Raw genomic sequence first — 288,358 nt, 5'->3', positions numbered from 1 at the left:
CTGTTTCAACCACTTTGTAATGAAAGAGATTGAAGACTCTGTAGGAGTGCGAATCATTTCCATATCCAAGCATAAAACCCTCATGTGCTTTTGGTGCAAACTTTGAGGTGTGATGTGGGTCCTTGATCCAGCACCTAGCGCCAAATACTCTGAAGTAACTGACATTTGGCTTCTTGCCAGTAAGGAGCTCATAAGATGTCTTGTTCAGAAGCTTGTGAAGATAAACATGATTGATTGTATGGCATGAAGTATCAATGGCTTTACGCCAGAATTTTCTTGGAGTCTTGTATTCATCTAGCATCGTTCTGGCCATCTCAATGAGTGTTCTGTTCTTGCGTTCGACGACCCCATTCTGCTGTGGAGTGTATGGGGCTAAGAATTCATGTGTGATGCCCAAGGTATCAAGATATGTATCAAGGCCAGTGTTCTTGAATTCAGTGCCATTGTCACTTCTGATATGCTTTATCTTGGCGCCATAGTTGTTCATTGCTCGGTTGGTGAAGCGTCTGAAGACATCCTGCACTTCAATCTTGTAAAGGATTATGTGCACCCAAGTTTATCTAGAATAATCATCAACAATGACAAAGCCATAGAGACAAGCAGTAGTAGTAAGAGTTGAGTAATGAGTGGGACCGAAAAGATCCATGTGAAGCAGTTCGAAGGGTCAAGTAGTGGTCATGATTGTCTTCGAGGGATGTTTGGCCCTCATCATCTTTCCTGCCTCACAGGCACCGCATAAGTGATCTTTCTTGAACTTGATGCCCTCGATGCCTATGACATGCTTCTTCTTTGCCAGGGTGTGGAGGTTCCTCATGCCAGCATGCCCAAGCCTCCGATGCCATAGCCAGCATTCTGAAGCTTTTTCTAGAAGACATACGACAAGCTATGGTTGTTGGAAATATGCCCTAGAGGCAATAATAAAAGGATTATTATTATATTTCCTTGTTCATGATAATTGTCTTTTATTCATGCTATAATTGTGTTATCCGGAAATCGTAATACATGTGTGAATACATAGACACCAACATGTCCCTAGTAAGCCTCTAGTTGACTAGCTCGTTGATCAACAGATAGTCATGGTTTCCTGACTATGGACATTGGATGTCATTGATAACGAGATCACATCATTAGGAGAATGATGTGATGGACAAGACCCAATCCTAAACATAGCACAAGATCGTATAGTTCGTTTGCTAGAGTTTTTCCAAGTCAAGTATCTTTTCCTTAGACCATGAGATCGTGTAACTCCCGGATAACGTAGGAGTGCTTTGGGTGTACTAAACGTCACAACGTAACTGGGTGACTATAAAGGTATACTACGGGTATCTCCGAAAGTGTCTGTTGGGTTGACACGGATCAAGACTGGGATTTGTCACTCCGTATGACGGAGAGGTATCTCTGGGCCCACTCGGTAATGCATCATCATAATGAGCTCAAAGTGACCAAGTGTCTGGTCACGTGATCATGCATTACGGTACGAGTAAAGTGACTTGCTGGTAACGAGATTGAACGAGGTATTGGGATACCGACGATCGAATCTCGGGCAAGTAACATATCGATTGACAAAGGGAATTGTATACGGGGTTGCTTGAATCCTCGACATCGTGGTTCATCTGATGAGATCATCGAGGAGCATGTGGGAGCCAACATGGGTATCCAGATCCCGCTGTTGCTTATTGACCGGAGAGCCATCTCGGTCATGTCTACATGTCTCCCGAACCCGTAGGGTCTACACACTTAAGGTTCGGTGACGCTAGGGTTGTAGAGATATAATATGCAGTAACCCGAAAGTTGTTTGGAGTCCCGGATGAGATCCCGGACGCCAGGAGGAGTTCCGTAATGGTCCGGAGGTGAAGAATTATATATAGGAAGTGCAGTTTCGGCCATCGGGAGAGTTTCGGGGGTCGCCAGTATTGTACCGGGACCACCGGAAGGGTCCCCGGGGTCCACCGGGTGGGGCCACCCATCCCGGAGGGCCCCATGGGCTGAAGTGGGGAGGGGAACCAGCCCATAGTGGGCTAGTGCGCCCCCTTGGCCCACCCCCTGCGCCTAGGGTTGGAAACCCTAGGGTGGGGGGGCGCCCCACTTGCCTTGGGGGCTACTCCACCCTTGGCCGCCGCCCCCCTAGGAGATCCCATCTCCTAGGGCCGGCGCCCCCCTAGGGGAGCCTATATAAAGGGAGGGGAGAGGGAGGGGCAGCCGCAACCTTGAGTCTTGGCGCCTCCCTCTCCCCTGCTACACCTCTCCCTCTCGCAGTAGAACGGCGAAGCCCTGTTGCGGTGACCCCTGCATCCACCACCACGCCATCGTGCTGCTGGATCTTCATCAACCTCTCCTCCCCCTTGCTGGATCAAGAAGGAGGAGACGTCACGCTGACCGTACATGTGTTGAACGCGGAGGTGTCGTCCGTTCGGCGCTAGGATCTCCGGTGATTTGGATCACATCGAGTACGACTTCCTCATCCCCGTTCTTTGAACGCTTCCGCACGTGATCTACAAAGGTATGTAGATGCAATCCGATCACTCGTTGCTAGATGAACTCATAGATGGATCTTGGTGAAACCGTAGGAAATTTTTTGTTTTCTGCAACATTCCCCAACAGTGGTCTTGCTGAGATATCTACCACGTACAAATCATCTTTTCGATACCCTTCAAATACTAGAGACTTGTCAGATTCCATCAGAACAAGGAAACGATATTTTCCAAATATTACGATCATGTTTAAATCGCAAAGCATTGAGACAGACATTAAGTTGAACCCAAGGGATTCAACAAGCATGACTTTATCCATGTGTTGATCCCTTGAGATTGCAACTCTACCTAGACCCAATACCTTACTTTTACCAGTGTTAGCAAATGTGATGTGGCTCTTGTTGGATGTGGCTCTTGAAGGCTTCTTTTGCCAGTCATGTGATTTGTACACCCACTATCAATAATCCATTCTGAAGACGCTGGTGTCGTACCCTACAGTGCAGTTAGGGGGATAGGCTTCATGAAGAGCATTGTGAAGCAAAAACATTTGATGAACCAGTGGGTTATGAAAGCTTAGATCCAGATTAGGACTAATACGGAGAGTAGCAAGAGATTCAGGAACGAAGTACATAGTAAGACCATTCGGGCATTTGATCTTGCGCCCTACAAGATGTTTAAGGTCCCCAGCAATAGCGTCAGACGATTTTGGTTTTTTGCTGGAGGCCTTTCCCTGCAAAAGAGAGTTAAGCTTTCTTAGCCACCCACATCTTCAAGGGTGGCTTAGAAGCAATAAGTCTAAGTGCAGCATCTGAGAACTTTGGCTTTGGAGCCCTAGAAAACAGTCTTGCAGGCGGACAATAGTACTCATAAGAATAAGCAGAATAGTTCTTGGTCTTATGAACATGGCGGTTTGATGAACCGCTCTCATATTCATATGCCTGAGTATGGTTTCCCTGCAAAACATTTGCGTTAGTGCGACTCAGGTGAGTCCTCTGTCTGTATGAAGCCTTTGGTCTGAGGTTTGTCTTCTTCATGTGAGGTGTCATGATGACATTCACAGGAAGATTCTCCAGACACCTTTTCGCAACCCAGATCTTCTTCATAGGCGGTCCATTCCTGCAGTTAGTACCAATGTACCTGGCAAACACTTCACCATTTTGACTCTTAAACAGTTTATAGTTTGCATCAAGGGATTCATCAATGATAATGGGGTTAGCACAAGTGAAACCAGATAGATTGGATGGATCTGCTGAAGGTTCCTTTGCAGCAACCCACGTGGTTTTGGGGTACTGCTCAGGTTTCCAGTAAGAGCCATCAGCATTCATTTTCCTTACGAACCCAACACCCTCTTTCCTCGGGTTTCGGTTCAGAATCTGCTTTTTGGGGACATCACATAGTGTCTGATGCCCTTTAAGACTTTTGTACATCCCTGTTTCAAGCAATGTCTTCAACCTAGCATTCTCATCAGCAATAGCAGTGGTATCCTCAGCAGAGAGGTTAGTTACCACATCAATAGTTGAAGATATTGCAACAATAGTAGCAGTAGAACATTCAGCAGCAGAAGTAGCATTATCACACTCAATGCATTTAAGACAAGGTGGTTCAAATCCTTCCTGAGCGGAACTGATCTGTTTGGCGCGAAGTGACTCGTTTTCCTTTTGAAGATCTTCATGAGCCGCTCTCAATTTCTCAAGATCTTGCTTCCTTTGAAGATAATCATAGGAAAGCTTTTCATGAGTTGTTGAGAGAGTTTCATGACGACTTTCAAGTTCCTCATACTTAACGTGAAGATTTTTTATGTCTTCAATTAAGGATTCAGACCGAGTCATTTCAGCACCTAACAGATCATCGCTTCTGTCTAACAGTTTTTGAATATGTTCCATAGCTTTCTGTTGTTCAGTTGCAATTTTAGCAAGTGTTTTGTAGCTAGGTTTTGAACCACAATCAGAGTCATCGTCACTAGATGTTTGATAGTGAGTAGTGCGTGTGTTTACCTTGGCACTGCGTGCCATGAAGCAGTAGGTAGAAGCGGAGTAGTCCTTGTCATTTGCATCGGTGTCGGTGATGAAGTCATTGTCTTCAGTGTTGAAGATGGACTTGGCAACGTATGCTGTAGCCAGACTTGCGACGCCTGAATCGGACTCCTCCTCAGACTCCACCTCCGCCTCCTCAGAAGCGGACTCCTCCTCTGAATCCATTTCCTTGCCAACAAACGCACGTGCCTTGCCAGATGAGCTCTTCTTGTGTGATGAAGACTTTGAGGAAGACTTGGAAGAAGACTTTGAGTATTTCTTCTTCTTCTTGTCATCAGAGTCAAATTCCTTGCTCTTCTTCTTCTTTTTGTTCTCATTGTCCCACTTTGGACACTCAGAGATGAAGTGGCCAGGTTTCTTGCACTTGTGACATGTTTTGTTCTTGTAGTCGTGAGCAGAAACTTGATCATTCCTTCAGCTTGATCGGGAAGACTTTCTGAAACCTTTCTTCTTGGTGAATTTTTGGAACTTCTTCACAAGCATAGCAAGTTCCCTTCCAATGTCTTCAGGATCATCCGAACTGCTGTCAGATTCTTCTTCAGATGAGGAGACAGCTTTTGCCTTCAAGGCACAAGTTCGCCCATAGTTTGGACCATAGATATCTCTTTTCTCAGAAAGCTGAAACTCATGTGTGTTGAGCCTCTCAAGTATGTCAGACGGATCGAGTGTCTTGAAATCAGGACGTTCTTGAATCATCAGGGCTAGGGTGTCAAACGAACTATCAAGTGATCTTAGTAGTGTCTTGACGACTTCATGTTTGGTGATCTCAGTAGCGCCGAGGGCTTGAAGCTCATTTGTGATGTCAGTGAGTCGGTCAAATGTGAGCTGGACATTCTCATTGTCATTTCGCTTGAAGTGGTTGAAGAGGTTGCGAAGGACACTGATTCTCTGATCTCTCTGGGTTGAGACGCCTTCATTGACCTTGGAGAGCCAGTCCCAGACCAGCTTAGATGTTTCCAAAGCACTCACACGGCCATACTGTCCTTTGGTCAGATGACCACATATGATATTCTTGGCAGTAGAGTCCAGTTGAATGAACTTCTTGACATTAGCAGCAGTGACACATTCTCCACCCTTGGGAACGCCGTTCTTGACGACATACCATAGGTTGACGTCAATGGCTTCAAGATGCATGCGCATCTTATTCTTCTAGTAGGGATATTCAGTTCCATCAAAGATGGGGCACGCAGCGGAGACTTTAATTATCCCTGCAGTCAACATAGCTAAAAACTCCAGGTGGTTAAACCGAATCACCCAGAAAAAGGGAGCACCTTGATCTGATACCAATTGAAAGTGCGTTATATCGACTAGAGGGGGGTGAATAGGCAATTTTTCTGGAAGTCTTCAAAACATGGAAGTTATGAAGACAAACTATAGAAATAAACCTATTACCCTGTAGCGGAAGGTAGACTACACTAGGCAAGCCATAGTCAAGTATTCAATAGAGTGAAAGCACAATGACTAATAGCAGCAATGTAGTAAGGATCAGGTAGAAAGATATTGTGAAGCCACACAGAACACGCAGTCACTCAGTGAAGACAAAAGATAGTGCGAACATACAATGACTTCACAAGGAGTAACAGTAAGTAAAGGGAAGGGAAGATGAAACCAGTGACTCGCTGAAGACAATGATTTGTTGGACCAGTTCCAGTTGCTGTGACAACTGTACGTCTGGTTAGGGCGGCTAGGTATTTAAACCTTAGGACACACAGTCCCGGACACCCAGTCCTGAACACGCAGCTCAGGACACCCAGTCCTCACCGTATTCCCCTTGAGCTAAGGTCACACAGACCTCGCCCAATCACTCTGGTAAGTCTTCAAGGTAGACTCCCAATCTTTCACAAACTTCGTTCACCGGCAATCCACAATGTCTCTTGGATGCTCAGAACGCGACGCCTAACCGGCTGGAGGATGCACAATCCTCAAGTGTAATAAGTCTTCAGATCACACAGACAAGAAGACTTAAGTGATGCCTAATTCTCTTTGGCTCTGGGTGGTTAGGGCTTTATCCTCGCAAGGAATTCTCTCTCAAAGGCTTCCAGGTGGGTTGCTCTCAAACGACAAAAGCCGTACTCTGAATCTGAGCAGCCAACCGTTTATGGTTTTAGGGGGTGGGCTATTTATAGGCACTTGGCAACCCGACCTGATTTGTCCGAAATGACCCTGGGTCACTAAGGAACTGACACGTCTTCCAACGGTCAGATTTCAAACTCACACGACAACTTTACTTGGGCTTCAAGCAAAGCTGACTTGCCTGACTCTGGACAAGATTCGCTCTTAAAGTCTTCACTCGAAGACATAGGTTTTGTTTAAGCATCACTTCAGTCATTCTGACTGGTTCTCTTCGACCCCACTTAATAGTACGGTGGTTCCTATGACTCAACACAGAAGAAAGAGAACTACGAAAGATCTAAGTCTTCGAGCTCCATAGGCTTCATATGGTGTCTTCTCTTGTCATAGTCTTCAATGTGAATATCTTCATATACCACCTTTGACTTCAATGTCTTCATGCATTTTTAGGGGTCTTCTCTGGTAGGAAAACCAAATCAATGAGGGACTTCTACCTGTGTTATCCTGCAATTCTCACAAACACATTAGTCCCTCAACTAGGTTTGTCGTCAATACTCCAAAACCATCTAGGGGTGGCACTAGATGCACTTACACGCACAGCTATAGTGACGATGACGCTGAACCCAGTGTGCCTCATTTTTACCGTCCTCATGTGATAGTTTTCACCCTATTTTCTGTTAATTAACAAGGCAACCTTTTCTTTGTTACTACTAGTGAATCTGAAATCGTTCGGGGCAGACATAAAATATATCACTTCAACCCAATTATCGAAGTAACTATTTTAAAAGAAACTAGCTAGATGCATCTGCGTTGCGCGGAACATCAAGATGCATTTGTATGAGTAGTTTATCTTGTGAGATAAAAGGATGAACGAGGGAATGCCGTATTTGCGAACGTGGAGAGGGGTGTGGGTATATTTTTGCAAAATTGCCATAGTTTTATTCCTATATGTTAGATATAAATCTGACGGCCTATATTGCAAGTTGGCACGCACACCATCATCACCAACTCTGTTTTCTACTCCCTCTGTTCCTAAATATTTGTCTTTTTAGAGATTTCAACAAGTGACTACATATGGAGCAAAATGAGTGAATCTACACTCTAAAATATTTCTACATACACATCCATATGTGGTAGTCCATTTGAAATCTAAAAAAGACAAATATTTAGGAACGGATGGAGCATAAGAGTAGACATGGAGATATATCTCCAGCATGGTCTACAACAAAAATATGCTGGACTGGTTAGCGCCGGATGCTCGCAACGCGATGACATGAGTTCGAATTTTGTATTTAACTTTAGATTTTTATAATATATATTACTTATTTAATATATGTTTCTTTCACTACTATACTGACAGTGGAACCCATAGAGTACTTAGAATACAAGATTAAGGATGGACTTGTTTCTTTTTAACTTTCTGTACGAAGCTGTAGCCACCCTACAAGTCACGTGTACACTGTACATGCAATTAAATTTTTTAGAGGGACAATCATACACGCAATTAACTCAAATGGATTGGATGTCACTATTATTTCCAGCATAAGAGCATCTCCAACGGCAGCTGGCAAATTTCCTCTCGCTTTCCTTCCGCGGAGGATGACATCAAACGCCAGCGGCATACATTTTCACAACTCTAACCAACCAGATGAAATTTGTGCAAACACGGACTGATTTCATATAAGCATAAAGGATTTCGTATAAAAAAGTCGGATCTTCATATAAACATGATGGATTTCATTACATTTACATGAACTAAGCGGTGCCAATCCGGCTCTCTTGGTATAATTAATACTCCCTCCGTCCGGAAATACTTGTCCTAGAAATGGATGTATCTAGACTTATGTTAGTAATAGATACATATAATTTATCCATTGTTAGAACAAAAATTTCCCGCCAGCTAGAGAGGGAGTACATAATCTAAATGGTCGCCCGCGGATCCCTTTGTCTTCCTCATGTTCGGCAGATACTTTGCGGGGTCGACGAAGATCCTCGGAAGAGACGAAGAAGCAAAGAAACCACCTAAATGCGCAGTCGTCGCCTCGGCGGTGGCCTTCATGGGACCCAAGTGGCGGCGGCCTCCCATGTTCTACTTCTCCTCGATGATGGCGGCGGACATGAAGAAGCTGGCCACCGACTCGTCGCTCTCCACACACCCGGCTTCTGTCTCTGCATGCATGGTGCTGCCGCAGGCACGGGAGGCGCGCCCACAAACACGGGAGGCGCGGCACCGCAGACACTGGTGGCGCGGTACGACGCGGCAGCGACGACGCCCGTGCCGGTGTGCTCGCCGACGTGCCAGCATGGAGCAACTCGCCACTCCTCATCGAGCTGAACTGGAGCGGCGAGTTGCTGAACCACGCGCCTGCTTGGGGCGGCAACTGGCTCCATCAGGCCAAGCGAGGTTGGTGAAGCACCGAGCGGCCTCGCCCGTATCGGAGGGCTCGGCGAGTGTCGGCGTTCTGGGAACGGGGGTCCCCAAACTTGCCTGCCTGCGGCGTGGCTCAAAGGGGGGGCCCAGCGCGGCCCATCTTCACCAACACAAACCCAAGACCCTCGCGAGGGGCCAAGCCTCGCGGGGCGGACGACGCGGAGCTTCCTCAGGCACGGCCTCATCAGGCTGGCTCACGAGGAGGCGGAGAGATCAAGGCGGGGTACCTCACGAGGTGCCCGTGACGCAAGCCATGACGACCAAGGGCGCCAGGCGGGTGCCAGCCCGCGCAGTGTCCTCCTTTCCTCTTTGGTGCAAAGGGGGCAAGCGCAGCCGCGGAGTACCGAGGCATCAGGCAAAGGTTTCCATTTCGGTGCAACAAGACCAAGACCGGAAGGACTGCAAGACGGAGGTCATCGTGGAGCGCAAGACGACGTCACCACCAGAGCTTTGTGCAGGCGAAGACTACTTTTGTCAGGGTAGCTAGTACTAGCCGTCCCCCTTCAAATTAGCCTGCCATTGTTGGCTCCCTTCCCGCTCGATATTTGGGAAGAGGACCAGGGCATCTATAAATAGGACCAGCCACCCACAGAGGAAGGGGGGTTCGATCAGAGAGAGAGAGAGAGAGAGAAAGGTGACTGAACTCCTCCCAGCAGTTCATCGCCCCAGCCAAGAATAGACCCTCGCGAGGCTGTTCTTCCTTGTATCACTCATTATCATCAGCCCAAGAGGCAATCCACCACACCACACACTGGAGTAGGGTATTACACCACAACGGTGGCCCGAACAAGTATAAACCCGGTGTCTCTTTTGTTGTTCTTTCCATAGTTTAGATCTTAGCGAGGCGGAGGGGTGCAGGTAGGTAGGAGGCGAAATCTCCGCATGCACCCTAGTGTTCGAACCTCAAGGGTCTGCCGGAACCCGAAATCCGACATTTGGCGCGCCAGGTAGTCGTGCACCGGGATTCGTCTTCCACCACCCCTTTCTCCTCCGACCATCACGCCCATGTCTGACGCTCGTCGGGCCCGCGCCGAGCGCCGGGCCGCTCTCGCTTCCCACGTCGCCCAGACGGCCTCTGTCGGCGGGCGTCCTCGCCATTCCCCGTCACCTGCCGTCAACGCCGCCACCGGCCCGGCAGGGGACGAGCAGCAAGCATCGTCTCAGCATCCGTCCGTGCGGCAAGACGGCCGCACCGCAACTCCCTCACTCACCCCAGCTGGTTCTTCGTCCCGCGCGCTCCGCGCGCCCATGGAGGCTCGGGCTACGCTCATCGCGGCAAACGAGCTCCTGCGCTACCGTCCCGTCGACGACATCTACGAAGAATGGCTCTCCTGCGCCGTCCGTTCCGCTGCACCGCACCCCGCCCCGCGCGGGCGATGAAGCTCCGGCGGCGCCCCGGCCGCCTCCTCCTCAGGAAGGCGCCATGGCTCCAAGGCGCATGGCCCCTGGGCCGAACCCGCTCCGTCAGGTGCCAGCACAGCAAGAGCAGAGCTGTCAAGAAGTCCCTCGCCCAAGAAGCTGCCCGGGCGCTCCCTGCAACAGCACGTCGTGACCATGCTCCTGCTCCCACGCGTCAAGACCCCGCGCTGCTCCCAGCTGCAGCGCGTGGGGACATGCAAGACCAAGCTCCCCGTCACCCAAGGCCTCCCGTGCCCACAGCAGGCTGCCGCGCCTTCACTGCCAAGCTACGCAGCGTCGCGTGGCCCGACAAGTTCAAGCTAGACCTGCCTCCTCGCTACGACGGCACGGCTGACCCTACGGAGTTCCTCCAGCTCCACGAGCTGGGCATCGAAGCTGCCAACGGAGACGAGAAGGTGATGGCAAACTGGTTCCCCATGGCGCTCAAGGACGGGGCCCGTACCTGGCTCCTGAACCTGGCTCCAGGCACAATCTCCTCCTGGGACGAGATGCGCACCTGCTTCATCGCCAACTTCCAATGCACTCGCGACCGGCCACCCGCCGCGAGCGACATGCGCCGCATCAAGCAACAGCCCGGGGAGACCTTGCAGAAGTACATCCAGCGCTTCAACAACACGCGCCTCAAGATTCCGAAGGTGACTGAGGAGGCCATCATCTCAGCCTTCTCCGACAGTGTGCGTGACGTCAAGATGAAGGAGGAGATGGCGATGCATGAAGACCTGTGCACTTCCTTGGAGCTGTTCAACCTGGCAACCAAGTGTGCCAAGGCCGAGGAAGGGCATCTCTCCCTCCTCGAGCTGCCTGCCACAGACCCAGAAGAGAAGAAGCCCAAGGCCAAGGATGTGAAGCACAAGTGGGCTGCCGTGCTCGCGGCAGAACCAGACACCAAGCGGGGCAGAGATCAGCCCAAACCTTCCAAGGGCAACCGGTACTGTGTGTACCACGACCTCCACATCCATAACACCAACGAATGTCAAGAGCTCCGAGCCGTGCGAGAAGGAAGGATCGACCGTCGCCCTGACCGCGGTGATCGGGGCTACGGTCGAGGAGGAGGAAGGAACGCATGACGCTGGGAAGACCGTGGCCCGCGCCTAGGGTGGCGCGATCAGCGTCATGAGGATCGCTGGCAAGACCCGCCTCGCGAGGGAGACTGGAGGGATCAGCCTCGCGAGGATCGCCCGCAAGGCAACGCAGGCCTCCCACCGCTGCCGCCGCAGCCAAGTATAAACGAGGACCGTCGCTAGGACGAGGGGGCTGGGGGCTTCCAGGAGCCGTGCGCGATCGCCTGCATCCTGGGCGGGGCACAAGCCCCTGCCTCTCAGCGCATCTTCAAGCAGTTCGCTCGCGAAGTGAACGCAGTCCTCCCCAGGCTCGAAGCCATGCGCCCTCTCAGGTGGTCGGCGTGCGCCATCACGTTCAGCTCAAGTGTGCGGCTACAGCCGGAGTCCTCCCGATGCTTTGTTCCCCAATCGTCAGCAACATGGTGGTCACCAAGACCCTCATCGATGGCGGGGCAGGGCTCAACGTCTTGTCCGTGGAAACATTCAACAATCTCCAAGTGCCCTACAGCCAGCTTCAGCCAACCAAGCCTTTCTCCGGTATCACCGACGGCTCCACGGTCCCGATTGGGCAGGTCCGCCTCCCTGTCACCTTCGGGGCATGCGAAAACTACCGCACCGAGCTCATCAACTTCGACGTCGCTCACATTCGCCTGCCGTACAACGCCATCCTTGGGTACCCAGCGCTGGCCAAGTTCATGGCCGTAACTCACCACGGCTACAATGTCCTCAAGATGCCAGGAAGCGGCGGAGTCATCACGGTGCCCTGTGAAGAGAAGGACGCGGTGTGTTCCCTGGAACGAGCCTTTCAGGCCGCGTCACTGGAAGACCCGGATCGCGAAAGCAGGAGGCCTCCCGAGACCGCCCCTAAGAAGAAGAAGACATCGTCCGGCCCGACCACTCAGGAGGCAGGCCCCTCCGGGCCCGCGCCTGCCAAGGGGGAACCTCCTTCCATCGCATAGGAAAGCGCGCCCGGCGCCCTCCTCAGGCAGGGCTCGGGGGCTCTCCCCTGGAGGGCCACCGACCTAGCTAGGGTCATGAGGGAGGCGCTTGGGCACCACATGGAGGCGTGTTTCGAAGCACGTTTCCTTCAAGAAGGAGCAAGGCAAGGAGATCTAGACCCTCAGGAGTTCGTCAGCAAGGCCATTCAGGAGCTACAGGAGTCAAGAGTCATGAAAGGCGGCCGCCGCCTACCAGCAGTGGCTCCCCATCCAGACGAGGATGGTGGGCTGCGCGTCTGCATCGACATACCAGGGCTCAACCGAGTCGCCTCTCTGGAGCGCCTCTGGCCCTCGCGAGTGGGGCGCTGCGGAGGCCCACCCCACAGCTACGTTCGCATGCCTTACGGCTTGCCGAACGCGGCTGCCACGTACTAGCGCCTCATGAGGGGCATCACGGAGGCACGAGAGGCCAGGCGTTCCGCAGGCCTGGCGGGGATGGAGATGGTCCGCGAGGAGCCGCCAGCGCCTCCGGAGCTTCCCGAGGCCCCTGGGCCTGGGGGCTTGTGAGGATCGGCTCCCGCAGCCCACCGAGTCTGCTACACCAACGCTCCTTCGTCCTCAACGTCATCAGGTGACATCTTTCGAGTTTCATTTCCGGCTGGGAGCGCCCCCCCAGGGCTGCATTATTCCCAGGCCGCGTCGGTCCGTCCCTGCGGCGTGTATCCCTTTTTTATTTCATATTGTTAGCTTACCTTGTTGGGGGCGCCCCTCGGGCTGCATGATCCCCAAGTCGCTCGGGCCTGACCCAGTGATGTCCGCCTTCCTAGCATCTATTTGAACGAATCCACTCCTTCGCGGCTAATGTGTTTTACCTAGTTGCCTGCTCAGCTGACGCCAACTAACGGAGCTGCTCCCAAACGGCACGATGCTTGCGCATGGGTCCATCCCTGCAACGCCAACAAACCTGGATGGCTGAGCTCTGGCCGCGGCAGCCCCGCATAGCGTCACCTCGTCAAGCCTTCAGTGCCTCACTACCCCTCGGAAGCAACCAACGGCTGACTGTCAATTGTCATGGCAACCCCTCGTTTTTTCTTTGATGGGTCTACAGGATCTCTTAAAGGAGCTGCATCAGGCGAGACCCTTGCGGTGTCTCCTCCACTCTCGTCCGCGCGAACCGCTTGCATGTTAAAGGGGGGGGTGCCTGAGCATCGCGACTCAGGGCTCCTACTGGCTCTCCAGCCCTCACCCAATGGCCTTGAGCACGGCATCGCGACCTGGCATACCAGCGACGGCTGAGACTCGCTCGAGGGCCGGGACCCGAGGACGTAGAGCAGAAAGGGGAGCAAAGGCAAGAGGGGAGACACACACGAGGACCTCGCCGGGCAACCTCGCGCCTGCCGATGCACGGACCCGGCGACACACCAGAGAGCGGCCCTTGATTCTCGAGATAAGTCATCACCCGGAAGTGCCAGCTACCGTGGCACCATCCCCGCACCTAATTCTATCCCGTGTTAGCGACGCCGCTCTCCTTTATCACCAAACGACGGCTGCTTGGGCGCCAAAGGGGACCTCCTGAGCATCGCGACTCAGGGGCTCTTACCGGACTCCGGGTCGCTCACCTCCTGGCCTTGACCACGGCATCGCGACCTGGCATACCAGCGACTGCTGAAGCCGCCTTGGGACTGGGACCTGTCGGCGCAGAGCACCAAGCCCTCGTGAGGTTCGAAAGGGAGGACTGAGCAAAGACGGAATGAGCAACTCGCACAATTCTACGCCAAGGGTTATATTAACAAAATAGGATCACATGCACCTTACAAGCCCCCACGGGACGCGTTTTTGATTCCTCGCAGGGAACAGATCCTAAGGGGACACTAACTACGCGCGCCCCAACAGAAGATGCATCAACAGTGGGCCGTCAAGCACCGGCGCCAACCCCATCCAGATCAGAGTCGGCGGCGGCCTGATGAGCCCGCCTTGCTCCTGGAGCGGAGCCGGCTCAGGGGCTCGTAGCTGTCGTCGCTCATCTCCAGAGTCGCAAAGAGCTCGCCAGAGTCGCTGGAACCTCCTCCGCCTCCTCCGCCTGAGGAGCCGTCAAGGGAGCGGTCAGCGGGCCCGGTCCTCGCCGCAGCAGGGCCCCGGCCACCTCTCCCGGGGCAGCACTCCAACCGGCGCCCGCTCGCATCGAAGACCTTGAAGAGCATCACCGAAGCACCGTCGTAATCCAAGTGGATCACAAGACGCCCCTTGTCCTGCAAACCCGGGCGATCTCTCTCCAGCCCCGAGTCATGAAGACCTCGCCCGGGGCAACGACCGCGACCTCTGCCTCGGTCGCGAGGGTCCTGCAGCCGGCGTGCTGCAGCCAGAGCTCCAGGGGCTCCCCCTGCGGGATGATGGAGGCGAAGAAGGGAGGAAGATGAATCCAAGACTGAAGAGGAATGGCGACGTGGAGCACGAACTCTCGAGAGGAGCCCTCGGTGTGGACCCCAGGGGGGACGACTCACACCTTCGTAACTCGTCGGCGGCGCCGCCCGTGGCGATCAGCATCAGCTCCTTCAGGGCCCTCTATGTGGGCGTACAAGGGAAGCGGGAACCCCGGCGGCGCCCGCTCGCACAAAGGCTTCGACACCACCTGAAGGGCCCCCTCGTCCGGGCCACGGGGGACGAGCCGTTTCTTCGGCGGGAGTGGGTCTGGTTCCTCTCAGGGACCTTTCCCTTCTCTGCCGTCGAGAACCGGCGGATCGGAGCCATCGCAGCAAGACGGAGCAAGGACCGGGAAGAAGGAGAAGCAAGAAGGGATGGACTGGAAGGGCGCGCGCCGTTCCGTACTTATAGCCGGCGAAGGCCAACCGCCGCCTTCCACGATTGTAGGTAATCATGACCCACTTTGCTTGCAGGGACTTGTCCAATCCGTGCAGTTGCCGAGGCGCCATGGGGAAGTGGAGACGCCCATGTCCAATCAACCGCCATGCGGCGCCCAAGGCCACAGGCTGTTAGGGCCCGCGGCGCTTCGCTCTTGCCCTTCCGCCTCCCTGCACGGCCAAGTCCGGGCGCGCCTTGGGCCCGGGGGCTACTGTCGGCGTTCTGGGAACGGGGGTCCCCAGACTTGCCTGCCTGCGGCCTATGGCGTGGCTCAAAGGGGGGGCCCAGCGCGGCCCATCTTCACCAACTCAAACCCAGGACCCTCGCGAGGGGCCAAACCTCGCGGGGCGGACGACGCGGAGCTTCCTCAGGCACGACCTCATCAGGCTGGCTCACGAGGAGGCGGAGAGATCAAGGCGGGGTACCTCACGAGGTGCCCTTGACGCAAGCCATGACGACCAAGGGCGCCAGGCGTGTGCCAGCCCGCGCAGTGTCCTGCTTTCCTCTTTGGTGCAAAGGGGGCAAGCGCAGCCGCGGAGTACCGAGGCATCAGGCAAAGGTTGCCATTTCGGTGCAACAAGACCAAGACCGGAAGGACTGCAAGACGGAGGTCATCGTGGAGCCCAAGACGACGTCACCACCAGAGCTTTGTGCAGGTGAAGAGTACTTTTGTCAGGGTAGCTAGTACTAGCTGTCCCCCTTCAAATTAGCCCGCCATTGTTGGCTCCCTTCCCGCTCGATATTTGGGAAGAGGACCAGGTCATCTATAAATAGGACCAGCCACCCATAGAGGAAGGGGGGTTCTATCAGAGAGAGAGAGAGAGAGAAAGGTGACTGAACTCCTCCCAGCAGTTCATCGCCCCAGCCAAGAACAGACCCTCGCAAGGCTGTTCTTCCTTGTATCACTCATTATCATCAGCCCAAGAGGCAATCCACCACACCACACACTGGATTAGGGTATTACACCACAACGGTGGCCCGAACCAGTATAAACCCGGTGTCTCTTGTGTTGTTCTTTCCATAGTTTAGATCTTAGTGAGGCGGAGGGGTGCAGGTAGGTAGGAGGCGAAATCTCCGCGCGCACCCCAGTGTTCGGACATGAAGGGTCTGCCGGAACCCGAAATCCGACAGCGAGCAACCCAGCCAGGTAATATGCCAGAGAACGGCTCCTCAGAAGCCATCCGAAGAGTGGAGAAAATGGTGAAGGAGGAGATGGGGGAGCGGTGGAGGGGTGTGATTCTTGCCCGTTGTCTGTCTGGCCTCGTGTAAATAGAGGGCGGACGGTAGGAGCTTGGCCGGCGTCTGGCCTCGTTTAAATTGAGGGAGGATGGGAGGAGCTCGGCCGATGTTGCATTTAATTCTGGCCCGCACATGAACGAACGTGTGGCCGGAGTAGGTTTCTTGGTTTGCATGTGGGTTTAACGGAGGGGTTTGATGGAGGCGAGGAGGCGTGTTTAGCCGGGCGTGTAGCGGGCGGCGCAGTACTATTCGATTTGACAGCGGGCGGCGCAGTTCCCGATACGGATTTAATGCAGACGAGGGAGGGAGTAGAAGTTCCCAAAATGTTGGACGACCAATGCATCCTCCTTCAATTAATGCACGAGGGAAGTAATGGGAGGAGGACCGGGAAAAGAGACTGTACGATGTGAATGCAATGCAGTTTTCCCTCATATAAAGGCGCCCCTCCATTCCAATGCATCTACCACATCGTACGCACCTAAGAATTTGCCTAAGCACCTACACTAAGCGCAAAAGAGCTCACTCCATATCCATGGCGGCGATGCGCGCGAGCGGCCAACAGCTGTGCCAGATGGTCCACGACGTCGGCCTGCAGCATGGCGGCGAGGATCGTCTCCAGACGGTGTTGGAGACCGGCTGGTGGATGGCCGCCGTTGACGCCAACTACAACTCTCAGTTGGACCAGATGATCGTTGCCACAACCAACAAGTTCACCGTCCTCAAGAAGCTCGCGGACGACATCACCGTACTCCTCCAGCCCGCGCACCCGGGCTCCTCATTGCCTGCCACCCTAATCGGTCTCCATGGCCGGAACCTCTTTCAAGCACTGGTGGCCCTGCGACTGCCCGCCAACGCTACGAAGATTGTCCACTTGGAGGTCGCGCTCGCCACGAGGCGCCTCGCCCTTCAAGAATTCGTCGACCTACACATCCACGTGTACGAGCAAATCATGTACATAGGTATCTACAAGGCCAGTGAGGACGCTACGACGTTGGCCTTCCTCAACCGGCTGGAAGCCTTGGATGCCTTTGCTGAGAAGCACCTCGACCTCTCCACAAAAGCCGCCGCTCCTTAGCCGCCGGTCGGTGGCCCGATGCACTAAGTTGAGGAGGAGGAGGTCGTACGTTGATGGATGCATCTTTCTTCTTGCCTTCTACAACAACCACTGCGATCGCATCATCATCGTGGCCTTAATTCTTATTGTGATGTTGCATTCTCGTTCCAGTCAATACCGACATGTGCGGTCCCTTTTCTTAATTATATGCATCACTATAATCAGTACTCCATCCGTCAATTTATAAGTTGTGCTTACCTTTTCCATCAACTTCGTGCAATGCACGGGCATCTTGCTAGAAACACACTACTAGGGAAAAGCCTAGCAGTAGCGCCAGTTTTTGGCCTATCAGTAGCGCGGGTAGGCGCGCTACTAATAAGGCGCTAAAGCTAATGCTTAGCAGTAGTGCCTACAGGCACTCGCTACCGCTATATATACTTAGTAGTAGCGCTTGCCTAGTCAAGCGCTACTGCTAATTACTAGTAGCGCTTTCGAAAACAAGCGCTACTACTATTATTCCCTATTCCATTTCCCTAGAAATCAAATGTGTGCTGGACATTCTCATTGTCATTTCGCTTGAAGCGGTTGAAGAGATTGCGAAGGACACTGATTCGTTGATCTCTCTGGGTTGATATGCCTTCATTGACCTTGGAGAGCCAGTCCCAGACCAGTTTGGATGTCTTCAAGGCACTCACACGGCCATACTGTCCTTTGGTCAGATGACCACAGATGATGTTCTTGGCAGTAGAGTCCAGTTGAACGAATTTCTTGACATCAGCGGCAGTGACACCTTCTCCAGCCTTGGGAACGCCGTTCTCGACGACATACCATAGGTCGACGTCAATGGCTTCAAGATGCATGCGCATCTTATTCTTCCAGTAGGGCTATTCAGTTCCATCGAAGACGGGGCACGCAACGGAGACTTTGATTATCCCTGCAGTCGACATAGCTAAAACTCCAGGTGGTTAAACCGAATCACACAGAACAAGGGAGCACCTCGCTCTGATACCAATTGAAAGTGCGTTATATCGACTAGAGGGGGGGTGAATAGGCGATTTTTATGAAAGTCTTCAAAACTTGGGAGTTATGAAGACAAACAGTGAAGATTATGCCTATTACTATGCAGCGGAAGTTAGATTACACAAGGCAAGCCATGGTCAAGTATTCAATATAGTGAAAGCACAGTGACAAACAGCTTCAGTGTAATAAGGATCAGGTGGGAAGAAGTTATGAAGCCAAACAACTCATACAGTCACGTTGTGAAGACAAAAGATAGAGCAAGCATGCAATGGCTTCACAATGAATAACAGTAAGTCAAAGGAAGTGAAGATGAAACCAGTGACACGTTGAAGACAATGATTTGTTGGACCAGTTCCAGTTGCTGTGACAACTGTACGTCTGGTTGGAGCGGCTAGGTATTTAAACCAAAGGACACACAGTCCCAGACACCCAGTCCTGAACACGCAGCTCAGGACACCCAGTCCTCACCGTTTTCTCCTTGAGCTAAGGTCACACAGACCTTGCCCAATCACCCTGGTAAGTCTTCAAGGTAGACTCCCAAACCTTCACAGACTTCGTTCACCGGCAATCCACAATTTCTCTTGGATGCTCAGAACGCGACGCCTAACCGTCTGGAGGATGCACAGTCCTCAAGTGTAATAAGTCTTCAGATCACTCAGACACAAAGACTTAAGTGATGCCCAATTTACTCTGGCACTGGGTGGTTAGGGCTTTTCTCCTCGCTAGGAATTTTCTCTCAAAGGCTTCGAGGTGGGTTGCTCTCAAACGACAAAAGCCGTGCACTGAAATCTGAGCAGCCAACCGTTTATGGTTGTGGGGGTGGGCTATTTATAGCCACTTGGCAACCCGACCTGATTTGTCCGAAATGACCCTGGGTCACTAAGGAACTGACACGTGTCTCAACGGTCAGATTTCGAACTCTCATGGCAACTTTACTTGGGCTACAAGCAAAGCTGACTTGTCCGGCTCTGGACAAGATTCGATCTCATTGTCTTCGCTCGAAGACATAGGTTTTTGATTTAGGCATCACTTCAGTCATTCTGGCTGGTTCTCCTGGACCCCACTTAACAGTACGGTGGTTCCTATGACTCAACAAAAATAAAAAGAACTACGAAAGATCTAAGTCTTCGAGTTCCATAGGCTTCATAACGTGTCTTCTGTTGTCATAGTCTTGAATGTGAATATCTTCATATACCACCTTTGACTTCAATGTCTTCATTCATTTTAGGGGTCATCTCTGGTAGTAAACCGAATCAATGAGGGACTTCTACCTGTGTTTTCCTGCAATTCTCACAAACACATTAGTCCCTCAACTAGGTTTGTCGTCAATACTCCAAAACCAACTAGGGGTGGCACTAGATGCACTTACAATCTCCCCCTTTTTGGTGATTGATGACAAACTAGTTGAAGTTTTCAACGGGGAATATAAAGTGTGAAGTCTGTAAAGGAATTGTCATCATAAGTTGCAAGTGCTCCCCCTGAAGATGTGCATATAAGTTAATTTGCTTTGGAATGCAAATGCACATGGCAGGTTGTACTTGTGGAGATCAGCTTCAGCTTATGATGACAATCTACTATGTATGTGAAAGTATATGAAGATAATAACATGCATAATGGAAAATGGACGTCTGCAGAATGAGATGAGTGCGGAATTTATCATCACACATGCGGAATTTATCTTCGCAAAAGGAGTGGTAATACAAGTAGCAGACGACCATCGAGTTTTAGTGTTTACAACTCAAAAGAACCAAATGAAGCAAAACAAGAGTTGCAAACATGAAGCAAGTATAACAAAACAAGGCACCCGCCCATATTGACCCGCTTGAAGACTATAAACATCATATGCTTCTCCCCCTTTTGTCAGGAATGACCAAAAAGGTTTGAAGACATAGAGTTTTCTACGCGTTCCCAAGCGTAGCAGGGTCGGTGGAGTTGTTTGGCGGTGCTGAGCTTTGAGGTGCTGAAGCGGGTGGTGGTGAAGTAGCATCATCATCTTCATCAATGATCCTCGCAGTGACGGTGGCAGCAGATGAGGAATACTCAGAGTCTTCAAGTGACGGTGTGTTGCGCATCACAGCCCTCCTAGGAGGTGTGGTGTCAAATTTGAAGCGCTCTGTGAAGCCATCCTCTTCAAGTTCAGCTTCAGTGCAGATCATTGAGAGCCCTTTCCACGTACGACGGCAAGTCTCATGCGTAACGAAGGCATTCTTGGTGGCCAGGTTTCGAAGACGATTGACATCCACCAAGAGGCTCTTCATCTGACATTTCAGCCAGTCGTGATGCCTATCTTGCTTTTGGTGAAGGGCCACAAGAAGCTCTCGGTCAGTGAGGACACGAGCACGCTTCTTGGGTCTTGGAGCGTTTGTGCTATCTGTGGCTTCAGTTGATGCTGGTGCACGTGTAGTGCCAGCCATAGGATAGACCCTGGACATGGCTTCAACACCTTCAACATTCTGCGTGAAGCTTTGGTGTTCGGCATTCTGAAGACTTATTGGTTGCTTGGCAGGCTCAGGGTATATGGCTTCAGCAGAGATATCCACATCTGGCAGGAATATGCGATGGTTTCGGGCTGAGGGCTGATACGAAATTGTAGAGTGCAGTTTGATCAGCCTCATCACCCAAGGGGCATAGATTTTTAGACCAAATAAGTCCGAGCCTGACGCAGCAAGTTGTCGTATGAAAAGATCCTGTGCATTGAAGCATTTGCCATGCATGATATAGAATATGAGAGTCTTCATTGCACCCTCAATCTTGGCATGTGGAGAGTGTCCCTTAATGGGCCAGAGAGTCCGCCGGATAATATGATATATGGTCCTGGGCAGGTACTCTAGGTCTTCAACGAAGAACTCAGTTGGATAGGGTGCATCTTGAGGCAATGGCTTCATCATTGAGAGCATCTGACTCATATTGGGTTCAGGTCTCTGAAATATGCTCTCAATAGCTTCAGAATGAAGTTGACACCCTTCCTCGAAGAATTCGCCTGGAGTGGGCAGGCCAGTGAACTCAATGATATTGAATGCATTGGCTTCATGATGGACATTTCCGGTCATCCACTCCAGGATCCAAGTCTTAGGATCTCTGTTGTAGCCTTTGATGTGGAGAGTGGCATAAAACTGAAGCAGAAGCTCTTCGTTCCAGTGCTCTTCATCAGTCACGAACGGCAGCAGACCCACTTGCCTGAAGCAGTCCAAAGCTTCCTCAAGACATGGCAGACCAGCAATAGCTTCAACCTCAAGGCGCTTGTGTGGGAAGATGCGACCTTGGTTGTATAAGATGCAAGAATAATAGCCGCGCTGTGAATAGCTCCAGAACCTGTCTGATACAATCCTTTCCCTTGAATAGGGGTTCTTGGAGCTATCAAAAAATGTGTTGTCTGCCTTGAAGCTGTTTACATCAAGGGAGCCAGGTGCTGATGCAGGACCTGGGAACCTTGGAAGCCTTGGGACTGGCTTCTGGACATGAGGCCTGTGCTCTATGTGGTAGTCAAATTGTGGACCTGCAGCAGACTCAGGAACTGAAGTGTCTGGCTCAGTGGCTTCGCTGTCCGCTGAAGCATTTGGTGGGGCGGGCTCCACATTGGCTTCAGTGTTAGTAGTTTGAGGGACATCTTCAGGCACGTTCTCTTGGGGAACTGCATCTTGATGGAGCGAGGGAGTGAGTTCTGGAGGTGCTTCTTGATTGTCTTCGGCTGATGCAGCCGGAATTTCTGCAGACTGGACTTGAGGCCATGGACCTTTGCGAAGCCTACGGAACGCAGACGACGCTTGTGGTGTCGGAGTGGGCTGGGCCTGAATGTCTTCTTCCTCCTGAGGGCGATCCGCCCATGACTCATCTTGTGCAATTGGCGTCAGAGGACGACCAATGCTGATGGGTTCGCTTGTTTCAAGCTGAGGAAGGGCTGCATCACCTTGCACATTGTCCTGATGACCAATGTCTTTAGCAGCTAGTGGGTTGGCTGCTGGAATATCTTCAGCGTCAGGTGCCTCTGTGGGAGCAAGCTCATGAACTGTTAGTCTTCTTTCTGCATTGGGGTGAATGACAGAAAGGGGTTCAACCATCAAGGGCTCTGTGGGAGCAGCCCTAGACTTCTTAGTCTTGCGCTTCTTTTTACTGGGGGCAGAAGGAGAGGCTTCAGAGCTCTTCCTTTTTCTGGCTTCAGCTTCTGCAGCTCTTGTCTTCTTTAGCTCAGAAGCTGTTGACCGGCTCTTTGGCTTCGAGCCAGTCGTGGCGGTTGGGAAGACAATGGAAGTGGCTGCTTGTCTTGATGCCTTTGGTTCACTCACAGCAGGCTGCTTCTTCTTCTTTGCGGCCATCTTGGGGTCGATGCCTGGACGCCCAAGTGCCTTGTGCTTTTCAGCCTCATTGTAGGCTTGAACACATTTGTCAGCCAATGACTTCATCCTTTCACGCGAGCCTTGAGCTTCAGCACGCTTCTTCAGAAAGTTTTCTTTGAGATCATGCAGCATGATTTTGAAGCTTCTCACTTCCTGCACGCTGAGACTGGCCATGTGCTTCTTGAACTGAGCTTTTTCGTGATCAATTTTCTGCTTCAGCTCAACAATGCGCTGAGCAATGGCCAGTTCTGAAGCAATTGCGCCTTGGAAGGCGACGCTGAATCCAACAGGCAGCTGCAGATCATTGAAGCTTATATCTGGTGTGTCAAACCATTCATCGATGAAGCTGTGGATGATGGCGACATCAAAGAGAGGCAGATTGTTGAAGATTTCCGCTTCCTCCTTGCTTTTGATGAGCTGTTCTAGTGCGTCATCGCCCAGATCTTCATCGCTTGATAGATCAATGGCTTCACTGCGCAGAATGGCAGCAGCAGTGAGCTCTTTGCCTGTGTGTTGCTGGGGCTCCTTATCCTTCAGGGGCTTGGAGATGCGGGATACATCTTCAGACTGCACACTGACTTCAGGAGGTGCAGTTTTCAATGGCTTCGCCCTTGAGATTTTTGAGGCAGGGGCCAGCTTCGAAGCTTTTGGTTTCTTTGTCTGCTTTGGCTTCGGCACAGCAGGAGCTTCATCAGACTCAGAATCAGCTGGAGGGTCATTCACAGCAGTCCCTTGGACTAAGATGTGGGTGATCAGGCCCTCAAGATTGGCAAACGGACCGTTGATATTGGGTTCCGCGTCGCGTGTGCCATCTGCCCTTGGTGAGGAGGGACCAGGATTGAAGTCAAGCCCAAATTTCTTCTTGTTTAGCTTCGCAGACTGTTGAACAAACTGAAAGTTGTGTTTGAAGAGATTGTCGTCACGACACCAGAGAAGTGACAACGGATGTGCATCATCAGGCTGTGGTCCTCGGACCATGCATGGGTAGAAGCCTTGAGCAATGGCTTCATCTCTGGTTCTGGGTACAAGGTTCTTGTATAAGATATCCCCCATGGACTCTTGATTGCATTCTTTTCAGCATACTCCTGGGTGATGAAGCGGTATTTGAACCACTGTTCTGCCCAATAGCGTCGAATCCATTGGATTCGGGTTTTGCGCTGCCCATAGCTCTCTTCTGGATCTGTTTTGTACATTTCTGCCAAGTCTTCAGGCAGATCCTTGGAAGTTCCACCACGTCTCTGTCTGCCTCCCTTTCTTGCTGCTGCAACTGAAGCCATAAACTTTAACTTGAAAGGCTTCAAAACTTTTAAAGGCTTCAAAGGCTTTCTTTTTCTAGACAAACAGGAACTGGCTTCAGGAGAGTTTATGTGATGCTGTAGGAATTCTGCAAATGAATGCAGACTATGAGAACCGAAGGATTCTCCCACGGACATGTACCTGTGACAGCATTAAGGTGCGAGGGAAGGGGAAGAGGTCATATGCATTCTCAGAAGGTTTTGAAGATTAATCAGTTTAGAAGACATTGACCTCATTGTGCGAAGACATTCACTTATAGATAAGAAGTTGGTTCTAGATTTGTACGAACCCATAGATCAGTACAAGTGAGGAATCTAACTACTTTATGAAGCACAAGTGAATATACTAGGCATGTTATGAGATGCAGTGAGAGATCTAACTGGTGTGAAGAGAAACTTCTTATGGTTGAAAGTGAAAGAAACCAAGAGATCAAAAGAGGCTGTAAAAAGAAGTTTTATTTACCACACTGGAACTGCTAGATGGAAGGAAGTTGATGCCAAGCAGTTCAGTCCTCCGTGCCCTAACTTGGCAACGGAAAACACCTACGGCGACGGCGGAGAGGACGATGTCCGCGGTCGGCGTGAGGACGGCGTTGGAGAGGTTGCGACAGTGAAGCGCTTCGTCGCCGGCGTCGTCGAGAGCTAGCGGTGGCGCTAGGGTTCGTGCGAGGGTGGAAGAAGAGATAATGACCGCAGTGAATCGTGTATTTATAGGGATAGAGGCAGCACTGCGCTATTACTCAGGTGCCCCTGGCGATTTGCATCTGAACAGCACGTGGCCATCATGCGGTATTTTGGGGGCAGTTCCACATCCCACGCGCGCCTTGATTGTCGGGTGTCGTTCCTACTTCTCCGGATTTCTTGTGGATGAATGAGCATTGAAAACAGTTTTAAAGTTTGTCTCTGTGTCTTCTGCTGACAAGGATGCAGAGAAGACATTCGACAGTTTCCATAGAATGCATACGACTTGGAGAGATAGAGTTTGAGGTAGAAAGCATGGAGAGGTTAGGGTCCGATCACATTCACTTAGTTCAAAAGATTCAAACAAGAAGACATAGCTATAAGTGAATGCTGTAGAGGACAGAACACCAGTACATATATATATATATATATATATCTATATAATCAACGCAGTGAAGATAATCATGAAGACATATTGAGATTGAAGCCAAACCAAATGTGAAGACATTGCGAGGTAACGCCATGAGTGAAACACTTCAAAATAGAACGTTTGGTGGTGGCGTTACCCACCGTATAGGAAGTATTAGACCCAGACACGGCGCACAATTATAGTGGCGCTCCGAAGTCAAATTCCACATTAATGTATTCACACTTAGAATGTATGTCTTCATTGACTGAAGATATACTTTACTTTGTGCGTTGCACATCTAAGTCATCAATATGCATAAGTGTTAGGATGTGTGCCTGATCACAGGACATTTGAGGATTCCAAGATATTTAGCTCACACCATAACTTGCAAAACCTCTTCTCATCCAAGGGCTTGGTGAAGATATCTGCCAATTGCTCTTCATTGTTGACGTGTATGATATCAATGTCTTCCTTCACAACATGATCTCTGAGAAAGTGATGGCGAATTTCAATGTGCTTTGTCTTCGAGTGCTGAACTGGGTTGTTGGCAATCTTGATGGCGCTTTCGTTGTCGCAGTAAAGTGGCACTTGCTTCAGATGAATGCCATAATCCTTGAGTGTTTGCTTCATCCACAGAAGCTGAGCGCAGCAAGATCCAGCAGCAATGTATTCAGATTCAGCAGTGGAGAGAGATACACAGTTCTGCTTCTTTGAAGACCAACATACAAGTGATCGTCCCAGAAAGTGACATGTGCCTGATGTAGACTTGCGATCAACTTTGTCACCAGCATAATCAGCATCCGAAAATCCAACCAAATCAAACTCTGAGCCCTTTGGATACCATAATGCTAGAGTTGGGGTGTGAGCCAAATATCGAAGAATTCGCTTCACAGCTAAGTGATGCGACTCCTTTGGTGCCGCTTGAAATCGAGCACACATGCAAACACTAAGCATGATATCTGGCCTAGATGCACATAAATAAAGCAAAGACCCAATCATGGAGCGGTATACCTTTTGATCGAACTCTTTACTATTGTCGCTAGGACCTAGATGATGTTTGGCCGGCATTGGTGTTGTGAAGCCTTTGCAGTCTTGCATACCGAACTTCTTCAGGCAATCTTTGAGATACTTCTCTTGAGATATGAAGATGCCATTGCTCTGTTGTCGGATTTGAAGACCAAGAAAGAACTTCAGCTCCCCCATCATGGACATCCGATATTGCTCTTGCATCATATATCCAAACTCTTCACTATACTTCTGATTGGTGCAGCCGAAGATAATGTCATCCACATATATTTGGCACACAAACAGTTCACCATCGTATGTCTTCGTGAAAAGAGTGGGATCCAGGGAACCAGGTATGAAGCCTTTGCTCTTCAGAAAGTACTTGAGTGTATCATACCAGGCCCTAGGGGCTTGTTTGAGGCCATACAGTGCCTTGTTGAGCTTGTATACCATATCAGGATGATTTGGATTTTCAAAGCCAGGTGGTTGTGCAACATACACTTCTTCTTCAATCTTGCCATTGAGAAAGGCACTTTTCACATCCATTTGATATAGAAGTATGTTATGATGATTTGCATAGGCCAGCAGTATGCGTATGGCTTCAAGCCTAGCCACAGGAGCAAAAGTTTCATCGAAGTCAATGCCCTCTACTTGAGTATATCCTTGAGCAACGAGACGAGCTTTGTTTCTGACAACTTGACCATGCTCATCTTGCTTGTTGCGGTATATCCATTTGGTGCCTATTATGTTGTGCTTCCGTGGATCGGGACGCTTAACCAGTTCCCATACATTATTCGGCTCAAACTGTTGAAGCTCTTCTTGCATAGCTTGAATCCATTCAGGTTCCATGAAGGCTTCTTCAACTTTCTTGGGTTCTGATATTGAGAGGAATGCGAAATGCCCACAGAAGTTTGCTAGCTGAGTTGCCCTTGAACGAGTGAGTGGACCAGGTGCATTGATGCTGTCAAGTATTCTGTCAATCTGCACTTCATTTGCAACACGAGGATGTATAGGGCGAAGACTTTGCTCTTGCTGATCTGCGTTGTTGTTTGGAGGAATGTCTTCATGCTGAGCATTGTCTTCATGTTGATCAGGTGCTGAGATGATGAGTTCTTCTTCAGGATGAGCTTCAGAAGACACAATCTCTCCAGTTCCCATAAGCTTGATTGATTCACTAGCTGGGACTTCATCTAGCACATTTGGCAGTTGCTCTCTTTGTGAACCATTTGTTTCATCAAACCGCACATCCACTGTTTCGACCACTTTGTAATGGAAGAGATTGAAGACTCTGTAGGAGTGTGAATCCTTTCCATATCCAAGCATAAAGCCCTCATGTGCTTTTGGTGCAAACTTTGAGGTGTGATGTGGGTCCTTGATCCAGCACTTTGCGCCAAATACTCTGAAGTAACTGACATTTGGCTTCTTGCCAGTTAGGAGTTCATAAGATGTCTTGTTCAGAAGCTTGTGAAGATAAACACGATTGATTGTATGGCATGCAGTATCAATGGCTTCAGTCCAGAATTTTCTTGGAGTCTTGTATTCATCTAGCATTGTTCTGGCCATTTCAATGAGTGTTCTGTTCTTGCGTTCGACGACGCCATTCTCCTGTGGCGTGTACGGAGCTGAGAATTCATGTGTGATGCCCAAGGTATCAAGATATGTATCAAGGCCAGTGTTCTTGAAATCAGTGCCATTGTCACTTCTAATGTGCTTTATCTTGGTGCCAAAATTGTTCATAGCTCGATTGGCGAAGCGTCTGAAGACATCCTGCACTTCAGTCTTGTAAAGGATTATGTGTACCCAAGTATATCTAGAGTAATCATCAACAATGACGAAGCCATAGAGGCAAGTAGTAGTAGTAAAAGTTGAGTAGTGAGTGGGACCTAAAAGATCCATGTGGAGCAGTTCGAAGGGTTGTGTAGTAGTCATGATTGTCTTCGAAGGATGTTTTGCCCTTGTCATCTTCCCTGCTTCACAGGCACCGCATAAATGATCTTTCTTGAACTTGACGCCCTCAATGCCTATGACATGCTTCTTCTTCGCAAGGGTGTGGAGGTTCCTCATGCCAGCATGCCCAAGCCTCCGATGCCAAAGCCAGCATTCTGAAGCTTTTGCAAGAAGGCATACTGCAAGTTGTGGTCCTGCTGAGAAATCTACCACGTACAAATCACCTTTTCGATACCCTTCAAACACTAGAGATTTGTCAGATTCCATTAGCACCAGGCAGCGATATTTTCCAAACATTACAATCATATTCAGATCGCAAAGCATTGAGACAGACATTAAGTTGAAGCCAAGGGATTCAACAAGCATGACTTTATCCATGTGTTGATCCTTTGAGATTGCAACTCTACCTAGACCCAATACCTTACTTTTACCAGTGTCAGCAAATGTGATGTGGCTCTTGTCGGATGGACGTAATGTTGAGTCCATAAGAAGGCTTCTTCTGCCAGTCATGTGATTTGTACACCCACTGTCAATAATCCATTCTGAAGACTTTGAAGTTGCTGGTGTCGTACCCTACAGTGCAGTTAGGGGGATAGGCTTCACGAAGAGAATTGTGAAGCATAAACATTTGACGAACCAGTGGGTTATGAAAACTTAGATCCAGATTAGGACTAATAGGGAGAGTAGCATGCAATTCAGGAGCAAAGTACATAATGATGCCATTCGGGCATTTTATCTTGCGCCCTACAAGATTTTAAGGTCCCCAGCAATAGCATCAGAAGATTTTGTTTTTCTGCTGGAGACCTTTCCCTGCAAAAGAGAGTTAAGCTTTCTTAACCACCCACATCTTCAAGGGTGGCTTAGAAGCAATAAGTCTAAGTGCAGCATCTGAGAATTTTGGCTTTGAAGCCTTAGCAAACAGTCTAGCAGGTGGACAATAATACTCATAGGAATAAGCAGAATAATTTTTGGTCACATGAACACGATTCGATGAACCGCTCTCATATTCATATGCCTGAGTATAGTTTCCCTGCAAAATATTTGCGTTAGTGCGACTCAGGTGAGTCCTCTGTTTGTATGAAGCCTTTGGACCATATGAAGCCTTTGGTCTGAGGTTTGTCTTCTTTAAGTGAGGTGTCATGAAGACATTCACAGGAAGATTTTCCAGACACTTTTTCGGAACCCAGATCTTCTTCATAGGCGGTCCATTCCTGCAGTTAGTACCAATGTACCTGGCAAACACTTCACCATTCTGATTCTTAAACAGTTTATAGTTTGCATCAAAGGATTCATCAATGATAATGGGGTTAGCACAAGTGAAGCCAGATAAGTTGGATGGATCTGCTGAAAGTTCCTTTGCAGCAACCCATGTGGTTTTGGGGTACTGCTCAGGTTTCCAGTAAGAGCCATATGCATTGATTTTCCTCACAAATCCAAAACCCTCTTTCCTAGGGTTTCGATTCAGGATCTGCTTCTTGAGGACATCACATAGTGTCTGATGTCCTTTGAGACTTTTGTACATCCCTGTTTCAAGCAATGTCTTCAACATAGCATTCTCATCAGCAATAGTAGTGATATCCTCATCAAAGGGGTTAGTTACCACGTCAACAGTTGAAGATATTGCAACAGCAGTAGAAGTGGAACATTCAGCCACAGAATTAGCATTATCATGCTCAATGCATTTAAGACATGGTGGTTCAAATCCTTCCTGAGCGGGACTGATCTGTTCGGAGCGAAGTGACTCGTTTTCCTTTTGAAGATCTTCATGAGCCACCCTCAACTTCTCAAGTTCTTGCTTCCTTTAAAGATAATCATAGGAAAGCTTTTCATGAGTTGTTGAGAGAGTATCATGACGATCTTCAAGTTCCTGATACTTAACGTGAAGGTTTTTTATGTCTTCAATTAAGGATTCAGATCGAGTCATTTCAGCACCCAACAGATCATCGCTTTTGTCTAACAGTTTTTGAATATGTTCCATAGCTTTCTGTTGTTCAGTTGCAATTTTAGCAAGTGTTTTGTAGCTAGGTTTTGAATCACATTCAGAGTCATCATCACTAGATGTTTCATAGCGAGTAGTGCGTGTGTTTACCTTGGCACCACGTGCCATGAAGCAGTAGGTAGGAGTGGAGTCGTTCTTGTCATTTGCGTTGGTGTAGGTGATGCAGTCATTGTCTTCAGTGTTGAAGATGGACTTGGCGACGTATGCTGTAGCCAGACTCGCAATGCCAGAATCAGACTCCTCCTCAGACTCCACCTCTGCCTCCTCAGATGCGGACTCCTCCTCTGAATCCATCTCCTTTCCAACAAACGCACGTGCCTTGCCAGATGAGCTCTTCTTGTGTGATGAAGACTTTGATGAAGACTTGGAAGAAGACTTTGAGTATTTCTTCTTCTTCTTGTCGTCAGAATCATATTCCTTGCTCTTCTTCTTCCTTCTGTTCTCATTGTCCCACTGTGGACACTCAGAGATGAAGTGTCCAGTTTTCTTGCACTTGTGACATGTTTTCTTCTTGTAGTCATGAGCAGAAGCTTCATCATTCCTTGAGCTTGATCGTGAAGATTTTCTGAAGCCTTTCTTCTTGGTGAATTTTTGGAACTTCTTCACTAGCATTGCAAGTTCTCTTCCAATGTCTTCAGGATCATCAGAACTGCAGTCAGATTCTTCTTCAGATGAGGAGACAGCTTTTGCCTTCAAGGCGCGAGTTCGCCCATAGTTTGGACCGTAGATATCTCTTTTCTCAGAAAGCTGAAACTCGTGTGTGTTGAGCCTCTCAAGTATGTCAGACGGATCGAGTGTCTTGAAATCAGGACGTTCTTGAATCATCAGGGCCAGGATGTCAAACGAACTATCAAGTGATCTCAGCAGCGTTTTGACGATTTCATGTTTGGTGATTTCAGTGGCGCCGAGAGCTTGAAGCTCATTTGTGATGTCAGTGAGTCTATCAAATGTGTGCTGGACATTCTCATTGTCATTTCGCTTGAAGCGGTTGAAGAGATTGCGAAGGAAACTGATTCGTTGATCTCTCTGGGTTGATATGCCTTCATTGACCTTGGAGAGCCAGTCCCAGACCAGTTTGGATGTCTTCAAGGCACTCACACGGCCATACTGTCCTTTGGTCAGATGACCACAGATGATGTTCTTGGCAGTAGAGTCCAGTTGAACGAATTTCTTGACATCAGCGGCAGTGACACCTTCTCCAGCCTTGGGAACGCCGTTCTCGATGACATACCATAGGTCGACGTCAATGGCTTCAAGATGCATGCACATCTTATTCTTCCAGTAGGGATATTCAGTTCCATCGAAGACGGGGCACGCAGCGGAGACTTTGATTATCCCTGCAGTCGACATAGCTAAAACTCCAGGTGGTTAAACCGAATCACACAGAACAAGGGAGCACCTCGCTCTGATACCAATTGAAAGTGCGTTATATCGACTAGAGGGGGGGTGAATAGGCGATTTTTATGAAAGTCTTCGAAACTTGGGAGTTATGAAGACAAACAGTGAAGATTATGCCTATTACTATGCAGCGGAAGTTAGATTACACAAGGCAAGCCATGGTCAAGTATTCAATATAGTGAAAGCACAGTGACAAACAGCTTCAGTGTAATAAGGATCAGGTGGGAAGAAGTTATGAAGCCAAACAACTCATACAGTCACGTTGTGAAGACAAAAGATAGAGCAAGCATGCAATGGCTTCACAATGAATAACAGTAAGTCAAAGGAAGTGAAGATGAAACCAGTGACACGTTGAAGACAATGATTTGTTGGACCAGTTCCAGTTGCTGTGACAACTGTACGTCTGGTTGGAGCGGCTAGGTATTTAAACCAAAGGACACACAGTCCCGGACACCCAGTCCTGAACACCCAGCTCAGGACACCCAGTCCTCACCGTTTTCTCCTTGAGCTAAGGTCACACAGACCTTGCCCAATCACTCTGGTAAGTCTTCAAGGTAGACTCCCAAACCTTCACAGACTTCGTTCACCGGCAATCCACAATTTCTCTTGGATCCTCAGAATGCAACGCCTAACCGTCTGGAGGATGCACAGTCCTCAAGTGTAATAAGTCTTCAGATCACTCAGACACGAAGACTTAAGTGATGCCCAATTTACTCTGGCACTGGGTGGTTAGGGCTTTTCTCCTCGCTAGGAATTTTCTCTCAAAGGCTTCGAGGTGGGTTGCTCTCAAACGACAAAAGCCATGCACTGAAATCTAAGCAGCCAACCGTTTATGGTTGTGGGGGTGGGCTATTTATAGCCACTTGGCAACCCGACCTGATTTGTCTGAAATGACCCTGGGTCACTAAGAAACTGACACGTGTCTCAACGGTCAGATTCCGAACTCTCATGGCAACTTTACTTGGGCTACAAGCAAAGCTGACTTGTCCGGCTCTGGACAAGATTCGATCTCATTGTCTTCGCTCGAAGACATAGGTTTTTGATTTAGGCATCACTTCAGTCATTCTGACTGGTTCTCCTGGACCCCACTTAACAGTACGGTGGTTCCTATGACTTAACAAAAATAAAAAGAACTACGAAAGATCTAAGTCTTCGAGTTCCATAGGCTTCATAACGTGTCTTCTATTGTCATAGTCTTCAATGTGAATATCTTCATATACCACCTTTGACTTCAATGTCTTCATTCATTTTAGGGGTCATCTCTGGTAGTAAACCGAATCAATGAGGGACTTCTACCTGTGTTTTCCTGCAATTCTCACAAACACATTAGTCCCTCAACTAGGTTTGTCGTCAATACTCCAAAACCAACTAGGGGTGGCACTAGATGCACTTACAATGACCTTTGCCAAAAAAGGACATATCAAGCGCCTGAAATTTGCCGGAACGGAAATTAATCAACACTCCGGCAAAACATAGGCCACTTATCGATGGTCATTGCATTTCAATGGTTCAAAATATGAAAAAAAAACATTTGAAAATATCTTATATATAATCCTAACAGTAAATAAACTAGTTTTATTAACTACTTACTAAATAAACTAGTTTTATTAACTACTTACTAAATAAACTAGTTCTATTAAGCACTTACTAAATAAACTAGTTCTATTAAGCACTTAATATAAATAAACTAGTTATAATGATCACTTACTAAATAAACTAGCTACCTATGATTTGCAAAAATAGAGGCAAGGGATGGAGGGAGGGAGGAGAGAGGAGGGGGAGGGGGCGGCCGGAGGAGGAGGAGGGAGGGGCGGTCGGAGGAGGAGGAGGGAGGGGCGGTGGGAGGAGGGTTGTTGGCGGAGGAGAGAGGAGGGGGCGGCCACAGGCGGAGGGAGGAGGAGGGAGGAGGGCACGGTGGGAGGAGGAGGGATGGAAGGAGGGAGTACCTCGGTGGCGGACGGACGACGGTGGCGGCGGCGCGAACGACAATGGTTATCGGCGCGGGCGGGAGTGACTGAGAGAGGGAGAGTGAGTGAGAGAGATAGGGTCGGCCGTACGTGTGGGGATAAGGTATGGTTAGTAGTAGCGCGGGCATGAGAAAGCGCTACAGCTAAGGAGAATAGCAGTAGCGGGGTAAGGCATAAGGCGCTACTGCTATAACTAGCTGGACGGCGAGGTCATGGCAATGGGAGCAGCAGCGCGGTTTAGAGATGACGCGCTACTGCTATTTTCTATTCAACATCGTGTTTTCACGGAACGCGCTGCCGCTAAATAGCAGTAGCATCGTATTTTAAAGAGCGCTGCTGGTAATATTCTGTGTATAAGGTTTTCCCTAGTAGTGACACTAGAACATGTCGGACCGCGTGTGACCAAACCGACGATGCGCGAACCTAGCTACTATGTACCCTGCTTGTCTGGCAGAAATAGCCTCGCCCTAGCGTTTACAATTGTTATTTCTATCTATCGATCGTGCCAAGGAGCATAACCAAAATGTTACAATTTATACATGTTTCTCTACTCCTACTCCTATAGAAGACTCAGTTGGTGATGGTGGTGTGTCTGCCATCCGTCGTTTCTGACCATTAGATCTGCATCTAACGGCTGTGAGGTAAGTTGTGGCATTTTTCTAACAATAGCCCACTTCTCTGCTCCAATTCACAGAAAACCCCTTATTATCTTGAAAGCAACCACATCCCTCCCTCACCTCATCAAAAAAGCTTGAGAAATATATCTCTACTCTTATAAAAAAACAGAGTTGGTGATGATGGTGTGCCTGCCATCCTGCAATATAGGCCGTCCGGTCTATATCTAACGGATAGGAAGTAAACTATAGCAATTTTGTAACTATAGCAATTTTGTAGAAAGATACCCGCACCCCTCATCACATTTGCAGATAAGGCCTTCCATCGTTCATCATTATCTCCCACAAGATAAACTACTCATATAAATGCATCTTGATGTTCCGTGCAACGCACGGGCATCTTGCTAGTACTCCTATAAAAGACTCAGTTGGTGATGGTGGTGTGTCTGCCATCCGTCGTTTCTGACCATTAGATCTGCATCTAACGGTTGTGAGGTAAGTTGTGGCCTTTTTGCAACAATAGCCCACTTCTCTGCTCCAATTTGCATAAAACCCCTTATTATCTTGAAAGCAACCACATCCCTCCCTCACCTCATCAAAATAGCCCGAGAAATATATTTTGAGTGAAAAGTACTCCCTCCATTCCTAAATATTTTCCTTTCTAGAGATTTCAATAAGTGACTACAACGGAGCAAAATGAGTGAATGTACACTTCAAAATATGTCTATATAATCCGTATGTGATAGTCCATTTGAAATCTCTAAAAAGATAAATATTTAGGAACGGAGGGAGTAATATATGAGGAGTATATCAAAACAAGAGTGATTTCTTTCAAGTTTGTGAACAAGTACTACTATTCTAATACTTTGGATCCATCGCAACGCATGGGCACATTGCTAGTAAAAGGAAAAGGCATGTCGCGTTCGCGTCGCACTCCCCCCACACACGCCCGAGAATCAGGAGTACTCCACGGCCCGTCCGGCATGACACATAGCTTAGGGAAGGCGTGTTGCCTAGCATTTTCACTTTCATGTGGGACCGCCATTGAGCAAACCGAATATTGGCAAACCGCACCCTGCCCGCCGCCAGGTTGGAAAACAGAAACGAGAGGAAGATCTAGCTGTAGCACGGAAGCCAAGAAATTTGGTGTTAGATGGGGCTCGTTGATAGAGTAGGAGCATTCCGTACTAGTCTACTCCTACTGGTACCAAGTTTGTAGTACTATACAACTAGTACTACCACTATACAACTAGTAGGTACGTGCACGGCACAGCATCGTAGGAACAAAAAAACGGGAAGATCTTATTTTGGGTGATTTATCTTTTTTTCAGTCAACGTAGTATGAATCATATGATGTGGGGGGCACCCATGAAGCTTATGTGGCTTGGTTGCATGGCTACGAAAGGTTAGAGAAAAATAAATAGATAATGTGTTTAGAGTGCACTCCACTAAACAGATATACTTTGGATCCATTGCAATGGGCCGGCACATCTATATCTATACCCCCTATATTGTGTGTGAATAACTTTCAAAGTTGGTCATTGGATGAAGCCAATCCGACGGTATAAAGATGGCAAATCCGAGCACTACTGGCCGTTGGATATCATCTACATTCCACCAGATTCTGTCACATGTAGAATCTAGAAGACTCCATGGTTGAACTTCCTTCATGACTAACTTTGCCACAACTAAGCTTAGGCAAAGTGTGTCTACCACAAAAAATGTGGCTAACAAAATGGCCACCACAAGTGTGGCAAGATTTGGCAAGAAGTTGAGTCTATGACATGTGGACCAAGTAGCTAGAAAAGTGTGGCAAGCCACAAGTGTAGCAATGAACCAAACACATGCCTGGTGTGTTTGGTAGGGTGTATGAAGGGTGCATGATCCCAAGAGTTCCCTTCTCGACCCACTTTTGGGTGTTTGGTAGAGTGTATGGAGGGTGCATGAGTCCACACTAGATTAGCACAAATACACTAGAAGCATGCATGAAGAGAGCATACATGAAGAGGGGTGTTGAGTTGGGTGTGCATGAAGAGGGAACAACTATGCTGAGACGAGAACGCAACCAAACACACTTGTGGCATGCCTAAGCTTAGGCGTGGCAACCTTAGGCTACAAACAAAACCATAACTTTGAAAGTTGGTTGTTGGATGAAGCCAATTTGACGGTACAAAGATGGCAAATCCGAGCACTACTGGCCGTTGGATATCATCTACATTCCACCAGATTTTGCCACATGTAGAATCTAGAAGACTCCACATGTAGAAGCATAATGCACAAACCACCAGAATCTCATGCGTGCAATGCACATGTACCTTACTAGTAGTTTGTAGTAGTAAGAAATAAATTCCGGGTTTGGCACGAGCTCGTGCTGCAGGAGCACCACAAGTCCTGCCGCAGGAGTTACATTTCCCTCTCGGGGCCCACGGGACAGAACTTCGGTGGCTTAGTGCCCGGTCTATGATTCAATGACATGCGGACCTTAAATGCGGCTGGCCCACATATCATTCTCATGGTGGTGGTGTGGTTCGCGACTCACTCATTCAAGATGAACCGACCGGTAGTGGCGTGGTCGTGGCGAGGGTGCCACCGCTGGGCTTCGGGGTGTTACGAGGCGTAGATGGCCACACCGGCGGGTACTACCTATAGTACAGAAATACTCCAGGTGAGGATTGATGCCCGGGACGAAATGTGTCACAGCCGCTGGATGAAAATTCGATGGTGCGGGAGTACGGATCGGAGCACAGCAGCGGAGCAGGCAAATCGCGTCCAATTGGGTGTGGCTGTGGTAGAAAGTTGATGGTCACCGCAGTTCAGCTGGCTCGCATGTCATGCACACAAAGGCAGATGAGCGGTGGGGCCGAGAGGGATGAGGCGCACGTTGGGGGGATGAGGATCCCCTGACATGAACAATCCTACCATTCTATCACTGACATGTGGGACCCGCAAGTGTGGGTCCCACCAGTCAGCGAAGGAAAGGCAGGCTAAGGCAATGCTAGCCACGTCAGAGGATCCATGTCCACGTTGGGGGACGTCGTGCTTACAGGTAGGGTTGGAGCGGCGTCGTGGGAATCGCGTGTGGGTGTGGCAGTGGTAGAAACAAGAAACGTGATGGTCGTCGTGGTTCAACTTCCATGGACAAGATGCCATGTCTGCTGACACATGTATATCAAAACTAGAGTGTTTATATTTCAAGCACGTGAACAAGTATTATTCTACTACTTTGGATCCATTGCAACGCACGGGCCAACACATTGGTAGTAGTAGTGTCTATCTCTATCTCTAGAGGCCTTCCCTCGCTCATCCTTTTCTTTCACAAGATAAACTACTCATACAAATGTATCTTGATGTTCCGTGGTGACAAACCAGGGGACTTGTTTCATATGGGACACATCCTACGATATACTCCCTCTCTCCCAGTTTATTTGTTTTGAATCTTTTAATTTTATAAGTTTCAAATTCAAATTTAGAGGGGCGGTGGGGCCAAGAGGGGTGAGCCTCAGGTGGGGGGACGTGTGGTGTCATGGGTTCGTGCGGTGTCATCGGAATCGCGTGTGGCTGTGGTAGAAACTTGATGCTCGCTGCATTTAAGGTGGCCCACAAGTCATGCACACAAAGGCAGAGGGGCGGTGCGGCCGAGAGGGGTGAGGCGCACATCGGGGGACGTGGTGTCGTGGGGTTGGAGCGGCGTTGTGGGAATCGCGAGTGGCAGTCGATAAAACATGATGGTCGCCGTAGTTGAACTTCCATGGACAAGTTGTCATGTCTACGGACACATGCATTGCATACCAATCACTGGAAGGAGTAGTAGAGAAAGCTAGGCGGATACATAGTTCCTTATAGTCAAGCGGACCCACGCTACTACTTGTTCCAAAGACATGCACATCATCAAAATAGTCCATCTATATCAATATACATAGAGAGGGAATATATTTTTTACAAGAGAGGAAATAGTTCATCCATCCATAATGCCCTGCTGCTGGTGCAGCATATTCTTCTTCTTCTTCTTCTTCTTCTTCTTCTTCTTCTTGTTCTCATTTTCGGTAGGAGACGGCTTCCCAACAAGCTCTCTGGACCTTGCAGCTATCTCGAAACTCACACGGGCATCGAGGGCAGCATATTTTATCCGCTCGTACGTCAAGGGATAATTCTCCCATCCATACAACCTTAATGCCAACGTCTCTTCGCCCTTCTGAAGATTTGTTCCGAGCACAAAATTTTCTATGTCGAATAGGGATGGTGTGGGTTTATCACAATCTTCTATAGGAATTTTTATTCTGGTTTGTAGGTCAGCGATGCTTTTGAAATCAAGTTTGTACGGCTCCAACTTCTGTTTGTCCACTGCGATGCCTGCCCTACAGAAGTATATGTCCTCCCGAGACAAGAAATCATGAAGCTCACCTGGTATGGAGGGCGCGTGTATGATGTGGTACACCAGAACATCATCTTCGAGGCACAGCTGAAGGACAGCGGCGTGTTGGATCTTCCCAGTGGCACGCTCCGTGTACTCTGCATCGAGACCGATGACATTCATCTCCACCTTTTGGAGGGAGTTGGATACATTGTTGGTCCACTTCCAAACAACCCTTGGGTGGTCGGTGACTGTGGCAACTATGCTCAACGAGCCTTCGACGAGGACATGTTGGACACTAAAAACCTGCATCTCGATCTCTTTCGCCATTTGGAACCGCTAGACCGGAGGGCTATGGTTTGGAGAATTAGGATTAGATGGCTAGTCTAACTGGAGAAGATGATTATTTATAGGGGCTTCGGCATTACTCCAGGAGGATGTGAAGAGGTTAAAACAATGTGAATGCAGTGTGGTTTGGATGCAAATGAAGATCAAGGAGTAGTGAAAAAGCCGAGGAAAATCGGTTCCCGATGGAGAAGTAAATGGGAGAAGTTATGCTCATGCATGAGGAGAGCTGCGGTGGTTTGACTGATGCATGCAATGGATTGGATGGGCTCTTTGGTTGCCTTTTCTCTCTCCCATGCGCACAGAATGGCCCACTTGTATGCTGGAGTTTATTGGTTGGAGTCTGGCTGCAGCTGCTCATGCGTATGCTAATTAATGATGTGAATGCAGGGCATGGAGGGAAATGGGCGCATGAAAAAGGGTATATATGCAGACTAATTAGAGAAATACCGAAAATGTTATGCGCAGACAAAAGAGGACCGGAGGGAGTACTACTCATGTTCCTACTACGGTTAAGGAATATGCGGTTATCCTCAAAAAAGAAAAGTCCTTCTTCATGCTTCCGCATGCACAATAATTTGGTTCCGCTCGCAATATGGATGATAGCTGGAGGATGAAGTGAACCCAGAGCCATGCTAGCACGGGAGTGTACTCATGTTCCTACTACTCGTACTAGTAGTAGTACAACTGCGGTACGCTTGAGGGTCAAAATACTATTATTCATCCGCTCCTCACAGTGAAGTGACAAGACCCTGCGCCCGAGGTGACACCAATCCAGGCGGCGTTGAAAGTGCGTTATATCGACTAGAGGGGGGGTGAATAGGCGATTTTTATGAAAGTCTTCAAAACGTGGAAGTTATGAAGACAAACGATAGAAATAAACCTATTACCCTGCAGCGGAAGGTAGACTACACTAGGCAAGCCATAGTCAAGTATTCAATAGAGTGAATGCACAATGACTAATAGCAGCAATGTAGTAAGGATCAGGTAGGAAGATATTGTGAAGCCACACGGAACACGCAGTCACTCAGTGAAGACAAAAGATAGTGCGAACATACAATGACTTCACAAGGAGTAACAGTAAGTAAAGGGAAGGGAAGATGAAACCAGTGACTCGCTGAAGACAATGATTTGTTGGACCAGTTCCAGTTGCTGTGACAACTGTACGTCTGGTAAGGGCGGCTAGGTATTTAAACCTTAGGACACACAGTCCCGGACACCCAGTCCTGAACACGCAGCTCAGGACACCCAGTCCTCACCGTATTCCCCTTGAGCTAAGGTCACACAGACCTCGCCCAATCACTCTGGTAAGTCTTCAAGGTAGACTCCCAAACCTTCACAGACTTCGTTCACCGACAATCCACAATGTCTCTTGGATGCTCAGAACGCGACGCCTAACCGGCTAGAGGATGCACAGTCCTCAAGTGTAATAAGTCTTCAGATCACACAGACAAGAAGACTTAAGTGATGCCTAATTCTCTTTGGCTCTGGGTGGTTAGGGCTTTATCCTCGCAAGGAATTCTCTCTCAAAGGCTTTGAGGTGGGTTGCTCTCAAACGACAAAAGCCGTACTCTGAATCTGAGCAGCCAACCGTTTATGGTTGTAGGGGGTGGGCTATTTATAGCCACTTGGCAACCCGACCTGATTTGTCCGAAATGACCCTGGGTCACTAAGGAACTAACACGTGTTCCAACGGTCAGATTTCAAACTCACACCTGCAACTTTACTTGGGCTACAAGCAAAGCTGACTTGTCCGACTCTGGACAAGATTCGCTCTCAAAGTCTTCACTCGAAGACATAGGTTTTTTTAAGCATTACTTCAGTCATTCTGACTGGTTCTCTTGGACCCCACTTAACAGTACGGTGGTTCCTATGACTCAACACAGAAGAAAAAGAACTACGAAAGATCTAAGTCTTCGAGCTCCATAGGCTTCATGCGGTGTCTTCTCTTGTCATAGTCTTCAATGTGAATATCTTCTTATACCACCTTTGACTTCAATGTCTTCATACATTTTTAGGGGTCATCTCTGGTAGGAAAACCGAATCAATGAGGGACTTCTACCTGTGTTATCCTGCAATTCTCACAAGCACATTAGTCCCTCAACTAGGTTTGTCGTCAATACTCTAAAACCAACTAGGGGTGGCACTAGATGCACTTACAATCTCCCCCTTTTTGGTGATTGATGACAAACTAGTTGAAGTTTTCAACGGGGAATATAATCTGTGAAATTTTAAAGGATAAGGAATTGTCTTCATAAGTTGCAGGGGCTCCCCCTGAAGATGTGCATATAAGTAATTTGCTTTTGGAATGCAAATGCACATGGCAGGTTGTACTTGTGGAGATTCACTTCAACTTATGATGACAATCCACTATGCATGTGAAAGTATATGAAGATAATGACATGCATAATGAAAATGGACGTCTGCAGAATGATCTAAGTGCGGAATTTATCGTCGCACATGCGGAATTTATCATCGCAACACAAGGTGGCAAATAAGTAGCAGACGACCATCGAGTTTAAGTGTTACAACTCAAAGAACCAAATGTAGCAAAACGAGAGTTATAAGCACGAAGCAAAATATAAAGCACCCGCCCATATGGACCCGCTTGAAGACTATCAAACTCATATGCTTATCCCCCTTTTGTCAATAAGGACCAAAAAGGTTTGAAGACATAGAGCATCTACTCGTTCCCATGAGGAGTAGGTGAAACAGCAGGGTCGTTGGTGGTGTTTGGCAGTGCAGAAGAGCTTGGAGCAGAGTCGAAGCGTGCTGAAGGAGGTGGCGGTGAAGTAGCATCGTCTTCATCCTCGATCACTCTGGCATTCACAGTTGCAGCAGAGGAAGAGAACTCAGAGTCTTCAAGGGATGGAGATCGTCGCAACACTGCCCTTCGAGGAGGTGTGGAGTCAAACTTGAATCGCTCAGTGAAGCCATCCTCTTGAAGATCATCTTCAGAACACATCAGCGTCAGCCCTTTCCATGTGCGGCGAGAGGTTTCATGGGCAACAAAAGCATTCTTGGTGGCAAGATTGCGAATGCGATTAACATCCACCAAGAGGCTTTGCATTTGACGCTTGAGCCAGTCATGATGCCTATCCTGTTTCTGATGAAGAGCCACAAGAAGCTCTCGATCGTTGAGAACACGAGTGCGCTTCTTGGGTCGTGGAGCTGTTGTACTGTCAGTGGCTTCAGTGAGAGCAGGATGCGGTGCACATGTAGTGCCAGCCAAAGGATACACACGAGTTACGGCTTCAACGCCTTCAACGTTCTGAGAAAAACTTTGATGCTCTGCATTCTGAAGACTGAGAGGTTCCTTGGCAGGCTCAGGATAGATGGCTTCAATAGACATATCCACATCAGGCAAAAAGATCCGATGATTGCGGGCCAAGGGCTGATATGAGATAGCGGAGTGAAGTTTGATCAGCCGCATCACCCAAGGGGCGTAGAACTTCAAACCAAACAGATCAGAGCCAGATGCAGCAAGTTGGCGAATGAAGAAATCCTGTTTATTGAAGCATTTGCCATGAAGAATGTAGAAGACCAAAGTCTTCATTGCACCTTCCAGCTTGGCATGGGGAGAATGTCCTTTGATTGGCCAGAGAGTTCGCCTTATGATGTGATAAATGGTTCTTGGCAGATACTCAAGGTCTTCAACGAAGAACTCCGTGAGATAAGCAGCATCTTGGGGCAATGGCTTCATCATACTGAGCATCTGACTCATATTAGGTTCAGCCTTCTGAAAGATGCTCTCAATAGCTTCACTATGAAGCTGACAGCCATGCTCGTAGAGATTGCCAGGAGTGGGCAAACCAGTGAGCTCAATGATGTCAAAGGCTTTGGCTTCGTGATGAACGTTTCCGGTCATCCACTCCAGGACCCAAGTCTTCGGATCTCTGCTATACCAGCGGATGTGAAGTGTGGCATAGAATTGGAGCAGCAACTCTTCATTCCAATGCTCTTGGTCAGTGACGAACGGCAGCAGTCCAACCTCTTTGAAGCAATCCAGAGCTTCTTCCAGACAGGGCAGACCAGCTATTGCTTCAATGTCAAGGCGCTTGTGTGGGAAGATGCGACCTTGGTTGTAAAGAACGCATGAGTAATAGCTTCGCTGCGGATAACTCCAGAACCGATCAGATGATATTCTTTCCCTGGAGTAGGGGTTCCTGGAGCTGTTAAAGAATGTGTTGTCTGCTCTAAAGCCATTGACATTGAAGGAGCCAGGTGCTGATGCAGGACCTGGGAACCTTGGCAATCTTGGGATTGGCTTCTGTACCTGGGGCCTGTGCTCAACATGATAGTCGAACTGGGGACCGGCAGCAGACTCAGGAACAGAAGCGGCGGGATCAGTGGCTTCGCTGACTTCTGGTGCTTTTGTTGGTGAGGGCTCCACATTAGCTTCAGCCATGACAGCGTCAGTGGCTTCAGTGGTGTTGGTGGTGGCTGCCTCAAGATGTTCAACCTCCACTTGACGAGCAGGAGGGTCGGTCACGATCACGTTCTCCTCGAGAACCGCTTCTTGGTGGGACAGGGGAGTGGCAACTTGTGGGACTTCTTCTTCCGCGGCTGATGCAGCCGGATTGTCTTCAGCAGAGACTTGAGGCCTTGGACCTTTGCGAAGCCTGCGCAATGCGGGTGACGCTTGTGGAGTTGCTGTTGGCTGGGCCTGAAAGTCTTCATTCTCTTGTGGGCGATCCGCCCATGAAGCATCCTGTGCAATTGGTGTCAGTGGACGACCAATGCTGATGAGTTCGCTGTGCGTTAGCACAGGCGATGATACCTGTTGGTGTTCTAGCTGAGGAAGGGCTGCATCATCTTCAACAGGGTCATGGTGACCAATGTCTTCAGCAGTGATGGGATCAGCTGCTGGAAAGTCTTCAGCTTCATGAGCCTCTGTGAAAACAGGCTCATGGACAGTCAGTTGACGTTCTTGTGGATCGGCGTCGGGGTGAACCATGGAAATGGGTTCAACAATCAAGGGCTCTGTGGGAGCAGCCCGTTCCTTCTTGGTCTTTCTTTTCTTTTTGGCGGGGGCAGTAGCAGAGGCTTCAGGATGTTTTCTCTTCCTGGCTTCAGCCTCAGCAGTCCTGGTCTTCTTCAGTTGTGAAGCGGTTGACCTAGCCTTTGGCTTCGGGCCAGTCATGCTAGTTGGGAAGACAAGGGGATCTGCCTCCTGCCTTGGTGCTTCAGGTTCAGCCATAGCGGGCTTCTTCTGCTTCTTGGCAGCCATCCTGGGGTCGATGCCAGGACGCCCAAGGGCCTTGCACTTCTCAGCCTCATTGTAGGCTTGCACACACCTATCAACCAGGACCTTCATGCGCTCACGAGAACCCTGAGCTTCTGCACGTTTCTTTAGAAAGGCTTCCTTGAGCTCTTGCAGCATAATCTTGAAATTCTTCACGTCTTGCACGCTGAGCTTGGCCATATGCTTCTTGAATTGAGATTTCTCAAAGTCAATCTTCTGCTTCAGTTCAACAATGCGCTGGGCGATAGCTAACTCTGAAGCAATGGCGCCATGGAAGGCGACACTGAGGCCAATGGGTAGTTGGAGATCATCGAAGCTGATGTTTGGCGTGTCAAACCGTTCATCAATGAAGTTTTGAATGATTGTTACATCAAAGAGAGGCAGATCATTGAAGATTTCTGCTTCTTATTTGCTCTTGATGAGTTGCTCAAGAGCGTCATCTTCAAGATCTTCATCACTTGACAGATCAATGGCATCATTGCGCAGAATGGCAGCAGCTGTTAGCTCTTGGCCGGTGTGTGGCAGAGGCATCTTGACCTTCTGGGGCATGGAGATGCGTGATAAATCTTCAGACTGCACACTGTCTTCAGGAGGTGCAGTTGCCAGTGGCTTCGTCCGTGAGATTTTTGGTGAAGGGGCAGGCTTTGAAGCTTTAGGCTTCTTCAACTTCTTTGGCTTCGGTGCTGCAGGCGCTTCATCTGATTCAGCGTCAGCTGCAGGCTCATTCACTGCAGTCCCTTGAACCAAGATATGGGTGATGAGATCTTCAAGGTTGTAGAAAGGACCGACGACATTGGGTTCTGCATCACGTGTGTCGTCAGCCCTTGGAGCAGAAGGACCAGGGTTGAAGTCGAGTCCCAATGTCTTCTTGTTTTGCTTCGCTGAGTTCTGGGCAAACTGAAAGTTGCGCTTGAACAAAATGTCGTCACGAGACCATAGCAGGGACGATGGGTCAGCATTCGCAGGTTGTGGTCCACGGACCATGCAGGGATAGAAGCCTTGTTCAATGGCTTCATCTCTGGTCCTGGGTTGAAGATTTTTGTAGAGGATGTCTCCCCATGGTCGCTTGATGGCATTCTTTTCAGCATATTCCTTTGTCACAAATCTGTACTTGAACCACTATTCTGCCCAATAGCGTCGAATCCATTGGATTCGTGTTTTGCGATGATTGTAATCCTCTTTAGGATCTGTCTTGTACAGTTCTGAGAGGTCATCTGGCAGATCTCTTGATGTTTCTCCATGACGCTTTCTGCCACCCTTCCCTACTGATTTCTCTGAAGCCATGAACTTTAAACTGAAAGGATTCAATACGTTCAAAGGCTTCAAGGGCTTTCGCTTGCTGGACAGACAGGAACTGGCTTCGGGAGAATTGATATGATGCTGTAAGAATTCTGCAAATGAATGCAGACTATGAGAACCAAGGGATTCTCCCACGGACATGTACCTGTGACGGCATTAAGGTGCGAGGAAAGGGGAAGAGGTCATATGCATTCTCAGAAGATTTTGAATATAAAACAGTTTAGAAGACATTGACCTCATCGTGCGAAGACATTCACTCATAGATAAGGAGTTGGTTCCAGATTTGTACGAATCCAGAGATCAGTACAAGTGAGGAATCTAACTACTTTGTGAAGCATAAGTGAATATACTAGGCATGTTATGAGATGCAGTATGAGAGAGATCTAACTTGTGTGAATAGAAACTGCTTGTGGTAGAAAGTGACAAAGCCATAGGATCAACGGTGCCGTAAAAAGGAAGTTTTATTTACCACACTAAGAACTGCTAGACGGAGTGGAAGATGAGGCCGAGCAGTTCAATCTTCCGTGCCCTAACTTGGCGACGGAGGACACCTACGGCGACGGCGGAGAGGACGATGTCCGCGGTCGGCGTGAAGACGACGTCGGAGAGGTTGCGGCAGCGAAGCGCTTCGTCGCCGGCGTCGTCGAGGGCTAGCGGTGGTGCTAGGGTTCGTGCGAGAGTGGAAGAAGAGATAATGACCGCCGTGAAGTGTGTATTTATAGGTAGAGGGGCGGCACTGCGTTATTACACAGGTGCCCCTGGCGATTTGCATCTGAGGAACACGTGGCCATCATGCAAAATTTTGGGGTTTGTTCCACGTCCCACGCACGCCTGGATTGTCGGGTGGTCGTTCCTACTTCTCCGGGTTTCATGTGGAGGAATGAGCATTGAAAGCAGACTTAAGGTTTGTCTCTGTATCTTCTGCTGACAAGGACGCAGAGAAGACATTCGACAGTTTCAATACAATGCATATGATTTGTAGATATAGAGTTTGAGATAGAAAGCACAGAGAGGTTAGGGTCCGATCACATTCACTTAGTTCAAAAGATTCAACAAGAAGACATAGCTATAAGTGAATGCTGTAGAGGACAGAACACTAGTATATATATATAATCAACATAGTGAAGATAATCATGAAGACATGTTGAGATTGAAGCCAAACCAAATGTGAAGACATAGCAAGGTAACGCCATGAGTGAAACATTTCAAATAGAACATTTGGTGGTGGTGTTACCCACCATATAGGAAGTATTAGACCCAGACACGGTGCACAATTATCGTGGCGCTCCAAAGTCAAATTCCATATTAATGTATTCACACTTAGAATGGATGTCTTCATTGATTGAAGATATACTTTACTTCGTGTGTTGCACATCTAAGTCATCAATATGCATAAGGGTTAGGATGTGTGCCTGATCATAGGACATTTGAGGATTCCAGGATATTTAGCTCACACCGTAACTTGCAAAATCTCTTCTCATCCAAGGGCTTGGTGAAGATATCTGCCAATTGCTCTTCAGTGTTGACGTGTATGATATGAATATCTTCCTTCACAACATGATCTCTGAGAAAGTGATGACGAATTTCAATGTCCTTTGTCTTCGAGTGCTGAACTGGGTTGTTGGCAATCTTGATGGCGCTTTCGTTGTCGCAGTAGAGTGGCACTTGCTTCAGATGAATGTCATAGTCCTTGAGTGTTTGCTTCATCCACAGAAGCTGAACGCAGCAAGATCCAGCAGCAATGTATTCAGATTCAGCAGTGGAGAGAGATACACAGTTCTGCTTCTTTGAAGACCAACATACAAGTGATCGTCCCAGAAAATGACATGTGCCTGATGTAGACTTCGATCCACCTTGTCACCAGCATAATCAGCATCCGAGAATCCAACAAGATCAAACTCTGAGCCCTTTGGATACCATAATCCTAGAGTTGGGGTGTGAGCCAAATATCGAAGAATTCGCTTCACAGCTAAGTGATGCGACTCCATTGGTGCTGCTTCTAATCGAGCACACATGCAAACACTAAGCATAATATCTGGTCTAGATGCACATAGATAAAGTAAAGAACCAATCATGGAGCGGTATACCTTTTGATCGAACTCTTTACCATTGTCGTCAGGACCCAGATGATGCTTGGCTGGCATTGGCGTCGTGAAGCCTTTGCAGTCTTGCATACCAAACTTCTTCAGGAAATCTTTGAGATACTTCTCTTGAGATATGAAGATGCCGTTGCATTGCTGTCGTATTTGAAGACCGAGAAAGAACTTCAGCTCTCCCATCATAGACATTTGATATTGCTCTTGCATCATATATCCAAACTCTTCACTGTACTTCTGATTGGTGCAGCCGAAGATAATGTCATCCACATATATTTGGCACACAAACAGTTCACCATCATATGTCTTCGTGAAGAGAGTGGGGTCGAGGAACCAGGTATGAAGCCTTTGCTCTTCAGGAAGTATTTGAGTGTGTCATACCAGGCCCGAGGGGCTTGTTTGAGGCCATATAGTGCCTTGTTGAGCTTGTATACCATGTCAGGATGTTTTGGATCTTCAAAGCCAGGTGGTTCTGTGACATACACTTCTTCTTCAATCTTGCCATTGAAAATGGCGCTCTTCACATCCATTTGATAAAGAAGTATGTTGTGATGATTTGCATAGGCCAGCAGTATGCGTATGGCTTCAAGTCTAGCCATAGGAGCAAATGTTTCATCGAAGTCAATGCCTTCCACTTGAGTATATCCTTGAGCAACGAGACGAGCTTTGTTTCTGACAACTTGACCGTGCTCATCTTGTTTGTTGCGGTATATCCATTTTGTGCCTGTTATGTTGTGCTTCCGAGGATCGGGATGCTTGACCAGTTCCCATACATTATTCAGCTCAAACTGTTGAAGCTCTTCTTGCATAGCTTGAATCCATTCAGGTTCCATGAAGGCTTCTTCAACTTTCTTGGGTTCTGTTATTGAGACGAATGCGAAGTGCCCACAGAAATTTGCTAGCTGAGTTGCCCTTGAACGAGTGAGTGGACCGGGTACATTGATGCTATCAATTATTCTTTCAATCTGCACTTCATTGGCAACACGAGGGTGTACAGGGCGAAGATTTTGCTCTTGCTGATCATTATCGTTGTTAGAAGGAATGTCTTCAGGCTGAGCATTGTCTTCAGGTTGATCAGGTGCTGAGATAATAAGTTCTTCTTCAGGATGAGCTTCAGAAGGTATAATTTCTCCAGTTCCCATTAGCTTGATTGATTCACTGGATGGAACTTCATCTAGCACATTTGGCAGGTGCTCTCTTTGTGAACCGTTGGTCTCATCGAACCGCACATCCACTGTTTCAACCACTTTGTAATGAAAGAGATTGAAGATTCTGTAGGAGTGCGAATCCTTTCCATATCCAAGCATAAAACCCTCATGTGCTTTTGGTGCAAACTTTGAGGTGTGATGTGGGTCCTTGATCCAGCACCTGGCGCCAAATACTCTGAAGTAACTGACATTTGGCTTTTTGCCAGTAAGGAGCTCATAAGATGTCTTGTTCAGAAGCTTGTGAAGATAAACACGATTGATTGTATGGCATGCGGTATCAATGGCTTCAGGCCAGAATTTTCTTGGAGTCTTGTATTCATCTAGCATCGTTCTGGCCATCTCAATGAGTGTTCTGTTCTTGCGTTCAACGACGCCATTCTGCTGTGGCGTGTATGGGGCTGAGAATTCATGTGTGATGCCCAAGGTATCAAGATATGTATCAAGGCCAGTGTTCTTGAATTCAGTGCCATTATAACTTTTGATATGCTTTATCTTGGCGCCATAGTTGTTCATTGCTCGATTGGCGAAGCATCTGAAGACATCCTGCACTTCAGTCTTGTAAAGGATTATGTGCACCCAAGTATATCTAGAATAATCATCAACAATGACAAAGCCATAGAGACAAGCAGTAGTAGTAAGAGTTGAGTAATGAGTGGGACCGAAAAGATCCATGTGAAGCATTTCGAAGGGTCGAGTAGTAGTCATGATTGTCTTCGAGGGATGTTTGGCCCTCGTCATCTTTCCTGCCTCACAGGCACCGCATAAGTGATCTTTCTTGAACTTGACGCCCTCGATGCCTATGACATGCTTCTTCTTTGCCAGGGTGTGGAGGTTCCTCATGCCAGCATGCCCAAGCCTCCGATGCCAGAGCCAGCATTCTGAAGCTTTTGCTAGAAGACATACGGCAAGCTGTGGTCCTGCTGAGAAATCTACCACGTACAAATCATCTTTTCGATACCCTTCAAATACTAGAGACTTGTCAGATTCCATTAGAACAAGGCAACGATATTTTCCAAATATTACGATCATGTTTAATCGCAAAGCATTGAGACAGACATTAAGTTGAAGCCAAGGGATTCAACAAGCATGACTTTATCCATGTGTTGATCCCTTGAGATTGCAACTCTACCTAGACCCAATACCTTACTTTTACCAGTGTCGGCAAATGTGATGTGGCTCTTGTCGGATGGACATAAGGTTGAGTCCATAAGAAGGCTTCTTTTGCCAGTCATGTGATTTGTACACCCACTATCAATAATCCATTCTGAAGACGCTGGTGTCGTACCCTACAGTGCAGTTAGGGGGATAGGCTTCACGAAGAGAATTGTGAAGCAAAAACATTTGACGAACCAGTGGGTTATGAAAGCTTAGATCCAGATTAGGACTAATAGGGAGAGTAGCAAGTGATTCAGGAATGAATTACATAGTAAGACCATTCGGGCATTTGATCTTGCGCCCTACAAGATGTTTAAGGTCCCCAGCAATAGCGTCAGACGATTTTGGTTTTCTGCTGGAGACCTTTCCCTGCAAAAGAGAGTTAAGCTTTCTTAGCCACCCACATCTTCAAGGGTGGCTTAGAAGCAATAAGTCTAAGTGCAGCATCTGAGAACTTTGGCTTTGGAGCCCTAGCAAACAGTCTTGCAGGCGGAAAATAGTACTCATAAGAATAAGCAGAATAGTTCTTGGTCTTATGAACATGGCGGTTTGATGAACCGCTCTCATATTCATAGGCTTGAGTATGGTTTCCCTGCAAAACGTTTGCGTTAGTGCGACTCAGGTGAGTCCTCTGCCTGTATGAAGCCTTTGGACCGTATGAAGCCTTTGGTCTAAGGTTTGTCTTCTTCACGTGAGGTGTCATGATGACATTCACAGGAAGATTCTCCAGACACCTTTTCGGAACCCAGATCTTCTTCATAGGCGATCCATTCCTGCAGTTAGTACCAATGTACCTGGCAAACACTTCACCATTATGATTCTTAAACAGTTTATAGTTTGCATCATAGGATTCATCAATGACAATGGGGTTAGCACAAGTGAACCCAGATAGAGTGGATGGATCTGCTGAAAATTCCTTTGCAGCAACCCATGTGGTTTTGGGGTACTGCTCAGGTTTCCAGTAAGGGCTATCAGCATTCATTTTCCTTACGAACCCAACACCCTCTTTCCTCGGGTTTCGGTTCAAAATCTGCTTTTTGAGGACATGACATAGTGTCTGATGCCCTTTAAGACTTTTGTACATCCCTGTTTCAAGCAATGTCTTCAACCTAGCATTCTCATCAGCAATAGCAGTGGAATCCTCAGCAGAGGGGTTAGTTCCCACATCAACAGTTGAAGATATTGCAACAGTAGCAGCAGTAGAACATTCAGCAACAGTAGTAGCATTATCACGCTCAATGCATTTAAGACATGGTGGTTCAAATCCTTCCTGAGCGGAGCTGATCTGTTCGGCGCGAAGTGACTCATTTTCCTTTTGAAGATCTTCATGAGCCGCTCTCAATTTCTCAAGATCTTGCTTCCTTTGAAGATAATCATAGGAAAGCTTTTCATGAGTTGTTGAGAGAGTTTCATGACGACTTTAAAGTTCTTCATACTTAACGTGAAGATTTTTTATGTCTTCAATTAAGGATTCAGATCGAGTCATTTCAGCACCTAACAGATCATCGCTTTTGTCTAACAGTTTTTGAATATGTTCCATAGCTTTCTGTTGTTCATTTGCAATTTTAGCAAGTGTTTTGTAGCTGGGTTTTGAACCACAATCAGAGTCATCGTCACTAGATGTTTGATAGTGAGTAGTGCGTGTGTTTATCTTGGCACCGCGTGCCATGAAGCAGTAGGTAGAAGCGGAGTAGTCCTTGTCATTTGCATCCGTGTCGGTGATGAAGTCATTGTCTTCAGTGTTGAAGATGGACTTGGCAACGTATGCTGTAGCCAGACTTGCGACGCCTGAATCGGACTCCTCTTTAGACTCCAGCTCTGCCTCCTCAGAAGCGGACTCCTCCTCTGAATCCATTTCCTTGCCAACAAACGCACGTGCCTTGCCAGATGAGCTCTTCTTGTGTGATGAAGACTTTGAGGAAGACTTGGAAGAAGACTTTGAGTATTTCTTCTTCTTCTTGTCGTCAGAGTCATATTCCTTGCTCTTCTTCTTCTTTTTGTTCTCATTGTCCCACTGCGGACACTCAGAGATGAAGTGGCCAGGTTTCTTGCACTTGTGACATGTTTTTTTCTTGTAGTCGTGAGCAGAAGCTTCATCATTCCTTGAGCTTGATCGGGAAGACTTTTTGAAACCTTTCTTCTTGGTGAATTTTTGGAACTTCTTCACAAGCATAGAAAGTTCCCTTCCAATGTCTTCAGGATCATCCGAACTGCTATCAGATTCTTCTTCAGATCAGGAGACAGCTTTTGCCTTCAAGGCACGAGTTCGCCCATAGTTTGGACCATAGATATCTCTTTTCTCAGAAAGCTGAAACTCATGTGTGTTGAGCCTCTCAAGTATGTCAGACGGATCGAGTGTCTTGAAATCAGGATGTTCTTGAATCATCAAGGCTAGGGTGTCAAACAAACTATCAAGTGATCTCAATAGTGTCTTGACGACTTCATGTTTGGTGATCTCAGTAGCGCCGAGGGCTTGAAGCTCATTTGTGATGTCAGTGAGTCGGTCAAATGTGAGCTGGACATTCTCATTGTCATTTCGCTTGAAGCGGTTGAAGAGGTTGCGAAGGACACTGATTCTCTAATCTTTCTGGGTTGAGACGCCTTCATTGACCTTGGAGAGCCAGTCCCAGACCAGCTTAGATGTTTCCAAAGCACTCACATGGCCATACTGTCCTTTGGTCAAATGACCACAGATGATATTCTTGGCAGTAGAGTCCAGTTGAACGAACTTCTTGACATCAGCAGCAGTGACACCTACTCCAGCCTTGGGAACGCCGTTCTTGACGACTTACCATAGGTCGACGTCAATGGCTTCAAGATGCATGCGCATCTTATTCTTCCAGTAGGGATATTCAGTTCCATCGAAGACGGGGCACGCAGCAGAGACTTTAATTATCCCTACAGTCAACATAGCTAAAACTCCAGGTGGTTAAACCGAATCACACAGAACAAGGGAGCACCTCGCTCTGATACCAATTGAAAGTGCGTTATATCGACTAGAGGGGGGGTGAATAGGCGATTTTTATGAAAGTCTTCAAAACATGGAAGTTATGAAGACAAACAATAGAAATAAACCTATTACCCTGTAGCGGAAGGTAGAGTACACTAGGCAAGCCATAGTCAAGTATTCAATAGAGTGAACGCACAATGACTAATAGTAGCAATGTAGTAAGGATCAGGTAGGAAGATATTGTGAAGCCACATAGAACACGCAGTCACTCAATGAAGACAAAAGATAGTGCGAACATACAGTGACTTCACAAGGAGTAACAGTAAGTAAAGGGGAGGGAAGATGAAACTAGTGACTCGCTGAAGACAATGATTTGTTGGACCAGTTCCAGTTGCTGTGTCAACTGTACGTCTGGTTTGGGCGGCTAGGTATTTAAACCTTAGGACACACAGTCCCGGACACCCAGTCCTGAACACGCAGCTCAGGACACCCAGTCCTCACCGTATTCCCCTTGAGCTAAGGTCACACAGGCCTCGCCCAATCACTCTGGTAAGTCTTCAAGGTAGACTCCCAAACCTTCACAGACTTCGTTCACCGGCAATCCACAATGTCTCTTGGATGCTCAGAACGCGACGCCTAACCGGCTGGAGGATGCACAGTCCTCAAGTGTAATAAGTCTTCAGATCACACAGACAAGAAGACCTAAGTGATGCCTAATTCTCTTTGGCTCCGGGTGGTTAGGGCTTTATCCTCACAAGGAATTCTCTCTCAAAGGCTTCGAGGTGGGTTGCTCTCAAACGACAAGAGCCGTACTCTGAATCTGAGCAGCCAACCGTTTATGGTTGTAGGGGGTGGGCTATTTATAGCCACTTGGCAACCCGACCTGATTTGTCCAAAATAACCCTGGGTCACTAAGGAACTGACACGTGTTCCAACGGTCAGATTTCAAACTCACACGACAACTTTACTTGGGCTACAAGCAAAGCTGACTTGTCCGACTCTGGACAAGATTCGCTCTCAAAGTCTTCACTCGAAGACATAGGTTTTGTTTAAGCATCACTTCAGTCATTCTGACTGGTTCTCTTGGACCCCACTTAATAGTACGGTGGTTCCTATGACTCAACACAGAAGAAAAAGAACTACGAAAGATCTAAGTCTTCGAGCTCCATAGGCTTCATGCGGTGTCTTCTCTTGTCATAGTCTTCAATGTGAATATCTTCTTATACCACCTTTGACTTCAATGTCTTCATACATTTTTAGGGGTCATCTCTGGTAGGAAAACCGAATCAATGAGGGACTTCTACCTGTGTTATCCTGCAGTTCTCACAAACACATTAGTCCCTCAACTAGGTTTGTCATCAATACTCCAAAACCAACTAGGGGTGGCACTAGATGCACTTACAGGCGTGTCCGGGTTACCAAGGTCAGCCTCACCTTGTGCACTGTGCAGTCACTGTCACCGCCGCTGTATAGCATTCCTCGCCCCGTCTCCCTCTCCCCTAGCACCACTCCATCTCAATCTCTGTCTCACCGGAGATCCTGAGGTCACTCTTCATTATCTCACTGTGCCCCCGCATACCCTTGCCTCATTCGCCTCCCCCAGTACCACTATTCCCTCGCTAGTCGCTCCAGCACCGACAGCCTTCTCCCCCGTAAATCAAGCCCCCCAAAACCCCACCTTCCAAACTCAACCATGGCCGAACGTGAACCGCGCAGGATCCATATGAGCCGCGATTGGAGCAATCTCCCTAGTGACGTCCTCGACCTCTCTTGTTCGTGTATGGATATGTTGAGCGCCCTGTGGCTGCCTGAATGCTAGAGGGGCATGCACACGGCCATCATCGAAGCGATGCCAAAGCTTTTCAAGACACCCTGCTTGCTGCTATCTGGTCTTACGAGATTGGCTCAGCATGATACGGAGGCGTACATGATGCCCCTCGACTTCAATCCGATCTCCATTAGCCGAAACTTCTTTGCAGGTATGTAGTGGGTCGCCGTACATCATTTCCCTCGACTTCGATATGATCACCATCGCCCGAAACTTCCTGGCAGGTGTGTACTGGGTCGGCATGAACTCCCACGGGATGGCTGCCTTCAGAGAAGATGGTAAAAAGTTGGTGCTTGTGAACTTCCAGACCTCCCATGAGATTATCCTTCCTCCGTTGGATTATATAGAATTTTACCATCGCGGTCCTAGTCATCTAGATTACCACATCAGTTGGATGGACCTTGTCTTGCAAAAGATTGTAATCTGCCAAGTGCCCACACGACATGCGAATTACACAGACTTCAAGCTAATTTCCTTGTTCAACCGCGGACTCGCCTATCTTTACGCCGGTGCCTTCTTTAGATGGAGACAACTCAACTCGCAGTGGATCATCGTAAAAGCTGATACACACTTCTATGATTCTATTGAACACAATGGCATCATCTACCCGATCGATAAAGCAGATGGCACCACGTATTGCTGGGACTGCGCGTGTAAGTTGTTTCCTTCTCATGTTAATGATGACGCCATGACACTGTTTGAACTTTTTGTGATGATTGGCATATCCCTGTTTGAGCATAATTTGAGTAGAACTATGGCAATGTATTAGCGACGCCGGAAATCAATTATATTTGGAATGAGTTAATTCATGCGATTGTGATCATGTCATTACAGCCAATTTGTACCCCTGAATAGTCAAACGGTTAGGAATATATGGATATTCTCCTTATTTTATAGTAATCCATATACTACTACTAAATATGAGTGTGTATCAATGACCATGTTGGTTTCCTCATTTTCATGATGTAGAAACATGCACCACACAGTTGGTTTCATCTAACCATACATTAGGGAAGTAAATGTGCATATGGAGAACTCTTTATTTGGAAGTAGTGAAATCCTTTAATGCTTACCATGTGTACATACCTATATTCGCCCTTCAGCAATCAATGGCTGGAATAATATCCTCACAAAATTTTTGCCCACAGAACACGAGTATATAACAATGCATGGTTGTCACAGCCCCAGTTCAGGCCTTGCCTGCCTTTGCATTAGCCTCCATGCATCATGTCTAAATTTTATTAACTTTGAAATGGGGGCTGATAAACCCTAGCAGCAAATGAAATTCAACTAGAGTCCAAATAAAATATTTTTCAATGAACCTGAAATGCCCTTCTAAAAATGTTCATCATCTTTGCCTTGGTCTAGAACCTCTGACAAAAATGGTGCACATATTTCTAGGACATCATAGGGTCATTGAATTAAATCATACTCTATTTGCATTTGGGCATTTAAATGCTATATAATATTTTAAATGCTCAAATAATCATAAACTAAAATGTTTGCTGTTGGTTATATTCCAAACAATGGCATTGAGCAGTTTCATGATTTTTGGATATGTTTAAGTATTTTTAATAATTCCCTAAAGACTACAGAATAATAGAAAACAGAACAAAATAAAATAGAACAGAACTCACCTGACTTACCTGGATAGCCCAATATGCAGCCACCTGGCCGGCCCAACCCACCAGAGGGCAGAGCCGTCTTCTTCCTCCTACCAGTAGGCACAGGGGAAACGAGGCGCGCGTGCGTGCGTCCCCGGCCACCTCCTGCTTGCCCTCCCTCGACCTGATCCGCGTCTGGAGACGCCCGAGGACCCTTCTCACTTTCCCCTCGCTCTCTGCTCTCTCCCTCGGCTTCTAGTCCCCTCTCCCGAGCAGACCCGAATGCGCCGTCGCCACCATCGTTGTTCACCATGGCCACCGGCCCTTCCTCACCCCTCCTCCATGCCCACGAGCTCATAGACGAACCGATGCTCCTCCAAGATGAAGCACATGAGCTCAGACGAACCACCGCGACGCCATCGACCCGTCGTCACCGTGCACCGCCGTCGTACATCGCCGGTCGATTCGTGCCATCGAGAACGCCCCCGAGCCCACTGACCGTCCCTGCATTTTCTTTGTGAGCCTCCGCATCTTTTCCCCTTACTCCCCTGCTCACGACCGTGTTGTAGCCGCCGTCTCCATGAGCTCCGAAGCTCGCCACCGCCAAACCTCATCGCCGTCGTGGGCTGAGCTCGAACCGCTCGCGTGCGTGCACCTAAACATGCTCCTGGTCCCTCCAGGAGGCCAAAGCAGCCACTAGTTGGCCCCTTAGCACATCGCAACCCCATGCCTCCATGCCTCCGAACTCCGGGCGCCGCCGTGAGCTTGATTCCGGCGAGCTCGGCTGACCTTAGCCCCTCCCACTTGCGTATATGGATGCGGCCGAGCACCCGCAACGCGTAGATGCCCTCGGCTGCATGAATGGTCGCCGGAATGGGGATTCCGACGTGCCATCGCCGTCCTGTGAGGTCGCTCGCGACTTGATCCGGTGGAGCTGACGTGGCAGTAGTCAGATTAGGGCCTAATCACTGCTTAGTTAACCTCTTAGTCAATGACAAGTGGGCCCACGCCCCTGCTAATTTAGGTTAAGCGCTAACTAAACTTAGTTAGCCCTATTAAATACTGACATGTGGGCCCAGGGCCTTAACCAGTCTAGATTAGTATTAGTTTAGAGCTAATTAACTTAGGTTAATTAGTTTGTCACTGACCAGTGGGCCCCACTGGTCAGGTTTGACCTGGACGGCTCCTGTTGACCTGCCGACGTCAGCATGACCCAATGCTGACGCAGTAATACATTTTCTTGATTTATTAATAATCAGTAAATTCCAGAAAATATCCAAAACTTTGAAAAATCATAGAAATTAATCTATAGCTCCAAATGAAACAAATTATATATGAAAAATGATCAAATAATGTGAAGAATCTGTTTATGCCATGATCATGCATGTTTGAACAAGTTAACCTCTCCGAATAGGACAAATGATGATTAGGGCAATTTATGAAATCACATTTGGAGAAGGAATTTGATCTTGTTGAGTTCCACTTCAATTAACTTGGCTAGATATTGCATTAGGTGAATTCAGCACCTTAACATGTCATGTCATTCATATGTATGTGCATTGCATTGATTGCGGTTCCTTTTGTGTTTGCCGGTGGTTGTTCCCCCTGAGTAGACGTGCTTCCGACGATGAGTTCGATGACACCGATGAAGAGCTATAATATCTTCAGAAGTGCCAGGCAAGCAAAAACCCCTTGTTCATTCCGATACAATCCCACTCTCTCGCTCCTGCTCTCTTTTACTGCATTAGGACAACACCGATTCAACTGTTACATGCTGCGGTAGTTGAACCCTTTCCTCTGCATGACCTATCATTGCCACAGTAAATAGATGAAACCCACTAGCATGAGTAGGAGTTGTTTGAGCCTTGTTGTGCCTACTCATTCATGCTTGTTTGTCATGCCTGCTACTGCTTAGAGTTGAGTCAGGTCTGATTCATCGGGGATGAATTGGAATGTGGTGAACATGTCCTACCGTTGAGAGCTAAGTGTGTGAACACGATTTGGTAAAGGTAGCGGTGAGAGGCCATGTAGGAATACATGGTGGGTTGTCTCATTGCAGCCGTCCTCAGGAACTGAGTTCTGTGTTTGTGATCCATGAACAGTTACTACCACACATTGGGCTCCGGGCGCTCCAAGCTCTCTCGACTTATTAATCAACTCGATCTTTGTCTAGGAGTCGCAACTAGTTTCTGTTGTTTGTAGGTAGTGTTAGTAGTCTACCAAGTGGCACCCGGTACAAGTAGGCTTGGAACAGACTAGGCACAGTGGCCCGGTGTAACAAGTGGCACCCGGATGGTGGGCTTGGGAACCCTGTACACATTGTTTGGGGCCGTGAGTGACACCCCGGCCGGATCTCCTTGCGGATGGAACCTGAATAGGCGATAAACCTGGACTAGAGACTTGTGTGGTTAGTCAGGTCGTGGCCGACTCCCTCACCAGGCTTCCGCTTGAAGGTTGCCGAGATACACAACGTGTACATGGTGGTAAGTGGCGAGAGCGTGTGTGAAGAAGTACACCCCTGCAGGGTTATCATTATCTATTCGAATAGCTGGATTCCTCGGATATGGAAACTTGGACCCCTTGCATAGTTCATAGACAAGTGGAAGTGGATACTCTAAAATGTGCAAGATAAGCGTGAGTGCTATGGATGGCGTTCTCATAGGGGGACGGGAGCGGATCCATACTGGTGTATTGATATGGTGAATATGTGGACTCGTGTGCGCCACCTCAAAGAGTTATTTGCAGTTGTAGTTCAGGATAGCCACCGGGTCAAAGCTGGCTTGCCGCAGTCAAACTCCACCACCCCTTTATTGATACTGATGCATATGTAGTTAGTTTTGATGTAAGTCTTCCTGGGTACATTTGTACTCACGTTTGCTTATTTTATGATTTGCAGAGAGACGTCAGTCTCGCTAGTAGTTCCACGTGGACTTCGACGTTTAGCTTGTTACCTCAGCTACGATCTTGTGCCCTCGGCATGATCTGGTAGATAGTTAGGCTTCTCAGCCTTTTTCATTTGTAGATGTCTGTACTCAGACATGTTAAGCTTCCGCATGTGCTTTGACTTGTATGCTCTGAATGTTGGGCCATGAGACCCATGTTTGTAATATCTCGCTCCTCGGAGCCTAATGAATAAATACTTTGAGTCATAGAGTTATGTTGTGATTCCATGTTGTATTTACACATATCAAGCATATTGTGTGTATGATTGAAAAGCTTGGTATGTGTGGGATCCGATAACCTAGTTGTTTATCCTTGGTAGCCTCTCTAATGGCGAAATGTAGTCTTGTGCTTCCATGAGCCATAGTAGTCCGCTACAGCCCGGTTCACCGGAGTCCTGCTAGACCAGCACTACTGCTCCGGAACACTTAGATTGGCCGGCATGTGTTTCATTTTGTTCCTGTGTCTGTCCCTTCGGGGAAATGTCACGCGGTGACATCCGGAGCCCTGCCTAGCCTGCTACTGCCCGGGTTACCGGAGTCCTGTTAGCCCAGAGCTACAGCCCGGATTCGCACGCTGCTGACCGACATGCTCGATGTTGATTCATGCATGCCTGTCCCCTTAAGTTGGTGCCACTTTGGGTTCACGACTAGCCATGTCGGCCCGGGTTCTCTGTCATATGGATGCTAGCGAAACTATCATATACGTGAGCGAAAAGGCACAAACGGTCCTGGGCCATGATAATGCAACACCCGTGGGAATACCGTGTGTGAGGCCGTAAAGTGATATGAGGTGTTACCGGCTAGATCTATGTGACTTGGAATCGAGGTCCTGGTAGGTTTGGTATCAGAGCCTGACTGCCTGTAGGATTACCAAGCCAAACTGGTCGAAGTCGTGTCTAGAAATGCTTTAGTTATGTAAGGGAATTGATTGTGGAAGGGAACGTAAGGCTCTTTTTACTTCTTATACCTTATGCCCTTCTGATCTGAGTCACCCTCTTCTTTTCTACGGGGTTAAGAACTAGGCTTCTCTTCTATCTCTCAGGATGACATGTTACTAAAACCGTAGTTGCCTAGGATTGTTGAGTTCAAGCCTCAGTTCAGTTCCTACTACTTCCATACGTTCATAACTGGCCTCAAAACCTTGATATTGTGATGTTGAGTGGTTATGCCACCATTTTTGCAGAATGTGTCAAATCATTTTGAGCATTTACAGCCGTTATGCTGTCCGAGTCATCACGGGTTTCTAAATAGTCGGATGCACTTGCAAATCTTTCCTCCATGTTCCGTTGTATTTTGGGCCAGATTAAGCGCACTAATCGGTGTGTTGAGGTACTCCGTTGCCTTGACGTGTATGTTGGAGTTAGTATTATGACCCTAGGTGTCCTCGAGAATTTAGCAATGCTTTCGTATCCCTAGTGTGATGATTCTAGCCATCATTCTTGAAAGCATCCCGTGATGCCATTTAGTAGTAGGTATTCTACTCCTGGGTTCTTGACCCAAGATTCACTCTACTTACCTCGTGTTGATAGTGTTGCTCGTACCTTTAGGATATTAGTAACCTTTGCGATAGTCCTCGAGGTCCGTGGTATTTCCTTCTTCCAAATACCATGAACCCTTAAGGCAGAAGTTCTTTGAACCAAAATATCACCATTAGAGTACTCCTGAGGAGTTCTCCATCCATAATTGTGATTTTGTTAGTTCTACCTTTCTGCATGGGTTATCTGGAAGAAATATGTTGAACTTGTTCAACATACTAATCTATGCATCCACAACTCAGAAAGTTATATTTTCCTTTGAGTTGTCCCCCTTCAGTTATATTCCGACCTTCATCTATCAATTGATAGTCAGGAGTAGTCGTGCACTCGTGTTATCGATGCCTATTACTCTTGTGGTTCGTCAAGCCATTCTATTCCAGAATGACTAGGAGAAACAAACTCCAGTACCTCATCCATTTCTAGGGTGGGTCAAAGCAGCTATATTCCGCAGATCAAAATGCCAATCCAGCCTTTGTTCTGCTCTACCTCGGGGTATTATCCCCTTTATGTCAGGATTGCGATGAGAATTGCACCACCTCTTATAAATTCTTGACAAAGTGATACTTCTCACCATCATTATCCTTTCCTCGGTTCCATGTTGTTGTAACTGGAATGCCGACAAGTGATTTGTGAGGTGTGAAATCAATACTCCGAGCAACTCGTTGCTTGGTAGTAAATGGACAATATTCTCATTCTTAGCGTGTTGGTTATTGAATCATCATTCTAAGATAGATTGTGCTACCTAGTCCTTATTTCTGGTGCACTCTTCGATCAACAAGTTAGGGTTATCCAATCCCTTGCTTATTCGATCATATCGTCTTGCTCTGAAAAGCAAGATTGTTCTCGAGCTTAGTAACATATCGGTCGTTCGTGATTTTCTGAATATCTTCTCGGAAGTATTACCAGGTTGTTCCCTGATCGCTATGTTGAGTTCGTGATCATGTTGGTTTTATCTAAACCATCCATTCTCCAAGAATCGGTGTTGGATACCCCGACCTAGTTGGTTAAGCTAAACAACAACTTGGAGAGTTGGAAGATGAAAGCTTGTCTGACTTAGTTCATCACTAAGGGATATCCTTGAGTGTGTGTGTGTGTGTTGAATAAAGATGATATCTTCATCGATTGTTCCTTGTGATCAATTGTCGGTGCCATTGTCTTATCCAATCTTTGATTTCTGTATGGGCTATCGTCAAATCAAATCAGAACCAATGATAACCGTAATGTTGTCTTACTCGTGGTTGATCCCTCGAGCATACACCATTACATCTTTTGGTCTGACCAATACTATCACATTGTTCACATAATGGTGGAATTCCAGTGATATGGAAATTATGATGAGTTGCTGTTCAGCCCATCAGCAGCATCTTGTCTCCTCCATGATTCATGTTGAACATTGAGCTAGTGTTGGAAACTTTTGTAAGCATTGCCTTCGTGTTCTGCTCATGAGGTATATGTTGGATGGAAGTAGTGACTTCCTCTGAGTTCACGTGCAATCGATGCAAGTTGTCGCCGTGAATTCGAGGGAGCTTGTTTTTGCTTCCTTTGGAATCATCCCAAGTCAGTCATGCATTCGTGCGAAGTATTCTATGGTTTGGTAGATTAATTACCTCCACTCCATATGTGTTCCTAGCACACCAAGCCACTGAATGATTGTTCAAGGATAATAAGTTCTAAGTGCTCATCCTGAAGGTACCAGACAGATTTGTACAAGATTCCGTTATCCTCGATGATGGTTCCCAACCTGAACTCAGTACTGTTTTATTATAAGACTACTACGTGGTCATGCTTGTCTAGGACAGTGTGTTCACAGGTGTGTAGCAGAACCAACTCATGTTTTGGAGCTTACTATCGTAGTTCATTTCCCGAGAATCTTGTAACGTCATCTCATCGGTTTGTGTTGCAAACTTTCTTTCTAGACACATTGTCTGAATTATCCTGTTACCAACCAGATTTGAATCTCAGGTAGATATGATGGTTGGAACTTCTTCCGAGAACTATGATATAGGTTCCAGTGAAGTGGACACACCTAGCTGGAAGCACTGTTGTTGTAGTATCCTGATTAAGCCATTTCGTCACCTCCCATGAGGATTTCGCATAACTTATTCTTGAAGTTGTTCCTTAGGGATCATTGTGCTCTCAGTTTCTTTGATGATTCTATAACCATTGGAACGTTGGAAACACTCTCGACTATTGAGTTCTTCCCCAGTTACCAGAATCATTCCCAACATTTGCATTTTGCTCCCAGCTTGCATCTTAGTAGTTGTTATTCAGGATCATCTTCAAAAGTGGTCCTACCAGGGGTCCCATCCATTTCGATGATAAGCAAAAATCATCCCTTGCGTTGTCTTCAACAAGGTAGTCCACATCATCCACTCTAGTCTGGGTATGCCATCCCTTACTCCGCCAAACGATTGTTGTGAATTTCCTTAGGTTGTTATAGAGAGTTTCAATGATCTATGGATCAAAGTACTTCTTTTTGCCACTTAAGGGAACAATACAACGAGTCCCTCTTGTAAGGTGCCCCATTATGGAATCACGACAACTATCTCCTCGCTACTTTTAAACCATGCACCATCTTACTCCAGCATGGAATTGTTGCCTACCTAATTGAACCTTTGTCATTTACCTCTTTCCATTACTCCTGATGTGTGTGCTATGTCTCAACTCAAGAGATGTTCTTACGTCTCACTCCGTGAGCTGATCTTGAGTGCTCGATCTTCGAGGAGATCAATTCCTGTAGGGTTTTCCTTTCTTTCTGTCGTCATCATGTTGGATGGAGTTCTCGGAGCAAGACGAAGAGACAAAGATGGTGATTGAATCAACGCCTTTATGAAGTGCAACCTGGATCGTGAAGATTATGTTAGTTTGTGTTCCCCCTTCATCTTACCCTACACTTGAATCTCGGGGCGAGATTCTTGTTTAGTGTGGGTGAGTTGTCACAGCCCCAGTTCAGGCCTTGCCTGCCTTTGCATTAGCCTCCATGCATCATGTCTAAATTTTATTAACTTTGAAATGGGGGCTGATAAACCCTAGCAGCAAATGAAATTCAACTAGGGTCCAAATAAAATATTTTTCAATGAACCTGAAATGCCCTTCTAAAAATGTTCATCATCTTTGCCTTGGTCTAGAACCTCTGACAAAAATGGTGCACATATTACTAGGACATCATAGGGTCACTGAATTAAATCATACTCTATTTGCATTTGGGCATTTAAATGCTATATAATATTTTAAATGCTCAACTAATCATAAACTAAAAAGTTTGTTGTTGGTTATATTCCAACCAGTGGCATTGAGTAGTTTCATGATTTTCGGATCTTTTTAAGTATTTTTAATAAAGCCCTAAAGACTACAGAATAATAGAAAACAGAACAAAATAAAACAGAACACAACTCACCTGACTTACCTGGACAGCCCAATATGCAGCCACCTGGCCGGCCCAGCCTACCAGAGGGCAGAGCCGTCTTCTTCCTCCTGCCAGTAGGCAGAGCGGAAGCGTGGCACGCGCGCGTGAGTCCCCGACCACCTCCTGCTTGCCCTCCCTCGACCTGATCCGCATCTGGAGACGCCTAAGGCCCCTTCTCACTTTCCCCTCGCTCTCTGCTCTCTCCCTCGGCTTCTAGTCCCCTCTCCCAAGCAGACCCGAACGCACAGTGGCCACCGGCCCTTCCTCACCCCTCCTCCATACCCACGAGCTCAGAGACGACCCGATGCTCCTCCAAGACGAAGCACATGAGCTCGGACGAACCACAATGATGCCATCGACCCATCGTCACCGCACACCGCCGTCGTACATCACCGGTCGATTCGCGCCGTCGAGGACGCCCCCGAGCCCAATGACCATCCCTGCATGTTCTTTGTGAGCCTCCTCATCTTTTCCCCTTCCTCCCCTGCTCATGACCGTGTTGTAGCCGCCGTCTCCATGAGCTCCGAAGCTCGCCACCGCCATACCTCATCGCCGCCGTGGGCTGATCTCGAACCGCTCACGTGCGTGCACCTAAACATGCTCCTGGTCCCTCCAGGAGGCCAAAGCAGCCACTAGTTGGCCCCTTAGCGCATCGCAGCACCGTGCCTGCATGCCTCCGAACTCCGGGCGCCGCCGCGAGCTTGATTCCGGCGAGCTCGGCTGACCTTAGCCCCTCCCACTTGCGTATATGGATGCGGCCGAGCACCCGCAACGCGTAGATGCCCTCGGCCGCACGAATGGTCGCCAGAATGGGGATTCCGACATGCCACCGCCGTCGTGTGAGGTCGCCGGCGACTTGATCCGGTGGAGCTGACATGGCAGTAGTCAGATTAGGGCCTAATCACTGCTTAGTTAACCTCTTAGTCAATGACAAGTGGGCCCACGCCCCTGCTAATTTAGGTTAAGCGCTAACTAAACTTAGTTAGCCCTATTAAATAGTGACATGTGAGCCCAGGGCCTTAACCAGTCTAGATTAGTATTAGTTTAGAGCTAATTAACTTAGGTTAATTAGTTTGTCACTGACCAGTGGGCCCCACTGGTCAGGTTTGACCTGGATGGCTCCTGTTGACCTGCTGACATCAGCATGACCCAATGCTGACGCATTAATACATTTTCTGGATTTATTAATAATCAGTAAATTCTAGAAAATATCCAAAACTTTGAAAAATCATAGAAATTAATCTATAGCTCCAAATGAAATAAATTATATATGAAAAATGACCAGAAAAATATGAAGAATCTGTTTATGCCATGATCATGCATGTTTGAACAAGTTAACCTCACCGAATAGGACAAATGATGATTAGGGAAAATTATGAAATCACATTTGGAGATGGAATTTGATCTTGTTGAGTTCCACTTCAATTAACTTGGCTAGATATTGCATTAGGTGAATTCAGCACCTTAACATGTCATGTCATTCATATGTATGTGCATTGCATTGATTGCGGTTCCTTTTGTGTTTGCCGGTGGTTGTTCCCCCTGAGTAGACATGCTTCCGACGATGAGTTCGATGACACCGATGAAGAGCTATAATATCTTCAGAAGTGCCAGGCAAGCAAAAACCCCCTTGTTCATTCCGATACAATCCCACTCTCTCGCTCCTGCTCTCTTTTACTGCATTAGGACAACACCGATTCAACTATTACATGCTGCGGTAGTTGAACCCTTTCCTCTGCATGACCTGTCATTGCCACAGTAAATAGATGAAACCCACTAGCATGAGTAGGAGTTATTTGAGCCCTGTTGTGCCTACTCATTCATGCTTGTTTGTCATGCCTGCTACTGCTTAGAGTTGAGTCAGGTATGATTCATCGGGGATGAATTGGAATGTGGTGAACATGTCCTACCGTTGAGAGCTAAGTGTGTGAACACGATTTGGTAAAGGTAGCGGTGAGAGGCCATGTAGGAGTACATGGTGGGTTCTCATTGCAGCCGTCCTCAGGAACTGAGTTCTGTGTTTGTGATCCATGAACAGTTACTACCACACATTGGGCTCCGGGCGCTCCAAGCTCTCTCGACTTATTAATCAACTCGATCTCTATCCAGGAGTCGCAACTAGTTCCTGGTGTTTGTAGGTAGTGTTAGTAGTCTACCAAGTGGCACCCGGTACATGTGGGCTTGGGACAGACTAGGCACAGTGGGCCGGTGTACCAAGTGGCGTCCGAATGGTGGGCTTGGGAACCCCGTACACATCGTTTGGGGCCATGAGCAACACCCCGGCCGGATCTCCTTGCGGATGGAACCCGAATAGGCGATAAACCTGGACTAGAGAGTTGTGTGGTTAGTCAGGTCATGGCCGACTCCCTCACCAGGCTTCCGCTTGAAGGTTGCCGAGATACACGACGTTTACATGGTGGTAAGTGGCGAGAGCCTGTGTGAAGAATTACACCCCTGCAGGGTTATCATTATCTATTCAAATAGATGGATTCCTCGGATATGGAAACTTGGACCCCTTGCATAGTTCATAGACAAGTGGAAGTGGATACTCTAAAATGCGCAAGCTAAGCGTGAGTGCTATGGATGGCGTTCTCGTAGGGAGACGGGAGCGGATCCATAGTGGTGTATTGATATGGTGAATATGTGGACTCGTGTGCGCCACCTCAAAGAGTTATTTGCAGTCGTAGTTCAGGATAGCCACCGAGTCAAAGCTGGCTTGCTGCAGTCAAACTCCACCACCCCTTTATTGATACTGATGCATATGTAGTTAGTTCTGATGTAAGTCTTGCTTGGTACATTTGTACTCACGTTTGCTTATTTTATGTTTTGCAGAGAGACGTCAGTCTCGCTAGTAGTTCCATGTGTACTTCGACGTTTAGCTTGTTACCTCAGCTACGATCTTGTGCCCTCGGCAGGATCTGGTAGATAGTCAGGCTTCTCAGCCTTTTTCATTTGTAGATGTCTGTACTCAGACATGTTAAGCTTCCACATGTGCTTTGACTTGTATGCTCTGAATGTTGGGTCATGAGACCCATGTTTGTAATATCTCGCTCCTCGGAGCCTAATGAATAAATACTTTGAGTCATAGAGTTATGTTGTGATGCCATGTTGTATTTACACATATCGAGCATATTGTGTGTATGATTGAAATGCTTGGTATGTGTGGGATCCGAGAACCTAGTTGTTTATCCTTGGTAGCCTCTCTTATGGGAAATGTAGTCTTGTGCTTCCATGAGCCATAGTAGTCCGCTACAGCCCGGTTAACCGGAGTCCTGCTAGCCCAGCACTACTGCTCCGGAACACTTAGACTGGCCGGCATGTGTTTCACATCGTTCCTATGTCTGTCCCTTCAGGGAAATGTCACGCGGTGACATCCGAAGCCCTGCCTAGCCTGCTACGGCCTGGGTTACCGGAGTCCTGTCAGCCCAGTGCTACAGCCCGGATTCACACGCTGCTGACCGACATGCTCGATGTTGATTCATGTATGCCTGTCCCCGTAAGTTGGTGCCACTTTGGGTTCACGACTAGCCATGTCGGCCCGGGTTCTCTGTCATATGGATGCTAGCGACACTATCATATACGTGAGCCAAAAGGCGTAAACGGTCCTGGGCCATGGTAAGGCGACACCCATGGGAATACCGTGCGTGAGGCCGCATAGTGATATGAGGTGTTACCAGCTAGATCGATGTGACTTGAAATCGGGGTCCTGACAGCGGTCTGTTAGTTACCTTGAAGAATTTGTTTGTGAGGACAGAACATGATTCCATAACATGCATGACATGGTAGTTTCCTGTGAAGAATCGATTGCGAGATAACATGAGTATAACCATGCATGGCACTTCTATATTTTCGAACCCAGTGTACATTTCCCTGTATTTTCCTCCTAGTTCCAACAGGGACATATCAATGTTGTTTCTTGCATTATCCTACTCATACTCTGAACAATGCTGATCTTGCATTAACAATGACTGTCCTTTTTGATATGATGCAGTGTCCCTACAGTTACTGCCCTTTGTAATCACACCACCTTTGCCAAAAACAGGGAAGCACAACTGGTTCCTCGCTCGATCAGACAACGCCAAAAGACTGATGATCATTCGGACACATGAGCCGTAAAAGTTATATTGCAAAAACCCCACTAAATATAAGCACCCTGAAATACGTGAGTATCCGGACAATGGTTGTTACGTCTATGAGAAGGATACTAGCTTGTTGGGGCCTTCAGGATTTTTTAGTTGGAGGCGGGTAAACAGCCTTGGTTCACACTCTCTGTTTCTCGGATTCAATTATTCGATTAACCAGGAGATCACCATTGGCAAGGACCTTGATGGTAGATAGGCTCTGTTTGCTATGGAAAACTGTGTCTACACGACGAGCCCTAGGAGTTCGGGAGCAAACTCCCCTGATTGTCAATGATATAGCCTGCAGCCAAAAGAAGGTGAGAATGCCAAAGGCATCCGGATTAACATTGATCCTTGGATGTCTCAATTACAATAGGCAATGATGTGGTTCAAGCCTTCAGGTTGATAGGTAATTGGGCTGTTGCGTCGAAAGGGTGGAGTACTGGTGTCTCCGGATCATTGGTCGCTGAAGCGGGGCTGCAAATTATGATGGTGTTGGATCATCTCTTCGAATGACTTTGTTGTCTTTGCTGCTTGTTGTGGATGGGTAGTTCTTCCTTTTGTTATGCATATTCCTTGTCATTTGGTCATCCTCGTCTATGTCACTCTTACTATGTAATAGTTGCCTCTGTTTAGAATGTCATTCTCGTCTGGATCACGAGAGTCTGAGCGCTGCAGATGGGTGCATTTTGGTGGTGTAGCAAGACTTCTTATGAACTATCATGTCATGTTGTTTAGGTCAGTAGTGGTCACTAGTCAGTGTTTGAATGTTTTATATATCATTGTTTAGAACTGTTTATTGTCTCGAACTACTGGTGGGCTAAATGAGGGCATCACCATTCTCCAGTGTTCAGAGTGTATCTCCTTTTTTCAAGTTATATAATTTGAGCTCAGTGTCTTTTCGATGATGTACACTTGTTTGGGCCAGTGAGGTGTCGTTGAATATGGGCGAGTAGTAACACAATGCCAAACAGGTCAATTAAGAATCTCAGGCCGGGCTCTCAAAAGATCCAAAAAAGGCTGGGCTCTCCAAAAAAGAAAGAATAAGGACTCTTAGGCCGACATGTGGGCTCCACTAGTGTTTTCGTGCGCTTACGCGCCGAGAGCATATTGGCACGTGTTCGAAATTCAAGCTACCTTTTCATCCCCAATCTCCCGCCCCTCCCCCACCTCTGGAATCTCGATTCCTACTCCAGTTCCCCCAAATCCCCCTGCCGTACTCCCTGTACTCAAGTTCACTATCATGTCGCCGGTCAATGCGGATCTCCGAGCCGGAGATCCTGAGGTCCGTCCTGCCTTCGGTCGCTGCGTGCTGTCGCTCAACAGTGGCATGGCGGCGCTTGACAACCAGTTTGCCGGGAAAGTGCTGATGGTAACCATCAACGGCGACCGGCCTCCCGTCTCGTCGGACGACCTTGTCAAAGCTCTTGGCATTGCGCACGACATCCAAATAAGTGACTTGCTCGTCGAAGTCTGTCCGCCACCGGCTGATTTCTTCGTCAGGTTCTGGACAACTTTCGACTGTAGTTGTGTGTTCGAATATTCCCGGCGTTTGTTCTGCGATGGCGCGCTGGTGAGCTTTGATTGGTGGCACCCAGGATGGGGTTCGGTGCCCTTTGATCTTGAGTTTTTAACAAAGCTTACCTTCCATGGCATGCCTCGACGTGCTTGGAACAGCAAGTCCACGAATGAGCTTATCAACGACCTTGGAGGTGAGCTCGTAAGTATGTTTGTTCCTCCAGATAGCTGGGCTCTGACGGTTATGGCATGGATGAAGAAGCTGTCCACCATACCGAAGGTGATTGGTGTTGAGATACCGGTGCAGGTACTGGGGTTGTACTATTCGTCGCCACCAAGGCCGCCGCGGACCACATTAGGGATGTACCTGTATCGAGTGTTCGTGCATATCGAAGAAGTGGACAATCCATCAATCGAAGTCCTGCCGCCGCCGCTGGTGCTAGGGTCCGTCGATGACGTCCATTACAGGAGTCAATGTCAGACTTTCCCCGTGTTGCTCGGAACGATGGATGGCACAAGGCCTACTCCATCGCGCGGCGGAGGCCACTGCTTCTTTGGGAGAAGAGGCAGGGCTGGCTGGCTGGATGTGCTATAATTTGAGGTAACAACTGAATCTTGTCAGATACTAGTTAAGTCTGAGCTATGGGTGTGAAGCACTGATGTGCCAGTACATTTGATTGTGACCTGTTCTAATTTTGTACCTGAACTTTTTTTAGAAAGGGTTGTACGTCAACTTAATGTGCTAGCAGAACTTATTGTGTTATCTGTCTGTTTTCTTTGCACAACATTCAAGATATTTCCCTATCATTGATAAAGACGATGAACCATTACGTATGAGTTCGTTGGTTTCAACATAGCCCTACCCATAGTGATCCACTGTTTCCATCCTGATTGTGCCGCCTGCGTGAAAATTTTGTATGCAAGTTCAGTGTGCTATGATGTTCTATATGATTGTGTCAGCTATATAAGTTTTTACTGAGCATCAGCAATGCATATGGCTGAAAGATGTATTTACGAGCATCGACCGATGGGTCTCTCTCTCTCTCACTCACACACAGACACGCACAAGTGGGACCCGTTGAATTATTTCTTTGCTCGTGATAGCTTTTTATTATGTTCCACTGTAATCTAACTTTTTTCTTAAGTTATTAATTGAGCTCAATGACTTCAAAAAGTTGTATAGAAGCCTTGTTTGGGCCTTTCCGGCGTCGCTGAATGTGGGCTGAGTAGCCATGTTAGGTTGTACTATACTACACATGCCTTTTTTTCAACATCAGCAATGCAACTGGGTCAACAGTTGTACACAATATCTGGGTCAACTTGGTATTCTCCGCCCGCCTGGGCTGCAAACTTTCCTAGGAGGTATGCATTCGGCTTAACAAGAAAATGGACTTTAAGAAATAATAAATGGGATGTAATTATAATAAGTGGGCAGTAACTATAAAAAATGCACCAAACGCGTAATTAGTTCAAAAAATATATTATTTTTGGAACTTGGAAATTTTAATTTCATTACTTGTTGCGCGCGCAATATTTCGTTGGATTTTAACGAAATACAACTTTATTTTGAAATTATATTTAATCTGACTAGAAATTTCAGATAAAAATATTTCGGATCCCATAAAAATGTGGGAATTTTTTTTGAATTCTGTTTAGAGCGGTTGGTTGAAATTATTAATCGTTGTCCTAGCTAGAAAATGGGCTGTACTTTTAACAAACTGTAAATGGGCTGTAGTAAATTCCATTAGAATTAAAAAATGGGTTGTACATTCTTACAAATAGCAAATGGGCTATATGTTCTCTGCCACACACTTGTGGGCCTTCTAAGTTGACGCGTCCCCTAAGAAAACTAAGTTGACGCGTATGCAAGGCTTTGTCAACAACACACAGTTCTGGCAACTGTGGCCATTGGATGTCCATCCAACGGATGTCGTGCTTCTTCTTCAATCTCGGATATTCTTGCTTCAGCTGCCCAAAAAATGATTCCTCCCCCTAACATCTGGGCGGACCGTTTCAGAGGCTGACCTATGGGCCTACTAAGTTGACGCGTACCAAGGGCTGTGGTGACCGTACGATGTCCATCCAACGGCCGTAGTGCTTCTTCAACCTCTGGTCTTCTTGCTCCAGCCGCCCAAAGCAGCGCCGGTCGTGCTGCGTGCTCCTGCCTCCCGTGGCCGACTGTGATGCCGCGGAGGCCTCACCGCCCCCTACTACTCCCACCGCTGGCCAGGCCATCCCCCTACTCACCCACACCCCTGTTATTCTGCGGCGACGGTAGCCTCACACCACAGCCGAACCAGTGAACCCTCATACTCCTCTCCGCGCGGGCTTCCACTGCCGCATCTTCCCCGCCTCCGTGTCATCCCCTTCCTAGGCCTCGTCGTCGTCCACCGCCCTGGTGCTCTCGGCGCAGCATGGTCAAAATGGTCAAGGAATGGCTTCCATCGGACGTGGACTGTACATGGAGATGCTGACAGCTGGGTCCACGACGGCAGCAAGGAACTGCCTCCTTATTACGCGGAAAATAATGATTCCTCCACCTGACAGCAGGGACCCACCGGACAGGCCACCGTATTTCGCAAAAAAACGTTTCCCCCCTGACTACTGGGACCCACCGGACGGGCCACCGTATTGCGCGAAAAAAACGTTCCCCCAACTGTCAGCTCGGACCCACTGGAAGTGCCTCCTTATTACGCACAAAAAATGAATACTCCCCCTGCTGGTCAGGACCCACCTTGGTGGGAGGCTGACTTGTGGGCCTACTAAGTTGACGGGGACAGAGTGCTTTGTCAACTTAGTCAATATGAACGATTCTAGCTCCAGTGACCGTACGATGTCCATCCAACGGCCGTAGTGCTTCTTCAACCTTTGGTCTTCTTGCTCCAGCCGCCCAAAGCACCGCCGGTCGTGCCGCATGCTCCTGCTCCCATGGCCGGCTGTGCTGCCACGGAGGCCTCACCGCCCCCTACTATTCCCACCGCTGGCCAGGCCCTGCGGCGACGGCGGCCTCACACCACAGCTGAGGCAGTGAACCCTCGTACTCCTCTCCGCGCGGGCTTCCATTATCGTGTCTTCCCTGGCTCCGCGTCGTCCCCTTCCTAGTCCTCGTCGTCGTCCATCGTCCTGGTGCTCTCGGCGCGGCGTGGTCAACGTGGTCAAGGAACGACTTCCATTGAACATGGACTGTACGTGGAGAGGCTGACAGCTGGTCAATGGTCACAGCAAGGAAGTGCCTCCTTATTACGCGCAAAAAAAAATATTCCTCCACCTGACAGCAGGGACCCAACAGATGGGCCATCGTATTTCACGAAAAAAACATTTCCCCCTGACTGCTGGGACCCACCAGCTACATCTTCGCATGCAAGGAAGTGCGTCTGGGCAAAAAAATGATTCGCACCCCTGACTGCTGGGTCCCACCAGCTACATCTTCGCACGCAAGGAAGTGCCTGACAGTCGGGACCCAACTGGTCGAAGCGTACGTAGTGTTGTCATTCTGGTCGCGAACGTGTATGTACATACTGGTCGATGTAGAGGCGCGCACGTGTCGTAGTAGAGGCGCGCACGTAGCATGTACACGTATGTATAGCGGCAGTGCGCAAGAAAGAAAATACGGCCACGTACGTAGATACGGGCAGGGTCTCGAATGCCTACTCATGCATACGTACGGCTAGGGCTCGTGTACATGGCTGGTTCGAAACGGAGAAACAGCATCGTCGTCGTGTTCATGGGGAGCCAACCGGATGGGTCAGAACGGAATGCGTCGTCGTGTTCATCGGGAGCCAACCGGATGGCTTGGACGAAACAACCGATGGATACGAGGCCTGGTGTACCGCAGAATGGAGGAAATGGCCTTGTGTTTGACCGGCCACGTTCGAAACGGGATCATGTTCATCGGGAGGGGTCTCGCGTACCGCAAAACGGAGGAAACAGACCTCCTACGGTCAAAACGGGGATCCTGTTGATCGGGAGGGGTGTGGCGTACAGCAAAACGAAGGAAACAGACTTGTGTTGGAGCGGCGATCGAAACGGGGGTCCTTTTCATTGGGAGGGGTGTGGCGTACCGCAAGACGAGACTCCACGGGATACTGTTCATCTCCACCATCGACCCCCTCCAGCCTCCACGGGCTACTGTTCATCCACCATCGACCTCCTCCAGCCTCCACCTGCGACTGTTCATCCACGGGCTCCTATTCATCCAGCCTCCACCGCGCGCTACTCCACCGGCTATTGTTCAACTAGCCCTCTCCACGGGCTCCTGTTCAACCACCCCTCCACAGGCTACTGTTCATTCAGCCCTCCACCGGCTACTGTTCAACCAGCCCTCTCCACGGGCTCCTGTTCAACCACCCCTCCACGGGCTACTGTTCATCCAGCCCTCCACCTCTACTATTCATCCTGCCGTCCACGGGGTGGTCCTGTTCATCCAGCCCTCCACGGGGTCCTTTTCATCCAGCCCCAACCGGCTCGATCGATTAGGGTCATGTTCATCCAGAGGCAACACTACGGGGTCTTGTTCATCCACCCCCACCGGGAACTGTTCATCCAACCCCCCAGCAACACTCACTGTTCCTCCAGAGGCAACACCATGGGGTCCTGTTCATCCACCCCCACAGGGAACTGTTCATCCAAACCCCCCCAGCAACGCTCACTATTCATCCAGAGGTAGCATCGATCGGCTTCAGTTAGCAGCAGTAGCGACGGAATCGCTCGATTGGGTACTGTCATGGAATTGTCACGGCAGATGTCCTAGTGAAAGGACTTAATCATGGAGCCATCGCAACTAGGAAGCTTAAAGGGGTTAACCGGGACAAAGGACACGAGAGTTTTATACTGGTTCGGCCCCTTGCGGTGAAGGAAAAGGCCTAGTCCAATTGATATGGTATTGCTAGGTTTCGATGACCAAGGAACGAATACGCTTAACCTGGCTCTCGATATGTTGTTTCTTGTCCTAAGCCGCCGCCGAGTCATCCCCTTATATACACAATTAAGTCCTTTCACTAGGACATCTGTCGTGACAATTCCACGACAGTTGGCGCCCACCATGGGGCCAGCGCACGATGGATTTGAGTTCTTGAAGGGCAGCTTTGAAGGGCTCAAGGGATACGCTGTGGGCCGGATGACCAAGAGTCGTCGTGGCAAGCTCTACATCGACGACGCGGGCTGGGGCCCCGACGCCGTCTCAATTGAGTACGGGTATCGGGTCCCCTTCGGTGGGATCTACGTCTTCATCGGCCGAATTGGCGAGCCGGGTCCTGAGCCGGACATTTGCACCGACATCATCGTGAGGCTCAGCATGCAAGACCCGCCCGGGCTCAGCCGGCTTTGAAGCATGCCTTCGTGGGATGCATCCATGGAGGGGAATTTTCTGAAAGATCTGTGTTTGGTGGTGAGATGGTCGTCCAATCTGGTGCAGGCCCCAGTAACCCGCCAGAGGTGAACCGGGTTGCAACGCCCGGGGCTGGGGCGCTGGTTTAGCCACGGGTGATCGAACCCCCTTGTATGAATACTGCTACACCTCATTATGTACCAACACCACCGGGTCATTATTCTACCCCATTGGAGAATATGATCGCTACGGCGGGGCGATTGGCGGCTCTCCCAGCGGAGGGTGACTCTCTGACGGCGATTGAAACCCGAAGGGTCAGAGAACTTCTTCAGACGGCTCTGGCGCGGTAGGAGGATTACTCTTATAGTCAAGACAGAATTCATTCGACCCCTCGCCCAAGCCGGAGCCCGAGTTATAGCAGGCACATAGATTCAGCAGCCGTTTCAAGCAACGCCCGGCGCCGTGACCATCCGCGCGGGCATGACCGGGCGCGTGATGGAGCTCTTAACTTGGTTGACCAGGATACGATCCGCCAAGAGGCTGAGCGGGCGGTTCAACAGTTGTGACACCCAAGACCAGTGCTTCTGACGACTTCCATGTTTTCCGTGATTCATCATGTGATTTGTTTGGTTCGTTGCTTTAATTTTTTTCATCATGTGCATTGCATCATGTCTTCTGGCACCTCTTCTTTAAACTCAACTAAATAAATCATATGGATCCTCGGTCCATTTAAACCAAGGGAATTCACATGGTGATTCTCTTTACAGCATATACCCCAATATTAGGGAGCTATGTTAAATATTCCACTATCTTGGAATTCACCTTAACACACTTGCAAAAATCCCAATGCCTTTGTTATTGCAACTCTTGGCCTCTAACTTTGCTATATATCATTTCTCCATTTTCTGGAGCTCCACCAAAAATCCGAACATTTTTGGACCTTCCTAACCCTCACTTCCTATTCGAACCATTTGAATTTAAATTAAATGAGTTTGAATTCAAACTTTGAAAAATGCCCACTCCGTTTTTCTTGGATCGTACACATTTTTGCGAGTCCGGGAATATTATCCGCGTGCGCTATTTTTTTCCCTAACCCCTCCCTCTTTCTTTTTCTTCTCCACTTCTGTTTTCTGCTATAGAAATAAGAAGAGGGACAGAGAGATTGCGCCCGTCGGCCTTCTAGGCCTCTCAATCATCCGCGTCGGCCCACCTAAGCCCTTCCTCTCCATTGGGCCTCCCTAGGCCAACTCCCGCGCCGGCCCACCTAACCCGCCTAACCCTAGCCGCTCAACACCTACACCCCTCTCGTTCCCATCCACCGCCACCCAATCCCGCATGCATCGAGCGAGGGAGAGCCCTTCTCGATCCCCTTCTTCCTCGACGCTCTTCCCCGATCGCCGTCTCTCCCTCATCTCCCTCGATCCTTTCCTACACCGCCACATCTCCCTTCGTCCCTCTAGCGCTCACGAGCCTCCTACTCCTCTCAATCCCACATGCGCCCGTGCCCGCTCTCCCTCCTGCCCTCTCACCTCGCGCGAGCAGCAGGCCCTGTCGCCTTCCATCGCTAAGCCCCCGCCGCAAGCCCCCTGTTCGACCCCACCACCTCGTCCTCGCGCCGTAGGGCGTCGCCTCCGGTCGGTTCCAGCCGCCCTCGGCCTCTCCTCGAGCGCCCAAGGCCCTGCGAGCCTCCCGCTCGCCCGCCTCCCCTCGAACCACCATCGCTTGCAGCTGCCGCCATGGACCCGAGTTTAGAGCTTCACTGCTGCCTTGGTGCTGCTCCGCCCAACTCCTCCTTGACAATTGCCTCGTCTCCAGCCCTGCCCGTTGGAGTCATGCCTCCCGGTGCCCGCAACCGCGTCGCCGGTCTTCTGCCTCGACCTGGCGTCGTTCCCTTTGGCAACCGCATAGGTGCATCGCCACAAGCTTTGCCTTTGTACACCCGTGTGGTGTGACCATGGAGTTCCACCAATTGCTAGCAGCACTCCGATGCTTCCTCCCTGAATGGTTTCGCCAAGTGCCTTTCGGCGTGACCAAGACCGCGAGCACCACGGATCCGCCAAGTACCTCGACGCCCGATGCCTAAAACGACCACCAAACAGGGAATAACGCCAAGTACTAGATCAACGAGGACCGCCAAGTTCATCTTCCGCCGTCTCCGAAATCGCCAAGTACCACGACGATACGAGAACAACTACCATCGACGTGCATTTTGCCAAGTACCACTACTGTTGACCCTCGAAGACTCCGTGGACGTCAAGTTTCTCGCTGTGCCCCCGAACATCTACGGAAACTTGTGAGACTAAGTACGTGAATGACTACCGTCCCCACGAGAACGACTACTTCCCACAACGACCCGTGAACATCTACATCCTCTACATTGCACCGAACCCAAACCCTTCCGTTTTCACGCTTCGAAGGTATAACCGTTGAGACGACCCTCCGTGGACCGAATGCATGTGTGTTGAATGAGATGAACCCCGCGTTTTGCACCATGTTTGAAATTGTCGCTTGCATGTTCCTCCTCGTTGCCATGCCATCCACCCGTGGGAACCCGGCAACCGTGATCACCCCATCATCTTGCATGACACGCTCCCATCACACTTCCTTTTGCACCGGTATCTCCACGAGCTTCCGGAACCGATATGTTGTGTGGCATCATTGTCGGATTCGTTGTCGTGGCACCCCTTTCATTTCCTCCACGATGACAAATGCCTCATATCCTATCATGTCAATGTTTTCATAAATACTACATAAAACTTGCACATGTCATTCGCATCATGATAATAACATTTAAATGTTTAAAATTGTTGTTGCACCAAATTGGTAAATGCATATGGGGATTTACCGGAATTGTTGTTTGTTATTTCCAGCCTCATTTAAACTTGCCTAAATGTTTCGTTTACTTATGCTCCACCTCTTGCCATGTTTAAAAAACATTTAATTTTGTTGAGTAGTTTAAACGGGAGAGAACAAAATAATTGAATGTGGTGTTTCGTCAATATGCAACTCGTTGCATATTGAGCTCCACTTAACTTGTAGTTTTGCTTGTGCACTTTGCCATGCCATGAATCATTAAACCGGACATGCATCATACTTGGTTGTGCATCATGCCATGTTTATGTGATGGTTGTTTACTATGTTGCTTGCTTTTTCCGGGTTGCTTCTCTCGTTAGCTTCGGTTTCATTCCGGAGTTGTGAGGATTCGTTCGACTCCGTCCGTTTGCCTTCTTCATGGAATCGTTCTTCTTCCTTGCGGGATTTCAGGCAAGATGACCATCCCCTCAAAATCACTTCTATCTTTGTTTGCTAGTTGCTCGCTCTTTTCGCTATGCCGTGATACCTACCACTTGCTTTATCATGCCTCCCATATTGCCATGTCAAGCCTCTAACCCACCTTTCCTAGCAAACCCTTGTTTGGCTATGTTACCACTTTGCTCAGCCCCTGTTATAGCATTGCTAGTTGCAGGTGGAGATGGAGTTTGTTCCTTGTCGGGAATATTGTTGGGATATCATTATTATATATTATTTACTTTAATGCATCTATATACTTGGTAAAGGGTGGAAGGCTCAGCCTTATGCCTGGTGTTTTGTTCCACTCTTGCCGCCCTAGTTTCCGTCATACCGGTGTTATGTTCCTTGATTTTGCGTTCCTTACGCGGTTGGGTTATAATGGGAACCCCTTGACAGTTCGCCTTGAATAAAACTCCTCCAGCAAGGCCCAACCTTGGTTTTACCATTTGCCACCTAAGCCTTTTCCCTTGGGTTCTGCAGACTCAAGGGCCATCTTTATTTTAAACCCCGGGCCAGTGCTCCTCTGAGTGTTGGTCCAATAAAGAGCCACTTGCAGCGCCACCTTAGGGAAACTTGAGGGTTGGTTTTAGTTGTACGTAGTGTTCATCCGGTGTGCCCTGAGAACGAGATATGTGCAGCTCCTATCGGGATTTGTCGGCACATTGGGCGGCTTTGCTGGTCTTGTTTTACCATTGTCGAAATGTCTTGTAACCGAGATTCCGAGTCTGATCGGGTCTTCCTGGGAGAAGGAATATCCTTCGTTGAACGTGAGAGCTTGTGATGGGCTAAGTTGGGACACCCCTGCAGGGTTTTGAACTTTTGAGAGCCGTGCCCGCGGTTATGGGTAGATGGGAATTTGTTAATATCCGGTTGTAGAGAACTTGACACTTAACTTAATTAAAATGCATCAACCGCGTGTGTAGCGGTGATGGTCCCTTTCCAGCGGAGTCCGAGAAGTGAACACGGTTCTGGTGTTATGCTTGAACGTAAGTAGTTTCAGGATCACTTCTTGATCACTTCCAGTTCACGACCATGCTTTGCTTCTCTTCTCGCTCTCATTTGCGTATTTTAGCCACCATATATGTTAGTGCTTGCTACAGCTCCACCCACTACCTTTTCCAACCCATAAGCTTGAATAGTCTTGATCTCGCGGGTGTGAGATTGCTGAGTCCCCGTGACTCACAGATACTTGCAAAACAGTTGCAGGTACCGATGGTACCAGTGTAGATGACGCAACCCAGCTCAAATGGGACCTCGATAAAGATCATGTTCATTGAGTTGTTTCGTTTCCTTTTGATCGGTAGTGGAGCCCAGTTGGGGCGATCGGGGATCTAGCATTAGGGGTTGTCTTTCTTTATTTGGTTCCGTAGTCGGACCTTGATTGTATTCTGGATGATGTAATGCTATATTTATGTATTGTGTGAAGTGGCGATTGTAAGCCAACTCTTTATCCCTCTCTTATTCAGTACATGGGATGTGTAAAGATTACCCATCTTGCGACATGCCTACTGTGCGGTTATGCCTCTAAGTCGTGCTCCGACACGTGGGAGATATAGCCGCATCGTGGGTGTTACAACAGGCAACTGCGCAGGCGGCTCACCAGGCTTTTCCAGTTTATCTGACGACCTCTGTTGAGGCAGGCGTGGCCACAAGGACAGGAGGTGTCCCTTCCTTGGTGCCGGCTCTGTGTAATGAGCGTTTGCCAAAGGATTTTAAGGGGCCTCGGAAGGTGCCTAATTACATGGCCGATTTACAGCTAGAGGCATGGATTGAAAGCTATGAGATGGCCATGGAGTTATTGGAGGTCAGTGACGCGGCAATGGCCAAGTACTTCACTATGATGTTAGATGGAACGGCTCGCACTTGGTTGAAGGGGCTGCCACCCAATTCCATCGGCTCATGGGCAGAATTAAAAGCCCGGTTTATTCAGAATTTTAAAGACACTTGTAAGCAGGCCATGTCAATTGTGGATTTAACTAACTGTAAACACGAGGAAGGAGAGTCCACGACCCATTGGGTGCGCCGGGTCAAAGCCATAATACATTCATCTGATAAGATGGATGCCGCCTCTGCAGTCTTAATGTGGGAGAAAAATTGTCGTTTTACGCCTCTAAAACAGAAGTTGGGGTGGCTCAAACGCGATTGTAATGACATGGGCCAGCTGATGGCGGCTCTAGTCAAGTATGCCGACTCTGATAGTACCAAGGATCCCGAGTCTGATGAGGAAAATATAGGGAAGGGGAAGAAGAACGGCAAGGGTCATCAGCATAACCCGACAAACCAGGGAGGCAATAATAAACGTAAGGCTGACAGTAGTTTGGAGTTTGTGGCTACCACACATGCATAGGGCAACAATCAGCGACGTAAGGGGAGGCCACCTCCTCGGTCCGACGGGTCAGGTCCCACTCTTGAGCAGCTGTTAAATGAGCCTTGTCCAAGGCACGGTACTCAGGAAAAACCAACCACTCACATGTGGAAGGACTGTACGATCATGAAGGCTTTCAAGAACTCCAACATTCTCAATAGAAATCATGGGTCGGGCTGCGGATCAGGTGGCAGCGGTTTTCATGGTCCGGGCGGTGGTTCAAATTCCAATCTTCAAGGTTCTCAAGGAAATCAAGGTGGGTACAATCAGCAATCTGGCCAAGGAGGTCAGCAGCAGCAACAACAATCTGGATACCAGAGCAATCCAAAGCAGTTGAACAGTGGGTAGTATCATGTGTTCACCACCAGTTTGTGCAGACGGGGCCAGAAGCTTCACAAGAGGGATGTGAATGATGCTGAGCCGGCAATCCCTCAGTATTTGATATGGTCTGAGCATCCTATTATATGGAGTAGGGAGTATCACCCTAGCCGGGTTGACAATCTGGGTCACCTGGCCTTGGTGGTGGCACCTCAGGTTGGTGGATATAAATTCATTAATGTACTCATGGATGGAGGCAGCAGTATCAACATCCTCTATTATGAGACTTTCCGTTGCATGGGATTGACTGACAAAAGTCTTAAGACATCTAACACTGTTTTTCATGGAGTGGTGCCTGGTAAGTCAGCATACCCAGTGGGTAAGGTTGAGCTGGAGGTAGCTTTCGGAGATGAGCATGATTCCAAGGCCGAGAAATTAACTTTTGAGGTAGTCAAAATCAAGAGCCTGTATCACGCCCTATTTGGACGACCGGCTTATGCCAAGTTCATGGCACGGCCATGTTATGTTTATTTGTAGCTCAAAATGTCGGGTTATAAGGGCACTAGCACAGTACATGGGAGTCGGAAGATAGCCTTGGAATGTGAGGAAGGTGATGCTGCTTATGCCGAATCTTCTTGTGCAACAGAGGAGTTGAAATTCTACAAGGATAATGTTGACCCGGCGGACATGACATCTTTGAAAAAACCAACTACAGAGAATGAGCCATAGCTGAAGTTTAAGTCGGCTGATGACACTAAGCTCGTTGATTTTGTTCCAGGTGACTCATCTCAAGAGTTTAGTATCAGTGCTAATCTGGATCCCAAATAGGAAAGTGCGTTCATCGAGTTCATCCGTGAGAACCGGGACATCTTTTCATGGAAACCTTCTGACATGCCGGGTGTACCGAGAGAACTCGCTGAACACACTCTCAACATTGATCCAAAATTTAAGTCGGTTAAGCAGTTTCTTCGGCGGTTCAATGAGGAAAGGTGCAAGGACATTGGTGAAGAGGTGGCCCGACTCTTGGCGGCACTACAAAAAAAGACACATCCATGACATTTTGGGCCAAACAAAAAAAATTCTGCCATACATATGACACTTCTATGATGATAATTGTGACAAAACCCAGTATCATCATAGATGTGGTGGGCTTCTACTTCTATGACAAAAAATCATGACAGAAATGGGCTTTTCGTCCTGGGCGGGCCGGAGACGCAGCTGCATGACATTCTTTGGGCCGTCCATGACGGGAAAAACCGTGGTAGAAGCGAGGGGGAGGAAAATTTCAGGGAGTTCCCAGTTACGGTGGGAGGTCGGGGGCCGAGCGATGCACGTTTCTCTCGTACACGTACGTGCGTGTGTGCGAGGCGTTGGCTCTAACTGAACCCAAGCAAGGCGTTGGGCTCTAACTGAACCCGAGCGATTGCACTGCAGACTACGCGTTACTGAACCCGAGCGATCGATCGATGGCTGTTAACTGAACCCGATCGAGCAATTCCTTCGCTACTGCTGCTAACTGAAGACGGTCGATGCTGCCTCTGGATGAACAGTGAGCGTTGCGGGGGGGGGGGGGGGTAGATGAACAGTTCCCGGTGGGGGTGGATGAACAGGACCCCGTGGTGTTGCCTCTGGATGAACAGGACCCCGATCGATTGAGCCGGTTGGGGCTGGATGAACAGGACCCCGTGGAGGGCTGGATGAACAGGACCACCCCGTGGAAGGCTAGATGAACAGTAGACGGTGGAGGGCAGGATGAACAGTAGCCCGTGGAGGGGTGGTTGAACAGGAGCCCGTGGAGAGGGCTGGTTGAAGAGTAGCCAGTGGAGTAGCGTGCGGTGGAGGCTGGATGAACAGGAGCCCGTGGATGAAAAGTCGCAGGTGGAGGCTAGAGGAGGTTGACGGTGGATGAACAGTAGCTCGTGGAGGCTGGAGGGGGTCGACGGTGGAGATGAACAGTATCCCGTGGAGTCCCGTTTTGTGGTACGCCACACCCCTCCCGATGAACAGGACCCCCGTTTCGACCATAGCGCTCCAACACAAGTCCGTTTCGTCCGTTTTGCGGTACGCCACACCCCTCCCAATCAACAGGACCCCCGTTTCGACCGTAGGAGGTTCGTTTCCTCCGTTTTGCAGTACGCCAGACCCCTCCCAATGAACAGGATCCCGTTTCGAACGTGGCCGGTCGAACACAAGGCCGTTTCCTCCGTTCTGCAGTACGTCAGGCCTCATTTCCATCGCCTGTTCCGTCCAAGCCCTCCCGATGAACACGACGCATTCCGTTGCCTCCCCATGAACACGACGCATTCTGTTGCCTCCCCATGAACACGACGCATTCCGTTGCCTCCCCATGAACACGACGACGACGCTGTTTCTCCGTTCCGACCCAGCAATGTACACGAGCCCTGGCCGTACGTATGCGCGAGTAGGCGTTCGAGACCCCGCCCGTATGTACAGATACGTGGCCGTATTTTCTTTCTGGCACCCTGGCCGCTGTACGTACGTGTACATGCTACGATTGCGCCTGTACTACGAGACTTGCGCGCCTCTACATCGACCAATATATATGTACGTACACGTTCGCGACCAGAATGACAACGCTACATACGCTTCGACCACGTGGGTTCCGACTGTCAGGCACTTCCTTGCGTGCGAAGATGTAGCTGGTGGGTCCCATCAGTCAGGGGGGCGAATCGTTTTGTTTTTTTGCCCGGATGCACTTCCTTGAGTGCGAAGGTGTAGCTGGTGGGTCCCAGCAGTCAGGGGGGAAACGTTTTTTTCACGAAATACAGTGGCCCATCCGGTGGGTCCCCGCTGTCAGGTGGAGGAATAATTATTTTGCGCGTAATAAGGAGCACTTGCTTGCTGCGGCCGTGGACCCAGCTGTCAGCGTCTCCACGCACAGTACTCTTCCGATGGAAGTCGGTCATTGACCACATTGACCATGCCGCGCCGAGAGCACCACTGCGGTGGATGACGGCGAGGCCTAGGAAGGGGACGACACGGAGCCGGGGAAGACGCGGCAATGGATGCCTATGTGTAGAGGAGTATGAGGGTTCACTGGTTCGCTGCGGTGTGAGGCTGCCATCGCCGCAGAATAACATGGGGTGTGGGTGAGTAGAGGGATGGCCTGGCCACCGGTGGGAGTAGTAGGGGGCGGTGAGGCCTCCGCCACATCGCAGCCGTCCACGGGAGGCAGGAGCACGAGGCAAGACCGGCGCTGGTTTGGGCGGCTGGAGCAAGAAGACCAGAGGTTGAAGAAGCACTACGGCCGTTGGATGGACATCGTACGGTCACTGGAGCTAGAATCATGCATATTGACTAAGTTGACAAAGCCCTCCATCCCCGTCAACTTAGTAGGCCCACAAGTCAGCCTCCCACCAAGGTGGGTCCCAGCTAGCAGGAGGGTATTCATTTTTTTGAGCATAATAAAGAGGCACTTCCTTGCGTGCGAAGATATAGCTGGTGGGTCCGAGCTGTCAGCGGCGGTAACATTTCTTTCACGAAATACAGAGGCCCTTTCGGTGGGTCCCTGATGTTAGGTGGAGGAATCATTATTTTGCACGTAATAAGGAGGCATTTCCTTACGTGCGGCCGTGGACCCAGTTGTCGGCCTCTCCACTTACAGTCCACTTCATATGCATGTCGGTCGTTGACCATGTTGACCAGGCCGCGCCGAGAGCACCAGGGCGGTGGACGACGGCGAGGCCTAGGAAGGGAACGACACGGAGGCAGGGAAGACTCGGTAGTTGTTTCCCACATGGAGGGGAGTACGACTGTACGACGGTTTACTGGTTCGTATGCCATCGCCGGAGAATAATAGCGGGTGTGGGTGAGTAGAGGGATGGCTAGGCCAGCGATGGGAGTATGGTGGGGCGGTGAGGCCTGCGCAGTACCAGAGCCGGCCGCGGGGAGAGGGAGCAGGCAGTCCCGCCGGCGCCTGTTTGAGCGGCTGGAGCAGGAAGAGCAGAGATTGAAGAAGCACGACGGCCGTTGGATGGCCATCCAACAGTCACTCCTTGTGCGTCAACCTTTTTTTAGGAAAGCCTCAAATCTGTGGAAAACATCATACTGTGGCCACTATATTTGCCATTATTTCTAATAATTTACAGCCCATTTGCTAATTATTAAGGTTTTTTTTGGAGCCCATATTCTTTTTGTTAGCATTACAGCCCATATTGTGGCCACGGTTAAAAAATTATACAAAATTTTGCATATTTCGGTGCGGTCCGAACTGTTTTTAATCCCGAAATTCGACTCACATTCAAACTGATTCTAAAAATAAATGTATATCAATATAAAATCCAACAAATTTTCCATGCATAAAAATTAATGTAATTTCAAATCTCGAAATGAAAAAAAGATATTTGAAACTAATTGCCAATTTGATGTGTTTTAAAAATGTACAGCCCATTTCTCATTACTGATGGGCCATTTTCTCGGCCAGCCGAATGAAAGCTCTCCTCGTCTTGAAAGATTTGTAGCCCAACAGGCCTGACAAAGCGACTTACTTGGCAAATCACAAAAAAACTGGGCTGTGGCCGTGGACCCAGCTGTCAGCCTCTCCACGTACAGTACTCTTCCGATAGAATGTCGTTGACCACGTTGACCACGCCGCACCAAGAGCACCAAGGTGGTGGACGACGGCGAGGCCTAGGAAGGGGACGACGCGGAGCCGGGGAAGACGCGGTGAAAGTGCGTTATATCGACTAGAGGGGGGGCGAATAGGTGATTTTTATGAAATTCTTCACTGAGGAATTTGCTAGTGAGGAAATTCCTTAGCGAAGAGCTACCAGCAGCAGAATGAGTACTCAAAAGTAAACATAATAGAATACAAGCATAGTCATCATGATGAAATGAAGACAGACACAGAGTACAGAAGCGTAAACACAGGATAACACAGGATGAAGACAAACAGACTGAAGAAATTGAACTGAGGAAATTCAGAAAGTCTTCAGTCAAAGTCTTCAAACACAGATATGAACAACCACACAACACAGTTATGAGGAAATGAAAGAGTTGAGGAAATAGAACCAGTAAGCTTGGTGAAGACAATGATTTGGTAGACCAGTTCCAACTGCTGTCTCAGTTGTACGTCTGGTTGGAGCGGCTGAGTATTTAAACTCGAGGACACCCAGTCCCGGACACCCAGTCCTGAACACGCAGCTCAGGACACCCAGTCCTCACCGTATTCTCCTTGAACTAAGGTCACACAGACCTCGTCCAATCACTCGTGGTAAGTCTTCAGGTGACTTCCAAACCTTCACAAACTCGGTCACTCGGCGATCCGCAATTCCTCTTGGATGCTCTAGACCATGACGCCTAACTGTCTGGAAGAAGCACAGTCTTCAAAGGTAACAAGCATTGGATCCACACAGGATCAATCTCTTCAGTGATGCTCAATCACTTGGGGTTTGTAGGTGTTTGGGTTTTGGGTTTTGGTTTTTCCTCACTTGATGATTTTCGCTCAAAGTCCTCAGAGGATGGGTTGCTCTCAAATGAAAAGTGTTAGTTTCTCTCAGAGCAGCCAACCAGCTAGTGGTTGTAGGGGGCGGCTATTTATAGCCTAGAGCACCCCGACATGATAAGACATAAATGCCCTTCAATGATATGACCGTTAGGTGGATAGATATTTTGGGACAGCTGGCACATAGCACAGCAACGGTTGGAATTTTGAGTAGCAAAATCCTCAGGGCTATCATGTTCCTCACTGTGTAGGAAATCCGCACTAGCGAATTCCTAACTACTCAGTCAGAACAAATTCCTCAGAGACCAGAAGAACTTCGTCTCTGTCATTGAAGAATATGATTGGACTGTATGAGATTTCCAAGGGCTTCACTCGAAGGGATTGGTAGGTGTAGGATTTTGAGTTGAGCATCACATGGAAATTTTCCTTAGTATTTCCTCGACCCCCTTTAACAGTACGGTGTTTCCTATGACTCAAGAAAGAGAAAATGAAACTAAAGTCTTCATGCTTCATGTTCCTCGAATGAATACTAAGTCTTCAAGGTCACACCATTTTCTTCACTTTCAAAGTCTTCAGTCGAAGAACTTTATTTTTAGGGGTCGACTTTCTCTGTAAATATCAAACTCCTCGTAGACTTATAGACCTGTGTACACTCACAAACGCATTGGTCCCTTAACCTATAAGTCTTCAATACACCAAAATCACTAAGGGGCACTAGATGCACTTACAATCTCCCCCCTTTTGGTGATTGATGACAATATAGGTTAAGTTTTCAACGGGGATAAACATATGAAGTGTAAATACTAATATTGAGGAATTTGATTGCAAGATATAGAAGGACTCCCCCTGAAGATGTGCATAGTGAGGAATTTGCTTTTGAAGCAATGCACACTTGAAGAGTTGAATCATGGAGATCTCCCCCTATATTTTGTAATTCATACACGCATTTGACATATAACAGTGAAGAATTTGAAATGCATGATGAAATATGGTGACTCATGTAATTCAGCATGCGTGCAATAATATTGAACGAGGAATAAGCATGGAGAAAAACGCATCAAGAGTATCAGAGCACCATCGGGTTTAAGTTTACAACTCGATCCAATAAAAGTCACAGAAGAACGAGAGTTGTAACTTTAACAAAAACGCCCATATAGAAAGACCCGCTTGAAGACTAACTCAAAATTCTCCCCCTTTGTCATCAAATGACCAAAAAGAACGAATATGAGGACTAACGCCCCTGAAGAATATCAAGTTGATGAAGGAGCGCCAGTGTTGTTGGGGTCGTTTGTTGTAGTAGGGTCTACCGCAGTGTCGTCCAAGTCTTCATTTTCATCAGTGTCACGCGATGAAGAATATGAGCTGGCCACCAGAGAAGGAACCTTGACCTTCTTGAATTTCTTCGGTGGAGGTGCAGACCAGTCAAAATCTTCTTTGAGACCCATGTTCTTTAGATCTTCTTGACCATACAGATGTGACAGGATTGCCCAGGTGCGACCGAAGACTTGATGGAGGTAGTAGTGGTTTTTCTTCACTGCATTGTGTGTGGCAGTCATGTTGTGAAGAAGTGAACCAAACTGACGCTTAACCCATTTGTGATTTCGATCCACCTTCTGGTGAAGATTAAGTAGAAGTTCACGGTCAGTCATCACGCGCGGAGCAGTGGCTTGAGGAGTGGACTTTGGTGCATTGTCAGAGTCATGTGTGGCAGAGTCATCATTGGTGGAATAAGAAGCAGCTCTGCAAAACTGACCATCCAATGGACGAATGCCTTCATCTATAATAGCTGGTGCCTTGCCCTTTCCATCAACTGAGGAATAAGTCTTCTTGAGGACTTCAATTGGGGGCAAGTAGCTGAGGTGATTCTGAAAACCAGCTTTGTAGTTGAGGGAAGACCTTGTCCTGAGGAATCTCATAATCCAAGGTGCATAAGGCTTCAACTCAAACGGAGACAGTGCAACATTTGCCAGAGTCCTCATGAAGAAATCGTGATAATTGACAGGAATGCCATGAACGATGTTGAATACCAGATTCTTCATGATGCCAACAATTTCCTCATCAGATGAGTCGTGGCCTTTGATAGGACTCATTGTCCTCGTAAGAATACGATAGACATTTCTGGGCATGTAAAGCAATTCCTTCACGAGGAATTTGGTTCTTGGTGCTTGACCTGGCTTCAAAGGTTTCATCAGCACTTGCATGTAATGATTTGTAAGCTCAGGTTCACTGTAGATACAACGAGCTTCTTCAAGGGGAGGACTGAGTGGTAAGGCACGAAGCAATTCAGAGGCTGGTGCAGTGTAGTGAGTATTTTCAGACATCCAGTCCAGCACCCATGAATTCACATCTTCAGAATCTCCTGTGATGTGCAGCGTTGCATAGAATTGAAGAATTAGTTCTTCATTCCAATCGCAGATGTCAGAGCAAAAGTTTAACAGTCCAGTGTCATGAAGAACACTGAGGACTGGTGCGAAGCAGGCAGAGATTCCATATCCACGTGAGGAATATGCTCATGGTAGAAGATCTTCTCCTTGTTGAACAGCACTGAGGAATAGAAATTGGCTTGATTGGTAGTCTAGAAACGCCTCTTCCTAGTGCGAGCATAGTTATATGGGTTGTAATCTTCGAAGAATACGTGCTCGCCGAAGAAATCATCAGCCTTGAACTTTTGCTTGCATGAGAATGTGTCCTTTGGCTTCGGTAGAGGAGTGTCAGTGAGTTGCATCACGACCTCAGGAATCTCAATCGCAGGTTCTTGAGGCTGAGGAATTTCTGGTGCCTCCTCAGTGACAGTTTGCGTCGTTGGTTGTTCAGCAGCAGAAGTTTCTTCAGCGCTAGTGGCTGGAATTTCCTCATGGACAGATGCAGTGGGATGAGTTTCTTCAGAGCCCATATGTACAGTTTGTGTGGGGGACTGAGGAATTTGCTGTAGAGGGGTGAACATTGGTGAGTTTGGATGCTGACTTTCCCAGAATTCATCACTGATTATGGGTGTGGAGCAGCCAATGTCCACATCTTCATCTTCCATTTCTTCAATGCCAGCCTCTTCAGCTGTGAACTGAGGCATAGGCGAGGAGATGATAGGTGTTGAAGGGATCCATCCACTTCAATTTGTTTATCCAATGGTTCAGACGAAGTAGCAGAAGGAGTTTCTTCATTAGATCCGCTGGGGATCACATATTCTTCATCAAAAGGAACAAGGTCCTTTGATGGCCTGGTTGAGATGGGAACAACATCAATCAGATTTGCAAATGAACTTGTCATAGGCTTCATTTTCTTCGGAGCTAAAGAATCTGAAGCAGCTGATGCTTTCCTTTTCTTCACTGCAGCACGCTCTGCAGCCTTGGTCTTCTTCACATCCGTTGTAGATGGAAGGATTGGAGTAGAAGTTGGTGCAGGAGCAGCTGAGGAATCTGGTTGATTTTCTTCAGGCACAACTGATGCAGTTGCCCCGAGTTCTTCAGTTTCTTCAGGCGGACCACTAGTGGGTGCCCTGGCAATTTCTTCAGTGGCTGGAATGCAGTCATCAGCCCTGAAACTCACATTTTCTTCAGCAGCCTGATTGTCATCAGCGGTGCTGGCATTTTTTTCAGTACGCTGAGCAGATGCTTCAGCCTGAGGAATTTCCTGTTGCATTGGGACTGCAACATTGGAAGTGAAGTTATCTGCAAGTTTCACAAAACGAACCTTGGCTCCAAGCCAATCAGCGCGATATGCGTCAAAGCCATCACTGAGTTTCTTAATTTCAGTCTGAATAGTGACAAGTTCTTCAGTTGTCATAGAGACAACGTTTTTCTTCAGATAGCGCTCTTTCTTGTACTGCGCTTTCTTGATCTGCCTGGCCTTCTCAAATTTCCACTTTTCTTCTTGAATGAAGTGGGCCAGCATGTGACTTTGGCCAGGAGTCAGCTTGAAGTCAGGCAAGGGAGTGTTGGGGTCCTTGTGCCAGACATCAATGTAGTCGAGGATCAACTTGGGATCCAAAAGCAGTGGCACCTCTGATCCTTTGGCTCTAGCTGCCCTGACTTGCCTGTCTCTGATGATTTCTGCAAGTTCATCATCATCAGCTTCATCTTCTTCAGACGGTACTTGGAAAGCGACTTGTTTCTTTTGAGGACTTGGGCGGGGACCTCATCCAGTAGTGGCCTTTGTCTTCAGCAGTGAGGGGCCAGCTGAGGAACTTGGTGCAGCTGAGGAACTAGCCGAGACACCTGAGGCGATGGAGATGCCTGCAGTCCTTTGGCACGAGGCGAGATGCACAGGTGCTGAGGATTTAGTCGGAACAGCTGAGGGCTTTGGCGAAGGAGCTAAGGACTTTGGAGGAACAGGAGCAGCATGAGGAATTGGCCATGATGGCTTTGAGGATTCTGGCCGTGAGGGCATTGCTGAGGAACTCGGCCTTGAGGGCATTGTTGGTGAAGCACTTGGCTTGCACACAGGCATCTTTGACATAGCCTTCTTTGGCTTGACAGCAGAGGCCTCAGCAGAGGCAGCAGCAGCAGCAGAGTCTTCATTGAATTTCCTCACTGGTTCTCTGGCTTGCTTAGCCAATTTGGCTTGGCGCTTGGCCCACTCGTCAGGATAGTCCTCACCGCGCTTGAGGCTGGTGGGATCTGCTATTTGGCCAGGTGCCAATGGAGCTCTTGGGCATGGAGGATTGGGTGCGAATTTCTTCATGTACTTTGGAGTTACATACCTGTACTCCCTCCATTCTCTTGCCCATCTCCTTTCTATCCTCTGTATGCGCACCTTGCGCTGATTTTTGTCCTCTTTGCCAAACTTGGCCTCATCAGGAGTGCAATAATCTTTGTATATGTCCTCAGGGATTTCAAAGGCAGTCATGACCTCAGGCTTCTTTCCTCCTTTCTATGGCCTTTTACCATCAGCCATTTTCTTCAGTTGAAGAATTTGAACAATCGAGTTCTCTGAAGAAGTATGCAACTTTTCTTCGAGGAACGCTGCAAATGAGTTAAGTTGATGAGAACCTAGTGATTCAGCAGTTGACATGTGTACCTGTGAACAGAGTATAGTTGCGAGGAATTTGGAGAGGTCATATGCGTTCTCAAAAGGTTTTGTAAAAAGAACAAGTTAGAGGAATTTGACCAGATGAGTCTTGAAGAATTTCACTAAGCGTTCTTTGTCTTAGGTTCCAGAGATGTGTAGATTAAAAATCCACACATTTGAGGAATCTTGAAGAAAAACATGGCTTAGAGAAACGAATCAAGAACAGATGACCTGTGAGGTGTTTAGTGTGTGAATCTATGAAGAAAAACACCTTTGAAGATTTTGAAGATAATCATTCGAATCAACGAGGGTAGTAAAAGTAACTTTTAATTACCCTGGACGAAGTACACGACGAACTGGAGTGAGGAGATGTGAAGTTCATCTGTGCAGATCTTCCACGCCCTAACTTGGCGGAGGAAGACGGCTACGGCGGCGGCGGAGTGAAGATTTCCGCGGTTGGCGCGAGTACGTCGGTGACGAGGTCGAGGCAGTGAAGCTCTTCCTCACTGGCGGCGATGAAGTAGCGGCGGCGCTAGGGTTTGAGAAGCTAGAGCTGGAGAGAGATCGAGCGGAGTAAAAGAAGTGAGGAAGGGAAGGAGGGGTGCCCGAAGAAATTGGACGAACGTGCCCCTGATCCTTCTCATTCGAATGACATGTATCACCCACGTAGTGAGAGGTGGAGATCGTGTTAGATCGTGGGTGAGTGGGTAAGTGTATCATGGGATGCGGAACGGTTTGAGCGGCAAAGCCGAAAATTTAGATAAGATAGGTTTTAAAGTTCCGTTCGCAATTTCTTCAGCTGACAAGGACACAGTGAAGATTTTGAACGAGTTCCAAATAGAACACACATGAAGAATTTGTGAATATATTGGGTTGAGTATAGCATAGAGGGGGAAGGGTCCGATCACATTCACTTAGCAGAAAAACCAACTTGAAGAATTAGCAATAAGTGAATGCTATAGAGGACATAAACTTATATATATATAGTCAATGAAGAAAAACGACGGAAGCAGTGAAGACAATGCAAAGTTGAAGAATATGAATAATTGAGGAATTTCAACTTTTGGTGGTGGCGTGACCCACCGTATAAGAATGATGATTTCAGACACCGCGTACAATTATCGTAGGGTTCTGAGAATCAAATTCTTCATTAATTTCTTCACACTAAGAGTGTTGTTATTCATTGAATTGAAGAAAAACGTTTCTTCATGTGTTGCACATCTAAGTCATCAATTTTGCATAAGTGTTAGGATGAGTGTCCTTTTCGAAGAACATTCAAAGATTGTAGGATATTTAGCTCACACCGCAACTTGCTAAATCTCTTCTCATCCAAGGGCTTTGTGAAGATATCGGCTAGATGTTCTTCAGTCTTCACATGCTCAATAGAAATGTCGCCCTTCAACACATGATCACGAAGAAAATGATGACGAATCTGAATGTGCTTTGTCTTCGAGTGCTGAACTTGGTTGTGAGCAATCTTGATGGCACTCTCATTGTCATAGAAGAGAGTCACATTCTTCATGTTGACGCTGTAGTCCTTGAGAGTTTGCTTCATCCATAGCAATTGGGCATAGCAAGAACCAGCGGCAATGTACTCAGCTTCAGCAGTAGATAGTGATATGCAGTTCTGTTTCTTCGAGGACCAACAGACCAAAGATCGTCCAAGGAAATGACATGTAGCATATGTTGACTTGCGGTCCACACGATCACCAACATAGTCAGAGTCAGAATATCCAATGAGATCAAAAGCCGAGCCCTTGGGGTACCATAATCCAAGTGTTGGTGTGTGAGCTAGATATCGAAGAATATGCTTCACAGCCTTATGGTGTGATTCCTTCGGTGTAGCTTGAAATCGGGCACACATACAAACACTAAGCATTATATCTGGCCTAGATGCACATAAGTACAATAAAGAACCTATCATGGAGTGGGATACCTTATGATCGAAGTCAATACCATTTTCATCAGTGCACAGATGGCCATTTGTGGGCATAGGAATTTTGACGCCTTTGCAATCTTGCATGCCGAATTTCCTCAGTACATCCTTGAGGTATTTCTCCTGAGATATGAATATGCCATTGCGTTGTTGACGAATTTGAAGACCTAAGAAGAATTTCAATTCTCGCATCATAGACATTTGATATTCTTCACTCATCATATAGGCAAATTCATCACTATAACGTTGGTCAGTACAGCCAAAGATAATATCATCAACATAAATTTGGCACACAAACAATTCACCATCATAAGATTTAGTGAAAAGGGTAGGGTCGAGTGAACCGGGTTTGAAGCCTTTCGTCATGAGGAATTCCTTCAAAGTATCATACCAAGCACGTGGGGCCTGCTTGAGGCCATAGAGGGCCTTGTTGAGTCTGAGGACTTTGTGAGGATTCTTTGGATCTTCAAAACCTGGGGGTTGAGCAACATATACTTCTTCCTCAAGCTTACCATTGAGGAATGCACTTTTCACATCCATTTGATATAAAGTGATATCATGATGGTTAGCATAAGCAAGTAATATGCGAATAGCCTCAAGTCTAGCAACAGGTGCAAAAGTTTCATCGAAATCAATTCCTTCAACCTGTGTGTAGCCTTGAGCTACAAGTCGTGCCTTATTCCTCACCACAAGGCCATTTTCATCTTGCTTGTTGTGGTACATCCACTTTGTGCCGATGATATTGTGCTTGCGAGGATCTGGACGTTTGACCAGTTCCCAGACATTGTTCAGCTCGAATTGATGTAATTCTTCTTGCATGGCCTGAATCCACTCAGGCTCCAGAAATGCTTCATCTACCTTAGTGGGCTCTCTAATAGAGACAAAAGCATAGTGCCCACAAAAGTTAGACAAATGTGAAGCTTTTGAGCGTGTGAGAGGACCTGGCGCTTTGATGTCATTGATGACCTTTTCAACTTGCACTTCTTTTGCAATGCGAGGATGAGCTGGTTGTCATTGAAGAATTTGATCAGCGTTTTCTTGAGCACCATTTTCTTCAGCATTTTCTTCAGGTGCATTAGCTCGACGTTCTTCATGTTCTGGAATGAATTCTTCAGCAGATTCTTCAGTAGGAATGACATCCTCAGTAGCTTTGAACTTGATAGTTTCCTCAGGTGCTTGTTCATCTATCACAGTAGGTAGGTGCTCTCTTTGCGAGCCATTAGTTTCATCGAACCGCACATCTACAGTTTCAACAACTTTGTGAAGAACGTTGTTGAAGACTCTGTAGGTGTGCGAGTCCTTTCCGTAACCAAGCATAAAACCATCATGTGCTTTCGGTGCAAATTTTGAGTTGTGATGAGGATCTCTAATCCAACATTTAGCCCCGAAGACATTGAAATAACTTACATTGGGTTTCTTATCAATGAGGAGTTCATAGGCAGTCTTTTTGAAGAATTTCTGAAGATATACTCTATTGATGATGTGGCACACAATATCAATTGCCCCAGTCCAGAAACGATGAGGCGTTTTGTATTCATCAAGCATAGTGTGAGCCATCTCAGCAAGAGTCCTATTCTTGCACTCCACGACGTCGTTCTGCTGAGGAGTATAAGGAGCAGATAACTCATGAGTAATACCAAGTTCATCAAGATAGTCATCATGACCAGAATTCTTGAACTCAGTGCCATTGTCACTTCTGATGTGCTTGATATTCACACCAAAGTTGGTTGAAGCCCTCGAGGAAAATCGTTTGAAGACTTCCTACACTTCATGTTTGTAAGTAACAAGGTGTACCCATGTGTAGCGAGAATAATCATCAACAATAACAAAGCCATATTGAGATGCTTCATTTGAAATAGCAGAATAATGATTAGGACCAAACAGATCCATGTGAAGCAATTCAAATGGGCGAGTGGTGGTCATGATAGTCTTCGCTGGATGCTTGGCCTTGGTCATCTTCCCATCTTCACAAGCTCCGCATAGGTGATCCTTGAGGAATTTGACATTCTCGATGCCAATGGCATGCTTCTTCTTTGCAAGCATGTGCAAATTCCTCATGCCTGCATGACCAAGTCGTCGATGCCAGAGCCAGCCTTCTGAAGCTTTTGCAAGTAAGCACATGGCTAGTTGTGGTCCTGTAGAGAAATCAACAATATACAGGTCTCCTCTCCTAAAGCCTTCGAAGACTTTGGAATTGGCAGCTTCCATAACCACAACACAACGGTACTTGCCAAAGACAACAACCATATCAAGATCACAAAGCATTGAGACAGACATAAGGTTGTATCCTAAGGACTCAACAAGCATGACTTTGTCCATGTGTCGATCCTTTGTAATCGCAAACTTACCTAGACCCAATACCTGACTTTTGCCTTTGTCAGCAAAGATGATATGCTTCAGATGCGACGGAGATAATGGAGCATCCATCAATAGATTCTTGTCACCAGTCATGTGGTTTGTACATCCACTATCGAGGACCCACTCAGTGGCTTTGGGTTGATCATCCTGCTGATGAATTAGTGCAGCTTACAAACTCATATACTTCATGAGTGAAGAATATGACATCAATTCATCAGATCAATTTCATCAAGTAAAAGAACTGATAAAGCAATATGAGGACGTGAGAAATGAAAGTTCATTTCTTCATGATTAGCCTGCGTCCTATCAGGCATGCTCAGGTCTCTAGCAAATTCTTCAGACGATTATGTACGTCTGGAGACCTAACCTTGCAGAAGAGATTAGTTCTTTTTCTTCACCACCCACATCTGAAGGGGTGGCAAAGAGTTCATCACTCTGCGAGCTCCATACGAGAAGGATGGCATAGAAGCCAGTCCATTTCGTTTCACATAAGAGGGGTTAGAGTAAGCATAAGAGTATGTAGAGAAATTCTTCGAGGACTTATGGACATAATGATTTGAAGAATAATGCACATATCCATAATCCTTAGATCTTCCCTGCGAAATAGACGGGTTAGCATGATGATGTTCATATGAGGACTTTGATCCATATGAGGAATATGATCCATATGAAGAATTTGATCTGGGGTTCCTATTCTTCACATGTGGCGTCATGATGACATTCTCCTGAAGATTTTCAAGGCATCTTTTGGGAACCCAGATTTTCTTCATAGGGGAGCCGTTCCTGCAGTTAGTGCCAACATATCTAGCAAATACTTCACCATTCTGATTTTTGAACAGTTTATAGTTGGAGTCAATTGACTCATCATCAAAATGAGGAGATTCACATGCAAATCCAGATAAGTAAGATGGATCAACTGGAGGTCCCTTTGCAGCAACCCATGTAGTTTTGGGGTATTGCTCAGGCTTCCAATATGTACCATCAGCATTGAGTTTCCTCTCAAAGGCAATACCCTCTTTCCTAGGGTTCCTGTTGAGGATTTGCTTTTTAAGCACATCACAAAGAGCCTGATGCCCTTTGAGGCTTTTGTACATGCCTGTCGTGTACAATTCCTTCAGCCCTGCATCGTTAGTGATAATAGCAATGTCCTTAGATGAGGAATTAGTGATAGCAGAGGCACGTGAAGAATTTCAAACATTAGCAGCATTTGAACATTCAGGTGAAGAATTAGCAGATTCACGTTCAATGCACTTCAAGCATGGAGGAACAAATTCTTCCTGAGAAGCGCTGATTTGTTGAGCAAGTAATGAATCATGCTCCTTCTGAAGATCTTCATAACTCACTCTTAGCTTCTCAAGATCTTGATTTCTTTGAAGAAATTCATAAGAAAGCTTCTGATGATCAGATAAAAGAGTGTTATGTTGATCTTGAAGGGTGTCATACTTAGTATGAACTCTCTGAAGACTTTCAGCCAAAGCTTTTGACTGATCCATTTCTTCACCCAACATATCATCGCTCTTATTTAGCATGTAGTAAACCTTTTCCAAAGCTCTTTGTTGTTTAGTGGTAAGGGAAGCAAGTTTGACATAGCTGGGTCCAAATTCATCACCAGATTCATCATCACTAGACTCGGATAGGTAGCATTCAGTTACCTCAGCATCTTTTGCCATAAGGCATGGTGCAGAAGATGATGATTCTGGTTCGAATGTCATCGCTTTGAGAGATTCTTTGAAATCCTCAAACCAAGGATCATGACAGGTTCGATGACCTTCATAGAACTCAGAGAGACGGTCCTAGACGAGCTTCGCATGATCGAGATGCATGATATTCCTGAAATGATTTTGTGACAGACTGGAGCAGATGACATCCTTCGCCATGAGGTTGAGAAGAGTGTACTTGCGAATGTCATCAGCTTCCGCCATCTTGCACAGATCGGTCAGACGAATCTCAGTGACTATCCACAGCTCACTGTTCATCGCCATGAGGCGTTTCTTCATCATGGCCTTCCACTTGGGATACTCGTGACCGTCAAAGATGGGGCATGTCACTTTCGTCATACCTGCGGTCGACATAACTAAAACTCCAGGAAGTTAAACCAAAATCACATAGAACAAGGGAGTACCTTGCTCTGATACCAATTGAAAGTGCGTTATATCGACTAGAGGGGGGTGAATAGGTGATTTTTATGAAATTCGTCACTGAGGAATTTGCTGGTGAGGAAATTCCTTAGCGAAGAACTACTAGCAGCAGAATGAGTACTCAAAAGTAAACATAATAGAATACAAGCATAGTCATCATGATGAAATGAAGACAGGCACAGAGTACAGAAGCGTAAACACAGGATAACACGGGATGAAGACAAACAGACTGAAGAAATTGAACTGAGAAAATTGAGAAAGTCTTCAGTCAAAGTCTTCAAACACAGATATGAACAAGCACACAACACAGTTATGAGGAAATGAAAGAGTTGAGGAAATAGAACCAGTAAGCTTGGTGAAGACAATGATTTGGTAGACCAGTTCCAACTGCTGTCTCAGTTGTACGTCTGGTTGGAGCGGCTGAGTATTTAAACTCAAGGACACACAGTTCCGGACACCCAGTCCTGAACACGCAGCTCAGGACACCCAGTCCTCATCGTATTCTCCTTGAACTAAGGTCACACAGACCTCGTCCAATCACTTGTGGTAAGTCTTCAGGCGACTTCCAAACCTTCACAAACTCGGTCACTCGGTGATCCACAATTCCTCTTGGATGCTCTAGACCATGACGCCTAACCGTCTGGAAGAAGCACAGTCTTCAAAGGTAACAAGCGTTGGATCCAGGCAGGATCAATCTCTTCAGTGATGCTCAATCACTTGGGGTTTGTAGGTGTTTGGGTTTTGGGTTTTTGGTTTTTCCTCACTTGATGATTTTCGTTCAAAGTCCTTAGAGGATGGGTTGCTCTCAAATGACAAGTGTTAGTTTCTCTCGGAGCAGCCAACCAGCTAGTGGTTGTAGGGGGCGGCTATTTATAGCCTAGGGAGCAGCCCGACATGATAAGACATAAATGCCCTTCAATGATATGACCGTTAGGTGGATAGATATTCTGGGACAGCTGGCGCATAGCACAGCAACGGTCAGAATTTTGAGTAGCAAAATCCTCAGGGCTATCATGTTCCTCACTGTGTAGGAAATCCGCACTAGCGAATTCCTAACTCCTCAGTCAGAACAAATTCCTCAGAGACCAGAAGAACTTCACCTCTGTCACTGAAGAATATGATTGGACTATATGAGATTTCCAAAGGCTTCACTCGAAGGGATTGGTAGGTGTAGGATTTTGAGTTGAGCATCACATGGAAATTTTCCTTAGTATTTCCTCGACCCCCTTTAATAGTACGGTGTTTCTTATGACTCAAGAAAGAGAAAATGAAACTAAAGTCTTCACTCTTCATGTTCCTCGAATGAATACTAAGTCTTCAAGGTCACACCATTTTCTTCACTTTCAAAGTCTTCAGAATACCAAAGTCTTCAGTCGAAGAACTTTATTTTTAGGGGTCGACTTTCTTTGTAAATATCAAACTCCTCATAGACTTCTAGACCTATGTACACTCACAAACGCATTAGTCCCTTAACCTATAAGTCTTCAATACACCAAAGTCACTAAGGGGCACTAGATGCACTTACACGCGGCAGTGGATGCCCACGCTGACAGGAGTATGAGGGTTCACCGGTTCGGCTGCGGTGTGAGGCTGTCGTCACCGCAGGGCCTGGCTAGCGATGGGAGTAGTAGGGGCGATGAGGCCTCATCGGTAGCACAGCCAGCCACTGGAGGCAGGAGCAGGCGGTCTCCCCGGCACTGGTTTGGGAAGCTGGTGCAAGAAGAGCAGCGATTGAAGAAGCAGCAGGACCGTTCGATTCAAATCCAACGGTTACTGCTGCTAGAATCGTTTGTTGACTAAGTTGACAAGCCCTGTGTACGCGTCAACTTAGTAGGCCCATGGGTCAGCCTCTCAACCGGTGCGCCCCAGATGCCAGTGGGAGGAATCATTTTTTTGTGTAATAAGGAGGCAGTTGATTGCGTGTGGCCAGGCCAGCGGAGGGAGTAGGGTGGGCCGAGGAAGCCTACGCGGCATCACAGCGGGCCACGAGAGGAGGGAGCAGGCAGTCCCGCTGGCGCTAGTTGAGGCGGCTGGAGCAGGAAGATTAGAGATTGAAGAAGCACATCGGCCGTTGGATGGACATCCAACAGTAATTGCTACTAGAATCGTGTGTTCACTGACAAAGCCTTGCGTAAACAAGTCAGCCTCGAAATCTGTGGTGTGTACAGCCCATTTGCTATTATTTTTATAATTTTTACTCATTTTCTAATTCATATGGAATTTATTGCAGCCCGTTTTCCATTTTTAGAATTGCTGGCCATTTTCTGGTCAGTACCAGGGTCAAAAAGTTAACTAAATATGTGGGAGATTTTGAAAATTCGCAAATTTTTGCTGGGGAACGAAATATTCTTAATCCAAAAATTAATAGCCATACTAAAACAAATTTAAAAATAAATTAGTACTATGTCATGTTAAATCCAATGAAATACGTATAAGATATCAGTGAAGAATAAAAACAAAAAAAGAAACTTATATCCCATTTGCTATAAACTTTTTGGAATTTTCAACCCCTTTTGATATTACTTTTAACAGACATTGACCATTCTCTTAAGCCAGGCCGGAATGCATCCCTCCTCGTCTTGAAAGATTTGCAGCCCAGTAATTCGGAGAAAACAAATAGGCCTAGCTTGGGTATTCTTCAAAAAGAAATACTGGGCTAACTATTTTCCCAAAGAACTAGTGCATGAGCATTTAGCTTTATTTATTTATTTATTTATTTATGTTTAGGGGGACCATGAGCATGTATCTGGGCCGGATTCATGTGAGAGCCTCCCTTCCAGTTAATTATGGGCTTCTCTATTGGGCCTTCATCAGTGGGCTGCATGTTATCAACAAGTGGAAAATGTGTTCTGAGTTTCAAAAAAATGTGTTCCGTACGATAAATAGTATGTGCTACCTATGGTACGGGGCACTAAAGGATCGAACCGTGCAACGACTTCCAAAACATTGTGTTTGCCGTTCTAACAACACATTTATTCAACCAACAGACAAAATATACTACTGATTGTACATTGAAAATAGCAGTAGCAGCAACCAGGGCTGGGGGTGCAACAGAAGCAGTAAGCAGGCCAGAAGAGTGAAGACGCAGCTCTCTCTTCCAAACCAAACATCAGCCGTCATTACAAAAGGGCTACCAAAAAAGAACAAGTGTATGCATCAAACTAAATAAAGATCCTACTACACCAAGTGTAGGCATCTAATTAACTGGCTCAGTTAGATGTTACTAATTTTTTTTCGAAACGGAGGGAAAAGAATTGCCTCATCGATTAATTAAGAAGAAGATAATTGCCTGGTTAATCGACGGAAAACTTGGCTAAATCCGAAGACGTTACTATATTAAGCTGCAGTGGAGTCACAGATGGAGAGGAGTGGGAAACTTCACTGGTTCGGGTACGCGGCAGCACAGCCGCGGTGGTTAGAAGGGAAAACATAAATTGGACACGACATTACTTTTATAAGAGACCTGCATTTATACCCCACAGTAGGCATACTAACAAGTTCACACACAAATACAACAGAAAAGGTAAACATTCATATCAAACTTAGGTTCACAGGACACGTTCATATCCATAGCCAACATTCACAATCAACAACTCAAAAGATTCATATATACACAAGCTCAGCATATCTATGCATCCAAATGATTGATAGATCACACGACAATATTCATACATAATTTACAAAAAGATTCAGATATACGCATGTTCAGTATGTTTATGCATCCAAATGATTGAGATCACAGCCAATATGATCCATGGACGAACTTTAATTACATAGGGTACAGACTGGTAAATGGTGTTCAATCAGAGGTACTTCTTGCTAAAATTAGTTCTTGTACGAGTAAACTTTCGAGTACATAAGAGGCAGCACAAACAATCTGAACTTTGCTTGTAGGTTTATCCTCAAATAGTGGCCTCGTGCCCAGGGAGGTTTGAGCATCTTGGCCACTACTTTCATCCAACCAGTTTACTGGGTTATCTTGGTCCTGTATCTCGCCAAAATTCTACATTGAAGACGAGAAAGGAGGCGGTTGAGAAAATGAACCACCCAAATTTTTTGTGCAGTTCAACTGAAATGGAGCATCCTTGGCGTGCAGACTGATTAAGTGCCAGATGAATATATGCGTCAACCAACTTGTCTGGAATCTTTAGACTCCATGCCATATAGTTCGCTACCATATGTGCCGATAACCAAAAGGCACAAGTTGGGACCAAAGACTGGACTGCGTTTTTCTGGGCTATGCACCAAGCAATATTTTTGGCGTTCACTCTCCTAACACTTGGAGTTTGACAATTGGTTGATGCCGGTTGATACTCGAATGAATATAGGCACTTCTTGTCAACATCGATGCTTGTCTGAGTGAACTTTGGAGTACATAGCAGCAGCATAAGTACCTATCTATCTGATCATTTTGTGCAGTTCTACTGAAATCACCCGATGTAATGATTTTCCTGCGAGTTCAGGCTCCAAATTACTCCTTTATGAAATCGGCAAACAGTAGCACAATACCAAATTACCAATACATATGACAGGCACAATAATCAGGATAAAGACCAGTACCAACCCATGTGAGGTAGCATATCAATTAGTATTTCCTTTGACTGGAAGCCAAGATAAGCCAAGCGACTGACAGCAAAGGAAGAAACCATGCGGAGTTTAGCAACTGACAGGAAAGGACGGGAGTTGTCGAGGCAATGAAGCACCCAAAGTTTTTGTGCAGTTCCACCAAAATCGAGCATCCCTGTTGGCACATATTTGAGAGAGTGAGATTACTGTAATAGTGGGACTAGTTTATGAAACATACACTAACAAATAGAAGCACCCTCATTATCTTAATGGGTAAAGTTAGCAACATAGTAGTCTTGCTTAAAGAGAGGTATTAGTTTATTTAATCAGTGCCAATTAGCTCAACTCAACACTCAAAGCATTGCCATTTATCATAGGTTGCAAAACTTTAATGTGCAAAGATAAAGGAGTTTCTCATGACAGTAGCACGATACAAATAGAGATGATAACAAACTAATATGGATGAAGGCCTTAGGCCCGTACCAACCTGAGAAAAAAAGCTTATTCATGTAGTCCCATAAGAGATGATAAAGCACTCACTGGAATCACACAATAGTATATATTTTTGTGGACTTCAAATGTATGGTTGAAATCACTCTTGTTTACCAGTGCTGAGATTATATCGAAAGATTATCAAGAACTTCCAGCAAAGTTAAAGCACTGGCTGGGATACAGTTCATTGTATTATCTTGTGTAGTTCCATTTAATGTATGATTGGCACAACATGATCCCTGTTTGCACAAGTAGGAACAAGGTGAAACCTTCATTAGCTTAGTGAGAAAGGATATGAAGACATTAGCATATTACTCAACCAGTAGCATCAAACTCATGATGGACAATACGCAAAACATTGCGTCATTGAACCAATGGCAATAAATTGACATGCAAAACAATAGCACTATTATGTCATGACACTAATAATATTCTCTCCCTGCTCCACCACATGATTCACCTCCATAGACAAACATACACACGTACATGATTCAGCATAGGGTCCTACTAAAGATTTGTTTAACTCCAACAGGAAAATTAGGAAGTAATAAATTAGGGGTACTTAAGTACTCCTAATTAATTAAGTGAGACAGCAGAAGTGGAAGGGCTCCCTAGAGGATCGTCTCACATGTAAGGTAGTCGTTGCCGGAGTCCTTGAATGGCCTCGACTGAGGCCTCTGGCTTTAGCAAGATCGCCTTGGCACTGTTTATTCTTCTTCTTCTTCCTCTTCATGCTCTGTTTCTCTTTCTCCTCACCAGTTGGTGAAACCAAGTACATGATTGGCCTTCTAATTTAGAATTGGTTTTGTCAGTGAGGGAGTACAAGTGTACTAGTACAAAGCAGCATTATTTTCTCATGGCAGTCAGAAAATAGAGATGAACACATGCATTAAATATCATTCTTACCTAAAGGAAGGTTATGGCGCCAATATGGATGATGAGGATTGGAACACAGATCTCCCTTTGTGCAGTTCCACCAAAATGAACCAACTGTTCCATTCTGACATTCCAGTTAAACAGCACAAAAGTCACTTCTTTTAAGAAGAGTTTTGTGCAGTGCACCAAAAGGTCACAACAGCAACCAGGTGAATTGGATATCCCTGTTTGCACAAAAAGGCACAGAGGAAACAGTCAGAGTCTCAAAAAATTACAGGCAAAAACATTTGGCTAAACTTGTCATGGCTTATAACAGTGGGTGCACCAGCAGTCCAGCACCATGTACGTAAACAGGGGCATAAAGTGGTGATTCATAGTTTGTTGCCCCGAGAAACAAACATCCAAGAAACATATCTAGGTTGGTCCCATTTTTGTTCACTCTAGCCACCTACTCCTACTCCTGGTCATACCACTGTGTACAGCGTTACCCCTATATTTCCCTTTTCGACCAAGAGACCGGTTGGATGACCAGTCTGTACTACTTTCACTCCCTTTCCTTCCTGTTTGTACCAAGTCCGATGTACACACAGGCGGAGCTATGTGTATGGCTGAGGGGGCTGTGGCCCCCCCAAACCTGGTAGCTTTTGTGAAGAATTTTTTTTAAGATGGCATAGATTGAGAAAAATAGGGACTTTTACCCCTTCATAAAGCCATATTTTGCCATTGCCCCTCCCAATGATCCTGTGCTAGCTCCGCCACTGGATGTACATACTAAATTCCCCCACCCCCACTTTATTTCTTGTTTGAACCAAGTACTCCCTCCGTCCGGAATTACTTGTCATCAAAATGGATATCTCTAGAACTAAAATACATATAGATACATCCATTTCAATGACAAGTATTTTCGGACGGAGGGAGTACAAGATTCGACTCCATGAAGTAGCTTTACCTCTAACAATGGAAGAAAAAAAATGTGATTTTGGACCATCCGATCGAGAGGGGCTGAGAGGTAGAAAATGATGCACATGCAGTGACGTAGCGAGCTGGGGAAGTAGAGCTAAGGCGGTTTTGAACGAAGATATACCTGAAGGTCATCGGGATGTGGATAGGTGGGCGGCGGGAGGCCGGATCCGCCCACAGGCAATAACGAAGGGATCGGAGGACCTCCCACGCCAGCGCTCGGCCAGAGATAATGGTGTGGCCGGGAGTGGGTCTCCTCCCTCGTTGTCGATGATGGCCTAAACGCTGCCCCTCCCCTTCACCGCCGGAGGGGGATACGTCCGGATCTGTAACCAGCGGTGAGGATAGAAAGCTCTGTTGGAAAAAGCAGTGCCTAGGAGGCGCTTAGGCACGCCTAGGCGCTAGGCAATGGCCCAACGCCTCGCCTAGGGCATAAGCAGAAGTCTAGGCAGAGTAAGTAAGAAATTGTCTACCCAAGCGAGAAATCGTGCCATATCGCACTGATATGCCGAAAGGGCCATATTCCAATCATAGTAGCTGATCGTTAACGTACTTATATGCCCTAAATTAATAGAATACACATATAATAACCACATATACACCATAATAGTAAAAATTATATAATCGCCTAGGCTACACCTAGGGCATTTAAGCACCGCCTAGGCACTAGGCGAAGGACAATCGCCTCGCTTACGCCTACCGCTTTTTCCAACCTTGATAGAAAGCCAGTGTTTTTTGAAGGGAGAAAGACGGTGTTACTACCCCTATCTTGTTTAAATCTGGAGAGGATGAGAGTGTGTGAATAGAGCAACCCTAGCAAGCAAGCGCGGAGGCTCCCGCCTATATATACGTAGTGAGCAACCCTAGCAAGAAAGCAACCCCTATCTTCGTCAACTTGTACAAGACCGAGAAATTTCATTACTACAACGCCCTCTCCCTCACGGACTGAGCTCCGGTGCCTTAACTGCACCTGCCTTTGGCTGCATGACAGGAGGGCCAACCACCTGTTGGGCCCACCTGTCATGGACGCAAAAGTAGGAGCAGTAAGTTGAAGCTTTCATTATCCCTCCCGCACGAGGTGGACGGACATGCAGCAGTGCATTCGATACTGTAGAAGTAGGAGTAATCATTATTGTTCGTCTTATCGAAGAGGCAAAGAGCCAAGCGCAACCCTAACATGGTAGTTGCGAATGCTCGCGTGGTGCGGTTCCTTGGAGTACTAGCCAGGCTCTTGCATGAGACAAAGTTGCTATTGTTTAACAATTAAACTCCATTATCCATTGGTTGATATTCATTCTGCATAGGTCCACGCGCTTAGCACCGTTTCCTCCTGGGGTCACCAATGTTTATTTGCTAATTAAAAGCATGCACACCTCTCATCTCTTATTGGTTGATATGTCAAGAAACAAGAAACAAGGTAGAAGTTAATGCACCGCGCCTACGTGTTTTGGGACTATTTGGTTTTTGTAAGGCTGGTATTAGTGGGGAGTAACTTAGACTAGTGTCATGCATATGACACTAGCCTAAATTACTACCTTCATAATGCAAAGTAACATAATAGTAGTATTTTAGATGGCTTCATTTATTAGCTTGTAGACTCATCTTATCTTGAAAAGCGCTATGTTACAGTAACATATTATGTTACCACCTCTCATTAATTACTTGCCACATAAGCAAAAAATTCTTGGAGTGCGCTATGTTACTAGCTAAGTTACTCCCACTATGGCTAGCCTAAGATGACTTAAACACCTATACGGAGGGAGTAGTATAGCCCTGTAATCCGGAAAGGAGTATTTTCCTTTCTAGAGATTTCAACAAGTGACTAGACTACACCGTGTGCAGTACTCCCTCCCTTCCGGTTTATAGGGCTCAAATCCCAAATCTCATGAACCAAGGCATTTTGCGATTGGAGGAATGTATCTCGTACTTTACAAAACTACCCAAATTAAACTCATGCATTAATTACGTAGTTCTCTCGTTTTCCTCTCCGCCTTGGTTGCAGTGCACAATATTGAGCACTCCTATATGACTAGCCGCTCTATCTACATGCGGGACATTTCAAAGCATCCTGGCCCGCGTGCCATCCACCAAATCACAGCGAGGTGCTACAGTCGAGACTCACCTGTAACCACGGTGTGGCCGTCATGACCCGTCATATCACAAAACCCACACCTTTACCAGCAGTGGTAAGGTGGCCTCCAAGTTGGACTGGACGAAGCAACCATCATTTCACTGGAACGCTCGTTCAAGCCCTTCCCTTTCTCGAAGAAAACCTCACTCCAGGCTACTCACTTCTGCCATTTTTCTTCTGTACCGACGAAGGAAAGGTGGGCGAATTAGTTATGCTGCTATATTTTCATTCCAAGAATCTTCTTTTTGCGAAGCACCAACCGATTCTCACATCCTATTCTTTTCCCATTTTCATTGCGATTGTGGTTTCCTTTCGATTGCTTTTTGTTTGTCGGTTCATTGATGGATCCTGGAGCACTAGGCAAAGAGTTGCCGGCGGACAACCCACTAGAGACAGCGATCTCCAGGAAGCGAGCACTGACCAACGAGTTGACCATGTTGGCGGGCCAACCCATGGAGACGAAGAACTCCAAGAAACAAGCATTGGCAAAAGAGTTGAGGACGTTGGCGGACGAACTCCTCAAAGGAAGTTGGAAGAACGGCAAGGACCCCACTGTGCCTACCCCAGGAACTCTGATTTCCACCTATGTGAGGCTCAAGACCGAGTTTGAGGAGATAGTCACCGTTGAGAAGCAGTATTCCCCTGGCAAGGTGATGGCCCCCATCGAGGATGAGGAGATGGCCCCCGGAGGGATGAGATCCCCCGGTGAGCTGCACAAGGTAAAAAAATAATGGCTTATTAGTGGTTTTTGATTATTTGCAATGTGCTTGCTAATATGTTAGGGTTGTGTAGGTGCTGGTGGACGTCCTTGATGATTCCGATGTCATGGCCCGTCCTCTTGGCATCGCCCCGGAGATCGATTCTGATGCCGCTGTCCATCCTGTGGACATCGGCCCAGAGATCAATTCCGATGTCGCGGTCAGTCCTGCGGGCATCGCCCCAGAAAGCGATTCCCATGCCGCTATCCGTGCTGTGGTCATTGCCCAACAGATCGATGACAAGAAATAGTTGGTCGGGCTAATCCTTCAGGGTAGTTTGCATTGCCCTATGTTTATTTACTAGAACGATGCGTGTTATCAAACCATCTTAGGGCTAGTACACTGTCTTGTGTGGGCGGATCTTGCTACTTTTGTTTGATAGTGAATCATGCGATGAATCATGTGAACCCTCTCCGAGTTATGGAAACAGATGTATCCTCACTAGCTTTTGATGTAATATATGGCATGATTAGATGTAAGTTTGAACTGTTTATCATATCAGCAGGGCTTGTTTGATGATTCTTGGTGTTAGTAGGCTAGCTATTGTGCGAGCTATAGTACTTGAAAAACACTCACAGAAGAGAAACGTTGGGGCTAATGAGCTCGTGGTACGCTTATACTTATCCCTTGTTGATCGACCAATAGCCCTAGCTCCTAAAATTGTAGGCTTAGCGAACGATGACCTAGGCGGGCTAGTTTGGCCTAGTGGGTTTCAATGATATGACATGCAACACAAAATCATAGCAGTGCAGATACGTACTCCCTCCGTTCCAAAATAGATGACCTAGGTGGGCTAGTTTGCCCTAGTGGGTTTCAGTGATATGACGTGGTATAGTGCAGTCTAGTCTTCGCGTGTGGTAGCAGTATTGCGGGTACAGTAAGTTTTCTTGAAGAAGCGGAATTCAACGAAGTCATGATGGTTCCTTCGTCCGAACAACTTACAGTGGGAAAGGTTGGGCCTGCGATACGACCGGGGTAGACCAGGATAATTTTGTGCATGGTAGGTGGACCAGGATGGTCGATGTCCCACATGTCAGCGAATGAAAGTATTCTTTCCGATATAGTGGACAAGCAACGAGTATTCATTGTTTATTTTTGATGAAAGCTATTGTCTCCACTATTACGATGGAGGAGTGTGAAACACGGCAGCCCAGTTAACTTGGCATGTGCACCACTCCCTCCTTCCTCATGTAATGCCCAGGTTACAGCTTTTTCTCACTTTCTCTCTATCTATTTCCTCTCAAATGTTTTTTTACCTTTCTTTTTTTAAGACATGATTGTTTTTTATGCCTTTTTTAGAATTATTTTTTATACCTAGGAGCACGTGTAGAGACGGGCTCTTGCAGAGCCCACTCCTTGACTTTGTCAATGCCTCTCTCTCCTCCACATAAGGAGTACTACTTGCTATGCATGCATGCGGCGGGCAGCTGGCGTCTTGAGGGGCCAGGGCAGTGAGAGCGGGCTCTGGAAGCGGTCCAGACTCTAGCATAATTTTGGTTTTTATAGTATTTCTTTCTCCATTGGCAGGTAGGCCCGCGTAGATAGATAAAGAACACGAGCTGATGAGGCGCATGCAGACTGTTTGACTGGTCAACCAGACAAATACGGAGCTATATGCTGAGCCAATGACCGTATAATCACCATATCTCATGTACAATGATCAAAGTGAGCTATCAAGACAAGTTCGATGACCGCCAATGCATTTTACTCGGTAATAAATGACCAGGATTGAAGGGGAATCCAAATTTGCTTCGTCTTCTGTCCTTGAGCTCTTGACAAACCAATGCACTATACGGTTGTCCGGCCACTCCACCCCAGAGCTATCACCAAGCGTCGTTCATGCCACCGCGCCGCACACTAACCGGTAAGGCAACGATGGCATCCCACCGCGCCGAGTTCCTCGCTTCCCACGACCGCACACAAAATGGTAGGGAAGCGATGGCATCCCGCCGTGCCGAGTTCATCGCTGCTCGCGACCTCACAACTATGTGGGAGGAATTTGAAGATGCCAAGGCCGAATGAGCGGTAGAGCAAGAGGCGGCCAAAGCTGCACAAAGGGAGCGGAAAAGTCAGAAAGCACTCAAGAAAAGAGAGGCCCGCCGCCGCAAGAAAGAAAAGCATGCACGCGCTGCTGCGGAGAGGTCGGCGGAGATCCAAGCACGGTGGGGTGTCGCCAACAAAGCCGGGAAGCAGAACGACGGCGTCTGGCCAGCATGTGAGAATTAGTAGTACTAGTAGTTAGTGTGTGTGTGTGTCTGTGTGTGTGTGTCTGAGTACGAGCATGTACCAGTACTACTAGTTACTACTGTAGTTTTTAGAGAAAATTACCAGTACATTGGCCTAGACTAAATGGAAAAATTCCTATCCTAAGCATCAAATGGCATCTCTTTCTCTATAGGAATTGAGATGCATGTCATCTCACTTCCTATGATTTTCATATTCCTATCCTATGAACGAAAGGAGGCCTTTGTTGGAGTAACTACTATAGCTAGCAGTACTGCTGGTACAGTAGTTTTCTTCAAGAAGCGGAATTCAACGAAGTCATGATGGTTCCTTCGTCCAAGCAACTTCAAAGTGGGAAGTGGGCCTGTGATTTGACGGCTCATTGGTCATTGTTACTGCGGCGCGACAACCTGGGTGACCCCCTTGGAGTTCTGCGTGCATGGCAAGTGGACCAAGATGGTCGACGTCCCACATGTTGGTGAACGGAAGTATTCTTTCCGATATCAAGGAGTAAGGAAACCGCGTGGTATAGTATCACTGCTGATTGGTTCGCAAAAAAATAGTATCACTGCCGATTTATAATTATTTTTTATTGCTGATGAATGTTAGCATTTCAACTCTTATGACGAAGGGTGCCAAACACGGCACGTGCTGGATGTCCCACACGTCAGTAGGGCTGGACCAAAAGCTCGTAGCTCATGAGCTTAATGAGCGCTCGATAGTTCGGCTCGTTAAGCTCATAGCTCGCTTCTTAATGAACAGAGCCAATCATTGATTATAGCTCGTTAAGCTTAACGAGCTTAACGAGTGAGCTAACGAGTTTCATGAGTAGCTCGTTAAGCTCGTTAGCAACAACACAACACATATTTTTATCTTATGTGACAAACTTTTTGTAGCATCTCAGCCCATCTATTTAATCTAATCGACATATGAGGCAACAAACTACTTCATTTCTTTTTGTAGTCACCATATTTCATCTTGAAAACCATACCTACACATTCATCATGTATATCATAACATATTATAATCTGTTAACGAGCGCTCGCGAGCGCTCACGAGCTTAACGAGCTTCAAATGAGCCGAGCCGAGCAGGGTTTTCTGCTCGTTAATCTTAACGAGCTTAACGAGCCGAGCCTTAACGAGCACGATCTTAACGAGTACGAGCTTAACAAGCCGAGCTTCTCATTAGTCCACCCCTACATGTCAGCGAAAGGAGTGGGAGATGAACAACATGGTAGAGCCCAGCGTAAAAAAACAGCATGGTAGAGCGTCTCCACTTCTTCCACTTCTGGGTCGGAGACCACACGTAGTAGTACTTAGTGGTATGAACGATACAAAGTGCAACCTGGAGACAAAGACACGTCTAGTTGGAAGGTCTCGGGGCATACACGCAAACAAATATAAAAGTTAATATGTGCCTCCAACTAATATAGTAGTAGTAGAGTACTTAGGCACGTACTCCATAACATCACCGTGCATTGCACGTACAACATTTAGTGGTAGTACGTAGTAAGAGACAAATGCCGCCCAAGAGTTCCCTTCTCGACCTACTTTTGGGTGTTTTGTAGAGTGTATGGAGGGTGCATGAGTCCACACTAGTTTAGCACAAATACACTAGAAGCATGCATGAAGAGGGTTGTTGAGTTGAGCATGCATGAAGAGGGAACAACTATGCTGAGACGAGAACGCAACCAAACACACCCTATATGCCACGCATGTTCATACCATTTGTGCCTTTCTACTTCACTTACTGCGCTACATTACTCAGGTTCGTACGTCCACTCCTGGGTACATGTTCGTCTCGTAGTTCCAGTCCCACGTGTTCTTCATATAGATGGAACTATCCTTGCATAAAACGTGCACCTTGATGCTAGATGTCTCGCGTGTTGGCAAAAGGATGAACAAAGCTCACGTAAAAAAATAGAGTGGAAGAACATAGATTCCGGATGACCGAGAAGGATCAAGGAACCTCGTGGTGGAGCATCTACACTCATAATATTTAATATTATTCAGCAATATAAAATTAACCAATCATCTCCACAGTGGACTGGAAGAGTACGAAACACGGCAGCCCAGTGTAGTATCATACTAGTACATGGCTAACCCACGCTATCACCATATTTCTTGGCTTCCGTGCGACACCTATCTCTAGTAATTCAGTAGCCTGTATTGCTTCTCCCTCCTCGTCTCTATCAAAGTGCGGCGGGCTGGCGTTTCTGCCGTCTATTGAGGTCGGTTAACTATCACATGTTAGCGACGTGCCAAGAGCATTCTAAAAAAATTCCTTTCACGTTCCATTTTCAAAAACAAAAAAATCCTTTCACGTACGAATTTGCATGAATGCTTTGAGCAACTTGCATGTCCTATACTGCTCCTGTTTGATACTCTAACTTAGCTAGAGGTTAGACTAACTCATGACTAACCCTGAACTAACTGTAGCCAAAGAGGTGTTTGGGTGACAGGGTTAGATTGACAATAAATGCACTTCATGGAGAGAGAAAAGTGATTTTTCAGTGGTCCCAATGAGAACTATCTCCAGTTAGCACCTCTTGGGTGGGATAGTTTTTTTGGTGGGTTCGGTGCAACTTGCTCCAATTTAAACCTCATGCTTGGATAGTTTAGGGCTATTTGAGCCCCAACTAGCTCAAACTAACTCTAACCCATGGATCCAAACAGGGCCTATGGCCAGTCTCGACGCGGAGCAGTCACGTGCACCGGGAAGCGGCGCTCTCTCGGCCGTCGCGCCACTTCAAAGCCGGCGCCAGTGAGAGGTCGCCTCCGCTCTGGCCGAGCATTAATGCGGCACTGACGCTCCAGGGGGACGCTGACCGTTTCACGCGGGAAGCGCGCGCTGGCAAGGGAGTATAGGTTTTGAACCATTTCAGGTGTAGTACTGGTAGTTTGCAAAACTACTCAATTATTGCACTCAGTTTCCTAAGAAATTGTGGTAAAAAACATTACTCCACAGCCCGCTTCCCTTCTCCTTCCTCTTCCACCGCCCGCGCACGTCCGCGGGAAGCGACCTCTAGCACAAAAAGATGCATGCATGAACACTAAAATTTTCATATTAAAGCGCCGCTCCGGCGGGAGTATGGCGTAAGTTGTTACCTTCGGCCGACCCATGGCTACCGGGCGACGGCGACCAGAGAAGAGGCGGCGGGAGGGGAATGAATGCAGCTACTGTTTGGGTTCGCCTTCCGGCTTAAATAAATGCGCAGCATCACGTGTACCTGCAGGTGCACAAATTGTAACACACGTGTTTGCTTAAGTGGGCGTCACGTAACTGGTGTGTGTGTGAGAGAGAGATTCTGAGAGACATAGTGCGTGTGTGCGACTCTACTCTTCAGACATGTACTCAACCTTTTGCATCGGGATATAAGTATAATGGTATTTACTTTAGGTAGTGATTTACGTGGCCATGTTAACGTGGTTGTGTCAAAAAAATGTCACTTCATGCTCGTGATTTGCGTTATATAATTACAAGCAAGATTCTCATGCATTGCACGGAACATCAATATGCATTTTTTTACAGAACACCTGTTGTGATTGACCCATGCAGGAGTAATCCCATGTGTCAAAACTAGTGATATCTCAAGAATTTCATCGGAAAACTAGTATCTCGAGAATGTCATCGAAAAAAATGAAAGATGAGAGATAAGGCGAGGAGGAGTGGAGCGTGGTGGTGACTGGTGGTCGGAATGGGTGGAGGCATGGGGATGGACGGCGCATGTAGGCGGGAATTAAACTAAGCGATGGTCTTATTGGTTTCGGGGATATAGGGGAAGAGTGAGAGGCGGGGGGGGGGGGTAGCTAGAAGGAGATTGTTAAGTGTGAGTGTGTTTTTTACCCATCCAGGCGGAAGTTATGTGCACAAAAGAGGAGAATGATTCGATGTGGCATTAGGATTGAGGGTAATTAACTACGTATGGAGACATAGAGACCTTGAATGTGCATGTGTGAGAGGTATACATGTACACGTGGGATGTGTGTGTGTGTGTGCGCGCGTGCATGATCGAGATAAAAGAAAGAAGACATAAGTCATAAGATCAACGACATGGGAGAGACGGATCGGTATGACAATATGCATGCATGTGAGAATGCATGGAAGAAGTCCCAACAATTGAGCATGTGTTTTTGTCTTTAAGAGATAGTGGCATGGGCTGGAGCACGCATCTATGGCGAGCAGAAGGAGTGAGGCGCAACGATTGTGCAAAATACACCAACCTATAAATGGATATGTATGGAGAGACATATATGGTGTGGGTGATAGGAAGCAAGACTCCGTGCGAGAAAGAAATGTTGACGGAGAAACTACAGATAGATACAGAGATGTAGATGCTAGCTAGAGGGACATCCACTAGTTTGGGTGTTGGAGATGACCGTCGGGTGGTTCAAAGGGTGAAGTTATATATGTGTGTGAGAGGGCACTTGACTGCATGTAGAGAGAAACATATGTAGTGTGCGTGATAGGAATCAAGAGTGAGGGCAAGAAAGAAGGTTGATGGAGAAACAGATAAATAGAAAGATAAAGATGCTAGCTAGTGTGTGTTAGAGATAGGAGTCGAGTGGATCAGAAGGCTGGGTTATGTGTGTGGGTGTGAGAGAGATAGAGAGAGGGTGCGTGTGAGTCACATACAAACAGATATCAGAGTGACATGAGATCAAGAGAGATAGAGTTTCATGTCTGCGAGAGAGAAGGATATTTCACAACGAGAATGATAGCTAGAGAGACATACGAGGGAACGCAAGATATCTCTAGGGAGAGAGGGTGTGTGTGAGCGACATACAAGAGAACAATGGAGAAATATGAGACCCTGGGAGACAGAGTTTGTGTTTGTGTGTGAGAAAGAGATATTGATGAGGAAGAGTCGTAGGTTCTCATATCTAAGGAGCGAAAGACATCTCTATATGAGGGGTGTGCGAGTGGCACACATGGGAATAGTAGAGAGAAATGAGACCCCGGGAGACAAAGTTTTGTGTTTGTGTGAGAGAAAGAGATTCCACATGGAGAATCATAGTTAGAGACACATAGCAGGGAACGAGATATGCTTAGAGAGAGATAGAGTGATGAAGGTCGAGGGAGAGAGTACCGTCAGTGTGTTACGAAGATAAAAGATCATTGTTGACATATAGGTAGCACGAGAGATACCTGAGAGATGATGAACGCGTATAGGTCCAGAGAGATGGTCCTATATAAGCATGAGTGATAGCTATATGAGACGAATATCTGGATTAAAGGGGATTCAAATATTTAAACTGGAGATCACGACATCGATAATATCATAACGCAAATTGGTGTATCAAACATGCATATTCATTTGAATTTGGGCACACGTCTAATGTTATATAGTTTATCAATATTGGTGATCCATAGATTCTTCAATTACAAACAATGCATGGTTTATATGAAATTAATGTCTAAACGGGATTACACTATATGTTGCGTGTGTGAAACAGATTATACATGTTTGAGAAGTAAAAAAACCCGCATGAAACACACATTAATTGGAGACAGTTAGCGAGGAATGCATACATTGGATTTCAACATAAAGTGGTTTCAAATATTTGAAAATCCAAATTGATGGATACAACCTTATGAATCTGAGATCATGCCATTTGTAAACCATATTTTGGTATAAATGGTGTTGTGCTTCTGAAAGTATATATAAAAAATGATGTATATAAAATGTAATTCCAATTGAAAATGGATCCCGCCCGGAAAAAAATAGAATACACACGGGATTCGAATTGAGTTGGCATGGTAAACGTGCACTCTACAAAATTTGAACGAAGCAGGGAAAGTCGCAGTAACCGCCCGGAACCAAAATCTGCGAGATGGAAATCACTGCTGCCTATCCCTGCCACGCAAAGCCTATATGCTGGATTTCTATAGGTTTCGATAGGGGTAGGTTTGTAATTTCACCCAAACGTGACATAACCGCCTCTCACCCGGATTCATACATAGTGGGCGCCAAAACACAGTGTGTCCTCGGCCGAAATCGACTCCCTCCCCGATTCATATTCATACACGGTGGGCGCTCTCGTCGGCAAATATTCGGTGTATGCGAGATTACCGTCCTATCCCCGACCGACTAGTGTTGCTGTGATGTAGTAGAAATTTGAAACGGGGGCTAAGTTTGTAAATTTCCTCGCATTTGAGACAAGCGCACCCTGAATACATGGTTCCACCCTTCCTCTCTACCTCCCTTTTCCCCATTCGTACTCCGTGGGCGCCAAAACACCCTCTCCACCCCACCCTCCTCCGTCCGCCGCCGTCCGCCACCCCATCCACCGCCGTCCTCCTCCACCATGCCGGAGCTGATACCCCGATGCCGCCGTCCATTACAAGAGATCGACCTCTCTCATCCACGGCTTCGGACCGGGATCCTTGCATCCCGTCCTCTCGCTTCATCCCCGCTGTCTTCCACCTTGCCGGCGCCGCTTCTACGACCGTCTCGTCCACCGCGCCCTGCCGCCACCGTCTATCCTCCTAGATTTGCTTCCACGCCGCCGACAGCCATCGCTACCGTAGCACCGTCAAATTCTCAGCAGATGCCTACACGGTGTCGCACCAGAGGCGGTACTCTTTCGTATCTGCTCAACTTATTTATCGCAGCAAGAAAATAGATCGCCACTGCTTTACTCTGATTTCTTGTCTTGGTTGCGAAGTTGCCTTTGTCTGGTTTGCACCTTTAGATCCGCAATGGCACGCTCAACACCATACTCGCAATGCTTATGGTTTTCCCCTTTTATATTCCACACTAGTTAAATCACGGTAGACTAAATTTCAAAATTGGGTCAGTCGAGTTTTTAGAGCTCGCGGGAGTTCGCCGGTGTGATCGAAGGGGCTCGGGTGGTTGTGGGGCCTCGCCGAACAAAGAAAACTCCACGCGGGTGGGGGTGGGGTTGGGGGTGGCGGAGGAACACAGGCAGTGGGGGCCGGTGGTCCGGCCGGCGGCCCGTGCGGTGTTTTGCATGGGAAGAATCAGAGACAAGGAAGAAGAAGGGTTAGGAGACATAGGATCTTCATCCAACCGCCTGAAATGGTCGAGAGACAGCTAGGAGTTTCATTCTTAATGCGCTCTGGTTCATCCTGTGTGGGCACTGCGCAACCAACATTTTATTATCCAAAATCTGCTTGCTCTTCTTTACCATGTTCATCTTCCGTTCTTCTTTAATATGTACTCTCTTCGTTCCTAAATACAAGTCTTTGTATAGATTCCACCATGGAATACATATGGAGCAAAATGAGTGAATCTATACTCTAAAATGTACATGGATACGTCTGTATGTGATCCATAGTGGAATTCTCTACCAAGACTTATATTTTGGAACGGAGGGAGTATGATAGTAGTACAGTGTGTTCCTTGTACTGAAGATGAGCAGGGACATTTGCAGTGTAGAGGTCTATACGGTCGGTTGTGATGGACACTTTGAGCCTCTTTGATTCGTAGGATCTTGTAAACATAGGAATAGGATTTGTAGTGGCCTGCCCACTTGAATCCTATAAGAATAGCAAGGAAATGCGGGGAGCTGTGTCGCCTTTGAGAGTTACATTGATATTAACAGTACCGCACCTTCACTTGAAGAGAGCTGGTATCCAAAGCCTTTCTAGCCGTACCGGCAATGCTAGCACATATATTCCAGCAAGTTCCACTTTGCTGATTTTACTCTGATGCTTAAGGTTTTCCCGTTATATCTACACTATGATCTATGTAGCTGCTTTGTGTCGCACTTGCAGCAGTTCACTCTTGAAGCTAAACACTACAATGACTTACAAAATTGGCACCAAGGCATTGAGTGCCATTTTGGATACAATGAAACTCATACGCTCCCCACCTGTTGATTCTTGTTCAGAATATCATCCTAATGACTATTCTAACCTTGAGGAGTCAAAGGCAGATGGCTTGTCCTATTCACCCATCAAGGTGCCTGTTCTAATTTGGCAATGTTTTATTGATTGCGGGTATTTTGCATATGTTGTCTTGCATTTCTTCTACTTTGTTGCACCGCCATCTGCTTAGTTTACTCATCATATATGTCGAGATGCCATGCCCATCCATTATCAATACATATTCCATCTGTCATCATACCATGTTTTTCCACTCAAATGTTGTTCTTGTGCATCAGACATCAAAAAGGAAGAGGGTGATTGCCGAACCTGAAGGAGCACCAGCAAAGTCCTTGAAAAACATGGTGGTGCCGGAGAAATCAGACAGCACCCCACTTATATTGGCTGTACAACCAGTGACACGAAACGTAGGACCGACTCCAGCAGACTGTACCCATACTTCACTGGCCACACCACTAGCCCCACCACACAGGACCTGCACTCCAGCAAAAGGTATGCCGATTTCATTTGCCATAGCACCAGCTATACCACAGAAAAATCCCACTCCAGCAAAAAGTACAGCAAATCCACCGGCCGAAGACCTATCCCAACTACAGAGATGGCCAATTCCTGCAGATTGGAACCCCATTCCATTTATTCCCAGTTTAAAAGACAATGCTTTCAATGTTGTTAGGGACTACGTGCATATATTCCCATCATGGGAAGATTATTGTGAAGACAAACACCATTTTCACATCTTCCTGTCCAACTTACGTGTAAGTGCTATTATTCATGGCTATTATTTTCCTGTTTTCTGCTGATTGAACACATCAATGATTTACATTACATTGTTGTAACTAGGCGAGGGTCAATCTGGATAGTCATGACGAGCAAAGCTTGCTTGTGCTTTTCAAGGAAGCATTGCAGCAGTATCGGTGTTACCTGAGGAAATCACACTTTGATGGCAAGTCTATAAACGAATTTCTGGTGAAGTCTCCTATGCTAAATTTAGAAGACATTGAATGGAAAAACCTTGTTATGCACTGGTCTCGTTCCCAGGATGAGGTACTGTCTATGAAATCACATGACAATTTGAACTTCTACTTTTCCGCATGTGCCTTACGGATCTTTTTTGCAGGAAATCTGCTCGAAGAAGAATTCCGGTTTGACAAGAATGATAGGATATCTCAAATATGCTGCCCGCTGCTTTGCTCTTGTTAGTACCTGTTGACCTGTATCACTGTACTTGCATACATACCTGGTTCATTATGTGACAGCAGTATGCATGATAGCTTGCTTATCAATTGTTCGCTCCAAATTATCTAATCTGTATGAATGGTTACATTAGTGTAGAATATATCCAATGCCAATGTTTTTTTAGCTCTGCATTGTTCTTGTAAGTACATGCTGTCCTTTATCAGTGTACTTATAATGACAGGTAGTTGTTCATGTACCATCACTCTGCAGCTTATTTTCCTTTGCCCTCCATTTTCTAGACATCAGATCTATATTTACTCTTACCATAAGGTTGATATTGAAGAAGTTTAGCTGTGCATTGCTCTTGGCTGTACCTTTTGCCTGTATCACTGCACTTACATTTATAGCTACTTGGTTATGTAGCATCACTCTTCATCTTATCTTAAATATTCTCCATTTTTTCGTATATTATCACATCTATATTTACTCTTAACAAAATGTAGAATAAAGGCAATGCTTTTGAATAAGATTCTGTGGTAAACTTCTTGAATTGCCCCCCATCAGCATGGACAAGGCCTTTATAGAGCCTGTCTTCACCAATAATGTAAGTTTGTCCATCTCAAGCCTTCAAACTTTGTTGTATATATTTGGTTAGGCATGACTGCAACATCTGTTTATTTTTAGTGTTTGCATCAAATTTCTTGTTTAAAGTTTATTATATGTAGTTCATAAACAAAAGTTCGTCCTTTCTCAATTTAAGTTTTCAGTTGTACAACCAAGTTCCTTCTTCATACCATGTAAATTAAACTATACAGAGCAAGTGTTCTTCTTTTGCACTGCATTTATGCTTCTGTTCTTCATCTGTAATCCAGTGGTGTGGTGAACCTACCCACTACAGCACAATGTCATATTCTGCAATGTCTTAACTATGAAAAATGTCATATCATTCTACTATTATTTAAACTGTCTCTTTATTTGCCAATCTGAAATGGTATAAATTGACAGCACACTAACCATTCATACTTATGAGTTCTTGATCTGTAATCCAGTGGTGTCGTGAAGCTGCCAACTCCTTCACAATGTCATTTCCTGCCATGTCTTGACCTGAACAATACCATATTGTGTTAATGCAAATTTAAACTGTGTCACTTTATTCGTCAGTAAGAAATGTGATGAATTGTCAGCACTGATACTTTTATGTGCAAAACATGTCATCTGTCTGCTTGTTTATCTTTCAGAGTGAGGAAGATATAAGTGTTGAACAAGCGCAGTCTCATCATCTTGCTCAGCTGCTTGCACTGCAGCTCCCCAGCAGGGCTAACCTTTCGTGAACTCTATTGAAGTGCTATCGGTTTTGTATATTATTTTGTCGGCGTGTTTATTTGCAGTGGTGGCGATCTTTGATGCCCAGTGTATGTAATCTGCTGTCTGCTTGTGCTTTATTATCATAGTGGCGAACTTTGACGCCCAATGGATGTAATATGCCGTAATTTCTTTATTGTATAGTATAGGTTTTTTCTTATTCATGATGCTGCAGTTATTTTACTGTATATATATCCTGTCTTAGCAATAAACCGGCCAAACCGTAAAATTATGGTACATAATCGGGCCGTCATGCAATCACGATGTAGGTTGGGCCTGAAACGTGTCGATCAGCTCACGGGCCGGCAGCAGCCCGAAATGAACCCAGGCCCATGATTGTGCGAATCAAATCACAGGCTTTTAACAGGCAAAAATTGTCTGGGTCCTTGTTTGGCCCAATCAGATATCGGCTGCGAGCAGGCCGGATGTAAACCGGGTCATAGTTAGGCCCAACTATATGACGGGCTTTTAACAGGCCAAAATTAATATAGGGCCGAAATGTTAAACAGGCCCTTAATAGGCCAAAACTAATATCAGGCCGAATTACTAAGTGGGCCTTTAGCAAGTGGGCCCAAAAGCATAGTGTCTAGTTGACGGGCCAAATCTGATATGGGCCATAATTGAGCCCAAAGCCTCTTAAAGGGCCGGACCTGATCTGGGCCGTAATTTGGCCCAGAACGTGGTAGGCTTTTAACGGGCCGGATCTCATATGGGCCACTATTAGGCTCGGAGCATGGCAGGCCATTAATGGACCAGATCAAATATGGGCCGGCATTTGGCCCAAAACATGGCAGCCAGTTAATGGGCTGACCTACTAGGGTCCTCAAAATCTTGTGCGCCTATAGCTGGGCCGACCCATTAATGTCGGTGAAATCTCATGGGCATTTAGCTGGGCCGGCCCATTATGACCCGCAAGAATCTTGTGGGCCTTTACCTGGGCCGGCCCATTATGGCACAAAAAAATCTTGTGGGCCTTTACCTGGGCCGGCCCATTATGGCCCGCAAAATCTTGTGGGCCTTTAGCTGGGCCAGCCCATTATGGTCCGCAAAATTTTGTGGGCCTTTAGCTGGGCCGGCCCGTTATGGTCCGCAAAATCTTGTGGGCCTCTAGTTGGGCCGGCCCATTTAAACTTGTTGGGTCGTGCCACGTGTCAACGTATCATAGGCGCCTTCTGTCCAGTGAGTGGATGACATCTATCCCGACGATGACCCGACACGTGTTTCCTCTAGCCAATGATGATTTTACACGTGGAAAATCCCCATTGGTCGGGGTTGTTAACGGGTTATTGGATCCAAAACCCAACCCGATAGCTTAACGGCGTTCCGTTACGGTGGATGCCATGTGTCGGTCACCCTTGACGAAAGTACTTCTGTGACGCGCGATTTATCGTCCTGGAAGTGGACACTTCCGTGATGATAATTTTGGTAATGTCATGGAACACTTCTACGACAGCACAGGTATGACTATCTTGATTCTGTCATAAATTTGTCATGGATGTACATGCATGACAAAAAAGCGACCTACTGTGGCAAACACGTACCATCACGGAAGTGTATTTTTTTGTAGTGCGGCCGGGTTCATTATTGAAGTTTTTCATCCACAGTGGTTGGCTAACCCGGTGCTCGTGCTTAAAAAGAACGGCACCTGGCGTATGTGTGTGGATTATACGGACTTATACATAGCTTGTCCGGCTGATCCTTTTGCTCTCCCTCGTATTGATCAAATCATTGATGCTATGGCGGGTTGTGAGCGTTTGAGCTTTTTGGATGCTTATTCTGGTTATCATCACATCAAGATGGCAGATAAGGACCAGGAGAAGACAGCTTTTATTACTCCATTTGGAGCCTTCTGCTATGTGTCTATGCCTTTTGGGCTTAAGAGTGCCCAGGCGACTTATCAGCGATGTGTGCAGAACTGTCTTCACAATCAGATTGGGCGCAATGTTCATGCTTATGTGGATGATATAATGGTGAAGTCCAGAGAGAAGGAGACCTTGATAGATGATTTGAAGGAAACCTTTGATAACCTTCGGGTCTATAAGATGATGCTTAACCCGGTCAAGTGCGTTTTTGGAGTACCGACGGGCAAGCTTTTGGGTTTTTTGGTTTCTAATAGAGGCATCGAGGCTAACCCGGAGAAAATCAAAGCGATTACGTCTTTGGCTAAACCGGCATGAATCAATGACGTTCAATGGTTGGCAGGTCGTGTTGCAGCTTTAAGCTAGTTCATAAGCCAGTTAGGTGAGAAGACTATACCGTTGTATCAAATGATGAAGAAGACAGATGATTTTGTCTGGAGTGATGCTGCTAACTCTGCCTTTGAAGATCTGAAAAGACAGCTCGCTGAGCCGCCGGTTCTTGCTGCTCCCATTGATAGGAGCCATTATTGTTATATGTGGCTGCTAACACACGTGCTATCAGTGTGGCCATTGTCGTAGAGCGCAAAGAGGCTGGCAAGGAATATCCGGTTCAACGGCCGGTTTACTATGTCTGTGAGGTGCTCATTGAGTCCAAACAGAGATATCCACATTGGCAGAAACTTGTTTATGGGGTGTTCATGGCGAGTTGGAAGCTTAAGCATTATTTCGAGGGTCATCCTATCACTTTGGTTAGCTCTGCTCCTTTAGGAGATATTATTCAAAATAGAGAAGCCATAGGACGAGTTGCCAAGTGGGCCATTGAGCTTGGGCCTCATGGTTTAAAGTATGTGCCACGTACTGCCATCAAATCTCAAGCACTAGTGGACTTCATCAATGATTGGACGGAGCTGCATATGCCTGAAGAGAAGCCGGACAACGCATATTGGACTATTCATTTTGATGGGTCCAGGCAATTAGAGGGCTCGGGGGCTGGAGTTGTTTTAGCTTCCCCTCGAGGTGAAATTTTTTGTTATGTACTATAGTTGATGTTTCCCTGTACTAACAATGCAGCTGAGTATGAGGCTTTGCTCCATGGTCTTCGGATGGCTAAAGAGATGAGCTTGAGCTGGGTAAGGTGCTTTGGCGACTCGGATTTGGTGGCTCAACAAGTATCAGGCAAGTGGGATTCCAAGGATCCTCTCATGGCGGCTTATCGCTGCAAAGTTGATGCCATTGCTGGACACTTCAAGGGTTACCATGTGGAACACATTGATTGCAGAAAGAATGAAGCGGCTGATGCTTTAAGCTGGCTGGGGTCTCAGCGTAAGCCGGTGCCGCCTAACACTTTCTTAGATGTTCTGCATAGCCCTTCTGTCAAGTTTCCTACAAAGGAAGACTTGGCTGTTCCAGACCCGGGAGCATAATTGGTGGTGGCTCTTCACGTCATCCTGGATTGGACAGTGCCATATTTGGCTTATATGACCTGGGGTGAGTTGCCTGAGGATGAGACCTTGGCTAGACAGATAACCCGGCGGTCTAAATCAATGACAATTGCCAACAGTGAGTTCCATCATCGCAGTGTCACCGGGGCGTTTCAACGATGTGTCTCTGCTGAGGAAGGTCAAGAAATTCTTCGTGATATCCATGAAGGAGATTGTGGCCATCATGTCGGGTCAAAGTCTCTTGTGGCCAAAGCTTTCCGTCATGGTTTTTAATGGCTGACGGCTCACACTGATGCGGAGGATTTGGTCAGTAGGTGTGATGGTTGTCAGAAACTCGCACGACGGGCGCACGTGACGGCTCAAGAATTGCGTATGATTCCAATTACTTGGCCGTTTGCAGTCTAGGGGCTTGATATGGTTGGACCTTTCAAAAGATCCAAAGATAAAAAGACACACCTTTTGGTGGCAGTTGACAAATTCACGAAGTGGGTGGAGGTAGAGCCGGTTAGTAAGTGTGATGCAGCCACAGCAGTTCAATTAATGAAAAAGGTAATCTTTCGTTTTGGATTTCCACATAGCATTATAACTGATAATGGTACTAATCTGTCCAAGGGTGCTATGGAGGAATTTTGTCAACGTGAGCATGTTTCATCAGTAGCTCACCCCCAATCCAATGGTCGAGCTGAAAGAGCAAATCAGGAAATCTTGAAAGGTCTCAAGCCCCGGCTTATGGTTCCTTTACAACGGACGTCGGGTTGTTGGGTGGAGAAGTTACCCTCTGTGATATGGAGCATCAATACTACCCCGAACAGGTCTACGGGTTATACGCCTTTCTTCATGGTGTATGGAGCAGAGGCAGTCCTGCCTAGTGACATCCGTCATGACTCACCCAGCGTGGCGGCTTACATTGAAGCTGATAGCGAACAAGCCCGTCAGGATGCACTTGACCTATTAGATGAAGAGCGTGACTTAGCAGCAGCCCGCTCCGCGATTTACCAACAGGACCTGCGCCATTATCACAGCCGCCAGGTTAAGTCCAGAACCTTTTAGGAAGGTGACTTGGTGCTCCGGCTCATCTAGGACCAAATTGATGCACACAAATTATCCCCACCTTGGGAAGGACCCTTTGTGGTCAGCAGGAACATGGACAATGGGTCATACTACCTCATTGATGTTTGAGAGCACAAAGACTCACGTAAGTCGGAGGAAGAGACCCGCCGGCCGTGGAATATCGCTCATCTTCGGCCTTACTATACTTGAGCAACCGGCTCTCATGATGTACATACTTTGACGTTGTATATATTATGATAAGTAATAAAGCAGGACCTCTGTCCTTTTCATTCTCCATAATCACATGCCTTTATTATTATACTTTCAAAATGACCAATTAGGGGTTGATTGTGTTCAAATCTAGCTTAACCCTTTGGTCCGGCTCATGATCATATTCGAATCTAGCCGTTAAACCATATGATCACTAGGGGGCTTCCTATTCAAACATAGGTCGTATTCGAACCAAAGAGAACAAAGCTGTCGGTACCCTCTTGATCGGCGCAATGCCAAACTCACTAGGGGGCTTCTTGATCGTATTCGAATCATAGCATAACCCCTTTTGGGTCCGACTTGGATCGTATTCGAATCAGGGTCGTTAAAAACCTCTCAAGGTCATTTGGGGGCTTCCTGTTCAAACATAGGTCGTATGCGAACCAAAGAGAACATAGCTGTCGACCCTCTTGATCGGCGCAACACCAAGGCCACTAGGGGCTACATGATCGTATTCGAATCCTAGCTTAACCACTTTGGTCCGGTTTAGTGATCGCATTCGAATCAGAAGCCTCCAAATTTTTCTTGGTGTTTGACTTACATTGTTTGAAAGACAATCTTTTGTTTTTTCGGTTTTGTTGTCTAAATCTAAGTGTAAGTATGGCTTCAATTTAAACCAGCTTGGTTTTTTGACGATGAATCGCCAGTGTATGACAGTCATCATACATATGGAAGTATTGGCTTCTAAAGATTGGGTTATCACCCTTACTGTTCGGGTCACATAAGCCGACAGTCCAGATTCAAGATCACAGGTATGATATTGTCGTTAAAATTCATAACAGGATTATCTGTGTTTTCTTCAATCGTAGGCTTTCCAGCCTTAATTATCCTTACATCCAGCCTTGATTATATAGTTGTGTTAGATTCCACGGTTGTGTACTGGGTGGTTTGACCTGTCCGGCGATAAACTGCCAGGACAATTTTCATCTCTTCCGTGCAGGAATAGATTCAAACAATAATGATATTGTAAAGGATGAAAGGCATATATTCACATTACGGATAAAAGTGTTGTATGCAGCACAATATGCACGATGGCATAAGCAGAACGTGAAGTTTTAACCTAGCCTATTATAAGGCACTTGGAGCCCAAAAGGATAATACTGTTTTTTCTCATAAGCAGATGATAAACTAAAGCCGGTTCATCAATCCTGGCCGGCTTGTTTGGATGCTTACGACTCATCCCTTGCCGGTTCATCCTCCTCCACCATTTGGAAATTGGGCTTGTACCAATCAAAGCCGTGAAGAGCGATGAACTCAGCCTCATCATCAATCAGACCAGATGGGTCAATTTCCGGGGTGAAGGTGTGCTGGCGAACCGGCGGGATTAGATCCGTCACTTTATACGAAGGAGTCGCCATATTTTTATTCTCAGCATCAAAACCTGGCTGATACTTGGTAAGATTGGTTTCTTCGGTAATAATGGTGGCATGAGGATGAATCTCTTTTACACAAGCAGCAAAGTCTTCCTGGTCGAAGGGACTCCCATCTTCCTTAAAACTAGGATACCCCTTGGCTACGTCTGCCGGGTCTAGCTTCGACACCCAGGCCTTGGAGCGGCATAAGGCAGTTACGGCTCCGGATCTTGCACAGGAGCGCTTGACTTCTTGAAACCTGGCAGGTAAGATGGATAGCTTCTTTAAGACATCACTCAATAAATTTGGTCTTTGGTTAGCTGCGGAGATAATGGCAAGAGCCCGTTGAGCTCCAGTATATAGTTTCTCCACAAGGGTGTAAACTGCCTTGAGCTTTATCAAGCTATTTTGAATCAGATTACTGCTCCGGGGACATGTGAGGTATTTCCAATAGGTTAAGCAGGCGGCTCATATTATGGTGACAAAAATCGACTTTAAGTAAATAATAAGGTGACTCACCGAAGATTGCAGAGACCATCTGAGACACACGGTTCTTTAAACCAGTGAGTTCAGCGGTAACTTCCTTGAGAACAGCCTCGGCAGTTTCAGCACGCTGTGTCAGGGTAGTCTTCTCATCAGCCCAAGACTTTTTCTCTGCAATAAAACCGATCTTCAGTTTCTCTACTTCAGACATGCTCAATTGGATTTTGGATTCAATTTTCTTTGTTTCAATCTCTTGAGTCGACAACCGGATCTTGGCTTCAGTCAATTGGGATTCCAGTTCTGTGGTTACATCCTGTACACATAATAAGGTTGTTAGTTTCATGGCGTATTATAAAAATAAGTCCCAAGTGCTTTTGCAAGCAATAACACTTGGCACTTGGGGGCTAATGTCTGTCAATGCAAGCTTATTGTCAAAGGAATTGGATTTTTTTAGAAGTCACAAGTGCTTTGCAAGCAAAACCACTTGACACTTGGGGGATAATGTCTCTCAGCACAATTTTTAAGACGAATCAGTTTTTTCTAAAGTCCCAAGTGCTTTGCAAGCAACAACACTTGGCACTTGGGGGCTAATGCACATTGCGTGTTTTGTTTCTAAAGATAAGCCGGGTGTGCTATTAAACAATCCCAGCCGACTCATGAAGGTTATGCAGTCAAGTTATGTTCCTTTATACAATAATTAATAGGGCCGGCTTATTCCTACTGATTAAACCGGCCCTTGGGGACTACCAACGCAAGGTTATGCTATCATTTGAATCTGGTGTTACAGTGTATAAGCCGGACTTGGAGGGAGTCTAGGATAGAAGCTTGTAAATATTTCAAGCCTATAGATTATTCCAGTTTCTCATAATCAGAAGACTTAGGGGCTAGAAGGATGTATATATAAAACTGGAGGACATACCTCATAGTTCTGGTGAAGTTGCTTAACTATTTCAATCTCCAAGTCACGGTTGGAATGCACTTGACTGACATAGCCGGATAATACATCACTAGTACTCAAATGAGCATAGTGGAAGCCGTCAAACCTTCCTTTTTGTCTTTCCATGACTTCTTGTTTGGCTGAATGTTTTGCTAGTATCGCTGGATTCCCCGGCTCAGTAAATCCGGTGCCAATAATTACAACATCATCAGCATGAATCTCCGGCGGGTATCTTGAGCTTATCAATAGTGGTTTCGTCAACAGACGGCTCAGGCATTTCAAGTTGAGCATTGAGCGGAGGATCTTCTAGTGCTTCAGTTTGCTCTGAGGCAAGAGTCGGCTGCGCCGGTTCAGCGACTTTCAGGTCTTCAGCTGGTTTGGCCACCTTGGCTTTCTTGGGCTTTGCTTGACCACTAAGAAGAATTTAAAGAATCAGTACAAATGATACAGGCATAGAGGTGCAAAAAAGGATAATTATCTTTACCCGGGGGAGGTCTTAAAAGCCGGGCAGCTGAGTTTGGGAGGAATCACCAGAGGAGGAACGAGCAATCTCCTGCAAAAAATGGAATTAGGGTTGAGTGATTTATAAAAGTGATCATTCATCAGAGTTAAGATGTAAAATAACCTCATTCTGGCGTTTCTGAGGAGTTTATGGTAAGCCGGAGGGTAACTCCTCATCTCCACTGGTCCGGGTCTGACGGTGGCTCTCATGTTGCTGCTTTTTCAAAAGAAAATGAGGATCTAAATAAGCCAAGGGTGTGAAAACCTTACTTTCCGGGTTACCCGCCGAGGTTTCTGCCTTAGCAAAGGTTCTGAGTCAGAGGAAATAATAGTTACCTCTTCTTCTACTGCCTGGCTGGCCCCCATGTCATCCTGGTAATAGTCAGTGTCAATAAGGTTGTTAAAAAGCAGGCCAAGAGAGTCAAGGGCTACCTCCGACTCAGAGACGTCATCCAACTTGAACATGTTAGAAGCAGTTGTTTTCTTCTTAGATTTTCTGGTCGTCTTCTTGGCGGCTATTGCAGCGACCCTAGCTTTTTTGGCAGCCTCATGATCATATTTGGCCTTCCAAAACTCAGATTTAGCCTGTAGGAAAATAACAGGTTAAAACTCATGCAAAAACTTAACTACTGAAGAAAAAGGAGTCAAGGGGATTTACCTCTAGTGTCGGGTTAAGTTTGCAGAAAGGATTCAATCCTACTTTACTACAGTCTTCATATTTGCTATTTACGAGGGTGGTTGACATTTCAACGATGGCTTGTTCAGTTAGACGTAGAGAGCTATGGCGTAACGGATCATCTACTCCTCCGGTGTAGTCATACATCAAGTCAGATCGACGACTCAGAGGGATGATCCGCCATGCGATCCAACAACGGATCAAGTCAACTCCAGTTAAGTCGTTTCCTAGCAAGGCATGAACCCTTTTGATGGTTGGGATAAGTTTCTTATGTTCAGCGGCAGAAAGCTTATCAGGGAGTGAATACTTAGCATCAAGACACTCAGTGCCATAACCCGACATTGGTTTTTCATCAGCTGGCGACGTGTCTTTACAATAAAACCAAGTTTGGTTCCAGTCCTTGGGATGGCTTGGCAAGACTACTAAAGGAAAGACATCATCCCGTCTGCGCTGAATCGAAATTCCACCAAGTTCCAAGCTAGGGCCGTTGGTGTATTCATTGTGGCAGTTCAAATAGAAATACTCTCTGAAGAGATCAACAATGGGTTCTTCTTGAAGATAAACCTCGCAGAGAACTTGGAAATTGCAGATGTTTGATATGGAATTGGGTCCAATGTCTTGCGGATGAAGCTTGAAAAAATGCAGGACCTCTTTGAAGAATTTTGAACCGGGCGGTGAAAAACCCCGGTTCATATGATCAGTAAAGACGATGATTTCACCATCTTTTGGTTGAGGCTTTTCTTCGGCCGGGTCAGGGGTGCGGTAGGACATGACACTCTTCTCTGGTAAATACCCAACGGTGACAAAATCCTTCAAAGTGTCCTCGGTGACTGTGGAAGGCACCCAGTTGCAAGCTGTCATCGTCTTTGGTGGCATGGCGAAAAACAAGCTAAAAAGGAAGTAATTTGCCGGTTCAATTTAATTGGTGGAATCACAGGTTAATGATTGCAATACAGATGTGTAATCGTGGCTTAAATAAGGGCTAATGGTATATGAAGGAAAAATGAGCCGGCATGGTAAGCCGCCATGACTAAAGATATTGAAAAATTGCCAGTGACAAAAAATTGGTTAAGTACTGAGGTAAACAAGTTTCACAGACTGCAAATATTACTTTGGATCAACGGCTGTTCAGAAAACAAAAATAAATCTCGACCTAAAAAGTCAGTACAGATGAGTTCATGAGCTTGCACAAGATTTTTCTTCCAAGAAAGGGGATCTACTAATACTGAAAGTGGAACTAAAACAACTACCGCATAAGTTTAATACCGTTCTTAGATCAAAGAGGCTCGTGGTACAGCCTGGAGGGTGAATTACGATGAACTCCGACGAACTACGAAGAACACGAAGAAGCTCGCAAACCCTAGTGCGGATCTAAGGTACGAAAATAAAGCAGAAACTTACAGCTGCAGATTTGCTATGGAGGGTCGCCGCCATTATCTGGATCGACTCAGGTTGATGCAGCAGCTGAGGTTGCGGAAGACGAAGTGCTCTGCAGCGGCGGTGGAGACATACGCCAAGTTCAGTTAACAGCCATCGATCGATCGCTCGAGTTCAGTAACGTGTAGCCTGCAGTGTAATCGCTCGGGTTCAGTTAGAGCCGAACGCCTCGCTCGGGTTCAGTTAGAGCCCAACGCCTCGCACCCACGCGTGTGCGTGTACGAGAGAAACATGCATCGCTTGGCCACGACCACCCATCGTAACCGGGAACACCCCGATATTTTCCTTGCCCTCGCTTCTACCATAGTTTTTCCATCATGGACGACCCAAAGAATGTCATGCAGCTGCGTCTCCGGCCCGCCTAGGACGAAAAGCCCATTTTCTGTCATGATTTTTTTGTCATAGAAGTAGGACCCCACCACATCTATGATGATACCGTGTTTTGTCACAATTATTGTCATAGAAGTGTCATAAGTATGACAGAAAAAAATCGTTCGGCCCAAAAAGTCATGGATGTGTCTTTTTTTGTAGTGGTGCATCTAGACCAGATATCTTGTTGAGTGTGGGAATTTGTGCATGGTTTCACGCCACACCTAAGGAAAGTCACTTTGTGGCGGTCAAGCGAATCTTTCAATATTTGGCTCATACCCCAAACTTTGGCTTATGGTACCCAAGAGGAGCAAACTTCAACCTTGTAGGCTATTCGAACTCCGATTGGGCGGGAGACAAAGTGGATAGGAAGTCAACTTCCGAAGGGTGCCAATTCCCTGGTTGCTCTTTGGTGAGTTGGTCTTCCAAGAAGCAAAGTTGTGTGTCTCTCTCGTCCAACGAAGCAGAGTATGTGGCCGCCGGTAGTTGTTGCGCACAACTTCTATGGATGAGGCAAAATTTAAAGGATTACAGTGTCCTTTGTGACAAAGTGCCTCTTTGGTGTGACAATGAAAGTGCCATCAAGATTTCTCTCAACCCGGTGCAACACTTCAAGACGAAGCATGTTGAGATTCGGTATCACTTCATCAAGGATCATATTAGGCGAGGGGAGATCGAGCTCAACTATGTCAACACTCATGATAACCTTGCAGATATCTTCACGAAGCCTTTGGATGAAGCAAGATTTCGCAAGTTAAGGCATGAGCTAAATATCGTTGATTCGAGCAATGTTGCTTGAACCCTTGCACACCCCACCATACTCAACTTGCTATCTTGTTTAGGTGTAGGCATGGACATAGGGGGAGTGTTGTTCTCTCAATGAACTTTCCCTCCCCCAATTATGCATAAATCAATCAACTCTTTCACATTCGCCATTCTTGATGGTACTTGTGCTTCAAAGACGAGTTTTAGTCATGGGCCCAAGGATAATTCTTTGTGGTTCCATATCAATTAACTCAAACATAGGTGGCTCCGGCCACCGCCCTCTCCTTGGAGAGGTTGTGTCTCGTGGTTGGTGCTTGTTGTCTTTTGCCCTCCCTTCTTCGTGCCGAGCTTGTGTTTGAGTTCCCTTGTGTGTTAGTTCGTTGGTGTGTCCGTTCACTTGAAGGTTGCATTGCAAAGGCTCTTTTCCTCTTTTGTGTTGTGAAACGTGTATCTTCTTGGGTTCACGGTACTACCGTGGCTTGCCACGATACTACCGCAGGAGCTGTGCACTGTACTACCGCAACCAACACGGCAGTAATTTTTTACTGCCGATGGAAGAGCGGTACTACCGCCCTGCGTGCGGTACTTCCGCCTGGGCGGTACTACCGCGATGACCTGCGATACTACCGCACAGTCGCGAGCGCGTAGGGGTTAAGAGCAGGCAAGGGGAGTTCCAACTCCCCCATACCCACTCAACTCATCTTCCCCATGAAGTCTCTCTCTCCTGCCCAAGAACGGCGTCGGAGAACCTTGCCGGATCTCCATCTCCGACCGCTCTCCTCGCATTCCGTCTGGTGGGATCATTCCCCACCACGTCCTCTTGCCATGGAACAAGGTTTCTCCCCAAATCTCTCTTTCCTTGTATCATTGTGTTGTCACTAGGTTTTTGGGTAGATGCATGTTGTTCTTAAGATTTTAGTCCAAATATTTGCAAGAGTAGGATGTAGGAGAGCAGTGATGCGTAGAGATTCTATTTGGTATGTTGCTACTTGGTAGGTTTGATCAACCGTAGTACTGCTTCTTAGGCGCGGATGTTCTCAGATCAGTTTTTGTTTCACATCTGAACCCGAGCGGTACTACCGCAACTCCTGAGCGGTACTACTGCTCCAGCCGTGTTCACCTCGTACGGTACTACCGCTCCTCAGGAGCGGTACTACCGCGCGAGGCACGGAAGTAAAATTTTACTTCCGCTCCAGGTGCGGTACTACCGTGCCATCCCGGTGCGGTACTACCGCGGCTGGAGCAGCAGTAAAATTTTAGTTCCGCACTCTTGTGTGGTACTACCGTTGAGTCTGAACCTCCCCTATAGCAACTACCCAATGTTATTTCTACTTGTTACATTTGGTTTGTTGTGGTCTTTGCATTGATCCTTCTCGCTTTTCTTGCGTGTTCTTGTATTGTGTCATAGGTGGTGGCTCCGGTTCCAATGTCTGTCATTCGAACCGCGTTCGCGACACAGGCTCGAAGCGTCTGCGCAACCAAGATGAAGCTCTAGAGGGCTCCAATGCCCCCCAACGCAGAACCAATTCAACCGCAACCAAGCACAAGGAGCCAACAATGAGCATGGATGAGATGCCACTAGTTGTGTTTGTCAATCGAAGGAAGATCAACCCCTATGTGAATCCCCGTGCAAACTTCATAGGGAATGAGTTATTCTGGACCAAGAAACAGTATCTCATTTATCTGGATGTGATCAAGGCCAGGCAGAACCTCTATGTGGACACGCAATGGATTAACATGCATCATATGAGGGAGGATAAGCACCGCGCCTATTTTGGTGAGGCTTTGGACCTGGTGGAGCGGTTTGGGATTGAGGACTTGATCATGTTCCACCTGGACTTTGACCCTAAGATTGTGGCTCAGTTCTTCACCTCGGTCCACTTCCACTCTTATGAGGAACGGACTTTGACATGGATGACTAATGGACAACAGCTGACCACCAAGTGGAGGTACTTCATGGATCTGCTACATGTTCGTGATGAGGGGATCAACAAGCCCGTTGGTGTTCGCCCTCATGCCAACTCCGAGTCTGCTAACAAAAACAAGCTCCAGCCATACTATGTTGAGAAGAAGCTTCCAAGTGGCAAGAAGACTTGGGTACCGAACCCATTCCTTGACATCATGTATCGGATCTTCCGCAACACCCTCTTCCCACGTATTGGTGACAAGGATAAGGTACATTCCTATCTCGTGGATATGATGCTCATTTGTGAGGAGGCGTGTCGTGTTCAGACGCAACCACTTGATGTATCACATATCATGTGGTGTGAGCTTCAGTTTGCGGTGATCAACCATAAGGTACCCATCTATGGTCCTTACCCGTTTCACCTGATCTCGAAGACTTGGGAGAAGCTCTATCCCGATGTTGTGTTTGAGGCCCCCGACTAGACCCGTCACGAGCCCATCAAGCTCCGCGTCAAGCCTAAGTGGGCTAACACCACTACCCGTGCTGAGGCAACGACTGCTAAGATGGACATCGATGAGGATGAGATTGAGGAGGAGGAAGCGGATGACGACAGCTCTGTTGGGTATGCACCTCCCTCTACTGAGCCCTCATGGGCTAATAAGCTGAAGGCCAAGATGAAGACCTTGTTCTGCATGCAAGCCAAGGGACAGTATAGGACCCATGTTGCTTCCAAGGAGAGTCGCCGCCGCAACAAGAAATTCTTGAGGATGTTTGGCGAGGAGACATCTAGTGGGTCTGAGAAGCACATCATTCTAGAGGTAGAATGGATGGCAAAGCAGGGCTACCAGTGGACTGAGTCTAAGGAGAAGACCATCCCCACTACCGAGACCGACAAGGACCGAGACGAGTGATTGCTCCAGCTTGAGCTACCACCTATGTCGTAGGTGTCCTCTCTTCCTTTTTGGTGTCTCGATGCCAAAGGGGGAGATAGTGTTGGGATTTGCGAGTCTCGTGTCGTGTTTGTTGCTTGTGTCGTGTTTGCTCTCGTTCTGTTAGACCTCGTTTGCTTTGGTTTGGTTTGTCATGAGTCGTGTTCCCTTATCATATGGTGTAAGACATATGCACATTATCGTATCTTATGCTTATACTATCTTGTTCTAGTTAATTTATGCTCTTAGGTATTATCTTGCCTCTCTGTTAAGTATTAGTTACTCCTTTGCAAGATTTGCCTCGTCTACAAAATATAGGGGGAGTTTTGATCCTAGTGTGTGTGCCGTGCAATCCAAAGCACATCTCCAGAGTGCACACATCTAGGGGGAGCCCATCTATATTTTATATATGTTGGGTTTGCCTATGCTTTATTTCTATTCCTATGTGCAAATCCCATATTGTCATCAATTCACCAAAAACGGGGAGATTGTAAGGGCATATTTATCCCTTAGTAGTTTTGGTGATTGATGACAATGCTTTTGCATATTAATCGTGTGCATTGAGCATTTCAGATATATCATGTCTAGGCACAAGACGATTTGGTGCCCCTCGAAGACTATTGAACACGGCGTTTCCCTACGTTTCTTTTCGGTGGTTTGAGTCATAGGAAAGCCGTACTATTAAGAGGGGTCTGCGTTGGAAAGGTTTGGGTGGATTCAACACGTACACATATGTTCCTTGTTGCACCCCCTTTCCATTGGATCTTTGGGGAATCCTCCGTTTCTCCGTGCCTCTGCAAAATGAAGGACTCCTAGTGCTGTTGAACTGGGGCATGCGGTAGTATTGCTCTCTAGAGCGGTAGTACCACAGGCCCTTGCGGTAGTACCAACCTCTGGCGCGGTAGTACCGCAGGTCCTCACGGTAGTGCCACTCCTTAGGAGCGGCAGTACCGTGGCCTCAGGCCAGGCTCAGCGGCTCAAGCGGTTGTAGGGACGGATGTAATTTTTTACATCTGTGCACTACACGGTAGTACCGCGCCATGGGCGCGGTGGTACCGCGAGCTCTGGGCAGGCACAACAACATGAGCAGAAGTAGGGGAAGATGTAATTTTTTTACATCCGCGCCCTACGCGGTAGTACCGCCCCGGGCTTGCGATAGTACCGTGTCGGATTTTTGCATGGATCGGAACTCAGCGGAAGTTGTCACGGATGTATTTTTATATGTCTGTGTCTTCCCAGTCTAGACCAACCCTGCCTTGCGGTAGTACGGCAAGGGGGAGAGGTAGTACCACGCCAACGGTTCTACCGCCCTCGGCTTCCTTGCGATAGTACGGTGGGCTCGTGCGGTAGTACCGCTTGTTGAGTGCCACTATAAAAAGGGAGTCTTCTTCTCCGAGTTGACTACCTCTTCCACCCCCAAGCTCCATTGTTGCTCTAAGCTCCATTTTCGCCCGATCTCTCTCCCTAGCTGATCAAACTTGTTGATTTCCTAGGGATGGGTTGAGATGGCCTAGATCTACACATCCACAAAGAGATATTTGATTCCACCCGCTAATCCCTCGCGAATCTTGTTACTCTTGGGTGTTTGAGCACCCTAGATGGTTGAGGTCATCGCGGAGCCATACTCCATTGTGGTGAAGCTTCATGGTGTTGTTGGGAGCCTCCAATTAAGTTGTGGAGATTGCCCCAACCTTGTTTGTAAAGGTTCACCGCCTTCAAGGGCGCCAATAGTGGAATCATGACATCTCGCATTGTGTGAGGGTGTGAGGAGAATACAGTTGCCCTAGTGGATTCTTGGGGAGCATTGTGCCTCCACACCGCTCCAACGAAGACATACTTCCCCTCAAAGGGAAGGAATTTAGGTAACACATCATCGTCTTCACCGACTCCACTCTTGGTTATCTCATCCCTTTACTCATGCAAGCTTATCTTGTGTTTGCATCCCTTGCTTGCTTGTTTACTTATTGTTGTTGCATCATATAGGTTGCTCACCTAGTTGCATATCTAGACAACCTACTTTGATGCAAAGTTTAAATTGGTAAAGAAAAGCTAAAAATTGTTAGTTGCCTATTCACTCCCCCCCTCTAGTCAACTATATCGATCCTTTCACCCGTCCTCCACTGCTCGCAAGAGTGGTCAGGTCCTGAACAGCGGAGAGGAGGTGGCTGATCGGGCGGTGAGTCGGGCGGCGGCCAGAGATCATCCTCCCTCAGGTACTCCATCCCCCCAACCCCTCATGTTTCTGTTGAACCTCCTAAGTCCCCTGTTCGATCGGTGTTACCTACGTGCTCGGATGATCATTACATTAATGTGCTTTCAGATGTGGGCATTACCTTTGAGTCTGGCGTTGGTTCCCCTTCCGCCATTCTTGCTCTGGTTAGGGCCAATGAGGTGTCCTAGGCCGCCATTGCTAAAGCTAAAGAGTTAGCAGCGTCACATATCCCTTCTTCGGTAGTGGTCGAAGGAGCGGTGGATGAGGCTGGTAGGGGCCAGGTCCCTCCGATTCCGGTCAAACAGGGTGCTGCTAAGCATTCTAAATCATGTGTGGCCTCGTGCAGGTCTAGTCTTCAGATCAAAAATCTGTTGGCCGGATGAGAGCCCTTTTTGGAATATTAGGGGTTTTGGCGCTAGGGAGCACGAAGATCAATTGAGAGATGTGGTTAGAGGTGACAGTATTGACATGGTAGGCTTAGTTGAAACTTTTAAAAGTTCTTTCTCCCCCTATGAGTTTTCCGCGGTTGTGGGCGCTGACAAATTTGATTGGAATTTCCTTCCCTCCTTCGGCCACTCTGGTGGTATACTTATTGGTACTAAATGGGACATTTTTGATTTTGTAGCTTTTGATCATGGTGTCTTTTGGGCTAGCGCTATTGTGTACCATCGCCATTTGAATGTTCTTTGGGAGGTCATGGTAGTTTACGATTCGGTAGACCATTCTCTTTCTACTCTATTCCTTGATGAAATCACTTCTAAGATCGAGTCATGCTCTATCCCCCTCCCGGTTGGTAGGGATTTCAACCTGCTGTGCTCGCCATCAGATAAGAACACCACCAATTTCTTGCGGGCCCTTGCAGACGCTTTCAGCAACTTCATTAGTAAATGTGCCCTTCGTGAGATTCCTAGGGTGGGCTCGCGGTTCACCTAGACGAACCACCAAAACTCTCCTATCTGGTCGGTCCTTGATCGTGTCTTCGCTTGCCCGAATTGGGATGTTATGTTCCCCCCTGCACTACTCAAAGCTAAACCATCGTCGGCTCGGACCATGCGCCACTCATCCTTGATGCTGGGCTCCAAACTCTCATAGCCCCACCCTGCTTCCAATTCGATGCATCTTGGCTACTGGTAGATGGCTTCTGTGACCTCTTGTCTTCTAGGATTTCAGCCCTTCTATCTGCGGATAGACGCTCCTTTGGCCCAATGGACAACTAGCACCATTGCTCTTACTGCCTCCGCAAATTTCTTCGTGGTTGGGCCCGCAAAAGTGTGGCTAAGGACCGCAGGGACAAGGCGCTCATGACAGGGAAAATTAGCTCCCTTGTAGCGATCCGACCTCAGACGGTCAAATCTCTATATATAAGTGTCATCCCTGGATCAGTAATGCTGACACACACAGTACTTGAAGGATTTATAACAGAGTTCAATCACACACTTATTACATCAAATGTCTCAAAGAGAACTAATTACAATAATATGGCTGAAGGCCATCCAATGAGGATAATAGCGGAAGCTTCGAAGGTAAAATGAGTCCATCAACTCCAACGGCATAGCTGAGTGCACGAGAACGACCTAGCGCACCTTACTCTTCGTCTGAAAACTCTGCAACATAATACGTTGCAGCCTGTGTAGGTCAGCACATGGAATATGCTAGCAAGATAACACTATAAATCAATGAAAAAGTAACAGCTATAACTATATGCATATTTGGCTGGTGGAGGCTCTATGTTTAGCATTTGCAGAAAGCTAGTTTTTCCCTACAACAAAGGAATATATTTTATTTATCTACAAAGTTTGTTGAAAACATTGAGAAGGTTCCTCCAACTCAATCCCAAATTAAAGTAATCATCAACCCAACAATTTAATTAAGTAAAGTGATGAGATAAAATCAATAATTCAAGTACCAGATACTCAAGATGTCCATAACTGGGGACACGGCTAACCATGATTAGTTTGTACACTCGGCAAAGGTTTGCGCACTTTTCCCCACAAGAATCGATCTCCTCCGTTAAATTTTCTTGCACTACATGATGTTCCAGAAATGGATGGCCGAGACACAGTCTTTCCAAAGAGGTCCCCTTAACCGATAGATAGGCCGGTACACCTATAATCCCCTACATCTGCTAGCCCATCATGGAAAGGTTTCCCGCAACTTACTCAACTATGCCCGAGCCCATAATGGCTTGTGGTTGCACATGGATTTTTCCAGCATGAATAATTTTATGATCCCTTTGAGTCTGGGTGGCAAACCATAGGATAATCACACGGGTACTCCGGGTTATCCCAGGACAGCGCTGCATTGCTCCAGGTGCCCAAACAACCACTGGGTACTCCAGGGTGCCTCAACCAATCCACCTAGATGTGTGTTAAAGTAGCCACCTTAAAATAAACCCTTACATAATAATTCTCACGACTGTCATGAATCACTCAATCCAAACCAAGTCTACGAGCATAGCATAGCAAAGTATAATAAGCGTAATGTAGTAACTCCCGAGGATTGATTGAAAGGGCAATAGGTACTACCTCAACATCTACTTCCCAAAACACACATGCTAATCACGTCCTAACCTTGCAGTGTTTGAGGATTGAAACTAATGCATAAAAACTAGGTAATAAGGGGTATGATCAAAGTGTTACTTGCCTTGCCGACAATCTAAAAACCCTAGTGACTCGTAGTAGCACGCTATGCACTCTGGAAACTCTATCGCGAACAAACAATAACATACTTAAGCACTCAAGAAATAGATGCAAGGGTAAAACTCAAGATAAAAGATCCAAATTGAAAGTACAAGTGAAGAGCTTCGATTTGCAAAAAGAAACAATCGAATCGGAGGTACGAAACTCAAACTACAGTCAAAAGAAATTCAAATTCAAATATGCTTGCAACGAAATTTTAAATTGTCAAAACCATGTTCAAGTTGGTTATCTGGAAAGTGGGGAACAAGGCTAAGATTTTTGCGTTGGTTTCACTAGATTTGTACGAGCGAGCAAAAAGTTGCGAAGGTTTGAAGATCAGGGGCTAATCTGCGATAAAAATAATCGCGGATAGGTCCCTGGCCAAAAATAAAATAAAAAGAAAAGGTTGTCGAATGAACGTTAACTATCAGGGTCAAACGAGCGAATAAGTTCGCTAACAGAGACATTCGAACGAACACTCACTAAATAGCGAACTCGAAAAAATGAACTAATGAAAAACCCCCAAAAATATTTTGGGCGACGGTTCGGTCTTTAACGGTTCTATTAAAAACCGGCGGGGGGCGGCGGCGGCGCGGGGCTTCGGTAGCGGACGGCGGCGTCAGCGGCGCTAGCGGCGGAGGAGAGCAGCGGCGACGAGCAGCAAAGGCGGCGTCGGCTGTGGGTAGCGGTGGCTGCGGCGGCTCGGGATGGGAGGAGGAGGCGGCGAGGCGGGCGCTTATAAAGGCGAGGGGAGGAGCTTCGCCTTGCGGGAGGGGGCGCCGGGTCAGACCGGGAGTCGTGCCCCGGCCGGACTCGGGCGGCGGCGACGGCTCGGTCTCCCCGAGCGAGAGGAAGGCGGCGCGTAGGTGGGCCGCGGCCTGCTCGGCTGGGATTCGGCCCAGTCGGGCGGGAAAAGATTTAAAAAAATCAGCCCAAATAAAATCCTAATAAAATATTAAAAAATCCTAAGAATACCAGAAACAATTTTCACCTTCTAAACCTAATATTTAGAACAAACTGAACATTTTTCTGGTCTTAAAATGCATATTTTTCTAATTCATATAAAATAGCAAATAAAATATAAATTTGATTTTAAAATTTCTCCTCCAATATTCCTCTCTTTTTGAAGAAGTCATATTATCTTCTCTCTTTTGTTACTAATATTGTAAATATTTTGGAGAGAAAAATATTAAAACCAAATTGATCCTCTTTTCAAATTTGAGAAAAATGAAATATGAAGATAAATGAAATCCCCAACTCTCTCCTTGGGTCCTTGAGTTGCTTAGGACTTCTAGGATCACCAACAAAACGCAAAAAAATATGATATGCACATGATGACCTATGTATAACATTCAAATTGAAAATTGGGATGTTACAAATCTACCCCCCTTAAGATGAATCTCGCCCTCGAGATTCGGGTTGGCTAGAAAATAGGTGCGGGTGGTCTTTCCACAGGTCTTCTTCTCGCTCCCAAGTGGCTTCATCCTCGGTATGGTGGCTCCACTGAGCTTTGCAAAACTTGATAACCTTGCTGCGTGTAACCCGACTGGCAAACTCGAGAATCTTCATGGGTTTCTCCTCGTAAGTTAGGTCATGATCCAATTGAATTGCTTCCAGGGGCACTTTATCTCTTAGAGGAATATCGGCCATCTCGGCATGGCACTTCTTCAATTGGGAAACGTGAAACACATCATTGTCGGCGTTCTGGGAACGGGGGTCCCCAGACTTGCCTGCCTGTGGCCCACGGCATGGCCAAGCAGCAGGCCATACGACCCATCTTCACCAACAAGGCACACAAGACCCTCGCGAGGGGCCGAGCCTCACGAGGCGGACGACGCAAAACCTCCTCTAGAGTGGCCTAGCTAGGAAGGCTCACGAGGAGCGGAGATATCATGGCAGGGCAAACCTCATGAGGCTCTCGTGACGTAAGCCATGACGATCGACACCAGGCGGGCGCCAAGCGGGCGCCAACGCGCACAGAGTCCTCGTTTCCCCTTTGGTGCAAAGGAGGCAAGCGCAGGCGAGGAGTACCAAGGCCCCAGGCAAAGGTTGCCATTTCGGTGCAACAAGACCAAGACCAGAAGGATGGCAAGACGGAGGTCATCGTGGAGCCCAAGACGGTGTCACCACCAGAGCCTTTCACAGGCGAAGACCGCTTTTGTGAGGATAGCTCGTACTAGCTGTCCCCCTTCAAATTAGCCCGCCATTGTTGGCTCCCTTCCCGCTCAATATTTGGGAAGAGGACCAGGGCCTCTATAAATAGGACTAGCCACCATAGTAGAGGCATCTCATCTTAGCTTAAGGGAATCTATACACCACAAGTTCATACGCACAAGAACACCTCAACCTCAGGAGGTTGTTCTTCCCTTGTACTATTCATCATCAGCCCGTGAGGCAATCCACCACCACCACACTGGAGTAGGGTATTACACCACAACGGTGGCCCGAACCAGTATAAACCCCGTGTCTTTCTATCTTGTGAGTTCGTCGAGTTCGTCCGCAAGATCTTAGCGAGCTAGAGCGTAGATTGGTAGGAGGGAAAGACTTCGCGCGCACCCCGGTGTTCGAACCTTAAGGGTTAGCCGGAACCCCACATCCGACATTTGGCGCGCCAGGTAGGGGTGCGCCGTAGTTTCCCTTCCGTCGGTTCGTCACTCCGTCGCTCCGTCGTCTCCATGGCGGACACTCGCCGTGCTCGAGCTGAGCGTCGGGCTGCCCTCGCCGCCCGCATCGCTCAGACGGCTCCCGTCGGCAGGCCACCTCGTCGCTCTCCGTCCGCCGCCGCCAACGCTGCCACCGGCCCGGCGGGTGTCGGATTTCAGGTTCCGGCAGACCCTTGAGGTTCGAACACTGGGGTGCGCGCGGAGATTTCGCCTTCTACCTACCTGCACCCCTCCGCCTCGCTAAGATCTAAGCTATGGAAAGAACAACACAAGAGACACAGGGTTTATACTGGTTCGGGCCACCGTTGTGGTGTAATACCCTACTCCAGTGTGTGGTGTGGTGGATTGCCTCTTGGGCTAATGATGATGAGCAATACAAGGAAGAACAGCCTCGCGAGGGTCTGTTCTTGGCTGAGGGGATGAACTTCTAGGAGGAGTTCAGTCACCCTTCTCTCTCTCTCTCTTCTCGATTCTCTCTCCGATTTTGATCCTCTCTCTGATTTCGATTCTCTCTCCGATTTCGATTCTCCTACCCTGTGGGTGGCTAGTCCTATTTATAGGCAAAGGCCCTGGGCCTCTTCCCAAATATTGAGCGGGAAGGGCGCCAACAATTGGCCATTTTGAAGGGGAACATCTGGTACACTTATCTTGACTAAAGTTGGTCCTCGCCTGCCAAAGGCTCTGGTGGTGACGCTGGCTTGGGCTCCACAATGACTTCCTCCCTGCCGTTGGACTGGTCTTGGTCTCATTGCACCGAAACGGGTGCCTTTGCTTGATGCTCTTGCCTGCGCTTGCTCCCTTTGCACCAAAGAGGAAAGGAGGACACTGCGCGGGCTGTCGCCCGCCTGGCACCCTTGGTCGTCATGGCTTGCGTCACGGGCACCTCATGAGGTACCCCGCCTTGATCTCTCCGCCTCCTCGCGAGCCAGCCTGATGAGGTCGTGCCTGAGGAAGCTCCGTGTCGTCCGCCCCGCAAGGCTTGGCCCCTCGCGAGGGTCTTGGGTCTGTGTTGATGAAGATGGGCTATGCTAGGCCCCCTTTGAGCCATGCTGCAGGCCGCAGGCAGGCAAGTCTGGGGAGCCCCGTTCCCAGAACGCCGACAGTAGCCCTTGGGCCCATGGCGCGCCCGGACTTGGCCGTGCAGGGAGGCGAAAGGGCAAGGGCGAAGCGCCGCGGGCCCTAACAGCCTGCGGCCTTGGGCGCCGCGTGGAGGTTGACTGGACGTGGGCGACTCCACTTCCCCACAGCGCCTCGGCAACTGCACGGATTGGACAAGTCCCTGCATGCAAAGCGGGTCATGATTACCTGCGATCGTGGAGGTCGGCGGTTGGCCTTCGCCGGCCATAAGTACGGAACGGCACGCGCCCTTCCAGTCCATCCCTTCTTGCTTCTCCTTCTTCCCGGTCCTTGCTACGTCTTGCTGCGATGGCTCCGATCCGCCGGTTCTTGGCGGCAGAGAAGGGAAAGGCTCCCCGAGAGGAACCAGACCCGCTCCCGCCGAAGAAACGGCTCGCCCTCCGCGGTCGGGACGACGGGGCCCATCAGGTGGTGTCGAGGCCCTGGTGCGAGCGGCCACCGCCGGGATTCCCGCTTCCCTTGTACGCCCACATCGAGGGCTCTGAAGGATTCGATGCCGATCGCCATGGGCGGCGCCGCCGTCGGCGCCCACGGGTCATCAAGGTGTGGGTCGTCCCTCCTGGGGTCCACACCGAGGGCTCCTCCCGAGAGTTCATGCTCCACACCGCCATGCCTCCTCAGTCTTGGATTCGCCTTCCTCCCTTCTTCGCCTCCATCATCCCGTAGGGAGAACTCCTGGAGCTTTGGCTGCAGCACGCTGGCTGCAGCACCCTCGCGACCGAGGCAGAGGTCACGGTCGTTTCCCCGGGCAAGGTCTTCATGACTCGAGGCTGGAGCAAAATCGCCCGGGTTTGCAAGACACGAGGCGCCTTCACGATCCACTTGGAGTACGACGGTGCTTCAGTGATGTTCTTCAAGGTCTTCGATGCGAGCGGGCGACGGCTGGAGCGCTGCCCCGGGAGAGGTGGTCGGGAACCTGCTATGGCGAGGACTGGGCCAGCCGACCGCTCCCTTGGCGGCTCCTCAGGCGGTGAAGGCGTCGGAGGTTCCAGTGACTCCGGCGAGCTCTTCGCGACTCTGGAGACGAGCGACGACAGCTACAAGCCCCCGAGCCGGCGCCGCTCCTGGAGGAGGGCGGGCTCGTCAGGCCGTCGCCGACTCTGATCTGGATGGGGTTGGCGCCGGTGCTTGACGGCCCACTGTTGATGATGGCGTCTTTTGCAGGGGCGCGTGTAGTTAGCGTCCTTTTAGGATCTGTTCCCTGCGAGGAATCAAAGACGCGCCCCGTGGGGGCTTGTAAGGTGCATGTGATCCTGTTTTGTTAATATAACTCTTGTCGTAGAATTGTGCGAGTTGCTCATTCCGTCTTAGCTCAGTTCTCCCTTTCGAACCTCACGAGGGCTTGGTGCTCTGCGCCGACAGGTCCCAGTCCCAAGGCGGCTTCAGCCGTCGCTGGTATGCCAGGTCGCGATGCCGTGGTCAAGGCCAGGAGGTGAGCGACCCGGGGTCCGGTAAGAGCCCCTGAGTCGCGATGCTCAGGAGGTCCCCTTTGGCGCTCAAGCAGCCGTCGTTCGGTGAGAAAGGAGAGTGGCGTCACTAACATGGGATTGCATTAGGTGCGGGGATGGTGCCACGGTAGCTGGTGCTTCCGGGTGGTGACTTATCTCGAGAATCAGGGACCGCTCTCTGGTGTCTCGCCGGGTCCATGCATCGGCAGGCGTGAGGTTGCTCGGCAAGGTCCTCGCGTGCCCTCCCCTCTTGCCTTTGCTCCCCTTTCTGCTCTACATCCTCGGGTCCCGGCCCTCGAGCGAGTCTCAGCCATCGCTGGTATGCCAGGTCGCGATGCCGTGGACAAGGCCAGAGGGTGAGGGCTGGAGAGCCAGTAGGAGCCCTGAGTCGCGATGCTCAGGCACCCCCCCTTTAACGTGCAAGCGGTTCGCACGGATGAGAGCGAAGGAGACACCGCAAGGGCCTCGCCTGACGCAGCTCCTTTAGGAGATCCTGTAGACCCATCATAGAAAGAACGAGGGGTTGCCATGACAATTGACAGTCGGCCGTTGGTTGCTTCCGAGGGGCGATGAGGCACTGAAGGCTTGACGAGGTGGCGCCATGCGGGGCTGCCACGGCCAGAGCTCAGTCATTCAGGTTTGTCGGTGTTGCAGGGACGGACCCATGCGCAAGCGTCGTGCCGTTTGGCAGCAGCTCCGTCAGTTGGCGTCAGTTGAGCGGGCAACTAGGTCAAACACATTAGCCGCGAAGGAGTGGATTCATTCAAATAGATGCTAGGAAGGCGGACATCACTAGGTCAGGCCCGAGCGACTTGGGGATGATGCAGCCCGTGGGGCGCCCCCAACAAAGTAAGCTAACAACATGAAATAAAAGGGATACATGCCGCAGGGACGGACCCACGCGGCCTGGGAATAATGCAGCCCTAGGGGTGCTCCCAGCTGGAAATGAAACTTGAAAGATGTCACCTGATGATGTTGAGGATGAAGGAGTGTTGGTGTAGCAGACTTGGTGGGCTGCGGAAGCCGATCCTCACGAGCCCCCAGGCCCAGTGGCCTTGGGAGGCTCCGGAGGCGCTGGTGGCTCCTCGTGGACCATCTCCATCTCCGCCAGGGCTGCGGAACGCCTGGCCTCTTGAGCCTCCATGATGCCCCTCATGAGGTGCTGGTGCATCGCTGCCGCGTTCGGCAAGCCGTAAGGCATGCGAACGTAGCTGCGGGGTGGACCTTCGCAGCCCCCCCACTCGTGAGGGCCAGAGGCGCTCCAGAGAGGCGACTCGATTGAGCCCTGGTATGTCTATGCAGACGCGCAGCCCACCATTCTCGCCTGGATGGGGAGCCACTGCTGGTAGGCGGCGGCCGCCTTTCATGACTCTTGACTCCTGTAGCTCCTGAATGGCCTTGCTAACGAACTCTTGAGGGTCTGGCCCTCCTTGCCTTACTCCTTCTTGAGGGAAACGTGCTTCGAAACACGCCTCCATGTGGTGCCCAAGCGCCTCCCTCATGACCTTAGCCAGGTCGGTGGCCCTCCAGGGGAGAGCCCCCGAGCCCTGCCTGAGGAGGGCGCTGGGCGTGCTTTCCTATGCGATGGAAGGAGGTTCCTCCTGGGCAGGCGTGGGCCTTGAGGGGCTTGCCTCCTGAGGGACTGGGCCGGACAATGTCTTCTTCTTCTTGGGGGCGGTCTCGGGAAGCCTCCTGCTTCCGCGATCCGGGTCTTCCAGTGATGCGGCCTGAAAGGCTCGTTCCAGGGAACACACCGCGTCCTTCTCTTCACAGGGCACCATGATGACTCCGCCACTTCCTGGCATCTTGAGGACGTTGTAGCCGTGGTGAGTTACGGCCATGAACTTGGCCAGCGCTGGGTACCCAAGGATGGCGTTGTACGACAAGCGAATGTGAGCGACGTCGAAGTCGATGAGCTCGGTGCGGTAGTTGTCGCGTGCCCCGAAGGTGACAGGGAGGCGGACCTGCCCAATCGGGACCGTGGAGCCGTCGGTGACTCCGGAGAAAGGCTTGGTTGGCTGAAGCTGGTTGTAGGGCACTTGGAGATTGTTGAATGTTTCCATGGACAGGACGTTGAGCCCTGCCCCGCCATCGATGAGGGTCCTGGTGACCACCATGTTGCTGATGATTGGGGAACAAAGCACCGCGAGGACTCCGGCTGTGGCCACACACTTGAGCTGATCTGCTGAGCTGAACATGATGGCGCACACCGACCACCTGAGAGGGTGCGTGGCTTCGAGCTTGGGGAGGACTGCATTCGCTTCGCGGGCGAACTGCTTGAAGATGCGCTGAGAGGCTGGGGCTTGAGCCCCGCCCAGGATGCAGGCGATCGCGCGCGGCTGCTGGAAGCCCCCAGCCCCCTCGTCCTGATGGCGGTCCTCATTTCTCCTTAGCTGCGGCGGCAGCGGAGGGAGGCCTGCATTGCCTTGCGGGCGATCCTCGCGAGGCTGATCCCTCCAGTCTCCCTCGCGAGGCGGGTCTTGCCAGCGATCCTCGCGAGGTAGATCGCGCCACCCTTGGCGCGGGCCGCGGTCTTCCCAGCGTCCTGCGTTCCTTCCTCCTCCTCAACCGTAGCCCCGGTCACCGCGGTCGGGACGACGACCGATCCTTCCTTCTCGCACGGCTCGGAGCTCTTGACATTCGTTGGTGTTGTGGGTGTGGAGGTCGTGGTACACACAGTACCGACTGCCCTTGGAAGATTCGGGCTGATCTCTGCCCCGCTTGGTGTTTGGTTCTGCCGCGAGCATGGCAGCCCCCTTGCGCTTCACATCCTTGGCCTTGGGCTTCTTCTCTTCTGGGTCTGCGGCAGGCAGCTCAAAGAGGTTGAGATGCCCTTCCTCAGCCCTGGCGCACTTGGTTGCCAAGTTGAACAACTCCAAGGAAGTGCACAGGTCTTCATGCATCGCCAGCTCCTCCTTCATCTTGACATCGCGCACGCCGTCGGAGAAGGCTGAGATGATGGCCTCCTCGGTCACCTTGGGAATCTTGAGGCGTGCGTTGTTGAAGTGCCGGATGTACTTCTGTAGGGTCTCTCCGGGTTGTTGCTTGATGCGGCGCATGTCGCTCACGGCAGGTGGCCGGTCGCGAGTACCTTGGAAGTTGGCGATGAAGCGGGTGCACATCTAGTCCCAGGAGGAGATCGTGCCTGGAGCCAGGTTCAGGGGCCAGGTGCGGGCCCCGTCCTTGAGCGCCATGTGAAACCAGTTCACCATGACCTTATCGTCTCCGTTGGCAGCTTCGATGCCCGGCTCATAGAGCTGGAGGAATTCCGCAGGGTCGGCCGTGCCGTCGTAACGAGGAGGCAGGTCTGGCTTGAACTTGCCGGGCCACGCGACGCTGCGTAGCTCGGTGGTGAAGGCACGGCAGCCTGCTGTGGCCACGGGAGGCCTTGGGTGACGGAGAGCTTGGTCTTGCATGTCCCCACGCGCTGCAGCTAGGAGGAGCGCGGGGTCTTGACGTGCGGGAGCAGGAGCATGGTCGCGACGTGCTGGAGCAGGGAGCGCCCGGGCAGCTTCTTGCGGGCGAGGGACTTCTTGGCAGCTCTGCTCTTGCCGCGCTGGCACCTGACGGAGCGGGTTCCGCCCAGGGGCCACGCGCCTTGGATCCACGGCGCCTTCTTGAGGAGGAGGCGGCTGGGGCGCCCCCGGAGCTTCGTCACCCGTGCGGGGCGGGGTGCGGTGTAGCGGAACGGACGGCGCAGGAGAGCCCCCTGCGGCGCGGACGAGCTCGGCGACGCGGTCGAGCCATTCTTCATAGACGTCGTCGACGGGACGGTAGCGCAGGAGCTCGTTTGCCGCCATGAGCGCAGCTAAAGCCTCCATGGGTGCGCGGAGAACGCGGGACGAAGAACCAGCTGGGGTGAGCGAGGGAGTAGCGGTGCGGCCATCTTCCCGCACGGACGGATGCTGAGACGACGCTTGCTGCTTGTGCCCCGCCGGGCCGGTGGCGGCGTTGATGGCAGGTGACGGGGAACGGCGAGGACGCCCGCCGACAGGATCCGTCTGGGCGACGCGGGAAGCGAGAGCGGCCCGGCACTCGGCGCAGGCCCGACGAGCGTCAGACATGGACACAATGGTCGGAGGAGAACGGGGCGGTGGAAGACGAATTCCGGCGCACCCCTACCTGGCGCCAAATGTCGGATTTCGGGTTCCAGCAAACCCTTAAGGTTCGAACACTGGGGTGCGCGCAAAGATTTCGCCTTCTACCTACCTACACCCCTCTGCCTCGCTAAGATCTAAGCTATGGAAAGAACAACACAAGAGACACAGGGTTTATACTGGTTCGGGCCACCGTTCTGGTTTAATACCCTACTCCAGTGTGTGGTGTGGTGGATTGCCTCTTGGGCTGATGATGATGAGCAATACAAGGAAGAACAGCCTCGTGAGGGTCTGTTCTTGGCTGAGGGGATGAACTGCTAGGAGGAGTTCAGTCACCCTTCTCTCTCTCTTCTCGATTCTCTCTCCGATTTCGATCCTCTCTCTGATTTTGATTCTCTCTCCGATTTCGATTCTCCTACCCTGTGGGTGGCTAGTCCTATTTATAGGAAAAGGCCCTGGGCCTCTTCCCAAATATTGAGCGGGAAGGGCGCCAATAATTGGCCATTTTGAAGGGGAACATCTGGTACACTTATCCTGACTAAAGTTGGTCCTCGCCTGCCAAAGGCTCTGGTGGTGACGCTGGCTTGGGCTCCACAATGACTTCCTCCCTGCCGTTGGACTGGTCTTGGTCTCGTTGCACCGAAACGGGTGCCTTTGCTTGATGCTCTCGCCTGCGCTTGCTCCCTTTGCACCAAAGAGGAAAGGAGGACACTGCGCGGGCTGGCGCCCGCCTGGCACCCTTGGTCGTCATGGCTTGCGTCACGGGCACCTCGTGAGGTACCCCGCCTTGATCTCTCCGCCTCCTCGCGAGCCAGCCTAATGAGGCCGTGCCTGAGGAAGCTCCGTGTCGTCCGCCCCGCGAGGCTTGGCCCCTCGTGAGGGTCTTGGGTCTGTGTTGATGAAGATGGGCCGTGCTGGGCCCCCCTTTGAGCCACGCCGCAGGCCGCAGGCAGGCAAGTCTGGGGACCCCCGTTCCCAGAACGCCGACAGGGGGGAACGAGCAGCAGGCGTCCTCACTGCATCCTTCAGTGCGGCAGTACGGCCGCACCGCTACTCCATCACTCACCACTGCTGGTTCTTCGTCTCACGCGCATCGTGCTCCCATGGAGGCACGGGCCGCGCTCATCGCGGCGAACGAGCTCCTGCGTTACCGCCCCGTCAACGACCTCTATGAGGAGTGGCTCGACCGCGTCACCGAGCTGGTCCGTGCCGCAGGGGGCTCTCCGACGCCGTTCCACTCTCTGCCTCTCCCTCAACCACCCATGGGCGACGGGGCTCATGGCATGCCTCCACCACCTTGGCTCCAAGACGGTGCCATGGCACCAAGGCACGCGCCTCCGCGGCGTGATCCACCGCGCCGGGCGCCCGCGCGTGAAGAAAGAAGCTGCCAAGAAATCCCGCGGCTGCGAAAAGCTGCACCGGTGCTCCCCACGCCACCTCGTCCAGACCGCGTGCCGCCTGCAATGGCGTAGCGCGGACCTCGCCAAGACCAAGCTCCGCCTCAGAAGCGGGCCCCGGCGACCATGGTTGGCTGTCGTGCCTTCACCCCCGAACTGCGTAGCGTCGCCTGGCCAGGCAAGTTCAAGCCAGATCTACCTCCTCGATACGACGGCATCGCTGACCCCGCGGAGTTCCTGCAGCTCTATGATTTGAGCATCGAAGCGGCCAACGGCGACGAAAAGGTCATGGAGAACTGGTTTCCCATGGCTCTCAAGGATGGGGCCCGCTCCTGGCTCCTGAACCTGCAACACGGCTCGATCTCCTCCTAGGACGAGATGCACGACCGCTTTGTCGCCAACTTCCAGGGCACTCGCGACCGCCCACTGGCCGCGGGCGATATACGCCGCATCAAGCAACAGCCAGGAGAGACCCTCCAGAAGTACATTCGGCGCTTTAACAACACCCACCTCAAGATCCCCAAGGTCACGGACGAGGCCATCATCTCCGCGTTTTCTGACGGCGTCCGCGACGTCAAGATGAAGGAAGAGCTTGCTATCCATGAGGAGCTCTACACATCTCAAGAGTTGTTCAACCTGGCGACCAAGTGCGCAAGAGCCGAGGAAGGGCACCTCTCTTTCCTTGAGCTGCCAGCTGCAGGAGTGGAGGAGAAGAAAGCCAAGGCCAAGGACGTGAAGTGCAAAGAGGCAGTAGTGCTCGCAGCGGAGCCCGACACCAAGCGAGGCAGAGATCAGCCCGAGTCGTCCAAGAACGACCGATCGTTCTGCGCCTTCCACAATCTGAACACCCACAACACCAGCAACTGCCAAGAGCTCAGAGCCATACGAGAAGGATGCTACGGTCGACGCCTCGTGCGCAATGACCGGGGCTACGGCCGCGGAGGAGGACGCGGAGGCGGGCGCTGGGACAACCATGGCCCGCGCCGGGAGTGGCGCGACCGGCCTCGTGAGGACCACTGGCAGGACCAACCTCGCGAGGGCGCCTGGAGGGACCCACCTCGTGAGGATCGCCCCCAGGGCAACGCTGGTCTTCCCCCGTTGCGGCCACCGAGAAGGAACGAAGACCACCACCAGGACGAGGGGGCTGGGGGCTTCCAGGAGCCGCATGCGATCGCTTGCATCTTGGGCGGTGCTCAGGCCCCAGCCTCTCAGCGCATCTTCAAACAATTCGCTCGTGAGGTGAACGCGGTGCTCCCCAAGCTCGAGGCCACGCGCCCGCTCAGGTGGTCCCAATGCGCCATCACCTTCGACTCGGCGGATCAGCTCAAGTGCGCAGCCACCGCTGGCGCACTCCCTATGTTGTGCTCCCCAGTCATCAGCAATGTGCAAGTCACCAAGACTCTCATCGACGGCGGCGCAGGGCTCAAAGTCCTATCCGTCGACACGGTCGACAACCTCCAAGTGCCCTATGAGCAGCTCCAGCCAACCAAGCCTTTCTCAGGAGTGACTGGCGGTTCCACCACACCGATAGGGCAAGTCCGCCTGCCTGTCACCTTCGGGGAGCGCAAGAACTACCACACCAAGCTCATCGACTTCGACGTCGCGCACATCCGCCAGCCGTACAATGCCATCCTCGGGTATCCAGCCCTGGCCAAGTTCATGGCAGTCACTCACCACGGCTACAACATTCCCAAGATGCCAGGAAGTGGGGGAATCATCACAGTCCCATGTGAAGAAAGGGATGCGGTGTGCTCCCTTGAGCGCGCCTTCCAAGCCGCAGCAATCGACAACCCTGACAGTAGGAGTGAAGGCCCTCCGGAGATCATCCCCAAGAAGAAGCTGTCGCGCTGCGTAGGACCCCAAGAAGATGGCGTCGCGTCAGGAGCCTCGTCAGGATCACCGCCCGCTCCAGGGGCGCCTCCCTCCACCGCACAGGAAAGTGTGCCCAGCGCCCTCCTCAGGCAGGACTCGGGGGCTCTCTCCTGGAGAGCCTCAAACCTTGCCAACCTCACGATGGAGGTGCTTGGGCACCACTTGGGAGCGTGCTTCACGGCACACTTTCCTCAGGAGAGCACAGGGCAAGGAGTTCCCACCACCCAGGAGGTCATCACCAAGACCACCCAGGAACTGCAAGAAGAAAGAGCCATGCGCGGCCACAGCCGCTCACAAGGCGCAGCCCCCCATCCAGGCGAGGATGCCGGGCTGCATGTCTGCGTCGACGTCCCAGGGCTCAACAGGGCTGCATCTCAGGAATGCTTCTGGCCATCACGTGCGGGCCGCTGTGAGGGTCTGCCACACAGCTACATTCGCATGCCCTTCGGCCTACCGAGCATGGCATCGGCCTATCAACGCAACGTGCGGCAAGTCCTGGTGGCTTAGGAGGCCAGGTTCCACGTTGTTCTGGAGGAAGTGGGGACAGTCTTCAGGAAACCTCCTGAGCCCCCAGAGCCTCCCGAGGCTCAGGGATCCCGGTGGCTCATGAGGAGCCATTCCTTCAATGCATGGCTTCAGCTGCACCAACTCTACTTCATCTACAGAAACAGGTGACATCTTCCAAGTTCATTTAAGCTGGGAGCGCCCCTCGGGCTGCATTATTCCCAGGCCACACGGGTCCGTCCTTGTGGCATATATCCCTTTTGCTTAAGTCTTTAGCTTACCTTGCTGGGGGCGCCCCTCGGGTTGCACCATCCCCAAGCCGCTCGGGCCGGGCCCGGTGGCATGTATCTTCCTGTAGTTACCTAAGTTGATCTGCTCTCCCTGCTTAACCTGCCTACGGTTATCACCTGCTCGATCATCGCCTCCCACGGGGCCTCCTCACAGGCACGGCACTAGTGCATGGGTCCGTCCCTGCCATGTTGACAAATCTGAGCGGTCGAGCTCTGGCTCGCGGCACGCCCCGCGCACGTCACCTCACTAGGCCCTCAGTGCCTTCACTTCCTTCGGACCAACCAGCGACAGGCAGGTGGCAGTAACGACAAACCATGTTTCTTCTTATGCCTGCCCACAGGGACCCTGCGGGAAGGATAGCAGGCGGCACCGCGAGTCTCCTTTTCTCTCGTGTGATTCGCTTGCGCATTAAAAGGGGGGCTCCTGAGCATCGCGACTCAGGAGCTCTTACTGGCTCTCCAGCACTCACCCCCTGGCCTTGACCACGGCATCGCGACCTGGCATACCAGTGGCGGCTAAGCTCGCTCGAGGGCCAGGACATGAGGACGTAGAGCACTAAGAAGAGCTCGGGGGAAGGAAACTCATACAGACCGGCCTAGCTATGTCGCATAAGTTGGCGCACAGCCCTAGCGCAACATTAGGAATCACCGCGAAGTCAGCAAGATAAGTCTCGCCCTCGGATCAGCTAAATATTTGGGCCTAGTAGTCGCTCACACCATGCCGCAACACCGTTGCGGCCAAGTCATCTTCCTTTCTTTCCTTACCATGGTTGCTTGGCGCTAAGGGGGACCTCCTGAGCATCGCGCCTCAGGGGCTCTTACTGGACCTCGGGCCGTGCACCTTCTGGCCTTGACCACGGCATCGCGACCTGGCATACCAGCGACGGCTGTAGCCGCATTGGGACCGGGACCCGTCAGCGTAGAGCAACAAGCTATCGCGAGGAAAGAAAGGGGGGACCGAGCCTTAACGGGACACGCGTTCATCAAATCTTCATAACAAGGAAGATAAGTACAAAGGCATTGCAGATCCTTACATGCCCCCACGGGGTGATTCATGATTCTTCGCAGAAAACAAAAGCTGATGCTAAGGGGAATCATATCTACATCCTTCCGTGGGGGACGCCATCATCAAGAGTGGGCCACGGGAGCCCGGCGCCAACCCCATCCAGATCAGCGGCGGCGGCCGGACGGCGCAGCCCTGCTCCGAGCGCGGCAAGAGCTCGGGGGCACGTAGCTATCGTCACTCGTCTCCGGAGTCTCGTAGAGCTCACGAGAGCTGCTGGACTCCCAAGGGCTGCTGTTGCTGGAGTGGTCGCGAGCGGAGCGCGCATCAGCCTCGCGCTCCTCTTCGAAGCAGCACTCCAGGCGGCGGCCCTCGGCGTCGAAAACCTTGAAGAAGAGCGTGGAGGCGTCGTCGTACTCGAAGTGGATCGCGAGGGCGCCCCTCACATGACAGACCTGTGTGACCTCGCCCCAGCCGCGAGTCATGAAGATCTTGCCAGTGGGGACTGCTTCGATCTCCGCTCCGGTCACAAGAGCACTGCATTCAACATGCTGCAGCCAGAGCTCGAGTGGCACCCTCGGCGGCATCACCTCGGAGAAGAATCGTGGGAAGCGGATCCAGGAGCTTGGTAGCATCGGCACCCACAGCACCAACTCACGCGAAGAGTCAGCGGCGTGGACCCTAGGGGCAATGGCACGTGGCGCCGTGGTGCGGTGACCCCGGACGTGGTGTGGGCAGCGCTGCTCGTCTCTCCTACCTCCCGAGCCCCCAGCTCGGGCGTACAAGGGTAGTGGGTACCCCGGTGGAGGCCGCTCGCACCAAGGCCTCATCACCACTTGCATCGCCACTTCGTCACGGCGATGGATCGACCTGTTCTTCGGCAGAAGTGGCCCCGGATCATCACGGGGAGATTTCCCTTTCCCTTCGGCGGAAAACCTTCTGATAGGCGCCATTGGAGCAAGCAGTAGAGCAAGGAGGAAGAAGCAAGCAAGCGAGGAAGAGATGCACAATGGGGGCTTCGCCCCCTCTCCATCTATAGCGGAAGAAGGCCAATTGGCACCTCCCATGATCGCAGGTAATGATGGTTTCCCTTGCATGTCGCAGGGACTTGTCAAGTCATGCATTTGCCGAGGCAGCATGGGGAAGCGGTGACGCCCACGCCCAATCAACCGCCATGCGCCAACCGAGGACACAGGCTTTTGGGGCCCGCGGTGCTCCGGACTTGACCCATGGCTTCGTCGCGAAGCCAAGCCCGAGCGCACCTTAGGAAACGTGAAACACATCATTCTCGGCGTTCTGGGAACGGGGGTCCCCAGACTTGCCTGCCTGCGGCCCACGGCGTGGCCAAGCAGCAGGTCGTACGGCCCATCTTCACCAACAAGGCACCCAAGACCCTCACGAGGGGCCAAGCCTCGCGAGGCGGATGACGCAAGACCTCCTCTAGAGTGTCCTAGCCAGGCAGGCTCATGAGGAGCGGAGATATCAAGGCAGGTCAAACCTCACGAGGCTCTCGTGACGTATGCCATGACGATCGACACCAGGCGGCCGCCAGGCGGGCGCCAGCACGCGCAGCATCCTTGTTTCCCCTTTGGTGCAAAGGAGGAAAGCGCAGGCGAGGAGTACCAAGGCCCCAGGCAAAGGTTGCCATTTTGGTGCAACGAGACCAAGACCAGTAGGACAGCAAGACGGAGGTCATCGTGGAGCCCAAGACGGTGTCACCACCAGAGCCTTTCATAGGCGAAGACCGCTTTTGTCGGGATAGCTCATACTAGCTGTCCCCCTTCAAATTAGCTCGCCATTGTTGGCTCCCTTCCCGCTCAATATTTGGGAAGAGGACCAGGGCCTCTATAAATAGGACTAGCCACCATAGTAGAGGCATCTCATCTTAGCTCGAGGGAATCTATACACGACAAGTTCATACGCACAAGAACACCTCAACCTCAGGAGGTTGTTCTTCCCTTGTACTGTTCATCATCAGCCCGTGAGGCAATCCACCACCACACTGGAGTAGGGTATTACACCACAACGGTGGCCCGAACCAGTATAAACCCCGTGTCTTTCTGTGTTGTAAGTTCATCGAGTTCGTCCGCAAGATCTTAGCGAGCTAGAGCGTATATCGGTAGGAGGGAAAGACTTCACATGCACCCCAGTGTTTGAACCTTAAGGGTTAGCCGGAACCCCACATCCGACAATCATGAACTCCTGAAAATCCTTCGGGTAACTCCAACTTGTAGGCCACCTCACCCATACGTTCCAGAACTCGATATGGCCCTACAAATCTTGGGGGTAACTTAGCCTTCACTCCAAATCATTTAACTCCTCGCAGGGGTGACACACGCAGATATGCTCGGTCTCCAATCTCAAAAACTACCTCCTTGTGTTTTGTATCAGCATAACTCTTCTGCCTGGACTGAGCTACCTTCAGTCTATCTCGAATCAACTTAACCTTCTCTTTAGAATCTTTGATCAAATTTGGTCCAAACAACTGACGGTCTTCGGCTTCATCCCATATCAACGGTGTCCTGCACCTCCTTCCATACAAAACTTCGAAAGGTGACGTCTACAAACGAGCCTGATAAATGTTGTTGTATGAGAACTCTGCGTAAGGTAAATTATCATCCCAACTAGATCCATAATCTAGCGCACAAGCTCTCAACATGTCATCTAGAATCTGATTGACTCTCTCAGTCTGTCCATCTGTCTGCGGATGAAAGGTTGTACTAAACTCTAGCCTAGTACCCAAAGTCTGGTGCATCTGATTCCAAAACTTCGAGGTAATCTGTGTTCCTCTATCTGATATGATGGTCCTCGGAACTCCATGCAGACATACGATCCTGGTCATATATATCTTGGCCAACTTCGCTCTTGTATAAGTGGTTTTCACTGGGATAAAGTGAGCTACATTGGTCAAGCGATCAACTACTACCCAGATAGAATCATACCCCGATCGGGTCCTGGGTAATCTGGTGATGAAATCCATGCCAAGCTTGTCCCACTTCCATTCGGGTATCGGCATAGGCTGAAGCAATCCTGCCGGCTTCTGATGTTCTACCTTCACTCTCTGACATACATCACATACTTCTACATACTCAGCAATATCCTTCTTCATACATGTCCACCATAAACGCTCCTTCAAATCCAAATACATCCTGGTGTTTCCAGTGTGAATCGAGTATGGCGAGTCATGAGCTTCCTGAAGTATTAACTTCCTGATCTCCACATTATTGGGCACATATACACGATCCTCAAACCACAAAGTATCGTGTTCATCCTCACGAAAACCCTTGGATTTTCCTTTTCCATTCTCTCCTTAATCTTAGCAATTTCCTTATCATCCTTTTGAGCTTCTCGAATCTTTCCCAGTAATTTAGACTGAACCTCCATGGTTGCAACAAAAGCTCTTGGAACTATCTCCAAACAAAGTTCCTTGAGATCGTCAGCTAACTCCTGCGGTAATCCTCCGCTTACGAGGGTATTGACATAACTCTTGTGGCTCAAAGCGTCTCCTACGACATTGGCCTTTCCTGGATGATAGTGCGGCTTCATATCGTAATCCTTTATTAGCTCCAACCATCTCCTCTTCCTGAGATTCAGATCCTTCTGCGTGAACATATACTTCAAAATCTTATGATCCGTATATACATCACAACGGTTTCCAATAAGAAAATGTCTCCGGGTCTAGAGCACATGCACTACGGCTGCTAACTCCAAATCATGCATGCCATAATTCAACTCATGCGGTCGAAGCTGACGTGAAGCATATGAAACAACTCTTCCGTCCTGCATAAGTACACCTCAAAGTCCTAAGCGGGAAGCATCGCAATACACAAGGAAATCCTTGCGTATATCTGAAAGAATCAGCACCAGGGCCGTAACCAAATGTTTCTTCAACTCCTGAAAACTGGCTTCACATTCCTCGGTCCATTTGAACTTAGTGTCCTTCTTCAATAGCTTTGGCATGGGTTTCACAATCTTGGAAAAATTCTCAATGAACCTCCTATAATATCCCGCGAGTCCCAAAAAACTGCGGATCTCTCCAACTGAGGTGGGAGCCAACCACTCAGTGACAGACTGAACCTTGGTGGGGTCTACTGCTATACCTTCTCCTGATATAACATGTCCAAGAAATCCAACTTCCTTCAACCAAAACTCACACTTGCTAAACTTGGCATACAACTGATGTTCCCTGAGCTTCTCGAGAACTAAGCGTAAGTGTTCCTTGTGTTCCTCTTCATTCTTCGAGTATACCAGAATATCATCAATGAACACCACAAAATAACTTATCCAAAAACTCCATGAACACCTTTTTCATCATACTCATAAAATAGGCAGGGGCATTAGTCAATCCAAATGACATGACCGTATATTCATATAGCCCGTACCTTGTGGTAAAAGTTGTCTTAGGTATATCTTGTTCCCTAATCTTCAACTGGTGGTACCCTGATCAAAGATCGATCTTGGAGAATACTTTAGCTCCTTGCAACTGGTCAAACAAATCATTGATCATCGATAGTGGGTACTTGTTCTTGATCGTCACTTCATTCAATGCCCGATAATCAACAACCATTCTCAAATATCCCTCCTTCTTCTCAACTAAGAGTACTGGGGCTCCCCAAGGTGATGAACTTGGTCGAATATAACCTTTCTCCAGTAACTCCTTAATCTGCTTTTTAATTTCCTCCAGATCATTTGTGGGCATCCAATATGGTCTCTTTGATATTGGTCCAGTGCCTGGCAACAGCTCAATCAAAAACTCTATGTCTCAATCTAGGGACATGCCTTGTAGTTCCTATGGAAATACATCCGGGTAATCCTTCACTACAGGCACTTCTTCCTAAACAACTCCCGAGAGGGAATTTACTTGGGTCCTCCTTGGCGCATGCCTAGACACATACTTGATCCTTTTTCCGTCCGGGGTGGTGAGTAAAATTGAATTACTAGCACAATTGATATTTCTTCCATACATGGATAGCCAATCCATGCCTAATATCACATCAATCCTTGCCACTCCAAAATTATCAGGTCTGAGGGGAAAACGTGCCTACCTATGGCTAATGGCATCTGAAACATCCACTGCTTGCCATATACTCCGCTCCGGGTGAGCTCACTAACATAGGTGTTTTAAGGACTTTGGTTGGCAACTTATACTTATCCACAAATACCCTTGATATGTATGAATGTGATGCACCATTATCAAGAAGAACAGTAGCAGTAAATGACTTAATCAAAAACTTACCTATAACTGCATCTGGCTGTTCGTCAACCTCCTCCACATTAACGTGGTTCACTTGTCCTCTGGTGAAAGGGTTGGGCTTGTTCCCAGAGTTTCCACTTCCATTGTCGTTCCTTGCTTCAGGGCATTCAGTGGCATAGTGTCCAGTCTTCCCGCACTTGAAACAAGTAATGTGACTTAGATCCTTCTTGGTGGGTGTTGATGGGTTGGAACGGTTCTGGTTGCTACTAGCTCCATTCCCATTTCCATTCTTGGGGCCATTGTGGTTATGCGAACTCCCTCCATTATGGGTATTTCCTCCATGGTTATGGGTGTATCCTCACGAGTTAGGGGTAAAGCGAGGCTTCTGTTGAGTGCCAGAATTATACTTCCCCTGTCCATGTTTCCTTTTGCGTCTCTCTATCTGTTGCTGCTTGCCTTCAATCATAAGGGCCTTGTCTACCAAATCCTGGTAGTTATTGAATGTTGCAACGATCAACTGCATACTCAGCTCATCATTCATCCCTTCCATAAACTTCTCCCGCTTCGTGGCATCTGTGGCCACATCATCTGGGGCATAGCGAGCTAACTTGCTAAACTCATCCATGTACTGCCCCACAATATGATTTCCCTGACGTATGTTGCGAAACTCACGCTCCTTCATACTCATAGCTCTGGTTGATACATGGGCTATGCGGAAAGCTTGCTGAAACTGATCCCATGTGACATTGGCTATGGGAAAAGCGGTTGTGTAATTCTTCGCCATGAGGCTGCTGGTCCGTCCAATTCATGTGCAGCAAGGCGCACCTTCTCAGCATCTGTGCAACCGGCGGTGGTTAGCTCCCCTCCAATCCTGCGGAGCCAGTCATCAGCAATAATCGGCTCGATGTTACTGGAAAACACCGGCGGGTTCAACCTCAGAAAACTGGCTAAGTTGTCAACTGGAGGTGGTGGTGGTGGGTTGTTGTTATTGTTGTTGTTGCCTTGGTTCTGAACTAGTAGCCGCATCATGGCATTCTGCGGCTGGATCAACTGAGTGAGCTCCGGTGGGAAGACAAATCCGGGGTCACTTCTCGGAGGCATCTGATGGGTTTAGAGGGGAGAGATTAGAATACAGTGAGGTCTAAAGAGAAATCGCTACACATATGCACATGAGACAAACACACAATCATAATCACACCACTCAATTCAAAACATGGGCATACAATCGATCTAACTATCGTTACAAAATACTTGGACTACTACTATATACATGGGGGAATACTACTGATAATATGGTGGTCGACTAAAAACTTTGATCGGTGGAAGACTCCATGATATCTGCTCTAGCTTTGTCTTCATAATCATCATCACTGTCGGGGTCGGAGTCGGTGTCTTCGATGATGATTTAGTCTTCGGGTTGGTCGTCACCTCCTAGCGCAGGGTCTCCCATAAATACTCCTAGCTTCTTCTTCAGATCTTCATTCTTCTCCAGTATTACTGCAATTTCCTCTTCATATCCATCATGTGTAGACTTGAATTCCTCTTCTAGCTCCATGTTCCTGGTCATCACCTTTTTCAGGTCTATCATGCTGCGCACATCTGGTTCTCCTGACGACGAATGTGTTGGTTTAACTCCTGGATGTAGGCTGCAATGGACTTCTCCCTCCTAGTGCAAATCATCTCCCATTGCTCATCTCGGCGTCTGCATATCTGGTAGATAGTGTCCTGAAGATCCTCGTGGTAAACTTCGCCGATGCGTCCCATGGTGATGTGGGCCGCCATGCTCTTTCCTAGACTCTAGGTTGGTGCATCAAAGGAGAACTCTACGGGCTCAGTAACTAGCGTGAATGACCTTCCTGGAACATGAACTCGAATCATCCAACGCTCCTATTCTGGTAAAGAGGTGATGTAGGTCCTCGTGAAGCTTGGTATTATGATGTTAAGGTACCTAGTGCTTTCCTTCAAGTGTCGTCCAAAAGGTGTATCTTCATCCGGTTGAGCAAACTTATTTCTTGGGTCCGCCATCTATAGAGTAGAAAATGGAGAGGAGTCAGAAATTAGTAGAGAAGAGGGTCCTAGGGCTCATCTTAGTGGTCGCGTCCTACAGTCAGTGTGTGCTCTGATACCATCTTATCAACGGTGTTAGAGTCTTGGACCAGAACCTCATCATGCCACATGTAGTGGAGTTCTTCGCCTCTCTCCTCTCGGCCAAACTAGACTCTGGGTTTGTGATCGCTCCTTCTTTTTGGAATGACCATGATATGATCTCTGCTAAAGAAAATGAAGCCTTAATGATTTCCCTCTCTGAGGAGGAGATTTTAGATACCATTAGCAAGGCTAACGCTAATTCGGTGTCGGGCCCGGATGGCTTTTCAATCCCTTTCTTTAGGAAATTCTGGCCCCAGTTGCGCACCCTTTTCTGTGTGGTGATTCAAGGGTTTTGTTTGGGTACGATCGATATTTCTAGGCTTAACTACGATGTTATCACGCTCATCCCTAAAGTCAAGGGTGCGGATATGATCTCTCAATTCAGACCTATCGCCCTTATTAATAACTTTGTGAAGTTCCCCGCCAAAGGCTTTGCCTCTCATCTCTCTCCCCTTGCTCATCGAGTTCTCTCCCCCTATCAATCTGCTTTTGTTAAAGGGAGATTCATTCTAGATGGGATCCTCTATCTTCATGAAATTGTCCATGACATTCATAAGAGAGGCACCAAGGCAGTGATCCTTAAGCTAGAGTTTGAGAAAGCTTATGATTTGGTCAGTTGGAAGTTTCTACGGCAGGTTCTTCTGGCAAAAGGCTTTGATGGAGCTTTTGTGCATAGGGTCATGCAATTGGTGTCGAGTGGCCACACGTCAGTGTCTGTGAATGGCAGGGTTAGTACTTTTTTTGCAACTCTAGGGGCCTCAGGCAAGGAGACTCGGCCTCCCCTCTCTTGTTCAATTTAGTAGCGGACGCCCTATCCAACATCCTTTCGAGGGCAGCTACGGCCTGGCACATCTCCCCTATTAGCTCTCACCTTACCCCGGAGGGGATCACCCACCTCCAATATGTTGATGATATGATTATTATGGTCGAATTGAACGGCGCATGCATTACCCACCTTAAGTTCTTGTTGCTATGTTTTGAAGCTTTGTCGGGGCTCAAGATTAACTTCGCTCTTAGCGAAGTTATTATTACTGGGGTTTCCGATGCTTAGGGCCTGCGTGTCTCTCAACTGCTGAATTGTTCACTAGACTCCTTTCCTCTCAAATACCTCGGTCTCCCTATTTATAATGAAAAGCTTCGGGTGAGAGATTTTGCTCCTGCGGTTGCCAAAGTGGGAAATCGTGTCATGTCGTGGAGGGGCAGATATAATACTCAGGTTGGCAAGATTCCCCTGATCAATGCTTTGTTGTCATCCCTACCCATGTTCTTGATGGTTTTCTACCTTCTCTCCATTGGCACTCATGCGGGGTTTCATAAGCATAGGGGTGTGTTCTAATGGAATGCTGCGCATAGCAAATGCAAGTACAGATTGGTGAAATGGAAACATATCTGTAGGTCCAAGAACCTTGGGGTGTTGGGCATTATTAATACCATGATTATGAACAAATGTCTTGTCATCAAGTGGTGGTGGAAGATCATGACTAACATTGAGAATCCACTTTGGCTTACCATTCTTAAAGAGAATTACTTCCCTAACTCCAGTCATATGTTTGCTTCGGCTTTGGGCGCCTCTCAATTCTGGAAAGATCTGGTTAAAGTATGACATGTGTTCAAATCTCTCGTTAAATTGGTGGTTCACAATGGCAGGTCTACGCAGTTTTGGCTTGATTGGTGGTGCGGTTCGGCTCCACTTGCGGTCTCCTTTCCAGGGTTTTTTCCTATTTCCCGAACCCAGAGATCTCTATCTCCAAGCTCTCCGAGAATGACTGGGACCTGGCTCTCCGCCACTCCCTTTCTCCTGAAGAGTTGGAGGATTGGCAGCGTCTCGTTGCCCTCTTCCCTGTGCTCTAGGAAGAGGAGGATTCGGCGACTTTGCCCCATAATGCTTCCAGGCGTTTTTCTGTTAAGTTGTTATACGCTAAGCTTTTCTCCGGTACTACTACTTCCAAATTCAAGGTGATTTGGCGGGCGCGTATCCTCCCAAAGATTAAGGTATTTTTGTGGCAAGCCTTTAGAGGGCAGTTACCGGTGGCTAACCAGATCCATAAGCGGAATGGACCGGGGTCTGATAGATGCGCTGTGTGTGGTGAGAGGGAGGATACGAACCATATATTCTTCAGTTGCGTTCTGGCCAAATTATTCTGGTGCTGCATCAGGTCATGGCTTCATGTCTCTGGGAGCTCCGTTTCCTTCTCAGAACTTTGAATTTTGGCTTCTAACCTAGTTGGGAACGATAGGCGATTGTTCTAGGTGGGATTCTCGGCTATGTGCTGGACTCTGTGGACTACTAGGAACAAGTTTACCATCAAGCATATCTTCCCTGCTAAACCATCCGATTGCTTATTTAAATCATGCATATTCTTGCAGCTGTGGAGATTATTGACTAAGGAGATGGACCGCGATGCTTTTGGTTTGATGTCTACCAAGATTCGCGACACTGCCACTACTCTTCTGCAACATCAGGCCGACGGCTAGGAGCTTGGTGGTCCCTTTTGTCATCTCTCTCTCTCTTAGTTTCCGGCCTGCGTGTCGAGTGCTGGCCTAGGAGCCATGTACGCTTGCTTTTCCAAACTATCATTTTGGGTGATGTTACTACTCTGTGTGTTGTTGTTGCGATGACTCTGCCTGGTGGCTTTATTTATAAAGTCTCGGGCGCATTCCTTTTCTCTAAAAAAATGTGACTACAATAGTGTAGCACGGTGACACTTGTTGTAAAAAGAGATTGTCTAAAATAACTAGTTTCAAAAAGAAGGTAAGAAATAGAACAACATAAATCAGTCATATATGCGAATCAACTTGTGGTTGGATGGTTAGGAGGGTAGATCCTCAGTCCATCATGGTTCAAGTCCTATACTTGATATTGATGCTCACATTTTTCAAAATTTTATTTCAGACTTCCGACGATGTTCGTTCAATGAAAGGAGATGTTCCCGTCGACTACGAGGATCTTGTCCCTCGGAGGTGTTGATAGGAGTATGGTGTGAGTGCGTGTATGTGTGCGACGTTGATTGTACCGTGTTAAAAAAGGAAAAACAAATCAACCCATGTACAAGTAATGTTTCTTGTTTTTTTGCAGGCGTGTACAAGTAAAGTTGAACCAACCAATCTTGGCTCCCCTAAAATCATTTTGTCTTAGCTGAATGACATAAGACAACTATTGTATAGTACATGGATTAGTAGTCATCACCGAACTCCCTCCCCACGAGTAACGATCACCCCACTCTCTCCTCCTTAGTGAACAAGCGATTAGGGTTCTGGCCTCCCATCAGCGGCACCGCCAATCTGTGTCACCTCCCGTTGGCGGCACCGCTAACTGCATCGCCTCATGTGGTCGTAGGGCCATGGGGCGCGGTAGATCCCGGACCTTGCCATTCGAAGGGCTTCATATTTAGATGTTTTCTTTGATTTTCATTAGCGTTTGTGTCCTTCTTAGGAAGTAGAGATGACGGCGGCTCCTTAAAGATGCAATAAGATTCGCCCTGCCTAGCCCCCATTCCGATGGTGCATCTAGCATCGTGGATGGCATGTTGAGGTGTGTCTTCGACGGATCTGTCTTTGGTCGATCTGCTCGAATATGGTAGTTGTTCATGTACGTTCATTCATCTTCATGTTGGTTCCTTCTGAACTATACTACTCTTCATTGGTGGCGTTTCCCATTCTGGTGTGCTGGTTCTATGGGGCCTTAGCACGACGACTTCTCGATTGTCTACTACAACAAGTTTTGCCCGGTTCTGATGAGTAAGTGGTGATGGCGATGACGATGGCATGCCTTCAGCTTGCTTCAATGCTTGTAGTTGTCGCTAGCTTGTCTATGGATCTGGATGTAATTTTTATTATTTTCGGTGATCATTGTACTGCGATGATTGAAGATGGATAGGTCAATTGAAGTAGTCATCACCGCAATTGTGAGGGAGATTTTTGGTTTGGGCATCACATCAATTGTTACATACTAGAAGGATTCGACGCGCTTTGCTCTATGGTTAGTGTTAGTGGAATTTCAAAAGAATAAAAATTATTTGATTTGGTGTGTGGGGAGATGATGAAGTGTTTTTTATAATGCGGTACTTAGATGGTCTTTTTCTGGTTGTATAATTATGTGTTATCTATAAATTAACCCACACGTATGCAGCAAAGTATCTTGAAGTGATGATCACATGTATTATATTGATGCTACACTGTTGTATGTTGCCATTTAGTTTTTGTCGGGTGATGTGAAGGCGCGACATTAATGTATTTTATAAATTGGTTGTTCCGATTGATTTGAGAGATCATTGATTGGTTAAAGTCCTGAACCAAATTTAAAATTAAACACATCAGTTGAATGAGAGAGCTCCTTGAGACATTGTTGATCAAGTCAAAGTTTGGTAACTCAATCTAAAATTCATGTTGGTGCTAGAGTGTTTGCTACCTCTTGAGCTTGCGTTGGTTTTTCCCTTGCAGAGGAAAGTGTGATGCAGGAAAGGAGGATAAGTATTTCCCTTAATTTTGAGAACCAAGGTATCAATCCAGTAGGAGACTACGCAACAAGCCACCGAATACCCGCACAAACAAACACCAACTTGCAACCAACGCGACAAAGGGGTTGTCAATCCCTTCATGGTTATTCGCAAAGTGAGATCTGATAGAGATGGATAAATGGTAAAGTAATATTTTTGGTTTATGGAACGAAAAGTAAAATATTGCAAAGTAAAGGAACGGCGACAGAAATTGGCAAGTTGATGGGAAACTAATATGATGTAAAATAGACCCGGGGGGCCATAGGTTTCACTAGAGGCTTCTCTCAAGATAGAAGTTATTACGGTGGGTGAACAAATTACTACCGAGCAATTGAAAGAATAGCGCAAAGTTATGACGATATGTAAGGCAATGATCATGAATGTAGCCATCACGTCCGTATCAAGTAGACCAAAACGATTATGCGTCTACTACTAGTACTCCACACATCGACCGACTCTTGCCTGCATCTAGAGTATTTAGTTCATAAGAACAGAGTAACGCGTTAAGCAAGATGACATGATGTAGCGGGATTAACTCAAGCAATATGGTGAAAACCCCATCTTGTTATCCTCGATGGCAACAATACAATACGTGCCTTGCTGCCCCTACTGTCACTGGGAAAGGACACCGCGAGATTGAACCCAAAGCTAAGCACTTCTCTCATTGCAAGAAAAACCAATCTAGTAGGCCAAACCAAATCGATAGTTTGAAGAGACTTGCAAAGATATCAAATCATGCATTTAAGAATTCAGAGGTGGTTCAAATAATATTCATAGATAAGCTGATCATAAATCTACAATTCATCGGATCTCGACAAACACACCGCAAAAGAGTATTACATCGAATAGATCTCCAAGAACATTGATGTAGCGATCCGACCTCAGACGGTCAAATCTATGTGTATAAGTATCATCCCTGGATCGGTAATGCTGACACACACAGTACTTGAAGGATTTATAACAGAGTTCAATCACACACTTATTACATCAAATGTCTCAAAAGAGAACTTATTACAATAATACGGCCGAAGGCCATCTAAATAAGATAACAGTGGAAGCTTCGAAGGTAAAATTAGTACATCAACTCCAACGGCATAGCTGAGTGCACGACAACGACCTAGCGCACCTTAATCTTCATCTGAAAACTCTGCAACATAATACGTTGCAGCTTGTGTAGGTCAGCACATGGAATATGCTAGCAAAATAACACTATAAAGCAATGAACAAGTAACAGCTATAACTATATGCATATTTGGCTGGTGGAGGCTCTATGTTTAGCATTTGCAGAAAGCTAGTTTTTCCCTACAACAAAGGAATATATTTTATTTATCTACAAAGTTTGTTGAAAACATTGAGAAGGTTCCTCCAACTCAATACCAAATTAAAGTAATCATCAACCCAACAATTTGATTAAGTAAAGTGATGAGATCAAATCAATAATTCAAGTACCAGATACTCAAGATGTCCATAACCTGGGACACGGCTAACCATGATTAGTTTGTACACTCTGCAGAGGTTTGCGCACTTTTCCCCACAAGATTTGATCTCCTCCGTTGAATTTCTCACACTGCAAGATGTTTGAGAAACGGATGACCGAGACACAGTCTATCCGAAGAGGTCCCCTTAACCGATAGATAGGCCGATACACCTACAATCCCCTACATCTTCTAGCCCATCATGGAAAGGTTTCCCGCAACTTACTCAACTATGCCAGAGCCCATAATGGCTTGTGGATGCACACAGAAGTTTCTAGCATGAATAATCTTATGATCCCTTTGAGCCTGGGTGGCAAACCATAGGATAATCACATAGGTACTCGGGGATACCCCAGGACAGCGCTAGATTGCTCCAGGTGCCCAGACAACCACTGGGTACTCCAGGGTGCCTCAACCAATCCACCCAGATGTGTGTTAAAGTAGCCACCTTAAATAAACCCTTAGTTCATAATAATTCTCACAACTGTCATGAATCACTCAATCCAAACCACGTCTACGAGCATAGCATAGCAAAGTATAATAAGTGTAACGTAATAACTCTCGAGATTTGAATGAAAGGGCAATAGGTAATACTTTAACAACTACTTCCCAAAACCCACATGTTAACAAGTCCTAACCATGCACTGTTTGAGGATTGAGACTAATGCATGAAAACTGGGTAATAAGGGATATGATCAAAGTGTTACTTGCCTGGCTGACGATCTAAAACCCCTAGTGACTCGTAGTAGCATGCTTCGCACTCCGAAAACTCTATCGCAAACAAACAATAACATACATAAGCACTCAAGCAATAGATGCAAGGGTAAAACTCAAGAGAAAATATCCAAATTGAAAGTACAAGCGAAGAGCTTCGATTTGCAAAAAGAATCAACCGAATCGGAGCTACGAAACTCAAACTGTGGTGAAGAGAAATTTGAATTCAAATCTGCTTGAAACCAAATTTTAAATTGTCAAAACCATGTTCAAGTTGATTATTTGGAAATACAGGATCGAGACGAAGATTTTAGAGTTGGTTTCACTGGATTTGGATGAGCGAGCAAAATGTTGTGAAGGTTTCAAGATCAGGGGCTAATCTGCGATAAAAATAATCACGGATAGGTCCCTGGTCAAAAATAAAAGAAAAATAAAAGCCTATCGAACGAACATTCTCTATCAGGGACAAACGAGCGAATACGTTCGCTAACAGAGACGTTCGAACGAACGCTCTCTAATTAGCGAACTCGAAAAACCGATCTAAACCGATCTAACAAAAAACCCAAAAAAACAGGGCGATCGTTCGGCGGTTTTTCACCGGTTCTTAACAAAACGGCGGTCGGCGGCGGGATCCGGCGAACGGCGCGGCGGCGGCTCCGTCAGCTGGCGGCAGCGTCGGCGGCGGCGGCGCTAGCGGCGGCGGAGAGCAGGGCAGCGGCGGCGAGCGGCGCGGGCTACGGTGGTGCGGCTCGACGGCGGCTGCTACCTCTTGAGCTTGCGTTGGTTTTCACTTGAAGAGGAAAGAGTGATGCAGAACACTAGTGTTAAGTATTTCCCTCAGTTTTTGAGAACCAAGGTATCAATCCAGTAGGAGACTACACGCAAGTCCCTCGTACCTGCACAAACAAATAAGAACCTCGCAACCAACGCGATAAAAGGGTTGTCAATCCCTTCACGGTCACTTACGGAAGTGAGATCTGATAAAAATAATAAGATAAATATTTTTTATATTTTTGTTGTATAGATTGGAAAATAAAGATTGCAAAATAGAAATAGTAAATTGATAGGAAAATGATATGATGGAAGATAGACCCGGGGGCCATAGGTTTCACTAGTGGCTTCTCTCAAGATAGCAAATTCTATGTTGGGTGAACAAATTACTGTCGAGCAATTGATAGAAAAGCGCCTAGTTATGAGAATATCTTGGCATGATCATGTATATAGGCATCACATCCGTGACAAGTAGACCAAAATGATTCAGCATCTACTACTATTACTCCACACATCGACCGCTATCCAGGATGCATCTAGAGTATTAAGTTCGTAAGAACAGAGTAACACATTAGGCAAGATGACATGATGTAGAGGGATAAACTCAAGCAATATGATATAAACCCCATCTTTTTATCCTCGATGGCAACAATACAATACGTGCCTTGCGGCCCCTACTGTCACTGGGAAAGGACACCACAAGATTGAACCCAAAGCTAAGCACTTCTCCCATTGCAAGAAAGATCAATCTAGTAGGCCAAGCCAGACTGATAGTTCGAAGAGACTTGCAAAGATATTTAAATCATGCATAAAATATTTCAGAGAAGAATCAAATATTATTCATAGATAATCTTGACCATAAACCCACAATTCATCGGATATCGACAAACGCATCACAAAAAGAATTACATCGAATAGATCTCCAAGAGAATCGAGGAGAACTTTGTATAGAGATCCAAAGAGAGAGAGAGAAGAAGCCATCTAGCTAATAACTATGGGCCCAAAGGTCTGTGGTAAACTACTCACACATCATCGGAGAGGCTATGGTGTTGATGTAGAAGCCCTCCGTGGTCGATTCCCCCTCCGGCAGAGCGCCGGAAAAGGCCCCAAGATGGGATCTCACTGGTGCAGAAGGTTGCGGCGGTGGAAATAGGGTTTCGTGGTGCTCCTGGATGTTTTCGGGGTATATGGGTATATATAGGAGGAAGAAGTATGTCGGTGGAGCTGCGAGGGGCCCACGAGGGTGGTGGGTGCGCCTCCCTGCCTCGTGGCCTCCTCGCTTCTTTCTTGACGTCAACTCCAATTCTCCTGGATCACGTTTGTTCCAAAAATAACTCTCCCGATGGTTTCATTCCGTTTAGATTCCATTTGATATTCCTTTTCTGTAAAACACTGAAATAGGCAAAAAAATAGCAATTTGCACTAGGCCTTTAGTTAGTAGTTTAGTCCCAAAAATAATATAAAAAGGTATATTAAAGCCCATTAAACATCCAAAACAGATAATGTAATAGCACGGGACAATCAAACATTATAGATACGTTGGAGACGTATCAAGCATCCCCGAGCTTAATTCCTGCTCGTCCTCGAGTAGGCAAATGATAAAAACAGAATTTTTGATGTGGAATGCTACCTAGCATAATTCTTAATGTAATTTTCTTTATTGTGGCATGAATGTTCTGATCCGAAAGATTCAAGACAAAATTTTAATATTGACATAAAAATAATAATACTTCAAGCATACTAGCAAAGCAATCATGTCTTCTCAAAATAACATGGCCAAAGAGAGTTACCCCTACAAAATCATATAATCTGGCTCTGCTCCATCTTCACCAAACAAAATATTTAAATCATGCACAACCCCGATGACAAGCCAATCAATTTTTTCATACTTTTGATGTTCTCAAACTTTTTCAATCTTCACGCAATACATGAGCGTGAGCCATGGACATAGCACTATAGGTGGAATAGAATGGTGGTTGTAGAGAAGACAAAAAGGAGAAGATAGTCTCATATCAACTAGGCGTGTCAACGGGCTATGGAGATGCCCATCAATAGATATCAATGTGAGTGAGTAGGGATTGCCATGCAACGGATGCACTAGAGCTATAAGTGTATGAAAGCTCAACAAAAGAACTAAGTGGGTGTGCATCCAACTTGCTTGCTCACGAAGACCTAGGGCATTTTGAGGAATCCCATCATTGGAATATACAAGCCAAGTTCTATAATGTAAAATTCCCACTAGTATATGAAAGTGACAACATAGGAGACTCTCTATCATGAAGATCATGGTGCTACTTTGAAGCACAAGTGTGGTAAAAGGATAGTAACATTGTCGCTTCTCTCTTTTTCTCTCATTTTTTTGGGCCTTGTCTTTTTTATGGCCTTTTTCATACAGAATTTCATCCCGACTTGTGGGGGAATCATAGTCTCCATCATCCTTTCCTCACATGGGACAATGCTCTAATAATGATGATCATCACACTTTTATTTACTTACAACTCGAAAAATTTACAACTCGATACTTAGAAGAAAATATGACTCTATGTGAATTCCTCTGGCGGTGTACCACGATGTGCAATGACTCATGAGTGACGTGTATGAAAGAATTATAAAGGTTCCTTTGCCACAAATATGATGTCAACTACATGATCATGCAAAGCGATATGACAATGATGAAGCATGTCATAACAAACGAAACTATGGTAAGTTGCATGGCAATATATCTCGGAATGGCTATGCCATAATAGGTAGGTACGGTGGCTGTTTTGAGGAAGGTATATGGTGGGTTTATGGTACCGGCAGAAGTTGCGCGGTACTAGAGAGGCTAGCAACGATGGAAGGGTGAGAGTGCGTATAATCCATGGACTCAACATTAGTCATAAAGAACTCACATACTTACTGCAAAAATCTATTAGTTATCTAAACAAAGTACTACGTGCATGCTTCTAGGGGGATAGATTGGTAGGAAATGACCATCGCTCGTCCCCGACCGCCACTCATAAGGAATACAATCAAAAAATAAATCAGGCTCCGACTTCTTCACATAACGGTTCACCATACGTGCATGCTACGGGAATCACAAACTTTAGAACAACTATTTCTCAAATTCAAAACTACTCAACTATCATGACTCTAATATCACCATCTTCATATCTCAAAACAATCATCAAGTACCAACCTTCTCATAGTATTGAATGCACTTTTTATGATAGTTTTTATTATACCCATCTTGGATGCCTATTATATTAGGACTAATTTTATAGCCAAAGAAAATTACCATGCTGTTCTAACGGACTCTCAAAATGGTATAAGTGAAGCAAGAGAGATCAATAATTTCTATAAAATAAAACCACCACCATGCTCTTAAAGATATAAGTGAAGCACTAGAGCGAAATTATCTAGCTCAAAAGATATAAGTGAAGCACATAGAGTATTCTAATAAATTTCAATTCATGTGCGTCTCTCCAAAAGGTGTGTGCAGAAATTATGATTGTGGTAAACTAAAAAGCAAATACTCAAATCATACAAGACTCTCCAAGAAAAACACATATCATGTGGTGAATAAAAATATAGCCTCAAGTAAAGTTACTAATGGACGAAGACTAAAGAGGGTATGCCTTCCGGGGCATCCCCAAGATTAGGCTTTTGGTTGTCCTTGAATTTTACCTTGGGGTTCCTTGGGAATCCCCAAGTTTAGGCTCTTGACACTCCTTATTCCAAAATACATCAAATCTTTACCCAAAACTTGAAAACTTCACAACACAAAACTCAACAGAAAATCTCATGAGCTCCGTTAGTATAAGAAAATAAACCACCACTTCAAGTTACTGTAATGAACTCATTCTTTATTTATATTGGTGTTAAACCTACTGTATTCCAACTTCTCTATGGTTCATACCCCCGATACTAGCCATAGATTCATCAAAATAAGCAATCAACACACGAAAAACAGAATCTGTCAAAAACAGAACAGTCTGTAGTAACCTGTAGGTTTCGAATACTTATGTAACCCCAAAAATTCTTAAATAAATTGGTGGACGTGAGTAATGTGTCTATTAATAATCTGAAAAAAGAATCAACCTAATCTCACTCTCCAGTAAAATATGGCAGCAAATCTCGTGAGCGCTAAAGTTTCTGTTTTTTACAGCAAGATCGCAAAAACTTCCCCCAAGTCTTCCCAAAGGTTCTAATTGGCACAAACACTAACTAAAAGCATAAAACCACATCTAAAAAGAATATAGATGAATTATTTATTACTAAACAGGAACAAAAAGCAAGGAACAAAAATAAAATTGGGTTGCCTCCCAACAAGCGCTATCGTTTAACGCCCCTAGCTAGGCATTGACAATTTCGATGATGCTCACATGAAAGACAAGAATTGAAGCACAAAGAGAGCATCATGAAACACGTGACAAACACATCTAAGTCTAACATACTTCCTATACATATGTATCTTATAGGCAAACAAATTATCATAGCAAGCAAAAACTAGCATATGTAAGGAAGCGGAAAGAAACAATAGCAATCTCAACATAACGAGAGGTAATTTAGTAACATGAAAATTTCTACAATCATATTTTCCTCTCTCATAATAGTTACATGTGGGATCATAAGAAAATTCAACAAAATAGCTACCACATAAAATACTTTCAACACGATCCACATGCATGCAAAGTTGACACTCTTCCAAAATAGTGGGATTAACATTAACTAAAGTCATGACCTCTCCAAACCCACTTTTATCAAAAAACAAATATAAGATTGAACATTATCCAAATATGTGGGATCTAAAGTTGACACTCTTCCAAACCCACTTTCAATAATATTGCAAACACTATTATCAATCTCATATTCATCATGGGGCTTAAATAAATTTTCAAGATCATAAGAAGAATCACCCCAATCATGATCATTGCAACAAGTAGTGGACATGGCAAAACTAGCATCCCCAAGCATAGGGTTTTGCACATTATTAGCACAATTAACATTCATAGAATTTATAATAACATCATTGCAATCATGCTTTTTATTCAAAGATCTATCATGAATCACTTCATAAAGCACTTCATCACAATTTTCAGATTCACGAATTTCAAGCAAAACCTCATAAAGATAATTTAGTGCACTCAACTCACTAGCAATTGGTACATCATAATTGGATCTTTTAAAAAGATTAGCAAGAGGATGAGTATCCATAACAATAGATATTTAGCAAGCGAAGATGCAAGCTAATAGAAGGCACATGGTAACACGAGCAAACAGAAGGACGAACAGAAGAAGGGCAAAGAAAAGGCAAATTAAAACAGCAAGGGTGAAGTGGGGAGAGGAAAACGAGAGGCAAATGGCGAATAATGTAATGCGAGGGATAAGAGTTTGTGATGGGTACTTGGTATGTCTTTACTTGGCATAGATCTTCCTAGCAACGGCGCCAGAAATCCTTCTTGCTACCTCTTGAGCTTGCGTTGGTTTTCCCTTGAAGAGGAAAGGGTGATGCAGCACAGTAGTGTATGTATTTCCCTCAGTTTTTGAGAACCAAGGTATCAATCCAGTAGGAGACTACACGCAAGTCCCTCGTACCTGCACAAACAAACAAGAACCTCGCAACCAACGCGATAAAGGGGTTTTCAATCCCTTCACGGTCACTTACGAAAGTGGTATCTGATAAAAATAATAAGATAAATATTTTTAGTATTTTTGTTGTATAGATTGGAAAATAAAGATTGCAAAATAGAAATAACAAAATGATAGGAAAATAATATGATGGAAGATAGACCCGGGGGCCATAGGTTTCGCTAGTGGCTTCTCTCAACATGTCAAATTCTACGGTGGGTGAACAAATTACTTTCGAGAAATTGATAGAAAAGCACATAGTTATGAGAATATCTAGGCATGATCATGTACATAGGCATCAGGTCCGCGACAAGTAGACCGAAACGATTGTGCATCTACTACTATTACTCCACACATCGACCGCTATCCAGCATGCATCTAGAGTATTAAGTTCATAAGAACGTAGTAACGCATTAGGCAAGATGACATGATGTAGAGGGATAAACTCAAGCAATATGATATAAACCCCATCTTTTTATCCTCAATGGCAACAATACAATACGTGTCTTGCTGGCCCTGCTGTCATTGGGAAAGGACACCGCAAGATTGAACCCAAAGCTAAGCACTTCTCCCATTGCAAGAAAGATCAATCTAGTAGGCCAAAACAAACTGATAATTCGAAGAGACTTGCAAAGATATTTAATTCATGCATAAAAGATTTCAGAGAAGATTCAAATATTGTTCATAGATAATCTTGATCATAAACCCACAATTCATCGGATCTCGACAAACACACTTCAAAAGGAATTACATCGAATAGATCTCCAAGAGAATCAAGGAGAACTTTGTATTGAGATCCAAAGAGAGAGAAGAAGCCATCTAGCTAATAACTATGGACCTGAAGGTCTGTGGTAAACTACTCACACATCATCGGAGAGGCTATGGTGTTGATGTAGAAGCCCTCCATGATCGATTCCCACTCCGGCAGAGCGCCAGAATAGGCTCCAAGATGGGATCTCATGGGTACAGAAGGTTGCGGCGGTGGAAATAGGGTTTCGTGGTGCTCCTGGATGTTTTCGGGGTATATGGGTATATATAGGAGGAAGAAGTACGTTGGTGGAGCTGCGAGGGGCCCACGAGGGTGGGGTGCACCTCCCTGGCTCGTGGCCTCCTCGCTTCTTTCTTGACGTCAACTCCAAGTCTCCTGGATCATGTTTGTTCCAAAAATAACTCTCCCGAAGGTTTCATTCCGTTTGATATTCCTTTTCTGCGAAACACTGAAATAGGCAAAAAAAACAACAATTTGCACAGGGCCTTTGGTTAGTAGGTTAGTCCCAAAAATAATATAAAAAGGTATATTAAAGCCCATTAAACATCCAACACAGATAATATAATAGCATGGAACAATCAAAAATTATAGATACGTTGGAGACGTATCAGCGGCTCCGGTGGCTTCGGTGAGGAGGAGGGGGTCGGGGTTCGGCTTTTAAAGGCCGAGGCAAGGCGGCGGTGTCCGACTTGGGGGAGGGGTCGGGCGGCACGGGGCAGGGCGCGGGAAGGCGGCGGGCAGCATGGGCTGCGGCCCGGCTCGGCTGGGCCTTTGGCCCAGTCGGACGGCGAACAGTTTTTTTTAATAAATCTCACTCGAAGAAAAATCCTAAAAAAATCTAAAAAAATGCCAAAACAATTTTCACCGTCTAAACCTATTATTCAGAACAAAGTGAACATTTTTCTGGCCTAAAAATGCAATTTTCAAATATGCATATTTTTCTAATTCAAATAAAATATAAATTTGATTAGAGAAAAATATTAAAACCAAATTGATCCTTGTTTCAAATTTGAGAAAATTGAAATATGAAAATAAATGAAACCCCCAACTCTCTCCTTGGGTCCTTGAGTTTCTTAGGAATTCTAGGATCACCTACAAAATGAAAATAAAATATGATATGCATATGATGACCTATGTATAACATCCAAATTGAAAATTGGGATGTCACAAACCTACCCCCCTTAAGATGAATACCGCCCTAGAGATTCGGGTTGGCTAGAAAATAGGTGCAGGTGGTCTTTCCGTAGGTCTTCTTGTTGCTCCCGTGTGGCTTCATCCTCGGTATGGTGGCTCCACTTGACTTTGCAAAACTTGATAACCTTGCTGCGTGTAACTCGGTTGGCAAACTCGAGAATCTTAACGGGTTTCTCCTCATAGGTTAGATCGCTCTCAAATTAAATTGCTTCCAGGGGCACTGTATCTCCTAGAGGAATATCGGCCATCTCAGCATGACACTTCTTCAACTGGGAAATGTGAAACACATCGTGAACTCCTGACAATCCTTCGGGTAACTCCAACTTGTAGGCCACCTCTCCCATATGTTCCAGAACTCGGTATGGCCCTACAAATCTTGGGGCTAACTTACCCTTCACTCCAAATCGTTTAACTCCTCGCAGGGGTGACACACAGAGATATGCTCGGTCTCCAATCTCATAAACTACCTCCTTGCGTTTTTTATCGGCATAACTCTTCTACCTGGACTGAGCTACCTTCAGTCTATCTCGAATCAACTTAACCTTCTCTTCAGACTCTTTGATCAAATACGGTCCAAACAACGGATGGTCTCTGACTTCATCCCATATCAACGATGTCCTGCACCTCCTTCCATGCAAAGCTTTGAAAGGTGCCATCTTCAAACTAGCCTGATAACTGTTGTTGTATGAGAACTCCGCGTAAGGTAAATTATGATCCCAACTAGATCCATAATCTAGCGCACAAGCTCTCAACATGTCCTCCAGAATCTGATTGACTCTCTCGATATGTCCATCTGTCTGCAGATGAAAGGCTGTACCAAACTCTAGCCTAGTACCCAAAGTCTGGTGCAGCTGATTCCAAAACTTTGAGGTAAACTGTGTTCCTCTATCTGGTATGATAGTCCTTGGAACTCCATGAAGACATACGATCATGGTCATATATATCTTGGCCAACTTCACGCTTGTATAAGTGGTTTTCACTGGGATAAAGTGAGCTACATTGGTCAAGCGATCAACTACTACCCAGATAGAATCGTACCCCGTTCGGGTCCTGGGAAATCCGGTGATGAAATCCATGCCAAGATTGTCCCACTTCCATTTGGGTATTGCCATAGGCTGAAGCAATCCTGCCGGCTTCTGATGCTCTACCTTCACTCTCTAACATACATCGCATACTGCTACATACTCGGCAACATCCTTCTTCATTCCTGTCCACCAAAAACGTTCCTTTAAATCCAAATACATCTTGGTGTTTCTGGGGTGAATCGAGTATGGCGAGTCATGAGCTTCCTGAAGTATTAACTTCCTGATCTCCGCATTATTGGGCACATATACACGATCCTCAAACCACAAAGTCTCGTGTTCATCCTCATGAAAACCATTGGGTTCTCCTTTGCCCTTTCTCTCCTTTATCTCAGCAATTTCCTTATCATCCTTCTAGGCTTCTCGAATCTTTCCCAATAACATAGACTGAACTTCCATTGCTACAACAAAACCTCTTGGAACTATCTCCAAATGATGTTCCTTGAGATCGTCGGCTAACTCCTGTGGTAATCCTCCGCTTATGAGGGTATTGACATAACTTTTGCGACTCAAAGCGTTTGCTATGACATTGGCCTTTCCTCGATGATAATGCAACTTCATGTCATAATCCTTTATGAGCTCCAACCATCTCCTCTGCTTGAGATTCAACTCCTTCTGCGTGAAAATGTACTTCAAACTCTTGCAATCCTTGTACACATCACAACGGTTTCCAATAAGAAAATGTCTCCAGGTCTTGAGTGCATGCAGTACGGCTGCTAACTCCAAATCATGTGTGGCATAATTCAACTCATGCGGTCGAAGCTGACGTGAAGCATATGAAACAACTCTTCCGTCCTGCATAAGTACACCTCCAAGTCTTAAGCGAGAAGCGTCGCAATACACTTGTCAATCCTTGTGTATATCTGGAAGAATCAGCACCGGGGCTGTAACCAAACGTTTCTTCAACTCCTGAAAACTGGCTTCACATTCATCGGTCCATTTGAGCTTAGTAGCCTTCAATAAACACCACAACAAACTTATCCAAAAACCCCATGAACACCTTGTTCATGATACTCATAAAATAGGCAGGGGCATTAGTCAATCCAAATGACATGACCGTGTATTCATATAGCCCGTACCTTGTGGTAAAAGTTGTCTTAGGTATAACCTGTTCCCGAATCTTCAACTGGTGGTACCCTGATCAAAGATCGATCTTGTAGAATACTTTAGCTCCTTGCAACTGGTCAAACAAATCATTGATCATCGGTAGTGGTACTTGTTCTTGATTGTCACTTCATTCAATGCCCGATAATCAACCACCATTCTCAAAGATCCATCCTTCTTCTCAACTAAGAGCACTGGGGCTCCCGAAGGTGATGAACTTTGTCGAATATAACCTTTCTCTAGTAACTCCTTAATCTGCTTCTTAATTTCCTCCAGATCATTTGCGGGCATCCGATGTGGTCTCTTCCATATTGGTCCGGTGCCTAGCAATAGGTCAATCAAAAACTCTATGTCTCGACTTGGGGGCATGCCTGGTAGTTCCTCTAGAAATACATCCGGGTAATCCTTCACTACAGGCACTTCTTCCTGAACAACTCCAGAGAGAGAATTTACTTGGGTCCTCCTTGGCACATGCCTAGACACATACTTGATCCTTTTTCCCTCTGGGGTGGTGAGTAAAATTGACTTACTAGCACAATCGATATTTCCTCCTTGCAGGGATAGCCAATCTATGCCTAATATCACATACAATCCTTGACACTCCAAAATTATCAGGTCTGAGGGGAAAACATGCCTACCTTGGCTAATGGCATCTGAAACATCCACTGCTTGCCATATATTCCGCTCCAGGTGAGCTCACTAACATAGGTGTTTTAAGGACTTTGGTTGGCAACTTATACTTATCCACAAATCCCCTTGATATGTATGAATGTGATGCACCATTATCAAAAAGAACAGTACCAGTAAATGACTTAATCAAAAACTTACCTATAACTGCAACTGGCTGTTCTTCAACCTCCTCCACGTTAACGTGGTTCACTTGTCCTCTGGTGAAAGGGTTGGGCTTGTTCCCAGAGTTTCCACTTCGATTGTCGTTCCTTGCTTCAGGGCATTCGGTGGCATAGTGTCCAGTCTTCCCGCACTTGAAACAAGTAATATGACTTAGATCCTTCTTGGTGGGTGTTGCTGGGTTGGAACGGTTCTGGCTGCTACTAGCTCCATTCCCATTTCCATTCTTGGGGCCATTGTGGTTGTGCGTGCTTCCTCCATTATGGGTATTTCCTCCATGATTATGGGTGTATCCTCCCGAGTTAGGGGTAAAGCGAGGCTTCTGTTGAGCGCTAGAATTATACTTCCCCTGTCCATACTTCCTTTTGCGGCTCTCTATTTGTTGCTACTTGCCTTCAATCATAAGGTCCATGTCTAACAAATCCTGTAGTTATTGAATGTTGCTACCATCAACTGCATACTTAGCTCATCATTCAGCCCTTCCATAAACTTCTCCTACTTCGCGGCATCTGTGGCCACATCATCTGGTCCATAGCGAGCTAACTTACTAAACTCATCGACGTACTGCCCCACAGTACGATTTCCCTGGCGTAAGTTGGGAAACTCATGCCTCTTCATATTCATTGCTCCCGTAGAAACATGGGTTGTGCGGAAAGCTTGCTGAAACTGATCCCATGTGACATTGGCGATGGGAAAAGTGGTTGTGTAATTCTCCCACCATGAGGCTGCTGGTCCATCCAATTGATGTGTGGCAAAGTGCACCTTCTCAGCATCTATGTAACCTGCGGTGGTCAGCTCCCTTCCAATCCTACAGAGCCAGTCATCAGCAACAATTGGCTCGGCGCTACTAGAAAACACCATCGGATTCAACCTCAGAAAACGGGCTAAGTTGTCAACTAGAGGTGGTGGCGGTGGATTGTTGTTGTTGTTGTTGTTATTGTTGTTGCCTTGGTTCTAGACTAGTAGCCGCATCAAGGCATTCTGTTGTTGGATCAACTGAGTGAGCTCTGGTGGGAAGACAAATCCGAGATCATGTCTCAGAGGCATCTGATAGGTTTAGAGGGGAGAGATTAGAATAGAGTGAGGTCTAAGGAGAAAATCACTACCCATATGCACATGAGACAAACACATTCATATCACACCACTCAATTCAAACAAGGGCATACAATCGATCTTACTACCGTTACAAAATACTCGAACTACTACTATATACATGGGGGAATAATACTGATAACATGGTGGTCGACTAGAAATTTTGATCGGAAGAAGACTCCATAATATTTGCTCCAGCTTCGTCTTCATAATCATCATCACTGTCGGGGTCAGAGTCGGTGTCGTCGATGACGATGTAGTCTTCGGGTTGGTCGTCACCTCCTGGCGCAGGGTCTCCCATGAATATTCCTAGCTTCTTATTCAGGTCTTCATTCTTCTCTAGTAGTACTGCAATTTCCTCTTCATATCCATCGTGTGTAGACTTGACTTCCTCTTCTAGCTCCATGTTCCTGGTCATCACCTTCTTCAGGTCTATCATGCTGGCGCACATCTGGTTCTCCTGACGACGAATGTGTTGGTTCAACTCCTAGATATAGGCTGCAATGGACTTGTCCCTCCTGGTGCAAATCATCTCCATTGCTCATCTCGGCATCCACATATCTGGTAGATGGTTTCCTTAAGATCCTTGTGGTAAACTTCGCTGATGCGTCCCATGGCGATGTGAGCTGCCATGCTCTTTCCTAGACTCCAGGTTGGTGCATCAAAGAAAACTCTATGGGCTCCGTAACTGGTGTGAATGTCCTTCCTAGAACATGTACTCCAATTGTCCAGCGCTCTTCTTCCGGTAGAGTGGCAGTGTAGGTCCCGGTGAAGCTTGGTATTCCGATGTTCAGGTATCTAGTGGCTCCTTCAAGTGTCGTCCAAAAGGGGTGTCTTCATCCGGTTCAGCAAACTTGTTCCTTGGGTCCGCCAGCTATAGAGTGGAAAGTGGAGAAGAGTCAGAAATGAGTAGAGAAGAGGGTCATATGGCTCATCTTAGTGGTCGCTTCCTACAGTCAGGATATGCTCTGATACAATCTTGTAGCGACCTGACCTCAGACGGTCAAATCTCTGTGTATAAGTATCATCCCTAGATCGGTAATGCTGACACACAGTACTTGAAGGATTTATAACAGAGTTCAATCACACACTAATTACATCGAATGTCTCAAAAGAGAACTTATTACAATAATACGGCTGAAGGCCATCTAAATAAGATAGCAGCGGAAGCTTCGAAGGAAAATGAGTCCATCAACTCTAACGGCATAGCTGAGTGCACGACAATGACCTAGCGCACCTTACTCTTCGTCTGAAAACTCTGCAACATAATACGTTGCAGCCTGTGTAGGTCAGCACATGGAATATGCTGGAAAAATAACACTATAAAGCAATGAACAAGTGACAGCTATAAATATATGCATATTTGGCTGGTGGAGGCTCTATGTTTAGCATTTGCAGAAAGCTAGTTTTTCCCTACAACAAAGGAATGTATTTTATTTATCTACAAAGTTTGTTCAAAACATTGAGAAGGTTCCTCCAACTCAATCCCAAATTAAAGTAATCATCAACCAAACAATTTAATTAAGTAAAGTGATGAGATCAAATCAATAATTCAAGTACCAGATACTCAAGATGTCCCTAAGCGGGGACACGGCTAACCATGATTAGTTTGTACACTCTGCAGAGGTTTGCGCACTTTTCCCCACAAGAATCGATCTCCTCCATTGAATTTATCGCACTACATGATGTTTGAGAAACGGATGACTAAGACGCAGTCTTTCAGAAGAGGTCCCCTTAACCGACAGATAGGTCGGTACACCTACAATCCCCTACATCTGCTAGCCCATCATGGAAAGGTTTCCCGCAACTTACTCAACTATGCCAGGGCCCATAATGGCTTGTGGCTGCACACGGAAGTTTCTAGCATGAATAATCTTATGATCCCTTTGAGCCTGGGTGGCAATCCATAGGATAATCACACGGGTACTCCAGGATATCCCAGGACAGTGCTGGATTGCTCCAGGTGCCCAGACAACCATTGGGTACTCCAGGGTACCTCAACCAATCCACCTAGATGTGTGTTAAAGTAGTCACCTTAAATAAACCCTTAGATCATAATAATTCTTACAACTGTCATGAATCACTCAATCCAAACCATGTCCACAAGCATAGCATAGCAAAGTATAATGAGCGTAACGTAGTAACTCCCGAGGTTTGAATGAAAGGGCAATAGGTACTACCTCAACAACTACTTCCCAAAACCCACATGTTAACAAGTCCTAACCATGCAGTGTTTGAGGATTGAGACTGATGCATAAAAACTGGGTAATAAGGGATATGATCAAAGTGTTACACTACAAAAAATACACTTCCGTGATGATACGTGTTTGTCACAATAGGTCGCGTTTTTTGTCATGCATGTACATCCATGACAAATTTATGACAGAATCAAGATAGTCATACCTGTGCTGTCGTAGAAGTGTTCCATGACATTAGCAAAATGATCATCACGGAAGTGTCCACTTCCATGATGATAAATCGCGCGTCACAGAAGTGCTTTCGTCAAGGGTGACCGACAGGTGGCATCCACCGTAACGGAACGTCGTTAAGCTATCGGGTAGGTTTTTGGATCCGATAACCCGTTAACAGCCCCGACAAATGGGGATTTTCCACATGTAAAATCATCATTGGCTGGAGGAAACATGTGTCGGCTCATCGTCACGACAGATGTCATCCACTAATTGGACAGAAGGCGCCTATGATACGTTGACACATGGCACGGCCCAACAGAGACCCATTCCTGTGAAAAGGTCGGCTCGTTTTACTTGGTCAAAAGGTGGCGGGCCGGACCATGGAAAGCCTGTTAACGGCCTGTTCGCATATAGCCTATTTACAGCCCGCTAACCCAAGGCCCATTACGCCCTATCCAAATTAGGCCCAGTAGCGTTATCTGGGCCATCCAATATGATTCCAGCCTGTTTTCACTTCTGGCCCATGTATGGCCCATGCCGTCTTTCGGCCCATATGAGGCCCTATGTAACTCTTGGCCTATTAACGGCCCGGGGTGAAACTAGCCCGTAATGAACAGCGTATCACTTTACACACATTAACGGCCTGTGGTGAAACTGGCCCGTAATGAACAGTGTATCACTTTATACCCATTAACAGCCCGTTATTCCGTTGGGCCTCTCCAGCCCATGTTATCTTTCGGCCTTCTCAGAGCCCATTTATTCTTGGGCTCATTTCTAGCATTCGTTTACTTACGGCCCGTTACTGTCAATTTCTGCTTGTGGGCCAAATTCAGCCCGTGGTTACAGTCAGCCCGTTTGTGGTCCGTTAATACGTTGGGACGTTTCCATAGCATCATCAAATACGGCCTATTAACGATGGCCCGTTATGGTCGGCCTATCAACGGACGATTCCAATTCTAGCCCGTTTACAGCCAGAATGCGGTCTATTTGGCCCATGTTTGGCCAATCGATCATACGGCCCGTATAAGGCCCATTGATGATACGGCCCGTAGAAGGCCCATTGATGATACGGCCCGTAGAAGGCACATTGTTTCTACGGCCCATAGAAGGCCAACTGTTTCTACGGCCCGTAGAAGGCCCACTGTTTATACGGCCCGTAGAAGGCCCACTGTTTCTACGGCCCGTAGGAGGCCCAGTGTCACTACAGTAAATATTAGCCCATGGTTATTGTGGCCTAGTTTTAAAAAAATAGGTTATTGCAGCCACTAGCAAACCGCAGAAAAAGAACTGCACTGACTACAAGCAAACAAATAAACAAGACAACAAGGAAATAAATAAGCAAGCAACTTACACTAGGCTATCACGGCTATTACACCTATTACATCCACTGGGCATCAAAGTTCGCCACCAGTGCAAATATAGGGAACACAGCAGCATATAAATGCCGCAGCAAAACAAGTCCAGAACTGAAACCACTTCAGAAGAGCTCAAGAAACAATATCCTGGGTACCCATAATGCTGGCAAGATGCTTAGCAAGCTTATTAACTTTCTCTTGTTTAGCGCTTAAGTCCTCCAGCGCTTGCTGTTGCACCAGAAAGTATGCATCTGAATTCTGCAGGGACTTCCTTAGTCCTTCGACTTCCTGTCGCATAACATCTGATTGATGTCTTTCAACTTGAAGTTGAGAGTCAAGAAGCCGAACTGATTCAGGCAATGAGTTCAAAGAGCTGGTGCCAGCAATGGTAGCCAGTAACTCGAACACTACATCAAGACAGGACTTTGGGGTTGTCTCAGTGTCTTCAATATAGTTTTTATCAGCTTTCTTGGAGACCTACAGGGATGTCTCACTATCTTGAACCTTATCCGCATTACTTCCTTTACCATTTCATAACAGGGTACTCTTCTCCAATATTTTATCCGTGTTCTAAAAGATAAACAAACAAACACATCTCAGGTTTACAATGTAGTATTTGAAAATCATTTTGGTAAACCAGTTCAATAGTAAGGTGGACAGGATAACAGCATGAAACAAACATATATCTATGTAGTATGGTCACTGTATGGTCTATATCATTCTAGTTTATGTTGCCAAATCAAGATAGATACAGTTCGAATCATATCTATTTAAGACAAAGCAGCATAGATAGAATATAAGTGTGGGAAACTACACAGCAATAACAACACTTGTAATGTGCATGGCATGAGAACATAATTGTTTATTCAATTGAAACTGAAATCAACATAGAGCAAGTTACAACAGCAAACAGCCAAACACGTTATAGAAAACAGGTTTAAAACATACCTGTTGCGCCATTGGAGTTTCAATTGCATCCTTCAAATTTGAAATTAGTTGGTATCAGTAAATACAGTGATGCAAGAGCAAAGTAGTATGAACCATAGCTACGGAACCTGATCTGAGAACAATTCTTCTTCTGCTTTAAGCGTTGACTTCGGGTTCGGAGTGGTGGTCCTCGTGATTTGGGCACTGCAGTTGCCTTACTAATTGCTCGTGTTTGGGTGCTCTGTGGTGGAGACGGTGGTGTGTCAACGGGAACTGGGTGTCTATCTGCTGGGTTTGGGGTTAGAAGGGGTGTAACTGGTTCTCTGTCCAACTGGGTAGGGGTACAATCTGCATGAGTGTGGGTTACGTGTGGTGGGGCTGGTTCTTGGGCAAGTACAACCGTGGTTCTATCTGCATCGACAAGTAGCACGATCTTTTCTAAAGACCGTGTTTTTACTCCCACAGATACTGCCATCACTCCCTCCAATTGAAATGGCTGATAAACAAGAAAAGTAATTGAATGTACAGAGATTGTAAGATAGACATGTGCAATGGATAGTAGGGAAGAAAACAGGACATGAAATAATTCACATTTATGTTGTCTAAGCAAATAGAATAGCATGACATAATTTCACATATATGATGGCTAACTAAACAGGATAGCATGACACAATTTCACATGTATGATGGCTAACTAAACAGGATAGAATGACATACTTCAAAATATGATGACTATGTAAACAGGATGACATGATATAACTACACGATGTGTCTATTAAAGTGGTTGGCATGCCATAAATCACAAACATGCCGTCGATGGAAACATGATGGCATGATATAATTCACGGATAGAATGATATAATTTAAATATGATGACTATGTAAACAGGATGAGATGATATAACTATATTATGTCTTTAGAAAATGGCTTGGCATGCCATAATTTAGATACATGCTGTCTATGTAAACATCATGGCATGAAATAATTCAAATATATGATTTATATACTAAGGAAGTGAGCAGAGGGCAATCGCATATATGATGTGTCAACTAAGGAGATGGCATTCAATATTGTGTATATGATGTAAAAACTAAGCATTGCAATACAACATATGCATTATATGAGTAATATAACCCTGCCAAGTTTGAGCATAAATCTCAGGGGGATAATAGGACTGGTCATCTGCCTCTGAATCCTCCTCTGAAGAGCTATCTGTAACCAGCAAGATATTTGCTTCAGCAGGTAGCATTGTCTGCTCTGAAGACCTTGTTTTCACTCTAGATTTCTCCATCACCAATTCAAATGGCTGATGCACAGGAAGAGCAGTTGAATATACAAACATTGTCGACAAAAGCAATGAGAAATACCAAAAAGGACGGCATGATATAATTCACATATATGACGCTTGCCTAAACAGCATGGCATTGCATAATTCACATACATAATGCCTTGCAACAAGATAACATTGCATCATTCACATATATAATGTCTTGCAACAAGATGGCATTGCATAATTCACATATATGGTAATTAGACACTAAACAGGTGGCATTCACACAAAGCATGTCTAAACTAAGCAAATGACATAGCAATGCAAGATACCATACGCACGATATGAGCAACATAACCCTGCCAAGTTAGGGCATGCACCTCGGGGGGGAAATATGACTGGTCATCTGTCTTTGAATCTTCCTCTGAGGAGCTATCGGTAACCAGCAAGACATGCGCTTCATCAGATAGCATTGTCTTCTCTGAAGACCTTGTTTCCACTCCAGATTTTTCCATGACCATGCCAAATGGCTGATGCACAGGAAGAGTAATTGAATGTACTAAAATTGTTGACAAATTTAACACGTAATAAAAAAATGATGGCATGATATAATTCACATATAAGATGACTGGCTAACCAGGGTGGCATTGCAAAATTCACATATATGATGCCTGGCTAGACAAGATGGCATTGCATGATTCACATATACGATAAAGAAACTAAACAGATGGCATTGACACAAAGCATATCTAAACTAAGCAGATGACATCTTTAATGTATACAGTAAGCAATGCAAGGCACCATATGCATGATATTACCAACATCAGCATGCCAAGTTAGAGCGAAGACCTCATGGGGTAAATAGGAGTGGTCTTCTCCTTCTGAATCCCCCTCATAACAGTTATCTTCCTCTTGATTATGATCCGAAATGGGTGGAGGGGGGCTGCCTTTGCACCCACCATGGAACGACGTCTGCATGAAATTCTATTGCCACGCAAGGATCATCTCTTTTGCTCTACATGATCAGTTCCATTGTGTACAATAACTGGCATGCATAGGAATAAAACATAGTGAGATTATGTAAGGAGTGCATGCACAAATCCAGAGTGATGGTAGCAAACTGTGGATAGACCAAAAACCAATGATAGCAGGCAGATAATAGCTTTAGTTAAAAATATAGATAATGGCTCTTTTAATGTTTGTTTGCACCCAACATGAAACTCATAGTAGACACCGGAGATTAACCAGATAGTAGGCAGATAGTACTGATTGCTGCCCCAATATGTACCCCACAACCATTTAAAAACTCAAGTTTCAGCATTAGTTTGGACCTGACTCGGAGTCTAATAGGTGAACATGATGATAATGTAGCATGTCATCATATTAAGCGACGCATAACATAAGCAGACACGGAAGAGTGCGACCACTCTTGCGGACCCGTGTAGTCCTCAAGGTCATCTTCTCAGTTGATGATGGTAATGCAGTTGCCGTGGCTGCCGGCGGCGGGGAAGAAGATCTGAGGCGGCGAAAGACAGTCTAGAGAGCGGATCCCTGCTGTGGTGAACCCTTCCGTTGTTGGAGCAGCTGAGCTGGGGTGGAACACAGCGCCGCAGGAGCAGGACAAACCACACAAGGTTTTCTTAGACACATATCTGTAATAGAAGTAATTGAGTAAGGGCTTGTTTGAATTTGAGGATTCTAACAATGCAGGGATAGGAAATAGACAGGAATAGGATAGGAATGCACGTGCAAAACAGAGAATTTAAAAACACAGGATTTCTGCCAATCTAGGTGTTTGATTCACAACAATTGGAAGATCACAGGATGCAAAAAAGCATGGTGAGATTAAGTCAAACCACAAGAAAATGTACGGTTATAATGCTATTATGCTACTATCTCTTAGTCTTGTGCTTGATGAATAGGAATGTGAAAAGGAGGGGAAGTGGAAATTAGATTTCCTACAGATTTTCTTTCAAGGAGACACTAAAGGAACAAATCCTACAATTTTCCTTTGCTCCATTCCTTTGCACCAAATTCATGAAAAGTAGTACCATAGGAAACTTTCCAATTCCAATGTTTTTCATTCACTTTTCCTTTCAAGCACTGGCAATTTTAGTAGGCAGGCTTGAGCAAGGAAAATCCTACACTAAAAAAATGTTTTTCTGCTACTTCTATTACTTTGGACCCAGGACACTGCCACACTAGCTCAACTCCCAGGCCCATCGACAAATGCACAGCTCAAACACGCAGAGATAAATAATGATGGCATTCAAGAGAGTCCATCACGGATAGCTAAGTTGCCTGGTACCTCACTGCTTGTCATATAGTAGGATAAAATAATCGTATTTCCCGTTACTACGAGTGCTCAGTGGACAATATATATAACATGTAGAGTAAAAAAGAGATGCAACAAGTGTACAACCTCTTTGGCGAAGCCATGTCGATCTCAGCGTGATTGGGTTGGCCGGTGAGGATGCTCTAGCTGACTTGGTTGTCGGAGGAGGGGAAGAAGATCTTAGGCGTCTGGAAATGGAGCCCGAGGTAATGCTCCGCTGTGATGGAGGGTTTCATCGTTGGAGCAGCTCCGGTGAGTTGTACGACGCCGAGGCTGAAGCAGGACAAGAGAGACAACGAACAATGTTAACCTGAGTGGAATTCTAATAGCATCTCCAATACATGACGTAAAATACATAACCACAAAGTGCTAGATGTAAAATACATCAGCCGCTCATCTATGAACTTAACTGTCGAAACTGAATTTAACTGTCGAAACTGAACTTAACTGTCGAAACTGAACTTAACTGTTGAAATTGAATTTTGCTGTTGAAACTGAATTTTGCCGTCGAAACTGAACGCACTAGCAAGGTGAGGCTACACGTCGGTCGACAAACTTTTTCATCTCTGATCAGTCGATTTTGCAGCCGTTGGATACGAAATCAAGGGCCTGTGGTTCATCTTCAACCTCCACCCCCCTGAGCCGGCCAAACAGCAGCCCCCCGCCGCCCGCGGCCGGCGGTGCGCCGCCCCGCCCGCCCCAAAAACACTCCCCACAGCCGGTCCACCGCCGCTCCGGCCATCCCTCTAGGCCCCCCTGTGCCGAGCTTTTTCTCCGGCGATCCCCACGCTACCACCCCACCAACGCCCCGCCACCGCCGGCGACCATCGCCCCCATCCTGAACCCTAAGATAGATAGTGGGGTGCCTCTTCGGTGAGCCCCCCTCCCCGCTGTGGCTGGTTCTTCCTTCACCCCGGCGGCATCAGAGTGAAGTGTAGCTAAATCGGAGCAGCATCGCAAGCAAGAGCAAGAGCGAGAGCAGCAGCGTGAGCAAGAGCAATAGCAAGAGAAAACCAGGCAAGGGACCGAGAGCAAGAGCAGAGCAGCAGCGCGAGCGAGAGCTAAAGCAGTAGCAGGTCCTACTGATGTGGACGTCGCCGCCGAGGGAGCGATGCCATGGAGGAAGTGGCCGGCGACACCGCCGTGGATGGAGCCGGCCGTGTCTGCTCGGGACCGAGTGCCAGCAGCACCGTGAGATCGAATCAAGAAGAAAATGTGGCGATTAGTGTACAACCTCTTTGGTGGCGCCGATTAGGCTGCAGCTTCATCCGAGGAAATGGTGATGATGCTCTTCCGGTGGTGCAGGTGAAGACAGCGGTGTGGGAATGGAGGTGGCGCGAAAGACGAGGGGAATGTTGGGGCAGCTCCTTGGAGGTGGAGGACGGGGTGGCTGAACCGGCGGGACGATGAGATCGACGACGGATCCTCATCCGGTACGATGGATGAGGGACGTCGAGGTGTTGCTGTGGACGACGTCGTCGGGGAAGAGGCTCCGGCTGGGTGGCGGACGGAGCAGGGTGTGGGGTTCCGTCGCGGGTTTTCGCGGCCTCGGTGTACGAATGAGTGGGTGGATGGGATGGCAGTGGGGAACCATGGCTTAGAGACACGCTTGTCCGAAATGTGGGGTAAGTTACGAAAGTACCCCACTGATTTGAGGCGGTTCTTTCGGTTCAAGGGTACCACGGGCATTTCGCATGTCGGGATTTCATAGGAGGTGGGATTTTTTGCGCGCCTTGTAATTTCGGAATAGCAAGGCGCGGGTTGAGATGGAGGGAGTTGTCGGAGCACAACGAGACAAAGATATATCTTAAATATTTTGGGCAAACAAGGCGCGGGTTGAAGAGGCGGGAGTTTCGCAGCACGATAGACAGAGACGCTAGCTTGAATTTTCGGCATAACAAGGCGCGACTTGAAATTTCGGAAGAACAAGCTTAACGTGTACCCAAAAAAAAGACAATTTGCACCTCAACACGCAAAGCACACACACAAACACCATTTAGACTAGAGTAAGGTACACGTGCATTGCACGCATGAGATTTGGCAACCAAATTATGAATAAATACCACATTATAGCATGCAAGCTTGGAGTCATATATGCATGATGTAGATGTTCGTTTAATTCCTATAGTTCATTTCATTCCAAATCATCTAGTTTTTATAAGAAAGCTAATCTATTTTAAGATTCATGGAATTGTGCGTCGTAAGACATAAAGTAAAAACAAATAATGGCAAATCATGTAGAAAAACATTTGGGCAATTCTGATATGGAAGATTCTAGAACAAATAAGAAGTGCTTGTGTTTTGATGTTTGTGCATTATGCTTAAGTTCAACCATGGAGTCTTCTAGATTATACATGTGGCGAAATCCGGTGGAATCTAGATGATATCCAACGGCCAGTAGTGCTCAAATTTGCCATCTTTGGACCATCGGATTCGCCTCATCCAACGACCATCTTTCAAAGTTAAAGTTACCCGCACACAATATAAAAAAATATAAAATATAATATATATAGGGGTATAGATATAGATATGTGATGCAAAAGCCGCCCATCATCTCCAATTAGAATAGTGTGTCCATGCACGGATGCGACGTGGCCAAATGATGTCTGACATCGGTATCTCAAATTCAAATCAGTCTGACCTTGTTCAATGTGTATACATTACAACATGCTCGTTTCCAAACCACACCGCGCAGATCTCCGTTATATTCATGCATGCATGGGTTTCAAACATCAGGATCTCTTATTCAAATATTTGAATACAACTTTACATTGATTGTGACCTCACCTATTCAGCTATTCTTTTACACCCACACAGTAGTCTTCTCTTTATAATTGTACCACTAACTTTCTCTCGTGCATGCATGCACACACACTACCAGTCGGCATTATCCATCGCACGCGTGCAATATTTTTCTTCAGGTCGGTCTCCCATGAAGGCACACACCAACACACATCCCCCTCACCATCATATCGGGCATTCTTTATCTCTCAGGTGTGCATGCGCAACGATCGATGTTCCTCTATGTATGTGTGTATATATCTAGGTCTTCCATAGTTTTCCACACAAACTGATCAATTGATATATCCAGTGAGGTATCACCCTCTTTCCCACGTCCACATCAATCAATCTATACCTCTCTATATAGGATTAACATATATAGCTAATACACCCACATTAATTATGTATCCAATGTCCCCCTCTCATCATCCATGCCTTCCGCTTCATCTCTCAGACGCGTGCACAATGGCGAAGACAGGGGCAGTAAGGGCCCTGCCCCCCTCCCCCCCTAACATCACTATATATCAAGGCTAATATGAATGTGATCATTAGACAATTGCTGCTAAAAATGGTTTAAGATCATGAATTGACCCTCCTCGTAAAGGATTAGCAATGCTTGGCCCCCTAGCTCATTTATTTTTCATGGCTCCGCCACTGCGCGCATCAGCGCACATGTTTGCCCCCTCTCTCTAAATATCGATCTCGCACTTGTGCATTCCTTCATAGTCTCCCTCCACTCGGCCCCTCGCACCATCTTCTAGCCCCCCACCGGATTTTGCCACATGTACAATCTAGCAGACTCCATGGTTGAACTTAAGCATAATGCACAAACCTCAAAACAATAGTGGTTCTCTTTTGTTCTATAATCTTCCGTATCATAACTGCCCAAACTTTTTTCTAGTTGAATTGCCATTATTTGTTTTTACTTTATTCTTTACAACACACAATTCCATGAATCATAAAATAGATTAAGGGCTTCTTTGATTCAAAGGATTCTCAAAGGAATTTTGGAGGATTCTAATAATTAGGAATTTTTCCTATCTTGGTTGTTTGATTCGTAGGATTGTAAACCATAGGAATTTTTCCATATGATTCATTTGCACTAGATTTCATAGGAAACATCCCATCCACTCAAACCTCTTTGAAAGTATTCTGCGTTTTTTCTATGCACAATCAAACACTCATACAATCCTGTAGGATTCAAGACGACATTCCACTATAATCCCATGTTTTTCCTATTCCCGCGTTCTTAGCTTTTTTTATAAAAACTAATTCATTTTGAATGAGATGAACTATAAGAATTAAACGAAGGGCTACATCAGGCATATATGACTCAGAGCTTACATGCTATAGTGTGGTATTTATTCATAATTTGGTTGCAAAATCTGATGCGTGCAATGCATGTGTACCTTACTAGTACTTCGAGTATGTGCAAAACACGTAAATTAGAATACCAATGGCACGCTACACAGTGTATCTCTTACAGTTCATGAAGCCACATGGCACATGTGTAGGCGTTGTCACGACCTCCTTGCGTGGATTGATCACAGTGATGTGCTGCTGGTTCCAAAAGAATGTACTCGTCCTCCCTGAGCCATACTGGCGGTACATGCACGAAGCGAAGATGTGCACGCACGCCATGCACGCACTCATTCCTCGCACGCACACGCGGTTACATGGGCGGATGCAATTTTGTACCAAGATCCACCCCATGTGATAATTTGATGCGTGTAAAGTTGTTCACTTCATTGATGGTCAATTAATACAGTGCATGCAAATTGAGTGGACGTGAGGGCAAAAGAAAGACATTATTACTCCGCTGCGCGCATGCGAGTAGTTAAATCGTGGGTTGCTAGTAGTACTTCCATTGGTCTCCTTTGTATTTTGTGCCAATTTTTGACAGTAACATAATATTTACACATTTGAGCAGTGTAGTACTTGAAATTTATGTTCCGCTAAACTCATCGGGAGCCATTTCGGGCCTCGAAACCAAAACCATCAATTAATCTTTACCTTGTTCCCATCACATTCGAAAGCCTGCTCACACCTACTAGTAGTACGTACCAAACCTGAACGTGTTCCCACTATGCAGGTATTAGTACTAGTGCTAGTACTTAGGTTATAAAAAGTGGAACCACCTAACCGAAAATCACTCTACCTTTCCTCCTCATAAGTGCTTCTTCTTCGTCCGTCGTTGCCATGGCCAGTGAGCAGAGCTCTAGGTTGAGAACTACTCGTAACAAGGGAGCGGCAACCAAGGCTATGGAAAAAAAGAGAGGGCTCGCCACCACGCAGAGACCTCGAAAGATCTCTCACGGGCAGGCGATGGCTCCCAGGAGCGCCCTAGCCGCGGAGGCAAACATGCCGAGCCGGCGCAGCTGGAGTCGTTATCCCTCGACGGCATGCCCGATCAGCTCAATAAGTAGAAGGAGTTCATCCAAGGCTTGATGGAGAGGCTGAAGGAGAGCCTCGATGACATGCCCGCTGAGCTCAATCAGCAGGGGGGTTGACCGCCGGCTTGGTGATGCTGCTGAAGAAGACCATTGCCTCGGAGAAGAAGGCGACCGGTGAAATCCTGCGACTTCGGGAGGACAATGCAAAGCTCTGCCACGAGATCGACCTGTTGAAGGAGAAGAACGCCGGCTGTAAGAAGCTCCATGAGAATAGTACTTCCTCGATGAAGATGCTGTAGGCCCTCGCCATGGAACAGAAGGAAGAGTTGGCGAAGCTCCGCATCGAGCACCCGGCTGCTCTCAAGGGACGTAATATGGCCGTGGAACAGATGATGAAGGCTCGCGTCAAGAAATGCCGCGTCATGGACACAATGATGAAGATGGCGGAGGAGACGCGCAAGGAGATGGAGGTCGTGGAGGCGATGAAGAAGCAGTTAGGACTCCGCGGCGAATTAGATCATTTGGGGTGATAATCTTCCTTCTTCTTTTGCTCTTGTGTTTCATCTTTTGCTTCGGGTGTTTCGCCGCACGTGGCATGTTCTCTGCGAGGCATGAATAGAACAATGTTTTTTTGAGGGAATGAATAGAACAATGCTAACAATGAGATGACTAGCAAATTAGATCATTTTTAATCGCCATATGGCACTGGGCTGCCGTGTTTCATGCTCCTCCGTCGCAGTACTACTCCAGTGGAAAACTTGAGTATACCGCACGGTTCTTTGCTCCTCCTCGATCAGGTCGTCGACGCATTTATACGAGCAGTCAAATCACAAGGCCCCGCCTTCCAGCAATAATGAGCCATCAAATCACAAAGGCCCTCGCCTCTCGTGAAACCGACAAAGCTAGACTGCCCCGCCCTCTAGCATTTTAAAAATGTATACTTTTGTATAGCAGTAGTATCAATGGATTGCGCCATGGAGCAAAACTTGAAATTAAAAAAAGGTGGTACATATAGAGAGCATTCGTCGCCAAATTATGCATATAGTACTATTAAAAAGGCTAGTCACAATAATGGTGTCCAGCACAACCCACCCCTCAAATAAAACTAAGAGGGTGCTTGGATACGTTTTAGTCCCATGACTAAAAGTAGTGGGACTAAAACATGCTAGCCTCACCCATGCTTGGATCCAAATACTAAAAAGGCTAAAATCAAGTTAATGAGCATTTATTATCCTCCAAACCCTCCAATCCAGAACTCGCCTGTGTTAAAGGAGAGGAGTTAAATGAGTAGAGAGAGGACTAATCCACATTTTAGTAGGGGTACCCCTGACTAAAAAAATTTAGTCTCAAGACTAGTTTTAGCCCCTCTTTAGTCAGGGGTGCTTGGAACTTTAGCCTCTTAAAGAGACTATTTTTAGTCAGACTAAAATAAGTCCCTTGCATCCAAGCACCCTCTAAGCATCCTGGAATTCTTTGACAAAACTAAGCACCCTGAAATTCTTTGACAACTAAACTGCTGGCTATATGATGTTGGCCATATATATTGTACGTATATAATGTGAAGAAATGAGTGGTAGTACTATACCAACTAAAAGATGAAATGTAAGAAATACTAGTATGTGCGTACTAAAGAGTTAACATAACGAGAAGAAACATAACATTGTTCTGCTGGGGGCTTAGCACAACACATCCCTCAAATTAAATTAAGCACACCTGAAATTAAACTTTGCAACTATTCCGGTAGACACTGCATTAGAACCACCATGAGCAACGACATTGCCACCTTAGTCGGAGTCCTCGTCCACGTCCTCGACTTCGTCCTTGTCCCTTTTCCTCTTGGCCGATACTTCTTTGCTTGAACCGCACACTTGGCTGTTGCTCTTCATCCAACCCTTGTAGATATTGAAGCAAAGGTAGCCATCCATTGCAGCGTAGTGGATGTGGTCTATATCTAGTACATTCCGCTGCCATGCATGATGATGAAATGTGTAATGAGGTTTCTCCAGTTTACCGTACGAAGGATGAACCATGGCTCCTGCCAGGGTCAGCATTGAAGGCTGACGAGAGGACACCAGCCGATTCTTCTGGAGGTCGAAGGTGTTGCCTACAATGAGACCTATCCGACACAGGACTTCTTTGTCGTTACCAAAGTCTACAGTAATGAATTTCACTGTTTTGTCCTTGAGGAAGTTCTTAAAATCTTGGCACTCAACGTCGGCATGGCATATGTGGTAGACTAAGCAAATGTTATGTACGCAAACCTGGATCACGGCGAGCTTCTTCCTCTCTCCGTCCTTCAGATCCTTCTCTCGTCCCAGGACTGTGGTGTACTCAACATCTAGCCCAGCGACCCACTCATCATCTGAGTTTCCGAACATGCGTCTGAAGCGAGAAAGGCATCCTTTCACCGTCGCGGAAGAACGGGTGTAGATGACGTCGAACTCATCGCCGGTGATGGTTCTAACCTTGTACTCACCGCCGATCGTGGAGATTTGGGACGCCATGGATTTGGGAGGAGGGTTAGGATTAGTGGAACTGCCGTAATGTGAATGGACGAGACGACTAGGAGCGAACCGCCATAGTATTGAAGGACGTGCGGGGATGAGTAGGAGCGAACTGCCAGCGTGCGAACGGCAGGGTAGTGGCTTTCCATTCTCCCATGATACGGGCTTCCGAGAGCCCTTGGATCTGAGATCGAACGGTTGCATGGCGTGATTCTAGACCTATGGGTGAATATCCTATCCTGGAGGGTTATTCTGCAAATTTTCAGCAACTTAGCATGCGACCGTTTGATCTCAGATCCAAGGGCTGCCAGCAGCCCATATCATGGTCGCGCCTACCGCGACCGTCGCGTCGCTCACGCGGTTGCGCCCTTGGAGATTTAACACGGTGTGTTAGGCTATCTGATGTTGGCATGTCATACATAGTCATCACTTAGTCACTCATACTACAACAAGGTTGGCTATAAGTGTATTTTTTTACTCCTCTCTATCTCTTTCTTTGTACTCAAGGAAGAAACGGTGCTAAGCGCGTGTATTTATTGCATTTCCCAAGGAGTGACCTCTTCCAATGAAATGGTGTTGCTAAGTTTGCTTCATTTAATTAGCTATAGACTCAAAATTGTCTTTTCACCTAGGTACACACGCTTAGCACCGTTTCTTCCTTGAGTCACCAAACTAGTCTCTCTCTTCTTGATTAACTTGCCACATCAGACTTTATGCCTATGTGGCAAGCTTAAGCACCTGTAGGAGCAAGTAAAAGTAAGTACAATAGTGCGCTTTACATGGCATTTTTGCATTTGTGGAGGAAAGAGAGGCAAGGAAAAAGTGGAGAAGTGGGCTCTCATGCAAGAGCCAGCCTCTACTACATGGTGGAGCATTGGGAGAGGCACCTGTATGGAGGTGGTCAGGAATCTGGGAGACTCACGCCGGTCGTAGCGCCGCAGTTAAAATGACAATGGCAAGTCAAATCACGAGGACCCACCTGTCCAGCAGTAACTCGCTGTCAAATCACACGGCCCTACGTTTGCAGCAGCCTACTCCCTCGTCTTCTCGCGTCTCTGTCGAACCGACTAGGCGGAACTGCCCCGCCGCCTACCGCGCAGGAAAAGCCCTTCCCTCGACTTTTAAATAGTATACAGTATACTAATTTTGTATCCATGGATTGCGCCCGCGCCATGGAGCAAAGCGTCTAGAAAACGGAGGAGAGGCGGTGGTCTTGCAATAGAGAAGAGGGAGAGGCGAGACGGTGGTTTTGGAATGGAGATGATGGAGAGGAGAGGAGGTGGTTTTGCAATGGAGAAGAGGGAGAGGAGCGTGCGGCAGCGATTTAGGATTGGACAAGAAGGCCGGCGCGCTCTGACTGGATCAAAATCAAAATCAATTTACCCTTAAATTAAGAAAGCGACCCCACATTAACTAGTCTCCCTTTTATTCTAGGTCATAATTGACCATGATTTTCGCACATAAAATATATGTTATACGTTGTTTACAAGGCCACTATCAAAATTACAATTTGCAACTATACAAGGCCACTAACATTAATCGAGGCAAAATTGATGGCGTTTGCCTCGTACTAGCACCCGAGGACATTAATATCCCTTGTGTGCATGCAGGAGTGAGAAGGTTAGCTTGCATTCCCAACATTAATCAACCAATGAGGAGTAAGAGGGTTGGCTTGTTGTGCTTGGGAGAGAAAAACCACATTAATTAACATGACAATCAAGGTAACAAGCTAGCTTGCAACATTGACTTAAACATAGCATTGATTTTTACCTTGGTACCTGTAATATGAGTTTGTGGCCTTGTATACAAAAATGGAGGGAGTATAATTTGAAAGTACATTCAGATACGAACCAAACGATACAATTTTTGGTGACATGCATTCACATTTTGCTTGTCAAATACAGTACGTGGTCAAACTTTGACCCAAAATACACGAAACAACAAAAAAATACTTCCAAGACCAGCGCCGCTCTTTCGCTCTTCTCCTCTTAAACCACCGCTGCTCCTCTCCTATTCCAATATAAATGCAGGGCCGCTCCTCTCTTACATTTCAAAACCACCGCCCCTCCTCTCCTGTTCAAGTCCAAAACCATTGTCGCTCCTCTCCCGTTCTAATCCAAAACCAGCACTGCTCCTCTCCTCTTCCATTCAAAAACCACCGCTGACGAGTGAAGGTGTTGTGGAGAAGTAGATCGATGGAGGAGTACAACCGATACATGAGGATCGCAGATGGCGACCCTGTGAAGCTAACTAGGATGTTGGAGATATAGTCTTGGTTTGACAACAAGGACCAACTAGCAACGATGGCGACATCCATGGCCAAATATCTGCAACAGAGTGAAAAGGCGGCGATACTCCCGGAGGGAGTCGCCCCGGAGTACATAGAGCTGCTCCTCTGGGCCATGGAGCAAACAGATTCACCGAATCCGATGGTGAGGGAGCGGTGGTGGGAGTATCGATCCCAGATGGAGCATCCACCAGAGATTGAAGGATCGAGCATCTACAGGGTGCCGTTTGTGAGGGTGTCCTACCAGAGCGAGCCAGTGGAGTCTTCGTCGACCGAACCCAACTGCAAGAGGAGAAAAGCAGTTGGCCCGACGATGCTTCCCCATCATCGTCTCCCTCCCGTTCACATCATCTCACGGGGCGGCTGTCTTCCGCCGAGGAATAGGAGGGGGCTTCCCCCCCCCAGCCCAATAATCGGGCAGGTTGTGAATTGTCAGGAGGAGCTTAGGGTTGTCAGTATTTGCAAGTTGTGAATTGTGTTTTGTGTTGTGTATTTTGAGAGTACTTTCAGACATGAATGTCTTTTGAATTTCAGATTTGCGGTATTGAGCACATAAAGTATTTTATGAATTCTAGAGATCTATTTTTAGCACATAAAAAATGTAGTTTCATAGGAGTATAAAAGTGCAGACAATGTGATTCTCAGAGAAGAAACTGCAAGTTTCAGTTTCAAATAAGAAACTGCAACTTTCAAAGGCAGAGCATTTATATTAACACGGCCTTTTCAAACAGGGTTAACATCATGTTGGAAGTTTTATTCATGGTCGAAAATGGAACTACCAGCTAGTTAACATCATGCTGATCAACATTCATGCATAGCACATCTTCATATGATGCACAGTCAAAATGCCCACACAATGTCGAGTGTGCAAAACACAGAGAAAATGAGGGACGAAGTTTTGGCAAGTGTTGGACGTGGTTTTGGGCTGCCCCATCTAGGCTTTCATTTTTAACATGCGCAGCCCACGACCTCGGATGGGAGGTCCATAGGCCTGTTTGTATTTCCTTAGGGCCGTCATGTATCGACCGGCCTATGGACCTCCCATCCGAGGTTTTATTTTTGGCAGCCAATTTATGTATTTTTTTGAAGAAAACGCAGAGGTCTGTTCTATTTTTCTATATAAGAATAGGAATGCCAGGTCTAACTTATGTGTCCCTTCTAACTATATTATATATATTTAAATTATTTTATATGCTGACTGTTTAGTTCACATACTCCCTCCTTTTCGGTTTATAGGGCTTATCTCAAAATTTTAGTTTTTCCATTTTATAAGGCTCAATTTGGTTGTTTTCCATCACATGTTCAGATTCCAAGGTGCATTAAATCATTGCATGCAAGTATTAAGAGAAAATTGACCAATGCATGTACTTTATGCATGCATGCATTGCAATTTATGCATTGATAAACATAATTTTTTAAGGAAAACAAGTGCACTAATTGGGTGCTTTTGCAAACTACAAAAAGTATTTCACCATTCATCATCTACCTTGGTTGGTGAGATTTTTGAATTGAGCCCTATAAACCGAAAAGGAGGGAGTAATTGGCAAATAGATCTCACCGCCACCCCCCGCCTCCTGACTCCGGGCGCGCCTGCCCCCCTCAGCAAGTCCGCTCGCGCGCCCCATGGAGTCGCCGGCCATATCCACGGGGGAATGGCTGGAAGACAGGCAGATGTACAAGATGCATCTCCCACATGTCTACAAAGCCTTCCCGCGGATGCTCCAACCGCTCGACTCCGTCGCGCCGGCGGTGCTGCGGGAGACTCGAGGGAGGAGATGGAGGGAGCAGGCGATGCGGATCCGTGACGACGCTCTCTCCTAGACCCAGTGCACGCGTCAATGGAGGGAAGCAGAGGAGGAAGCTGCGAGGGAGGAAGCCGAGGAGGGACCGAATCCGTTCTCTCACTCGCGCAGGTATGCTCGGATGTGCAAGGATCATGTGGATTGGGAGCTGCTGAATCTAGCCCTGCAGATCTACTTCGAAGGAGATTTCTCGGAGAAGCACAGGATGCCCCACCCCAGTGAGCCGCCAATTGCGTTCGTTCGATGGGCGAAAGGAGAAGTGAATTCAGGAGATCCACGCCGTGCTGCGAGATGGGAATGCTTGACTGGACTCTTGCCCACTAGCACGCTACCAGAGCCGGAGCAGGTGGATCCCCTACCTTACCTCTCCCCCAAACCAGCAGAAGATTGAAATTAGGCTTGCAATCTGCTTCAATTGAGCTGTCTGGTGGTTATTTCTGCTTCCTGAGAGACAACATCTGGCTGGAGGATGAGAAGGAACCAGGAACTCCGATGAATTTCCCCTATCACAATGGGGGGAGCGCCGGTTGGGCAGTGGTACGGCCCACCTGCGCCCCAAATGGGGGCACAATCTGGGCAGGCTCCTGTAATTGCCCAAGATCAATCTGCTGGTGGTTCTGACTCTCATATCAGTGGGAAATCTCAAGGCAAGAATCAGCAAAAGAAGAGATAGGACATCCAGAAAATTGCTCCAGCCCCTGCTTCGGGCCTTATGGTATACTCTGAGGTGATCAGCTACAACTGTGGGGAACCAGGGCATCATTTGGATAAATATGTCAAGCCCAAGAGTTGTTTTATCTACAAAATGGTTACCCATAAAGTTGAGTATTGTCCTGTCATAAGGAAAACCCACAGTTCTGCTAGATATGTTGGAAGTGTTGCTCCAGGATTATGTCCACCATTGACAGAATTTTTTGTGACACAGAATTAGATAGTTTCTTTCCCCTTTCTAGTTGTAGAGCTCTGCCCAGATGTGGTAGTGACCACACTCCTTTGCTTTGGGACTCTGGTCTTAACCAAACTCCAAAGAGCAATAGTTTTAAATTTGAAAAGTGGTGGTTGCTTAGAGAAGATTTTACTGAACTAGTCAGGAAAATCTGGAATGAGCCTACTGGGAGCAGCTGCCCCCTAGAAAATTGGTAGATCAAAATCAGGAGATTTAGAAGAACTACCAAAGGGTGGAACTCCAATGAGGAAGCTAATCTTAGAAGATACAAAAGGCTTCTCCTCCTTGAGTTTGATTCTCTAGATATTAAGGCAGAAACCACTGACCTCTCTGAGGCTGAGACTAATAGATTAAAATTTGTCCATGGAGAGCTCAAGAAAATTTGGCTTCAAGAAGAAATCAAAGCCAAACAAAGGTCTAGAGATAGGAACATTAAGGAGGGTGATAGAAATACTGCTTACTTCCATGCAGTAGCTAACCAGAGGAGGAGGAAAACCCTCATTCACTCCCTTGATGGCCCTAATGGCCCTGTTACTGAGGTAGATGAGATGCTGAAAGTGGCTAGTGGCTTCTACAAACACCTGTTTAAGAAAGAAAACCCTTCTGGGTTTTCTCTACAAAACAATTTTTTCTCTGCTTCTGAAAAAGTCTCTCCTGCTGAAAATGAGCTGCTAGAAGCCCCTTTTTCAGAGACAGAGGTGAAGGAAGCCATTTTTAGCTCTTATCCTGATGGGGCTCCTGGTCCTGATGGGATTCCCTTCTTGTTTTACCAGCATTTTTGGGACTTGGTGAAAAATGATATCTTAGATCTTTTCCAAGCCTTTCATAGAGTAGAGTTGGATCCAGCAACTTACTCATGGGGGGTCTGTTGGGGTCAAGTTAAATAACTGCGAAAGTGATTTTTTCCTTGCTGGTAAAGGCCTTAGGCAAGGTGACCCCATCTCCCCGCTTTTGTTTAATTTAGTAGTGGACGTTCTTACTAAAATGCTGAGCAAAGCTGCTGATCATAGTCTGATTGCAGGGCTCTGTCCTGAGGTCTGCCCTGGTGGCATCATCTGCCTTCAATATGCAGATGATACCATCCTTTTCTTAGACAATGACTCCACACATGCTACCAATCTGAAAACTGTTCTAACCTAGTTTGACAAGTCTCAGGCATGAGAATCAACTACTCTAAAAGCGAACTCATCCCTATCAACATGGATGATCAGGAGTTAGCTCACTTCCTCTCTATTCTAGTCTGTAATAAAGGTAACTTCCCCATTAAGTACCTAGGTATCCCTCTCCACTATGATAAACTAAGGAGAGAGGATATCCAACCCTTCTGGATAAAATCATTAAAAGGATTGCTGGGTGGAGGGGCAAACTTCTCTCTTACAAAGGTAGATTGATCCTCATACAAGCTTGTTTGGCTAGCATTCCAGTGTATCTCCTCTCCTTCTTCAAGTTCCCTAAATGGGCAGTGAACCTCATCAATTCTCAGATGTCTCATTGCTTGTGGAATGATTTTGAGGGAAATAGGAAGCTACACCTTGCTAATTGGGCCCTAGTCTCTATGAAAAAAGATTTTGGAGGCCTAGGCATACCTAACCTCCAAGAAATTAACATCTGTCTTCTAGGGTCTTGGATTAAAAGATTCTATGAGGAAGACCTGAAACCCTAGAAGCTTCTTATTGCCCATAAATACCTAGGAAATAAACCTAATATTTTTGTCCCTTCCTCCAACCCTAAGACCTCTAGATTCTGGAAAGGATTAAAATTATTATGCATGCTGTGAAATTTGGCTACAGATGGAACATAGGGGATGGGAGTAGAACCAGGTTCTGGGAAGATACTTGGTTTGGCACATCCCCCCTAGCAGTCCAATTTTGTCCTATTTACTCTGTCCGCAATGAGCTTAACAAAAGTGTCAATGAAGTTTGTGACGGTCAATGCCTAAAACTCTCTTTTAGAAGGAACTTTAATGATAGTCTCATGGAACAATGGTTCCAGTTGGAGGAAATGGCCAAAAGCATTACCTTTACTGCCGAGCCGGATGCCCTGATTTGGCAGCTACACAATAAGGGGAAGTATTCTTCCAGCTCCCTCTATCATGTTATTAACTTTAGAGGAGTTCAACCCGTGTTTATCCTTCTGTCTGGAAATTGAGAGTTCCCCCTAAAATTCATGTATTTCTCTGGCTTCTCTCCAAAAACAAATTGATGACTAAGGATAACCTTAGGAAGAGACACATCATCAAACCCCTTGATTGTGTTTACTGCTTGGAACAAGAGTCTTGTTCTCACCTATTTTTTGAATGTATAGTTGCTAAACATCTCTGGGCCCACCTTGAGAAATATTTCTCTAGTCAGATTGGCTCATCCTTCGAATATGTCGCCAGATTCTAGATTGCTACCAAAAAGTGCTCAGTTTTAAACACTGTTAGCTCAGCTGTCCTTTGGTGCCTTTGGAAATATAGAAATGCTATGATTTTCAGTAACACCTCCTGGATTTCCATTCCGCAGGTCTTGAGGTTGATCAGGAACATGGTGAGGAACTGGGTGATTCTCTCCTCCGGATCGGACAAGGACAAGTTGACGAGCTTCGTGGAAACCCTAACAAGATCCCTCCAGAAACCGTTGGCAATCACTTGTGGCTGAACAAGGCTCGACCTGCTCTGGGGCTGGACCCGTGGGCTCGTCTCAAGATCTCTAATGAAGATGATGGGCACCTGGCGCCGAAAAAGAAGGACATCCACCATGCTACGCCTTCCAGCCCGGTGTCTCCGCTTGCTTACTGGTCGCCACAGGCTGACACGGCCCCTCAGCTGAAGACCATGAAGGCTTCGCTGGACCCTCCTTGTGTCATTTGAGTGCTCTATCCGCTCTGCCTTTGGCACCGCTCGGGTGATTTGTGTTATTCAGAGAACTTGTTCATCCACCCCCCTAGTTTGTAGCTTTTCTACCTTTGCTTTCGAACTGCTCTTTGAGCTGCTGTATCAGAATATGTTGTGGTTTCGTTCTGAGCAATGGAACCGGGGAGATGCTCCCTGTTTTTCTAAAAAATATTTTATATGTTATTATATATTATTTTTGTTGTCATCATATATTTAACAGATACTTACATATGTAAGAAAACAATATCCCACATCTTATTAACTTATAAAAATAATTTCTTAACAAATAAAATCCTGGATTGTTTTGGCACGAAAATCCTAGTGATTGTGTACAAAAGCTTGGTAAGATTTAAGGATGAATGTAATAATATCACTTATTATTTAAATATATTTATTACAAAATGCTCAGCCCCTTTTTATTTTTTGATAACATTGCTGGCCCAACCCAACATTATAATTAGAATTAGCCCAGCAAAATCGTGTATTTCGAGAAAGTGCAAATGGCCTGTAATTTTTTAGGAAATAAAATAAACAGGCCGCATGGACGCTACATTATTTGTTCACCAGCCCAGCTAATAGCTGTAATTCAAAAAAAGATCAAATTGACTGTAAATTCTATCGCGCAAAAAAAAGACTGTAAATTCTGAAAAAAAAAATGGGTTGAATAAGTGCCACATTTTTGGAGGCTGAAATGTGGGCCAATAGGTCGAAGCCAATGCAAGTCATTGTCAATTTAGTCAACAAATGATTCTGACATGTTAGCCGTTGGATTTACATCCAACGACCGGCATCCATCTTCAATCTCTCGTCTTCTTCCTCCAGCGCCGCCGGGACCACCTCCCGCCTCCTGCTGCTAGCATCTCTGCTTAGCACGCTTCGCTCTGAAGCGTTACTCCACCGTTGGCTAGGCCATCCCTCCACCCCTCCACACCTCCTGTTCTTCTCCATTGACTGCCGAACCACACCGCACTAGAACCAGTTAACCCTCATACACCTCTCTGTCTGCGACTCTACTCCCGCATCTTCCCATCTCCGGCTCGTTGCTGTCCGGGGCCTCGCCGTCGTCCACCACCTTGGATGCGCTCAGTGCGGCGTGGTCAACGTGGTCAACGAACGACACCATCGGAAGACAGCTGGGTCCACGGCCGCACACAAGGAAATGCCTCCTTATTACGCGCAAAATAATGATTCCTCCACCTGACATCTGGGACCCATCGGAAGGGCCTCTGTATTTCATGAAATAAAGTGCCCCCCGCTGACATGTCGGACCCACCAGCTATCTTCGCATGCAAGGAAGTGCCTCCTTATTACGCACAAAAAAAATGAATATTCCCCCTGCCAGCTGGAACCCAGGATAGTGAGAGGCTGACTTGTGGGCCTACCAAGTTGACGGGGATGGAGGGCTTTGTCAACTTAGTCAATATGAACGATTCTAGCTCCTATTACCGTACGATGTTCATCCAACGGCCGTAGTGCTTCTTTAACCTCTGGTCTTCTTGCTCCAGCCGCCCAAACCAGCGCCGGTCGTGCCACGTGCTCCTGCCTCCCGTGGTCGGCTGTGATGCCGCGGAGGCCTCACCACCCCCTACTACTCCCACCGCTGGCCAGGCCATCCCTCTACTCACCCACACCCCATGTTATTCTGCGGCGACAGCAGCCTCACACCGCAGCCGAACCAGTGAACCCTCGTACTCCTCTTCGCGTGGGCATCCACTACTGCGTCTTCCCCGGCTCCGAGTCGTCCCCTTCCTAGTCCTCGCCGTCGTCCACCGCCCTGGTGCTCTCGGCGCGGTGTGGTCAACATGGTCAACGACCGACTTCCATCGGAAGAGTACTGTATGTGGAGAGGCTGACAGCTGGGTCCACGACAGCCGCAAGGAAGTGCCTCCTTATTACATGGAAAATAATTATTCCTCCACCTGACAGCAGGGACCCACCGGGCGGGCCACCAGTATTTTGAGAAAAAAATCGTTTCCCCCTGACTGCTGGGACCCACTGGACGGGCCACCATATTTCGCGAAAAAAACGTTCCCCCCGCTGTCAGCTCGGACCCACCGGAAGTGCCTCCTTATTACGCACAAAAAATGAATACTCCCCCGGCTAGCTGGGACCCACCTTGCTGGGAGGCTGACTTGTGGGCCTACAAAGTTGATGGGGACGAAGGGCTTTGTCAACTTAGTCAATATGAACGATTCTAACTCCAGTGACCGTACAATGTCCATCCAATGGCCGTAGTGCTTCTTCAACCTCTGGTCTTCTTGGTCCAGCCGCCCAAAGCAGCGCCGGTCGTGCCGCATGCTCCTGCCTCCCGTGGCCGGCTATGCTGCCGCAGAGGCCTCACTGCCCCCTACTATTCCCACCGCTGGCAAGGCCCTATGGCGACGACAGCCCCACACCGCAGCCGAACCAGTGAACCTCCGCGCGGGCTTCCACTGCCGCATCGTCCCCTTCCTAGGCCTCGCCGTCGTCCACCGCCGTGGTGCTCTCCGCGCGGCGTGGTCAACGTGGTCAAGGAACGACTTCCATCGAAAGAGTACTGTACGTGGAGAGGCTGACAGCAGGGTCCATGGCCACAGCCCAGTTTTTTTGTGATTTGCCAAGTCGCTTTGTCGGGCCTGTTGGGCTGCAAATCTTTTAAGATGAGGAGAGCTTTCATTCGGCTGACCGAGAAAATGGCCCATCAGTAATGAGAAATGGGTTGTACATTTTTAAAACACATCAAACCGGCAATTAGTTTCAAATATCTTTTTTTCATTACAAGATTTTAAATTACATTAATTTTTATGCATGGAGAATTTGTTGGATTTTATATTGATATACATTTATTTTTAAAATCAGTTTGAATGTGAGTCGAAATTTCAAGATTAAAAACAGTTCGGACAGCACCGAAATATGCAAAATTTCGTATAATTTTTTAACCGTTGCCACAATATGGGATGTAATGCTAACAAAAAGAATATGGGCTCCAAAAAAACCTTAAGAATTAGCAAATGGGCTGTAAATTATTAGAAATAATGGCAGATGGGTTGTATGCTGTTTTCCATAGATTTGAGGCTTTCCTAAAAAAAAGGTTGACGCACAAGCACTGACTGTTGGATGTCCATCCAACGGCCGTCGTTCTTCTTCAATCTCTGCTCTTCCTGCTCTAGCCTCTCAAACAAGCGCCGGCGGGACTGCCTGTTCCCTCCTCCTCGTGGCCGACTGTGCTGCCGCGCAGGCCTCACCGCCCGACCGTACTCCCATCGCTGGCCTAGCCATCCCTCTACTCACCCACACCTGCTGTTATTCTCCGGCGACGGCAGACGAACCAGTAAACCCTCGTACAGTCGTACTCCCCTCCGCGTGGGAAACAACTGTCGAGTCTTCCCTGCCTCTGTGTCGTCCCCTTCCTAGGCCTCGCCGTCGTCCACCGCCCTGGTGCTCCCGGCGCGGCGTGGTCAACATGGTCAAGGAACGACTTCCATCGGACGTGGACTGTACGTGGAGAGGCTGACAGCTGGGTCCATGGCCGCAGCAAGGAAGTGCCTCCTTATTACACGGAAAATAATGATTCCTCCACCTGACAGCTGGGACCCACCGGACGGGCCACTGTATTTCGCGAAAAAAATGTTTCCCCCTGACTGCTGGGACCCACCAGCTACATCTTCGCACGCAAGGAAGTGCGTCCGGGCAAAAAAAACGATTCGCCCCCTGACTGCTGGGACCGACCAGCTACATCTTCGCAGGCAAGGAAGTGCCTGACAGTCGGGACCCACCTGGTCGAAGCGTACGTAGCGTTGTCATTCTCGTCGCGAACGTGTACGTACATACTGGTTGATGTAGAGGCGTGCACATGTCGTAGTAGAGGCGCGCACGTATCATAGTAGAGGCACGCACGTAGCATTTACATATACGTACAGCGGCCAGGGTGCAAGAAATAAAATACGGCCATGTATGTGTACATACGGGCGGGGTCTCGAACGCCTACTCGCGCATACGTACGGCCAGGGCTCGTGTACATGGCTGGGTCGGAATGGAGAAACAGCATCGTCGTCGTGTTCATGGGGAGGCAATGGAATGCGTCGTGTTCATCGGGAGGGCTTGGATGGAACAGGCGATGGAAACGAGGCCTGGCATACCGCAGAACGGAGGAAACGGCCTTGTGTTCGACCGGCCACGTTCGAAACAGGATCTTGTTCATCGGGAGGGGTCTGGCGTACCACAAAACGGAGGAAACAGACCTCCTATGGTCGAAACGGGGGTCATGTTGATCGGGACGGGTGTGGCGTACCGCAAAACGGACGAAACGGACTTGTGTTGGAGCGGTACGGTCAAAACGGGGGTCCTGTTCATCGGGAGGGGTGTGGCGTCACTACAAAAAAATACATTTCCGTGATGATACGTGTTTGTCACAGTATGTCGCTTTTTTGTCATGCATGTACATCCATGACAAATTTATGACAGAATCAAGATAGTCATACATGTGCTGTCATAGAAGTGTTCCATGACATTACCAAAATTATCATCACGGAAGTGTCCACTTCCATGACGAAAAATCGCGCGTCACAGAAGTGCTTTCGTCGAGGGTGACCGACACGTGGCATCCACCGTAACGAAACGCCGTTAAGCTATCGGGTCGGGTTTTGGATCTGATAACCCGTTAACAGCCCCGACCAATGGGGATTTTCCACGTGTAAAATCATCATTAGCTGGAGGAAACACGTGTTGGCTCATCGTTGGGACAGATGTCAACCACTCATTGGACGGAAGGTGCCTATGATACGTCGACACGTGGCATGGCCCAACAGAGGCCCATTCCTGTGAAAAGGCCGGCCCGTTTGACTTGGTCAAAAGGTGGCGGTCGGGCCCATGGAAAGCCTGTTAACGGCATGTTCGCATATAGCCCATTTACAGCCCGCTAACCCAAGGCCCGTTACGCCCTATCCGAATTAGGCCCAGTAGCATCATCTGGGCCATCCAATATGATTCCAGCCCGTTTTCACTTCTGGCCCATGTATGGCCCATGTGTAGGATCGAAAGTATGTCTAGAGGGGGGGTGATTAGACTACTTGACCAAATAAAAACTTAACCTTTTCCCAATTTTAGTTCTTGGCAGATTTTAGCTATTGTAGGACAAGTCAAGCAAACATCACACAATTCAAGCAAGCATGCAAAGAGTATATTGGCAGCGGAAAGTAAAGCATGCAACTTGCAAGAATGTAAAGGGAAGGGTTTGGAGAATTCAAACGCAATTGGAGACACGGATGTTTTTCCCGTGGTTCGGATAGGTGGTGCTATCCTACATCCACGTTGATGGAGACTTCAACCCACGAAGGGTAACGGTCGCGCGAGTCCACGGAGGGCTCCACCCACGAAGGGTCCACGAAGTAGCAACCTTGTCTATCCCACCATGGCCATCGCCCACGAAGGACTTGCCTCACTAGCGGTAGATCTTCACGAAGTAGGCGATTTCCTTGCCCTTACAAACTCCTTGGTTCAACTCCACAATCTTGTCGGAGGCTCCCAAGTGACACCTAGCCAATCTAGGAGACACCACTCTCCAAGAGGTAACAAATGGTGTGTTGATGATGAACTCCTTGCTCTTGTGCTTCAAATGATAGTCTCCCCAACACTCAACTCTCTCTCATAGGATTTGGATTTTGTGGAAAGAAGATTTGAGTGGAAAGCAACTTGGGGAAGGCTAGAGATCAAGATTCATATGGTAGGAATGGAATATCTTGGTCTCAACACATGAGTAGGTGGTTCTCTCTCAGAACATATGAGTTGGAATTGTGTATGTGTTCTGATGGCTCTCTCCACGAATGAACAGGAGGTGGAGGGGTATATATAGCCTCCACACAAAATCCAACCATTACACACAGTTTTCCAATCTCGGTGGGACCGAATCAACATACTCGGTCGGACCGAAAAGGTAAACCTAGTGACCGTTAGAGATTTTTGGTGGGACTAACATGCAACTCGGTAGGACCGATATGGTTAGGGTTTGGGCATAACGTAATCTCGGTGAGACCGATTACACAAACTCGGTGAGACCGAGTTTGGTATTAAGCTAACCAGAGAGTTGGTCAGGTAAACTCGGTGGGACCGATTTGCTCTTTTGGTGAGACCGAAAAGTTACAAAAAGGAAACAGAGAGTTTACACTGCAATCTCGGTGGGACCGATTCGCTCTTTCGGTGAGACCGAAAAGTTACGAAAGGGAAACAGAGAGTTTGCAATCCCATCTCGGTGAGACCGAGATCCCTATCGGTAGAACCGAATTGCTAGGGTTTGGCAGTGGCTTATGACAAGTGAAACTCGGTGGCGCCGGATAGAAAGAATCGGTAGGACCGAGTTTGGCTTAGGGTTTAGGTCATATGTGGATATGGGAAAGTAGTTGAGGGTTTTGGAGCATATCACTAAGCACATGAAGCAAGAGGCTCATTAAGCAACACCTCATCCCTCCTTGATAGTATTGGCTTTTCCTAAAGACTCAATGTGATCTTGGATTACTAAAATATAAAATGAAGAGTCTTGAGCTTTTGAGCTTGAGCCAATCCTTTGTCCTTAGGATTTTGAGGGTTCCACTTTCACATCCATGACATGCCAATCATTGAGCTTTCCTGAAATAGTCATCTTGGAATAGCATTAGCTCAATGAGCTATATGTTGTTATGAATTACCAAAACCACCTAGGGATAGTTGCACTTTCAATCTCCCCCTTTTTGGTAATTGATGACAACATATAGATCAAAGCTTCGACAAATGATAACAAGCATGAAATATATCTTCGCTTTGAGAAGTATGTGACAAGTAAGAGCTCCCCCTAAATTTGTGCATATTTAAAATTTGCTTTGGACTGCAAATGCACAAAGAGTTAGAGTCATGGGTTACTCTTCCATGTCACATACATCTTGGTGGAGCGCTTAAAATGATAAGAATCAAATACATGCACTCATCACCAAGAATAGTGAATGATCACATAAGATAGATAAGATGATAATATTAAGCAAACATTAAGTGTAGCTTATGATCAAACACATGATCATCAATGTCTCACGAGCAATGACATAGTATCTCACACAAAAGCAAACAAAATTCGAAAAACCACCAAATAAAACAAGAGAGAATAAAAGCAACACTCTCTCTCGAAGCCTATGATCTATACATTTTCTCCCCCTTTGGCAACAAGTTACCAAAAAGTTCCTAGAAAATGCATAGTGCTAAGTCGACACTCAGGCTTGATCTTCATGAATCTTTAGGAAAAATGCATTTTGAGGATTGGCATGGCATGTGCTTAGTATTGGCATGGTCGGAGTCGAGGCTGAAGTGGACGCTGGAGCTGGTGGAACTGAGGCTGTAGCTGGTGCAGACGTGGTGGCTCTGGGGTCAGCAACTGGCACTGCAGACGACCTCGGACCTCGTGGCACTCTGGCAAAGGCATCAGTTGTAGTCTTGCCTCTCCTCTCCTGCATGTCATCCTGGAGCTGCTCCACTGCAGTCTGAATCTGTGTCACTTTGACATCCAAGTCATAGAACTTTTGTTCCATGATCCTCTCTAAGCTTGCCTGGTTCTGAGTTAGGGTGGCTAGTCCTTGCTCAATCCGCAGGGTGGATGCAATCAAGTAACCAAGCTGCTCTTGTTTGGTTTTCAGGAAATATTCAGATGCCTCCTCTTGAGTAGGCATCTTGGCAGCTTTCTCCTTCCTCGCCTTCTCCTTCTTGGCTTGTGCTTGGACAGATGGTGGCTCATTCTCAGTCATGACCACTTGATTATCTTCAAAGTCTGGACGGATGGGCAGGTGTTCCTTGTCCAATAAGTATATGCCCGTGCCCATCTTAGAGTTGATGAGCTCCTGAATCTGTGGGGCATATCCACAGCTCCTCTTCTGGTCTGCTGCTGTTCTCTTGATTGTTTCAATCATAAGGCTTGACTTTGAATTTCTGTGGCATGTCAAAGATATGAAGCAAGTTGATCGCGTGGCCCCTGATCATCTTGTGATCTCCAGACTTGGGCAATAGGGTGTGCCTAAGAATTCAGTTGATGGTTGGCAGCCCTGACAGAAGATAGTGTACTGAGCCAAACTTGAACGTATCAAGTGCTTCATTTGGAATCTCCTTGTACATGTTTGACATTGAGTTGTGGTCCATCTTATTCTTGGCATAAATGTCCAAGTCATCATCATGCTCTTCTGGGGCATTAATCAGCTGAGCCCATTCAGCAACTGTAGACTGGTACCTCGTACCCTCTGACATCCATACAATCCTGCCATCTGGATAGAAATGGGCTGTGGAGTAGAACTGCATGATGAGTTCCTCGTTCCACTTTGTGAGCTTCTGCCCAATAAAGTCCTCTACTCCACATGCCTTGAACCTGTCCTGCACTCCAGGGTAGTACTCTTCGTTGTCCTTGATGTATTGCCAATCAACCCATCTCATATCACAGACAATTGGCTTCTTGTCTAGCAGCATTGTCTCATAAAAGTCTTGCTGCTCCTTGGTGTGAAACCTGTAGTCAACTGCAGTCCTTCTCCTTGAAGCATACGGGTCTGCTTCTCTCCACTTCCGGAGCCCTGAATCTCTCCTGAGTTTCATATCCTCAGCCACAGGATGAGCATCGTTGTGGTCTGGGATCTTGGGCTTGAGCTTTCTAAGAACATTCTCTTCTTCTTCTTCTGCAGCTTCAGGCACTGGGGCCTTGTTCTTCTCAGTAGCTGGGATGCTTCTTGTGTTCCTCTTTGGCTTTGGCTTTGGAGCTGGCTTGGCCTTGGAAGCAGCTGCCCCTGTTCTTATGGCATCACCCATCAGCTTGGGTGCCTTAGGTGCTGGTGCAGCTACCTCTTCTTCTTCCTCCTCATCTTCCATGATGGAAGCCTTGCCAAGCACTCTGGCTACAGTTTTCTTCACCCTTTCTTTCCTCTTCTTGCCTTCAGCAGCAACTGGCTCAATGGGAGTGGGCTTCTCAGTTGAAGCTCTGGCCTTTGACATAGGCTGCCTGCCTGCTGGCCTTTTGATCTCCATCCCTGGTTTTATGCCCTGTGCTGGCTCAACTCTCTTGGAAGTTGCTTCCTCTTCTGCCACATAATCCTCATCTTCTGAGTCTGAGGTTCTCTTCTTTCTCTGTCTTGTGGCAGCTTTAGGCAGATTGCTAGGGGTGCTCCTGCTGCCATCATCTGAGGAACTTGAGGGACTAGTGCCCTCACTCATCTACACTTGCTGCTCTGACAAGTTCTGGCTATCACTTTGGTCTGACATGATGCAAACTCTGACTGCTGACCCTGTGAATAGGTTATAGATGAGATAGAGTGGATAAGCATCACAAAATGCAGAGACTTTTGCAAAAGAATAATTCAAAAACTTAGTTTTAGTTTCCCACTGAAAGCATCTCGGATCTATCGATTTCTAAACTCGGTGATACCGAAGCAGTTTTGGCACCTAAACTAGTGAACTCGGTCAGACCGAGTCACAGTTCGGTGGCACCGAGACTGCTAGCGTTTCACAGAGTTCCAAAATCGGTCACACCAATAAGTAATTCTCGGTCAGACCGAGTCTCACTTGTGCAATGGCATAAGCCAAATCGGTGGGACTGAGTTTTTCAACTCGGTGGGTCCGAGATGGTTTTGGCGGAAACCTAACCCTAAAATTTTCGAATTAAACCTAATCTACGAGTTCATTGACTGGATAGAAGTTTAACAAACGTGGCAAGAATCATGATGATCACAATGTGCTAAGAATCGGATTGGGGAATAGCACAAAGATCGAGTCCATACCCTAGTTCGGCGGAGACTCGCTACGGCGGCAACGGCGGGGTTGAATTTCCGTTGACGGCGACGGAGACCATCGACTGGAGGCGGCTGGCGGCGAGGAGACGATCCGGAGACCAAGTTGGCAGAGCAGGCTATCGAGCGGGCGAAGGGGTTCGGAGAAATTTCCAAATTTTTACCCGTGACTATATATAGCCCGACCCTGTCGGTGTGACCGAGTGGAACAACTCGGTGGCACCGAGATGCAAAACTGTATACAGTTGTTGCAACTTGGTGTGACCGAATGGTTCAAATCGGTTGCACCGAGATCGAAAACCTAGATCAACTTAATGATCTCGGTAGGACCGAAAGTAGGGTATCGGTCAGACCGAGAATCATAAAGAGGTTTTGGAAGTTTAAGTCTATGACGAATCGGGGACTCCGAGCGCTCCTCACACAGAGTGGTTCGAATCTGACTTGATCAAATTTTGTGATGTAGCATGAATAGAGTTTGAGACGAGAAAAGCATAGATAGCTAGAGGAGGTTCTTGGGCATTCTTGTCCATCCACTTGGCAAAAGGAAATAAAACCAAACAATCAAAACAACAAGTGGATGTCCTCGAATGAGTATAATATGCAACCAGCATGCTCACACAATAAGATGGCAAATGAAATATGTGACAAGGCATGCACAACCAATTCTAGCATCTATCAAGCAATTTGCGATGACAAGGTCATCTATATATGAGTATATTGACTTAGGAGTCAAGTGAGAACACTTGATCATAGGTCATACTCATCGTTTAAGCTCAAGTGGGGTTACCACTTTTACATAAAGCATTGTTGTGTTCACATCTTTAGAGTTGCTTCAGCTCAAGTCTTAGAGTAAAGCTCCCCCTAGATGTGATATCCCCCCTTAGAGGGATGAACTAACCTCGGGTTTTGTCGATGATGACTTCATGTATATGTTGAAGATGTGGATGCTCAATGTTGATGTAGATCACTTGGAGCTATCCATTTGAGTGAATTGCACTTTCAATACCTACATGGGTTAGTCCCACAAGGAACAAACAAGGATATCCATAGACATAGAGTGATGCACACACAAGATGATGTCCATGAAAACTTTTAGGTCACCTTGTCCCTTGTCTTACCAACAAGAGGGTTTGTGACTCCTTGAACTAGTGCAAGATGTGGAAGTTGATTGCACTTGTTCTTGCCAAAATGATAAGAGTGAAGTATGTTGGCAGAGTCACCCTCAAGAACTCTCTAGTTCTTCTTCTTTTGGATCCACACCATCTTGATGGGAATCCTTGGAGTTGTGGTCGTACTTGATGAAGTGGAACTTGAAGTAGTCTTGGGAATCCACTTGACTAAGGTCTTAGGAGCTTCTTCAAATTCATCAATTTCCTCTTGAAGCTTGTCCTTGCCTTTTTGCTTGTAGTCTTGTGGTGGAAGATCATCTTGAGCTTGTGTCCCCTTGAAAGAAGTATCATACTTCTCTTGTTGAGGAACAAACTTTGTCTTGGGGTATTGATCTTCTTCCCACTCAACTCCATTGGCATTGAACTTTCATTCAAAACCAACACCTTGATTCTTCCGGTGCATTCCTTGCTTGCGCACAATTTCCTCGAATTGCTTACTCCCGGCAAGGCTTTTGTACACTCCTTTCTCTATAATTCCCTTCAATAAGCTAGTTTCTTGCTCAAGTGTAACTTGGCTAAGAGAATCATTAGTGGAATCAAGAGAACTACTAGAAGCAACAATATTGGATTTAGCATGATCATTGTTACTGCTAGAGGAAGAATCTTTCTTGTTCTTGTTACTAGACTTGACTTGAGGCATGTAAGTGGATAAGAGTAAACGCTTGGCAATGTAAGAAGAACTTTTCTTGCGGAGATTATCATTGATTGCATTTAAGAACTCATGCTCTTGCTCAAGATTGAGCTTTTCAAAGCGTAATTTCTCATGAGCTCTTAAAAGTTCTCGATGATCTGCGAAGATAGTGGGGTACCTCTCTGCCGAGCCCCCGTCCCCGCTGCGGGTGGTTCTTCCTTAACTCTGACGAGCCCCCCCCCCCCAACCCCTGAAAATCGACTGACCCAAAAGTTGATTCAGTCGACTGAAGTGTGGCTTAATCGAAGCAAAGGAGCAGCACGAGCGAGGGGGAGAGCAGCAGTAGCTGGGCGAGCGAGCGGTCGAGCGATCGAGCGAGAGCCGGAGCAGCAGCAGCAGATCCGGCTGGTATGGACGCCGCCATCGAAGGGGCCTCGCACTGGGGGAGAGCCGTCGTGGAGATGTCGCCTGCGGCGCCGGCTTCAAGGTAGCCGCTCCATGGGGGTGCGGGATGGAGCACCGTCGGCGCTGGGAGGTCGAGTTAAGGAGAAGATGCGATGAGTGTACAACCTCTTTGGTGGCGCCGAGTAGGCCTCGGCTTCGTCCAAGGAGTCGGTGAGGATGTTGCGGTTCCGATGGAGTAGGTTAAGGCGGCGCTGTGGGGATGGAGCAGCCGCGATAGACGAGGCGATCGTCGGAGCAGCTCCTTGGAGGTGGAGGACAGGGCGGCTGAGCCAGCGGGACGGCGAGATGGACGACGGATCCTCATCCGGGGAGGTGGACGAGGGACGTCGAGTTGTTGCGCTGGACGACGTCGTCGGGGAAGAGGCTCCGGCTGGGCAGCGGTGACGTGGCGGACGGAGGAGGGTGGGGTTTTGCGGCTGGAGCGGAGAGGTTATGGCGGCCTGGGATTTCGAATGGCGAAAAGGGAGTGATAGGAGGGGGTGAAGCATGACTTAGGAACGCCCTTGTCCAAAATGTAGGGTGTGTTACAAAAGTACCCCCCACCGATTTGAACTAGCGGCCCTTTCAGCTCAGGGTTAGAAGGGGGATTTCGCGTGTCGGGATTTGGCAGCTGGAGGGAGCTTTCACGCGCGTTGTAATTTTAGGATAGCAAGGCGCGGGTTGTGAAGGCGTCAGTTTTGGGAGCACGATATCTGAATTTTCGGGATATAACAAGACGCGGGTTGAATTTTAATGACAAGCCTAACGTGTAGTAATATTGTACTTGTACATACCAAATCAATCCGCACTTCCCTCAACCAAAAATAAAATGAAAAAATTAAAACTATTCACACCACACAAAGAGAGAGTCTTGCCCCGTTTTACTATACAAATGCTATTCAAAGCTACTCCCTCCTTCCATCTATATAGGGCCTAATGCGTTTTTCGATGCTAACTTTGACCAAATATTAGAGCAATGATATATGACATGCAACTTACACAAAGCACCCCGTTAAATTCGTCTGTGAAAGGTTCTTTCAATGATATAATTTTCACATTGTGCATGTCATGTACTATTAATCTTGTCAATAGTCAAAGGCGGTCTTAAAAATCTCATTACGCCCTATATAGATGGAAGGAGGGAGTATGAATCCATGTTATGTCCGATTAATTTTTTTCGCTTGTTGTATAATGCATATAACCAACTCATACCAACATTTTAGTGCATTCCAAATGTCTATACTACCGCTGCAATTCGAACTAAATTTGAATTCGTTTCTCTATTTCAATAAGAATCTACAATCATGATTGTTGCCAACTTCAACCATCATAGTTTCCTTGCTATCCGCCAGATATAAATCAGACGGCCTATAATGCAAGATGGCAGGCACACCATCATCAACAACTCTGTTTTTTATAAGAGTAGAGGTAAAACATATTAAATGTAGTATACCATGTTCATAACCACACCATGTGTATCACCGTTATATATATTCACATATCCGTCGGTTTGAAACACTACGATAAATTCTTCAAATATCCGAATTCGCATTTTATAATGAAGTATATATGATCTCTATTTGACTTTTACACCCACACAACCCTCTTATCTTTGTAGCTAGCGCTAACTTTCTCTTGTGCATGCACATGCCCGCATCCCTCTCACCCTCCCTCAGCATTCTCTAGCTCTATCGCACAAATTCGTCTTTTCACTTTAGGTTGTTCACCCACGGTGTGTGTAGGCCCCCCAGCTCCTTCTTTACGGCACACATCGATCGATATGCCTCTCTAGCCAGGTGTGCCTAGCACAAACACAAGCTTCCCCTCTTCTCTTGTCACCGTCCATGCCTCACTCCCACCACTCTTTTCATCGTTCTCGTACTCGCACACTCCTCCCCCTCGATATAGTATGCCTCTCGTACCACCTCCTACATGCATCCCTCTCTCTCTCTATCCTTCTCCTCGTGCCTCATTTGCTTCTAACACACACATGCAAGTATACCGATCGATCTCCCAACATATACCTAGATCGACTTTAACTACCCCCCCCATCGATCGACATACCTCACAAGTTATGTCTCTCCTTTCTCTTACAAAGGGCGATTGATCTTCCTATGTAGTTACGTCTGCTTACCACAGCTACATCGTCCCCCCTCATCATTCGTGCATGCCTCCTAACCCGTCTCTCACACGCACGTGCACAGACAACAAGCAGCCATCTCCTCTCTTATTGATATTGCGGGCGTGCCCTCCGTTTGTCTAGCAAGCCTATCACACCATTTGTTAGAAGCAACTCCACTACCACCCCCTCCAACACTCTAGCTCTGTCTCTCTCCCAACCTTATTCATCTCCTGCACATATGCATGGATGTCGATCGATCTCCCTTAATACATGAGGCAGATCGATCTCCTTAATACATGAGGTAGGCCTCTCTCCTCCTCCACACATATATCAGCCATTGTACCTCTATAGCTAATTCGGCCTCCCTCTCCCCCACCACACACTGATAGTCGAGCGTTGCAGGTAGGTATCCATGCCACAGAGACAAACTGCACATGTCCCATCTCACGTTCTAGTAGGCCAACCATTCTATATCTTTGACGTGGGCACACACAAATTCGATGGCATCTTTATCGATCGCGCGCGCGCACACACACACACACATCATCCCTCTCTTCGATTCTATGCACACCTCAAGCCGATGATACCCCACTCTCTTCTCATGGATCGCCCCCTCTATATATATGTTATATCCAGGACTCTATTTCACACACATTGCATATGTTAAATTTTTTGATTGACCCCCCCCCCACAAAAAAAAACTCTCAAGAACCCACACACTATATCTCTCTAGGTTTGTATCTCCCCCATACAACCCCACGCAGGTGGTGTACGTATACAAGAAGAGAATAGGTGCACCGTGCACGTACTCATGCTTCATGCCCAGCCACACCCGCGTGGGTACATGGTGGAGCTCATTTCTTTACGAGAGAAGATAAAATGACTTCTTCAAATTATATGAAATATGAGTTGGGAGTTCAAAGATTTAAATTCAAAGTTCTTTTGAATTTATTTTCAATTTGGATTTATTTGAGTTTTATTCAAATTATTTTTCTCCAAAAATAAAATACATGGAAATTAGGGTAACATGATTCCCTACAATAGAAAATTGGAGAAAAATTTATTTGAACTCATTTTGGTATTTTTAAATGATTTTAGTTGGATTTTATTAGACCAGTAGCACTCTTTGATTTATCTGAATTTGTGTGGATTTTATTTGAATTTATAAAAATGTTCACCGTGTAGAAAATCTTTTTCTGAAAATTTTGATATATTATATGCCTATATAATATTTTTAGTTATTTTGTTTTTATTATTTTAAGTTCTCTGAAAAAAAAGTTTATTAGAAAAAAAAAGAGCTCCCCTCCGCCGAACTGGGCCGGCCCAAGGCCAACCACAGCCGTGGCCCAGCGCACCAGCGCGCCCCGCCTTCGTCTCCCTCCCCGAGCCGGAGTTCGACTCCCGCACGTCGCCGGACGCCGCCGTAGCCGCCGCGGACTCCTCCGCCGCCTCCCTTGCCCCTCCTCCACGCCACCTCCTCCCCTCCCTATATATCCGGAGCCCCGGGCCCCGTTTCCCCTCTCTGCCGCACCGCGCCGCCCCTTCCGCCGCATCTCGCCGCCGCGCTGCATCACCGCCGCAGCCTGCTGCCCTCGCCTCGCGCCACCGTCGCACTTGCTGCCGCCGCCGTCGCCCGAACCGCGCCGCTGCCGCTTGCACTCGCCGCCGCTGCCGCGCCTCACTTCCCACGCCGCCGCCTCCGCTAGCCGTCGCCTCGCCTCGCCGGAGTAACCGCCGTCGCCGGTTCTTCGACAAAAACCGCTGCCAACCGGTATAAACCCGAACCCGGTCCGATCCGGTTTTTCTTTTAAGTTTGTTTTTTTTAAAAACCCTAGACTAGATCTGTTTTTTTCTAGGTTTTATTAAATAGCGAACATCCGTCATTTTAGCCTCGCAGCGAACAGATTTCGGCCAGTAGATTTCTGACACGTATCTAGGGACCTAGTTGCAATTTCTTTCTCTGCAGTTTAGTCCCTGATTTTCAAAACACCACATCTTTTTACCCGTTTATCCAAATCCAACGAAACCAACGCTCACGTCTTCGTTATGAACACCTCTATCCATTAATCCAACTCAAACATGTTTTTGAAAAGTTTAAAATTTGAATTAGATCAGATTTGAATTCAAACTTCGTTTGATCATAACTTGAGTTTCGTAGCTCCGTTTGAGTTGATTCTTTTTGCAAATCGAAGCTCTTGACCTAAACATTCTAATAAGGCCAAATTCACATAATTTTGGTACTGTTAGAAATTGTTTTATGTTGCAAGAGTTATTTGCTTGGTTTTGATGTTTCCGAATCGTCTTCTCCGTTCTTTCTGATCTTTTGAGTGATTGCTTATGTGTGGTTACTATTGCTTGCTTACGATAGATTGACCGGAGTGTGACGAGTAGAACTATCAAGAGTTTTGAGTGCGAATCATCTTCATCAACATTGCAGGCAAGTTCACACTTTGATCATATCCCCTTCCATACCCAGTTTTTTTGCATTAGATCAATCTTCACACATTGCATGATTAGGATCTAATTAAACTGTGGGATGGGAAGTAGATGAGGTAGTACCTATTACCTGTTTATTATCAAACCTTTGGGAGTTATTTCTGCGTTTGCTTTATGCCATGCTATGCTAGTAGACGTGGATTGGGTGAGTGATGTCCATGACAGATGTGAGATTGTTAATTAATGGTTTATCTAAGGTGGCAACCTAACACACATCTGGGTGGATTGAGGCACCTGGGTATTCCAGGACTTGCCTGTTTTTATTTTTGGACCGCCACCCAGGCTCAAAGGAGTCATGAGATTATTCATACTAGAAACTTCCGTGTGCAGCCACAAGCCATTATGGGCTCTGGCATAGTTGATTAAGTCGTGCGAACTCTTACAGGGTAGACTAGCAGATGTAGGGGAAAGTAGGTGTACCGGTCTATCCAACGTAAGGTGCTAGCGCTTCTGAAAGACTGTGTCTCGGTCATCCGTTTCTCAAACACCATGTAGTGCGAGAAATCCAACGGAGGCGATCGAGTCTTGTGGGGAAAAGTGCGCAAACCTCTGCAGAGTGTATAAACTAATCATGATTAGCCGTGTCCCCGGTTATGGACATCTTGAGTATCTAGTTCTTGGATTATCCTGTTGATCTCATCATGTTACTTTAAATGAATATTGTTGGGTTTTAATGATGTTACTTAATTGGGATTGAGAATGCTGTCAACCATTCTCAATGTTCAACAACCACCATGGTAGTTAATTAAAATGTATTCCTTTGCAGTAGGGAAAAATTGGCTTTACGCAAAAACCTTATAACCATAGAGCTTTTCCACCAGCCAAATATGCATGTAGTGATAGCCTTTATTCATCATTCTCTATGGTGTGAATTTGCCAGTACATTCAATGTACTGACCCGTTTCGGGCTGCAACGTCTCATGTTGTAGGTTTCTTACGACGAGTAAGTGATATGTTAGGGTTAAGATTCTACACTCAACTTTGTCGTTGGTGTTGATGGGAATCCACAACCTTGTTGCTTCCTCTATTTTTGGATTGAGGTAATAGTATTTACGTTACTTTATACATGTGATTTACCTCTATTATAAATCCTCGAGTACTGTGTGTGTCAGCATACCGATCCAGGGATGACACTTAAGCACAGAACTTGATCCATTCGGGTCAGGTCGCTACAAGATGGTATCAGAGCACATGTTGACTGTAGGACGTGACCCTAGAAATTGGCAAGCCCATAGGAAAGATTTTTCTCTACAGCTTTCCCTTTCAAAAAGATCTTTTACCTCTCTTCTCTTCTGAGCTTATTCAAAAATTCTCTTAGTGAGACCATACCCCCTTTCCCTTTTGACCCCACGAAGATTCGACTAATGAGACCACTCCAAGATGTACAAGATATCGGACAACTAAGGCCACTTCGGAATGAAGGGTATTTTTCGTGCATCTGAATAATGGAAACTACAACGGTTGAAGACCGAAGACTAGGAGATTTTTGAAGGCTCTGAAGAATTCCCAGATTTGTATGACCTGGGAAGGCTACCCTTATGGAACTTGGCAGACTATGGAAGTTGTCAATACCCGAGATCAAGGTGTATTGGAGAAGGACCAAAACATGGAGAGTGGAGAACTCAAAGATTTGTCAAGAAAACCCTAAGGCAGGGGATATCAATTATGGAAGATAGCTCATGGCAATGACAAGGGCAGAAACACGGTTATCCGTGATGTCATCGCCGCTGATGCTATTGTCACCGTGCTGAGTTAAGGATGCATTTCATCAGAATGGATTTGATGGAAGAAGGCTGATGGAGCACCTATCATAAGATGAAGTTGCACCGCATGGGAGACTCAGCCCGGTCGTTGCACCGCATTAATAGTGAGTAATGAGCAGTCAAATCATAAGCCCCACCTTTCCCACTGTAAGTTGCTCTGAAGAAGCAACCATCAATACGCTCTTCTTTGCATCCGCTCATACTACTCCATCTGTCACTGTTTATACAGCGCGCTTCAGAAAAAAGAAAAAAATCTATGGGACCAAGGCGACTAGCGATCGGCCTGAAAAATAGCATTGGTAGTTATAGCACGGCGTCTATTACTAGAGGGAATAATGCGTACACACATGCATGCAGTGCTTCCACCCCGGGTACACACATGCATGCACTCTATAGTAGTACAGTACATGGAGAGAAAATTGTGGACTTGATTGCGGTTACCACGCCCTAATTAATTGAGCATTATACCAAATGCGTCTAAAGTCTCTCTGGTGGTGGAAATGCATTAAGAGATATGCATCATAATGAAGCGCGCCCTGGAAACTGTGACGGAGGGTGGAGTAGTATGAAGGTGCAAAACCAAGTATGCGTACTACTGCGCTTGGCTCTTCGCCCCTTTGTGAAGTCGAACAATGATGGTACTCCGCATGTTGGGTACTATAGTGTATGCCTCTGACAATCTGACACCGAATGGACTGATGCATGTCCACCGAGGGTAGGTTGCATTAGTCAAAAGGCGTAAGCGAGCTTCACCTTGTCCTGCAAGCTTCTCCTCGTTCTGCGAGTTGACAGGACACACCAAAAAGTAGTGCTAGTCCATACTCCCTCCTTTCCAGTTAATATGGCTTAATCTTTTTTGTGGGTAAATGAGAGAGCTTTATTCATATATAAGCATTCTTAGGACGATCAGCCAAGACACTGGTCACTAGGAAGCGAGGTACCCCGCAAAAAAAAGAAGTAGGAAGCGAGGTGTTTCATCAAGCCAGCTCTCGGCCACATTCAAAGTGCAGCAAGCACGGTTCGCACGAAGATGCGCCACAAGGTTTGCTGACCTGTTTACATGCTGAATAACAAAAAAAAGAGGAAATATTACTGAGCGCTACTATTTGTAACAGGATATGAGCCAGAATTAAGCGAGAATTGTGGCGAGTGTTCCATGCAATCAACTTCCATTATCACATGCGAGAACCCTCGAAGAGAACCAAATGTGTTGAAGATTGCTTTATCACATTTTAAAATTATAATAAGAGTGCAGACGCTCCTCCATCCGGTTCCTAGTACTAGTATAGTATGTACCTTTATGGACTATAGTAGTAGTACTAGTAAACTTTGCACTTGGCTGTTCGGGAAGTCGAACAATAATAGCACTAGTAGTATAGTGTATGCTTCTGGCAATCTGACACCGAATTAACTATTGCACGTCCACCGCCTGAGCGAGGGAGAGCTTGCATTAGTCAAAAGTTTCTCCTTATCTTGTGAGCCACCGCGCGCAAGCTTCTCCCGCCCTGCAACCTTCTCCTCGTTCGGCAAGTTGACGGGACATAGCAAAGTAATGCTAGTCCATGCTGCCTCCTCTCCGGTTAATATGGCTTAATTTCAAACGAGATAAATACATTGTCTGTCACTGTATATTTGTAAAAATACGGTCAGTGGACTTCATAATACGCTCATTGCCCTCAATATATATATTCCGGTGTTCATATGATCACTAGCTCACCCTGACTGAGTATGTGTGTGCATGCACGTGTAGGTTGAGCACTTGAGCGTGACTGTGTGTGTTCCGTCGTGTGCTCGGACATGCATGCATTAGGGCGTCGCGCGTGTTTTGCGTCATGTGTACGTGTGACTGTTGCATACACGTAGGGGGAGTACGTGTAGGGACCACTAAGGAGCAGTCAAATCACATAGTAAGTTAGTCGGAAGAAGCAACCATCATTTCACTCTTGAATGACATGTACGCAATATAAAATGGTTGATATGGAGAGAAAAAAGAAAAGCACTATATATACACTAGCAGGAGCCTAAGCTACAAGCCTGCTTGCTTAGGTTGCTCTCTTCACAAGCATAGAACGACGGGCCTGATCCCGCAGCTGGGGGAAGGGAACAATGTTCTGTTTAGACGCGGTCGACATCGGCGAGGGAGAAAACCCACAGTCGGTGCGTCCCAATCAGGGGTCACCGCGGTATGGGCCGATGCCGCGTCCCAACCGCCCTTCTAGCTACAGCCCGACGTCCCAGGTAGTCCATCTTCCTTTTGGAGCCGGCTTGCTCCACTGCCGTAGCTCCATCTCCATGTCGATCTTTCTCTACTTCTACCGGCTTCTATTTTTGATGAGTTTATGTCTCATGAACTAGTGCTAGTACTATTATTCTAATCACACTTCTTCAATATCTTTGCCATCAGGGATGCTCAGGTCGATTTTAGTGGAACTGCACAAAAGCATCATATGATCCGAGGGTGTCAGCCGTCTTTCCTTCCCGACATGGAAAGTGCTATGGAACAAGAGGTACCAGAAGGTGGAGAACCAAAGAGTGCTGCTTCTATTGTTGCTGACATTCTCACTAAAGAATCTCCCTCTAGCACATTCCTTCGACAGGTTCTACCTGGCCAGGAAATTAAATCATGTTTAGGGATTAGGGTTTAAGTTGTAGTGACCCCATCAGTAGTTTTTCTATCGTACACGCTCTCACAACTTTTTTCTTTAGTTGTGAAGTAAATATTGGCTATGATCTGTGAATCATTGAGATGCATCAACATGCGTGTTAGTTATCCTTTGTATTTGATGGAATGTTGTAACGGGGCAACCTTGGAATAGGAATGAAAGTGGAGTGGAAAAGTGTCCGTTTTTCTGGAGAAAAAATGGAAACGGAGAGAAACCAACGTTTCGTTTCGTTGGATCGTGCCATCGAGCAGAACCAACATTTAAATAATGTCTGTCGTGTTCATGTCTCACCCTCCTCCACGGCTTGACCCCACACGGTCGCTCGGAATTCCACTAACCGCAAACCGAGTAGTATACCATAACTTTCCCGCTTGCTTGTCGATGGATCGCGCCATGGAGTACTAGCACTAATGGAAGAGATTGACGAGTTGGGGGAGGACAGCTAGCTATAGCACGGACTCCCAAGAACTTACTACTGGAAGAGAACGCGCATGTTGTAGCCGGCTATTGCGACCTTTGAACGCGGAGTAGCCGCGTGCACCCGGAAGCGGCGCAAGCGACGCTCTCTCGGCCAGCGCGCCGCAATCAATGTCGGCGCCAGTGAGAGGTCCCGTACGCTCTGGCCAGGCATGAATGCGGCACTGACCGTTTCGGGCGGGAAGCACGCGCGGGTGATGAAGAGGGTTCGGGTTGGTCAGGACCGGCCGTGGCAGCGGTCCGGACGTGCGCAAACAAGAGATGATGTACGTTAATATTGTTGTGTATATAATTAACAACGTAAATAATGTGCCTGTTGGACAAATATGATTGGAGATGGAGATGGAAATGGAAATGGAATTTTACGTAAACACGGATATGCATGTCTATGTCTATGTGCGTGTGCGCGACGACTCTCGCGACCTGGAAGCGGGGGCGTGTTTTTGATCGAGTTTTCTTTCTTGGTACGTTAGAAAATCAGTTTGTCTAATTCACATTTAGATGTTATTTAAGGATATCACATCTAAGCTCCCACAAGTATATAATGTAGCAACAAGAAACAAAAAAACTAGGAAAAGACCACAAACAGAGTGGACATCAACTTATATGTGACATAACTATGTCACATCTAGATGTGTCCTAGACAGACCCTTAAAAAATTGTCCGCCAGTTTTCGTTTCTTTTTTCTGGGAACGCGTGTATTCTATTTAAAACTACTTCTATGGAGAGATTTTTTTACTCCATTATAGCCTCTTGTTTGATAGAGTTTCTCGCGTCTCGCTCTGTCACCCTCTCCATATCAAAACAAGATGACGGTGTCCACTATATCTCTCTCCTCACCGGTGGTCACAGATCCGGCCGAATCCCGTCCGCTGCAGGAGGTGAGGAGGTGCAGCATTGACATTGTCGCCGTCAGCGACGGAGGAAGCCGATGCGCACCGTCCTCTCGGAGCCGACGCTAGCGCGGACGAAGATCCTCCGCGCCCTTGTTCGCTGCCGTCGTGTGGGCAGATCCCCCCCCCCCCCCGCCCGCCTAAACGATATCTCGCCCACCTAAGGTATAACTTCTTGTACTGGTCCAGCTCCCCAGGTCGCTGCATGCGGGTTTTCTTCTATGCGACTACTCCCTAGCTCCCCATGCATAGTAGCTAGGGTTCGTCGGCTGGTCCAACATCACCTACTAGTACTATTATAGAGGAAATGCCACTCAAAAAGTTGTCCTGATTTATGCCTCGGTGGAGGTATACATGTTGTTTCGACAAAAAGTACATGGTGGTTGTGCGGTCATTGTCCATATGGTGGTAGTACTATCACTAATTAAATGAAGAAATGCTTTTTTTTCTCGAGTATCCTGGTTTAGTTCCCATCAAGATAATTATGATGCTTCTGTTTGTTGGTGTACTTTTCATTGATTCTTATTGACAATTGAGATGTCATTGCTAACCCTTTTTTATATTTTTGGAAACAGCGATGCGTGTCTCCATACCCGGGCATGTCTTCCTCAATTTTAGTGGAACTGCACAAAATTGGATGGCCATTGTTGTTCCGCCTCACTGTCCTCTGCCATGTGGTTCTTCCTTCCTCGAGCTTGATTACTGAGAAGAAACAGACCACAGTGAGGATTTGTCGAACTTCTTAGGTGCCTCACCCAAACTTGATGCCAAATGGATGATGCATCACCACTATGACCTATCGATGCTCATGGTTGCGCCTCATGGTTGCGTCGGCTAGTGAAGCTGATCGATTTTCTACGAAAAACAAGCTATCCTTCGTCAGTTCACCTTGGTTGCATTGGAGACGCAGTCATCTTTCACGTTGGTGCAATTTTCGCTAGGGTTTTATGACAGGTGGGCCCAAAATGTGGCTGGCTCACCTGTCATACAGCCAAAAGCAGGTGCAGTGAAGGCACTGGAGCTCAGTCCGTACTACAGTAGTATATATATAAGCGGGAGCCTCAGTGCTTGTTCGCTAGGGTTTGCACTCTCCACACACTCGCGCACTACATATATGTTACTCCCTCCGTTCCGAATTACTTGTCTTAGATTTGTCTAGATACGGAGGTATCTAGCACTAAAATGAGTCTATATACATTTGCTAGGGTTTTCTATATTCACAGTCTCTCACCCACTCTTCACCAGATCTAAACAAGACTGTGTTGGCCTCTTGTCTCTCCCCCCCCCCTCACAGCTGGTGAAGGAGGCGTCTGTATCCCGTCGCACCGGGAAGGGGAGGAGGTGCAGCATTCACTCTATCGCCTTCGGCGAGGGAGGCAATCCACTGTCGGTTGCGCTGTTCTCTTTCACCCAGCGCCTGTGTGGGACGGCCACCGACCCCTTCTTCCTCGCTGTCGTACTTAGTGTGGGCAGATCCGGCCTCCCGCCGCACGCCTTGCCACATCCCGACGACCCTAAGGTATAAGTTTCTTTGAAACCGTCGTTGCTCTAGCTGCATGTGGATCTTTTTCGATCTGTAGTTGAATCTAGGTCTTGGTTCAAAGAGGAATGAAGGGTGCGGTGGGCTGGAGCAAGAATCTAGGATGTGGTTCAATGAGGAAAGGAGGGGCGAAAAGTAGTATAGACTGACTATCCAGCCGCTTTGTAGGTCAAAAAGGGAAAAAGGGGGGTAACCCAGTACACACATCTGTAAGGAACCGATCTCTTTGTTGAAAAGGGAATGAAACTGGGGGGTCGAGTAGTTTGTGCACGACTAGATTTGCTACCCTCACATCGGAAGAAGGTTCAAAGAGAACAAATATGGGACCAGCGCATATATGCTCCTTGGCTACATACTCTGCATCACCCATTTATACGTGTGGACGCACATGGTGCTGGCATGTCCCATGCAGCTATTTTGCTGTTGTTAATCTCAGAATTAACTACTGATCTGTTTTAAAAGAATTTCTCTGTTAATATGAATCAATGCAACCATTTTAGAAATGCTACTGTCCTATACTTTGTTTTCCATCAAGATAAGGTAGATGCATCTTTTTGTGGCCGCATGTTTCATCCTCCTTTATTGGCCAGTAATTGTTTTCTTTTTTGGCTCTTAAAACAGGGATATCTATTCAACTTGTTGCTATAGAAAACTTAAATGTCACACCGGCAACTTTACTTGATTTCAGTGCAACTGCACAAAACTTGATTGGATTTCCTATTCGTGTTGGTAGATTCCTATTTTATGTTGGTCGTCTCATGAAAGGTCGGTACAGGCCTTCATCCACATGATTGTGCAGTGTGCTTTGAGATGTTGTGCTACTTGTATTGGTATTGTTTTAAATAAACGATGAATTGAAGCTATTGTATTGCTGTCTTTTCCCATTAAGTAGTGAACAAAAATGGGACAAACCCAGACATGATGCTTGTTGCTTTGTTACAACAAATTCAGCATCACCCCCTTTATAAGCCAGTAATTGATGCCACTCTCAGAATTAACTACTGAATCTTATTTCAAAACTACAACACTTGTTAGGGATTGGCGGGATTACCATTTTTGTGGCCGCATGTTTCATCCTCCTTTATTAGCTAGTAATTGATTCCTTTTTTCCTCTGTTTATATAGGGATATCTATTCAACTTGTTGCTATTGTGACATTTTGCTTCGCTACGCGAAACACTTTTCTTGATTTCAGTGCAACTGCACAAAACGAGATTGGATTTCCTATTCGTGTTGGCAGATTCGTACGTGATCTTGTGTGCGTCATGACAGGTTGGTACTTGCCTTCATCCACATGATCGTGCAGTGTGTTTTGAGATGATGTGCTACATGTATTGGTACTGTTTTAAATAAATGATGAATTGAAGCTATTGTATTGCTGTCTTTTCCCATTAAGTAGTGAACAAAAATGGGACCAACCCAGACATGATGCTTGTTGCTTTGTTACAACAAATTCAGCATCACCCCCCTTATAAGCTTTGTCGTTCTTTATACATGTTGAAACAAGGCATTGTTAAGATAATGTCTCAGACAATATGAATGAATCACACTGATGGAGAATTGCTACTCTCCTGCTTTGTTTCCCATTAAGATAAAGTAGATCAGTAGATGCTTTTCTTCTAGGAGTACAAGTCATCAACCGTTATTTCTTAGTAATTGTTTCCCTTATACCTATTGTTGCTTACAGGGATATCAAAATTAAAGCTCGGTTTTATTCCGACTTCGATTTTAGTTGAACTGCACAAAAGGAGCCAATGTGTAAGGCAAACTGCTGCATTACTGGGTCTAGTTGGTCGTTCCACTTTGCAGAAAGAAGCAATCACTGCTTGCGCTACATTACAGAAGGAATGACCGAGAAGCTTTACAGAGTATTATTAGACACCGGTGACATGGCTAGTCTGCAGAGACCATTGGCAATTTAACAATACGTGGAGTGCCCTGGGCAAAAAGTGCCCAAACAAGTATAAAAGCTACGACGGGACTCCACGATCATAGGCATTACATATTTTGAATGGGAAAAGCTTGTCAAAGTTTAATCATTGATGTTAGCAAGAAGACGTTAGTTTAATATATTGGAATTGGAAAACCTTGTCAAAATTTGCTCATTGATGTTAGCCAGAAGACATGCATTTGATATTTTTGAGTGGGACGCCCTTGCTGTGAGCAGCGTCGAGTGTTTTTTCCTATTCCTGTGTTCAGTTTAGAAGTAAATAGTTACTCTACTGAGATATTCCTGTGTTAAGAGTTTGTTCTGAATATTGTCTATGTAATGCCAGGCCTTGTGTTTGATTGCAAAGTTGAGCTTGGAATGTTGTGGCATGCGGCATCACGAGCTGTTCGCCGTGCCTCCTGAGAATAATGCTTCGTATTGTTTTGCATGTCGATCTAATGCCAGTGATTTGCTTGTTAAGAAGACCATCCTCTTCTGTTGTTTCCATGCTTAAGAAGTTCATCGTCTGATGTTTCATTCATAGCCTATACGACAAGTCGGGTAGGTTAGACGTGAAACCATATGATCTTCCGACCAACTCATGATATTATGCCGTGATTGGATCGTCTTTTTCCAACCAAAACCGCTTGTAAAACTGACGCTTGTAAATTAAAGCAGATGGTCTTGGGCGAAGGCGCTTGGTTGGTCGATTTCGACTAGTAAAATATCGGAAGTACTTGACACACGATAAAAACGCTGAACGACACTTGGACGATTGCTAATCCAACCGTTAGCTGCTGTTTCAGTCTTGCCCATGGATGGCATGATACGCACGTCGTGCATGTATCGTCTGGTAATGTCGTCCATATAGCAGTGCTCGTAAAATATACACTGGTCTCTCAAATTACACGTGTAACCCGCCGGTTTTACTTACAGACCTCGGGCCCTCGGTTTCATTACGCCTGTATTTTACGCGTTGTTTTCGATGATGAGTAAATTACACTTGTATGTTAATACATGTTTGAAATAAACCAGAGCTCCCAAGTGCGGCCTTACCGTTTCATGCCATCTCAGTTTCTCGAAGGTGCTCATAGGTGTCCGATGATCCTGGCTTCCTGAATGAGTAGCGGGCGATGTATCAGACCATCCGTAGGGCCCGCGAGGCCCTCTCCGTTGTCCTTCGAATTGTTGCGCTCGCCGTGGTGCCGAGCATTGTTAACATCGTCAACGAACATGAGGATTCAGGAGATGACTTTATTTTTACTGGATGACACTAGGGACCCACTAGGGCCATAGCCGTACGTACGCAAGTGCCTCCTTATTATGTACAACTATATTTTTTGCTTTCTCCTGGTTTCGTGACATCATGGTCCCACACCATTGTCAACCTATGTAGTCAATATAAACAAGAGAATTGCACAAGGTGCGGCCAACAGCTGGGACCAAGCAGCTCGAGCAGTATTTGTGTTTTTGAGGCGTGAGCACTGCAGAGTTTTTCTTGGCGATGATTTCGTTGTTGTTCAGAGGAGAGCAGGGTATTAACTGGGTGGGCTATGGCCCGTCTAGCCTAGGCCAGATATCCAGCCCAGATACTAATTTTTTCAAGATGAAAATGGCTAGCCCAGCTATACGTCTTTTTGAGGAATACCCAGGCAAGGTTAACTTGTTATTCTCCGCCCCGCTGGGCTGCAAATCTTTCCTAGGAGGGATGCATTAGGCTTAACAGGAAAATGGGCTTTAAAAAATAATAAATTGGATGTAATTATAAAAACTGGGCAGTAACTATAAAAAAATGCACCAAACACTAAATTAGTTTATAAAATATTATTTATGGATTTTGAAAATCTTAAATTTTCATTGTTGCACGCGTAATGTTTCGTTGGATTTTTACGTAATACAAATTTATATTTAATCTGACTAGAAATTTCAGGATAAAAATATTTCGGAGCCCATCAAAATGTGGGAAATTTTATTGAATTCTGTCTTCAACGGTTGGTTGAAATTATTAATCATTGTCCTAGCTAGAAAATGGGTTGTACTTTTAACGAACTGTAAATGGGTTGTTGTAAATTCCATTAGAATTCCAAAATGGGATGTACATTCTTACAAAACGCAAATGGGCTATAAGTTCTCTGCCACACACTTGTGGGCCTACTAAGTGACACGTCCCCTAAAAAAATAAGTTGACGCGTATGCAAGGCTTTGCCAACTTATTATAGTCAACACACGGTTCTAGCAGCAGTGGCCGTTGGATGTCTATCCAACGGATGTCGTGCTTCTTCTTCAATCTCAGATATTCTTAGCTTCGGCCGCCCAAAAAATGATTCCTCCCCCTGACATCTGGGGCGCACCGTTTCGGAGGCTGACCTGTGGGCCTACTAAGTTGGAGCGTACCAAGGGCTTCGTCAACTTAGTCAATAATAAACATTTCTAGCTTCAATGACCGTACGATGTCCATCCAACGGCCGTAGTGCTTCTTCAACCTCTGGTCTTCTTGGTCCAGCCGCATAAAGCAGCGCCGGTCGTGCCGCCTGCTCCTGCCTCCAGTGGCCGGCTGTGCTGCCGCGGAGGCCTCACCGCCCCCATACTACTCCCACCGCTGGCCAGGCCATCCCTCCACTCACCCACACCCCATGTTATTCTGCGGCGACGGCAGACTCACACCGCAGTCGAACCAGTGAACCCTCGTACTCCTCTCCGCGCGGGTTTCCACTGCTGCGTCTTCCCCGGCTCCGCGTCGTCCCCTTCCTAGGCCTCGTCGTCGTCCAGACCACCGCCCTGGTGCTCTCGGTGCGGCGTGGTCAACGTTGTCAACGACCGACTTCCATCGGAAGAGTACTGTACGTGGAGAGGCTGACAGCTGGGTCCAGGCGGCCGCAAGGAAGTGCCTCCTTATTACGTGCAAAATAATTATTCCTCCACCTTACAGCAGGGACCCACCGGACGGGCCACCTTATTTCACGAAAAAAATGTTTCCCCCCTGACTGCTCGGACCCACCGCACGGGCCAGCGTATTTCGCGAAAAAACTGTTCCCCCCGCTGTCAGCTCGGACCCACTGGAAGTGCGTCCTTATTATGCACAAAAAAAATGAATACTCCCCCTGCTAGCTGGGACCCACCATGGTGGGAGGCTGACTTGTGGGCCAACTAAGTTGACTGGGACGGGGGCCTTTGTCAACTTTAGTCAATATGAACGATTCTAGCTCCAGTGACCGTATGATGTCCATCCAACGGCCGTAGTGCTTCTTCTACCTCTGGTCTTCTTGCTCTAGCCGCCCAAAGCAGCGCCGGTCATGTCGGATCCTCCTGCCTCCCGTGGCCGGCTGTGCTGCCGCGGAGGCCTCACCGCCCCCTACTATTCCCACCGCTAGCCAGGCCCTGCGGCGACGGCAGCCTCACACTGCAGCCGAACCAGTGAACCCTCGTACTCCTCTCCGCGCAGGCTTCCACTATCGCGTCTTCCCCGGCTCCCTGTCGTCCCCTTCCTAGGCCTCGCCGTCGTCCACCGCCCTGGTGCTCTCGGCGCGGCGTGGTCAACATGGTCAAGGAATGACTTCCATCGGACGTGGACTATACGTGGAGAGGCTGACAGCTGGGTCCACGGCCGCAGCAAGGAAGTGTCTCCTTATTACGTGCAAAATAATTATTCCTCCACCTGACAGCGGGGACCCACCGTACGGGCCACCATATTTCGCGAAAAAAACATTTCCGCCCTGACTGCTGGGACCCACCAGCTACACCTTCGCACGCAAGGAAGTGCGTCCGGGCAAAAAAAACAAAACGATTCGCCCCCTGACTGCTGGGACCCACCAGCTACATCTTCGCACGCAAGGAAGTGCCTGATAGTCGGGACCCACCTGGTCGAAGCGTACGTAGCGTTGTCATTCTGGTCGCGAACGTGTACGTACATATATACTGGTCGATGTAGAGGCGCGCACGTGTCATAGTTGAGGCGCGCACGTAGCATGTACACGTACGTACAGCGGTCAGGGTGCAAGAAAGAAAATACGGCCACGTATGTGTACATACGGGCGGGGTCTCGAATGCCTACTCGCGCATACGTACGGCGAGGGCTCGTGTACATGGCTGGGTCAGAACGGAGAAACAACGTCGTCATCGTGTTCATGGGGAGGCAATGGAATGCGTCGTGTACATGGGGAGGCAACGGAATGCGTCGTGTTCATCTGGAGGGCTTGGACGGAACAGGCGATGGAAACAAGGCCTAGCGTACCGCAAAACGGAGGAAACGGCCTTGTGTTCGACCGGCCATGTTCGAAATGGGATCCTATTGATCGGGAGGGGTCTGGCGTACCGCAAAACAGAGAAAACGGACCTCCTACGGTCGAAACAGAGGTCCTGTTGATCGGGAGGGGTGTGGCGTACCGCAAAACGGACGAAACGGACTTGTGTTGGAGCGCTACGGTCGAAACGGGGGTCCTGTTCATCGGGAGGGGTGTGGCGTACCGCAAAACGGGACTCCACGGGATACTGTTCATCTCCACCGTCGACCCCCTCCAACCTCCACGAGCTACTGTTCATCCACCGTCGACCTCCTCCAGCCTCCACCTACGACTGTTCATCCACGGGCTCCTGTTCATCCAGCCTCCATCGCATGCTACTCCACCGGCTACTGTTCAACAAGCCCTCTCCACGGGCTCCTATTCAACCACCCCTCCACGGGCTACTGTTCATCCTGCCCTCCACCGTCTACTGTTCATCTGCCCTCCACGGGGTGGTCCTGTTCATCCAGCCCCAACCGGCTCGATCGATCGGGGTCCTGTTCATTCAGAGACAACACCACGAGGTCCTGTTCATCCAACCCCCCCCCCCCCCGCAACGCTCACTGTTCATCCAGAGGCAGCATCGATCGGCTTCAGTTAGCACCAGTAGTGAAGGAATCGCTCGATCGGGTTCAGTTAACAGCCATCGATCGATCGCTCGGGTTCAGTAACGCGTAGCCTGCAGTGCAATCGCTCGGGTTCAGTTAGAGCCCAACGCCTCGCTCGTGTTCAGTTAGAGACAATGCCTCGCACACACGCGCGTATGTGTACGAGAGAAACGTGCATCGCTCGGCCCCCGACCTCCCACCGTAACCCGGAACTCCCCGAAATTTTCCTCTGTAACGCCCCGTGACCGATGTGCCAGGTGTCCTCCAGTTATTCATTGTTGTTTCCTTGTCATTGCTTGCTTGTCATGCATTGCATATCATGTCATCATGTGCATTTCATTTGCATACATGTTCATCTCATGCATCCGAGCATTTTCCCCGTTGTCCGTTTTGCAATCCGGCGTTTCATTCTCCTCCGGTGGTCATTTCTACCTTCTTCTCATGTGTGGGGATTAAACATTTCCGGATTGGACCGAGACTTGCCAAGCGTCCTTGGTTTACTACCCGTAGACCGCCTGTCAAGTTTCGTATCATTTGGACTTCGTTTGATACTCCAACGGTTAACCGAGGGACCGAAAAGGCCTCGTGTGTGTTGCAGCCCAACACCCTTCCAAAGTGGCCCAAAACCCACCTAAACCTCCTCCATCATCTCGGTCGTTCGATCACGATCGCGTGGCCGAAAACAGCACCTCATTTGGACTCTCCTAGCTCCCTCTACCTATAAATATGTGCTCCCTTCCCAAAAATCGCGGATGAAACCCTAACTTCTTCCTCCTCCCGCAGTCGGACATGTCCGTCCCATCGCCGGACGTGTCCACCACCGCCGCCACGTCGCCCGGACCAATCAGAGGCCGACACCTCAGCCGGCCGCCGCCCTCCACCAACCGGACAGCGCCACCTGTCCAGCCGGCGCTCTCCCACCGCGCGGCCCGGCGGAGCCCATCGCGGGCCCGCCCGGCCCATCCGGTCGCCGCCCCGTGCAGGCTCGTCCCCGCCGCCTGTGCTCCCGTGCGCCGCCGCCCGGGGCGCCGCGCGCCGCCCACCGACCGCCGAAAGCTGCCTCCGCCGCCGCCTCGTTTTTCCCCGCCGACGAACGCCTTCAAGCTCTGCCGCCATGTGCCTCGCCGGCCTTCCCCGAGAGCCCGCGGCTCCCCGCCAGAGCGCCTCCCCGCTTGCCTCGCCCGAGCGCGGCGCCGCGCAGCTGCCTCGCCGCCTCGCCTCGCCATTCGCGCCTCGCCTCGGCCTCCGCGCCTCGCCGGAGGTTCGCCGGAGCTCATCCCGACCAGATCTGCCCCGGTGGATGAGATCCACCGAGAGATGAACCAAACGGCGCCATCCCGAACCGGATCCACCCCGTCCCGGATCTCCTCGTCCCGGGTTGACTTTTCCCGCGGGGTAAAATTTCACTAAGTCCCCGAGATTTCCATGTTTCATATGCCCATATTCATCATGTCGTAACTCCGCATCCGTAACTCCGATTTGAGCATATAACATATCAAGATGTTCGTCTCAGAGAGCATATCATTTCATCTCATTGCATCATTTTCTTTTGAGTTCATCTTGATGCCCGAAATGCTGTTGGAAGAGTGCTATTTGAGATAATTGTCAGATCTGCTGCTCCAATTAGATATTTGTCATTTGTGCCATGATTATTGTGTGCATGATATGCTCCTGAGCTCTACATGAGTTTTGTTATATGTTTTGCCATCTATCCAGAGGTGCAACCCATGTATTTTTGTGATGTGTGTGGTGACTAGTACAAGATTGCAAAGTGGTGCATTCGTTAATGCTGATTTCAGGGACTTAGCATTTCCACTAAGTCCTTGATCTGCTTATCTCAATATGCCATATGTTCATGTTGTTTCCTAGTGATCCGTGCCTCTTTTGAGGATGATCAGTAAGGATGTTTTGTTAATCTTGTAGTGCTCTTTCCATCCATGTCCTTGTTTGCAATTATGGAGCACCCTAGCTTGAGTCAATCGAGCTCTACTTTTGCTATTTCGTGAATCTGGGCAGATTGTCTACTTGTTAGCGATTTTGCCGAGGATGTTGTAGTTGATCTATGCATGCCATGTTATTGTTCTTGCCATGTCTAGCTTGCATAATGTGTATTCTTGATGGGTGTATGCTTAGATTGTCATGACTTGCTCTGTAGTGAGTGCATCGAGCTCGTAAACATGCCTACTTGATATCTGATTTGCATGCTCCAGTTTTTCACTAAGTCTGAGATCTGATTATGTTTTTGCCATGTTCCCATGCTTGCAATTGTATTTTCTGATCCCTTTTGACTCAAGGTCATTAAGGGACTTTTGTTAAGCTCTTTGAGTAGCTCCATGCCATGCTTTACTTTGCCATGTTCAGGCCCTGTAGCTTATAGTTTTCATGCTCCAAAGTGTGCTACCTAATCTGAAATTCCAGGCTTGTGTTAATTTCACTAAGTCTGAAACCTGTTTACCAATTGCACTTTTGCCTTGCTTGTTTGAACCTGTTAATGGATGAATTGGCCATAGCTCAGTGTTCATCTTTTGTCAAGCATCATGAATGGATTCCTGCCATGTATTTTGATGCCATGTTTGGGTGCTATAGCATGTTTATCTTGTTGCATTTAGATGGCTACTTGCTGTAAATCGCAGACCCGTGCCATATTTGAATTGCTTGCCATTTCCAAACCGTAACTCCGATTCCGGTGATCTTTATACCGTTTTCAAGCGATTTCATCTCATATTTCCAGTGGCACACTTGGATTTCCAAGTTGAGGCCAGGTTCAATCATTCCTTGTCCAAATCATGCATATGCATTGCATACCGCATCTCACATATCATACCATGTTCATGTGTTGGTTGTTTACTATGTTGTGTGCTTCTTTCCGGTGTTTGCTTCTTCGATTTGGTTCCGGTTACGTCGCATTTGTGAGGACCCGTTCGTCTACATCCGTTTGACTTCTTCATGGACTCGTTCTTCTTCCTTGCGGGATTTCAGGCAAGATGATCATACCCTCGAAATCACTTCTATCTTTGCTTGCTTAGATGCTCGCTCTTCTGCTATGCCTATGCTGCGATACCTACCACTTGCTTATCATGCCCCCTATATTGTTGAACCAAGCCTCTAACCCACCTTATCCTAGCAAACCGTTGTTTGGCTATGTTACCGCTTTGCTCAGCCCCTCTTATAGCGTTGTTAGTTGCAGGTGAAGATTGAAGTTTGTTCCTTGTTGGAACATGGAGATGTTGTTCCTTGTTGGGACATGTTTTACTTGTTGGGATATCACAATATATCTTATTTAATTAATGCATCTATATACTTGGTAAAGGGTGGAAGGCTCGGCCTTATGCCTGGTGTTTTGTTCCACTCTTGCCGCCCTAGTTTCCGTCATATCGGTGTTATGTTCCCGGATTTTGCGTTCCTTACGCGGTTGGGCTATTATGGGAACCCCTTGACAGTTCGCCTTGAGTAAAACTCCTCCAGCAATGCCCAACATTGGTTTTACCATTTGCCACCTAGCCTTTTCCTTTCCCTTGGGAGTCGCGCTCCTGAGGGTCATCATTATTTTACCCCCCCCCCCCGGGCCAGTGCTCCTCTGAGTGTTGGTCCAACCTGTCAGCTGCCGGTGGCCACCAGGGGCAACTCTGGGCTGGCCTACCCGTACCTAGGACAATCTGAGTGTGCCCTGAGAAAGAGATATGTGCAGCTCCTATCGGGATTTGTCGGCACATTCGGGCGGTGTTGCTGGTTTAGTTTTGCCTTGTCGAAATGTCTTGTAACCGGGATTCCGAGTCTGATCGGGTCTTCCCGCTAGAAGGAATATCCTTCGTTGACCGTGAGAGCTTGTGATGGGCTAAGTTGGGACACCCCTGCAGGGAATTAAACTTCCGAAAGCCGTGCCCGTGGTTATGGGCAGATGGGAATTTGTTAACGTCCGGTTGTAGAAAACCTGAAGTTGACCTTAATTAAAATGCATCAACCGTGTGTGTAACCGTGATGGTCTCTTTCCGGCGGAGTCCGGGAAGTGAACACGGGGTTGGAGTTATGCTTGACGTAGGTTGTTCTAGGATCACCTCTTGATCATACTTTTATCGACCGTGCTTTGCCTTCTCTTCTCGCTCTCATTTGCGTATGTTAGCCACCATATATGCTAGTCGCTTGCTGCAGCTCCACCTCATACCTTTTACCTTACCCATAAGCTTAAATAGTCTTGATCGCGAGGGTGAGATTGCTGAGTCCCCGTGACTCATAGATACTTCCAAAACCATCTTGGAGGTGCTGATGAGTCCGTGCAGATGACGCAACCAAGCTCAGGAGGAGCTCGATGAAGATCTTGTCCTTTGTGTTGTTTCGTTCTAGTTGGTCAGTAGTGGAGCCCAGTTGGGGTCGATCGGGGACCTTTGTCGCTTTTGGGGTTCTTCTTTTATTTTGGTTCCGTAGTCGGACCTTGATTGTATTTGGATGATGTAATGCTTTATTCATGTATTGTGTGAAGTGGCGATTGTAAGCCAACTATGTATCTTTTCCCCTATTGTATTACTTGGGTTGTGTGAAGATTACCTCACTTGCGACATTGCTTTCAATGCGGTTATGCCTCTAAGTCGTGCTTCGACACGTGGGAGATATAGCCGCATCAAGGGCGTGACAAGTTGGTATCAGAGCCTTCCCCGACCTTAGGAGCCCCCATTGCTTGATCGTTTTTAGCGGCCGAGTTGTGTCTAGAAAAATGTTTTGAGTCATTTAGGAATTATATATCGGGGAGTTTAGGAATTCTTTTTACTCCCCAGTCCCTTCATCGCTCTGGTAAGGCATCTTGACGTAGAGTTTTGACTCTTCTCTTCTCAAATTTCACTAAAAAAATTTAGGATCACGCGGGTATCTTGGAATCGTTCCGATGGCTTTGTGACGAGAACATTGTTCTTGGTGCCTCCTGTCTTTAGGGGTTGTGGCAGTGTCCCGGGGAGTTGAGCTCCGAGGTGTTGTCGTCACAATTTTATCGTTGCAGTTCTGGCATACCTGAGTTTAGTGCGCCGACATCGAAAATCTCTTTTATGCAGTTCTTTGGTGAGATAACCTCGACGCCACCCAGTACTAGGGCGGGAGTTCGGGAGTATTGCCATAACTCGTATAACGGATGCTTTTCGAAGGTTGAGGTAGATGATTTCCGAAGGTTTCTTGGTTATGTGTTGAAGGATGGATACAGCTGGATGTAGGATTTGCTAGTTTTGGGTGAGATATTATGCTTCCCCTATATCCCCAACACCTGATTGCATAACCGGAAAATTTCGGGAGTTTATAAGTGGGAATTCAAGTAGCTCCGTGCAATGCTCACTGTTATCCCATCGATCGGCTTCAGTTAGCAGCAGTAGCAAAGGAATCATTCAATCGGGTTCAGTTAACAGCCATCGATCGCTCGCTCGGGTTCAGTAATGTGTAGCCTACAGTGCAATCGCTCGGGTTCAGTTAGATCCCAACGCCTCGCTCGGGTTTAGTTAGAGCCAACGCCTCGCACACGCGCGCGTACGTGTACAAGAGAAACGTGCATCGCTCGGCCCCCAACCTCCCACCGTAACCGGGAACTCCTTGAAATTTTCCTCCCCCTCGCTTCTACCACGGTTTTTTCCGTCATGGACGGCCCAAAGAATGTCATGTAGCTACGTCTCCGGCCCGCCCAGGATGAAAAGCCCATTTTCTGTCATGATTTTTTGTCATAGAAGTAGGAGCCCACCACATCTATGATGATACCGGGCTTTTTCACAATTATCGTCATAGAAGTGTCATATGTATGACAGAAAAAAAATTTGTTCGGCCCAAAATGTCACGGATGTGTCTTTTTTTTGTAGTGTTACTTGCCTTACTGACGATCTGAAAACCCTAATGGCTTGTAGTAGCACGCTTCGCACTCCGGAAACTCTATCGCAAACAAACAATAACATACATAAGCACTCAAGCAATAGATGCAAGGGTAAAACTCAAGAGAAAAGATCCAAATTGAAAGTACAAGTGAAGAGCTTTGATTTGCAAAAAGAATCAACCAAATTGGAGCTATGAAACTCAAACTGCGGTCAATAGAAATTCGAATTCAAATCTGCTTGCAACCAAATTTTAAATTGTCAAAACCATGTTCAAGTTGGTTATCTGGAAAGAGGGGATTGCTACCTCTTGAGCACTGCGTTGGTTTTCCCGGGATGATGCAGCAAAGTAGCATAGGTATTTCCCTCAGTTTTTGAGAACCAAGGTATCAATCCAGTAGGAGGCTACGCGCGAGTCCCTCGTACCTACACAAAACAAATAAATCCTCGCAACCAACGCGAATAGGGGTTGTCAATCCCTACACGGCTACTTACGAGAGTGAGATCTGATAGATCTGATAAGATAATATTTTTGGTATTTTTGTAATAAAGATGCAAAGTAAAATAAAGGAAAAGTAAAAAAGCAATGGAAATAACTAAGTAGTAGGAGATTAATATGATAAAGATAGACCCGGGGGCCATAGGTTTCACTAGTGGCTTCTCTCGAGAGCATAAATATTCTACGGTGGGTGAACAAATTACTGAGCAATTGACAGAATTGAGCATAGTTATGAGAATATCTAGGTATGATCATGTATATAGGCATCACGTCCGAGACAAGTAGACCGACTCCTGCCTGCATCTACTACTATTACTCCACTCATCGACCGCTATCCAGCATGCATCTAGAGTATTAAGTTAAAAAGAGAGTAAGGCCTTAAGCAAGATGACATGATGTAGAGGGATAAACTCATGCAATCTGATGAAAACCCCATCTTGTTATCCTCAATAGCAACAATACAATACGTGCCTTGCTTCCCCTACTGTCACTGGGAAAGGACACCGCAAGATTGAACCCGAAGCTAAGCACTTCTCCCATTGCAAGAAAGATCAATCTAGTAGGCCAAACCAAACTGATAATTCGAAGAGACTTGCAAAGATAACCAATCATACATAAAAGAATTCAGAGAAGATTCAAATATTGTTCATAGATAGACTTGATCATAAACCCACAATTCATCGGTCTCAACAAACACACCGCAAAAATAATATTACATTGAATAGTTCTCCACAAGAGTGGGGGAGAACATTGTATTGAGATCCAAAAAGAGAGAAGAAACCATCTAGCTAATAACTATGGACCTGTAGGTCTGAGGTAAACTACTCACACTTCATCGGAGGGGCTATGGTGTTGATGTAGAAGCCCTCCGTAATCGATGCCCCCTCCGACGGAGCTCCGGAACAGGCCCCAAGATGGGATCTCGTAGATACAAAAAGTTGCGGCGGTGGAATTAGGTTTTTGGCTCCGTATCTGATCGTTTGGGGGTACGTAGGTATATATAGGAGGAAGGAGTACGTCAGTGGAGCAACAGGGGGCCCACGAGGGTGGAGGGCGCGCCTGGGGGGGTAGGCGCGCCCCCTACCTCATGGCCTCCTCTTTTGTGTCTTGACGTAGGGTCCAAGTCTCCTGGGTCTTGTTCGTTGAGAAAATCACGTTCCCGAAGGTTTCATTCCGTTTGGACTCAGTTTGATAGATGTAGGGTCCAAGTCTCCTGGGTCTTGTTTGTTGAGAAAATCACGTTCCCGAAGGTTTCATTCCGTTTGGACTCAGTTTGATATTCCTTTTCTTCGAAACCCTAAAACAAGCAAAAAAACAGCAATTCTGGGTTGGGCCTCCGGTTAATAGGTTAGTCCCAAAAGTAATATAAAAGTGGAAAATAAAGCCCAATAATGTCCAAAACAGTAGATAATATAGCATGGAGCAATCAAAAATTATAGATACGCTGGAGACGTATCAAGCATCCCCAAGCTTAATTCCTGCTCGTCCTCGAGTAGGTAAATGATAAAAACAGAATTTTCGATGCGGAGTGCTACTTGGCATAATTCTAATGTAATTCTTCTTAATTGTGGTATGAATATTCATATCCGAAAGATTCAAGACAAAAGTTTAATATTGACATAAAAATAATAATACTTCAAGCATACTAACAAAGCAATTATGTCTTCTCAAAATAGCATGGCCAAAGAAAGTTATCCCTACAAAATCATATAGTCTGGCTATGCTCCATCTTCACCACACAAAATATTTAAATCATGCACAACTCCGATGACAAGCCAAGCAATTGTTTCATCATTTTTCAATCTTCACGCAATACATGAGCGTGAGCCATGGACATAGCACTTATAGGTGGAATAGAATGGTGGTTGTGGAGAAGACAAAAGAGAGAAGATAGTCTCACATCAACTAGGCGTATCAATGGGCTATGGAGATGCCCATCAATAGATATCAATGTGAGTGGGTATGGATTGCCATGCAACGGATGCACTGGAGCTATAAGTATATGAAAGCTCAACAAAAGAAACTAAGTGGGTGTGCATCCAACTTGCTTGCTCATGAAGATCTAGGGCATTTTGAGGAAGCCCATCATTGGAATATACAAGCCAAGTTCTATAATGAAAAATTCCCACTAGTATATGAAAGTGATAACATAGGAGACTCTCTATCATGAATATCATGGTGCTATTTTGAAGCACAAGTGTGGTAAAAGGATAGTAACATTGTCCCTTCTCTCTTTTTCTCTCATCATTTTTTTATTTTGGCCTTTTCTCTTTTTTATGGCCTCTTTTCTTTCTTTCTTTCTTTTTTTAGTCCGGAGTCTCATCCCGACTTGCGGGGGAATCATAGTCTCCATCATCCTTTCCTCACTGGGACAATGCTCTAATAATGATGATCATCACACTTTTATTTTTCTTACAAATCAACAATTACAACTCGATACTTAGACCAAAATATGACTCTATATGAATGCCTCTGGCGGTGTACCGGGATATGCAATGAACCAAGAGTGACATGTATGAAAGAATTATGAATGGTGGCTTTGCCACAAATACGATGTCAACTACATGATCATGCTAAGCAATATGACAATGATGGAATGTGTCATAATAAACGGAATGGTGGAAAGTTGCATGGCAATATATCTCGGAATGGCTATGGAAATGCCATAATAGGTAGGTATGGTGCCTGTTTTGAGGAAGGTATATGGTGGGTGTATGATACCGGCGAAAGGTGGGCGGTATTAGAGAGGCTAACGAAGGTGGAAGGGTGGGAAAAGTGCGTATAATCCATGGACTCAACATTAGTCATAAAGAACTCATATAATTATTGCAAAAATCTACAAGTTATCAAAGCAAAGTATTACGCGCATGCTCCTAGGGGGATAGAGTGGTAGGAAAAGACCATCGCTTGTCCCCGACCGCCACTCATAAGGAAGACAATCAAAAAATAAATCATGCCCCGACTTCATCACATAACGGTTCACCATACGTGCATGCTACGGGATTCACAAACTTTAACACAATTATTCTTAAAATTCACAACTACTTAACTAGCACAACTTTAATATCACCATCTTCATATCTCAAAACAATTATCAAGCATCAAACTTCTCATAGTATTCAACACACTCATAAGAAAGTTTTATTATTAATCTTGTATACCAAGCATATTAGGATTTTAAGCAAATTACCATGCTATTTAATACTCTCAAAATAATCTAAGTGAAGTATGATAGATCAATAGTTTCTATAAAACAAATCCACCACTGTGCTCTAAAAGATATAAGTGAAGTACTAGAGCAAAACTACATAACTCAAAAGGTATAAGCGAGGCACATAGAGTATTCTAACAAATTCCAAATCATGTGTGGCTCTCTCAAAAGGTGTATACAGCAAATATGATTGTGGTAAACTAAAAAGTAAAGACTCAAATCATACAAGACGCTGCAAGCAAAACACATATCATGTGGCAAATAAAAATATAGCTCCAAGTAAAGTTACCGATAGAAGTAGACGAAAGAGGGGATGCCTTCCGGGGCATCCCCAAGCTTTGGCTTTTAGGTGCCCTTAGATTATCTTGGGGGTGCCATGGGCATCCCCAAGCTTAGGCTCTTGCCACTCCTTGTTCCATAATCCATCAAATCTTTACCCAAAACTTGAAAACTTCACAACACAAAACTTAAAGTAGAAAATCTCATGAGCTCCGTTAGCGAAAGAAAACAAAAGATCACTTCAAGGTACTGTAATGAACTCATTCTTTATTTATATTGGTGTTATACCTACTATATTCCAACTTCTATATGGTTTATAAACTATTTTACTAGCCATAGATTCATCAAAATAAGCAAACAACACACGAAAAAACAGAATCTGTCAAAAACATAACAGTCTGTAGTAATCTATAGCTAGCGCAAGATATGGAACCCCAAAATTCTAAAATAAATTGCTGGACGTGAAGAATTTATCTATTAATTATCTTCAAAAATAATTAACTAAATAGCACTTTCCAAATAAAAATGGCAGTACTTCTCGTGAGCGCTAAAGTTTCTGTTTTTTACAGCAAGTGTAACAAGACTTTCCCCAAGTCTTCCCAACGGTTCTACTTGGCACAAACACTAATTAAACACAAAAAACACAACCAAAACAGAGGCTATATAAATTATTTATTACTAAACAGGAGAAAAAAGCAAGGAATAAAAATAAAATTGGGTTGCCTCCCAACAAGCGTTATCGTTTAATGCCCATAGCTAGGCATAACAAGCAAGGATAGATTTAGGTATTGCCATCTTTGGTAGGCAATCCATAAGTGGCTCTCATAATAGATTCATAAGGTAATTTAATTTTCTTTCTAGGAAAGTGTTCCATGCCTTTCCTTAATAGAAATTGGAGTCTAATATTTCCTTCCTTCATATCAATAATTGCACCAATCGTTCTAAGGAAAGGTCTACCAAGAATAATAGGACATGAAGGATTGCAATCTATGTCAAGAACAATAAAATCTACGGGCACATAATTCCTATTTGCAACAATAAGAATATCATTAATTCTTCCCATAGGTTTCTCAATAGTGGAATCCGCAAGGTGCAAGTTTAAAGAGCAATCATCAAAATCATGGAAACCTAACAAATCAAACAAAGTCATTGGAATCGTGGAAAAACTAGCACCCAAATCACATAAAGCATAGCATTCATGATCTTTAATTTTAATTTTAATAGTTGGTTCCCACTCATTATAAAGCTTTCTAGGGATAGAAACTTCCAATTCAAGTTTTTCTTCATAAGATTGCATCAAGGCATCAACGATATGTTTAGTAAACGCTTTATTTTGACTATAAGCATGAGGAGAATTTAGCACGGATTGCAACAAGGAAATACAATCAATCAAAGAGCAATTTTCATAGTTAAATTCCTTGAAATCCATAATAGTGGGTTTAGCAACATCTAGGGCTTTAATTTCTTCAATCCCACTTTTATCAATTTTAGCATCAAGATCAAAAAATTCCGAATTCTTGGAACGCCTTCTAGGTAAAGGTGGATCATATTCAGTCCCATTATCAAGATTCATATTGCAAAACAAAGATTTAATAGGGGACACATCAATAACTTTTAGATCTTCATCATTATTTTCATAGGAACTAGAAGAACACGCTCTTATAAAGGCATGTTTCTTAGCACGCATCCTAGCGGTTCTTTCTTTGCACTCATAAATGGAAATTTTCATGGCTTTGAGAGACTCATTGATATCATGGTTAGGTGGAATAGATCTAAGTTTCAAAGAATCAACATCAAGAGAAATTCTATCAACGTTCCTAGCCAACTCATCAATCTTAAGCAATTTTTCTTCAATCAAAGCATTAAAATTCTTTTGCGAAGTAATAAATTCTTTAATATTAGATTCAAAATCACAGGGCATATTATTATAATTTCCATAGGAATTGTTTTAGGAATTACCATAATTATTAGAGGGATTACTAGGATAAGGCCTAGGATTAAAATTTCCTCTATATGCGTTGTTACCAAAATTGTTCCTACCAACAAAATTCACATCCATAGATTCATTATTATTCTCAATCAAAGTAGACAAGGGCATATCATTAGGATTAGAAGAAACACTCTTATTAGCAAATAATTTCATAAGCTCATCCATCTTTCCACTCAAAACATTAATTTCTTCTATCGCATGCACCTTTTTATTAGTAGATCTTTCACTATGCCATTGAGATTAATTAACCATAATATTATCTAGGAGTTTAGTAGCTTCTCCTAAAGTGATTTCCATAAAAGTGCCTCCCGCTGTCGAATCTAAAAGATTTCTAGAAGCAAAATTCAATCCGGCATAAAAAATTTGTATAATCATCCACAAATCTAAACCATGAGTAGGGCAATTACGTATCATTAGTTTCATTCTCTCCCAAGCTTGTGCAACATGTTCATGATCAAGTTGCTTAAAATTCATAATATCGTTTCTAAGAGAGATGGTCTTAGCGGGAGGAAAATACTTAGAGATAAAAGCATCTTTGCACTTATTCCATGAATCAATACTATTTTTAGGCAAAGACGAAAACCAAGCTTTAGCATGATCTCTAAGTGAAAAAAGAAATAGCTTCAATTTAACAATATCATTATCCACATCTTTCTTCTTTTGCATATCACACAAATCAATGAAGCTATTTAGATGGGTAGCGGCATCTTCACTAGGAAGGCCGGAAAACGGATCTTTCATGACAAGATTCAGCAAAGCAGTATTAATTGCACAAGATTCAGCATCGGTAAGAGGAGCAATCGGAGTGGTAATAAAAGCATTGTTGTTGGTATTGGTGAAGTCACATAATTTCGTATTATCTTGAGCCATCGTGACAAGCAAGCACACAAGCAAACAAAAAATACGCGGGCAAAAAGAGGCAAATAGAGAAAGAGATGGAGGATAGGGAGAGAGAGAGGGCGAATAAAACGGCAAGGGTGAAGTGGAGGAGAGGAAAACGAGAGGCAAATGGAAAATAATGTAATGCGGGAGATAAGGGTATGTGATGGGTACTTCGTATGTTGACTTTTGTGTAGACCTCCCCGGCAATGGCGCCAGAAATCCTTCTTGCTACCTCTTGAGCACTGCGTTGGTTTTCCTCGAAGAGGAAGGGATGATGCAGCAAAGTAGCGTAAGTATTTCCCTCAGTTTTTGAGAACCAAGGTATCAATCCAGTAGGAGGCTATGCATGAGTCCCTCGTACCTACACAAAACAAATAAATCCTCACAACCAACGCGAATAGGGGTTGTCAATCCCTACACGGCCACTTACGAGAGTGAGATCTGATAGATATGATAAGATAATATTTTTGGTATTTTCGTAATAAAGATGCAAAGTAAAATGAAGGCAAAGTAAAAAAGCAAAGGAAATAACTAAGTAGTAGGAGATTAATATGATAAAGATAGACCCGGGGGGCATAGGTTTCACTAGTGGCTTCTCTCGAGAGCATAAATATTCTACGGTGGGTGAACAAATTACTGAGCAATTGACAGAATTGAGCATAGTTATGAGAATATCTAGGTATAATCATGTATATAGGCATCATGTCCGAGACAAGTAGACCGACTCCTGCCTGCATCTACTACTATTACTCCACACATCGACCGCTATCCAGCATGCATCTAGAGTATTAAGTTAATGAAAACAGAGTAACGCCTTAAGAAAGATTACATGATGTAGAGGGATAAACTCATGCAATATGATGAAAACCTCATCTTGTTATCCTCGATGGCAACAATACAATACGTGCCTTGCTGCCCCTACTATCACTGGGAAAGGACACCGCGAGATTGAACCCAAAGCTAAGCACTTCTCCCATTGCAAGAAAGATCAATCTAGTAGGCCAAAGCAAACAGATAATTCGAAGAGACTTGCAAAGATAACCAATCATACATAAAAGAATTCAGAGAAGATTCAAATATTGTTCATAGATAGACTTGATCGTAAACCCATAATTCATCGATCTCAACAAACACACCGCAAAAAGAATATTACATCGAATAGTTCTCCACAAGAGAGGGGGGGACATTGTATTGAGATCCAAAAAGAGAGAAGAAGCCATTTAGCTAATAACTATGGACCCGTAGGTTTGAGGTAAACTACTCACACTTCATCGGAGGGGCTATGGTGTTGATGTAGAAGCCCTTCATGAATGATGCCCCCTCCGGCGGAGCTCCGAAACAGGCCCCAAGATGGGATCTCGTAGATACAGAAAGTTGCGGCGGTGGAATTAGGTTTTTGGCTCCGTATCTGATCGTTTGGGGGTACGTAGGTATATATAGGAGGAAGGAGTACGTCGGTGGAGCAATAGGGGGCCCACGAGGGTGGAGGGCGCGCCTGGGGGGGTAGGCGCGCCCCCTACCTCGTGGCCTCCTCTTTTGTGTCTTGACGTAGGGTCCAAGTCTCCTGGGTCTTGTTCGTTGAGAAAATCACGTTCCCGAAGGTTTCATTCCGTTTGGACTCCGTTTGATATTCCTTTTCTTCAAAACCCTAAAACAGGCAAAAAAATAGCAATTCTGGGCTGGGCCTCCGGTTAATAGGTTAGTCCCAAAAATAATATAAAAGTGGAAAATAAAGCCCAATAATGTCCAAACAGTAGATAATATAGCATGGAGCAATCAAAAATTATAAATACGTTGGAGACGTATCAGGGATCGAGACGAAGATTTTGGCGTTGGTTTCACTGGATTTGGACGAGCGAGCAAAATGTTGCGAAGGTTTGAAGATCAGGGGCTAATCTGCGATAATAATAATCGCGGATAGGTCCCTGGCCGAATGTAAAATAAAAAGAAAAGGCTATCGAATGAACATTCGCTATCAGGGACAAACGAGCGAATACGTTCGCTAACAGACACGTTCAAACGAACGCTCGCCAATTAGCGAACTCGAAAAACCGATCTAAACCGATCTAGCGAAAACCCCAAAAAAATCGGGCGATGGTTCGGCGGTTTTTTACCAGTTCTTAAAAAAATGGCGGTCGGCGGCGGGATCCGGCGAACGGCGCGGCGGCGGCTCCGGCGGCAGCGGCACGGGGCTTCAGCAGCAGGAGGCGGCGCTAGCGGCGGCAGCTACCTCTTGAGCACTGCGTTGGTTTTCCCTTGAAGAGGAAAGGGTGATGTAGCAAAGTAGCGTAAGTATTGCCCTTAGTTTTTGAGAACCAAGGTATCAATCCAGTAGGAGACTACTCGCAAGTCCCTCGTACCTACACAAGCAAATAAGAACCTCGCAACCAACGCAATAAAGGGGTTGTCAATCCCTTCACGGTCACTTACGAGAGTGAGATCTGATAGAGATAATAATAATAAGATAAATATTTTTGGTATTTTGATATAGATTGAAAGTAAAGATTACAAAATAAAATAGATTGGAAACTTATATGATAAAAGATAGACCCGGGGGCCATAGGTTTCACTAGTGGCTTCTCTCAAGATAGCATAAGCATTACGGTGGGTGAATAAATTACTGTCGAGCAATTGATAGAAAAGTGCATAATTATGAGAATATCTAGGCATTATATGTATATAGGCATCACGTCCGCGACAAGTAGACCGAAACAATTCTGCATCTACTACTATTACTCCACACATCGACCGCTATCCAACATGCATATAGAGTATTAAGTTCATAAGAACAGAGTAACGCATTAGGCAAGATGACATGATGTAGAGGGATAAACTCAAGCAATATGATATAAAACCCATTTTTTATCCTCGATGGCAACAATACAATTCTTGCCTTGCTGCCCCTGCTGTCACTGGGAAAGGACACCGCAAGATTGAACCCAAAGCTAAGCACTTCTCCCATTGCAAGAAAGATCAATATAGTAGGCCAAACTAAACTGATAATTCGAAAAGACTTGCAAAGATAACCAATCATACATAAAAGATTTCAGAAAAGAATCAAATATTGTTCATAGATAAACTTGATCATAAACCCATAATTCATCGGATCTCAACAAACACACCGCAAAAAGAGTTACATCAAATAGATCTCCAAGAAATCGAGGAGAACATTGTATTGAGATCCAAAGAGAGAGAAGAAGCCACCTAGCTAATAACTATGGACCCGAAGGTCTGTGGTAAAGTACTCACACATCATCGGAGAGGCTATGGTGTTGATGTAGAAGCCCTCTGTGATCGATTCCCCCTTCGGTGGAGCTCCGGAAAAGGCCCAAGATGGGATCTCTTGGGTACAGAAGGTTGCGGCGGTGGAAATAGGGTTTCATGATGCTCCTGGATGTTTATATATATATATATATATATATATATATATATATATATATATATATAGAGAGAGAGAGAGAGAGAGAGAGAGGGAAAAGCATGGCTAATGTGTTTCTTACCCGAGGGTGCTATCTGAGCCACATGCTCATGTTGGGATCTGGTCCGCCCCCTTTCCCTCTATACATTTTCATCATTTTGGTTGTCTAAAGTATATTTCCTCTTTGAGTTGAAATTGGACCACATTCACATGTGCATAGGCTATAGGCTTAATGTGTAGACTGTCACGGCCTGCATGCTGCAGTCACCGGGCCACGCGCATAAGGTTCTGAGGCCACGGGAGGTGCTCTTCCTTTCGTTCGGTTCTATGCACAGTAAAGGTGCGAGATATTTTTTTTCTTATTTGTTCGTCTGCATTTCGAGTCTATGTGGGTTGGTTTCGACACAGCCCGGATGGGCCTGCATGAGTAGAACATGACAGCATCCCAGGAGCAAGTGGATGGGTTTTTTTAATGTCTCAAAAAATGTACATGGTTTTTTTAGTTGTAAAGGACCAAGTACATGATGATGGGTTCGTCTTGCTGCATCCTCTAATGGCAAGCTGATGCACACCAGGTTGTCATGTTGCCCTAAAAAACGAGGTTGTTATGCTTGCTATTGGTTTTGTCTTAAAAAATGCTTGGTTTTGGTTTGTACATATTACGTTAAAACCCCTCAAAAATTTGTTCCAAGAAAAATACGAGCAGTATAACATTTTAAAAAATAGAGACTGTACCAAGGGAATATGTGTTGTTGGTGCATTTCTAGAAGAATAGCAAGATATATATGTTGATGTATTGGTAATTAGGTCGGCATTTAGACGCTCAACATGGGCAAGTTTCATCATATTTCATCAGTTTGGAGACATTGCAGTTATAGCTAGTGGTACCCAAAAAAATTCACGTCCTATATTTTTGTGACGAGGCAGAGAAACAAGTGAATTATTTTGTTTTTGTCAGCATCGGACCGGATGCATGCGGAAGCACTCCCATGGCTTGCTGAGTTTTTGCATGTACACAAGCCGGTCACAAGGCACACCACTTTCGAGCGCATTTTCACTGTCCACAAATCAAGATGGTAACCTGACGGCATGCATGCAATGAAAACACACCTCCCGCAGCAGCTACCAATCTGAGGCATGTCTAGCACGCAGCTGATTGACTGGCTACTTTCATGCATGCCGTAGTAGGCCATCTTTGCAGAACCCGTGGTCTACCTAAATGGGTCAGCTCTCACTTTGCCCTACCTCGAACCCAGCATGTTTTTGTTCTCCGGCTTGTTCGGATGCGCTCAAATACAACGGATAGGAGAGGCATTTAGAGCCGCAACCATTTTGCTAGCCAGGACAGTGGTCATCATCCTCGAGCACAAGCCATGTCCAGCATCGTCTCTTCCACCCCCGTCGTTTACGAAGACTCCATGTGACATCTTCCAGCAGATAGCCTAAGGCGCTGGTGCTCGAAGCCGCCGCTGGTGCTCGAAGCGACGGTGGACATTGCTCGGATGGATGAAGAAGCTGCCGCTGGTGATGGAATCCTAGGCTCAAGGAAGAAGGGTGGGGCGACTATAGAAATTGTTCTGCCTCTCGGTGCTCTGCTACAGTAGTTAAACGGCGGACACAAACATGGTTGTGGAAACGGCTGCTCACTACAGTCCAATACACTAAAGAAGCAAGTCCACATTCATCAATCCGATGCTACACAGCGTGGCACACTCCATGCATAACATAGAGTGCAGTCTGCGAGCAACCAAAAGGACAGTAAGCTGCATCATTAGAGCATCTCCAACCGCGCCCCTAATAAACCCTTTTCAAAAGTTTTTTTTGTGCCGGCACTAGAAAATCGGCCCAGTCACATCCTCAGAAACCTGTTTTTCTTTGGTTTGTGCCGAAACTGGCACCGGCGGACTCAGGCCGAACCCGGCACGCTGGAGGCGCCGGGGCGAGTATTTTGGGCACGAAAATGGATGCGCCCGCCGAGTCAGCGATACGCCGCTTTGTTGCCTTCATCGCCTTGGTTCCCGCAGGAATCAATGCGAAGGCTGCCACGCCGGTCAGTCTCCATTGATGCCTCACCGGCGGCGCAGTGAATGCACCACGACGCGCGTCCAGCCACGCGCCGCCCAGCATGCAGCCCGTCGCCGCCCAGCTACGGATATAAAAGGCAACCTCCCCGCCGGTGGACGCCACAACTCTCATTTCCCCCCACTTCGGCGCAGAAAGCAGCACTCTCCCCTCTTCCCGCCGACGAGAAAGATAGCCGAGAGGTACCCAGGCGACGTCACGGCGGCGAACGGCTTCGGCTGCCGCCACCTCCAAGAGCAGGAGGCGCGCCTGCTATACGAGGCCGAGTACCCGGCGCCCCGGACATGCGGGTGCTGGGGACGTCGAGGCTGAGCGCCGGCGGCGTCCCGGTGCCACGGGTGCCCGAAGGGGCGGCGCGGCGGGCAGAGATCGCCCGCATCCGCTCGTCCCTAACGGAGGAACAGCGAAACGGGCCGCGCTACGCCGCCGACAGCCACGGCCTCTGGACCATATACATCCAGCGCCGCCGCGAGGAGCAGATCGGCTTCACCAATGACAGCATCCCGCGGGGCCGCCTCAACGCCAACGGGCGGCGCGAGTGGTGGGGCGTACCAGGCTGCACCCTCGAGGCCATCCTCGACCACATCGAGATCGGCAACGTGCCGCGCCACGAGTACCCGCCGCGGCCGTCCTTCTCTCGCCGTCGTGGTAGCTCCTGGATGCCGCGACGGATCGAGCCGAGGTCGTCCTCGTCGTCAGGCTCCGGCTCGCCCGCCACGCTCCGCCCCGTCAAACCCGAGCCGGAGGAGACGGCGCTCGGGTGCCGCACCCGCAGTGGCGCCCTCGTCATCAACGAGGGTGCCCGGCCCTCCCCGTGTGGTTCCTTCCTCCTGGTCCGGCCGAAGCCGGAGCTGCTCCCGGTGAGGCCGGAGCACGTCGAGATGGCGGCCCCCGACAAGGAGTCCGCCCTCAAGTGGGCGAAGGAGGACTACGTCCGGGAGCAGGTACGCCGCCAGCGTCGGGCGTACGCGGAGCTCCAGGCCTGGCGTCGCAGTCACGAGGAGGGTGGTGTCATCGTCCTCGACAGCGATGAGGAGGACGAGGTCGGGCCGTCCAGCGCGCCACCGTGCCTCGGCGACCCTGGCTAGGGCTGCAGCAGGGACGGCGCCGGCCCAAGCCAGCCGCGCGACGACGATGATGGCGACGGCGGCGACTGCACCCGCGTCTACAGGCTTCTCGGCATGTAGACGACGACGGCAGTGGCGGCTAGGCGTAGTTTAGGCGTAGTTCAGGCGTAGTTTGCATGTTTTCATGTTTTTTGTACATATCTCCCGTCCGCCGCCGAGCTCTGCCTATCTCCCTTTCCTCCCCTTCCCTTCCCTCAGCGATGGCCGGACGCTTCCCCGGCGACGCGGCGGTGGCCAACGGTTTCGGCCACCGCTTGCTCCAGGAATGGGAGGCGTACCTCCTCTTTGAGGCCAACATCCTGGCGCCGTCGGACATGCGCGTCGGGCCGACGGGGTGGAGACTCAGCAACGGGGGCGTCCCATCCCCCCGGTGCCCGACGTCGATGCGCGCCCCGGCATCTTCACCGCCGAGGTCGACCGCGTGCGGGCGTCCCTGACAGAGGAGCAGCACGCCCCCCAGTACGCCACCGACAACCACGCGTCGTGGGCGGCGTACTTCCAGCACCGGTGGGCGCAGCGGCTGGCGCCCACAAACGGGGAGCCGGTGGTGGGCGGCATCAAGAACAGCGACGGGCGCCGCATATGGTGGGGCGTCCCCGGCCGCACACTCCACGAGGTGCTGGCATACCTCGAGGGCGGCAATGACCCGCCGCTGGCATACCCTGCCGCGGCAGCCGCCTCGCCCCCTCGTCGGAGCATCGGGCCATGGGTGCCCAAGAGGTTCGGCTCCTCCTCGTCTTCCTCCTCTCAGTCGTCCTCCCATTCCTCCTCCCACTCCTTCGGCTCGCCGGCGCTGTTCGGCGTCAAGGTTGAGCCCGCCGTGGAGACGCCGCTCGGCCGGCGCACCCGCAGCGTCGGCATCGTCATTAACGAGGGCAGCAGGCGCGCCTCCTCCTCAGCTCCTCTGCGCTACGTCAAGTCGAAGACGGAGCCGGGGCTCCCCGTCGTCAAGACGGAGCCGGGACTCGCCGGCGGCGTCAAGGAGGAGGAGCTCGACGACGCGGCGGCCCTCAAATGTGCGCGTGAAGATTGGTCAAGCACCGAGCTAGAGCGCCAGTGCCTCGCCTACGAGCGGTTCGAAGCTCGGCGCCGTGGCCGGGACGAGGGAGGCGTCGTCGTCCTCGACGACAGCGACGATGACGCGTCGTCGCCACCGGTCCGCCAGGGCGACGCCGGGCAGGGGTCCAGCAGGGGCGGCCGCCGCGTCAAGAAGGAGAAGGCCGCCGCCGACGACGATGATGGCAGCGACGTCGGCGACTTCGCCGCACTCAGCGACTTCTTCGCCCCTTAGTTGGATTTCTTTAAATAACTTATGTAACGTCGGACATGTCGAATATATGTCAAGTTTGTCGAACTTTGGCCGAACGTTTTGTCCAATTTACCGAAATTTGCCGAATTCCGCTTTTTTTTAAACCCGCTTCTGGCGGTGACCCTGGGACGAGCGGCTGGGAACCCGCTCGCCGATGCCGATTTTATGTGCCCCCTGTAAGGCCAACGGCTGGAGATGCTCTAATCAACGGACATTCTCATGAAACGCTCATGCATGCATGGATTTGGGCATGCATGGGGCCGCTACCACGTCCGTCCACCCGCATGCCAACGGATTTTAAAGCGCGTCCGCATGCATGTTTGGATCAAGTGCCCGGGATCCGGTAAGTGGGTGAAACGCATGAGAGAAGGTTTGATCAAGTTACCCGTCATTGGTACGTTGCATGCAAGTTTTGGTTAAAGGAAAAACCACACATGGGTTTCAAGACGAAGTAAGACAAAGGTGTTCCTTTCCATAGAAGGAAAACCATACACTGCCTCTGATTTTGGTTACGACGGAAAAAATTGTGTTGTTCGCCTATAATGTAAACTTGTGAGGATAAAAACATATAGTGTATCTACATTTCAAAACTTATAGCCTGGGTAATAAAACTTGGCCCCATATACTTATTTTAAATTTTGTTATTTTCCCCTACCTCTCTCTCACTCTCCCTCTTTCTCCCTCACTTTCTCTCTATAAGAATCAAAACAACACTATCATCGAACCTGTCCGTCAATTATTCGCAAAAAAAGAACCTATCCGTCAATGATTGAAGATGCACCAGGGCCAACGAAAAAAGTGCGTATGCATAACCAAAAAATGTTATCGGGGATACGAAGAAGGGTGAATGATAAGCCTGACGGGTGCATGAGGGATTGGCTCGCTCCAGCGGTGAGGCGGCGGCGGATGGCCACGACGTTGCGGCGCTTCGGATCGGCGGCGGCGTGTAGGGCTTTTGTGGAACTGGTCGGCTGCGAGCGTGGTTGGCCCTCCAGTCAGATCTGATCTGGCCAGAGTGGCTTGCTTGCTCTGCGGCGGCGGAGATCGGTGGTGGGTGCGCACGATGTGAGATGGAGGTTCGTCGAGCAGATCCGAGTGAAAACCTCGTTCTCGGCTTGCTGTCAAGACCGACGATGACGACACTCTTTTGTGTCGCTACCTTCTTGAAGGCATCGCCGATGGCAGCATACTCTCTCTCTCTCTCTCCAGGCACCAACACTTGACATGGTTAAGCGGTAGTGAATGAGTATCGTCATAATAATACGGGAACCTTCATTTTCCATTGCCCAAACCTTACACAATTGTATGTGTGCACTCTTTTTTTATTGGACCAGGCACTTTTTTCTACCCACGATCGTTGTACCCATCGGAGCAGCACCCTGTTTCATCCATCGCTCTCAACCCATGTCTCTCTCTCACTCTCTCTCTCACGCTTTTGTGTGTGTCTGGCTAGGTGCCAACAATTGACGTGTTTAACCTCACTCAAGAGGAAACAACAATAATGAATGGCCAATTGTAATTGAAATATACAAGTCACACCCCTCATGGTGTTCTTGTATCGTTGTATCATCATAATAACACGGGCACCTTCATTTCCCATTGCACAAACCTTACAAAATTGCTTGTGTGCATTTTTAAAATTGGATTGAGCTCCTTTTTATACCATGAGCAATGTACCCATCAGAGCACCACCTTGTTTTTGTCGACGCTCCTGACCTCTCCCTCCTTTTGTGTGTGTCTAGGAGCTAATTAAGCCCATTTTAATAGGAAACTTCAATAATAAACAAACAATTATAACTGGAAACATGCAAGCCACACCCTTCGTTTTCCATTTCCCAAACCTTACACAATCATACATGTGCACTCTTTTAATTGGACTGGGCACCCTTTTTATAACATGAGCATTGTACCCATCGGAGCGCCACCCTATTTCCACCGACACTCCCGACGTCTCTCTCTCTCTCTCTCTCTCTCTCTCTCTCTCTCTCTCTCTCGTGTCTAGGGACCAACACTTGACATTGTTAAAAGATACCGAATGAACATTTTGTAATTGAAAACATGCAAGTCACATCCCTCATGGTATTCATGTATCGTCGTATCGTCATAATAACACGGGAACCTTCATTTTCCATTGCCCAAACCTTACACACTTGTATGCGTGCACTCTTTTTTGATTGGACCAAGCACCTTTTTCTACCCATGATCGTTGTACCCATCAGAGCAACACCCTATTTCATCTATCGCTCTCGACCCATGTCTCTCTCTCTCACTCGCTTTTGTGTGTATCTAGATAGGTGCCAACAATTGACGTGTTTAAGCTCACTCAAGAGCAAACAACAATAATGGATGGTCAATTGTAATTGAAATATGCAAGTCACACCCCTCATGGTGTTCTTGTACCGTCGTATCATCATAATAACACGGGAACCTTCATTTCCCATTGCACAAACCTTACACAATTGCATGTGTGCACTTTTTAAATTGGACTGAGCACCTTTTTATACCATGAGCATTGTACCCATCAGAGCACCACCTTGTTTTTGTCGAAGCTCCTGACCTCTCTCTCTTCTTTTGTGTGTTTCTAGGCGACAACACTTGACATGGCTAAGCTCACTAGAAAGGAAACAACAATAATGAATGGACATACATGCAAGTAACACCCCTCGTATTGTTCTTGTATCATCATATCATCATAATGACATGGAAACATTCATTTTCTGTTGCACAAACCTTACGCACTTGTATACATGCACTCTTTTTAATTGGACCAGGCACCTTTTTGTACCATGAATGTTGTACCCATCAGCGCAACACCCTCAAATTTGGTGCAGTTTAATGAAAAATTACCCCTTGGTATGGTATGCGAATGGATGGGGTCCACGTTGGAGATGCCCTCATGAGCTAAGGGCATCTCCAACCTCGACCCTCAAACCGGCTACATACCTTTATACTGTGTTGTCCGGACGTGTTGTGTCATCCAATGCGGGCCAGTATCGGTCTTCAGGGCGGTCCAGACGCACTTTCTCTCACAAACCGGAGAAACCATGGGGGGTGCTTTGCGGCGTCCGGACCGTAGCCATGCCCACATCTAACTGTCCTGGCCCACCCAAACCCGGTCTCTCACATGCGCACTTCCACCCGAAATGGACAGGCCACTCCAGAGTGGACGTGCTCTCTCACTGCCGCTGACATTGAAGCGGCACGCTGGTCGAGAGAGCGCCATCCGCGCCGCTTCCTGGTGTAGGCGACTGCTCCGCATTTGGAAGAGACCACACTCCTCTGTCCGTTCTTCTATCTGTCGCCCATATTAATAACACACGGTTGCTGAGGGACCTACTCCGGCGCCGCCCGCCCGTCCATTTACCCCCACCATTAATGCCTCTCCTGCTATATAAACTGCAGCCCCGACCATAGCCACATTCATCCTCCTTCGGTCCCTTTCTCCTCTTCACACCAATCCCACCATGGCCTCCTCACGCTCCAAAGCTCTGTGGGACGAACTGTCGCCAGGGCAGAAGAAGGAGATGGCCGCCATTTGCTGCCGGCTGGCAGGCCGGCAGGCCGACAACGTCCCAATGGAGGACGCGACCGAGGATGAGTCGGCACCACCGTCCTCACAGGCGTCACCCTTCTCGTCGGTGCATTGCACCATTCCCATCGGTAAGGCATGTGCCCGTTAAATGGACATAGTGCGGGAGGAGCGAGAGGAGTGGTTCGGGGAGGCGCATGCCGACGCCGCCTACAACCTCCAGCTCCTCCAGGAGCACCAACAGGCGAAGGAGTGGCTCAACGCTACAGAGAGATCGCATCGGACGCAGACATGGTGGAGCAGGTGACACTGCTCGAGTCGTACCGCTCCTCCCGCGAGATCCGCCTCGCCCGCTGGCGATACCGCCAGCGTCAGGCGGAACTCGAGGGTGCATAGAAGGAGTTCGATGAGGCGGCGGACGAGGTGTGGGACAAGACCGATGTGGAAGAGGAGGAGGACATCGCCAACTCCGCCCCGGTCGTGCCCCGCCGCCGCAAGAAGTCGGGACGTCCGCGAGCACCGATGTCAGCGAGGAAGACTAGTGCATGGTAGGTTGCCGCCACTCGGTTTCGAAGAAGGCCACCAATCCTCCCCTCCCGCTGAAGTCGAGCTTGGTGGGCTGAACATAGTCGGTTGATTAGCCGCCTGGCGTCAATGTGGAGGCGGACAACTTCACTTCCCGGGGCTCGAAAGGCAGAGCGGGAGAGTGCCAAGGCAGAACTGGAGAAGACGAAGGTTTAGTTCTCGGAGCTCATGATCGGACACGGGAACGGACGCCAGCGATCTTTTAGATTAGGTAAATTAATTATACTACTTCCAGAGTCGGATCTGAATTGAGATTTATGTTGTGTTGGTGAATATAATGATTTTAAATTTTTGGGAACATGTTTGTGCTGCCCCATAGAGCTCATATTTCTGGATTTTTTTGTTGTTTTAAAGTAATATATCACAATGGTCGGGAACGCCCGCAGGTCAGACCATGCCACACGGGAAAAAGTCAAAGAAAGAAAACATCCACACCTGTGACCACGGTCTGCAGATCATGCAGAGATGATGGCAGCCGTGCTGGCAAGACGTGAACAGGCCCCGTGACCATACCATCTTCTTCCCGGAGCAGTCTGCACCCAACACAGACTCATAGTTCCCCTTCATCTCAATCTTCACAGCCAGCGTCCGGTAGGAAAAATGGAGGGGAGCGACGCTGCAGAGCACCCCCATGGTTTCGTCGACCACATAGGTTAGTTACTCACACGCACATCCGTTATTGTCCTTCTTCCCTGTCCTCTCTGAATCATGTAACAATTTCGTAACATATTCTCGGCGATAGATTCAGTAACAGGTGAAGTCCCATGGATCATATCTTTTCCACAACCAGGAGTCAGATACCTTCCGTTCAAAACCCAATCTGACGTGGATCTTGTTGAAGAAGAGAACGACAGCAAACTAGCGGGAATTTCAAGCTCTGGAACAACTGAAGTAGCCTCTCGCAGATCCCTATCTCTCTAACGTAGTCTAGCCTGAATAAACATCATAGAATAAATTATGTACATCCATACGGGGTTCAACATGTTGAATGTGACAATACATTTAAGCACACTCGCCTGCTTTTTCAGATCCAAGTGAACGTAGATGCAAGAAAGGAATTGGTGCGTGATGTCGTTGTAGTTAGTGACAATGCTATAATATCATTTTCATTACACATGAGCAGCTGAATGGACTACACTTTGAGCGAATTACTGCCTAAGTGGTCACAGATTACTAAAAGAACCATACCTGACGGAGTATACGCATATGTGCATGCCATGAGTACCACCCCTGATACCACCATTCAGAACAATATAGTCACCATTTCTCGATTGGGAAAAGTAAACAGGAAATCCTGTAAATATGCCAACGATCATAATAGGAAGAACAAAATCAGTAGTCAGTCAAAAGGTTACTTAGTAGTGTCCATCGAACGCATGAACTCCGACTCCACTGTCCTGAAAGCAACAATTTTTGTGTCAGATCAGACCAAGGAAGGTACTTTCTTCTGACACAGAAAAATATATTTCAAGTGAATACCATATCCTGGCCTTAATTCTACCAATACCATCATCAAAGTCAAACAGAATTTCCCTGTCCAAGTCACAGCGATTTCGCATCACACCAACGCAACGCCCCTTCGTTAAGAAACGACGTCGTTATATATTTAAAGTTTTAGTTTCTAACTGAACAGAGCTAGCTAGTGCCGTATGTTTTTCTTACAGTGCTCACAGGCATCCCATGGAGAGTCAGCGCGCCTCCATATTGCGTTGAAGGAGTGAGTAGTGTTATTTGTTTCACTGTCAGATGAACAAGGTTTGAGGAGATCAATATGCTTCATAAATCCATCAATTTAGTACCAAGTCGAACCAAAATGCAAAAAGAAAAGATGATCTATACCTGAACATCGCTGCACTGGACAACATTGCCTCCTCCAGCAACACTAACATCACATGGGAGCATGATGCCTTCTCCAAAATGATCTTCAAGCTTACAAGTGCTGCTGGATGAACCTCCCATGGTTCTTTTTCCATCACCGAGCCCTGCCATCTCAGAGGAAGCAACTTGTTCAAATCAAATGATCGGCTCCCGCAGTATATATTGGAGATTGAAGCTGTCCAACTAAAGGAGCACTGCAACAAAATAAATACAAACTTGTTTGGGGTGAGAATTAGATGGCCCTTTCAGCTACATAGCGGGCAATGCCTAGCAAACTTTGCAAGTCTGAAATAGATGGTTGATTCATTCAAGGTCCTCGCTGGGGTGTGCAATGGCTGATGTTCTTCAAGACCACATTAAAGAACATGGTGCCAACCGGTACAGCAAGAACAGATGCAGTACTTTCACCGTCGGAGATGGAAAAGGTTCGAAACCCTTGGTAGCTTACGCATTAGATGAATGAGACCTTTCAGACTAAAACACACTAAAAATAAACCTAGATGCATGGAACCTTTCATCACTAGCAAAGCAACAAAACCTAGACAATAGGCTTTCTCTAAATGGAGCATGCTAGCTGACACATGCTCGAAAGCAGCCACCCCCATTCCACTTATAAATCTGCCATTTCAGACTATAGCTTGCCATTTTCATCCACAACCCAGTAAAGCGCCCCCCCCCCCCCCCACACACACACACATACTTTCCTCTTCTGTAAATGGGATCTCCAATAATGCAACAATTCAGAACCTTATCCAACTAGAAGTTCGGATCTTAATGCAAACCAAGGGTTCCGATAGCACCCTCTGCTGCTAGTGAGGGTAGGAAAGCCGTTCTCTCTCTCTCTCTCTCTTGAAGTGGGTCGGTGGAGCTGCGAGGGGCCCACGAGGGTGGGGGCGCGCCCTCCTGCCTCGTTGCCACCTCATTTCTTTCTTGATGTCTACTCCAAGTCCTTTGGATCACGTTTGGTCCAAAAATAACTCTCCCGAAGGTTTCATTCCGTTTGATATTCCTTTTCTATGAAACACTAAAATAGGCAAAAAAAACAGCAATTTGCACTGGGCCTTGGGTTAGCAGGTTAGTCCCAAAAATAATATAAAAGTGTATAAATAAGCCCATTAACATCCAAAACAGATAATATAATAGCATGGAACAATCAAAAATTATAGATACGTTGGAGACGTATCAGCGCGGAGAGCAGCGGCGGCAGTAGGGCAGCGGCGGGGAGCGGGGCGGGCTGCGGTGGTGCCGCTCGACGGCGGCGGCTCCGGTGGCATGGGGTGAGGAGGAGGGGGCCGAGGCGAGGCGACGGCGGCGGCCGACTTGCGGGAGGGGTCGGGAGGCGCGGGGCGGGGCGCGCTCGAACACCTCCGGAGTCCGGCGCCGGCACGGCGGCGGGCGGCGTGGGCAGTGGCCCGGCTCGGCTGGGCCTTTGGCCCAGTCGGGGGGCGAGCAGTTTTTTTAATAAAATCTCGCCCGAAGAAAAATCCTAATAAAATATAAAAACATTCTAAAAAATTCCAAACACAATTATCACTGTCTAAACCTATTATTTAGAATAAAGTGAACATTTTTCTGACCTAAAAATGCAATTTTCAAAGATGCATATATTTCTAATTCAAATAAAATATCAAATAAAAACCAAATAAAATATAATTTTGATTTTAGAAATTTTCCTCCAATATTCCTCTCTTTTTGAAGAAGTGATATTATCTTCTCTCTTTTATATTTAATATTGGAAATATTTGGAGAGAAAAATATTAAAACCAAATTGATCCTCTTTTTAAATTTGAGAAAATTCAAATATGAAAATAAATGAAATTGCCAACTCTCTCCTTGGGTCCTTGAGTTGCTTAGGATTTCTAGGATCACCTACAAAATGCAAATAAAATATGATATGAATATGATGACGTATGTATAACATCCAAATTGAAAATTGGGATGTTACAATCGAGGAGAACTTTGTATTGAGAGAGAGAGAGAGAAGAATTCATCTAGCTACTAGCTATGGACCTGTAGGTCTAAAGTAAACTACTCACGCTTCATCGGAGAGGCAATCATGTTGATGTAGAAGCTCTCGGTGATCGATTCCCCCTCCGACAGGATGCTGGAAAAGGCCCCAAGATGGGATCTCACGGGTACATAAGGTTGCGGCAGTGGAAAAGTGGTTTCATGGCTCCCATGGATGTTTCTGGGGTATAAGAGTATATATAGGTGAAAGAATTAGGTCACGGGAGCAAGGGGGCGCGCCCCACCCCTGGGCGCGCCTTCCACCCTTGTGGCCGCCTCGAGGCTCCTCTGGCTTGCACTCCAAGTCTCCTCGGTGTCTTTTGGTCCAAGAAAAATCATCGAGAAAGTTTTATTCCGTTTGGACTCCATTTGGTATTCCTTTTCTGCGAAACTCTAAAACAAGGAAAAAAACATAAACTGGCACTGGGCTCTAGGTTAATAGGTTAGTCCCAAAATCATATAAAATAGCATATTAATGCATATAAAACATCCAAAACAGATAATATAATAGCATGAAACAATAAAAAATTATAGATACGTTGGAGACGTATCAAGCAGCCCCAAGCTTAATTCCTGCTGGTCCTTGAGTAGGTAAATGATAAAAACAGAATTTTTGATGTAGAATGCTACCTAACATATTTATTCATGTAATTCTCTTTATTATGGCATGAGTGTTCAGATCCATAAAATTCAAAACAAAAGTTTAATATTGACATAAAAACAATAATACTTCAAGCATACTAACAAAATAATTATGTCTTCTCAAAATAACATGGCCAAAGAAAGCTTATCCCTACAAATCATATAGTCTGGCTATGCTCCATCTTCATCATAGAAAATATTTAAATCGTGCACAACCCCGATGACAAGCAAAGCAATTGTTTCATACTTTTGGTGTTCTCAAACTTTTTCAACTTTCACACAATACATGAGCGTGAGCCATGGATATAGCACTATAGGTGGATTAGACGGTGGTTGTGGAGAAGACAAAAGGAAGGAGATAGTCTCACATCAATAGGCTATGGAGATGCCCATTAATAGATATCAATGTGAGTGAGTAGGGATTGCCATGCAACAGATGCACTAGAGCTATAAGTTTATGAAAGCTCAAAAAGAAACTAAGTGGGTGTGCATCCAACTCGCTTGCACACGAAGACCTAGGGAAATTTTGAGGAAGCCCATCACTGAAATATATAAGCCAAGTTCTATAATGAAAAATTCCCACTAGTATGTAAAAGTGATATCATAGGAGACTCTCTATCATGAAGATCATGGTGCTACTTTGAAGCACAAGTGTGGTAAAAAGGATAGTAACATTGTTCCTTCTCACTTTTTCTCTCAATTTTTTTATTTGGGCCTTCTCTCAATTTTTTGCCTCTTTTTTTATTTTTCATCCGGAGTCTCATCCGACTTGTGGGGGAATCATAGTCTGCATCATCCTTTCCTCACATGGGACGATGCTCTAATAATGAAGATCATCACACTTTTAGTTACTTACAACTCAAGAATTACAACTCGGTACTTAGAACAAAATATGACTCTATGTGAATGCCTCCGGCAATGTACCGGGATGTGCAATGAATCAATAGCGACATGTATAAAAAATGATGAACGGTGGCTTTGCCACAAATACGATGTCAACTACATGATCATGCAGAGCCATATGCCAATGATGGAGCGTGTCATAATAAACGGAACGGTGAAAAGTTGCGTGGCAATATATCTCGGAATGGCTATGGAAATGTCATAATAGGTAGGTATGGTGGCTGTTTTGAGGAAGGATATGTGGTGGGTTTATGGTATCGGCGAAAGTTGCGCGGTACTAGAGAGGCTAGCAATGGCGGAAAGGTGAGAGTGTGTATAATCCATGGACTCAACATTAGTCATAAAGAACTCACATACTTATTGCAAAAATTTATTAGTCATCGAAACAAAGTACTACACGCATGCTCCTAGGGGGATAGATTGGTAGGAAAGATCATCGCTCATCCCCGACCGTCACTCATAAGGAAGACAATCAAAAAATAAATCATGCTCCGACTTCATCACACAACAGTTCACCATACGTGTATGCTACGGGACTCACAAACTTTAACACAAGTATTTCTCAAATTCACAACTACTTACTAGCATGACTCTAATATCACCATCTTCATATCTCAAAACAATCATAAGGAATCAAACTTCTCATAATATTCAATGCACTTTATATGAAAGTTTTTATTATATCCCTCTTTGATGCCTATCATATTAGGACTAATTTTATAATCAAAGCAAATCACCATGCTGTTTAGAGACTCTCAAAATAATATAAGTGAAGTACGAGAGTTCATCAATTTCTATAAAATAAAACCACCGTCGTGCTCTAAAAAGATATAAGTGAAGCACTAGAGCAATTTTTGCCTATCTCAAAAGATATAAGTGAAGCACGTAGAGCATTCTAATAAATCACGATTCATGTGTGTCTCTCTCAAAAGTTGTGTACAGTAAGTATGATTGTGACAAACTAAAAAGCAAAGACTCAAATCATACAAGATGCTTCAAGCAAAACACATATCATGTGATGAATAAAAATATAGCCTCAAGTAAAGTTACCGATAGACGAAGACGAAAGAGGGGATGCCTTCCCGGGGCATCCCCGAGCTTAGGCTTTTTGACATCATTGAATATTACCTTGGGATGCCTTGGGCATCCCCAAGCTTACGCTCTTGCCACTCCTTATTTCATAGTCCATCAAATCCTTACCCAAAACTTGAAAACTTCACAACGCAAAACTCCAACAGAAAATCTTGTAAGCTCCGTTAGTATAAGAAAATAAATCACCACTTTTGGTACTGTTGTGAACACATTATTTATTTATATTGGTGTAATATCTACTGTATTCCAACTTTTCCATGCTTCATACCCCCGATACTAGCCATAGATGCATCAAAATAAGCAAACAACACGCGAAAAACAGAAGCTGTCAAAAACAGAACAATCTGTAGCAATCTAGAGATTTCGAACACTTTATAACTTCAAACATTCTGAGAAATTAGGAAGTCCTAGATAATTTGTTTATTAATCATGTGCAAAAAGAATTAGTATTTTATCATGCTTCTGTTAGAAATTAAAACTAATCTCCTGGGCGCAAAAGTTTCTGTTTTTCAGCAGGATCAAATTAACTACCACCGTAAGCTATCCCAAAGGTCTTACTTGGCACAAACACTAATTAAAACACAAAACCACATCTAACCACAGGCTAGATGATTTATTCAAAGCCAAAAAGTACCTAAAAAGCAATAACAAAAATAAAATTTGGTTGCCTCCCAACAAGCGCTATTGTTTAACGCCCCTAGCCAGGCATAAAAACACGAATAGAACTAAGTATTACCATCTTTGGCATGCAATCCATAAGTGGATCTCATATTTGATTCATAAGGCAATTTAATTTTCTTTCTTGGAAAGTCTTCCATGCCTTTCCTTAACGGGAATTGAAATCTAATGTTTCCTTCTTTCATATCAATAATTGCACCAATCGTTTTAAGGAAAGGTCTACCAAGAATAATAGGACATGTAGGATTGCAATCTATATCAAGAACAATGAAATCTACGGGCACATAATTCCTATTTGCAACAATAAGAACATCATTAATTCTTCCCATAGGTTTCTTAATAGTGGAATCCGCAAGATGCAAATTTAAGGAATAATCATCAAATTCACGGAAACATAACACATCACATAAAGTCTTGGTATGTCTTGGATTGGTGTAGATCTCCCCAGCGACGGCGCCAAAAATCCTTCTTGCTACCTCTTGAGCTTGCGTTGGTTTTTCCCCTGAAGATGAAAGGGTGATGCAGCAAAGGAGCATAAGTATTTCCCTCGGTTTTGAGAACCAAGGTATCAATCTAGTAGGAGACTATGCAACAAGCCACCGAATACCTGCACAAACGAACATCAACTTGCAACCAATGCGACAAAGGGGTTGTCAATCTCTTCACGGTTATTCGCAAAGTGAGATCTGATAGAGATGGATAAACGGTAAAGTAATATTTTTGGTATTTTTGGTTTATGGAATGGAAAGTAAAAGATTGCAAAGTAAAGGAACGGCGACAGAAATTGGCAACTTGACGGGAAACTAATATGATGTAAAATAGACCCGGGGGTCATATGTTTCACTAGAGGCTTCTCTCAAGATAGAAGTTATTACGGTGGGTAAACAAATTACTGCCGAGCAATTGTTAGAAAAGTGCAAAGTTATGATGATATCTAAGGCAATGATCATGAATATAGGCATCACGTTTGTATCAAGTAGACCAAAACAATTCTGCATCTACTACTATTACTCCAAGTCGACTGACTCCTGCCTGCATCTAGAGTATTAAGTTCATAAGAACAGAGTAATGAATTAAGCAAGATGACATGATGTAGCAGGATTAACTCAAGCAATATGATGAAAACCACATCTTTTTATCCTCGATGGCAACAATACAATACGTGCCTTGCTTCCCCTACTGTCACTAGGAAAGGACACCGCAAGATTGAATCCAAAGCTAAGCACTTCTCCCATTGCAAGAAAAACCAATCTAGTAGGCCAAACCAAATCGATAGTTTGAAGAGACTTGCAAAGATATCAAATCATGCATATAAGAATTCAGAGGAGATTCAAATAATATTCATAGATAAGCTGATCATAAATCCACAATTCATCGGATCTCGGCAAACACACCGCAAAAGAGTATTACATTGAATAGATCTCCAAGTAGATCGAGGAGAACTTTGTATTGAGAATCAAAGAGAGAGAAGAAGTCATCTAGCTACTAGCTATGGCCCCGTAGGTCTGAAGTAAACTACTCACGCTTCATTGGAGAGGCAATGGTATTTATGTAGAAGCCTTCCGTGATCGATTCCCCCTCCGGCAGGATGCCGGAAAAAGGCCCCAAGATGGGATCTCACGGGTATAGAAGGTTGCGGCGGTGGAAAAGTGGTTTTGTGGCTCCCGTGGATGTTTCTGGGGTATAATAGTATATATAGGGGAAAGAATTAGGTCAGGGGAGCTACGAGGGGCCCACAAGGTTGGGGGGCGCACCCCACCCCCTGGGCGCGCCCTCCATCCTTATGACCGCCTCGAGGCTCCTCTCACTTGCACTCCAAGTTTTCTGGGTATCTTTTGGTCCAAGAAAAATCATCGTCAAAGTTTTTATTCCGTTTGGACTCCGTTTGGTATTCCTTTTCTGCGAAACTCTAAAACAAGAAAAAAAATAGAAACTGGCACTGGGCTCTAGGTTAATAGGTTAGTCCTAAAAATCATATAAAATAGCATATTAATGGATATCAAACATCCAAAACAGATAATATAATAGCATGGAACAATCAAGAATTATAAATAGGTTGGAGACGTATTAGTGTTGCATATTGGCATTTATGTTTCTGTCAAGTTTTTTTAGAACGAAGACGCTAGGAGCGTCCGGCTTTAAATTAATAAAGCCCACACAACAGGCAGAGTAGCATAACCGAACAGATAAATACTAGAGTCCAAAAGCCCTAGGCACAACGAGATAACCAGAGTCTGGGGGTTCAAGCTGGGCAGCAAGCAAATTACAAGGCCGAAGCCTGAACATCAAAGCACGCAGGCTCGCAAAACAAAAGTGCACTCCCACATTAGGAAGGCGTCACCGGCTCCCTTGCCGCCATGTACACTTGGTGAAGTCGTTCTTGCGCTTGCTTCAACATCTCAGAGTCCTTCCACCTTGCCAACGGACTCCACTGCCAGAGGAGGATAGAGCATTTGAATATTATGTTAGCCGGGTGCGACGGGAAGATGCCCTCAATTGTGAATTTGTTGCAAGTAAGCCATAAGGACCAAAGCAGTGCCCCTACACTAGTCCACAACACTCTCTTGCCATGTCCCTGAACCGAATCGAGTAGGCCGAATAGTTCGCTGGAGGAGCGCGGGTCCCACTGGATCTTCAGCAGGATGCGAGCATGCCAAAGTCCTTTAAACACCGTTTGTGCCATCCCTTGGCACAGTTTATAGTATAACGACAAAATGAAAAACTTTTCGGAAGCGTTTAGGTGCCACGACACCCTGTCGGGCTCGTTGGACAGGGCTACTGGGTTAACAAGATCCAGCATAGACCCCAGCCTAGCTGTCTCCTGGTTGTTTGGTTCACGACGAAAGTATACTGCCGGGGGAGTAAAGACCAAGGCGTTGGCCACCAAAAGATTGGGGTGCACCGCAATCGTGTATACGTCTTGGTATTCCTCCCATGGTGGTCGGGTGCCCACCCAAAGTCGAGCCAGAAGCGGGTGGAACTACCGTTACCGGCAGGGAATTTGGCCCCTTGGGCGAAAGCTGGTCTGATTGTTTGAAGATCATTCCAGAAGGGGGAGCCCCTCGCACCCCCTTTAAAGAAATTCCCGTTTGAGAAGTACTTCACTCTTAAGATGTCAACCCATAAACCAGTCGCCCCTTGCGCTAACTTCTAAATCCACTTGCACATCGAAGCAATGTTTTGGAGTCTGGTATTAGTGATCCCTAGTACTCCCAAGGACTTGGGCCTATAAACAGCAGCCCATTTAACCATATGATATTTACGATTGAGGCATGTTCCTTCCCAAAAGAAGGGGCTCTCGGAGTATCCATTTTAGCGTGTACCCCTTCCGCCAACAGGAATAGGCCCATGGCAAACATGGGAAGCGGGAAGAGGCTTGAATTGACAAGAGCATGCGCGAGACTGATATATTTTATAAACTGGTTGTTGTCGTTTGATTAGAAAAATCATTGACCAGTCCAACCTTGAACCAAATTTAAAATTAAACACAACTCTTTGGAAAAAAAATTCCAAGTTAGAATCGAGAACTCAATCCAAACTCGAAACCCTAAATTGAATGAGAGGCTTTCCAGCAAAAAAAATTGAATGAGAGGCTTTCGCCCCTATAAAGCTTAGCGATATACTAGTAGATTGTTTGTGCGGTTATTGCAAGTGTGGAATTTGGCCTCTCTTTTTTAGGATCAATACAGACACAAGCGCTCATATACACGCGCATACACTCATCCTTATGAACGCACACATGCACACCCTGTCCCTATAACCATTTTCAAGAGAGTGAGCCGACATATCATTTTGAGATTTAGGAAGCAACTTGTAGGCGCCTCGTCGTCGACGAGAACGTCTCCTTCCACTAAAAACGCATCGTCAGAAATCCTGAAATAAATTCAGGAATAAAGCGACACCAGAATTTGAATCCTGGTGAGTTGAGGATACCACTGTCTACTTAACCATCTTAACAAGTTGATTCGCGAATTTGGCCTTTTCGATGGTGTAGCCCATGGCTAGAGGTCGTCATCGTGTGATTGAAAGAGGAATAATATTATTCCCTCGCTTTAATTTGCTTGCCACACTCGAGTTACTTTTGCAACACGTGATACGACTCCCGATGGAAAGCAAGGGGTTTGTTCTTTTCACGTTTCAAACAAGCAGAAAAATGAGATTTTCCTTAAAGAACAAAGGGGAAATGGTAGCTCAGTGAACAGGTCGATAATTCTCCACCCGATCACTTTTTTTAACCAATGTTTGACCAATGCATTTATTAGTCTGGGCATCATACGCAACGCCGGAGAATGTGACTCCGCCTCACCGACGTCTGTCTTGAGAGTTGTCACGACCTCCCACACCTGCTGCCTCGCACGCCACGCCATATTTGTGGCGGACGTGAATTGGTTGTGCTCCTCTAAATCGGCGCGCCAATGGAGCGGCTGCGCATCCGCCACAATGTTTGGACGTCTGATAGACCTCACGGTCTTCGACGAGGCAGCGGCGACTGCTCTGCGGCCGGATCCATGTGCCATTTGGGCAGACGCAATAGATTCCTGCTGGATGAAGTCCGAGCGCTACCGTCAGGCGGACTCCTCCCAGGAGAGACGGAGTGTAAGGCGGGCAACCATCTCCTCTTCTGGGCAGCGTGGGATGAGCTCCGGGTCAACGAATTGGGAGGTGTAGGACTCGGATCCGTTGTTTGCCATGCCGAAGAAGGTCAGAGATCGTCGGACTGAAGCTTGTGGGATGAGAGGAGTGGAGCGGAGGGGTGGAGTGGAATGAAATGTAACTAGGGTTTCGTTCCGAGTGTGAATAGGGTTCAATTTATATGGGATCGGATGGCCCATAGTGAACCGGATCTTACGAGATGGTTGTGTCCGAATACGCCCGGGTTTTCTCATATCTGCCATAAATATGGGCTGAATATAAGGAGTAGCGGTCAGCTCAAGTTTGGGCTGAATTTTACAGATCCGGTTGGATAGCCATTTTCACGTTGAGTCACTGATCGGACAGCCCGGCCCGACTATACGGCGGACGTGGGAGAATCTATCAAAGCATGAAGATGGTTATGCCACCAAAACGGTATAGCACCCCTCAAAAAAAGACGGTATAGCATCCATGGTATGCAGAACATGGTTTTGGCACCGCTATTATACATCATGACGCACTCGTATGTCATTCAGTCACCTACACTATCCGTTCTATTCCCAGACGACAAAAATGCACAATCCTTTTTGTTGTTGTCCAGAAGCAACTAACTAAACCTCCATTTCGTACACCCATAAAAAAGTGCATCCTCCCAAATTCTCTCAATGCAGGAGAGATGAATACTCAACAGACTCTGGCCTCTGCTTTTGCCCCTTCCTGTGGGCCACTTTGATGCTTTCTTCTCTTTAGCCATCTTCTTCCATCCATGCAACAAGGAATCAAATCCTACCTTTTTTATTTCCTCGCACCACCATTCCTTTTCCGTTTCCATTGACCAAGATTGGGCATAAATGCCCCATGGGGCCTCCTCAAGGTCGCTGCTTCGGATGGGCATGGCGAATTGGAGAGCAGAGCATGCCCTACATACGGCGCTCGCTTGACGCCATGGACGACCAGGAGGGAGGCTGGAATGGAGGAGCTGGCCTCTTATTCTCCCTCCGGTTTGATCCCATGAGGGCGGGCTTCGATCGTGCTCTGGCCAGCTTCCCTGTTTCCGCGCTGATTAGCCGCCTTCTTGGATGGGGCAAGAACAGTGGCCAAGGGAGGCCGCAGGGGGCCGTGATGGTCGCCGCCGCCGTTGCTCTTTACGCGGCTGCGCTCTTTGTTCCAGATCAGCAGCCTCGCCGGCGACGCCTGGCTGCTTCTGCTGCAGCTAGGCCAACTTCTGGTATGCGGCTTGTTTTATTAGTTGATCGCACCCTGCGCTCGTGCTCAAATTCTCATCATCTGCGATTTGATTTGCATCGATTTTTCTGCAGCAACCAGACCTCGTGCTGTGCCTGCGCCGGATGATGGCCTTAGAATTCTGTCGTCGAATGTAAGTCGTGATCCTTGGCTAGAGCTCCCGTCTCTCGATCACGGCGATTCGCGATCGAACTAATTGCTTGCCCTTTGTATAAAAGGATGAATATCTGGAGAACGTGATCCACAGCGTGTCGATCGGTGCCGGGGACGATGAGCCGGTTCTGGTGGCAAGAGTTCAGACCATGCCACCCGACGTGGCTGGAGCAACCTCTGCATGGGAAACGGAGCACGATAGGCTGGAGAAGGAGGAGGTCGAGCGATTCAAGCAGCTGTGGCTGTCGCTCGTGGAGCGGGAGCAGAGGCTGGAGCTCCGGCTGATGGACCTCGACGGCCTTATAGAGCAGGAGGCCACCGTGAAAGAGCTCGAGAACCGCGTGGGCCTCGCCGCCGTGGAGGCGCGGCTCCTGGAGCTCAAGGTCTTGTCGCTGGGTGAGGAGAACGAGAGGCTCAAGGCCCAGGCGGCGGAGCTGGAGGCCGTCCGGGCCCAGCTGGGTCGCGCCAAGGAGAAGCTGCGGGCGCTCAAGGAGCGGGTGCAGGTGGAGCGGGAGGAGTCTCGGAGCGAGGCGGCGGCGCTCCGGGACAAGGTGATGGAGCTGGAAAAGACCGGCGAGAAGAGGGAGAGGGTGCTGGCGGCGGAGGCGGCGGAGCTACGGAGGGCCAAGGCCGCGCTGGAGGAGGAGAACAGGGAGCTTGCTCGGAGGTTGCAGGATGCAGAGCAGGTTTCCACCGCTGTTAGTCTGGTTCATGAGGTGAGTGCATTCCTAATTCTTGATTTCAATGCAACATTTTCTCCCATTTCATTCATATTTGCGAAAATCAATAGCACATGTCAATTTCTCCAGATTTGTGTGTCGATTTTCGAATGGCTTACAGCTTTGGTCAAGTCAACAAAGACATATTCTGGGAAAGAAAAAAAGAAAAAGAAAAAAAGCATGGAACTGTATATTTCTTTGTCAATCAAAAAGTCCTTCTTTCTAAGCTCATGATGCTTTGAAATAGCAAATCCAACAAAATAGTTCACATTTGAAACCAGTTCTTTGGATGTCTTGATTACTTTTATGCTGGCTTTGCAGTTTTGTTGGCAAAACGCAAGATGGCCTTTTCATCTTGATTGGTTTGGAACAAAGTGGCGGCTGAAATCTCTGCCAAGTTGTTTTTGTTATATGTCACTGTCACAGCTTTGATTTGACGCTAAGGCTATGTTGAGAACCTTCTGAATTATTAAGTTGTTATTCTCATCTGGCTCTTGCGTGGTGCAATTGAACATAAGGTGACCAATTAGTTTATCTTTTTATGGTCACAGCTTGGCGATTATGACCAGAACAGCAACATTTTATCATCTTATCTTTTCTGATGTATTACTATTTAATACTTTCTCTGTTTCTAAATATTTGTCTTTTCTAAAGATGCTAACAAGTGACTACATACGAAGCAAAATGAGTGAATCTACACTTTAAAATATGTCTATATATATTCGTATGTGATATTTCATTTGAATCTTAAAAAAGACAAATATTTAGGAACGGACGGAGTAGGTTGAAACAGCAATTATGTTAGTTGCGACATGTTTTGGCATTTCTTTTTTCTAGATCTTTATTCAATACCTTTCTAAAGTATGTGAACTCCAAACGAATAAGTTGCTGCATTTTTTTATCTGTTTCAGAAAAAAGTTGATGCATTATTCCATAACATCCTATAATTCTTGAGATTCAATGGCCAATTGGCGAATTACCAAAGCAAAATGGGGAGAATTCACGTTTTGTTGATAAGCCTTGGAATATACTATATATATGCCAGTTTCTCCCTGTCCCACCGAGAAACCACGCGCACATGTGCCACTATCTTTTGAGAACATTCCTTCCCCACAAGTGCAAAGTCTGAATTTTGCTTAGATAAAACTTTGTCATGTGCTACTCTCTTTCCCTAACTGTCACAGGAATTCAATATCGGCAGTCTCCGTCTATGTGGCTGAACATGCTAATTAATCTTATCTCTTTTTTTTCTGAATTTATTAGGACGACATGGTTGATGAGGCAAGCAACCTGAGGGAGGCGAACGATCGGCTGACGAGGCAGATCGAGCAGCTACACAGCGACCACTGCGCGCACGTCGAGGAGCTCGTCTACCTCAAGTGGGTCAACGCCTGCCTCCGCCATGACCTCCGTGGCGGCGACCACCACCCCTCGTCCGCCCAACAACATCAGGATGGGGTTGGCAGCGCCATGCCGTCGGCCATGGATCTGAGCAAGAGCATGAGCTACCGCTCCAGCGAGAAGGCCAAGGAGCTCATGCTCCAGTATGGCAGCCTCGGCCTCGACGGTTACGACCCCGCGCTCTTCTCGCCGCTCAACGAGTCGACATACGGCGACGGCGAAAGTCACCAGCGGCGCGTTGGAGATCACGACGAGCCAGGGCGGAGCCCGGTCGTGCCGTCGCCGGCCGCGGCCGCGCCCGAGCATCGGGCCGGGCATGGCAAGCTCAAGTTTCTGAGGAATATCAAGAAGCTGCTGGCGAGCAGCAGGAGGAGCCACGGCCACGACCGCAAGAGCAAGAAGGCCGCGCCGGACCACGAGCATCTGGAGAAGGCGATGCGGTGGCTGTCCTCCAGCAGCCACGACGCGCTCGGCGCAGACAGCTCGTACGAGAGCACGCCGCTGTCGTCGTGCGACCGGACGCCGCTGAGCAGCGTGACGACAGTGGACTTGCACGCCCGTGCGCGCGCCGGGGAGGCACCCTCCGCGCCGAGGCTGGAGGCGGAGACTCGGCTGGCGAGGTCCAAGAGCGACAATGGCGCGTCCTTCGGGCGGGAGGCGACCAGGTACCACTCTCTCCGGCCGGACCGCCCGGCCGGTCCGGGGACAGACGGGTTCCACTCGCCGGAGAAGACTAGAAGGTACTCAGACGGGTTGACAAGCTCCTGATCAGTATGTTGGTGCATGGGACGCTCTCCTGCAGGATGATGCTTTTGCACAATAAACTCACTAACAGCAACCGGTCTGTAAGACGAAATGCCAATTTTCTTCATGTTCCGGCATGTTGAAGGGGTGCGCTTGGATTGAGACGTTCGACAAATGGCGTTTTTATTAGCTTCAAATGTAGCATTAAAATCATAATGAATACACGGCAAAACCAAGTTCGAAAGTAGATAGAAAAAATAAAAGACATTAGGCAACAACAAAGTAAAAATAATAATAACGGACACCTGAATATATTACTCCCTCCAATCCAAAATAAATGTCGTAGCTTTGAACTAAGGTTAATTCAGAGTGAAAGTTTTACTTATAATTGTGGATCAAATCTAGAGGAGAGATATAGGTGCCAAGATGTGGCATCGTCCCTTAACGTGTTTTCTTTAAATCTATGAAGCCAAAGCAAGAAGCGTGATCCTGAAGAGATGGTTCTTGTCAAAGATGAGTGCATTGCGTGAATCCTAAATTTTTCAAACGATGGTAAGTGCAACAGATGGACTCTCTCTCTCTTTCTCTCTCTCTCTCTCATCATGCATGAGTAAAATGCACAGAACCACCACTTTCGTGTCACAACTTGCGTAAAACCATCACTTTACAAAACATGACATTTTACACCGAACCGAAGAATTGACAGTGGCAAAACACACTAATGAAAAATGCTAAGTGATTCGCTGATGTCACTAGTTGATTGGGCCCACCTGTCGGGCTAAGTTGGCAAAAAGAAAATTACACATAGACATGTTGACTTGGTCTTCTCTCCCCCACCATCGCGCCCTCCTCCCTTGCCTGGGCGTCCCGCTCGCAGGCGCACGACACTCCTCTGCCTGGTCCGAGCTAGCGAGTCCACCGGTGTGGCAGCATGGATCTCGCACCTCCCAGTTCGTGGCAGATGATCGGCGTGGGAGGAGGCGGGCCAAGCTCGTGCACCTGACGAGGTGTTGTTCATGTTCGTGGTAAACGCTCGCGAGAAGCGCGGTCTGTCAGCAGCTCTCCTTCAGCGACATCTTCGTCAGAAGGGCGCCAACAGAACAAGGACGCAGGAACGTCTGAAGAGCACGCTCCTCGGCCAGCCACCAGGCCCATTTGCGCAAAGAAACGTCCCCGGTGGCTTGCAGACCCAAACTGGGCCTGCTAACGGGTGTAACGCAGGGATATATAAGAGAGAGCTTCTTCCTTGTTTTGACTTGGCTAGGTATTTTGTTGTGGCTTCGGTCGGATCAAAGATTGCTTGTAATTTCGAATTGATGTGAGGGAGGATGGGAGGAACCGCAATAATTCAGTCTAGTTTCTCTAGATTGAGTTGAATTCGTGGTCTGTAGTTTACAATTGGCATCAGAGCCGTTCATCCTAGAGATTCCCCACCACCACTACCCCACCCGATTAAAGGAGAGAAGGCGAGAGGAGATCATGGAGGAGATGTTGGAGGAAGGGCGCTCGATCTACAAGCTGCTCAAGGGTGACATGGCCGGAACCATCGACAAGCATCTTCGCGAGCAGAGGAACGATTTGGTTTAGGCTGCCCGCAAGATGCTCAACGAAATGTCGGCCAATTTGGAAGGGCTCCTCGCCAAACAAGTCGATGCAATTTTGGAGGATCTCATGGGAGAGATCAATCAGATACGAGCAAAGATCAAGAAGGTTAAGGAAGGTAGTCAGGACCTGAGATCGAGCCACTCAGCCATGCCCAGAAGGTTGTTCACGGCGGGGGTTTCTACGTCAGTTGAGGGTCCAAGTGTAGACAAGGAAAACAGAGGCGGGCCGCAGATACTGTATGTTCCTCTGCCAGCCAGGAGCTTGGTTACTTCTAGATCAACCCCGGTGAGACCGTTCTCTGCCCATGATACTAACAGAGTTGCAACTTCTGAAGTGAATTTCAGAGTAGAATTACCTCGATTTGATGGAACTAATCCCCGTTTGCGGCAAACTCGTTGCGAAGATCAATTCTAGTTATGGGCAGTTAATCCTCAGGTGTGGGTGCCATTGGCATCAGCTCAGTTTGGGAGTCGCGGCTCATTGGCTAGAGTCAGTGTAACGTAGGGCGCCCAATGTCAATTGGGAGGAGTTTTGCAGTTTACTGCTGAAAGTGCAACTATCCCTAGGTGGTTTTGGTAATTCATAACAACATATAGCTCATTGAGCTAATGCTATTCCAAGATGATTATTTCAGGAAAGCTCAATGATTGGCATGGCATGGATGTGAAAGTGGAACCCTCAAAATGCTAAGGACAAAGGATTGGCTCAAGCTCAAAAGCTCAAGACTCTTCATTTTATATTTTAGTGATCCAAGATCACATTGAGTCTTTAGGAAAAGCCAATACTATTAAGGAGGGATGAGGTGTTGCTTAATGAGCCCCTTGCTTCATGTGCTTAGTGATATGCTCCAAAACCCTCAACTACTTTCCCATATCCACATATGACCTAAAACCCTAAGCCAAACTCGGAAATACCGATTCTTCCTATCCGGCGCCACCGAGTTTCACTTGTCATTAGCCACTGCCAAACCCTAGCAATTTGGTCCTACCGATAGGGATCTCGGTCTCACCGAGATGGGGTTGCAAACTCTCTGTTTCCCTTTCGTAACTTTTCGGTCCCACCGAAAGAGCGAACCGGTCCCACCGAGATTGCAATGTAAACTCAGTGTTTCCCCTTTGTAACTTTTCGGTCTCACCGAGTTCCACTCGGTCTCACCGAAAGAGCAAATCGGTCCCACCGAGTTTGCCTGACCAACTCTCTGGTTAGCTAATTACCAAATTCGGTCTCACCGAGTTTGTGTAATCGGTCTCACCGAGATTACGTTATGCCCAAAACCCTAACCATATCAGTCCTACCGAGTTGCATATCAGTCCCACCGAAAATCTCTAACGGTCACTAGGTTTACATTTTCGGTCCGACCGAGTTTATTAATTCGGTCCCACCGAGATTGGAAAACTGTGTAACGGTTGGATTTTGTGTGGAGGCTATATATACCCCTCCACCTCTTTCTCATTCATTGTGAGAGCCATCAGAACACACACATCATTCCAACTCATATGTTCTGAGAGAGAACCACCTACTCATGTGTTGAGACCAAGATATTCCATTCCTACCATATGGATCTTGATCTCTAGCCTTCCCAAGTTGCTTTCCACTCAAACCTTCTTTCCACCAAATCCAAATCCTATGAGAGAGAGTTGAGTGTTGGGGAGACTATCATTTGAAGCACAAGAGCAAGGAGTTCATTACCTACACACCATTTGTTACTTCTTGGAGAGTGGTGTCTCCTAGATTGGCTAGGTGTCACTTGGGAGCCTCCGAAAAGATTGTGGAGTTGAACCAAGGAGTTTGTAAGGGCAAGGAGATCGCCTACTTCGTGAAGATCTACCGCTAGTGAGGCAAGTCCTGTGTGGGCGTTGGCCATGGTGGGATAGACAAGGTTGCTTCTTCGTGGACCCTTTGTGGGTGGTTGCTTCTTCGTGGACCCTTCGTGGGTGGAGCCCTGTGTGGACTCGCGCAACCGTTATCCTTCGTGGGTTGAAGTCTCCATCAATGTGGATGTAGGATAGCACCACCTATTCGAACCACGGGAAAAACATCCGTGTCTCCAATTGCGTTTGAATTCTCCAAACCCTTCCCTTTACATTCTTGCAAGTTGCATGCTTTACTTTCCGCTGCCAATATACTCTTTGCATGCTTGCTTGAATCATGTGATGATTGCTTGACTTGTCCCAAAATAGCTAAAATCTGCCAAGAACTAAAATTGGGAAAAGGTTAAGTTTTTATTTGGTCAAGTAGTCTAATCACCCCCCTCTAGACATACTTCCGATCCTACAAGTGGTATCAGAGCTTTGGTCTCCATTTGCTTGATCTCCATAGCTTTTGGTGGTCATAGCCTTGGTTTCACAACCTAGGAGAGTATGGCGTCTAGCGAGGGAAATTATCACCGTAGAGGTCCTTACTTTGATGGTACTAATTTTGCTAGTTGGAAGCATAAAATGAAAATGCATATTCTTGGACATAACCCCGCCGTTTGGGCTATTGTGTGTGTTGGTTTGCAAGGTGACTTCTTTGATGGGAGAGAACCAAACCGTGAAGCTACCGCAGATGAGTTGAAGATGTTGCAATACAATGCTCAAGCTTGTGATATTCTCTTCAACGGATTGTGCCCCGAAGAATTCAACAAAATCAGCCACCTTGAGAATGCAAAGGAAATTTGGGACACTTTGATTGATATGCACGAAGGTACTGACTCCGTCAAGGAATCCAAGTTGGATGTACTTCAAAGCCAACTTGACAAGTTCAAGATGAAGGATGGTGAATGTGTCGCTGAGATGTACTCTAGGCTTGCTCTCATCACAAATGAGATTGCCGGCTTAGGAAGTGAAGAGATGACCGATAGATTCATCATCAAGAAGATTCTAAGAGCCTTGGATGGAAAATATGATACCGTGTGCACATTGATCCAAATGATGCCAAATTACAAAGATCTCAAGCCAACGGAGGTGATTGGAAGAATTGTTGCTCATGAGATGTCACTTAAGGATAAAGAAGAACTTCACAACAAATCAAGTGGTGCCTATAAAGCCTCATGTGAAGCCCCTACATCATCAAGTGAGAAACAAGACTTCAATGAAGAATTGAGTTTAATGGTGAAGAACTTCAACAAGTTCTACAAGAGTAGAAGCAAAGATAGAAGCTCCAAGTGAAGGTCCTACAATGACAAAAGATCTTCTAGTCGAGAGCGAAACTGTTACAATTGTGGAAGACCCGGACACTATTCCAATGAGTGTACGGCTCCCTACAAGAGAAGAGAAGATTCTCCAAAAAGAAGAAGCAAAGGATCACCACCAAGAGAGAGAAGGAGTAGAGATGATCGTTATGAACGAAGATACTCACGGAGAAGCAAGGATTCAGAAAGGAAGGAAAAATCATCAAGGAGCTACACAAGAAGAAGACATCAAGCTCATGTTGGTGAATGGGTATCCGGCTCTGACTCCGACAGCCACTCTGAGAGAAGTTATCACTCCGACTCCGAAGATACTCAAGATGAAGGTGTTGCCGGTCTAGCACTTGTGTCAACCAACTCCTACGACATATTTGACTCACCAAATGAAGGAATTGGAAGATGCTTCATGGCCAAAGGTCCTAAGGTAACACACCCCGAGTATGTTGATTTCAATAGTGATGAAGATGACTTGTTAGGTGATGATTTGCTTGTTGACAACTCTAGTGATGAATACTATGATGAAAGACCAATTAATCATGCTAATCAAGATAAAACGAATGACAATGATAAGGAGAAGATTGAGGCTCTAACTAAAGAACTAAAAACTCTTAAGTTAGCTCATGACACTATCTTCGAAGATCATCGAGAACTTTTAAGAGCTCATGAGAAATTACGCTTTGAAAAGCTCAATCTTGAGCAAGAGCATGAGTTCTTAAAGGCAATCAATGATGATCTCCGCAAGAAAAGTTCTTCTTACATTGCTAAGCGTTTACTCTTATCCACTTACATGCCTCAAGTCAAGTCTAGTAACAAGAAAGATTCTTCCTCTAGCAGTAACAATGATCATGTTAAATCCAATATTGTTGCTTCTAGTAGTTCTCTTGATTCCACTAATGATTCTCTTAGCCAAGTTACACTTGAGCAAGAAAATAGTTTATTGAAGGGAATTATAGAGAAAGGAGTGTACAAAAGCCTTGCCGGGAGTAAGCAATTCGAGGAAATTGTGCGCAAGCAAGGAATGCACCGGAAGAATCAACATGCTGGTTTTGAGCGAAAGTTCAATGCCAATGGAGTTGAGTGGGAAGAAGATCAATACCCCAAGACAAATTTTGTCCCTCAACAAGAGAAGTATACTTCTTTCAAGGGGACACAAGCTCAAGATGATCTTCCACCACAAGACTACAAGCAAAAAAGGCAAGGACAAGCTTCAAGAGGAAATTGATGCATTTGAAGAAGCTCCTAAGACCTTAGTCAAGTGGATTCCCAAGACTACTTCAAGTTCCACTTCATCAAGTACGACTACAACTCCAAGGATTCCCATCAAGATGATGTGGATCCAAAAGAAGAAGAAGAACTAGAGAGTTCTTGAGGGTGACTCCGCCAACATACTTCACTCTTATCATTTTGGCAAGAACAAGTGCAATCAACTTCCACATCTTGCACTAGTTCAAGGAGTCACAAACCCTCTTGTTGGTAAGACAAGGGACAAGGTAACCTAAAAGTTTTCATGGACATCATCTTTTGTGTGCATCACTCTATGTCTATGGATATCCTTGTTTGTTCCTTGTGGGACTAACCCATGTAGGTATTGAAAGTGCAATTCACTCAAATGGATAGCTCCAAGAGATCTACATCAACATTGAGCATCCACATCTTCAATATCTACATGAAGTCATCATCGACAAAACCCAAGGTTAGTTCATCCCTCTTAGGGGGGATATCACATCTAGGGGGAGCTTTACTCTAAGACTTGAGCTAAAGCAACTCTAAAGATGTGAACACAACAATGCTTTATGTAAAAGTGGTAACCCCACTTGAGCTTAAACGATGAGTATGACCTATGATCAAGTGATCTCACTTGACTCCTAAGTCAATATACTCATATATAGATGACCTAGTCATCGCAAATTGCTTGATAGATGATAGAATTGGTTGTGCATGCCTTGTCACATATTTCATTTGCCATCTTATTGTGTGAGCATGCTGATTGCATATTTTACTCATTCGAGGACATCCACTTGTTGTTTTGATTGTTCGGCTTTATTTTTTTTTGCCAAGTGGATGGACAAGAATGCCTAAGAACCTCCTCTAGCTATCTATGCTTTTCTCGTCTCAAACTCTATTCATGCTGCATCACAAAATTTGATCAAGTCAGATTCGAACCACTCTGTGTGAGGAGCGCTCGGAGTCCCCGATTCGTCATAGACTTAAACTTCCAAAACCTCTTTATGATTCTCGGTCTGACCGATTCTCCACTTTCGGTCCTACCGAGATCATTAAGTTGATCTAGATTTTCGATCTCGGTGCAACCGATTTGAACCTTTCGGTCACACCGAGTTTCAGTAACTGCACGCAGTTATGAATCTCGGTGCCACCGAGTCATTCCACTCGGTCACACCGATAGGGTCGGGCTATATATAGTCACGGGCAAAATTTGGAAATTTCTCCGAACCCCTTCGCCCGCGCGATAGCCTGCTCTGCCCTCGTGGTCTCCGGATCGTCTTCTCGCCGCCAGCAGCCTCCAGTCGCTGGTCTCCGTCGCCATCAACAGGAATTCTGCCCCGCCGTTGCCGCCGTAGCAAGTCCTCGCCGAACTAGGGTATGGACTTGATCTTTGTGCTACTCCTCAATCTGATTCCTAGCACATTGTGATCATATTGATTCTAGCCACGTTTGATAAACTTCTATCCAGTCAAAACGCTCATAGATTAGGTTTGATTCAAAAATTCTAGGTTTAGGTTTCCGCCGAAACTATCTCGGACCCACCGAGTTGAAAAACTCGGTCCCACCGATTTGGCTTATGCCATTGCACAAGTGAGACTCGGTCTGACCGAGAATTACTTATCGGTGTGACCGATTTTTGAACTCAGTGAAACCCTAGCAGTCTCGGTGCCACCGAACTGTGACTCGGTCCTACCGAGTTCACTAGTTTAGGTTCCAAAACTGCTTTGGTATCATCGAGTTTGAAAATCGGTAGATCCGAGATGATTTCAGTGGGAAACTAAAACTAAGTTTTTGGATCATTCTTTTTGCAAAAATCTCTGCATTTTGTGATGCTCATCCACTCTATCTCTTCTATAAACTATTCACAGGGTCAGCAGTCAGTTTGCAGCATGTCTGATCAGAGTGATAGCCAAAATATGTCAGAGCAGCAAGTGGTGATGAGTGAGGGCACTAGTCCCTCCAGTTCTTCTAATGAAGGCAGCAGGAGCACTCCTAGCAATTTGCCAAAGGCTGCCACGAGACAAAGGAAGAAGAGGACTTCAGATTCCGAAGATGAGGACTATGTGGCAGAGGAAGAGGCCACTTCCAAGAGAGTTGAGCCAGCTCAAGGCACTAAGCCAGGTCTGAAAATCAAAAGGCCAGCAGGCAGGCAGCCCATGTCAAAGGCAAGAGCCTCAACTGAGAAGCCCACTTCTCAAGAGCCAGTTGCAGCTGAGGGCAAGAAAAGAAAGGAAAGGGTGAAGAAGGCTGTGGCTAGAGTGCTTGGCAAAGCTTCCATCATGGAAGAGGAAGAAGAAGAAGAAGAAGAGGCAGCTGCACCAGCGCCCAATGCACCCAAGCTTATGGGAGATGCCATAAAATCAGGGGGAGCTGCTTCCAAAGCCAAGCCAGCTCCAAAGCCAAAGCCAAAGAGGAACACAAGAAGCATTCCTGCAGCTGAGAAGAACAAGGCCCCAGTGCCTGAGACTGTTGCTGAAGAAGAGGAAGAAAATGTCCTGAGGAAGCTAAAGCCCAAGATCCCAGACCACAACGATGCTCATCCTGTGGCTGAGGATATGAAGCTCAGGAGAGATTCAGGGCTGAGAAAATGGAGAGAAGCAGACCCATATGCTTCAAGGAGAAGGACTGCCATGGACTACAAGTTTCACACCAAGGAGCAGCAGGATTTCTATGAGACTGTTTTGCTAGATAAGAAGCCAATTGTCTGTGACATGAGATGTGTTGATTGGACATACATCAAGGAGAAGGAGGAGCACTACCCAGGAGTATATGACAGCTTTAATGCTTGTGGAGTAGCTGACTTTGTTGGGCAGAAGCTCACAAAGTGGAACGAGGAGCTTATCATGCAGTTCTACTCCACGGCTCACTTTTATCCAGATGGGAGGATCACATGGATGTCTGAGGGTACAAGGTACCAATCTAGAGTGGCTGAGTGGGCACAGATCATTAATGCCCCAGAGGAGCAAGATGAAGACTTGGATATCTATGCCAAGAAGAAGATGGACCATAACTCCATGTCCAATATGTACAAGGAAATTCCCAATGAAGCTCTTGACACCTTCAAATTTGGGTCTGTGCATTACCTTCTGTCAGGACTGCCTACGATCAATTGGATACTAAGGCACACCTTATTGCCTAAATCTGGAGATCACAAGATGATCAGAGGCCATGCTATCAACTTGCTACATGTGTTTGATGTGCCTCAGAAGTTCAAGGTGATGAGCCTCATAGTGGAAGCGATCAAGAGGACTGCAGCAGACCAGAAGAGCAGTTGCGGATATGCCCCTTAGATTCAGGAGCTCATCAACTCCAAGATGGGCACGGGCATATATTTATTGGACAAGGAACATTTGCCCATCCGTCCAGATTTTGAGAACAATGAAGTTGTGATGACTGAGAATGAGCCATCGTCTGCACAAGCATATGCAAAGAAGGAGAAAGCGAGGAAGGAGAAAGCTGCCAAGATGCCTACTCAAGAGGAGGCATCTGAATACTTCTTGAAGACCAAACAAGAGCAGCTTGGTTACTTGATTGCATCCACGCTGAGGATTGAGCAAAGTCTGGCCACCCTCACTCAGAATCAGCAGAGCCTAGAGAGAATCATGGAACAGAAGTTCTATGACTTGGATGTCAAGGTAACGGAAGTTCAGTCTGCAGTGGAGCAGCTCCAGGAGGACATGCAGGAGAGGAGAGGCAGGACTACTACTCATGCCTTTGCCAGAGTGCCAAGAGGTCCGAGGTCGTCTGCCGTGCCAGTTGCTGACACAAGAGCCACCACCTCAGCACCAGCCACAACCTCAGTTCCACCAGCTCCAGCATCTACTTCAGCTCCAACTCCAGCGTCTACTTCAGCATCTACCGAAGCCTTCGTCCTTGGAGTAATCCGGACTCCACCACCACCTGAAGATCAAGCCTGAGCGTCGATCTAGTGCTATGCATTTTCTAGGAACTTTTTGGTAACTTGTTGCCAAAGGGGGAGAAGATGCATAGATCATAGGCTTCGAGAGAGAGAGAGAGAGTGTTGCTTTTTCTCTCTTGCTTTATTTGGTGGTTTTTCGAACACTTGTTTGCTTTTGAGTGCTTGAGATACTACGTCCTTATTTGTGAGACATTGATGATCATGTGTTTGATCATAAGCTACACTTAATGCTTGCTTAATGCTATTATCTTATCTATCTTATGTGATCATTCACTTTTCTTGGTGATGAGTGCATGCATTTCATTCTTATCATTTTGAGCGCTCCACCAAGATGTATGTGACATGGAAGAGTAACCCATGACTCTAACTCTTTGTGCATTTGCAGTCCAAAGCAAATTTTAAATATGCACAAATTTAGGGGGAGCTCTTACTTATCACATACTTCTCAAAGCGACGATATATTTCATGCTTATTATCATTTATCGAAGCTTTGATCTATATGTTGTCATCAATTACCAAAAAGGGGGAGATTGAAAGTGCAACTATCCCTAGGTGGTTTTGGTAATTCATAACAACATATAGCTCATTGAGCTAATGCTATTCCAAGATGATTATTTTAGGAAAGCTCAATGATTGGCATGGCATGGATGTGAAAGTGGAACCCTCAAAATGCTAAGGACAAAGGATTGGCTCAAGCTCAAAAGCTCAAGACTCTTCCTTTTATATTTTAGTGATCCAAGATCACATTGAGTCTTTAGGAAAAACCAATACTATTAAGGAGGGATGAGGTGTTGCTTAATGAGCCCCTTGCTTCATGTGCTTAGTGATATGCTCCAAAACCCTCAACTACTTTCCCATATCCACATATGACCTAAAACCCTAAGCCAAACTCGGTCCTACCGATTCTTCCTATCCGGCGCCACCGAGTTTCACTTGTCATTAGCCACTGCCAAACCCTAGCAATTCGGTCCTACCGATAGGGATCTCGGTCTCACCGAGATGGGGTTGCAAACTCTCTGTTTCCCTTTCGTAACTTTTCGGTCCCACCGAAAGAGTGAATCGGTCCCACCGAGATTGCAATGTAAACTCAGTGTTTCCCCTTTGTAACTTTTCGGTCTCACCGAGTTCCACTCGGTCTCACCGAAAGAGCAAATCGGTCCCACCGAGTTTGCCTGACCAACTCTCTGGTTAGCTAATTACCAAATTCGGTCTCACCGAGTTTGTGTAATCGGTCTCACCGAGATTACGTTATGCCCAAAACCCTAACCATATCGGTCCTACCGAGTTGCATAATAGTCCCACCGAAAATCTCTAACGGTCACTAGGTTTACATTTTCGGTCCGACCGAGTTTATTGATTCGGTCCCACCGAGATTGGAAAACTGTGTAACGGTTGGATTTTGCGTGGAGGCTATATATACCCCTCCACCTCTTTCTCATTCATTGTGAGAGCCATCAGAACACACACATCATTCCAACTCATATGTTCTGAGAGAGAACCACCTACTCATGTGTTGAGACCAAGATATTCCATTCCTACCATATGAATCTTGATCTCTAGCCTTCCCAAGTTGCTTTCCACTCAAACCTTCTTTCCACCAAATCCAAATCCTATGAGAGAGAGTTGAGTGTTGGGGAGACTATCATTTGAAGCACAAGAGCAAGGAGTTCATTACCTACACACCATTTGTTACTTCTTGGAGAGTGGTGTCTCCTAGATTGGCTAGGTGTCACTTGGGAGCCTTCGACAAGATTGTGGAGTTGAACCAAGGAGTTTGTAAGGGCAAGGAGATCGCCTACTTCGTGAAGATCTACCGCTAGTGAGGCAAGTCCTGTGTGGGCGTTGGCCATGGTGGGATAGACAAGGTTGCTTCTTCGTGGACCCTTTGTGGGTGGTTGCTTCTTCGTGGACCCTTCGTGGGTGGAGCCCTGTGTGGACTCGCGCAACCGTTGCCCTTGGGTGGAGCCCTGTGTGGACTCGCGCAACCATTACCCTTCGTGGGTTGAAGTCTCCATCAACGTGGATGTAGGATAGCACCACCGATCCGAACCACGGGAAAAACATCCGTGTCTCCAATTGCGTTTGAATTCTCCAAACCCTTCCCTTTACATTCTTGCAAGTTGCATGCTTTACTTTCCGCTGCCAATATACTCTTTGCATGCTTGCTTGAATCATGTGATGATTGCTTGACTTGTCCCAAAATAGCTAAAATCTTCCAAGAACTAAAATTGGGAAAAGGTTAAGTTTTTATTGGGTCAGTAGTCTAATCACCCCCCTCTAGACATACTTCCGATCCTACAACTGCACTCCAGATTTGCCAGGAATCAGCACCAGCAACTTAGCATAAAATTGTTCCATATAGCGCAGACCAGTACTGTGGAAGATTATGTGGACAGATTCTCAAAACTGTATGATCAGTTGACTGCCTATGAATCTGCTCCAGACCCATTGCATTATGTCACCAGGTTCATGGATGGTTTGAAACCATTAGTAAGGGTGCAAGTAGCAATACAGAAACCCAAGGATTTAGACTCTGCCTATGAATTGGCTTTGTTATTAGAAGAAATTGGAGATGGCCAAACTCCTATTAATATCCAACAATCTAGAAGGGTTACAACACTGCCATTACCTTTGCCCCCTGTTAAACAGAAAGTTTATGAAGAAAGAAGACCAACAACACTCCAAAGATCATAGACAGGAGATAGATGGACAACTTTGAGAAACTATA

The 288,358-nt window shown here is 47.0% G+C and overlaps 1 protein-coding gene across 1 annotated transcript; it reads left to right on the top strand.

Annotated features, from left to right (window-relative positions):
• Positions 1–272,088: 272,088 nt before the first annotated feature.
• On the top strand, positions 272,089–275,877 carry LOC125543994 (uncharacterized). Its single transcript, XM_048707513.2, has 4 exons — positions 272,089–272,679; positions 272,771–272,829; positions 272,915–273,565; positions 274,832–275,877. Exons 1-4 carry the CDS (start codon positions 272,310–272,312, stop codon positions 275,735–275,737), a joined length of 1,986 nt encoding a protein of 661 aa, XP_048563470.2. The 5' UTR covers positions 272,089–272,309; the 3' UTR covers positions 275,738–275,877.
• The last annotated feature ends 12,481 nt before the right edge of the window (positions 275,878–288,358 follow it).

This window comes from Triticum urartu, chromosome 3A (assembly GCF_056163025.1).
Source record: "Triticum urartu cultivar PI428250 chromosome 3A, HENAU_Tu73, whole genome shotgun sequence".
Classification (NCBI taxonomy): domain Eukaryota; kingdom Viridiplantae; phylum Streptophyta; class Magnoliopsida; order Poales; family Poaceae; genus Triticum; species Triticum urartu.
Note: the sequence above shows the minus strand (reverse complement) of the source record. Positions and strands in the feature narration are given on the sequence as shown.

Bases quoted from the DNA above. Each gene is read 5' to 3' on its own strand.
- LOC125543994 (XM_048707513.2), top strand. From the start codon at position 272,310: ATGGGGCCTCCTCAAGGTCGCTGCTTCGGATGGGCATGGCGAATTGGA. The intron at 272,830-272,914 runs GTAAGTCGTGAT...TTTGTATAAAAG, and splicing joins TTAGAATTCTGTCGTCGAAT to GATGAATATCTGGAGAACGT. The intron at 273,566-274,831 runs GTGAGTGCATTC...TGAATTTATTAG, and splicing joins CTGTTAGTCTGGTTCATGAG to GACGACATGGTTGATGAGGC.